The sequence below is a fragment of the Mesoplodon mirus genome, assembly GCF_964341445.2.
Source record: "Mesoplodon mirus genome assembly, chromosome: 6".
Classification (NCBI taxonomy): Eukaryota; Metazoa; Chordata; class Mammalia; order Artiodactyla; family Ziphiidae; genus Mesoplodon; species Mesoplodon mirus.
This window is the reverse complement of record NC_138982.1, coordinates 94672000-94960357: the sequence shown is the minus strand read 5'-3', so window position 1 is coordinate 94960357 and position 288358 is coordinate 94672000. Positions and strand designations below refer to the sequence as shown.

Sequence of the window (288358 nt, the reverse complement as noted above, 5' to 3'; positions counted from 1 at the left end):
CTGTGTGCGAGTGCAGGTCACTGTCCGCGCCGCCCTTCCGGGAGCCTGTGCAGCCCGTCACTGCCGGGGTCCCGGGATCCAGAGACAGCTTCCCTGGGAGAACGCACAGCGCGCCTCGGGCTGGTGCAACGTCACGCCGGCCTCTGCAGCTGCAGGCTCGCCCCGCACTCCGTGCCCCTCCCTCCCCCCCGGCCTGAGTGAGCCAGAGTCCCCGAAGTGGCTGTTCCTTTAACCCTGTCCTGTCTGAGCGAAAAACAGACGCCCTCCGGCGACGTACATGCAGAGGCGGGGCCAAATCCAAAGCTGATACCCAGGAGCTGTTGGAACAAAGAAGAGAAAGGGAATCTCTCCCAGCAGCCTCAGAAACAGCAGATTAAAGCTCCACAATCAACCTGATATACCCTGCATCTGTGGAATACATGAATAGACAACAAATCATCCCAAATTGAGGAGCCAGGAGTCAGTGCTGTGCCTCTGAGGTGGGAGAGCCAACTTCAGGACACTGGTCCACAAGACACCTCCCAGCTCCACATAATATCAAACGGCAAAAATCTTCCAGAGATCTCCATCTCAACAGCAGCACTCAGCTTCACTCAATGACCAGCAAGCTACAGTGCTGGACACCCTATGCCAAACAACTAGCAAGACAGGAACACAACGCCACCCATTAGCAGAGAGGCTGCCTAAAAGCATAAAAAGTCCGCAGACACCCCAAAACACACCACCAGACGTGGACCTGCCCACCAGAAAGACAAGATCCAGCCTCACCCACCAGAACACAGGCACTAGTCCCCTCCACCAGGAAGCCTACACAACCCACTAAACCAACCTTAGCCACTGGGGACAGACACCAAAAACAACGGGAACTACGAACCTGCAGCCTGCAAAAAGGAGACCCCAAACACAGTAACATAAGCAAAATGAGAAGACAGAAAAACACACAGCAGGAGAAGGAGCAAGATAAAAACCCACCAGACCTAACAAATGAAGAGGTAATAGGCAGTCTACCTGAAAAAGAATTCAGAATAATGATAGTAAAGATGATCCAAGATTCTATTTCCCAGATCCAAAATCTTGGAAATAGAATAGACAAAATGCAAGAAACAGTTAACAAGGACCTAGAAGAACTAAAGATGAATCAAGCATCAATTAAAAACACAATAAATGAAATGAAAAATACTCTAGATGGGATCAATAGCAGAATAACTGAGGCAGAAGAACGGATAAGTGAGGTGGAAGATAAAATAGTGGAAATAACTGCTGCAGAGCAAAATAAAGACAAAAGAATGAAAACAACAGAGGACAGTCTCAGAGACCTCTGGGACAACATTAAACGCACCAACATTCGAATTATAGGGGTTCCAGAAGAAGAAGAGAAAAAGAAAGGGACTGAGAAAATATTTGAAGAGATTATAGTTGAAAACTTCCCTAATATGGGAAAGGAAATAGTTAATCAACTCCAGGAGGCACAGAGAGTCCCATACAGAATAAATCCAAGGAGAAATATGCCAAGACACATATTAATCAAACTGTCAAAAATTAAACACAAAGAAATCATATTAAAAGCAGCAAGGGAAAAACAACAAATAACACACAAGGGAATCCCCATCAGGATAACAGCTGATCTCTCAGCAGAAACTCTACAAGCCAGAAGGGAGTGGCAGGACATAATTAAAGTGATGAAGGAGAAAAACCTGCAACCAAGATTACTCTACCCAGCAAGGATCTCATTCAGATTTGATGGAGAAATTAAAACGTTTACAGACAAGCAAAAGCTGAGAGAGTTGAGCACCACCAAACCAGCTCTACAACAAATGCTAAAGGAACTTCTCTAGGCAAGAAACACAACAGAAGGAAAAGACCTACAATAACAAACCCAAAACAATTAAAAAAATGGGAATAGGAACATACATATCGATAATTACCTTCAATGTAAATGGACTAAATGCTCCCACCAAAAGACACAGATTGGCTGAATGGATACAAAAACAAGACCCACATATATGCTGTCTACAAGAGACACACTTCAGACCTAGAGACACATACAGACTGAAAGTGAGGGGATGGAAAAAGATATTCCATGCAAATGGAAACCAAAAGAAAGCTGGAGTAGCAATTCTCATATCAGACAAAATAGACTTTAAAATAAAGACTACTAAAAGAGACAAAGAAGGACACTACATAATGATCAAGGGATCGATCCAAGAAGAAGATATAACATTGTAAATATTTATGCACCCAACATAGGAGCACCTCAATACATAAGGCAAATACTAACAGCCATAAAAGGAGAAATCGACAGTAACACAATCATAGTAGGGGACTTTAACACCCCACTTTCACCAATGGACAGATCATCCAAAATGAAAATAAATAAGGAAACACAAGCTTTAAATGATACATTAAACAAGATGGACTTAATTGATATCTATAGGACATTCCATCCAAAAACAACAGAATACACATTTTTCTCAAGTGCTCATGGAACATTCTCCAGGATAGATCATATTTTGGGTCACAAATCAAGCCTTGGTAAATTTAAGAAAATTGAAATTGTATCAAGTATCTTTTCCGACCACAATGCTATGAGACTAGATATCAATTACAGGAAAAGAGCTGTAAAAAATACAAACACATGGAGGCTAAACAATACACTACTTAATAACAAAGTGATCACTGAAGAAATCAAAGAGGAAATTAAAAAATACCTAGAAACAAATGACAATGGAGACACAATGACCCAAAACCTATGGGATGCAGCAAAAGCAGTTCTAAGAGGGAAGTTTATAGCAATACAATCCCACCTTAAGAAACAGGAAACATCTCGAATAAACAACCTAACCTTGCACCTAAAGCAATTAGAGAAAGAAGAACAAAAACATCCCAAAGTTAGCAGAAGGAAAGAAATCATAAAAATCAGATCGGAAATAAATGAAAAAGAAATGAAGGAAATGATAGCTAAGATCAATAAAACTAAAAGCTGGTTCTTTGAGAAGATAAACAAAATTGATAAACCATTAGCCAGACTCATCAAGAAAAAAAGGGAGAAGACTCAAGTCAATAGAATTAGAAATGAAAAAGGAGAAGTAACAACTGACACTGCAGAAATACAAAACATCATGAGAGATTATTACAAGCAACTCTATGCCAATAAAACGGACAACCTGGAAGAAATGGACAAATTCTTAGAAAGGCACAACCTGCCAAGACTGAATCAGAAAGAAATAGAAAATATGAACAGACCAATCACAAGCACTGAAATTGAAACTGTGATAAAAAATCTTCCAACAAACAAAAGCCCAGGACCAGATGGCTTCACAGGCGAATTCTATCAAGCATTTAGAGAAGAGTTAACACCTATCCTTCTCAAACTCTTCCAAAATATAGCAGAGGGAGGAACACTCCCAAACTCATTCTACGAGGCCACCATCACCTTGATACCAAAACCAGACAAGGATGTCACAAAGAAAGAAAACTACAGGCCAATATCACTGATGAACATAGATGCAAAAACCCTCAACAAAATACTAGCAAACAGAATCCAACAGCACATTAAAAGGATCATACACCATGATCAAGTGGGGTTTATTCCAGGAATGCAAGGATTCTTCAATATATGCAAATCAATCAACGTGATACACCATATTAACAAATTGAAGGAGAAAAACCATATGATCATCTCAATAGATGCAGAGAAAGCTTTCGACAAAATTCAACACCCATTTATGATAAAAACCCTGCAGAAAGTAGGCATATAGGGAACTTTCCTCAACATAATAAAGGCCATATATGACAAACCCACAGCCAGCATCGTCCTCAATGTTGAAAAACTGAAACCATTTCCACTAAGATCAGGAACAAGACAAGGTTGCCCACTCTCACCACTCTTATTCAACATAGTTTTGGAAGTTTTAGCCACAGCAATCAGAGAAGAAAAGGAAATAAAAGGAATCCAAATTGGAAAAGAAGAAGTAAAGCTGTCACTGTTTGCAGATGACATGATACTATACATAGAGAATCCTAAAAATGCTACCGAAAAACTACTAGAGCTAATCAATGAATTTGGTAAAGTAGCAGGATACAAAATTAATGCACAGAAATCTCTGGCATTCCTATATACTAATGATGAAAAATCTGAAAGTGAAATCAAGGAAACACTCCCATTTACCACTGCAACAAAAAGAATAAAATATCTAGGAATAAACCTACCTAAGGAGACAAAAGACCTGTATGAAGAAAATTATAAGACACTGATGAAAGAAATTAAAGATGATACAAATAGATGGAGAGATGTACCATGTTCTTGGATTGGAAGAATCCACATTGTGAAAATGACTCTACTACCCAAAGCAATCTACAGATTCAATGCAATCCCTATCAAACTACCACTGGCATTTTTCACAGAACTAGAACAAAAAATTTCACAATTTGTATGGAAACACAAAAGACCACAAATAGCCAAAGCAATCTTGAGAACGAAAAATGGAGCTGGAGGAATCAGGCTCCCTGACTTCAGACTATACTACAAAGCTACAGTAATCAAGACAGTGTGGTACTGGCATAAAAACAGAAAGATAGATCTAATGGAACAGGATAGAAAGCCCAGAGATAAACCCACACACATATGGTCACCTTATCTTTGATAAAGGAGGCAGGAATGTACAGTGGAGAAAGGACAGTCTCTTCAATAATTGGTGCTGGGATAACTGGACAGGGACATGTAAAAATATGAGATTACATCACTCCCTAACACCATACACAAAAATAAGCTCAAAATGGATTAAAGACCTAAATGTAAGGCCAGACACTATCAAACTCTTAGAGGAAAACATAGGCAGAACACTCTATGACATAAATCACAGCAAGATCCTTTTTGACCCACCTCCTAGAGTAATGGAAATAAAGACAAAAATAAACACATGGGACCTAATGAAACTTCAAAGCTTTTGCACAGCAATGGAAACCATAAACAAGACCAAAAGACAACCCTCAGAATGGTAGCAAATATTTGCAAATGAAGCAACTGACAAAGGATTAATCTCCAAAATTTATAAGCAGCTCATGCAGCTCAATAACAAAAATCAAACTACCCAATCCAAAAATGGGCAGAAGACCTAAATAGACATTTCTCCACAGAAGATATACAGACTGCCAACAAACACATGAAAGGATGCTCAACATCTTTACTCATTAGAGAAATGCAAATCAAAACTACAATGAGATATCGTCTCACACCAGTCAGAATGGCCATCATCAAAAAATCTAGAAACAATAAATGCTGGAGAGGGTGTGGAAAAAATGGAACACTCTTGCACTGCTGGTGGGAATGTGAATTGGTACAGCCACTATGGAGAACGGTATGGAGGTTCCTTAAAAAACTACAAATAGAACTACCATATGACCCAGCAATCCCACTACTGGGCATATACCCTGAGAAAACCATAATTCAAAAAGAGTCATGTACCAAAATGTTCATAGCAGCCCTATTTACAATAGCCCGGAGATGGAAACAACCTAAGTGTCCATCATCAGATGAATGGATAAAGAAGATGTGGCACATATATACAATGGAATACTACTCAGCCATAAAAGGAAACGAAATTGAGCTATTTGTAATGAGGTGGATGGACCTAGAGTCTGTCATACAGAGTGAAGTAAGTCAGAAAGAGAAAGACAAATACTGTATGCTGACACATATATATGGAATTTAAGGGGGAAAAAATGTCATGAAGAACATAGGGGTAAGACAGGAATAAAGACACAGATCTACTAGAGAATGGACTTGAGGATATGGGGAGGGGGAAGGGTAAGCTGTGACAAAGCGAAAGAGTGGCATGGACATATATACACTACCAAACGTAAGGTAGATAGCTAGTGGGAAGCAGCCGCATAGCACAGGGAGATCAACTCGGTGCTTTGTGACCGCCTGGAGGGGTGGGATAGGGAGGGTGGGAGGGAGACGCAAAAGGGAGGGGATATGGGAACATATGTATATGTATAACTGATTAAATTTGTTAATTAAAAAAATTAAAAAAAAAAAGTCAAAGATTTTTGAATATTAGATCTGTCTCAACATGTGATTTGGGGAAATAGTTTAAAATGTTAAGCCTTAGTTTTCTATTATTTAGAATAGGAATAATAATAGGGATATTTTGAGGATTAAATTAGATGATGTATGAGATAATTTAGTATACTATAATAAACATGAAATTGATATTATACAATAGATGATAGATGGAAAGATAGAGACAGACATGGAGAGAGAGAGAGCTACTAAATGTGTGGCACAAATTCTAGGATTTGAGAGAAACAGAGACCAAATAACCCAGAATTAATGAGAAAAATATCATTAAAAGCTAATATTATTACTGGACTTTAAATCCAGGATAGAATTTGACACTAAGACAGGGCCAACTTATAGAAGCAAATTACAATCTGAGATCAGATTGTGGATCACCTTTAATGACGCCCTTGAGAAAGGTGGATTCAAAGCAAAATTACTGGAATATATAACAATTGAAAGTAGCATGATTAATTCAGTATTTTCAGATGGTCAGTTTTTACATTTAGATGTTACACAAATCCTATAATGTATGTAAGGTGGGAAAAAAAGAGAAACTAAAGGCAGGAAGAACAGGAAACTGTAGCAGTTAGTACCATGCTGAGGTGTTAAGTATCAGAGAAAGGTGATAGCGACATATCTGAGAGACATTTCAAAGGATTAGCCCAATGGGTTTGTTTGTTTGCTCTCTTGTTTTGCAAAATAATGTATATTAGAATAGAATAGAAGGCTTCTTTAGAGCTGAGAATTTGATTGGAGGCAAGTGACTATGACAAAAATGAAGACGATAGTGACAGTGATGTTAGTTTTAAGCATGTTTATACTAAAGTAATAATAAAACATTCAAATGGAACTGGCCAATAAGATAAGAAGGTAGAGTCAATAATGTAATTTGGAAATACTTAAACATGTGTGAGCCATGGTCAACACAAGGACATTAGTTTAAAGAAAGATCACTCTCCCACGAGAAACAAAACAAAGGAAAAAAACATTAGAGTCACAGGGAGGTTGGATGAGAAGGAGCTATAGGAAAAAGGAAAGAAAGAGAGGAAGGAAGGGAGCTGGGAAGGAGAGAGAGAATGAAAGAGAGAGAGGGAGAGAGGGAGGGAGAGAGAGTGGAAGGAATCAGCTGTCTTGGAAATGTACAGAAAGAAAGAAGAAACCAGAAGTCTAAAATTTAGGTCTTTGTTAATACCCCTAACTAGAGAATGAGGAATAATGAGCCACAAAAGGAGGGTAAGAATTGGCTCAAAATTGTAGAAATAAAGCAAGAAAGCATTAGTGATACTAAAGGTAAAGGAGGAAGAGTTTTCATAAGAAACAATAATCTAAAGAAATCTCGGGGGCTTCCCTGGTGGCGCAGTGGTTGAGAATCTGCCTGCCAATGCAGAGGACACGGGTTCGAGCCCTGGTCTGGGAAGAGCCCACATGCCGCGGAGCAATTAGCCCCGTGAGCCACAATTACTGAGCCTGCGCGTCTGGAGCCTGTGCTCCGCAACAAGAGAGGCCACGATAGTGAGAGGCCTGCGCACCGCGATGAAGAGTGGCCCCCACTTGCCACAACTAGAGAAAGCCCTCGCACAGAAACGAAGACCCAACACAGCCATGAATAAATAAATAAATAAATAAATAAATAAATAAATAAATAAATAAAAATAAATCTCGAAGGGGTCAAGACAAAGAAAACAGAGGAAACGTTCTTAGGTTTGGCAAGAAGGAAACTACAACAGTTTCAGTAGATTGTTGAAAACTCAAGTCCAGTTTAAGAAAGTTAAGATGGGAGCAGATAAGGATGAGTGTGTTTCCAAGAGAAGTGACCTGTATAGAGGAGCTCTTTTGCAAATCTTTCAAGAAAGCTCAGAACTGAAATTTAAGTACACCATTCAGACTATTCCTTGCTCATGGATAATTTAAATATCTCTGTTCTTCCCAAGACTCTAACACTACTTCCTGCATCAATCCATACAATCTGTCCACAAGTTCCTGGCATCAAATACAACTTTGACTAGGCTGCAGTTACTGGAGAAGATATTAACTGGAGGTGATTTACTCAGGGTTACCCTCCACAGGTTACTAATCAGCCAGGGCTGCCTTTCAAACCTCTTGCTCTGAGTTGTTTTTACCCCACTGAATGGTGCAGCTTCTCATCCTTAGGGTGAAGAAAGTAAGGCAGATGACAATATTTCATCTTTTCTGGATGAAAAACTACAATAGTTCAACAGAGCAATATTTGGTAAAGAATAATATTTGAAAAAAACAGGCTGTCCGCATGGAGAAAAATAATTCTATTCTCACAACTCAATCATTAAATTTTAGCTGCTTTCAGAGGAGATTTTGGTCATCCTTGGAAGACCTATCTTTTACTTCTTCATTTTCTCTTTATCCCTTCCTTTGGGAAACCACTTTTTCTAAACCTCTGTGGTGCAGGGAGTAATTAAGTGGTGGTCTCCCTGGCCCCAGGCTGGCTAATTAGAGTTCCTCTTCAACGCTGATACAGCAGCTCATCCGACAGTGAGAACACAAACCCACTGGACTAGACAGATCATTCAGAGAGACAGATAAGGATATTGTGTGTGACAGAAAGAATGGGCCTTTTCCTTCTTATCTGAGTGAGCTGTGAGAGCCATGTAAATCTTCTCACCAGTAAGAAAAGGGGAATTCTGCCTCTATACCACCACCTCCACCTACACACACACACACACACACACACACACACACACACACGCAAAAACAATCTTCAACAAAATAGGGATGGGTGTTATAACAGTCTTTACAAGTCTCTGTTTCAAATGTCACCCTCTGGTCTACCTGAGACTGGGGAAATTCCTGTATGTGAAACTGGTAACGTGACATGCCTTTTTTTTTTTTTTTTTTGGCCTGTAATAATTAGGTCAATATTCTGCTTTTCAAAGGCAGTAATCCTTAGCTCCGCAGGTCATGCCAAACTCCATTATCTATTGCTTCCCTGAGCCACGTGAACTAAGCTTTCACTTCCAGGTCCTATCCAAGCACAGTGCAGTGATCATCTCTTATATCTGCAGTGCTAGTTTTTCTATTATGCTAGATTTTTCCCATTTTTGAGTTTTGGAAATTACAGTAAGATTCTAAGTGTCCAAGATAGTGTCTGTCGCACTATTACTTCTGAGTAACCACAAAGCTGCTTCTAAGATTATGTCCCTGGGATGACTATTAATTTACTTCTTTATAAATTGCTTCTGGTTTGATGTTAATAGTTTTCAAAATTTATATTTTAAAAAGGAGTCCTTTGAAGCCATGGTAAGATACCTGAGATTTAAATGGAAATAACTGTAAAATATTGTCTAAAAGAATTTTTCAGACTCCTTAGCATTACTACACAGATACCAAGAAGCATGGATGGCATTTCATTTACAAGCTATCACTAATCTTGTGGGTGAGATGTACTATAGTGTGTACAGCAGGGACACAAACTCATCAGTGGTATAATAATGCTAACTTCCAAGTGTTTTGCTGTAAGGATGGTAGGGGGAAATTGAAATAACTCATAACAGTTAAAGAAAAAATGTTCTACCTAAATTGTTTTTTAAATGAAGGCGACTAAAGAAATAATCATAATTAATGTTGTTTCCTAAGCAGTTTAAATCACTTAAAAAATAAAATAACAATCATGGAATTTTTAGTCACAGTGATACATATTCTGAGTATTCCCCTTAACAATGTTTGCAATTAATACAAATATCCTGCTAATGAAGTAATATAGACTTATATTCATTGCTACTTACTACAGTATGAGTATCTTACGTGCCCTTGTTTTATAATACACTAGACATAAATGCATTGAAAAATGAGAAATCCTCAAGAAGTCTGGAATTTTTAATAAATGTTACTGTCTTTAATAAATATCTAAAATAGTCCATAAAAACTGGATGTATTTCTATAGGAAAATTGATGAGGCTTTACCTATCCACTAATTTGACTAGAGTCCTATTTTTAAAAGAGCAACGGAATGGAAGATTACTTAAAGGCTTATTTTGTGCCCTGATTCCTGTCAGTATGAATATGAAAACAGGAGGTGATATATGTGAGCAGATTTAACTTCACTAATTTATTCTGATTAATCAAGTTTGATTATCAACAATGTTCAAAGAATGTTAATAGCATGAGAAAATATACAGGTAATTGTCATGCATTGTCTTGTTAGAATAAATAATAGTTTATAACACAAAGTGACTCATCAAAAGAAAATTAGAGGGACCTCCTTGGTGGTCCAGTGGTTAAGGCTTTGCCTTCCAATGGAGGGGGTGCAGGTTCCATCCCTGGTCACGAAGCTAAGATCCCACATGCCTTGTGGCCAAAAAAACCAAAACATAAAACAGAAGCAATCTTGTAACAAATTCAATAAAGACTTTAAAAATGGTCCACATCAAAAAAATCTTTAAAAAAAAAGAAAATTAGGAAACATGCAACATACTCAGGAGATACAGGTTATCAGCAACATCTCTTGCACATTTTTATCCTAGATTTCCTTAGGTCACAATGTCTGTAACAGAGCGAACACTATTACTGCTACCTTTTTGCCATGGTCATAATCTATTTTCTAACTGTGTTCATCATGTTGTGGGGATTTATACTCAATCTCCTATTTTAACACCTTAATATATTTCTCCTTCATAAGGCCAAAGTGGTAGGCCAGCTTGGAATGGATCCTTTTACTGCCTTTTTTTCTAACGCCTCAATTTTTGTTTTATTGCCCTGAAAATAAAATAGGTAGAAAAAAAGTTGTCTTTTGTGTCCTCTACATCGTCAGCTACCCCAGTCTTGCAGGTTTATTTACTGGTCTTCAAAACCATAGGAGCCCGGGGCCTCAATTAACAAAAGGGAAAGCAGCTTGCTGTTGCAGGTATTCCTATTTATCTCATCACAATACCTTCTTGATATATTCTTTGTTGTAAAAATTCAGTTATTTTTTTTTTCAGTTTTTTTTCCCTCAACTCATTTAAAATTCCCAATGTTATCTAGCTCATCTTTCTGTATTTCTTCTTACCATATGTTCTTAGTCACTCATTCAAGTCTGCATCTGCTCATTATCTAGTATAGCTTGTCGTCGATATCAACTCCAAAACAGTTGGAGTTTTGTTTATGTAATTACGTGTTGCAGTAATGAATCAGTTTCTGCTTCAAATTATTTCTTTTCCTTAGAGAGAATGACAACAGTATACTTGGTATACTAGTGAGTTATATTAGTATATTAGTGCATAAGCAATATTTTAGTGAGTTTGGACATAGTGTTTCAACCTGGGAAGTTCAGCTACAAAGAAATTCATTACCATTCCCTTCTCTGAACTCTATACTATTTGATCATTATCTCTCCTTGAAATATAAATATAACAGTATATAAATATATTTTTCCTGTTTTCTGTCATGTAACATAAGCAGTAAGAAAAAAGCGAAGGATTAAACAAATATCCAAACTCAACAAAATGTAAATTTTAATAGAAGTCATATATCAAGTGTAAAGGAAAATTTAAAACGTCAGCACTCAAGATCCTGCAATAGTATATATACTTGAAGATGAAGTTTCTGTCAACCAAAAGAATGTTTTTAATTGAAAGTTATTTGAGTATGTGCTTTTGAGTAGGGCATGCTTATAGACTTTGTTTTCAATGGTTGTCCATAAAACGGTAATTTTGATGTGAAAGCAAACAATGGAGCATGATGCATTTGTTCACCTTGAAAAGTGCTGGATATGTCATACATTTTAATTACATAAGGCAAACAGACTACTTATGTACCAATGCAAATTTCCAGAAAAATAATTAAAGTTTATTGCAATAGAAATTAAACTTTTAGATATGATAGTTTCAGTGTCATTTTCACAGGTGCCTGCTAACACCTTTACTGGCACGTAGAGCCTTAATATTAATACATATTTGTTGAATTAATGAATTGCTTGATTAATCGATGAAAGTGGCTTAAGGTGTTTCTGGCTTTGTCTGGAGCCTGGGGATCTTTGAGTTCCTGCATCTGGTGATTTGAAAATTGTCCACTTTAAACTAGTGCCGTGTTGAACAGCCTAGACCTGTGGGAATATATGCTTATGTAGAAGGTTTGGGACTAGGGTGAAGCAAAATTTAAGTGGTTGCAAAAAATTCAGTAATCGAGAAAAAGTACAGTTTAAGGCAATATTTTTTAAAAATCAAATTAATGCAAAATCCACAATGAACAAAAAAATCAAAATGTTAAATGATGGCTTCTCCCACTACTTTGAAGATCAGGTGAAGTGCTGCCCTATGGGTGCCAGAGAACAATTCAGAAATGCAGAGAGTGGTAACATCCAAGGGGTCTAACTTTAACCAGTGAAAGACAAGAGACAGGAAGGAGGAAGTAGACAAACTCTCAATCCTTCATCCTCCTACGACTCTTCAAGGTGCAGTGTTTCCACATGGCTGCCCTGGAAGACATCCCATGTGGCTGAGCAACCAGCTGCATTGTCCTGTGAAGCTGTGACCAGCTCAGAACAATGGCCTTATGTTTTCTTTCCCCCCTTCCCTGTCGCACTTCCCCTTTCACACATTCTTTCTGCCCTGAAATTGCATCTTTCTATAAAGTATAGCACATAACAGGTTTGGTTTTGCAGGGAGCTGCAGCTAAGACTAAAGGTGAGTAAGCCGAGGTCCCTGACCTCAGCAGTTTAACAGCCAAATGAAAGCTGCCCCAGGTAAATTCAATAGATAATTCAGTGCGGGGGCAGTAAGTACTCTGTGAGCCCTCATGAACGAGAACTAGGCCCAAGGCAAGATCAGTGAGATTTGAAGAATGAAAAAGAGTTTACAAACAAAGAACCAGCAGGTTAAGTATATTGCAAGCAAAGAAAATAGTGACGATAAACGAAAGCATGAAAGTGTTGTCAGGAAACAGCACCTAGAAGAGCTTATTATGTCCTCACACACTGCAAGGTGCTTGATTAAAATATCTTTCTATAGGCCTCACTGTCATTAGCTCTAAAATGAGGATCATAATAATGTCTACCCCATAGTATTATCTAGAATAAATGTGGGAATACATGAAACAGCACTTAGAAAAGTGTCCAGCAAATAGTAAGACTTCCCTCACAACTTCCTTGAATGCCTTATACACTTTTAAAATGCTATTTTCAAAGAAATACACTGAGATCGCCATTCCATAGCATCTTTTCCATCTTCAGACAAATTGTGTTGCATGTTAATAATTTGCACTTTTTTTTTTTTTTTGCAGTACTCGGGCCTCTCACTGTTGTGGCCTCTCCCGTTGCGGAGCACAGGCTCCGGACGTGCAGGCCCAGCAGCCATGGCTCACGGGCCCAGCCGCTCCGTGGCATGTGGGATCTTCCCAGACCGGGGCACAAACCCGTGTCCCCCGCATCGGCAGGCGGACTCTCAACCACTGTGCCACCAGGGAAGCCCCAATTTGCACTATTTTAATATGCATTTCCATTTAAAACTGACTAGTGAACATCTGTTGAACCACCTAGAAAATGGATTTTCGAAAATGAACAAGTGACTTAATTTAATAATATGCAGGAAGTCATCTAGCTATCAAATCTCAACCTTGACATAAATAATTTTTTTTGACATTTGTGTTTTTCCACTTTTACTTTTTTATTAAAAGAATCTATATTTGTGCTTAACGGAACACTGAACAGAAACTACCAGTGCTGCAACTCTATGCTGTCTTTTCTTTTAATAATTAGTTTTCTGAAATTATTTTACCACATACTGTTTTGCTTTGTAGGAGGTGGAAGTGCCAAAGAAGTGTTTTTGTTTTTTAATCTATAGTTTTTCTGGTTAAAAATATTTTAAATAACTTAACGTATGTACCTATTCTTTTCTACTAAAGTGCATAACGTCAACACAAGTTCTAAAGAGGCTTTTTATTGGTTGAATAACTGGTGTTCTATTACTTCATTCAACAAATATTAATTGCTAGGCTCACTGAAGTTTTGTTTTTTTTTTAAAGTATAAATTCCGCTACATCAATTAACTTCTGATGACTGGAACTGTGGAAACCCATTTAGGGAATTTAAATAAAAAGCAGGATGTGACACAAATGAATGTTACAAATAAGCATGCTTTAGAAGTTTAGAGTAAGATACGACTATGGACTGAAGTGAAGGAATATGATACATGAAGTGTGAATAGTATAAACACAGTTGAAAAGACATTCTAACTGCAAATTGGGAGTCCAAATACTCTGTCACAAGATTATAGGTCCTGAAACAGTAATAGGCTGATACTATTTTTTATAAATGTTCATGCTTTAATCTCAAACACACTGGGAATATGTATAAGTGAATTGGTAATAGTATTAAGCACATTCCTGTAAACTAAATATTTGTATAACCTACAGTCTGTATATATTCTACTATTAGGTATCTGAGGTTATGGGAAACCAAGTAGCAGGCACTTAGGTAAATAAGATAGGAGAGTTGGTGGGAGAGAAATTAATTTTATAAGACATATCTTGTGGTTTTGAATTTATCTTTCTCCTCTTATTTCCCTACTCCTTTTGAATATTTTTTCATCACATTAATATAAGGAACACAGGAAAAATAAATAATATACAATAACATTAATTCATAGATCTTTTAGGCAAACTTTATGTAATCTGTACTTAGTTTCTCCATGCATGGTGAAACAGCAATAAATCTTGCAGCTGTTTTTTTCTAATATCCCTATCTCAACCAGTAATCACAAGCAATACCTCAAAAACACAGTTGCCATGTTTACTCCCGTGTTATAATATCAGGCTTCTGTAAACGTAGCTTGGTAAAGTTAGGAAAGAATTCAAACAGGATTTTAATTCCTATGAAAGTTAAGTTCTAAATATTTCACTGTCGGTTCCCAAATTGGCCCTGTACACGGAGGGCAAGGAGAGATGGAAGAAAGAGGCAGCCCAATCCAGACTGGGAGGTGGCAGATTTAATAAGCAACGGAACTTACCTGAGAGGCTTGGCAGCAGCTGCTGCAAAAGATCCCCGCACCCACCTGCCCGCCAGAATCTTAAAAGTTTACACAGACACCTTACCGGGGTTCAGTCACGTATGCAGTCCAGATGGTCTCAACTACACCTTGCTCTCCCAAGGCTGCATCCTTGAAAATGGCTCCAGCTGTAGGAAGGGTGGGCAGAGGTACATTCCAAGGACAATGGAGAGGAAGAGGAGCCTCCAGTTGCCCGGGTCTAGCTCTGCAGTCAACCTCGATGACCTCCTCCAACACTCCACCCTCATGCCCGGCTCTTACAAGCTAACACGCCCTCCTCTTCCACAATGTGCCCTGAGGGGTCACTAGCGTGGAGATGGCTCATTTGGCGGCTATCTGGCTGCCCTGGAGTCCCAGCAGCAACAGAGGCACTCTCAGTCTGGTGTAGGGAGCAACAGGCCCTACTGGTCAATCATTTAAATATACGATAGCCTGAGACAGAACTTTAGTCCACCAGGCGGGGGGAGGTTTACCTATTAGTAATTTAATCTGTTGTTTTAATATTCCATTCTTCCTTTCTATTAACTCTGCTGCTTACAGGTTACAGGAGAGATAAAACCTCCATTTAATATCATGTTCTTGCACCCATGTCTTGCACACCATGACCTTTGATATGTGACCCATAATCACTGTCTATTCAGCAAAGGTATCTGTACCTGGTACTCAGCTTCTCTAATCCTCTAACGATGACAGCCAGGCTTGCCTGCTGACAAGCTTGGCTTAAGCCAGATGCAGTGTCCACAGAAACAAAGGCAAACGTAGAACCCTCACTCAGCGGGAGGGGGCCAATATAATCAGTTGGCCAATCCCTCACCAGTTGGGGACTCCAGGGAATGGCCTTTGGCATCCTTGGGAATTTGCCTTGGGCATTACTTAGAACACACAGGGCATGCTGGACTGTGTTAACCAAGTTACTGTATTTCTAGAACAATCTGTCATCCTTGGCAATACAGTTGCTAGGGCTTGTACCTGAGCTAGAGCATCAGCTTCTTGATTGCCAGGGGGCGTCAGGATCCTATGAGCTGGACATGGAAGACAGTGAGGACTGCCTCAGGCTTTTGTAGAGCAACCCAAAAGTCTTCCCACATACCCTGACCCTGCAATGGTTTATTCATGATCAGTCACCCCTTGGCTTCCCATTGTCTAAGCCATAGGGTTAATGCCTTTAGAACAGTCCAATTGTCAATGCAAAGAGTTAATGGCCAGGGGTCAAGAGTGATCTTTAGCCAAACCCCTCTAAGTTGAGCCCACTGGCTGCTGTGGTTTGTTCCTTTTTCCATCCAGATGGTGTCAGTGTTGGACTGAATGGCGGCTAGTCCGTGTGAAAGTGTTACCCCTACTAGAACCATCTGTATAGCAGGTGTTAGGGGGAATTTCTTCACTCCCTCTCTACAGGCTGCAGGGGCCTCTGCAAGAACAGGGGCAGGGGCAATTGGAGGATCCACATACCCCACAGGGTCTAATAGCACTCACAATTCTAGAGACAGTGGCTTATGGACAGGGTGCTTGTCTGCTGCAAGTAGGCCACTCAGTTAACCTGGGAGTGTGAGCCATGGCAGAGGTGGGTGGATGGAATGTATTCTCAACCCAGCCCTTCATAGGAAAGGAAGTTCTTACCATAATACGCTGTTCCTTCATAAGAGGGTCTATCTGGAGGAGCTCTGTGTACACTGCTAGGAGCTGTTGCTCTATGGGGTATATGGGGTATCTGCCCCCTTCCAGAGCTGGGACCAAAATCCTAGGGGTGCTCTCTCCTTCTGTTGTCTCTGCCACAATGCCCAGCCCATCCCTTCCAGAGTCCCAGACACATCTACCCAGATGGTACCCTGCTTGGGAGATGCCCAGAACTTTAGTCTGCTTCATTAGTATTTTTGCCTTCTGGAAGGTGGCTTGATGCTCTGATCCTCAGTCCCTCACATGCCCTTTCTTAACCAGGTGGTGTAAGGGATGGAGGCATTGTGCCAGGTGAGGAATAAAAGTCTTCCAAATCCCCAAAATCCCCACAGAGGCTTGCATCTCTTTCATGTTCTTAGGGGTTGGATAGGTTTACCTCTTATCATTTACAGCTCCTGGAACAACAGGCATCTTACCCAACCAAATGACTCCAAAAAATTTTACAGCAGTTTCTGGGCCTTGATAATTCTATGAATTTACCTCCTTCCATTCTCTCCCTCAAAGATGTTCCAGCAAAATCTGCAGTGTGCTGCAGCAGAGCCAAGGCTTTTTGTGTTAACAGTTTATCATTAGCACAATGAGCGCATTTTACTAAGGCGTGGAAGGAGAACAGAGATACATCTCAGGCTACCATTCCATGACATATGGTGGGGCTGGGCGGGTAGCCTCAGGGAACACTTGAATTGTCCATTGTTGTCCCTCCCATGTGAAGGCAAATTGATCTTGTGACTCAGTGACAAGGGATATACTGAAAAAAAGCATTTGCTAAGTCCAGTACAGTAGGATACACTCCTAGGACCAGGGCCAAGGCATCTAAGATGGTGACAATGTTGAGCACAGCCACATGGATGGGGGCACTACCTTGTTCAGTTCTCTGTAGTTCATGGTCATCCGTCATGAGCCATCTGGCTTTTTTACCGGCTCCACTGAGCTCTTGAAAGCACTATGGGCAGGATGTACAAAGCCCACTCAGTGCAGTTCTTGGATAGTTTCTCCTATTTCCTTATGGCCCCCAGGCAATTTATATAGTTTGACAGTTACCATTCTTCATGGGAGTGGTACAATTACTGGTTCCCAGTTGGTGTTTCTCCTCAGGGCTGGTTTGATTACTCACCGGAGGCAGAATTCACTGACAAAGGTTTGCAGAGTTTGACCTTGCAGGATATCAATGCCCAGTATATTCTCTGGTATTGAAGAGATAAAAACCTAGTGTTCTCATCAGGGAAAACGCCCAATTTGCAGTGTCAAAGGGACCTTTCTAACTACAACCATTTGCTGTTTGTAATTACTGATGGCACTGAGGGGGCCAGAAAACTTCTGGGGGTGACCAGGTATTAGAATACATTCAGCTCCAGTATCAACAGAGTCATCACCTTTTGCTTATTTCTGGGGGACCAGTGAATAGTGGGCTCAACAGGAGGCCTTCAATCACCTCCAACAGCCTCCCTGGAGGCTATCTTGGCCTGCATCCTATTCCTGGACTGTGGAGGCACCCACCCCAAGTAGGACTGTATCCCTGAGGCCTCTGCTGGGGCACCTGCCCCTACCATCAGAAATGGTAGGGCAGGTGGGGCAGCTCTGAACCATTGTTCAGGTTTTAAGGCTTTCCACAGCAAAATCAACACAAAGTCAAGAGAGAGTGATGAACCTCACCATTCTAAGAATGATGCAGTTTTTTTGTGTTGTTTTGGTTTTTTTTTGGGGGGGGGGTTCATAAAATATTTATTAAGCTATACTTTAAGGAATATAGTGAATATAAACTTTAGGATCACAATATGAGGCAATTTCAATCCTCTGAAAGGACTGGTCAAGGTCAACCAACTTCATGTTGGATTATCAGTTTACCTGTTCAGGTAGGGTCCTAGCAGCCTTGAAATCAAACCACATTTGCTTCCAGGTTATTTTTATTGAAACTTTCAGACCCTATTGGGATAGCCTTTTGGCTTTTTAAGTTCCCACTCTGTCTAGGGCCTTTCCCACAACCTGTATCCATTCCCTAGATTTGTCAGTTTCCCCCAAATCAGCAGTGGGTTGCCCAACCTCATAAATGTCTTATCCCAGCATGGATATCACGATCCCATACCAGGTGCTGGGGGAGGACTAGAGTATCTTGGCTTTCATTCCTGCAGTGAATGTGACTGGATCAGAGCCTTCAAAGACAGGAGTGTATATGGCCTGTCTCATTCTCAAGTCCCTAAGAATTTGTTGTATCTCCTCTGTAGATTTCCAGGGCCTCACATGCCCAGGGAGATCCCCCTCATTGGGCCAAGCCTCCCTGCAGCTAGAATAATCCAACCTATAAGGGAGTGAGTTCCTTGAACCACCTGATCACCACACAGGCACTGCCAGAGGGCAGAGAGTGTGGTGACATTGTTCATCTTCTCTGCCTCCTGCCCAGTCAGGGAAATGCCATCACACCCCATGTCCCATCACTGCACCAACTATGCCTAGATACTTTTCCTGTCCTGTCCCTGGAACTTGGCAGCTACATCAATGAGCTCAGTGGGAGTAAATCCTCTCATGGGGGTCTGCCCTGCTGGCTGGGGTTATGGTTACTGTACTTTGCCTTTTCTGTGTATTAGGAGTCAGATGGCAGGGGGTATTTTTTCCCTTTCACTGTCAATCATCGTAACCTCCTCCTCTTCATTCTCCTCACTTTCCCAGGGGTTCTGCTTCTTATCATCCCAATCAGGCTTCTTCACAAGTGCTGTGGCCTTAATCTGTGGCAGTTTCCACCCTCCTCTCCTAGCTTTGCAAAATGCACACTAACTTCTACAACTTCTTATCCTGCTCTCCCACCTTGTCTGCCAACCCCGAGCTAGCAGAGCAGTGGACACTGTATGTCCTTCTCTAACCTCAGCTCTTCTTCCAACTTTCTAACTTGAGCTTCAGTGTCTAGATGGGCATCAGAGGCTAGCACACGGTGGCAGCTGTGCGTTTCTCTTCTTTGCCACAGTGTACTATGTACAGTTCCTCACCCAAGTGCATTAAACCAGTCTGTGTCTTCAGAGCTTCAACACACTCACACAGCAGTCCACAAGCACCTAACATAGGCGTCATCCCTCTCTACACAGAAGTCAATGGCCAACCCAGGATTTCCCCTCAGATGCCTCTTTCCAAAGACCCATCTCTTCAATTTCCTGGCTGGCTTGCCAATAGTTCCTTCACAATCTGGCCCCTGCACATGGAGGCCAAGGGGAGACCAAAGAAAGAAACAGACTACTTCAGATTGGTAGGTGGCACTTTTAATAACCAAGGGAACTTACACGTGAGACTTGTAGATCTCCTCACCTGCCTACCAGAATCTTAAGAATTTATGCAGAGACCTTACCTGAGTTCAGTCACGTATTCAGTCCAGAGGGTCTCAACGACATCTTATCCTCTCAAGGATATGTCCTTGGAGCAGCTCCCACTGTGGGAACAGGGTGGGCAGAGCATACATTCTGAGGACAGAGGAGGAAGTGAAGCACCTCCGTTTGTGAAAGTCCAGACCTCTCGTCAACCAGTGGTCATGTCCTCTTGATGACCTCCTCTACCATCCGCAAATTACTATATTTGACTGATCTTTATTTATACATTTACTTGTTTGTTCTATTTTCCTTCTTTTCTTTTTTTCTGCTTTTTTACAAAAACATAAAATCAACCCCCATTTGTAGATTATCTAGAGATGAATCATTTTCTTATTATAAAGACTCTTAATTACCCCTTTCTTACTGACAACTCATTTATTCAGGATTTGAATAGTGCAAGGATAATACAATTAGTGAAACCATATATTGCAGTTCTGAATTAAGCTGGCCTACTTTATCACTCATTAGCTGTGTGATCCCAAATTCATTAACCTCGCAGAGTCTCAGCTTCGTCAGTAAAATGGGGAAAATCAGATCTACCTCATAGAGTCATTGTGAATGGATGAAATGAGATTACACTCATTAAGTAGCATCATGCCTCACACAAAGCACATTTAATACATTTTAAACATTGTCATTATTTTTTTCAAATATTATTTATGCCAATGCTCCTTTTTATTATAGTGGACTTTGAAAGTTTAGTACAATTCAACTCAAACAATAGAGAGAATACCTTTTTTTAAATAAAATGCAGTGAAATATCATAGTTAAGTAGCATGAATTTAAATCATTTCTTAGTATATTAATAGGAACTCAAAACATTTTAGGATTTTTGTTGTCATTATTTTAAAAATTATTTAAGCCACAGCCTCCTTTTTGTTAAGGTAAATGGTTAAGAGCGAAGTATAAGAAATCACATTAGAGAAAGCAAATGGCTTATTATAATTATTTCGATTGATTAACGTGTACATGTGTATATACATGAATTTTTGGCATATTTCCAGATTAACAGCAAGTGAACACAATGATTTGTCTTCCAAATAATGTTATAAGAATGATTAATATACAAATATAAAACAGGACACCAATTCATCCATATTCCAAAAACAGTAGTTAACTGTGAATTCTATCTCTGTACTCTACTTTCCCAGAATACCCAATAAAAAACAAAAAATCCAAACTTTTGATGAACATATTTCTCTTCTCTTTGTACTAAATCTTATTCTGCTGATTATTTCAGATCCTCACATTTGCAGCTATTGCTCAGAGCAATCATACTTGCTAATTTGGGATATGGGCATCATTATAAAAAGGCTAGAAGATATTTTAGGCAGTACATTTCCAAGAATTTGAAAGTAAAGTGATTCTGCAACAAACTAGAAAATCAATATATAGTAACACAGATTATATGTAAAACCACATTAAAGAGACCAAAAAACCTTGGTAAAATATAGTATACCTATGTATTTATATATATACAATATATAGCACATATCTATTGAATACTATATAAGCCCCTAGCATCTATCTATATATCTATAGTATTTATAGTATATATGCTATTATATAGCATACTATATATAGCTCTACTGTGTGTGTATATATACACAAATCTATATATACTGTCTAAACTATATATATATATATTTACATAGTATATATGTATAGTATACGTTTGACCCTTGAACAACATGAGTTTGAATTGCACGAGTCCATTTATAAACAGATTTTTTTCAATACTAAATATTACATTACTACACGATCCACAGTTGGTTCCACACGGGTATGGAACCATGAATACAGAGGGCTAACTATAAGTGTTATCCAGATTTTCAACTGTGCAGAGGATGGGAGCCCCTAATCGCCACATTGTTCAAGGGTCAACTGTAATATAGAGAGAATATATTACTATATATATACATATATATATAGTATACTGTAGTATTATATCTATAGTACTATATCTGTATATATATCTATAGATATCATATCATTTAACTTGACAAAAGATAATATTATATTTAAGAAAGAATGTATCAATATGAAAAGGAACTGATCACTTTTAAAAGAAAAGGGAAAAAAATAGAAATGTATGAAACAAACATTGCCTGTACCCTTCTCTGTTCTATCCTTGGAATGGAGACCCAAGAAAGCTAACCTGTGGTGCCACTCTGTTTGAGAGGTAGGTAACGACATTTTGCACAAGTGGACAAGCAGATGCATCAAGTTTAAAAGTAATATGACCATGCATACAAACCATGTCTCTCTCCTGCCTCTGTTCCTTGATTATTGTAGTAATTATTACTGCTGTTTACCAAATATTCCCAGCTCTCCTCCTTGGGGACACCTGGTAGAATTATGCTTCCCAACCCACTTTGAATTTGGGCTACGTCACTTCCAGATTGAAACTTGAACAGTGTGTGATTCACTGCATTGTTTTTCCCTGCCCTGGAAATTGTTGAAGCATGAAGCTGATCTATTGTGAAGCTAATTTAAAAAAACTTAAGTTTTATGGCCCCGCATTTGCATGGGTCCACTTCAAAGCTCCGTATCTAATTCTGTATTTGTGATTTTGTATTATATTTCTTTAAAAGGGCACCCAAAACAGTTTAGGCCTCAGACCCCACATATCCTGGATCTGCCCTGGAAGCATGTGACAAAGAGCCTGCATCAGCCTAGTTCCCTGATGCACTACAATGAGATCACCCTGCTGACAAAGGTTGGACAAGCGTGAGCACAGAATAAATCTTTGTTGTTTCAGCACACTGAAATTGTGAGGTTGTTACAGCAGCATAATCTAGATTATCACATCTGATACAATTAACTAATTAACTCCCTACAGAGGGAGAATATGCCAATCAGATCAAAGTAAACACCTAATTGTTCTGGCAATTAAATTTCATATTATAAGTGAATTACCTAGAATTTTAATGTATAAATCCATTGTTCCTACACTTAAATAACTTGAGTACAAGAATCAGGTGAAATCACGTTTGCAGCATGCAAAGACATTCTAGCTTAATGATTAAGAGAGGTTATCTAGTTTTGATAGAAATTCAGGCAAATTCTCATCTAATCTTTTATTTATTTTTATTAGTTAAATAGCTACAGTATTCCCATCTATTTGTTTGTTTTGAGTGGCAGTGAATTGAAATGCTAACTCAATTATGTACTAGTTGTATAACATAGTATAACTTAGTTAATCACTCTAGGCCTCCATTTTCTCACCTAAAAATGGGACCAATAATATATCTCACTTACAATTTTATGGTATGAATTAAATGAGATAGTCTTAGTAGACAAAAAATTAATAAAAACTTTTAGAGAGATGGGGAACTGAGGATAGGATACAACCATTTCCTAGTCCTCCAGTGCACAGTATTTACATTTAAGTTTTTAGCACTTCTGGTTGCCTCCAAGATGGTCCCCAAATTATGTTCTCTTTCTGGTATTCACACACTTATGTAGTTCCCTCCCACAGTGATTAAGGCTGATCTGCTTGACAGAATATTGAAGTGACAATATGTGACTTCTGAGGCTAAGTTATAAGACATCACTGCTACCAACTCTCCTATCTCTCAGTGTGGGGAAACCCAGCAGCCATGTCATGTGAACACTCAAGCAGCACTGAGGAGAGGCTAATGTGGGGGAGGAGCTGAGGCCTCTTCCTAACAACAAGCACCAACTTGCTAGCTATGTGAATGAGTCATCCTGGAAGTGGATCCTCCAGGCCCAGTCAAGCCTTCACATGATGGTAACCCCAGCCAACATTTTTGCTTGGTCTCATGAGAAACTCTGAGCCAGAATTGCTGAGCTGATCCAGTCTCCAGTTATTGACCTGCAAAAACAGTGATAACAAATGTTTGCTTTTACTAAGTATTGGGGTAATTTTTTATATAGCAATAAATAACTAATACACCATTCTAGTTTGATTTTTTCCAAGTAATAAAACCATAGCCAACTATTAAAATAAACACTAAGTTTGTATCCTCAGAGAGGAGTTGAATGAAATTATACAATGCTTCATAGTATATCAACACACTGCTGTGCTGAGAACCATTTACTCCCTAGACTTTGTCACTCTGTAACAAAGAAATCAAGGTATTATCCCCTTTGGCAATAAACATAAAATCATCTTCCAGTTTCCATTTTCCTCTTGTTTCATTAGTCTACTCTAGCTATTTCAAACACAGCACTATAGGAAATTCAGTCTATTGGTCTCGAATTGGACATCTTTATCATACTGTTTCACTCCATAGCTTGCAAAGTGGCTCATTTTTTCAAAATGAGAAAGCTTTTGACAACAGAGCCCAGAAACCTCCCACATACCATCTACCAGGAAGTTCTCTCAAGTTAAAAATTAACTGGGAGAGGATCAAGGGCCTTGACTGCTCCAGACGCCACTCTTGGCTACCACAGGGCTGCAGCCAATAACTGATGAAAGTACTTAAGACACTTGATTTTTATGCTTAGATAGTTCTCCATTCACTCACCATTGATTGAATGGTGAGTGGCCAGGCACTGTGTTGGGTGCTGGAGATCCTGGCAATCTTCAGATTCTTTAGTTTTATTTTTCCTTGCTTTTTCTTTTTTCTCTTTCTTGTAAAATGCAAGGAACAGAAAAGGAAAGCAGAATTACTTTCAAATGTATATACAAAAAAGTATAAAAAAGGGATAAACTTTTTATAACATATTTTATTTATTACATTTATAAACAGAGCTCACTTCATCATACAGCTTCTTTGGGATTAGTTGATGTAAACTGCAGCCACAGCAGTATGATCACATGAATGTATGATCACATGATGTCAACAGCTGGCAATTGCAATTTATGCCAAATTAAAACATAATAGAAAATTGCCAACAAGGTGGGGTTATTTATGACAAAAAATGAAAGAATCACCATTCTGTGACCAATAAAAATATCGATGAGGTGAGTTCGATGAAGAACAACTGAAAAATTGTGAAAATAAATGGACCATAAAAACCTAAATGGATTTTCAAAGATTTTTTTCCTACCATGTCTCCAGATTTGATTGATTTGTACTATTTGCTTAATAAGCATCTAGGATTTTATTCTACTTATTTTTATCATACACAGGAATTCCATGGAATTATCATTGGCAGAATTAATTATGCCTTAACAACATAAGGGTGTTGGATAACCAGATCTATTTAGGATCTTTTTCTGTCTGTACTGCAAACAAATTTTTGCAGTAAAGCAATAAAGCATTTATTTGTTGAAGGAAAATACATCTGAAGTCTTCATCTGATGCCTGTAGCATTTTATTAAGGAAAAAATTTTCTGGGTGATCAGTTATTCCAAAGAAGAACTACTAATTTTCTGTTCTAGTCATCTCAGAAAGATATTGTTGTTGATATACAAACTACCCAAGATTAACACCGAAATGAGCATTGCCAGGACCATGAAATTGCTGGTCAGACAGCATGACAAGCAGTAGTGACATTCAAAATAATTAGCAGAGTGAATGGCACAGGCATCAGCCAATCAGAATTTATACCAGTTGTAGTGCTTAAGCAGGATTCGAGATCCCTTGCTATACCATGAGTTAACCGAGTGTACGGGCAGTGGAAGCTGGGAAGTGGGGAGAACTGTATTCAAGGGAATTTAGGTCAGGGGCTATTAGTAGTAGGTACAGAAGTATTTCAATGTTTTTAAAACTTATACGACTGTAGTATACATGGGTGAAGTCAACATGACTTGATGAGATGAATAGAAGTCAAAATTTATTCCAAAGATATTGTCATTGCCTAAGCCACGTGTGGAACTCCTTTTTGGAATGGCCTTCAGAGCCCGTTTACAAACTTGTACAAGTAAAAAAAAGTCTCATTAATTTTATCACAACTCTTTTTTGACCAAAAATGGTATTATACAACTTGTTCACTTTTATTATTCATGACAGTTGGCTCTGAGTGGCTCTGAGCTATTTTCAAAAATCAGACTCAAATTCCAAAGACAAAGATATATTAAGGATTTATTTTAGTGTTTTATACAGCATCTAAAGCAAGTCCAAGTGAGGAAAAGAAAATTCAAGTGTATTAAGTTCCTATTATATACCATTACAGTTCTAGAAGCTTACATATAGTTATCCCATTTTACATTATTATATTTTACATCATTGACCCCTTGAGATTCTGACCTCCAGACACAAACAAAAATTTTAAAACAAAAATTTTCAACACTTCAGAGAGGTTGTAGCATATTCTATGTCCCAATTACAGCTCACGACTCTGATTAGTAGATTCATGGATAATAACACATTGAAAGAAACAGGACAAAGCTTCCAAATATCCAAAAAATGAAAGGAATCTAAGATTTATTGAGTACCCATTACATGCCAGGACTATCACATGTTAGAACTAGTTTTTGCACATACATAACAAATTGTAAAAGACTCTATACTTGGCCAGGCAGTGTGTTACATTTCTATGTCCCTTGGTATTAACTAATTGCTAACCGAAAAAAATGTTTTTATCATTGTATTTTTTAACTTAGCATTTTCAAGCACCTACTATATAATGAGCATATGTAAAATTATTATTCATTATATTATTTAACCCCCACAATTACCCTGTAAAGTAGGTACTATTAAAGTTTCCATTTTATAAATGAAAAAACAGAGAGACTATGCTGTTAAAAAGATTGTCTATGGCTGCTGGGAAAAATCAGACTTTTAACCTAGTCACTCTGATTCTAGAACCATGTTCTCATCACTATGTTGCATTGAAGGAGTTGATGAGAACCCTGACATAGGCTTGTTACTTGCTAAAATCAGAACTGTGGTTAGTATGGAGTTTGTGTTCTGTTGTATGATTTGCATACAGGTGGGCACCAAACTAGTTGACCTCCAGAGGACAGAAACATGGAGCCTGCATTATACTATAGAAGGAGCTCTCATTCCTCAACATCCCCACAGTATCTTCCCCAAAGTCTGGTCCCAGGATGGCTGAAAGTCCCTTTACAAATCCGTCCACTGGGTAAAATGATGATTGTGTCATCTTGACACGTGTTGTAAACTACATGTCACAAATAATTAGTTACTTATATACTTAAAGTTCAGAATTTTAAAAATTATTTACTTTTTAAATTTGCTTTTTCAGGACGGGTTTTGTAGCTCAACATATACACACAGAAAATGGGCAATTTTTGTAATCACCACCTCATTAAGAAATAGAGCAGTGCCCATACTGTTGAGTGCTTTTTTCCAAACTCATCGACTTCCTTTTGCACGAAAGACAGCTACTTATTATCCTGACTTTTGAGATTTCATTCTCTTATTTTTCATCAGTTTACCACCCATGTTAGGTATCCCCAAACACTACAGTTTTCAGTTTTTCCCTTTTTTTAACTTCATGCACATGGATCATCCTATGCATATTCTGTTACTTGCTTATGTTTTTAGCATGCTTTGACATTCATCTATGTTGATGTGTAGCCTTAGTTTGTATTCCATTGTACACCTCGATTCATTTATTCTGTGTATTGTTGATGGATAGTTCAGAGAGATAATCCAAAAAATCCAGAATTTTTGTCATTAAAACAACATTGCTCTGAATATTCTTGTACAATGTCTCCTGGTGTGTATTTAGAAACAAATCTCTAGGTATATACCTAGGAGTAGAATTTCTGTGTCATAGGGTGTGGTGGAGATTGTTCATTACTATCTACCCTATTCTTACTCCACAAAAATAGAGAACTAGAGAAGACATTTCCCAGCTTTCTTGCAGCCATTTGTGGCTATGTGACTAAGTCCTTGCCAATGGAGTCTATGTGAAACGAAAGTAAGATGCTTCCTAGTCTAGGCCTAAAAACTAGATGTGTACTTCTCTATGCTCTCATTCCCCTTCCCACACACACTCTGGGACTTTGATGTGCCTGCAATCCAGCTTACAGACCATGCAAACATGGACAGTGACCTAAGAAAGGATAAACTGATGAGATAGGAGAATCCTCCAAAGTCCCTTGGGCCTGTTATATGAGAGACAAATAACACTGAGATTTTATTTTACAGCATCTTGACCTCTAACCTGTGTAATATATAACATATGCACATATTTGATTTGACTAGGTTATGCCAAAATGTTTTTTCTAAACTGGTTGTATCAATTGGCACTTCCACCAGTAGAGTATGAGTTCTCATTACCATAATTCCTCCCTCACATTTGGTATGGTCAGTCATTTTAACTTTTACAACTCTAGCAGGAATCAAATGCTAGCTCTCTGAGTTTTAAGTTATATTTCCCTGATTACTATTGCTAATTTTTTTCATATGATTTTTGTTCAATCAGGTATCTTCTTCTGTGAAGTACATATTTAAGTCTTTTACCAATTTTTCTATTGATTGTCTTTTTTCTTAATAGCTTGTCAGAATTCTTTATAATTGAAGGGAACATACTGGCCCTTTGTCAAGTATATGTGTTGCAAATACTTCCATTCTGTTTATGGGGATTGGTGATTTTTTGTTTGTTTGTTTTAATAAAACCAAATGTCTCAACTTCTTCCTTTATTATTTTTGCTTTCTTTCTTTATGACATTGTGTAAGAAATTCTTTTTTTCCTAATATCGTGAAGATATTAACCAATGTAATCTTCCAAAAGCTTGAGGCTATTGTTTTTCACATTTAGTTCTTTGGTTTACTCACTCAAGTTCCAATATGCTCTTTTGCACAGAAGAATAAGGGTGGTGTTAAAACTGGCAGATGGAAATTTCAAGTAATCATGGGTGTGCCCATGGGCATTTGTATTTCATGTGAATATCATCATTAATGTGTACTGAGAGGGGGAAAAAAAGGTTGGGAACAATAGGTTGAAGACATTGTTTCCAGAAGTTCCTTTAGTGTGACATAATAGGAATAAATAATAAACTCTGCTGTTAGACACACTCCTAGATACTCAGGTACAGACCAGGCTAGATCTGGTTTATCAGTGCCTCATGTGAAAAAGACCTGGAGTTCTTACTCTGTTTCTAACTTGTGTTTGGCAAGATAGACATGCCTCCAACTGTGTGACATGGTTGCCAAAGAACCTAATGAGATCTCGGCCATCATCAAAAATAGAATGTACAGACCACACAAGATAATTATCTCCCCTGTAATTTGTATTAGTTAGACAATAATTAGGCTATTGCATATCTTTCTAGTGCAGCTCTTGAAGAGGTACATAGGTAAACTAGACGTCATCATGGACAGTCCGTTGGTGATGGGGTGATAAATCACTACAGATGAACAGTACTTGAAGGAATTGGAAAATCTTAGCTTAAAACGGAGAAGATGTAGCTAGACTATAAAAACTGTTTTAGAAACTTTAAAAAAATTTTATGAAAGAGAAGTCACATGTCTTACCTCAGGCTACTACAACAAAATACCATAGACTGGGTGACTTAAACAACAGATGTTTATTTTTCACAATTCCAGAGGCTGGAAAGCCCAAGCCCAAGGTGCCAGTAGATTTGGTTCTTGGTGAGGGCTCTCTTCCTGGTTTGCAATGACTGCCATTTTGCTGTATGTTCACATGTTCTTTCCTCAGGGCATGCTCATGGAGAGAGAATTCTCTTGTCTCTTGCTCTCCTTTTTAGGGCACTAATCCATCATGAGAGAACCACTCTCCTGACCGCATCTACATTTAATTACCTCCCAAAAGCCTTATCTCCAAATACCATCACATTAAGGGTTAGGGCTTCAGCATATGAATTTGGGGGGAGTGGGATACAAACATTCAGACCATAGCAGCACATTCCTACTCCATGTTTCTCCAAGTAAACACTGGGGACCAATGGGTGGAAGTTATTAGGGAACAGGTTTGGGCTGATTAAAAAGAATCTTTACAGGAGGTGGACAGTGGATCTTCAAAAAGAACTGATTGACTCAAGAAAGTAGTGATCTCTTTCCCAACACTGCTGGCGTTGAATGGAATCTGGAAGGCCATTTATCAAGGACATTACTAGGAATAGCTAATACTTATTAGTGGTTACTACTGGCAAGGATTTATTCAATGCACTGTTCCACATATTCTATTTAATACAGTGGCCCTGGGAGATGAAATCTATTTTGTCATCATTCTTAAATGAAGGGCCTGAAGCTTAGAGAGGTTAAGTAATTTGCCCAAAGTCACATAATTCATGAAAGGCAGAAAGCACATCTGTCTTATGTCCAGAGACTGAATTTTCATTCACACTGCTTCTTACATGTCAATACTGTAGAAAGATTTGGTTCACCTGAAGAGAAGTTGTACTATGTGGTCTTGAAATTCTACTACTTGATTCTAACAAAATAAAAAGGTATTAACTATGAAGCATAAACCAGTATGGAAAGTAGACATCAGAGGGAATGGGGAAAACGGTAGGTAAAATTTAATGAGGGAGGAAAAGTCCTGGAAAGATCCTAAGTAAAAGGCATTAGTCCAGGAAAAATATTTTCCTGGCTGAGTGTAGGCAAGGGGCATTTCCTGTGTGTTGTGCACATGTGAGAGAAAGGTGAAGGGAGAGTAGGACAGCAAAGACATAAGACATACAAAAAACTTTCCCAGCCATAGCAGAGGCATCATCTGGACATCAGAAGTGAGGTTCCAAACACCACATTTTGCTGATCGTCAGAAAGAACTAAGACAAACGAATAAGGGATATCATCTTTACCTCAAGTGTCCAGAGACCTGCAGCGAGCTTCCTTTCATTACTCTTCTTGTAGATAATTAATTAGCACCCCTCCCTTACAAAAAAGCAGTGGCAGATAGATGCTAGTTAGATTTACATGGACTATTTTCAAGACTTCATTCATTCATGCATGTGGGCATTCATTTAACAGATATTTTTTGAGTGCCTCCTATTTGCTAGGCACTTTTCTTGACACTGAGGATCCAGCAGAAAAAGAGTAGTCACCATCTCACCCCGCAAAATAATTCCCTGTCTCCACTGAGTGTATTCTCTGGTAAAGAAAACCACATGCAAAAAACAAGATGAAGGGCTTCCCTGGTGGCGCAGTGGTTGAGAGTCCGCCTGCCGAATCACGGGACACGGGTTCGTGCCCTGGTCCAGGAAGATCCCACATGCTGCGGCTGGGCCCGTGAGCCATGGCCACTGAGCCTGCGCGTCCGGAGCCTGTGCTCTGCAAACGGAGAGGCCACAACAGTGAGAGGCCCACGTACCGCAAAAAAAAAAAAAGAAGATGTGTTGAGGTCCAGTGTGGGTCTTAAAAGTTCGTGCTTATGAATCACAAGTACTGTGAAAGATTTCATGGAAGAGTGAAAAGGACATTGAGAAAATCATTTCCCTTCTTTTATCTTCATTTCCTCATCTTTAAAATGGGACTCCTAACATTAGCCATCTAGGCCACATGAGGCAGGCATGTGTATGTCTCAAATGAACGTGGTCTTCACAATGTAAAACAATATATACATGACTTCCCTTCTCTTATCGTCATTTCCTCATGGTTCAAATGGAATCCTAATATTAGCCCTATAGGCTATATAAGGTGTGTGTATGTCTCAAATGAATGTGGCCTTCAAAATGTAAAACAATATATTGTATGACTTTACTACAAAAAGATTATTTCTATTTTTGAGAATCCCCTCCTCATCTCTGAATATATAGAGAGATAGATATACTCACACACACAAATACACACATGTACACATGTACACACAAATACACACATAGAGAGGGAGGGGAGGGGGGAGAAATTTTTGTAGAGAATGAGAAGGATACACACACACACACATGTTGTATCCACCCCATCTCATATCGCATGTAATTCATCTACTACAAATATTCAGACAAGGAATAAGCAAATCCGGGGGATTCTGAGGCTCCCAGGAGCCTCTCAGCAGACCAAGAGCAACACATTCCTCTTCCACTCAGGTCTCCTTGGATTACTGAACACTCTTTTCAGAGCTTTTTTAATCACCGCCTGAAAAGCTGGTTTCCTTCCTCCATCCAAGACACTCAACAAAATGGAACTTGTCAACTGTGTTTATGGTAATAAATCTCCTTTCCAGCATTTCTCCTGACATTCTAATGCCTTCCTGAACATAATAGAAAGGTCATTTTCCACCTGAATTCATCTTCTCCAAGCTACCTTATATTTCTGCAAATCCAAGTTTCAACAAGTTTGATTTCATTCCTTCTATAGTATTTTATTTGCTTTAACCAGGCTAAAAATCCCAACTGCAATCCCCGGCTCTCCTCTAATTGCTTGAGTGGGGATTATGTTTTATTGGCTGACTGTATAATGTAGATACATTTTGAAAGCTGAACTGTTCCTTTTTCTTGAGTGACAGAGAATTAACTGCTCTTTCAGATATTGCCCAAGGATTTCTTATGATTTTTTTCCTGCCTCAATTCAATAACTTCCTATGTATCAATTATGCCCAGATCAGCATTCTGACCTAAATATAAAACAGTCCCCCAGAACTCCTAAAACCTGAGCGGGGCTTTCACTTCCTGCAACCAACTCAGCTGTACTGTCAGCTATTTCACAATCCTGTCTTGGGCTTCCAGAGGAGAATTCAAGTAGTAGCCTTCCAGAAGTCACACATTCTTCCTTGGTAAGGAATTCCTCCCAGTAAAAGTAGTTGTATTTAATCTGAGCAGGGTCAGGTGTTGATTTAAGTGCAATCATCATTTCTAAACATTTTATGGAATATAGAGTCATTTAAAATGAAAGTTTGTGGGGGAGTGGAGCTACTAAGATTTTCTTTGGGAAAATCTTGGACTTCTTTTTGCCGGTGATAATGACAAGACAGAGGCACGCACTTGCTTATTTTGTTTAACATATTTGTGGTCTTTGTTCCTCTATGTATATCAGTCCATCCACTTCCCGGAAACGGTGGATGAGCGGCTTCGGATCCAGGAGGCAGGCTGCGGCCCTTCATCTAGAGGAACAGAATCCCCGGACGATTGCAGCAGACCACACCTTGACCGTGATCTCTTCTGTGCGAGGCTGGAAGCACGCGATCCGACCCTGCGGGGTGGCGATGCCCCAGCTGGTTGGGGCAGCGGAGCACGAGCACGTCCGCGGCCAGGGCGCCGCCAGCCTGGCTCTCTCGGGTCCCGAGTCAGGAGCCAAGAACCGCGCACGGTGTCTGTCCCGAGGGATGTAGACAGGACAGTCCTCGGCCATGGAAATCAGTTTCTGCTCAGAAAGACAGTGGTTTGCTAAAGAGGAAGAGCGGGGGTTCCCCTTGGGACCCTGCCAACTCTCCCGGAGTGTCAGCGGGCCCTCCTCCCAGCCGCGGGTTCGGGAACGTAGGCGTGGGGAGGGAGGGGAGCGGGTGACAGCCGAGCAGAGGAGCGGAGGGACCAGAGGGAAGCGGAGGGAAGAAGCGGGAGGGGAGGAGAGAAAACGAGAAAGAGGGAGAACTGGATCTGCTTCCTGGCCTGTGAGATCTCAGGACCAAACCCAACTCGGGTCTGGAGAATGGAAACCACGGCCAGCTGCTGGGGGTCCGGCAGGACGCGGCGGTGGACAGCAAAGGCGAATCTTCGCGCGCGGGCTCTGGGCCTGAAGGAAGGACTCGGTTGGAAGAAGGGAGGAGGAAGAGAAGACGAAATCACGCCTCTTTTTTTCTGTTTTAATTTCTGTTTTTGCTTGTGTGTTTTCTCTACCGAGCGCAAAAGGGAATCAGCCGCTTCTCTGGTCTGGGGAGCATCCAACATTTGATGAAAACAAGAGCATTTTTTTCTTCTTTGAAATAAATTCAGCAGCACTGCTTCTCTTTTCACCACCTCGGTTTTTCTTCTTCCCCAGTTTATTTTCTGGTATACCATTCCCACAGCATCTCTGGTCTAATTACCAGGTGTCTTTGGGACTAATTGAACGAATTTGTCTCGGTTTTTACGTCCTGTGTATCAGGGTTTGTTTCGATTTTTGTTTTTGTTTTAATCTGTGTAAATGCCTCCAGAGTTTACTATTCCGCTAAACTGGACTTCCACTCTCAATGTTCCAGTCCTTTCTAATCCAGGGGTTTCATTATGAAGTGAGCTCTGTCCCTCCCTACCCGCTTCCTTGCAGGAACACATTTTCATTCTAAGCTCCTTGCATTCCAACCCCTCGCTGTGTTGCTGTTTTGCCCTCAGGCTCTCAGAGCACATCAAAGGAGTTTACTTTGACTGCCCTTACAACCCAAGTGGTGCCTGCTGGTGGGACTGCTCCCTAGACTGGGAATCCTCACCATTTAACTCCTTAAAAAAAAAAAAAAAAAAAAAAAACTGTTTCAGTTCTTGACAATAACAATAATAGAAATGCTTAGACAGGCTCTGAAGAGCTGTTCTCTGCACACCCAACACAGTATTTCCTTTCTCCCTCTCCTACCATCCTTTTTCTCCACTCCTCTCCCTCTCTATCAGCACCTCAGTTGTTGGCATCTCAAAAATTAATTCAACATCGTGGACTTAGATATGAGAAAAGAGCTGGTATCTGTCATTTTAGCTGCACTGTAAAGTAGCACAACCATTCATTCTACAAACACGCATTGAGTACTTACTAGATGCCAGACTCTGGGAACTGGTCCAGGGACTGAAAAGATAAATGATGTGTTTTTTTTTTCCATCACTTTCTCTCCCTCTCCTGCCGTCCTATCTCCTCTGTCATCTCCATCAACATTGAGAGTTATTGAGTTATTGAGCCCTTAATTTATGCCAGGCATATGGGTAGGAGCTCTACATGCATTTTCTCTTTTAATTATTATAAGGACCCTGATAATGGAACATTCTATTTTATAGGTGAGAAAACTGGCGATTAAAGAAGCTAAGTAGCTTTCTCAAGCTCATTCATCTAGTATGTGTTGGTGCAGGGGTTTATAAACCAGACAGTCTGACTCCAGACTTGTGGCACATCACTAGTAAGTCACTGTTCCAGTGGAGGAGCCAGACTTGTAAACAGATAAATATAATTCAAAGAGGTAAGTGCTAGCACTGTAGAAATACAGAGACAGCATGACTAACACTGCCTAGGGGAATCAGGAAAGGCTTTTTAAAAGACAACTTGACATGTGATGTGGGTCTTGAAATATGAGTAGCAGTATCCCAGGAAAACAAAGGGATAGATGTAGTAGGTGCATTTCAGGCTGAGGGAAACATATATGTACTGACACAAGGTGAGAAAGACTGCCAGGGTATGTTTAGGAAACAGTGAGTTCAACCTGACTGAAGCATGGTATACATGAGGGAGGGTTGTGAAATGAAACTAAGATGGGGAAATATGAAACTGGGATGAGAATGTCAGAGACTTTAGAGATCTTGCTAGGAAGATTAGCTTTCATTTGTAGGTAAAATGACTCCAGAAGAGATTTTAAAGAAAGGGAGTGACATAACCAAATTTCTGTGTGTGTGTGTCTGTCTGTCTAAGATGACCACAGGGAAGTCTGGAGAAAGTAGCTTAGAGCCATCCAGGTGATGGGAGACTGTTGGAAACTTGCTGTACAGGTGATGGGGACCTGGTCTAGGAGTACTGAGACTGGAAAGGAGAGATTTTGTTCACTAAAGAAAATTGTCATTAAGACTTTATCTGTTTCTAGAATAAAGGGCTTTAGGCACAAAGAATTTTATTCAAAATAAAAAAGGCCTCTTGAGAGAGCACCAAATTAGCCCTCTTACTTTTATAGATATAGTTAAAGTCTATGAAGCTTTGGAAGATTAAACCACACAATCAACTAGTGGAAGAATGATAATAGCCGCTTTTTATTGAGAGAAGACTGTCCACACATTTACATCCTTTAATACAAGCAACCCTCCTAAACTATGAAGCTAAGTACAAAGCTACTCTTTTGGGGCTTCCCTGGTGGCGCAGTGATTGAGAATCTGCCTGCCAATGCAGGGGACATGGGTTCGAGCTCTGGTTTGGGAAGATCCCACATGCCACGGAGCAACTAGGCCCGTGAGCCACAACTACTCAACCTGAGCGTCTGGAGCCTGTGCTCCACAACGAGAGAGGACTCGACAGTGAGAGGCCCGCGCACCGCAATGAAGAGTGGCCCCCGCTCACCGCACCTAGAGAAAGCCCTCGCACAGAAACGAAGACCCAACACAGCTAAATTAATTAATTACTTAATTTTTAAAAAGCTACTCTTTTGTCCATTTAACAGATAAGGAAGCTGAGGTCAGTAACTTGATGAAGTCTGCACAAATAATTAGAGGCAGAACTGGGATTCAAAACTAGAGATATTTGATCCAGGATTTCTTACAGTTTTGTATGCTGCGTTCTGCCATTAGGCATCCTTTCTCTTTTTTTTTTTTTTTTTTTTTTTTTTTTTTTTTTTTTTTGCGTTACACGGGCCTCCCACTGTTGTGGCCTCTCCCGTTGCGGAGCACAGGTTCCGGACGCACAGGCTCAGTGGCCATGGCTCACAGGCCCAGCCGCTCCATGGCATGTGGGATCTTCCCGGACTGGGGCACGAACCCACGTCTCCTGCATAGGCAGGCAGACTCTCAACCACTGCACCACCAGGGAAGCCCGGCATCCTTACTCTTAATCTAGTGCTCTCAGGCATCATTGGCCACACATTTTCGACTGTTTGATTGTCTTCTGTATGAATATGCCCTGAAGTAACATTTATTGTGCACTCACTATCTACCAAACACACGAGGCAAGATACTCTGATGATCCTTTTTAAGACTAGGGGTTTTATGGTAAAAGAAAGAGCAAATACAAATGACATCAACATACAGCCAGAAACATAGCTAATCAAAACTATGAATGGAATACGCATGAAGGATCAAGGGCTACTGAAAAAATAGCTACTTTTATTCAGCACTTTCCTGTGCCAGGGGCTTCACATGTATTATTTTACTTAAGAAAACCGATGTAGACAGGTGAAATAACTTGCTCAGTGTCACATAAATACTAGATCAATGAGCCAGAACTCAAGCTCCAGTTTATCTGACACCAAACTCAGACTTGTAAACACTATTAGAGTGGTTAGTGAAGAATGAAGTCAGTTCCATGGACAGTATGGTATGCTAGTAGTTTAAGAACCAGGTCTCAAAAACAAAACCAAAAACAGTCTGGATTTGTAGTGTTTGCCAATTTCCGATTCCCACAGTGTGTAAATAATTCCACAATGGCAACTTCAAGCTGCCAGAGTGACATCACTGAAGGTGGCATTTAGAAGTGATGGATACAAGCAGCTCTGGAAAGCCTGCAGCCTACAACTGTACCACAGAGGAGGAGATGCTCGGGCAGTGTGTTAGAGGATAAGTGGGAAAGATTTGGGGTAATTCTTGGAGAAAGAAGGAGTAATGCATGAAGGCTGGAATCGGAATTAGTTTAGTTACATTCAAAGAAGGTAGATAGATTGAGCTAATTGTAGTTGGATCAAGTAGAAAGTTGATTGAGGATTGGCTGGGGACAGCTTCTTGCTTAAAATCACCATTCCTGAAGGGTGGCAATTTGCTTGAAAATAAAAGACCAAAATGTTGACTTATTTCATCCAAAACTTTCTACAGTCACCTGTCTTAATCACTGATAAAACTGAAACTATACTTAAAAGACTGAAACTGGGGCTAGATGAATTAAAAAGATTGGCCACTATGAATTTCTGGCTATTTATCTACTTTTCTCTTTCTTTATGTAAGGACAACAGCAGACTGATGAAGGTGATAAATTGATGGAAAATGAGCTTTAGCAAACATATGGACAATAAAGTTGAAAAGAGTTACTCAGTGCTCACTTTCAAAAGAAGTCCTGAGGAAATACCTGCTTGTTTGGCAGACTCTCTGAATGTACCTTATATTGACCTGTATTCAGGGGAAATAAACATATTTGCAAATACTTTAGAATATTTATTTTGTCACTTTATTTCACATCCTTCTAAACACAGAACAACACTAATGCTTCCTTCCTTCCCCACAGAATCAGAGAGTGCATAGGACTGCGAGGAGAAAAAACATTAGCAAGTACCTGCAAATAATGCCTGTTTTCCCTTTGTGCCAATAATCTAACCCTTTAAAAGAAGCAAGGACGAAAATAAGATTAGGTTTCCTATGTTGAGGAATATTTCTATTTTTCCCCTCCATAATCAAAGCTCTTGTTGTACACAATCTGGACAGAAAGCATATTGGTCCTAAGAATCAGTTAAAAAATGACATAAAGGAAATGAAATGACTGTCTACTGTTTTTATCTTGCTCCTTGGGGAATGGCACCCATCTCTGTGATTCTGAGGTACTGTCAAGCATGATGCCCACCTGCCCTCTGGCTGCAGGGTTGGACATATGACTCAGGCCTGGCCAGTAATGGTCCTAGATCTTTGTCCATCTCAAGAGATGGACAAAGCCAATCATACCTTTTCTAAGAGTGAGAGGCTGCCTCTAGGATTTCAATCTCTGTGGATATAGGCTTAGGTTTGAAAGTATCTTTTTGGTCAAAAGTAGGTTTGAAGGTACCTTTTTGGTATGAAGGAAGTTGGGCTGCAGTAGAGAAACTGAGAAAACAGTCCAAGACAAGCAAAGGCATGTAGAGCTGGAATATGGAAAAAAGGACAAAGAGCCTTGACAAATTTGCTCAAATGTTTTGACCGTGATATGCCCAAAAATATACATACTTTGGGGATTCCCAATAATTTAAACCAGTAAGTAAATCATTTAAACCCTCTTCTTTTCTTTTCTTTCTTTCTTTTTTTTTTTTGGTTAAACTCTTTGGACTGGGTTTTTGTCACTTTCAGTTGAAAGTATCCTGACCATTACAAAAACTTTAGTAAAAATTTCCTGACCTGATGACAAACTCCTTTTGGCTGACTGAGATTATGAAAATAATGTCTTTCTAACTTAAAAAAAAAAACAGCAGAGTAAAGGGGGTGGGGAAATACCAAGAACTAAATTCCCTTTTGGGCCTATATTCTAAGATATGCTTATTTAATTTTGTGTTTTCCTGACCTATGATTCATCTCTCTTTAGACATCTCTTTCTTTCATTGGCACACAGGCCACAATACTTTCATTTCTCCTTTCATAAATTATCACGTCTTTATTATTTGATTCAAAATGCTGAGCTTTCACTGAATAGGCAAAAGACAAGGTACTAAGCTGAGAGGAAAAGAAAAGAGAAGGAAATGCTGATCATTTTAGAACTGGAAGGACAAATCAGTACTAGAAAAAAGGTCTTCACATCTTAAGTTTCATGGCAGGAATTCGAGTGGATGGTGAAAAACCACCTCAAGATAGAGTAACTTGGGAGTTTTTCTTAGACTTTTGAGAAGATCCCAGAAGTTGAAGTGAGAATAGATGATGCTGGTGTGGAAGAAAGACCTGAGTAACCAAGGCTCACCTTCTCAGTCAAGCTAAATGTGTATGATTCCCCTTCTAGTCACACTTCTCAAGCTGCCTTTTGACATGTCTTTGCCTTTAAAGGTTGAATTCAGAGTTCATTTAATCCTGAACGCAAGATTTGTCTCAGCCCTGAAAAAAACCTGAGAAATAACCATGGACCTTGACCTCTTTTGAAATGTCCTTGAGTCTAGGAAAAATAATCGAGAGTTATGCTCTTTGGGGATTCTCTTCTAACTTGATATGTTAATAACACATGGACAGTATGCTTTACTCTATAACTTGGATGTCATTCTTTATAAAAAGGCAAATCATTTTCCTTAAGAGATGTATCAATTAACTGGTTTTAATAGAATTTCAAAACTGGAAGCAATAGCCAAAAATAATCTACTTCCCTGCTGGCTCTGACACATCACAGACTCTGGTGATTTCAATGAAAGCATATACATGTTTATAAATCTTTTTGTGCACTGGATTTTATAGCTGTTTTTAAATGTATTTTGTTTTCTCATAAGTTTTTCACCTTGAGGTACAATTATTAAGTGAATTTCTTGCCCTTACAAAGAAAAGTAAACACATTAAACACCTCCATGTAATGTTAAAATGTTGGACATCAAATTAAATTAAATATTTGTCCTATAGCACTGCTAGCTGAATAGGTTATGAATCATCTATGTTTGTGGAATACATTGCTTTGAATTATAATTTTGCCAAATCCACCAGAAAAGAACAAAGTATAAAGAACACTGAGGCTTAAAATCCTGAATACTGAACCACCTCTGTAGACTTTGCAATATTGATACTGCATCCTTAATCATGCCTTAGAGAAATATTATACAGAACACTATTCAGAATATCTGTTCTGAAAAGAGTTTGGGCAAATATACTGTATTTAAAATTGATTAATAATGTCTTATATGCATCCAAAATTTTTTATTATTCTGAGAATTTGACTAAAAATTTACAGAGTATCTTGTGTATTTACTCTACCAGAAAGCGGTCCATTTTCATTTAAGCAAGAGTGGTACCCATACCTGTGTAAATTTTGGTTAAGACTTCTGGATCCTGGGACCTCAATGACCTCATCTGTCATATGATACTGACCTGGTGAGTTTTCTAATTATGCTAAAAAGCTTTGAAGTATCTAAAGGGGGAAGTGAAACTTCAGGCTACTTATCAAACTTCAGTCAAAGCAGCCCCACCTGTATCAGTTTATTAATTACCTTGCACTATAATTCATTATTCATCAAGTATTCAAGAATTGATGAACTCATTGGTCAAGTAGTATTATGTGCCTACTAATGTGTCTGTCTATTCTAGGCATATAGCAGAGAGTAACACAGACACACATTTCTGCCCTCATTGAGCTTTCAATCTATTATGCTATATGGGGATAGAGTCGACAAAGAAAAAAATGAAGCACAAAAGGGAGATAAGGAGTACTGGGGATGGGGGTTGAAAATTTAAATAGCTGTTTATGGAAAGCTTCAGTGAGAAGGTAATATGTGCACAAGTACCTTGAAAGAGGTGATGGAGTAAGCTACACTAATAACTGGGTTAAAGAATTCTGAGGATTAGAAACAGCAAGTGCAAAGGCCCTGATGTGGGAATATGGTAGGTATATTTAGGAATAATGAGGAGACCTGTATGGTTTGAATGGGTCAAACAGGGGGAAACAGGAGATTTGACTTCAGAGTGAGCCTTCATTAGAAGAAAAAGGTTTGTATTTAAATAAAGATTGAAAACTCTTCATCTAAATTATTGTAAGGCCCTAAGAAACATTAAAATTATAAGATTCTGTCATATATTACATAATCAATGAGACTTCATTCAGTGTTATTCATCTTTTTGTGCTAATTAATATCACTCCTTAGGGATTATGCATTTACATAAGAATTTCTTCTTAATACTTTCCTGTAAACTCTTGCAACTATCTTGCTTATTTTAAGGAAAACTAGTATAGATAACCTGAGCTTAGTTAATACTTCATTTTGGTTTTCCAGAAGTCCATTAAATCCATGGTGATCTGTTTTAGGAAATCAAAAATACATTGTTTTCACCTTCTATAGTCATTACATGTCCACTTCAAATTCCTGAATGAAATTATCATAGATCAGAATGGCTAGCAGATATATGACAAAGCAAGTAGAGATAACTCTGGAGAACTTTTTGAGGGGTAATCAAGTTGAAACTTCTTTTGAGGTATCAAACATTTGAATACCTATGCTCTGAATCACTTTTACTTACCCCAAACTGAAAGAACTGTATATTCCAGTTAAAAGTTGAAAACATATAGAGAAGTCTAAGGAGAAACTCTCAAGTTGTAGGAGGAACTTAGACTGTTATAATTTTTGAGTAAATTTTATGCACCTACCGAAAGCACTAATGAATTATGAATGTTTAATACACTAAGAGTTTTGGGCATCTATTTTATAGTTATGGTGTATGTTTCACGGTCAAAGGGCTTAGCTAGATTCTTTCTCCATTCCTCATGTCTAAGACAGGAAGGAAAACGCCTAAGTGGATTTCTACTTCCACTGAAATAGCTATGAATTTCTTTTTGTACCCAGACATTGAGCAAGCTACGGTCTGAAATAAGAGCATAATGTTTACCATAGGCTTTGAAAGTTTTTGCTCTCCTGAGCTCCAGTGATACAGCTTTATTAGCTGATGTTATTGAAGATGTGAGTTGCAAAATTTTATTCAAACCATGACTGATATTACTACTAATCAGAATTAAAAAATAAAGTTCAAGGGAATATTTCTTAGGAGGACAGATACCCATCTGTTCCCCAGGCCATATATAGAGTCATTTTAGGAATCATTGACTTAAAAACCTTAGGGTCCAGAAATAAAACAGAGCTTTATCTTATACCTGTGTAATCGCTCTGTCTCTTTAAATAGTTATATCTTCTTAGACTTAATATAAATGCCACTTAGCTATCTATTTCAATTTTCTCATCAGTGCATTAGGCAAGGCCCTTGCCCATTCCCTTCCTGGTCACTCAAAACCTTTTCTAGTCAGGATTCTATTCTCCTGTGTCTCTGTTTTCTTCTCACTGATGGCAACTAGTTTTTTTTCACTCTCTTCTTCCTGTAGATTAGGTTTCCTCAGTTTATATTTCAGAGGTTTTCACTATGGTGACTAGGTCCTGACGCATTCTTTTTGCCTTCCCTAAACCTTAGTTCTGCCTAGTTGTGATACTGTATGTTATACTAAGAAATTTAATATTTGGTCTTGACTCCATCCCTGGCAAGAGCTCCTAAAACCCTTGGAATTTCCTAAGTGAGTAGAGTGGTAATGCAACGGTGTGGTTTTTTTTTTTGTTTTTTTTTTTCTTTCTGCGGTACGCGGGCCTCTCACTGCTGTGGCCTCTCCCTTTGCAGAGCACAGGCTCCGGATGCTCAGGCTCAGCGGCCATGGCTCACGGGCTTAGCCACTCCACGGCATGTGGGATCTTCCCGGACCAGGGCACGAACCCGCGTCCCCTGCATCGGCAGGCGGACTCCCAACCACTGCGCCACCAGGGAAGCCCCAACGGTGTGTTTTGCTGTGTTAATGAGGTGACTTTGGAAAGTTGCTAGGTCACCTAAGGATGGGGCCTGGTTGCCAGGAGATCCAATCTGACTCTGTGATTAGAGGGTGAAACTTTTAGTCCCAGCTCTGGACCTCCTGGGAGAGCAGTGGGGCTGGAGATTGAGTTCAATCACCAATGGCCTACAATGTAATCAACAGTGCCTATGTAATGAAGCCTCCATAAAAACTTGAAAAGGCTGTGCTCCAAGAGCTTCCCGGTTGGTAAACACGTGGTTATTTGGGGAGAATGGCATGCTCAGAGAGCATGCATGCTCTGCTCTCCTTCCCACAGACCTTGCCCTAGGTATCTCTTCTATCTGGTTGATGCTATAACCAGGCTGATACTGTGAGAACTGAGTTGAATTGTAGAACATCGACCTAGTGGCCAAGAATTGCTTTGGTGGTATGCAAAAAAAAAAAACCCCACATGTTGGAACTGGTATCAGAATCATACTAGTCCAATCATTGAAAGCTCAGTGGAAACAGCTTTCATCTCCTTATTTCATTCTCCCTGTTAAGTTTGTTTCAGGGTCTATGTTCTATAAAAAATCTTTCTCACGATTTATCATTCATACATAAATACTTACAGAGTACCCAATGTATTTGCAAAGTATTGGCTAGAAATGTGTAATCATAGATGGAGAGGTGGGGTTGGGGAGAAAGTGAGTCAGATTTGTTGCATGGTCTTGAATTGCATACATGTTTTGTTCAAAAACTAGGAAGGCACACAAAACACTATGATAAATGTGGTAAGAACAAATGTCACCAGCCTCCAAAGCTATCTTTGGGAAATTTCATCTCCAGTGGGAAATTGTTTACATTGATCAGAAGACAAAAATCACCTCAGCTCTTCAAATGCTCACATGCCCCACCTAGCTATGTTGTCACATGCTGATGAAGTAGTACAGATGGGGCAAAGGTTCCTGGCCTGAGCCTCTGGGATCCTGAGATCTGACCTCAACAGATTCCAAGCAGGAAAGCTGCCTACTGTGCTGTCACTGCTTTGAGCATACTGTCCTGACTGATGATGAATTCTTTTATACTGGAGATGCAAAATGCTTCTCATGTTTCAGGTAATAAGAAATACGTTTTCCTCTGGCTGAACATTATTCATTTGATTACTTGCAATAAGCAGTCCCCATTATGATGCTCTGAGGCATGATTAAACTGGTAAATATCTTTGGAATACTATGTTTTCTTGGTTGTAACAAAAGCAATTGTGGTCCAGATGCAGCTGGAAAAGCTCTTCCTGTTAAGAACTAGGTAAGGTGGATCCAAGCCCCCATTCCCTAGATCTTGACAGACAAATACTCTCTCTACTACATTATTTTGTGGAGCTTACATCTCAAGTTTATTTCCAATTCTGAGCTCTTACTTAGGCTAAATTACTAGAAATGGTCTTGTCATCTCATATGCACTGTATCTGTCTCATGCAGATAGGGTGCACTGCCTTATTAATTTCCTCAAGGACAACGTATTTGAGAGTAGGAGGCTTTATTAATGTTTTAGGAATTTATGTTTCAATCAAGCCCCCCTCAACAAAAAAGAAAGTCATAAATTTATTTTTGCACATATCTGATAAGTGAAGTGGATAGTGATGAGCAAGTAGATAGAAATGAAGCTCTAATATCAAAGTGCCTTTGGTAGAATGGTGGCATTACTATTACTATTACTATTACTATGAATCACGAATCACTGTGTGAACTTGGAAAAGTTACTTCATATCTCTGGGCTTCAGTTTCTTCATGAGTAAAATGAAGATAACATTAACATCACCCTCGCAGGATTTTTTTGGAGGGGGGATTATTCCACTAGTTCATATAAATTGCTTAGAATAACCTGACATATAGTAAGTGTTCAATAACTGTCATTAACTAATTATTTATAATATATTTAAAGGTCTTCCACCATTTCAATTTATAATTGTATGGCTTAGTCTTTGTCCCTTCTTCTTTTCTCAGCATCCCTGTCTTCACTCCCCTGCCAAATTCTTATTTTTATTATTTTGTAATTCCTCATTTTATTTTTATTGTTAGTTAATATAGAGTAGTTTCACCATCACTTTGTGGCCTTAGCTATATAAGACTAATAGCTTTTGAAGTTACTGCTCCAAGCGGCTTGTTAAGGCATTTTCCTACACTAGGACAAATTCCTCTCTGAAAGGAATTCTGGACCAACTGACTGTACTACATACAATCATACTTGTCATAAATGTGGGTAAGTATAATATACTTAATTTATAGTATGTATTTTGATCCGACTTAGCTGCACACCTTTGAAGTTGGTACTCTGATGTGTCATCATACTTATCATACTTTGATTATAAGAGGCTGACTTTTGCTCAAGGTCACTCGTTTGTGCAGAACAGGGGTTTTAACTAGGCTCTGATTGCTTCCCAAAGCCCACACTCCTTCTATTGTATCTAGCCAGTTATTTGTGTGATCTCATCTAATCATCACAACAATCTCAAAAGGCTAGCACTATTGTTATCACTTTTTACAAGTAAGGAAACTTAGGCTTAGAGGGGTTGAGTTCACCAAGATCATGCCCCTGGGAATGTCAAAGCCCAAATCAGACAGTCTGCCTTTGCAGATCAACTTTTTAACAATTAAGCTGTATTAACTCCCACCCCAGAATCAAGGGGGTCAGAGAGACAGAGGGTGGGTTGGGAGGGATCCAGGTTAAATATATAGTTAGGATGATTGGTTCGAGTAAGAGCTACTTAGAGCTGCTGTTAAAGGGGAAACAATTCCCTAAAGGAATTCTACAGGATCCCATGAGAATGCTAGCAATTCAGCCATACTTAGCTCATGGAATACTGAATTAAAAGGCATTTGCCTCATAGCATTAAACTTCTTGTAGGTTCATAAGATGCAAATGAAATGCTAATGTTAAAATCAAAAGGGAGAAACTACTTATTCTGAGAGGAAAAATATAAGAGCTCTACTCTAGAATACTGCGAATGTAATGTAAGGAGAACCGGGAGGACAAGACTGGCAGACTTTCGATAAAGATCACAGCGGAAGCTGGAGCTTAATAGTTTCTAGCAGGAAAAGAGAAAGAATTCAAAGGCGTGTGTGGGCGCGCGCGCGCGCGCTCCCGCTTGTTTTATTATTTCTCCTGCCACCAACTTCCCTCATCCCCATCTAGCTGGTGACTCAAGTCTTCTGATGAAAGCGCAGTATGTGACGATTACTAGTTGGCATTCTCTGCTGGAGACTAGTCTCACACAGGGGTGTCCCTGTGATGCACGGAAGGCTATTTAATGCCCCGGCGAAGCGGTTCTGAGACCAAGATTTTATTATGCTTCGTGGATGAGACTTGTGATCCCACATCCCTGATTTAGAGCCACTTAGGGCTCCGACAGCTCCACCCCGGTGTTCTAGAGGGAAAAATTCCTTCATGCTCTCTGCCTGATCTGAAAGCGACACAGCTTCCTGACGTTCCGCCTGGGAGGTGGTTCAATCTTTAGAAATTGCCAGAGAAGCCTGTCCATCTGCTGGGATGCCTGGCTTTCTGGAACGGACAGACGAGGAGAAGCTTGGCTTTTAATCTGAGTAATTTGAGGATTTGTTTGTAACTTAAAATCGCCGCTTAATTCAAAATAAAAGAGACACTCGCTCTGGCTTTGGAAGACATTGGGAAAATCCGTGTAACGAAGTATGATCTAGAAATTCCTGATTTAATTTCCCCCGGGAAAGAGTGAATATTTTCTATTTGCTAGTGGGCAGTCGACTCAATCTGCCTGCAAAACAAGGTGCGTGCGAGAAGGGCACGTGGCGGGAGTAGGGGGGAGGAATCAGCTTAGTGAGTTACCCCCTCCCGCCCCCACCCCGCCAACCAGTAGCTGTTCTCTTAACTCCCAGGAGGTGAGTTCCCACCTTTGCCACCTCCTTCAGCCCCTTCCTCCCTCCTTCGCTCTCACCCTTGGACCCGAAGTGCGAGTCCCCGGCGAGGTCCCGACCCCCACCTCCCTGCCCCACTACTCTCTTTATAGGAGAAGGAGGCTGAGATATCACGACCGAAAAGTCCCTGAGGAGTGAGCCGGTGGATAGGCGTCTGGGGGCAAGAAAAGGGCAATCTGAACCGTGGCGAAGCTGCGTGGGCAGCGTGAAGTGAGAATCCGTAGGACTAGGGCAAAGATAACGCCACAGGGAAGTGGCAGTCCTGGGGGCCCACCCAGGAGCGCGCAGCTCTTGGGCGGGCTCCCTATTGGCGGGCGTGGCCCCCGGGGCGGAGCCACTGGAAAGCCCCGCCCACTGGGTCTCCGGGCCTCGGCGAGCGTGACAGCCCAGTGGAGCTCCTGAGGCGGACTTCTTCTCGGACTCGGTCCTGCAGCGCCTCTAGGCTGCAGATCCAGCTCCTACCACCTGCGCTTGGCTCCACGTCCCGCGAAGCTGGGAGGAGAGAGGAGAGAGGGAGGAGGCGAAGGGAGGAGGAAAGCGGCAGCTTACACACGCCTTCCAGTCCCTCCACTCAGAGCAGCCCACAGACCGCTGTTGGCGCCGCTGCTATCGCTGCCACCGCCGCTACCACCTGAGGAGACCGCCTGGACCTGTCGCCCCACTGTTGCCCCTCCCGGCAACTGTTTCCTAGCACCAGGCTTTTTATGCGCACTGCCACTACGATTATTATTATTATTCCAAGAGAAGGAAAATAACAGACCAGCTAAAAAGAACCACGTATACCTTTCCGAATTACTCAAGTGTCTCCCGAGAAGAGAGGGTCGCCGGTCCCGGGAGGAGCAGCCGAAGGGGCCAAGGGCGTGTGTTGACGGGGAGACAGGCGGAGTTGGGGCACTGCGTGGTGGAAAGTTGCGGGCGGCGGACACCCGAAGGTGCAGCGCCACAGCGCAGGGGGCGGTGTGTCTGGGACAAGCCGCTGCCCGCTTCGTCCGGACCCGCGAGCGCGCGGGCAGCGCGGGGCCGGGGAGGACGCCGCCTCCTGCGGCGCGGACTCTGTCGGTGGTCCCCGAGGAGGAGGAGGAATATGGCATCGAAGGCGGCCTCCTCCTGCCGTCTGGTCTTCTGCCTCTTGATCTCCGCTGCTGTCCTTCGGCCAGGTAAGAGCAGGGACCTCAGAGCAGCCCCAGGCCAACCTGGGCCGGGGGGCAGTTTCCTAGGTCCCCGGCCCGGGCCTCGCACCCCCGGGGAGGCGCGCCGGGGCGCGTGGGGGAGGTAAGGGGACGGCGGTGCGGGCACAGAGCTGGCCCTGGGTACCCTCACCTGTGCCGCATATTTGGGTTCGACCGGTTGGCTGAAGTTGGAGCAGCGACTGGGGGGACTGGATAAATCTCCAGGAAGTTTGGGTGCGGCCGGGGCCGGGGATCCGCGGAGCCCACGGGTAAGATTCATCTGGTTCTCTCCCCTTCCCCCCTGCGGCTCCAGCCTGGGCGGCGAGCTCTCGCCCTCTGACCACCCCTCCAGTCTCTGGATATCAAAGTCCACGTCACTGCGCTCTGGGCAGTTTTCCTTTCGCTTAGCTCTTGGAGGCAATAGCTCGCACTTTTTCGTGATAAATCCCCTGGTAACTTCCCGTGGTGAGAGGCGAAGCGGGGATGGGAGGGGGAGGGGTAGAGGAGGAAGGGAGGGCTTCAATCACTCCCTTTTAAAACCTCCTAAAGCTCCGACCGTGGTTTGGACGCCGTCTCCCCCATTGTCTGGGTGGGTGGTGAGAGTAGGGGTGATGGCGGGCAAAGAACGCAGCCTGGACTGGAATTCGCAGCCAGGTTTGTGAGCCCTTAGTGAGGGGGTTGTGACCTAACCTAACCACAGGACCTGTGACCTAACCTCAGTTCTCAGTTCTGTATTGAGCCTCATAAGAAAAAAAAAGGCAAAAGCCCCAACAATTAATATATCTCGCCCGGAAATCTCTGTCCTTGCCCTTATGGACGTCCCCTGGCACTGTCATCCTGAGACCCGCCGGGTGGCTGAAGTGAGTTGACCCTAACAGGAAATTCTGCGTGCTCGCCGTCGCTTGACAGAGCAGCAGGTTAATTTTTCTCTAGACATGAAGATTTGGGGGGAAATTTTTTTCTCCCTTTGAAGTTTTGATCTCTAGCCCCTCGTAGACAATTGCAAATAAAACTACTTGTTATTTCGGCTTCTGTTTGTACTCTTGCCCCTTTCTTTAGTTTTTATCAAAGAAAAACTCACTTCCTTTTCGCGTCTTTTAATTTCTGCACATCCCTTCAGTTGTTGGCATGCTGAGGTCAAAGAAGAGGTTTGAAAGCCTCTGGAGCTCTCCCAGAAAAGGGGGGAGAGTGGGGCTCGGGGTTAGTGCCTGCAGATCCCTAGTGTTTGTGAACTGCCGCCGCGGTGTGTGTTAGTGGTGGTGTACGCGCGAGGTGCGGGCCCCCTCCCGTTCTGATCTCATTTTTAAAGTTCCATTTCGAGTCGAGGTAATGAGCTCACCTGCTGTTTTGAGGCTAGAGCAAGAGGCGTCTGTGACAGATCGCCGGCTCTGGGGCTGGGACTGTGAATCGAGAGTCGAACAGGATTTAAAAGCAGGTGGAGGGGGGTGAGAACCCCCCGGGAGGTAGGAAGGAGAGACCCCCTTGGCTTTGGCACTGTACGGATTTCACTTTTTCCTGATCCCAGTGTGTGGTGTGGGAAGGAGGGGCACTCACTCTGGAGCCGAGGGGAGAGAGGAGGGAGGATGAGGGTTTTGTAGTTTGTTCAGTGCGAAGATCCACACGCCCACAGTCCCACAGCTGGTTTTCGGTTTAACCCCCTCGCCACTTTGAGAGCGTAGTCTCACCTACACCACCACGCTCGGACCACAGGCACACTCCCAGTTTCCTTTTCCGTGCTGCAATTTATTTTCAGTTGGACCACCTCAGAGGACAGGTTTTTCCGCACATGTAACTGCTAAAAAGGGAGAGGTTCCTCTTTCTGATCTTCTCGGCGATTCTTTTGACGCAGCAAGCTCGCGCGTTTCTAGCCGGCACCCAGCTGCGCGCTTTCAGCCAGCGGGGCGGGCTCTCTCACCGCCGCCTACCCGCTGCTGATCTGCGGGTCAGGAGACTCAGATCCTCAGATCAACGCTTTACTTGAAATTACCCGGCTGGCAAATGCGCCAGATTTTCTGTGCGGCGTCAGTGTGTTTTAAAAGAAAGAATTATGGCACTAAAAGCGCCACGTCCAGACTCAGGGTGCAAGTCCTGGACGGCAAGTGCCCCTCCTCCAGAGCCTTCTGCACCGCTGAGCCCGGGGGGGATGCAGCACCAATAGCTGGCTTAGGCAAAGGGACTGAATGAAGGGTTGGCCCGCCTGCAGCCTTTCATTTCCGGAGCGGTTTTGATAGTGTGTCCAGACCTAGAGAACAAAAGCTAGAGTTTGTGAAACTGCCTCTGCAGGTCTGTCGGTCTGTAGTCGCTACGTAGCCATGGATATATTTTAGGTATGGCATGTTACCTGTTTTGAAGGCAGGAGGAGAATTATCTATGAACCACGGAAACTGAATTCGGAGATGAAGGCAACGAAGTTATGAGCTCAGCATCCGAGGAAGCAAGAATTTTATTATTCTCGTAGAAAGAGCGTCAGCCTGTGGTAACATTTTGTATTGCTTTAAAAAAAAAAAAAAAAAAAAAGGCTTTCCTTGATTATTTACAACAAGGAGATGGGCCCTGAACTGTTTCTTCTCTTGGGTCATCTGTGTGCACCCCCTCTGGAATGTTTCTTAATTGCTCACTGATAAAAAGTTCATTCCAAGACATAAGCACACTTAAAGCTTTTTTTTCAGTGGGTTATCATGTTTGGAATGTATCCGTTTATCTCAATAGGCCTTGGGAAGAGCATCAATTCAAATAATGTCCTTTCAGACTAACAGATGTGGGACTATTAAAATTTATAATTTCAAAACTGCAAACTGCTTAGTAGGCAGTAATACTGCTTTTTCTTTGATGATTTATTTAATCCAATAGCAATTTATGATTTAATGGGGCACTATTTTCAGTAGACTGCTTTCCTAGGTTTGTTTTGGGACCATTTACCTTCAGGCACTTGAGCAAGTCATTTCACCATTTTGGGTTTCAGTATTCTCATGTGTAAGGAAAAGGGTGGACTAAGGCTCTGCTCTCTGAGAGCTCTGCCAGCTCAACCGTTTGTTTCTAATGACCTAGGGTAAAAAGCCCATTTAGTCAAGGCAGAGTCATTTTCCAACTGTATTTTTCTAATGTTTTCAGACAGCCTGGACAGACACGATTCATATAAGTTGTATTACTAGAAAAATGTCAGTGGATCCCAATTGCTAGATTTCTTTTTTTTTCCTACTTTTATAAACTCGTATCTTGTGATTACTCCTCCAAGCCTGAATAAGGCTATTAAAAATATATATACTGGAGAGAATTAGTCTCCCATTCTCCTGGGAAAAGAGACCCCAACAGTCAGAAAGGGCTTTAGGTCGTAAAAAAAAAAAAAAAAAAAAAAAAAAAAAAAAAAAAACAACCCATTTATGCAACCCATTCCTTCTGGAAGACTGGCTCTATTTAAACTTCATATATAGTTCCTAGAATAAAATGTAAGTGATGGTTGATGCTAATATGTTTATGTGACAAAGCCTTATATGTACACCCTAAAAAGGCTCCTAAACAAAGAAGTTGATTTGCTCTATGGTTGTAAGTACAAAACAGAAGGAAATAGAAAATAGTAATGCTTTCCCATTGTTTTCAAATCTATAGAAATCCAAAATATTTTCATGACTAGATTCCAAACTTTTTCTGACTTTTTAGAAAATTCAAACTAGCATATCTTTTTAAATAGAAATTTAGAAGAAAATGCTTGTCTACTGTGGACTTATTAAAAAGAAGAAAATCAATAAAAACCTACTTTAAGACTCCTAAGTGTCAACAAAAAATTATTTATAATGGAGTCAGTACTCATGTGTTCAGTTTTTAGCTGTGCTGTATAAGAATGTTGTAAACTTGGGGGAAGTTATTTTTCTACTCCTTTTTATTTACCATCTGTAAAATTATCTCCCTATGTAGTACATTGTCCTGATTTTGGTGAGATTAGTAACTCCCTTGCTCAGCATTTTGAATTTTTCAAGTAAAACATGCTATATTAAGACTTTTATTATATTCTTAATAGAATAACACTCTTTAATTTATTCCACTTAATTATCACTTTGACCATTTTATTAAAAGCAGGCAAAAATGTTTCTTTTCTTTTTTTCTCCCTCAAGTTTTCATGGCACTAAATATAGGCCTTTGTAAAACTGAGCACTAAGTTGTCAGCATTACTTAGTGTAAGATGGCAGCTTTTTGTCATATAGTATTTTAAATGCTTTATAATCACCTTGTTTTATATTCCCAAACACACCTCTTTTTGTTCTGGCCATCTATTTCACATAAAACATCATCAAAGAGTTCTAGCTCTCTGACACATGCAACATGTTATCCCAAATACGCAGGAGAGCAACATAGGTACAGCTATGATAAAAGAGTATCTCTGTGCCTGTGTGTATACATGGAAACTTAAATTTAGTTCTTCTCAAAGTGTTAATTTTATTCTTCACTGTTAGGTTTTCAAAAGGCCCATTTTATTTCTCACACATGAATGTATGTGGCATATTAAGATGAGCTAACCCACTGGAATACTAAAGAAAATTTTCTTGGGAGTGCTGCCTGATGAATTAATATTTATTTGGTTATTACTTTTGGATATCAGCTCCTTTTTATTTTCAATAAAATGTCCAGAAAAAGTCCATTTATATTTCTCATTACTTTTTTTTATTAAGGCAGAAGTTTCGTTTCCCTATGGAGAACAAAGCCAAGACTAAAATATATCTTCTGTGTTTAAGAAGAGGATATTATAGGCTCTTTGATAAGGTTAAATCCTACAATTATTACAACTATCCCTATAGTGTACAAAGTGTTATCGTATATTTGGAGTTACTGATATTTTCATCCAGCTAATTTCTTTGTTTAAGTAACAAAATTTATGTTCTTTTCCCCCAACCTTATTAGACAGAATACCATATATATTTCAGCTAGGACTAGTTCCAATTGTGCTGTGGTATTCAGTAGTTGTTTTATGGTAACCTATTATCATAGCCCATTATTGTAGTGTATGTTCCAAGAATGAAATTAGCTTTTACTGCTTCCTCTCTTATTTATCCAGTCAGTTTTCAATTATCCATTCCATTCAGGGGGCAATCAGAGTTGTGCAAAATCCAAAATAGTTTCTAATCAAAGGATTACATAATTCAACTTTGAGTTGAGGTACTTCAATGAACATGACTGTGTCTGATCTTCTAGCATTGCAATAAAATGAAACAAAATTGTGGGAGAATAGACTAATCAGAAATTAGACAGCTGTCCAGTTTCCCTGGCTTGCTTCCTTGCCTTTTTCCCCCTAAAGCTCTGTTCTCTATCACTCCATGATCCATACATCCTGGTATATCCAAGACACTCCTGGTTTATGCCTGGTTTATTCGATTATTAATGGTACCCTTTTTACTCTCAAAAGTGCAGTTTGGATGGCAAATTAGATGATCACAATAATTGTTAATGACTTGACTGTCTATGTGTCTGTCATAGAATACTTAACTATAAGACATCCCTCATCCTAACAAACTGAATATTTCTAACCTTTTAAATTTAAGTATCAGCTATAGTGAAGTATCAATAAGAGGTTATATACCTCTTTAATGTCAAGTATAAGAGAGATATAAGGTTATGGCTGGAAACCCAGAATATTGTAGTAGGTGTGGAACATTAAGGATTCCATGGATTGGAGTGGAAACCGAATTGACCTGAGATGCCAAGAGAATAATGATGTTTGAAATTCACCTGGGAGCTATACTTAGCCATGCAGTTATCTAGGGAAGGCCTGTTTCAATTTGATCCTGAAATCCTTTCTTAGCCAACTGCACAATTCCCACTCTGTTCTTCTGTGGGATTTCTCAGTAGCTCCACTATCAATTTAGATCTAAAAATCAATTTTCAAGGATATCTATAAAATTGAAGGAGGGTCTCAAGTCTTTTTGTACATGTGAACTACAGTTGTGTCAGTTAGATATGGTGACCTGACTTGGGACAGCCAACAATATAGCCAGAACAGTTGGTGCCAAGACTGACTATTCCTAATTGATCACCCACATGTTATTTGGTTCAAATATCTCTGAGTGTCCCAGATATTCAGAAAACTCCAAAAGCAGATGGAGGTAGGAAAGGTGAGAGGGTATTATCTAAGCACACGGGTAAAGGATGCCATAGATTTGTCCTTAATAAGACGGATTGAAGGGAGCGGGCATTGGACACTGTGGCTAAAACTCTTGTCAGCACATTTCCAAGTACTTTCCCTAATAGTAGGGAGGTTTCTGGCTATAAAATTTACCCAGCTCCAAATCAAGCAAAAAACAGAAAAATAAGTCTCGCTACTCTTATTAAAATTTTGAACCACAGTGTATCAGTTAACTATGCCACATAATAAAGTACTCCAAAATAAAGCGGTTTAAAACAGCAACCATTTTATGTAGTTCATTATTTTGCAGTTTGGCAATTTAAGCTGGACAGTTGGGTGCTTTTCTGATTTTAGCTCCATGCCATTCTACTGTAGTCTGCTGTGGGTCAACCTATGAAGCTTTGCTTCTGAGATTTGGCTGGTTGTTCAGGAAAAATTAATTCTTCTCCATGGTCTTTCATTTTCTAATAGTCTTCCCTAGGCTAGTTCTCTTGATGGAAGTCTACCTCTCAGGATAGTAGTGAGGGGTGTGGCAACAGCAGGGATCCTTACTGCAGATCCTCAGCCCCATATTCACAGTCTACACCCTCTTCTTTCAGATTATTGGGCAAGAAATATTATAGAGGCTCATATATTATAGAGTAGTGTCCAGTAAGAGTACTGTTTCCTACTGCTCAAACTTTATCTTCCCCAGGAATAAAATTATGGAAAGTGTATATGTGTGTGTGTGTGTGTGTGTGTGTGTGTGTGTGTGTGTGTGTGTAGGGAGAGAGAGAGAGAGAGAAATTGAAGGGTTAAAGGCATGCAATTCATGATCAGAAGCTAAAATGTGGTAGAAGAGGGGTTATTGGAAAAATGAGAAGGTGCCTTAGATGTCTATCTTGTTCAGTTTTCTTATTTGACAGCTGAGATAGATGAAGATACAGGTAAAGAGATTAACCTAAAACTCAGTAGAAGATTAACCACCATTTTTAGAGACAACAATGTCCTTAGTTTGATGTATGTTTAGACCCATAGGTTCAAGGTTTTGGAGCTATGAAGAACCTTAAAATTACTTAGCTACTTGCCTAAGGTCATATTGTTAACCAATCCAAAATTAAAACTCTTGTCAATTAACCATTCAATGTATAATAATAGCATTCAATAAATATTTATTGTGCCCAATATGTGCAAAGCATTGGACTTGGTGCTGGGGATACTGCCATGAACTAATTACTACATAGCTAAGGTCCACTGTCACTCCAAGAAATTATGTTCTCTCTGGGAAACAGACATCAGTCAACTAATTATATAATTATTTGCTAGAACTTTTGCTAAGTACGGCAAGGGCACATAAAGAGCATTTTACATCAGTGTGGCCAAATTTGGTCTAGAGTTTAGGAAAAACTCAGAAAGGTTCTTTCAGGAAGTGATATCTGAAGTATGAGATGAGAAATAATCAAACAAAAGATATGGGCTGAGAGAATGGGATGAGTGAAGACACTAAGGAGGAGGAACATGGCTCTAACTCCTGGAGGTGACCAGGAATTCCTTGAAGTTGTTCAAATACTTTTTTTGTAATTTCCCTAATTTACTTACCAGTTACGGGGTTCAGAAGAGGATCTCTTTGATTTTATTAAAATGCTTATATACTAGCACATATTTGCATATAAACTTCCCACCCTTTAAACTATCTAGTGAGGACGTACTGTACCTTTCCTTTTTCACTTTGCAGCACATGTTGGAGATTAAGAGAATATCTAGTATCAGCACATATAGCTCTACCTCATTTTTTAACATGGTGTATTGGAATTTACTGTACACACCATAATTAACCGTTTCCCCAGCTCTTGGAAATGTAGATTGTTTCTAATCTATTTGTTACAAACAATACGGCAGTGGACATCTTAATACTTGTTCTTGTCCATATGAGCAATTATGTTGGCAGGAAAATGTCTTAGAAGTGAAATTGCTGAGTCAAAGAATATGTGTATTTTTTGTTTAGAAAGAAATTCTAAAATTACGGTTCAAAGAGTATATACTATATTGTATATTTGAAAGTTGCTGAGAAAGTAGATCTTAAAAGTTCTCATCACAAGAAATGATTGTAACTATGTGTGGTGACGAATGTTAACTAAACTTATTGTGGTGATCATTTTTGCAATATATACATCTATCAAATCATTATACTGTACACCTAAAACAAATATATGTCAAATATATCTGTATTTAAAAAAGGGTATCTTTAGTCCCAGCTAAAGTATATGGGGATGCATCTTCCCCATACTTCCTCCATAATTCTGTACTATTACTATAACTTCTTAAAAACCAGGATATGTTGGTTCTTATTTATTTAAAGTTTATGGAAAAAGTGAGAATTATAGGAGTAATAGGCACACACACTCATATGTAAGGCAAAAGCTATAGACAGATTTGTGCCTAAATTTTTATACATGGGATGGAACCACAAATGTAGGAAAGAAGTGCATTTATTATGAATTATTATCATTTCTCTTTCCACATAAGATGGGTAACTTTTAGAACATAAACCATGTAATTGTAAGCCATATTTTCTTCCATTTTAGAAGATTCATACTCTGTGATATGAGATTAACTGAAGCAGTGGATTAACAGGCAACAAGATGTGAGCTTTAAGAGTAGTTGATAATGTTTTTCATTACACAAATGGTTTCCAAATATTCGTGTTTGTTCATTGTAGATGCAATATACGTCTAACTAATGCCATTTTGTAAACCCAGTTTAATAGTTTTACTAAACAGACCAGTTATTTTTAAGTAAATCATATTTTGAACATTTCTTCCAACAAGTTTGTTTTAACAGGCTTGTCAAAATTGTTTATGAGCTGATAAGAATACCATCTTCTGTAAATTTATTAAAAAAGCCAGTGCTACTAAATGTTTCACCCTGTAACTTTTGGACCTATTGTGAAAAGGAGTAAAATATATTTTTATAGTTACTTTTATTTAAAAAAACATAAAATATGTACATGAAGAGTTTTCAACAAGCATATGCTGAAGATATATTTTTAAAACAAGGCAACAAACACTCATAATGGACTTAATATTAGTATGTATATACTGTAATTTTATGAAACTAAAGCAGTTTCTGCTTAGCATTCAGTTTTAAATGTCCAAACTTGTGGCATTTATACTTCATTCTGCAAGCATTTTCTCTATGTGGTGATAGGTATGACACTTCCCAAGAAAAGTGTTTATGTTGGTCATAAGGCATAGGTTTTATATTTTTGCAGAGATGAGCATGGCTCTAAATATGAATAATGCTTTTGATATCAGATCTAAGAGTAAAATGCAATACATATTTGGATTTACCCTGTTGGATTAATCCCTTACTCAACACAACCCCAGTATATGGTAATTTAGTTCTCAAATAGAAATTTTCCTTTAGAAATGATTTATTAGCATATGATAAAATTGCTTTTCTTATCATACTAGAATGGCAAATAAGTATCTGTTTATTAAAACAAAACCTGCATCTGTTCAGCTTTTTTTCTCTTTGCTGATAAGAAGTATGTCTTCTTTCTAAAATAAATGATAAAACAATAAAAAGAATAGAGTTTCCAGGTATAGTTTAGAGGTTATCATTTTTTAGAATTGATCCTAAATGTTTAGCTAGAAAGGATCTGAACAGCCTGAGTAGTGACTTTTTTGTGTACAGTGTGGCTATACCTCAGTGGTATTAAAAACTAATTGCTTAATTTTTATAGACTGTCAAGGCTTACAGATTTCACAGACTGTCAATACATAGCATATATTCCATTGCACAAGAGCTCAAGAGCTTGGGCTCTGTATCAGAGCATTAGTTTGATTACTGTCTCTTGTCTTTTTTTCTCTTTTGTAAATGAGGATTACAGTACTATCAAGTTCATTTGATATGAATATTCAAAAAGATAATGAGTGTATGGCGCATGTCTCAGTGCGTGGCACATAGTGGACTCTCAACCAATAATAATCATTATGAATCACATTTTTAAGTAATCACAATATTATAATAAATGCCAGTTTATTCATATCAGAAAAATGTGTGAAATACCGCATTTTACTGGTTGGAAGATATATTTAGTTCCATTAAACTACATTTTTGAGTTTTCATAACAAAATTGGAATTCATATTCTTACTAGGATGTAGCATAGTCCCGGTATCTGTCAAATAACTTTTTAGTTTTACCAACTCAAGGAAAACAAAGGAAAAACACAAATTGAAAATTGCAGCCTTAAAATGTAATTTCTTGCAAACAAAAACCGTGAAAGAGAAAGAACACATTCTAAAATTATAAAGACATATGTAATTTACAATATTATTCTTAGAAATTGATATTGCATATGTGCTTCTGTAATTTGAAAGCTACTAGAGCTTAGAAAGAGAAAAAATTTACAATTATTATAATAGAATTGTTTTGAAGATAAAATTATGATTTTAAATACAAGGCATATTTTCTCAACCATAATTCAATAGAGGGAGCTCCACTACTTTTTTTTTGTGAGCACTGGAGGGTGCTTTATTAATTATGATTTTCTGGTGACCTCTAATTTAATGGTGAAATTACTAAAAATCTGTAATTTTAATATTAATGTTTTACTGAAATTGAGTAATATCTTCCTCTTGTTAATGGAATTCAAAACATGCTTCTACGAATAATTGTTTTAAAACCCTAGTTCTTAGTTCCCTATACCCTTTGCATAATAAATCACTAGAAGAAATAAAGTAGGTATACTCTTGAGAAGCATACTTTAATATAGCAAAGCATCAAAGGAGAACAAAGTTTATTTCCAATAAAATAATGAATATTTTGATAATACTTTTGTGGTATCTATTAAGTGAAAACAGTTATATATTAGAATAGGAGAAGAAAAATAGTATTTTTCTCACTCTGCCTAGATTTTTAATCAAGTGATTATAGATTTCTATGTGGAAATGGCCTATACTCATATCTTTCCCTCTTTTTTATTTTCCCCAATATCCCCTTGATTTAGATAACTCCAACTATATTTTCAATCTAAGTTGATATCCATCACCTGTGTGACCCTGACAATTCATTTACCCTTTATGAGGTTCACTTTTGTCAAGGAAGTATTGTCTCATATGATTTCTAAGATCTTTGCAGCTTAAAATTTCTTTTTTTTTTTTTTTTTTTTTTTCTTTTTGCGGTATGCGGGCCTCTCACTGTTGTGGCCTCTCCCGCCGCGGAGCACAGGCTCCGGACGCGCAGGCCCAGCGGCCATGGCTCACGGGCCCAGCCGCTCCGCGGCACATGGGATCCTCCCAGACCGGGGCACGAACCCGCATCCCCTGCATCGGCAGGCGGACTCTCAACCACTGCGCCACCAGGGAGGCCCTTAAAATTTCTAAGCTTCAAAATTATACATTGATTTAGAATATTTTATATAGGTTTGAATCAATGGTAAGCAATAATTTTTACTGGAGGTCCAATTAAGGAAAAAAAGGTTTTAAATGACGATCCCCATTTACTCTTTATTCAAAATGGAAATTATATTTTTGAGTTCTGCAGAAAATTGCATAATCTCACACATAGACCTCCTAATTTATTTCGAAAATGCCATCAGTTAAAGAAACGGCCCAGTTCTCTGGTACATGTAAGAATCTCCAAAACAGAGACAGATTTTAAACATTTTGTATTAAAATTAGATATGTGCTCTTGTGGCGGTGCTGGTAGGGCAGCCTGGGATTGAGGCCTGTAGTTTATGCATTACGGTTTTAAGCGTTCTTTCAAGTAAGTGCTGGTTTTATTTAGTTTTCTTTCTGTGATAGATTAGAGTTTGAGAATGTGGCTTCTGGAGCCAGACTGTGTGGTTCTGAGACCTGTATCTCCATCCTCCACCCTCCCAGCCCGGTGACACTGGGCAGATTGCTTAACCCGTCTTCTGTCCTAATTTGTGCAGTAGGGTCAAACTCATTCAATAGTATGACTGTCAAATAATACGCTCTCAATAAATTGTTAGTATTATTGAAATATTTAATTTCAGTTCATCTTTCCACCTTCCCGCAAATACAAATATAAACCCAGCTTACTCCGATGAGTACATAAAGAAGAGAGGTCTCAGGTTGATCAAAATCATAAAATTGATAGCTGTAGCTCCTCCCCACTCCACCTTTTTTTCCTACTCAAGAAGTGGAATATTAATGAGAGTGATGTCATATTATTTATTGGGCATAACCTTGAATCTATTCACTATATAAAATAAATAAATCATTCACAAATGCCTAGACTTTATTCATTAATTATTAGTATCATATTTATGATGACACAATTCTTATCTGATAATGAAACATCATTGCATTTTGATCCTGTGGTTGAAATCTAAACTTAGAGGTAAAATTAAGGCTAAAAAAGAGACACCTTGCAGATTGTAGTTCACAGTGTCTGAGAGCATATTGCTGTTTTAGGTCATTTCTGTAAGTTGGCCAGAGGTAACTTAGGAGTAAGAAAATGTGTGTGTGCTTATAACAGATTCATGTAGACTCTAGATTCTGAGTAAAATAGAGTAGTGATCATAAACAGTTTTAAGGAAGTGAACAAAATAAACAGTCTAAAGTTTTCAGTCTAGTGCCCCTCCAATCTCTTCTCCCCTCTGCCATTAAAATGAGTAAGATATGAATAGAATCTTGTAACTGCTCTGCTTAAATTACTTCAATGGCTCCCTGTTACAGTAAGGATAAACTGCAAACTTATTAGCATAGCATTTAAGGTCCTTCATGCATTTCTCAACACAGTCTTTCTTGGAAGTCCATGCTCCAGCCATACTTCTAAGTGTGCCATGGCCTTCTTGTTTCCTGTGTTGTTATTCATGTCACTGTCCTCTTCCAGAACTCTCTCTGCACCCTCCCCCATCACCCTCCCTTTGTCTGAAAAATAGCTAGCATCTCCATCCTTCAGAACACAGTTTAGATTCCATCTTCTCCAGAAATTCTTCGTTGATCGCCCTAAAGTGTCCGTTCAGTGTAGTTCCAGAGCTAATTTCACTTATTGCCTATTGCCTGTTTATTCATTTCTTTCTACTTTAGAAGATTTTTGTGTTCTAGAGGCAGGGCTATGTCTTAGTCTTTTTTCTGCTCAGTGTCTACTGATATACAGTATATCCCCAGTACATATATGATGATTGAATAAACACATTAGTCAAAATTAGAAATATCGATTATTAATAAAGCCTACATATATTCACATATGAATTAGAGATATCTGTATTGAGACAATTTTTCAATTGCTTTTAAAAATTTAATTAGAGAGTGACTAATCTCCTGAATTATGGTTCTTTAAAAAAAAAAAAAAAAAACAGTATTTGCCGTATTCTACCCAAGCTACGCAATGAAGTATAAAAAGAAATGAAATAAAGTTAGACTAATTTTTCTTCCAGGTGTCAATCCAGATTGACGTAAAATAAAAACCTTAATAACTGTCTTCTTTGAGTTTTCATAGACATTGAACATTAAATGTAAGATCATCCAGAGAAATACAAAAATTTATTTAAACTGATTTATTTAACTAAGTTTTTCTAGGATAACTGTAGGAACACATTCTCAGTAGGCATTAAATGACTGGTAATATTTTTATTTCTCCTGTTTTTAATTCTTAGATTAAACCTTTGGATCAGGGCATTTTACTGAATATGGCAAAAATAGTATAGAAAAGATTTCATGAGAAGTTGATCAATCACACAGGCAATATTGAATATATTTGTACCACAGAAAATATGTGTGTATTGTGGACCATGCCATGAATGCTGTTAACAGTAAAATATCAGAGATAATTCAGAGAAAATCTAGTGTTACTTTTGCAGAAGCATTTTTTTATTGACGAATTAAAATAATTCAGACACAAACCTAAGATAAAATTGTAAGATTTTCTTTCTACTGAAAAATAAACCTTGAAACTGACATCTTTCCTCTGGGCAAAATAATCTAAATCCTTATAATCTTTTTAATTAAAGTCTTTTTTTTTAATAAGCCTTTATTTTATTTATTTATTTTTTTACTTTACTTTGGATCCTTCCCAGTTGTTCTGAATTTTAACTTCCCTATGGTTTTATTCCCCATAGAAAACGTTGTTAGTAAATTTTTACTTCTATGGTCTGATAGTCAAGTCCTGAGTTCCCACAGAGAAATTCTAATATTTTTCTAATATGTTATAAAACTTACTTGTCCAGATAAACCAATATAAATGCAACATGTTGTCACTGATAGCTCCCAAGTATTGTATACCTACTGTGCTCCATGCACAGTAGTACTTTACAAAAGAATGACCAATATATTTGTATAATCAATTTTAAATGTAAAAACTGTACTTTTTATTTTATTTTTTGAATTATAAAATACTCTCACTTTCAGCCTTTACAATATAAGACTTTGAATGCAGTATAGCATATGTATCAAAAAGTAATCAGAGCAAAGGTATTATCAAATAAAGCCAAGTAAATGAGACTTTCTCTTTCTTTAAATATTTAAAACTGGTTGGGCCATACCAATGTCCTGTTAAGAGTTTGGATTAATCAAGTAGTCTACATGAAAATTATTATTTTTTATCTCTTCTACTTGAAAAAATGTTACCCATTTCTATGACAAATATTGCATGGATTCTTGGGTTCTAATATAGATTTCACATTAATGATATTGTGATCCAACAAAATAATCTTCCCACAGACATGTCAGACAATATAAAAATAATAGAGATTTCACTTTTCCATGGAAGCAGAATCTAAGGTTAATACAATGAAATAAGTTTCCTCATCAACAAGCCTTATTTTATTCTATGTGAATAGGTTTAAAAAATTAATTTTACTATAATGGGTGTAATTACAGGAAACATTGAGTGTTCTGTATATGCTGTAGAGGACATGTGATACTTAAAGGAGCAGCTTGTACTACTGAGGAAGGTACAGGAGGGAATGAGTGGACCTCTCTACAGAGAGAAAAGAGAGACAAAACCTGAATGCTAGCATGAAAGAGAAATTGCTGTTTAAAAAGAGATAACCACAGATTGCTTACATGGACCAGTAACATCATACTATAAAATAATTTTTCTTTTCGGATCTGCATGTAGTTGATAATACACTCTAATAATTTCAAATTTGAATCTCTCTTCTCAATAACTAAAAATCACTTAATTTTTTATCTTGGAGAGGGGAGAACAATGGCTGGAAAGAAACTTCTTACAGAGAAATTTTGATGTAAATCTCTATTGAAATCCAGATACTTATTGACCAAGTTTAGCAGTGCTTATCAAATTCTACAATAGCAGAATGTGAATTCATGGTTCTTTATCAAAGTTGAGTAATTCTGAACAGTCTAGGGCATATCATTTAATAGTGAAATTACATAAATATACAATACATCTGTCAGTTTCCAACTGAGCGTATTTGTGTATACTCAGATCTTTGGTGAGTGCTAAAGGCTTATCTGTACAGATTCAGTTCCCTGAACCAGTGAGAATCTAGTAAGACAGTGTTTTTGAAACTACTCTCCCCAAGAGATGGATGGAATGTATGCTATTAATATAGTATTGAATTATCTGCTCTAAATCTAGAGATCAGAGGGCCTGAGATAATACTTGAGCATTGGGATTTTATTTCAAAGAGTGGGGCTGGGCTGGAATAAAGAGTTTACTTCCCAAGTGTGCAGAGGAAGTTAACATTAGAGAAATGAGTATAACAGAGAGATGAGTGGGTGACTAGTCAAGTTCTGGACAGGGAAGTCTGATGGGTGAACAAATGTGAAGGAAGAAGAAATGGATTTTAGAAAACCAGAATTAGGAAGACAAAACTGAACCAGTGAAATGTGTTTGGTTAGAACAGGTGCCTCTACATCTGTTTGGAATCAACTACGCAATGGTTCATGCATGGGCCAACTGAATAGAAATATTCAAGGCCATAATAAACTGCAGATTTGGTTCTACTTAAAGCTTCCCTCTCTTGGTTTATTCATAAAGAGAGAGCCCAAACAAATCCATTCTCATTAGCTAGGGACATTATTACCCATGCTTAGATTTTGCACGACTTTTCCCTACATCCCACCTTCCTACCCCTTTTCCCCTTGACCTTTACATCTAGACATCAGACCCCACTCCCTGAGAGCCTAGACTTGGCCTATCATCATATTAAAGTAAATATATATGTTTAGTTGCTTAGTGAGTTGTAGATTTTTTAAAATTAAAATTATGTGGGAGATGTTTATTATTTCCTATCGAGTTAGGCATATTTATAAGAAGCATACCTGTTGGGACACAAAGCCCAATTCAGGAACTACCAAATAACTGGTATCACTGTATGCCTTTTTCAAGCACGGTCTCCAATGTTTAAAATGCTATCCTTCTGAGCTTAATCCTTTAACATGAAAACAAATATCAAAGGTAGTATGAAGAAGTTATCTAATAAACATTATTTTCCCAGTAGTTTTAATCTCACTCTGGTTAATATATTAAGTGTTAATGATATTTCAAATTGATAACTTTTGAGTTTTATCTTCTCTTTTCACCTCAGATCATTTTCTAGATAGAAATTTAGAGATTTCTCCATAAGAGAAATAGAATAGCTGAGGAGTAATTACAGTTTCCACATCAGTATTTAGTGGTCAGACAGACTGAGCTTCCAAATGAGTTTGCTATAGGAATGGCAGGAGGAAATAAAAATAATAAACGATCCTCCCCACCTCCCGCAAAAAACCCTAAGAAACCGTCAAACAAAGCCCAGAAACGCTTCAAACATAAGATCATCCTTTACTTTTTTGTTGGTTATTTACTTTGCCCTCTGGAAATATTGCACAACCTGTTAGCTTTTTCTCTTTAGATGTTTGCAGGATACGGAATGTACTACTAAGTTTAAAAAAAATGACATTGATTCTCACAGCAGAACCAGTGTGTACTTGTTAACCACATAAGTACACTGTTAAACATAGTTGCTTCACAAATAATAAAATAAAATGAAAAAGAAGAAAACAGGCCCCATGCAAACAGTTCATACACTCCACTAACTTTATTATTTAGTAGTTAAACTAGTAAACATTTAATAGTGAGTGTTGGTTTATCATTGTTGAATCAATAACAGTAACCAGGATCATTGTGGCATTAATAACAGTGACCAGGAGCTTTCCTACTCTGTGGGGCTTGACTGCCAATGGTCAATGGCAGAGTGATGTAGAAGACTGGAGAGGGAATATGAGCCCCAAGTTTCGGTTCTGCCTTTGTCAGCAGCCCTGGGATTTTTATTAGTCACTTCATATATTTGTTCCTTGTTTCTTTGCTTGTTCAATGATGATATTAGGCCAGAACTGGGTGGATTTCCTTCCATGTGATTATGTGTTGTGTGATTTAATTCCATTGCCAAATAAAAAGGATCTTTGCATTGTATCTTTTGGTATTATTTGTTCTTCTTTTGTTCTCACCAGCATGCTCAATTAAGGGCTAGCCATGTAATATTTTGCAGATTGAGATTCCCAGTCACAGTGGACCATAAATAAAATAATAAGTCATAGAAATAAAGAATACAGTATAGACAAGCATTAACAGTGTGTGAAATTATGATAGACAAGAAGGGATACAACTTCTCCCCTGTTCAACACTGAACATACTTCATGAGAATACACTATTATATTTCATTTTGGTCTTAATATTTTAAATAAAGGTGTAGAGAGATTGGATTTGGTCCAGAGAAAAACAATAAACTTGATTAAACCTTATACAATACAGGTTCTGTGAGGAAGAGTTAACGTCTGGAGAAGGAAGGTGTAAACTGTGAATTAATAGCTGTTGTGAAAACACTGATCCATGATTCCCTGTCTTCACAGACAGCTGTCCCACACCAATAATCACAAAACAGGATTCAGCAGCTGAAAGAAAAAGCTAGTTCCTTGACTTTGAATTTGCTGCTTTTGAGAACGACTGAGACCACTATCGCTGATAGTGTTAGAAAATGTTATAGCCAATTGTCTGTCTGGGATGTTTTATATGTATTCCATACTCAAGGCAGAGATGTTTCTGATATCTCTTTCAATGTAGACATCACTATGAAAGGATAATAAATTTGGTGATAAATACTTCATTTTTCTTATCTGTAAAGTGATAGAAACTGTAATTTAAGATCCCTTCTGGTTCAAATTGTCTATGATTTTTGAGTGTTGGGATGTTGGATCTACACCTAGGCTTAATATTTGATTGTAGAAATATCCTTCTAGGAAACTTAGTTTAAGAGACCAGACTTTTCTTTCTTTTTCTTTTAAAAGATAAAATGGGTAGATTTTGAACTGAATAATTATTGCAATAGATTCCAAATGAGTCTAATCACACCCTGTGGATCTTTTAGCTCTTGGAGGCTCAAAATCCTGAGACTTTACAATCAAGATATAAAGACTATAAATTGAATGGTTATATTAAGGATTTTGTGAAAGAAAAGAGAAAGAATGAATAACTGAAACAAGCTACTTAAGTGGGCAAGTTATGTAATGATCTAGGTCAGTTTCCTTATCTGTAAAGTGAAAGGAATAATAATAATTATATCAGAGTTTTGTTGAAAGAACTAAATGAGATAATCTTTGTAAAGTAATTAGCAAGGAGTACAGGCTTCAGAAATGTTATCTATTACTGTTAATACTGCCATTATTATCAACATCTTAAATAATATTTTAATATACTGTACCTTCCATGAAAAAGTTTAAATATGACACATATTCAAATATAATAGATAAGAGGAAAAAATTTTCATGTAAAGTGGAAAATTATCCCACTATAATTTTCTTTATCCTTTTTTATTAAAAATATAAGGATAGTAAGAAAAATGTGGTGACAGAACAATGTATATGATATCCTCGTTTGCATGAAAGTGGAATATGTCTTTAAACAGACAAAAATTTAACATGCCTGTATACACATAGCTATTTTTTTCTAAAAAATTTAGTAATGGCTGTCTCTGAAAGAGAGGGCTGGGGATATGAGATAGAGGGGAAGCCCCCTTTTTTTTAAGTGCATACTCTTTTATGTGATTTGAATATTTATAATTTGTGTATTATTTTTAAATAAACTACTAGCACAAAGATCATTATAACAATAGTGCTACTACCAAAACTGTAGAAGAGATATATCTACTCAAGTAGTAATGTATTTATTTTGAATTGAGAAATTAGAACATTTCATTGCATATCGTGCTATCCATGATTATAAAATTTTAGAATAACAGTTATACTCATTTTTCATGTCTCTCGCTTCTCTTTCTCTTCTTTAGGCCCATGAAAGTTTTCTGATTCATTACAGTAAACCTACAAATATATTGGAATAAAATGACCCTTCATTTTTATTAACATCTTACAAAATAGTAGTCCACATTTAAGTTTAAATCAATTGAAGACAAGATTGCAGAGTTACCTTGTTGACTGGCATTTTGAAGTGATTTGCAAATACAAATGTAAGCCTAAATGATGCCTACTAAAAGATTGTTCAGAATTCATACCTGTGTAGACAAGAAAGTAAGCACGAGAAGAAAACATACAAGAAGAATTTAAATTCTGTATCAGTAATAATTTTCTGACACCAAAGTTGTTGAACCATGTTTTATGAAATGGATAACTTTAGAAGCTTGTGGCATCGTAGTCCTGGAGAAATGTTTTTCAGACTCTTGTGATGCCAATAATTAGGCCGTGATCAAATTCATTTGTGAAATGGTGCACAATTTATACGCACTCTTAAAATTCAGAATACATATAAACTTTGTTAATGCCTGATGTAAAGAAATCTGTTTAACATTGTTTAATCTGGTGTGTGACTTTACACTTGGAGAAGCAGTGCTTAGGAAACATTACTTTAATCACATTTACAAATAAAATTTACATTAAATATGTTATGCAAATGAAACATATTTTCCAAATTTAGGATTATTTGATTTCTGGTATCATCTAGAACTATATTTCTGCATTAAAGATAAAAACACAACAACAGAAGAGCAAAACAACCTGCAAAAGAAGCCTACAGTTCATTTCTTTGAAGCTGCATATAAGATTTCTTCATAATTTGGAATTTATATCATCCAGTTTTTAATTTTAAGCTTACTTAAATTATGACTAATTTTAAATTTGGGGAAGTAGCCAATTATAATTGTATTTTTTTATTATTTTTTGCCTGGTATGCTGAATACTTAGCATCTCATAAATGGAAGCTAGAAGCCTCAGGGATTATCAAAGATATAACCTTACTACACAGAATAGAGAAAAATTGTATTGCCAAACTATTTCTATCAATCGTAGAAAATTTTGAAGCATAAATAATCTGCAAGTAAAACATTTTTGTTATTCTAATTTAAGGACTGCTTAGAGGAATGGAAGAATATTAAATCTTATCTCTTCATTGGAGGAATTTAGCAGGGCTAAATTCTGTGAGGTAGAGTTAACCCTCCTAGCAATCTTTGCAACAATAAAGGATGATTCTTTTCAAGTATAGATTAATACAAAACACGTTTATAACTCACTTGAATCAAAGAGACACCACTTGGCCACAATCTCCCTATAGCTTTATCTCTGGCATTTTTCAGAAACATCACTCATAAAATGATTCTTTTCCATACTGGCAGTCTAATGGTGTTTTACTTTTAGATTGTATTCTGGCGTTTAGAAATCCAAATTGGTCTGATTTCTAGGCCCTCCTTTGTATCTGACATTTATTTCACAGGTAGTCAAGAGCTAATTCAAAAGAGATTAGACTTTAAAACACATGTAAACGTGTTTTAAAAGAAATAACTGAAAGAATAAGATACTAAAATTAAGACAGGTAGTAAAAGGTTCTTGGTTTTTTTACTGAAAAATATAATGAACACCTGCCTGTAGGTAATCAACAATTCCAAACTATTATAACTGACCTCACTTGTCAAATATTGAAGCCAGGCTGATTTAAGTAAAAGTGCTTTCAATTTATGAGCTGGGATGAATAGTATATGAAAGGCATTATGAATCCCCTCAAATTGCCATAGTAATTCCATAGCTATAGGAACAAACAAAAAGGCTTTGTGTGTTTTTAAAATATAGTTCTAGTCCATTTCCTCAAGAATGCCACATCAGTAGCCAGAGTCCTACAGCACTTTCACTGAGTATGGTAACAGCATGTAAAACACCTAAAGCTGAAAGAATTAAAATTAATTCTTAGATCACTGAACGCACTAAGAAAGCACAGAATAGTTTGGGGCAGGGGTTGAGTGTATTTAGTTCCTCTTTTCCTTTTCCGTGTAGTCCAACACCTGACTCACTGCCTGTGTGCATCTGTCTGAGATGACAGTACCTAAATTGGACATATGAGCAAGGAGGGAAGCACAGTCATCTTGAGACATTTCCATTTGGCTGCTGTAGACACACACAGGCCTGGCCAGCCAGCTACCACCCTCACTCCCGGATGCCTGGGCTTTTCCATCTTGAAGAGGCACATGGCCTCTCAATCAACATTTCTTTGCTTCGTTGCTACCATTTACATTTACTAAGGCCTCAAAGGTTTCCTTTAACTCCTTCAACCTAGGCTGAGTTTGTAAAACAGACCTTTGTCCCAGAGGACTTTTACTAAGTTATCACTGTTTTTTAAGAAAATGCAAGATATGAAGCATATTCCACAAAGTAGTCCAGAAAATTATTATTTTCCTTATTTCAGAGTTACATTGTGTACACTTAGAACTACGCAGCTCTGTGGCCTATGGGTCTCATGCGTTTACTGTCATGAGCAAACTTATTTAGTCTGGAAAATGATTTTTTTTTTCATTTTAAGATTAACTGCAGCCATACAGAAAGTGTGGCAGGCCAATAACTATATTTTAGAAAATTATTTAATAATTCAGTAGCTTACAGAGATTGCCTTTACTTTTTCTGAATCCATCATAGTGACCTTATAAGGTTTTGCTTTATGTTGTTATCCTTTCCATTAATGTGGAAAGTAGGAGTAGTTTTATAATTGGTGACACAAACGTAGGGTAGGTAATAATAACCAGGTTCATATAGAGTTTTTCATAAGGTTATAAACTGGAAGTGTAGTAAATCATGCACCTCATGCCACAGAATTGCACCTAAAGCTTATCATATGTTAACAATCAGTATCTGTGATTTAAACTTTAATCAAGTGACCTTCCTGCCAATTTACTGACAAGGGATTTGTGCTATTGAAATTTTTTAACAATTACTTTGGACTCTTTTATAGCTCTCCATTAAAAAAAAATATTTAGTGACCACAACAGAGTACGCTTTTACATTTTATGTTGAATCATATTCAATGGAACTTTTTCATAGGGATGTTCCACATATTGTCACCTTCATCCTGTATAGTAAAATAGATATCTAGAACTTTTTGTCCTTGGAGAAAATACAGAAATGTAGAAATCCAAAACAACAAATAGACTCCTACTTCTCACATGTAGATGTTTTTTCTTACTTTCTTACTCTGTATACTCATGTTATATATTCTATCTGATTTCAAGTGACTTTTCCACATTGGATTTCTATTTTAGATTATTTACCCTGAAAATAAGCTTTCTCTTATTAAGTCAAAAGTAATTAACTAAATATGACCCATGATTCTGGTACCTGTGTTGCTTAGGATCTTTTATGGCAGTGACAGTGGTCTACTTGATCTAGCTTAAGCAAAAAAGGGGATTTATAATGAGGGTACAAAAAAAAAAAACCCTCTATAACAAAGGGAGATGATACAACTAGGACTTAGAACTTGGGAACTAAATAGAATCAAGGGCATGAACGCTGTCAGTTCTCCGTCTTCATTTCTCAGTTCTTGTTTATCTTTGTGTGCCTTCTCTCTTTCTACAGACTATCCTGTTTTGATTCTAATGCTGAAGGTTAGTCTATCTCCTGGATTTAGTTCTCCTCCACTCAATAAACTAACCATCATGGTTTGCCTAGTTTCAGTTCCAAATTAGCATGGAAAGGATTCTTTTTGGCTCAGCTTGGATCAGATACTGACTTTGGATCAGTCAACTAAGATTGGAGGAGGGGAAGTTGACAGGTTTCTGTGCAGTTTCATGAAAACTGGGCATGTGGTAACAGAAGGGACTGGGCAGGCAAAATAATACTTGCTTACTACAGCACTTTTAATTTAATTTAACTAAGCTAATGTTTATTGGGCATCCATTATGAACATGCCATTGCATATAGCTATTGTGTTGAATAAAGATGAATAAGATACAGTTTCTGTATCAGAAGGTGCAACAGGACAGAGCAGCTACACAAATCATTGGAGTACAATGCAGACAGAGGATGGAGAGAAATAGGAGGTCAAGGAGATAAGAGGTTTGATCCTCTTGAGAATATTTGGAAAAGAAGAGATCTAAATATGTATGTGGGTCAACAGAGAAGAAGGAGCAAGCCAAAGGGGCAGAACTAAACTGGGAAGCAAATGGGGATTGATTGAGCAAACTGTTAAAGTTGGAGGAGGAGAAGCCAAGAAATGGGAGAAGAGTGCTTAGGAACTTGGTCTTCTTCCTCAGAGGTGAAAACAAAATATGGATAAAGGTGTTAATACCAGTTGAATTTTAAAAGTAGATCTGTAGTGGACTTAATAAAGTTTTTGACCTTCTACGGTGATATCTACTCCCTAGGAGTTAAAATATGATCATTGCTTTCTTCACTGCCTGGTCCTCTGTTTCTTTTGTTCTTTTCCCCTGTCCTGGATGCTCCTGTTGTCAGCAGTTATTGGCATAGCTAACCCTGCAGAAGACATTCAGGAGAAGAGATTGTTCCCTTACAGGTTATCATTCCTTTCCAAAGGTCATGGCCTCTGGATTCATTTTGTAGCAGTTCTTTGGTTCTTTTGTTATACACCAGCATGTGAAATAGTAATTTTTATAAAAAGGGAATGTATATCCTTAGGCATTAAATTGTTTGTTGACTTTCTATTTGTTAGCTTTCAGCCAGTTTTCAGATCATGGTGACAGGTTTCCTATTGCAGATGAATTGAATTAATTTTTTGAAGTAACATATTTTTGTGAGGCTATATCAAACGGTGTGCTAGAGTTAAAATATATTACTTTGCCGAATTTCCTGTTTTCTAGTAAAGTTTATAATTCAAACAAAAATACAATAAAATTGTCTCCTAAAATTGTACTTTGTGAAATGATGATGGCCATTATTCTGCCCCTTGAGGCTCATAAATTATCCTCTTGGTATCTATTCCCTTATTTAACTGGCAATATAAGTTTAGAGTGTACAGATGCAATCCTTACTATTATTTTCAAATTTTAATTTTTGTTCATTCTCTGTAAACACTAATTTGAAAAATAAAGGATATTTTTTGCAAATTTTACACATGTATATATGAATTGAACCTATCCAAAGTGCTAGCGTTATTTTGTGACACAAAATTTAATGAATATATTGTTATGTTGAGTAACAAGAAGTGATAGCTAAGTTTAAATGGATGACTAAATTTAAAAAATAAATTTTGCCAGTTATGGAGAATAATAGGTAATAGAGTTTATTTTTCAAAACCAATCCCTCCTCAAATAATCCTCCGCCCAGCAACACCAACAAAAAACCAACTAACTACCCATTCACAAATTCAAAACTATTTATGTAATGATTGTCACAATAACTTTTTAAAGAACATTTTGTTTTCCAACTACTATTGACTAAATTTGAATAAGAAAGTATCCATTTTAATGAAGCTTTTAAAAAAGCTTAACTTCTGTTCTATAAATGAAATTATGTATTTGCTAGCACTAGAAATACCTAAAATGATAGTTTGGGATATCTTTTAAAATCTACTTTCTTTCAGAAAAAAGGTTTCTATTTTTAATGAATTCAATCAACAAACATTTGAGTGCCAGCCATGGGCTAGCCACTGTGCTAGGTTGGGCAGTGGGGATACAGCAGCAAACACAATATGGTCCCATGGAGCTTTCATTTCATTGGAACTGTGGTTCTCAAACTTGGACATACATCAGAGTGACCTGGTTAGCTTGCTAAAACATAGATTGTTGGGTCCAGTGCCTAGAGTTTCCAATTCAGCACTTCTGACGTGGGGTCCAGAATTTGCATTTCTAAGTTCCCTTATGTTGCTGATGCTGCTGGTCCTGGAACCACATTTTGAGAACAGCTGTGCCAGAGGAAGGCAATGTTGTCTATCTACCCAGTCTCCAATTAGCCTACCTTCTGCTGACCCACACCCACTGCAGGACCCCCCTTTGTAGTTATTTCCAGTAGTAAATATGCTTTCTGTAAATGCAGTCTGGTGTTTGGATAGCCCACAGATTGTACAGTTGCTTATCAAATAATCAAGACATTTACAAGGTCAGATAGATACAGTTTTCAAAGACAAAGCTACCTTGTTTATCCCAATAAAAATATATCATCAGCATTATGGCTTGATTTCCAATTTAATCATCACTTTATTTTAACATAAAGCTTTTCTTTCTGATCTTTTGGTAAGCCTCCAGATTTCCATAGTTTTTTAAAAGTGATGGCCAGTGGTTCATTTATTGCAATAATTAAGATGGATAGCAGCATGCCAGCTGGAATGACTACACTTGTGTTTGTTGTATAAATTATTTTCCTAGTATGAAAGCCTCTTTTATGGCTTTTGCTTTGGTCATATCTTTTGTATCCTAAACCATTAAATATAGCACGTTTAGGAGAGATATTTATAAAGAAGCTGGTAGTATTTACCAATTTTTAATCACCACTAATTCATGTCTGCATTTTTCTTAGCACTGAAGATTGCCTTTCACTTTGTTCCTTCTGCCAAGAGCAGCAAAAGAAAAGGGCCTCTAGCCCTCATAAGCCTTTTTTTTTTTTTTGATTACCTTTACACTTCCTTTATTTTGTTCTGAGTCTCAGCCCTTTCCCTTGGGAATCTTAAGTGATTTGGGGCAGTTTACCCAAAGTACATAGAAGCACAGCCCCAAATGTGAATTTCTTATAAGGTATATTTGAAACTACCTTAAAATACAGATAGCAATAAACTTTTGTCATATTTTTAAAATGCTACTTGAATTTGGTGGTCTTTTCCATTTCAAAAATAAATGCACCTCAGATTTTATAGAAATTATTCAGATAAAGTTTGGATACTGGTCACCTTATTTCTGTATCCATTATAGTGCCTAATACATTTTAGTAAATATTTGCTGACCTGACTATTTTTGTTCTATACATTTTAACTTCAGAGGAAATTGCATGTCTGTTATTTTTCTGAGGCTTAGGATAGTCACCGCTATATTTACAAGACTCATCTTCCCTTTTAAATTTTATAAATTTGAAAAGATAAATAATATATAACACTGTGTGAGAATATTAATTTCATTATTATCCATGTGCCAAATAACTAGTTAAAACAATTCAGAATATCTAACAAGAAATATTTAGCTATATTTTAAATATTTAGCTCAATAACCATAGTATTGCACATATATACACATATTAGACCTAAGTAGAATTATTGTCTGCAACTCTTTAGATTTCCTTATCAAATTTCAATATAATGAAAAACAGTGAATGAAGTAAGCAAAAGGCTATGCCTAGTTATTGTTATTAATGTTAATGTCTCTATCTCATAATTGTTTAAGATTCTATCTATCATGATAGTTTTGTGTTTTTCGGTCCAGTGTTGCAGGTTGGAATTTTCTGACCACCCGAACTGTGAAAACCTGCCCTCCCTGGAAAATCCAAAAGAGCTGGTCAGTTCACACAAAGACAACAAGGGTCACTCTGTTTGGAAAACTTTGGCTCTCTTTCAGCAGAGTTACCATTGGCCTGAGAATACAGAGTATTTTTACCCGCTGGCTAAAATTAACTTGTTTAGTAGACAGCCTGCATCTCTTTGTACAAAAATTGTTCTTAAAAAGTAGCAAACATTGCTTTAAATTCCCTTACTGCATCCCTCACTACCATCGCCTACTTTCTGTCTCTGACTTATTAACAAACACCTTTATTCTTATATACAAATTTTATATGTTGTCACTACTTCTGTTTTCAAACAATTGAAGTTAAAAGCATAATCGCTGTCTCCCTGGAATTTATATCTTGTATTTGATGGAGCGCCATTGAGACATATAAACCCTGCTGAGTTCTATATACAGCTACTTGAGAAGCTTCTTAAGGGACTGTGATGCAGGAGCAACACAGTAGAGGAGCTAGACAGAATCTTCCAGAGATCATATTCAGAGAATTTTGTCATAAGAAATATGTTTTCCTTCCCAATAAATTCATGGTTCTATCAGTATGGTTGTTTGTTCATTCATATATCCAGTAAGTTTTTATCAAGTGTTTATTATGTTATTAATAAGGAACTACACCTGTAAATACAGTAGTAGCCAAGGTAGATATAGTCCCTGCTTTCATAGAACTTAAAGTGCGTCTAAAAAACTAATAATTTCAGTTCTTTCACAGGGTACTATGTAGGAGAAATTATGTAAAGTTGCCACTCCCATACTATAATCCTTTCAGTGACCCCTGCCTTTAATCATTATTAGATAATGATTCGATGCTCTGAAACAAAGTAAATGCACCAAGATCGGTGGTTTTCAACCCTGACTGCACCATAGGATCATCTTGGAAGTTTTAAAAAATACCAATAACTGAGTCTCACCACAGGCAATTAAGTAAAAAAACTTTGGAGTTGATTCTAATGTGCAGCCATGATTGAGAACCACTGCTTGAGAGAGGAAAACAGAGAAGAGAAACAGCAACGACTAATGTAATTTTGGGATAATGAATAATGACAAACACCAAGCAAAGAGAATAATAAAAATAATATTTCTGAAGTACTTAAATAATACTTCAAGTATATGGCTTATACAGAAAACAAGTGAAACAATTTATTCTTAGATAATCTAGTGGTTTCATTTATACTCAGTGGAAATTTCTGTCAAGAAATGTGCCAATTCTAGACACTTTGTCATAGTATTAGGAATTTCTTGTCCCCAAAATAAATGGTTTACTGTGCTATACCTTGCCAACAGGAGCTATATGATTACAATGAATATAGACCAGATTGGTCTATATTTAAGATAATAACACCTACATGAATTTGAATTTGCTACTTGTAACTTTAAACTACTGGCTTTATTTTATCCTCACAGTCACCTTTGATGCTATAACAGGGCCATCTGAACAGCCATCCATTTGCAGTTTCAGTCTCCAAGATCACCAATCTGGGTCACCCAGAATTAACACAATGGGAAAGTCAGGTTGGACAGGCTGCGTTAGAAGTCACAAAAACAAGTTGTCTTACGTTGGAGGGAAGGAGGTAGTGTCTGCTGTGATGGCTTCCTTAAATCTATCAGAGAATTAGAGCGGGTTTAAAGCAAATCAGGGCAGAGGAGTTAATGTCCATTTCTTCTTTGTGTGTGTGTATGTGTGTGTCTGTGTGTTTGTTTATGGTGTGTATGTGTTTGTGTACCCCAATCTTATTTTTAGCTCCATGGAAATAGGCTTTATTTACTTTGTTGATGATCTATTTTGGTTTACTTGCAAATCTAAATGCTAACTCATTTATTCTGTTACCTTTCTGAGGTAGGCTGTGCTTCAATAGACTTAACAGCATGCTAGCAACTCAGAGATTGTGAAATCTAATCACATTTTGACCCATCCTTAAATGGCTTCATATCCACAGTTTAGACTCTTCGTCTGTGAAAATATGTTTGATGATGCCATACTCCCACATGGGGAGTTGTTTGAGGAATGAACATTAAAAATGATTGTGTGGCATTTTGAAAATAGAAATTGTTTTGAAAAAATTATTTTTAATTATTTTCAAAATTCCCTTTGACATCAACTTATGAGAAGAAGTAATATTTCCCATTATAGATCTTTTTAAGAAATTTAATTTTTGGTTTATCCTTATAATTTTCTACATACTCGTGTACAAAACGTCATAACCCATTAATGGAGTTGATAAACATCATATAATATTGAAAGATATTTCTGTTAGGCAAACTTTCAGTTATTCATGTTAATAGAAGAACATTAATGCAGATCTTACAAAATGACAGACTTTCAGAAAGCTCCCAGGAAGGATGAAGGGCCAGAAAACCTAGAGGCCCTGATCTGTATAAATTTGCTGCAGTGTCTTTGTCACCTGTGGATAATAATTGTATTAGAAGCCATGTGATCAGGGAGAGCCCAGCTCAACTATACAATTAAGAGGAGCTGGGAGTTGGGAGGAGGTGATGTCTAGCCTCCTAAAGCTCACTCTGGATGCCCCACGTGGTAGAAGAAAGTGCATCTGTCAGGGTATAATAGCAGTAGAAGCAGTATCAAAGAAGTAATAGTAGTAGCAATAGTAGCAGTAGTAAAAGAGTAATAGTAATAATAGTAGCGGTAGAAGTAGTAGTAGTAGTAGCAGCAGCAGCAATAGTAAGTAATGGAAGTAATTAAAACAGTATCAATGGTATCAGGAGCAACAACTGACATTTATTAACTCTGTGTCAAGCACTGTTCTAAGCTCTTTATGTGTTTTAACTCATTTAGTTCTCAAAATAGCCCTTAAAACATGAGCTATTCCCATTTTACAGGATATTGTCTATGAGAACATTATTCATCAAAATCAGCAAAGGGACTAAAGGCAAATTGGTATGCAGTGTTCAAAGCTTAGAGATGCTGGTTATCATCTGAACAGAGCTGAACAGGGGCTTCTTAGCAATGCTGCTTTTAAAGCAACAGAAGTTCTCAGGTGACTACTGACATGGACAGCTTCTGATGCTAAAGAGCAGAATATATAGAAAGCTCTACAGTCCTATGTGCTTGGGGTCTCAGAACCTAGGAGTGAAATATAACTTAAAGTGAAGCAGCAGAATGTGTTTATCCTAAAGATGAAAAGTATAAGAAATGATTTAATGGCATATAAACATTTATACTGTAAATTGGAAAAAGGGAAAAAAATCTCATAGTGGTTAGGCCATTTTATGAACTGAAACAAATTGCTGAAGGAGGAAATGATATCTTTTCCCTTGGAGATATTTAATGTCAGGACTAATAGCGTAAGTATAGAATGACATGAATAAAACCTGGAGAAAGAAGGGATAAACTTCTAGAGTCCTTTTCAGACCTCTGATTTTATAAAGTAATTCTTAAATTTTGGGTATCTCAGAATAGTACTCATAAGGGGAGAAAGAGATCAGTGTGTCCAAATAATTAGGACATCAGTTTTCTTCAGCATTTCCACTTTAAGAACCTTGAAGAATGTGGTTAAAAAAAAAAAAAGAAGGTCAAAAAGCATTAGAAACAAGTATGCTTTATTCTCATCGTTAACTGAAATGGTAGTTGATGTTTAAGTTGTATAATTATAATTAATTTGTAATGTAGTACACAAAATTTAAACAAATATATCCCTCTCACAGTAACACTGTTGTTAGAGGTAAAACAAAGTAGAGTGATTTTGTACTTAAAAGCAGTAAAATTAGTGATCCATAGACGCTTATTTTCATGCAAGTTATTAATCTTGTATTGCACTTTTGTGTTTGGGAAATGCTCAAATTTTGATTCAGAATCATATTTTTTTAAATTGCCATACTGTTTCTTTTACACATGAGATGATTTACAATCTAAGTGCTATGTTCTTCAGAAGAAAAATGACTTAGATATAGCACCACAAGTCAACATGAGCAGAAAACAAATGATGGTTTTGTCTAGTTTAAGAAAAAATTTCCCTAGCCTACTAATTTTGGAAAATACTACAAGAACATGTGAATAAAAATATGAAATATAAGTTAATGTTGATCCACTGTTTGATATTTTATATTAAATACTCAATAAGAACCAAAGGGTGTATTAACTAGGATATTAATTAGAATTTCTCCAAGGAAACATTTTGAAGTAAATGATCATAAATCTCATGCATATAAACTCCTTATCATATGATAAACAATAATGAAAGTTTATCTAAATTTAACATTTTCAGAGGCTTAAGTTTTGCCTGGATTATATAAACTTGTGCATATAGTTAGGAAATACATTTTGCTATTCCAGCAGGCCTGGTTCTAAATCAATGTCCTACGACTAGCTAGCATTGTGACCTTGGATAGATTAATACCATCTCCGAGTTTCTGTTTCTTCATCTGTAAGATGTGTATAATGATAGTATTTAACTTAGTGTTCTTGTGAAGATTAAATTAATTAGTGAATTAAATGCATGGCACAGTAACTGGTATTTAATATGTCCGTGAAGATTATATTTTTAAATTATCATATGATTTAAAATATATCTGATAATAACAGCATATATTTTAGGTTAACTATTACAGGTTGGACATTTAGAGAAAAGGTATATTTGCTTAGTAGTTCTTTCTGGTGTTGAACTTCTGTATAAATTTGCTGTACAAACCAGGATGAAAAATAGTTTCTCCATCTTCACTATACATGTTTGCACATAATTTCAATCTTGTAGACCTGGGAATTTGTACACTAGCCTAGAACATGTCTAGACTCTATAGTAAAATATACCTGACTTCTATTTCCTGCTTTGGAACCTAATGGCTAGGCACAGGATAAGTCACCTATTCCATCTGTGACCTTCTCATCTGTAAAATGAGAGGACTGATATAAGATGTTTGGAATTATTGATATAACAATGTCAGGAATCTCTATCTTTTATATATAGCAGGCTTAATACTGGATGAGTAATGTGTCCACAGCTCCTTTTTATTGCAACATGTGTTTGATCATTGTAGGCTTCCTTTTAGTTACAATCTTTTTTTATTAAAGAAACACAAATGAAAAGTAATTAGAAATAGAATGTGGAATGAAGTTTTGCACTCACTGAATGGAAGAAAATGGTTTAGAATATAGTTTTCTTTACTTAGGCCTAAAATGGACATGTGCTATGATGTCATTTATCAAACATAATTCAGTTCAGTTTAGCAAATGCAATGCCCACTATATGTAAAACATCATACCCAATGCTGATGGGGGCGGGGAATACATGTAAGTAGCTAGATACAGCTCTGCTATTTAGTGATTTAAAATCCAGTGATGCACAAAAATGCAGAGTTTAAGATAAGCAGTGAAAGTGTTTGAAGAGATGCACTTTCAAAGTACTATGAATTTGGAAGAGAAATATAGATTTGTTCAAACTGGGATGAATTGGGTATCTTCTTTATGTAGCTGACCTGTGAAGAGGGGGAAGGCTGCTATGAAGTTTGAGTCTTTTGAAAACAGCTTGAGCAAAGAAACTCAAATTTGAGGAAGCTCAGAGCATGTTCAGGGAATATAGGGTGAGAGAGAGAGAGAGAGAGAGAGTGTGTGTTTATTTGTAAGACATGGACTAACAGAGTGTAATGGGAGATAAAGTTCAAAAACTAAAGTTGTAATTAAACTGAAGAAGGATTTGAGTTCTAAGCTAAGGGGTGTGGAGCTTATTTTGTAAACATATTAAAAGCTTTTTTGACTGGGGGAATGAAAAGACCCAATTTGTATTTGAGAAAGGCAAGTCTGATGATAGTATTTAAGATATGTTTGCAGAGAGAGAGAGTTTGGAAAGAGGGAGAGCATTTAGGAAGCTATGATGCAGGTAAGAGCAAGAGACCAACTTGATCTGATCCACAGCAGTAAGAGCAGAACTGGTAGAGCTGACTCAAGAGATATATTAGACAAAGCACAAGCAAGATCTGTGCCAGCTTAGAAAGTTTTGGCTTCTCTGTAGAGTACTGTTTTGCATGCATTGTCAGGCTAGTAGCCTGAAAATGTTGCAGAGTTCTCTTTAGAGAGTATGTCGGAATAGTTGATGGATGCCCATTTACTCTGGGCAAGATGCCTAAATTTGCTATTTCTCAGTAAACATGAATTACTTGCTTTCATCACTTTGGTCTCAGAGAGGTTTTAAGGACTGATTAGTTGAGATAAATTCTTTAGAAAGAAGAACTATGGAACATATGGTTTTCCCGAAACAAATAAATCTTATAGGTATCTCTAGGTCTGTGCTTTCAAAGTACATTTTTAAAAGGCAGAAATTTTGTGAAGTGAAAGATTAGTAGAGATCTCCAAATAAGTGATCACCCAAGGACCAGCTTTTGCAAGGAAGTGAACATTTCTGCCCACTGACGTATGACAGTTTATAGATAGTCCCTTCATAAATCAACCTGCCGATCAGCCCCATGGCCACATAAATGCCAACCATGGAAACATTTATTGGTTCTCTTCTGGAAACCACATGAATGAGCGAGTATGTTGAATCAAAGTGGCCATATATAAATTTTACTTGAATGTAAAACCTTTTAGTTATTACTGATAGAGTTATGTGTTGTATTATTTCCACCAAGATTTTTGTCTTTGCACTCTTTCTTCTTAAATCATCCCTACAATTTTATGTCAAAAGATATAGCTTCATTATACTTTTACCAATGGCTTTTCCTTGATGCCACCATAAATGAACATCAGAGAACATTCATTCCGTTGGTTTTACCATTTTTCGGTAGGTTGTATAGTTAGAATATAGTGAAAATAACTCAGATTTGGGGGCCTAAAGTAAGTATATGTTTTATTTTGTTTTTAGTATATTTTCCTATTGATATTCTTTATTGCATCTCTGTGACAACCAGGCACTCTCATGCACTATCTTCCTGCTAATTAATAGACAAGGCAGATGTGCTGAGTAATGCTATTTGGGGTAGTCTCCCAACAATCCTGCTTGTTTCCAAATTTGGCCCTTTCTATTAGTTTCTATGTGGCTCCTGATTCTTTGCTCCATCTGTCATTCTCAACTTGACCTTGCTCTCTCTCTTTCAAGCATGTAGTATAGACTTTTCTGACCAATGATTTCCATTGGAGAATAAATTCATTAGGACATCCCCTTAGGACATTTAGATGACGAAGAGGAGACTTCAACAATGTCTTAAGCTATCTTTTTCCAAATATAGCATTTAATCCCTCTTTAATGCTTTTTTTCTTACACCCTATCCAGTTGGCATTGTTGCATACTAGCTGGGTAAGTTACCAAACTTTTTAGTTCTTAAGTTTTTCACTTATAAAATTGAGATAATAAGAATAACAACTTCAGGGCCTCCCTGGTGGCGCAGTGGTTGGGGGTCCGCCTGCCGATGCAGGGGATACGGGTTCGTGCCCCGGTCTGGGAGGATCCCATATGCCGCGGAGCGGCTGGGCCCGTGGGCCATGGCCGCTGAGCCTGCGCATCCGGAGCCTGCGCGTCCGGAGCCTGTGCTCCGCAGCGGGAGAGGCCACAGCAGTGAGAGGCCCGCATACGCAAAAAAAAAAAAAAAAAAAAAAAAAAAAGAAAGAATAACAACTTCAGGGGCATAGTTGGAGAAAATAGAAAATACATATAAAGCACTTAGCACAGTTTCTGCTGCACTGTTAAAAGTTCAACGGTTGGTTATCATCATTCCTATTATTGATATAGTAACAATGTTATTTTTATGAAATTGCCCCTTATTGCTCTGTGTTCCCAGTCTTGATAAGCGGCACCACCATTCAACCAATTTTTAGACCAGTATTCTGAATTATCCTTGACACCTCTCCATCCGTTATATGCCACAGTCAATCAACAAATTCTGTCGATTTTACTTCTAGATATCTGTCTCAATAAATTTTCTCCACTTCTATAAGAAAGAAATTTTTTATTCGTAGTTCATTTCTTCCTTGAGCTACTGCAATAACTTTCTAACTAATTTCCCCACATTCCTTTTGTAAACTCTACAGTCTATCCTCATATTATAGCTGGAGAGATTTTTAGAAAATCCAAACCTGATCGTGTCATCCCCTGCTTAAAATATTTCAGTGGCACCTTATAACCTCTTATAAAAGATCCAAAATCCTTGATATGAACTATGGGAAAAGTACAACACAATGGGCTAGTGACATTCATCTCCTCTGTCCCCAAGCTTCAGCTTTACTAAACTTCTTTTATTCGCCAGCAGTCCCCTTGCCTTACTCCCACCCAAGGCCTTTACACACACCACTTGCTCAGCATCTAAAGCTCCTGCTTCTCCTGGTTAACGCTTACCCTTTAGCTCTAGGAACTTTTCCCCAAAGCTTTCCTGATGTTTCCCTCTCTCCCCACTCCACCCCCTGCTGATCTATTATTAAATCCTCTAGATTTTACACTACATTCATTGCATTGTGTTTACTAATTCCAGGCAAGGTGTTCTCCAACTGATTCTTAAGCTCCTTGAGGACCATGACAATTCCATTTTTTCACCATTTTGGCCCAAGTACATAACATAGATGAATAGATATGTAGTGAATACTTGAAAGAAATGAACTATAGTGAGAAGATAATAGTCTTTTGCTAACCATTCAGACTTGGACTCAAATCCCAGCTTGACCACTTGCTGACTCTATTACCTTGAACAAATTGTTTAGTCTCAGGTTTTGTGGGGTTTTTTGTTTGTTTTAAATCAGGAAGTTGGGAGATAATTATACTCTCCCCATGATGATTAGGAAAGTTAAATAAGGCAACATATGTAAAGCACTTAATATAGTGTATTTTCTATAAATGTTACTTCTTGTTTTCAATTTATATTTAGAGGGTTTTTTGTTTTTTTGTTTTGTTTTTTTTTTTCAGTACGTGGGCCTCTCACTGTTGTGGCCTCTCCCGTTGCGGAGCACAGGCTCCGGATGCGCAGGCTCAGCGGCCATGGCTCACGGGCCCAGCCGCTCCGCAGCATGTGGGATCTTCCTGGACCGGGGCACGAACCCGTGTACCCTGCATCGGCAGGTGGACTCTCAACCACTGTGCCACCAGGGAAGCCCTTTTTCTTTTCTTTCTTTCTTTTTTTTTTTTTTTTTGAAGTAGTAGCAGTAATTTTGATTAGTGTGAAGCATTCATGCCCTTTTATTGTATATTCTCCTAGGACATGCAGAGCAAAATTCGTTCCTTCTTTTTGTCAATATTCTTTAAATGATTGATGATGAGCCATTTTTGTGTCTTTGGGAATGGAGAAATTATTATTCCCCACTTTTTTTCTTCAGGAGTGAGTATTATTTTCTTTGCTGTAAGTTGAGGACGTGATGTTTTGGTTAGAACTACCAGAAGAAAAGGAATTGTCCTTTTGCTGATTAATTTGAGTGGTCTGATTATGCGGTGCATTGGTGCTGACTCACCCTGAGTGAAGAAATGTATTTCATTTTCATTTCCTCCTATGATATATGGCTGGGCTCATTCTTCTTACAGAGGTCTTTAAATTCTTCAAGTATAAGCTTTAATGCAAATCTTGTGTGTTTTGAAAATGTCTGTTACTTGGTTTTTAAAGGTAAAACAGAATAAAGGGGTTGAAGAAGTGACTCCTTCAGTTTTAGGAACATTAAAATACAATCTTCACCAGCTGTCCATTTAGAAATTAGATTTCCTTTTCTCACATGGGGCACTGTGTGTGTTGGTTATCTTTAGAGCCAGAATTTAAATGCTCTAAAAGCTTTGAAGCTAATTCTCCACTAAGAAACAGCTGAGAGGTTGAGTATGACACCGTTTCTCCTTGATTCTGCAGTCAAGCAAATGTGCTTCATTAAATCAGTCTGCACTACGATGAGATTTTAAAAAGTAATGACAGTTCAAATTCACTTCATAGAGTAAACTTTTCTAAAACCATGGATTATGATGGTTGAGAACTGGATATTTTTTCTTCTGCCGTATGTGGGGTTTTTTTTTTTTTGTTTGGTTGGTTGGTTTGGTCTGGTTTTGCTACTAAGTTAATTTGATGTATTAAGGTTCATCTGCCTCAGAATTTGAAGGGTTATAGCATTAAAAAGCTATAACCAAAATACAAACAAGGAGTGCAGTGTTATAAAAAGTGCATTTAGGACAAAGGTAGCGTTTGATATTTTAGGTATTCGATTATATCTTTAGTTTCTTGAGTCTCCTAAATATTCACTCCAGAAAAAAAGTTCAACTTGTTACAAATGGAATTTTTCCTGAGTTCTGTTTTTTTATACCAAATCCTAAAACATTTCCATTCCTTTCTTATGTATTATCGTCTACCTGCTCATTAATACCATCTTCTTGCCTGCTTACAAATAAAATTCCTTATCAATTTCCATTTCTGTGTTTCCTTGAACAGTTGATACATTCTGCTTTATTTTAAGATCATTTCTTTTCTCTTTCCCCCCAATTCCAGTACATCTACAGGACCTCTGATTTTATTTATTATTTTTTTTTTTTTTTTTTTTTTTTGCGGAACGCGGGCCTCTCACCACTGCGGCCTCTCCCACTGCGGAGCACAGGCTCCGGATGCGCAGGCCCAGCGGCCATGGCTCACGGGCGCAGCCGCTCTGCTGCATGTGGGATCCTCCCGGACCGGGGCACGAACCCGTGTCCCCTGCATCGGAGGTGGACTGCCAACCACTGCGCCACCAGGGAAGCCCAGGACCTCTGATTTTTATAGTCTTCTAAAAGAGGATGCTACAAGGTAGAAAATCATTATATACTTCTTATACATACAGAATAGTAAATTTATCCTCCTTTTTCTCAAGAATGTAAAAGAATTAATTACATTACAAAATCACATTTTGAATTGTCATTTACTTCCTTAAAGGATACAGTGAGGCCAAAGAAACTTAATTTAGGGAAGAAATCTGCAAAGTGTTTAAGTTCAGGAGGCAACTTGATTTCTGAGTCACATTCAGATTGGTACCACTTCTTTTCATTGCTGCATTTGAGACAGTAGTGTCAAACAGTTAAGTTTGGACTATAAAAGGCAAAACTAATAAAAATGAAAACAAAAAACAGGAGTCAGGGAAAATATTAATGGTTCTAGAGCACTAATGGAAAAATGAGGTAATAAGTCAAGAGAGCTATATTACATTCGCTTTGAGAAATGATAAAAGTGGTGCCCCAAACCACGTCACAGTGAATGCAGTAACTCTGTGAAGTTTTAAAGTCATTTTGACAGGGAGAGTCCAGAGATAAAGAATGAAAATGAATATAAAGTGCCAAATTTTGTTAGGCCTTGAAGTAGGTGGTAATAAAATTTCCTATAGGGAATGTTTTAAAATGTAGCATACTAGAAATTATGAGTGGTCCCAAAGGAGTCTTATTTTTCCAGTTGAAGTATCTGCTACTGATCTGAGATTTAACAGTATGTGGTGGTCAACATAAGCAGGTGATTATGAAAAATTTAATTTCCCTGCAGAATGAATAAATAATAATGACATGCAAGTAAGTGTAGTATCACATAGTTCACATTATGATGAAGGTCACATAGTGAAGGTAGAATTCAACTTTATTTCCCAAAAGGAGCATTTGTTGCATGCCTACTGTGTGCCTGGCACAGCTATAGGTTTACTGTTTTAGCCATCTGAATATGTATGTGGAAGGTGGATGGGGCTTATATATATAAGCACAAATACAAAAATATTTTTGGAATTTTTGAGGAATCACAAATATTACTTCATATTTTAAAGTGAGAAAGATTAGCAAATATTAAATACTTTAAAAAATTCCCTAAAGTGTATGTGCTCCAATTTTACCATAGACAGTTGACTTACCTAACATTGTAGAGTCACTGTTAGATGTTCTCCTCTCTTACTTTCTTCTTCTTCATACACACACGCACACACACACACACACACACACGATCTTCAAGTGGTCATTTTTATATTGGTTCTCAACAGTAAAAGTTTAGAACAATTCATTGACATGTAACTCAATTTAAGTCATGCTTGTGGACACCTAAACTGATATGATGCATACATGTTGTTTTGGTGATATGACTCAACATAAGTACAGGGGTTCTTGATGTGGATTCCACAGACAGCCTGTAGTATCTGCTCACTTGCATTCTTCTGAGGAGAATTTTCATTGCTTTTCTTGGTTTCTCAAAAAGGCCTTTACCTCTGAAAGGATGAAAACCAGTATAATAGAGAGAAAGCCTAAAAAGCCAAGAGAAAGGGAGAGTTCGCACATCTCTGTGGTAGCCTCTCCCAAATTCCAGACGTCTGAATTTTACTTTAGGAAGAACTGGATAGGAGTCGATTCAGGGTTGTGCTTGGTAAGAGTTCCTGAAGTTCCTTCATTCCACAAGTAGCACACAGCCTAGAAAATAGTTACAAGGAGTGAAGATACTCAGGACCCAAATGTGAAGAATGAGAAGCCTGCCCTTTTTTTGCTCGAGAAGGAGCAGCTTTCTCCTTTCCAACTTGCCATATATAGAACACTTGCAGTAGCTTAGACAAAACTTGCTTTTCTTAAAAAAAAACAGGTGCTCCAAAAGTGTTCAGTACCGAGACATGTGATGCCCTTTATTATATTCTCAGAGTTCTATATTGCAAAACATTGAGAAGACCATTTTAACTTAGCGAAATTCAAAGACAGTTTCCACACACTGCTATCCACTAGAAGAGAATCCAAATTTGGCTCAAGAATGTTTGCTTTGAAGAAATATTGCAGCTAAACATCAGCCAAAATCAATTAACTAGAGACTGAACTCTCATGGAGCTGAATGAATTGATTTGATAGATGAGAGTATTTGGAATTATATATTTGAATTTTAAAAATTATGTGTCCCATCAAATAATAATTTTTAGTACTATCTTCCTTAACTCATAGAGTATTTATTTCTTAATGCCGCTCCTGGGCCATTCAGTTCAGCGATCATGTTCCAGCAGGTACCAGGTACTTTCCCTAGATGTACTCACGGTGCAGCTAAAATGACAAACATATTCACAACTAGCTATAATGCACTGGGATGGGGACTGTAATGGAGATATTGCTGTGGGAACATAAATGAGTGAGCAATATATTTTGGTGGAGGTGCGGAAGGTGTCTGTGCAGAAGAGAGGAAGGAAAAAGGACAGAGACTTGTCATCTCTGTGGGAGTATGGAGTAAAAGATTCAGGGGTTTCATACACAATTTGGTTGCATTTTAAGCTAGGAAATGAATGATGAATTAGTAGTAACTTTAATCTGGAGCAGTATTTTCAGGATTGGCAACCTGTGAGCAAATGATTTAGTAAAGCTTTGTTTATAATCCTCAGACTCAATTTAAAACATATTTTTAGATAAGAGGTGTTTTGCTTATAGTATCTCCCTTAATAGTAGCAATAACCCTCTGAGGTAAGTTGTTAGCTTTATTTCAGAGAGGAAGAAATAACTTCAGAGAGAGTGAGCAAATGGCCCTCTTTACACAGTTATGAATCACTGCTAACGTTCTAGCTGATTGAATTAAATGTAAGAGGAGAATCTATGATGAGGAAACAAGTTATGGAATTGATAGAAAAAAAATGATATCTGTGCTGTGTTTCTTTTCAGGTCCATAAAAATTAAGTCTCTGTGTTGAGTATAACATTGAGAATATCAGATCTCAATAATAAACTTTTATCATAAGAAGCCAATCAAATTGGTAACTTGAAGAATTCTCACTATTTTTAAAATAGAAAAACAAATAGATCACTTTTAATAGTATCTGTTCTTTTCCTTAGCCTCCTCTATCCTAATGAAGGATCAAGAAGGAGATGGTTTCTGACAGAAAAGTGCCACCCTAAAATGTGGATTAAGACTTGTCATCGATAGAAAGCCTAGGTTCACAACTTTGCCCAATCCGTGGCAATTAATTAGAGCTCCAAAGAAGTGATCTAGTTGCAAAATTTCCTAGGAGATCTTTGTTCACTCTTGAGTCAAAACCTTCATGAAGTTAAAAACATTTTACTCCACTTCTACTTAGTTTTGAATAATTTTGGCCTCTCCAAGGTGACAGTACTTTAAGACAACTAGTAATTCCGTGATTTTTTCAGTGGTACTAGTAATACACACTGGCAGAAAATTTGTTGACTTTCCTCCTTTCATTTGAATCAATGAACTTTATGGACACCAATTAATGAATTAATGTTTCTAAAATTTTACATTGCCTCTGAGATATTTTGTAGCATTGGGCAAAACATGTGCTCTTCCAGACAACAAGTTATAAATGGAGAAAATAGTGCCTTTTTTTCCAGTATTGTTGCACACTGCAGCAGTCACTTAGTGTGTGCAACACGCTGGGTGTTATCATCATGATACAGTACTGGATTCCTTTGGTATATTATACAGCAGAATATTGAACAATAATAAGATAGAATAGCTTTTCAAACAACCAGTGTTTCAGTCATTGATAATTATGAAACTATACTGGATAAACTTTTTTTTTCTCTAGCCACTTCCTAAAGAGTCAGTGGGAAACAAAATGCTCAAGTATGGAAAGCACTAATAGAAAGAGCAAGTGTAGCCATGACTCTAGGGAATGACATAGTTCAACAACTGAACATACTTTTCAGAAATTATTAGACTCAGAACTAACAGTTGTACTAGTTTTGTTTGAAAATATGGTAGCCATCCCATTTTAGAACATAGGATATAAGTAAGTCATATAATTTTACTGTAATCTTCCAATGTAAGTTTGTACTGTTAGCAATGAAACAACTGGCCACTAGTGCATTTTTGATAAGGCTAGATAAAATGGAAATTTTGTACAAGATGTTCATTTCTATATTATAGACAGTGAATCAGAAAGTCTTTAGAGTAACAATCTTATTGCAATAATGTATTACAAACATTGTAATATCCTCAGTTCTTTAATATCCTTGGTTCTTTACTAAATCTACCCCCTCCCCACTACGCAATAAAAATATGTGATGAACTTTCTTCAGGGTCTATAAAAAAATAAATATTGCAACAAGTAACTGTTAGCATTGTTTGTGGAGTCTCACTTGTGTACAGATTCTTTCAGGGAAGAACAAACAGGACTAAAGCTTTAATAAAGACATTAAGCTGAATCAGTTATCCTAGGATTTCAATATTGAATTATTTTTGTAGGTGTGGGTGATAATCACATTTGCTGGGCATTTTTTTACATCTTTTCTTTCAGAAGAAAAAAAAACAGCAACATACAATCAGGTATTCTTAAGTTCTGTACTAATTCTAATGCTTTTCAGGACTATGCTTGTTTCTCTAATGACTAAATTTGTATTAGTTCAGCATTAGCCAAATTAGTTGGTAGCAGTATTTTCACACATTTAACTAGAAAATTATATACACACATGTCATTTTATTCTATAAATTAATACTGTTCTAATTGTATAATATAAATAAAAAGTCTCTTAGTATTTAAGTCTAAAGCAATCAACACTTTAATAAACCTTGATCCTGTAGGTAAGAGTTCATGCACTTTTCATAGAGGAAAAATAGAGCTTATAAGGGTCTAATTATATATACAGTAACTTTGATTCATGGCAACTATTTTATCTTCAGTCCAATAAGCTACCCTTATTTGAATAGTTTGGGGGAAATACAACTAGTATTTTTCAAAAAAATACATTTTTATTAAAATTTCAGATTATTCATTTACTAACATTTTTGGTGCATATACCAGGTACACTACTACTCTGGATACACATGTTTTTTAGAAGTTAAGCATGCCAGCTCAGAAGCCACACACTCTTTACTAGAAAATTGCTTTAGTTTTCCATGCTACAGTTTCCTTATGTATGAGAAATAGTGTCTTATCTACTTCATAGGGTTATTGCAAGTATCAAATGCATAAATACATGTAAAAGGTATAGAATGGGGCATGAGCCACAGTATGATCTCAATAAATTATATCTATTATTAGCTATTGTTATCTCATTTAATCCTCACAAAAGCCTATTGAGTACTTATTCCCATTTTACAAGGAGCCAGGCTACCCTAAATTATACATCTAGTCAAGTATCAGAATTCACATTAACACTTAGAATTTTTTGAATCCAAAAATCATGTTATTTTTACTATGCTGAGGATGAGAGGGAATTTCAGAGCAGAACATATTGGTATAGGAATGAGAATTTTTATGATTATGCTGGAGAATTAACTTTGCTTATTTTAGAGTTATGGGTAAATAATATTAAATAGTTGTAAGGCCAGTTTAGAGAATATCTTAAATGAGAGCCATTGTAATTTGGGATTTTTTAAAGGCAGGTATTTAAAGGTACTGAGAACATTTGGAAATGTCTATAGGTGACAGAAAAGAGAAATTTCTTTGGAAAAGGACAAGATTAGCAAGAGAAGTGAGGATGACCTTACAGGAATCTTGATGTGAAGTCCCAGCCAGACTAAAATGACATCAAAACAATGAAATCATGTTCAGAACACTATAGTTATTTCAAAGAAACAAATGCTTTGTGATAGACTGACCATGATAGGTGAAGAAGAGGAAAAAGCAGCTTACTTTCTAACCTGGGAGTCTAGTTTCATTCACTTAGGATGAACAAATCAAAACTGAGCACCTGCTATGTATCTTCCATGGTGTTAAGTACCATGAAGTAAAGTGGAAGAACTAGAACTTGAACTCAGGTGTTTCACGTGGTCTTTACTCTTAATTTCACTGTACTGCCTCCAACCTGTGGGTGGCAGCATGTTCAGCTATTTTGAGTCTCATTCTAGAGATAGGGAGAATGGGGCTCAAAGATGCCTCAAGTTATTTTAACCATAAATAGAAGAATGAGTGCTAAAATTCAGAACCTTTGCAGTCTTGTTCTGTGCTTCATGATTATTAAATACTTCTATAATTTTTTTCAATGTAAGTGCTAATCTCTCTGGAAAGATTACTGTCTACTTGAGTAAAGACTGTGCTGTATGTATGGTGACACAATGGTTCCATTTGCTTTGCCTTTTTTTTTTTTTTCCTGGTATATAATTATCTAGCTAGGCTTGAGGAATTTTCTCTTCTTCCAGAGGTGACCCTCTCAAGTTGTCAAAGGAGGAGCCTCCATTAGAGGAATCTTGTTCTTTTAGGGCTTCTGCTGAACACTTTTGATTCTAGAGAACTGATCTTTGTTCTCCAGAAATGATTTAAAGAATAATTTATCATAAAAATTATATAGATTACACTGTAAAAATCACAAATTATTCCTGTAAAACTATAGATGAAAGCAAGCACAGAAAATTATAAAGTTTTTAATTAGCTTCTGATTAGCTGTAAGCTTATGTTTTAAATGTACCATTCAGTACCTTATAATAACTAGGCATAAATTAAATAGCCACTGGTACGTACATGGTAAAAAGATTAATACTGCAACTAGTAGGCATTTTTGCTGTCATAGTTTTGATACTTTTTACTGTAAAGTGGGGTGGATTCTGTAGAGTGGGAGTATCCATCACATGATTATTGGAGTGGCAAAATATTCTTTCAGAACATGAGCAATAGACTTTACCTAGTTGCTATGTGGTTGCTGATTTGTTCATTTCTTAGAAAATGAGAAGTCTCTCTTGAGACTTCAATGAGATCCTTGGAAGATTTCACTTATTTATTTTCATAGGAGACCTATTCCTCCAGTAGAAGGGAATGTTGGCCTTAAGATCATAGCAAAACTAAACTCTACTTTGCTATTTCTGTAGGAGCTTCCTTGCTCATTTTAGGTTACACACTTGTTCCTCATTTTAGGGTTGGTGTCAAATCAAAATAATATTTCTATATCCATTCTATTTTTGAAGGTTCTTGGCACCTAAGTTCTTTCAATATTATCTTAGAAGTCAAAAATACTTAAAAGTATTTTTTAAAAAGCAACCCCTCAGTATTCTGACATGAAGAAAAAGGTTCAGTTGCTTTCCAGTTATGCAGATTGTTAACTGCTTAAGCAACTAGGATTCTTCTGAATTAGACTTTGGATCTCATTGGGCAAAATACTATAAAATTCTTAAGCCTACCCAGAATTCAGTAAGACTTAGATTCAGTCCCCAGACATCTCTACTGGGATGATGATGATTATTTCAATCCTTTTGGTTACTTTTAGGATTAATACAAAATGGAGGAAAGACTATAACAAAGTTATAGTTTGGCAAACAAAGTTTAAGAGTGTATAGCATTGTCTGTTTTTGAAAAGGGTTTCCCTCAAGAATATAACTGACCTTGGATATGTTAAAGGAGGTCTAGCCAATGTAGAATTACTACTTGCTTCAAATGCAAAATGTAAATTTGCATATAAATATATTCTTCCTGGATATTATAAATATGGCTAGAATTTACAACAAAAAAGAATCACTAGAAAGACTTTTGTAAACTTATTTTTTTAATGTTTCCATTATTGATTTAAATAAATCACAATTTAGCAATATGGGAAGTTTTGTATTTAGATACTATTGAGATATTTCTCTTACATTTGAACAGTCATTCCTTCTGGAGAGACATGGAGATCCTGCTGCCTTCCTCAATGCCAGGTGGGATTGTCCTGTCTTAGAAGAAATCCTTATGGAGTGGGAAAGGAAGGAGGAAAAAAGGAAATCATTCTCTTTCCTTCACCACTGCCCATACTTTCCAAAAGAACCATCTCTAGTTCTTAGTAGTTCCTTATACAGTATGGAAATGGAGAGAAAGCAAACACAGGAGAGATAGAATATGTGGAGAGAGGGGAGCCAGGGTAACTAGGAGAGCAGAATGCTGGCCAAGGTAATCTTTCTCACTCTTTTACCAGAGGACTCCCATTGGCTATGCTTCTCCTTTTCCTGATAAACTTCCACTGCCCTTGTTGTTACTGTGTCTTTCTTTCATCTGTAATAAAGAGCTAGAGGAGAAGGGAGAGGAAGAGCTGGGAGGCAGAGAAAAAAAAGAGGGTGTGCGGGGAGAAGGGCAAACTCAAATTTAGATTGCCTTAAAACTCCCATTGCTGCCACTTCTTGCCCTCTGTCCCTACTGTTTCATCATCGTAGGCTGAAGATTGCCTTTGAGCGGTGAAGGAAAGAAAGAGGAACCTGGAGATAGGAAAACTCCGGTCTCCCTCAGTATCCACCATTCTTCTATTTCCCTGCCTTGTCTGACACCTTACTTAGAGCAAAGACTATTAAATCCTAAACTTCTGGGAGGGGAGGTCCTTAAATGAGCTTCACAATGTTCTTTCCTCCATGAAATTATTAGTTTGGGGTGTCTTTGAGGGTTTGGACAGAGAGTGCATAGAATTGGCTAGATTCTTAGATATAGCCTGGACTTTAATTTGGTTCAGTGTAACCTAACTCACGTGTGCTTTTTAACTCTTTTCCTTGTCTTCTCTCCAGCTCTTTGTCAAACCTTATTTTGCTTCTGTGGGTTCTCCTGAAAATTTAACCACCATGTGTACAAAGTGCTTTCCTTTGGAAAATGTTTACAAATGATAAACAAAGGCAGTTTCCAGACAAAGAATTTTAAGATTAGAGACAACCTATAATATTTATTAAAATAAAATGATAGGCAAATCAAAGGCTGGATTGAGGTAAGATATATTTTATTCCCCTGCCCCATACACAAAAGAATTTTGAAAAAGAAAGAAAAATATTTTTAAATCCTTCGTTTGTAATCTTGAAGCATCTGAACTAAATATTTGAATGCCTAGAAAGGCCATGGGTTGCTATGTGCTCTTGGGATCACTCTACTCATATCCTTTGTAAACTCCCCATGACTGTATAAATATTATCAGACAACCTTAGAATTAGATGCTTAACTTTTTTGACCAAAAGATTTCCAGGGCTAAAAGGCCCTTTTCACACATGTTTCTCTTAAGGTTTAATGAACCTGGAAACAATAAACTCTAAAAAGAAAACCAGGGACATCAGAGAGTATTCTTCTATCAGTTTTTCACCCTTATATTCTTGAGCCACTTTCTTTTCTTGATTTGAAAGGAAAAAATTTTTCTAAAGGTTCTTCTTTCCAAAATACTGTGATATTCATGTTTTCTGGCACTGGAAGAGATTGAGTACTCTACACATAAGTTTTGGAATACTACATACAATGCATGTATTATAAATACTAGGAATGTATATACAAATACCATTTAAAATTTTCTGCTAATCTCATTAATGATGGAATTGGATATTGAGCAAATTACAAGGAGTAGATATTACAGTCCTGACTTTTAAAAAATATTTCAGAATTGCTACTTTTAAAAGGTAATTCATAAAACACTGCATTTATATATCTCTTAATAATTCCACTATTTATCTCTCCTGTGGATACATGGTAGTTGTTGTGTGGACCATTATACAAAGCAAAGGTAGATTAATACAATTAGTTTCTGAAACAGTTAACCAAAAGTATTTATTAAAACTAGAGAGTGTGTTTGTGAGGGCATGCCAAAAAACAAGCCAGTGCCAGAGTGTGCTGGAGTTGGCTGCCAGAAGGGAATTAGCATGACCAGACCCTTAAGAAAGGAAGAAATGTATCTTTAATCTCTATGACTTAGTGACTTACATTTCTCCATTTATCCTCAATATAACCTTCACACTGGACAAAAATGAAACATTCTCAATGAATTTATGTTGATATTCTTAGTTACAGAAAAAAATCAAACGTAATATGATTGCATTCTAACCTTTGGTTGGAATCTGAATCTATGCTTCCATTTCATGCCGAACTTCAGATAATAAACATTAAACCAACATCTTGGGACTTCCCTGGTGGTCCAGTGGTTAAGACTCCTTGCTTCCAATGCAGGGAGCGCGAGTTCTATCCCTGGTCAGGGAACTAAGGTGCCCCATGTGGCACAGCCAAAAAACCCCAAGAAACACCAACATCTTAAATTATTTCACACTATAATCCTGTCTGCAAAAAGTCTATTTTGCTCTTTAAAACTTAATATTAGGTGTCAACCATTCTTCCCACCATCCTTCTCTTGGTTGCCATGTCAGTAGATGAAAAGAACAAAAGCATCTGCCTGAAGCAAATACACTGCAGTTCACTGTCAAACAGAGATTCCCAAGAAACCAAACAGAAAACGAATAAAAATGAGAGGCATGTTTTATTAAATGTCTTCTACACTTGCTTCCTTTATCTTTTAGACCTGTTTACCAAAGCCCATTGGATATCCTTCATTTCTTTAAAGCCACCAAAGATATGAGCTAGTCGTTATTTTTGTCACTGAACTGGACATTTGTCTCATACCATTAAATTATTAAGGATAATGGCCTAGCATTAAAAAATAATAATGTTCCATATATGTAGGGGAGCTCCATGAAAGTTCTTCAGCTGAAAAAAAGGTTATAGTTGCTAAGCAGATTGGTTACTTATTAAGCTAGCATTGTAAATAAAAAGAATATTTAAACAGCTGGTATCTCTGTGATCCTACCATTAATCTTCTCTGGAAAGACTGTGACAAGAAGTGATATTTGACAATAATTTTAGAAAATGATAGTGAAAATTAATTGATTATGCAATTTACATTTAACTTTCAAAATTATGTTAAAATAGTGTGCAATCTGTTCATTTAAATTCATTTTGGAATTAAAATTATTTTAACTTACAAAATTTATCTTTCAGAATGAGATACTATTTGTTTACTAATAATTTATAGTAAATTAGCAATCTGTTAAAATTCATGTCTCCATAGCACTGTTTGGGAAATTACAATTTTTCAGATTTTTTAAAGAAACTATTCCTGAAGTGTCGACAGAACCTAACTAGGTAATAAAAGAGAAAACAAACAAATCAGTAATACATAAGTAAAAACATTGTATATAATCAATCAAAACTTTCAGTCTGTACAGTAGAGCAGTGAATGATTCATTAAAAATAAAAAACATACTGGGCTTCCCTGGTGGCGCAGTGGTTGAGAGTCCGCCTGCCGATGCAGGGTACACGGGTTTGTGCCCCGGTCCGGGAGGATCCCACATGCCGCGGAGCAGCTAGGCCCGTGAGCCATGGCCGCTGAGCCTGCGCGTCCGGAGCCTGTGCTCCGCAACGGGAGAGGCCACAACAGTGAGAGGCCCATGTACCGCAAAAATATAAATAAATAAAAAATAAAAAACATGCTAATTGTTACATGTTTTCAGGGGCAGTATAGTTTTAATAAAAGTTTAATTTCAGACTATTTTGGATTTATAGAAAAGCTGTGAAAATAGCACAGAGTTCCCATATACTCCATACCCAGTTTCCCCTATTCTTTTTTTTTTTTTTTTTTTTTTTTTGCGGTACGTGGGCCTCTCACTGTTGTGGCCTCTCCCATTGCGGAGCACAGGCTCCAGACGCGCAGGCTCAGCGGCCATGGCTCACGGGCCTAGCCGCTCCGCGGCATGTGGGATCTTCCTGGACCGGGGCACGAACCCGGGTCCGTTGCATCGGCAGGCAGACTCTCAACCACTGCGCCACCAGGGAAGTCCCCAGTTTCCTCTATTCTTAACATCTTAACAATAGTATGGTACATTTGTCACAATTAAACCAATAATAATTAAATAATTATCAATTAAAATTCATACTTTATTCAGTATTTCTTAGTTTTTAGCTAATATTATTAGAATACCACCCTCCATTCAGTATCATTCCTCTTTAAGGTCTTCTAGACTATTGACAGTTGCTCAGATCCCACCCCTACCTTTTGATTCATCTTGACAGTTTTGAAGAGTACTGGTCAGGTATTTAGGAGAATATTCCTTATTGGGATTTGTCTGATGTTTTTCTTATGATAATTTTGGGATTGGAGTATTAGGCTCTGAGAAGGGAAACCACAGAGGCAAAATGCAATTCTCATCCCATCATATCAGAGGTCCATACTATCAACGTAATTAACAACTGCTGTCGTTAATCTTGAACACCTGGCTGAGTTGGTGTTTGTCAAGTTTCTGCCCAGTAAAGTTACTCTTTTTCCCTCTTTCTATACCATTGCTTTTGGAAGGAAGTCACTATGTGCAGGCCTCACTTAAGGAGTGGGCATTTATGCTCTGCCTCGTTATGGGTAAAGTATCTACCTAAATAACTTGGAATTATTTTGCGTGGGATATTTATCTGTTCTCCTTTATTTATTTATTTAATCATTTATATCAGTATGTGCTCATGGATATTTATTTTATGCTTTCAATTATATTCCTTTACTACTTTGCTTGTTTTGTTGCTCTAACAGTTCCAGACATATCTTTTGAACTATTTATTTATATTTGGAGTTCTTAGCACAGTGCCAGAAACATAGTAGATACTCAATGAATGGTAATTTAATGCAAACCTAAATGTAGAAATATGCTCACGGGCTATTTCCTGATTAAGAAATAGAAAATGTAATTTATTAAGGTAAACTTAATCCTTAATTGCAGATCCCCACTTATACCCTTAGAAAGAAAAAAAAGTGAGAGGAGACAGAGTATATAATTTAGATATTGCTGCAGTAATGTGGCATTATAAACAACCACCAAAACTTAGCAGCAAACAACAATAAACATTTATATAGTTTGTGCGTCTGTGGGGTTCAGCCTATCTGGGCTGAGTTTGACTGATTTTGGCTGGGTTTGCTGTTACACGTATTTGTAGGTGTCAGAGGGTGGGAGAGTGGTCAGGGGGAATCAGCTGGTGCTAGTTATGCCTCAGGTAGCATAACTGGGGCAAATTAGCTCCACTCCAAGATCGTCTCTCTTCATGAAGTAGGCCAGCCTGGGCATGTTCTGTGCAAGAGTGAGCAGAAATGTGTAAGTACTTTTCTGAAGACTCTGCTTGCATCATATTTGCTATCATTATGGTGGCCAAAGCAAGACACAAGGTGACCCCAAATTTAAGAAGAGGGGAAAGAGGTTGTGCTTCCTTAGCAAGAGGACCTAAACGGTCATGTGGCAAATGTGGCATATACAAGAAGGGGTAAAGAATAGGGCCATTAAAGCAATCAATCTACCATGCCTAACTATGCAAGGGAAAGTGTCTAAGCTCTCCCGGCTGTGTGTTGATTGTTTTTGAAATAAGTTTCCACCCTGTTTTTGTTATGAATTATGACAGTAAATGGAAGTACAGCATTATCATGAACTGTCATATTTCAAAAGCTGTTCTTTCCAAACTGAGGACTAAATCATTTAAAAGTATAAGATAGTAATTTACTTTTCAATTCTGCACACATCTCAGATTAAAATAAAATCTTACTGAACAAAAGCTTTTTAATAGGAGTGTATTTTCAATATGAATGAGAAGTTCATGCAGCAAAATTTGAAGTGTAATAATGAACAGGTCTGCAAAATGAAAGAATTAGCTAAGGCTATAAATCTCCTCCATATATATTTATGCCAGAATTAGACATATGAATAATCTATTCTTAGTGAATATTTAGGAAAGGATAAACTCATACTTCTAAAGAGGTCTCCATGGAAATGCTCTTTCAAATAGAGTTATTGACAACTGCAAAATATATAACTTGAATATTTGTTGTGTTAGGGTTTGTTTGAAATAAAATATGCCTTTAAGAATTCATGCATATCAAATCCTATTTTTTTCTGTAGGAAAAGTGAAACAAACCGAAATAAGTATCTTTTTTCTCAGAACATGTGAAAATAATGTGTGAGATGTAATTAAACTTAAACTTTTATGTTTACATCTTATATGCTAAAGACAGTCCTAAAGAAGCAGTTTCTATTACACTTCCCTTAGAAAGCTGCTTATGTTTGAGGTAGCACTTTGTAGTGAAAAAGATTAAAGTTTCAGATCCAAGGAGATCTGCATTGAAATCTTGATTTTTTGTTTTGAAAAATTGATTTAGCTGGAGTTTTTAACCTCTGCGAGCCTCAGTTTCCTTATTTGTAAAAAGGAAGTATAGTGTCTATCTCATGTTTTTTAATAAGAATTTAATGATATATAAAATGTCAAACTTAGTACAGTGCTTTACACATAAGATCATTAGTAATATTCGGATATCACTGGTATACACTCTTACATTTATTTAATACCTTACTTCCCAATACTACCTTTAAAATTTTTTTTCAGTCACTTGCCAGGGTACATGCATTTACTATTCTCAGGTTTAGATTATCTGCCATATACAAAAACTGGTTCAAATGTAGGCATTGGAAAATGCATGCTAGAAAGAAAATCCTCCTGCAGAGTCTGAGCAAAACAAATGAATAGTATAAACCAGTATGTTACAAGGTTTTATATATACACTGTCATTCTAATCACATTCTCTGAAACTTAACAGGACATGTGCATTAACCAGTTTAATGTAATCAATTTGCCCCACTAATACACACACACACACATAAATTAAACTGGAGAACTTTGTTCAGAACACTTTGAGCTTTGAGAAATGGCCATATAGGAAAGTAAACAGGATTGTAAATGTTAAACTTCAGTTTAACTATCACTTTTTCCTCCTTCCAGAGACAATGAAAACTCTTGCTTATAGCTATAATAATCGGGCTAGTATTTTAGATACATTTCTAAGAACTGTTCTTAGTTTGATTCTTCTGCTATTGCCAGATGCTTGTCACAGGATATCCTAGTTGATGCCAGGTCCTCAATGCCAGTGTCAGTGAAGGATACAGGCTCCATCGATAAATAGATGTTCAATGTGCAGTTTTCAAATCAGAACTTCCCCTGGTTCAATGAAACATTCTGATATTCCAGCAAAGCAGTTTTTCACTATATGATCCTGAATATTGTTTTGCATAGAATCCGTGAATAAGTTATGTCTAAGCTACCAAATTCCTCCTCTACCTTCTTTGGAGGGTGCTGAGGAGGTTTCTAAACAAAGCTTATTACTTCCATCACAGTAAGAAATATATGCACACTCTCAGACAAGCTGACACCCTGCAACTGGATTATAGACAGCGTCTTTAAGTTTCGTGATAGACATATGATGAGATGGTCAGAGTGAATCTACCAATTACTCTTTATCCCACTGCAGAAAAGTGCTCCTGGGGCTGTTGCCAGGAAGACTGGGTGATTAATTAAGAGCAATAGAGGTGTTTCTTTGTACTCATATTTCCTTCCCCCAAAGTCACTTACTTCATTGTCCCACCAACGGGGATATATGGAGGGTCTCAATTATAAGAGTAACTGATCTTAAAATATAAGACTAAGGTGCTGTTGATATTAAGAGTTCCTTATGATTCATATCAACTTCAAAATCTATTTTCCCCGTGAAATGACTTTCTCTTTTAAATTCTTTGGTATTTATGGGATTAATAATGTGTTCCATTAACACAAAACCTTTCATCCAGGAACTTCAAAGCACTTTTTATATGTCACATACTCTGGTTAATTTTATATGACTATAAATTGCTTTCGTGATTGATATTGAAGTGAGAAAATGTTAAGAAAAACAGTACAATTTTGGGAAAAATTTCAAATGCATAAGATTTTATCTTAACCAATTGTCTTAGTTTTCTATAGTTCATGGTAAATGAGACTGAAATGTGGAAAGTTAGCTTTGTTAATAACTGTTTATTTTATTTGTTTATTTTTAAAAATTTTATATTGGAGTATAGTTAACAATTTTATGTTAGTTTCAAGTGTACAGAAAAGTGATTCAATTGTACATATACATGTATCTATTCTTTTTCAAATTCTTTTCCCATTTAGGATGTTACATAAAGGATCTATTTATTTTAAATTGGATTTTAATTTTAAATGGTTTGTCCTTATTTTGAAAATATAATATGGAGAATATTTTGTCTCAGATTTTGAGTTTATTTCACAAAAAAATTTCATATCTTAATATATGTAAACGTATTCTACATTGGCCTTTTTATCCTCTTGGGCAATTACTAAAGTAATTCATAGACCTGTTCTTATTGGTAAGTAGAGATAAATTAAATTTGTCAGGACACTAAAGTAGCATTAGGTAAATTAAGATCCATTGACCTATAAGATAGCTAATTCTCTAGAAATGAAACTGTTTATTTCTTAACTCATATAAGTTTATATTGGAATTTTGAGGGTGCTAATGAAATTACTGTTTAATGAGCTCTTATTTAGTAGTGCACAGTGTGAAATTCTGCCCAATGATAATACATGTATGTAGAAATTGTGAACCAGTTTTCTACATGTGAATAGAATTCTAAGCCTAACTAAATATTTTAAACTCTTTATGTTTGTGATTTAAAAGCAAGTCTCTGGAAAGAAATTACAGTGTGAAAATAAGTAAAATCCTAGTATGGTTTGCTGTGTTATAATCTTTGCCTCTGCTACAATGCAATGATATGACATTAGGCAAACCCCTTAACTTTCTTTAACTGTGAAATGAGGGCATGTATGTTGATTCCTCAAGCCATTTTAGGCCTCTATATGATTTAGTAAATTGTAACTCCTAAAATATGGATTGTTCTTTCTCTGTTTTTAAACCATGCTTATGGTTGTGTGCTATCGACAAAAAAAAAAATAATGATTAATTATCTTACTTCAATTCTGTAGTCAGCAGAGCTGAAGCAACCAGTGGCAAGTCACACAAGGAAAAACACACCATCTAGAGCTGTTGATGGAAAAATAAATGCTATTCTTTCTCCTTCTGAAATTTAATATGAGTAAATTAAAAAGAGAAGACAAGCACTGCTAGACATTTTTAAGAATACACCATATGACTATCACTATTTTCCTCCCATGGTTATTATATGATCTAGCATCAGCATGGTGCTGTTCATTTCTTCCATGTATAAAGCTTTAAGTAATTAATACAATGGTATTGGAGGTTATGACTCTTTCAGTAACAAGTAGGAATCTATCTCAAACTACATTTATAAAAATGAAATTTACTGGGTCACATAACTTCAAAATAGTGGGATAGTACTGGCTTCAGGCCTAGAATCCAGAGCTTGTATGATGCCAACATACACATCTTACCATCTCTTGGCTTGGTTTACTTTTGTCTTGACTTCATTTGAACAACTTCTTGCCGTGGTGTGTGTGGTTAGGATGGCCAGTATCACAATTCTTCCACTCAGCAACTTCAGTGTAAAAAACTTCTCTTCCTTAATTGTCCCAGTAGAAGTTCTTCACCTGAGTTACCTTGGCCTGAGTCACCACCTAGAGGTCACATGCCATCTGAACCATACATTTGGCTCAATGGGATGGACTCTTCCTATTGTCCAAATTAAGTGTGTTCTCATACCTGGAACCTGCCAGGGGTGGAGGTGGGAACAATGTCAACCTGCCTGAATTGCATAGGCTAGGATTTGGGAAGGAGTGACGATGTAATGACAATCAGGGTGCTGTTCTCAGAAGAGAGAATGACTGCTGGGCAGGCTCAAGCAATAGATAGCCACTCCAATGAGGAACCAGAAAGGAAGAAAAGTCAGAAAGTAAAGTACCAGTCTTTCAACAACTATATTTTGAGTGTTGCTATGTGTCCCATATACTTAGAACACAGAAATGGACAAAACAAACAAAAATCCTTATTCTTATGTTATTTACTCTGGTTGGAGAGATAGAATATGTGTTGACCTCTAGCAAAATATTGTGTTTTGGTCTGTTCCGGCTCCTATAACAGAATAACATAGGCTGGGTGGCTTAAAAACAATAGAAATATATTACTCATAGTTCTGGAGACTGGGAAGTCCTAGATCAAGGCACCAGCAGGTTTAGTGTCAGATGAGAGCCCACTTCCTGGTTTATAAATGGTCATTTTCCCAGGTCCTCACATGGTGGAAGGGACAAGGGAATTCTCTGGGGTTTCTTTTATAAGGACACTAATCTCATTCATGAGTGCTGTATCCTCATGACCTAATCACCTCCCAAAGGCCCCACCTCCTAATACCATCATATTGGGGTTAGGACTTCAACATGTAAATTCAGGAGAACATAAACATTCAGTCCATAGTAACTGGTGCAATATACTTCATGATATGGGAACTATTTGGATTCAAGTTTGGTTCAAGACGGGGTTTGCATGATTAATTCATTTCTCACTTCCACCCACTGTAATTTTGAGGACAAATGCTAAGGATTTTGTTTTATTCTCCTTACAGTTGATTATTGCCTATAATAGAAACAAACTTCTGAAAACTTAACAACAGAATTTTTAAACCTGCAATATGCCATACATTATAGTAATCTTTGCTTAATTTCATTAGTAAAAAGATTATTTTTCATATACCTTTTGGGGAGCTCATTAGCTGTCCTTTAGAAAGCTTTTACCAATTTCTGGACTCCTGTTTCCATGATAATATATGACTTCATGGCAAAGATAAAATTAGTTTTTATTTTCCTATCCCTTCTACCCCTCAGCCTCCCCAGATATCTTGAGGCAAGGAAAATGTTTAAAGACTATTCCTTAGCATTCTTGATATTACCTGGAAGGATTCTTTTTTTTTTTTTTCCTTTTCTTTTCTAAAGGAATAAAAACAAAATGATTTTTAAAAATCCTAGGTGTTTTGCAAAAGAAGTACTAGCTGGTTCTTATGTGTTAGAATATAAGAACACTTCATCCACAACAGTTAATAAGAAAGAAAAGTTTAATGCATAAGGACATTTAAATTAATTCAACTCTATTACATGAACCTTTGGTATGTATCTGGTAGGGAACTCTAGTTAGCTATAATATTAAAGGAACTACTGTCCTGATAGTAAACCATCTTCCTGGGATAAGAGGCTCTTCCTGAATCTGATTTAACACTTTTTTTCCTCCAAAAGAGGAAAAAGGATGTAAGTTAACGTGAAAAGTTTTCTTTTTCAAATCTACCCCAAAATTCATTACAATGTTATGAATTCCTTTTCAAATTACAAATGAATACAAAATACCATACTTAAACCATTGTATATAAATTGGAAGCAGCCTATTTTTACAGCCATGCATATGAAGAGATTCCTAAGCTCTCAGAGCAGGAAAATTTATATTTTTATCAATTTTAAATTTAGGCCACATTTCAATTTTAAAAGAAAAGTTGTAACCTAAACTCAAACCCTATTTGTGAATACATGATTCTGCACAACTCCTTATATAATGCAAAGTTATCTTTAAGGCATGAATTTAACATCTGTTGCCCATTCCTAACATGTTTTCTAAATATTTACTCTGTCATATTCTTTAAAGATAATGTGATCCTCCTTATGGTATTAAGCTTGATATTCCAGTTAATGGTCTTTTGCTCTTGGGCCTGATAGAGAACCCCTAATTTTTCAGAGACTATATACTAGTTTAGGATTAATTTATCAGGCTTGCTTTTTATATAACTCTTCCTTATTTTTGACATAGTATGTTTATTCAACATTATGACTCTTTGGCATTTTATTTTTTTATTTTTATAAGTGATGGGCACACATAATTTTAAAATGTTAATCAAAATTTGAATTTCTTAGAAAAACATGAAAAAATCTATAATTCAATAACATTTATTCAGTATATACTAGGGAGAATATAATATATAAACGGTAAAAAATATTTCATTGTGGAATAGATATCAAAATTATAGATAAATTTTAATTATTACATAAACATTTCATTAAATATAATAGGCATTATTATTTTCTTGAAATTCTCAGTACTTGGATGTTCCATCAATCCTTAACTATCTGGCAAGTGTAGATTAATGAGAAAAATGTCAAATTGCTGTTCCTACAATGAACCATTCATGTTGTTAAAGATACTGTACAGAAAAATATATAGAAATAATGTTATACTCCTGACCAAGGTATATGGGATTGGGATGTTATATGACAATTACAAAATAGGTGAAAGTGTTTGCTCTTCAGGCAAGGGTGAGATGAATGGAGGGCCCTAGACAGTGAGTAACCAAAGATTGAAAGCAGAAACTATGTCTCTGTGGTTGTTAGTACCTAGGGTAACAAGTAAGGGAATTAGGCTAAAAGGTAGAGGATTATACTAAGAGTCAGAAGTCAAAGAATTTTAGAATCATTAGCTCAGAATAAATAGGTCTTAGAGATTTTATTTAATTATTTAAATTATAAACATGTACTGAATGCAAAGTTCTGTAATGGTGATGATGCAAACTGGAATGGAATCCCAGATCAGTCATTTAGATTATCTGAGAGCCTTATGCAATTGACATGTGCCTCAGTTTCATTATCGATAAAAATGGCAAAACAAAACACAGTTTACCCTTGGATAATGAGTGGTTAATCTGCCTGTAATTTATAGTCCACTCTCCATATCCGAGGTTCCTTAGCATCCTTGGATTCAACCAACCACGGACCATGTAGTATGGTAGTATTTATTACTGAAAAATATCTGTGTGTAAGTGGATCCATGCAGTTCAAACCCATGTTGTTCAAGGGTCAACTGTAAAATGAAACTAAACAAAAACACCTTATATGTTTGGGATTTTTTTGTTTGTTTTGTTATATATATAGAAAATCATGGAATTCACCTTCCACATGGTAAGCACTCAACAAATTATACTTACTATGATCTGGGTAAAGAAACAGTCTCTTTCTAAAATGAGTTTGTGATTCTGTTGGAAAGAAAGCCATAAAATAAGTAACAAAAATGAATAGGAATTGGGGATGTGAAGAATCTGGGTTCAGTGTGGAATCTGAGCTTGTTGTATTTTAAGATGGAAAGTTGTAGCAAGTGTTGATCTAGAATCTAAAAGGTCAGGTGCAGTAAGATCAGGATACAAGTATTCAGAGCACAGAATGAATCCAAATCCCAAGGCTGAGTGAGTAATTTCTGAGGTCTATTTTATATTTCCTGAAGGAGTCTTCCAGGCTGAAGGTCAAAGTAATAAGTATAGTTGCTTCATAGAGAGCAGAATCCCTGTGGCTGCAAAACTTGCCATTTTGTTGTTGTTGTCATTGTTGTTATTGGCTATAACATATGAGGAAAAGTGTGGTTAAAGGAATATTTTTACAGTCCAGTTCTGGTCTGTGAATATCATCAAAAATAAAGTTTAAAGTGTTAATAAATAATTATTCTAATATTATAACTTTATTTTACCTTAAATCATAGGTACTGTTTTTGTGCATGACAGTAATTCTCCTTCTTGATTTTGAATGTCTTAAAATAAAATTAGGCATGTGAAAGTCCCTAGCAGAATTTGTAGAACATTTCCACTCTCTTTTTGTTTGTATTCTTTACTTTTCCTTGCTCTGCTATATCATCATAAGAAAAATGCATATTAATTATTACTGTCTAAAAAGTAAATAAGAAATGTAAGGTTTCCAGGATTAAATGATGATGAAAGTAATATAAATAAAAGAAAAACTAGATTAAGTTGTATAGATAATATCATTTTTTTCTAATTTTTTTAAATGATGGAAGGAAATGAATAAAAGTGAATTTCATTTTACTTTTTAGCATTAACATTCAAGGCTTTTTTGGAAAACTTAAAAATAAATTTTTATGTGACACTATTCTGTATTCTAGAAAAGAAAATTATTTTATTTCAGCATCTTTGCAGTTTTGTTTGCAAAACTGTGCATTATATTGAATAATTTCTGAATGTGCATGCTATTTCTCTTCTCTCACTTCATTACTTATTTAGTTCAGGGCATAAATCAATATTTTGAATGAAAGCCCTCAACCTATAGCACTGTTAATCATATAGATGGTAGTTACTTCCGCTGTTTAGCTTTAAAAGTTCAAAATACCAAGTGAGACAAACTGTAATTTTCTTTTACCTTATGATTTATGACTATAAATAATTTATAAGTCATTTCTTAATAATTGGTCATTGGCACTGTAAACAATGTAAAATCATTCTAGAATATTTAATCTTAATAGGAGAAAATTTTTAAATGAATTCTGTCAGAAAATACTGTCATGGTTGCTTGAAGTGCTGTCCTTCAGTTTCATTTGTAAATTTAAAAAAAAAAAAACAGGTAAGAATGACAAAATTTAGAAGATGTACTTTTCCTCTGGTGGTGCCTTTGTGAAGATAATATCAAATGTTAATGCCTCAGAGTCAATTTTCATCAGTTTGCTGAGTCAAAGTTTCAGTAAAACTTGAATAATTTTCTTTCACTAATGGTTATTTTAAATTCTTCTTAATTCCAACTTAATATGAATTAAGACAATTTCTTTGTTAGACTGCAGCATTTGACTTATTATCTTGCATCTAAAAGAATATGAAGTTATGGTCTCACACTGGGTAAACTTTTCATTCTAAAGATGGTTTAGATACACAGTATTATTTCTTTCCTATGGGAAAAATATTAGTTGTATATCATTCATTCAAAATATGTAAAGGCCATTTAGTGTTTGCAAGGAACTCTACTTATCAATGCAGATTAAAGTGATCAAAGAGAAAACAAATTCAGAATGAGAGAAAACACCTTGGAGTAGTTTAGCTGTGGATGCACAAGGAATAGCACCTAAATCAACTCCTAAGTCAGCCTTGGGGCAGGAAAGTCAAGGGAACATGAAACAGGAAAGGGAAACTCCTTCTAAGAGGTAGCACTTTTGATAGGAAAAATAAATAAACCATTTGTTGAACAATTCTAAAACTAAAAAGCAAAATATTTATTGATTATCCTGCTGCCCATTTTGGAGTAGCACAGAGTCTTTTCATACCTATTTTATTTTGCTTAATTTTTTGTGGTTGTGATGGAATGAGAGGAGGGGAGATGGTGCTGGGAGACAACCTCCTCAAGTTAGAACTTCTCAAGGTTGGGGACTGGAGTGTCTCATTTATGTCCTTGCTTTCAGTACTTCGTTCAGAGGCCATCAAATAAGAGACTTTCAACTAAAATAAAAGATGGTGCAGTCTTTAAAGGGTTGCCAAGTTACTGACCTCTTATCTCCAACATGCCCTAGGGAAGACGTTAGCAAAGAGCACTGAGCCTACCACCTCCTGTCAGTAATCAAGATTCATTTATGTTAATAATCCCTTTTTTAAAAGCAAGTCAGGCAGGAAATTTAAGTCGATTCACACTTCTACATAAATTAGCTCCATCAGATAACCAAACAAATTGCTTTTCTGTTTATGCTATCTCAGATCTTCTGCCCCAGGATATTATTTCAGGCAGTAGAGGAGAGGTGTGAGTTTCTAATCTGCTTGGAGGAATAGAATGAGGGCATGGAAAAGAAACTTCCTCTTTTTAAAAATTTTACTTAGGGTCTTTGTATGAGTTAGAAAATCCTTTCAAGAGCATTTGTTCTAAGCTGCTGAGGCCTGAGCTAATGTAAAATAATAAGACCTGAAGTTATGACTTGGTTCTGTACATCAGCCATAATCACTGGATTATGAATAGAAGCCCAAATATCATTTGACCATTTGCCAATGGCCCAATGTACTTTGTGACCAAACAAAGAAAATATAAGTTCTAAATCTGACTTTTCTTGTGGGCTCACCATTTTTTAGCCCAGAACCAGATAATTGGTTTTGTTTTTCATGTTTATACATATCGTTTAATTATGGTAACTAATAGTAGCTACAGTGGCCGAAGTTCACGGATCAGCCTCTATGGCAATGCATAGAATCAGGTTTGTGTTCCCATTTTTATAAAAAGATTGACTAGAAGAGAACATTGCCACCTTATTCATTATGTATAGCTCATTAGTTCCCCTGTCAACTTTCCTTTGCTTTTAATCAATTGAAAGAGAAAGCCTTCACAGATTTTCAGTAGGAAACATGGAGTTGTAGCTCATCAGTTAATGTGTGAACTTATATATAAAGGTGCAGCTGACCTTGAATATGCATCCTTCCTGAGTTGCCTCTTATAAATCCTGTGATCAATAAATGACATAGTATTCCAACCCCTTCACAACTCACCTTCAAATATCTGTTTTTCCTACACATTATCTAAGCTTCTGTAAAACTTCTTTTTCCCTGTAACAGGCTCCAATCCTTATTATATTGTAAATTTCATAAAAGAAAGGCTTAGCATTTCTTTTCAATTTTGAGGTATGACTATAAAATAATGAGTTAACAAGACTGGTATTTAAAGAAATCCAGCTCTACTTAAATATCTAAATGAATACTGCATACTTCTAAGGAGTCACCCTGAGTGGCAATACTTTTATTCCAAGGGTGTTGCCATTACATGTAGGTTATTGCTGTTGTTCTTTTGGGATGGCATTTAGAACCTATTCAGTATTTTCAAGCTTCGATACTTCATAGTCAAGCCTCAATTTTCATTATTTACTACAGGTGAAGATTTTTCATTATCCACTTTTAAAAATAACTAAGGGGATTTAATATACACCAATGTATTTTCTTTTTCTCTGTATATATTTGTGAAAGTATTGGGAAGAATAGAAGATTGAAAATGGGTCAATGCTGGATTTGAGACTGAATGAGATTTTATATTGTTAATTAAGACTAGATTATGACCAGAACCAACCTATCTTTGGCCTTTATACCTCCTTTTGTCTCCTGGGTTTAAGGTACCAGGGTACACATAGGGCCATCCTAGCTCTCAGAGATACCATGAGCTTAATGATATTTATTGGCTTCAAAGTGTGTTAAAACATTGAATGATATGAGCCAAGTAACTTTTAAAATTTATTTTAAATTGAAACTTATTTCCACTGCAAGGGAATAATGAAAATATCTTTTCATTTTGCTCCTTAGGATAAATAAGAAAAATATCAAATGTTTGAAGGGGAAAAAAGATTTTTTTTTAAAGAAAGAGATACTTTTGTGAAAATGAGTAAATTCCAAGTTCTCAGATGGAAGAAGCATTAAATATATCAAAACATTATTAAAAGAAGTAGAATACTTCTTTTTTATAAAAAGAGTTATTTCAACTTAAAGATTTTTTTCTTATTTCTCTTTTGAATGCACCCTTTCTAAGATATCAAGTATACCATTAAAATGTTAGTATGTATTACTTGGAAAATGAAATCAAAAGATTATTCATTTAATCATTAATTTTTGTATGAGGACAAGCATAATTTCATGGGGTTTAAATCATGATCCTTAGAGGTATTTTTTTCAAACTACATCCCTACCTCCCCAGCTTTCTCTAGATTTGAAATGCCTCCTCCCTGTTTCCCCCATTTCTACTGTGATGAAAAGCATTCTGTCGACTTGCAGTGTTTCTGGGTAAAGGATGTTGTGCAAATGAGCTTCCTAAAAGCTGAAAAAATGTTGAGAACCATTAATTAAATCATATCTAAAAGACATTGAACAATAGTAAGAGGTATACAATAAAATTCAATAAGTCATTAATTAAAACCATAGCTGAGGTTTTTCAAAAATAATAAGCTTTTTAAACTAGAAAATATATATCTAATTTAAAATGATTTCTCTTGAAACTATAATAAAAATGTATATATATATGGAGGCTTGGATCTTAAACACCGGACAAATGTAGAATGAAACATCTTTGTTATTAAAATAGGCTTAGACAAGTTTCAAATGGTTCTGCATATAAACTTGCTGACATATATAATTTCAAGTCAGGCCAGCTATAGCTTTCATACTTTGAACTGAATTCAAAACTCCTACTTTCACAGTATTAGAAAGATAAATCAAATGTTTCTTTAATGCCTACTTTCATTCAATCTATACCCAGTTTTGGAGGACTGCTGTCATGATGCCAAAAACATAGACTGAACTTTTAATAAAGTTCCCAATATGATAAAAAGAATCTGGGGTAATTGTATAGTACAGTCTAAGTGCTGAACTAATTTTATCCCTTTTAAATAAAATGAAACCACTACTCATTTCTTAAAGGGCCTTTTAAGAAAATGATTGTAAGAACAGCATGATTTGTTCATCACAGAGCAAGAAATGCTGCTTTTTATAATGCATTAAAAATAAAAGGTAGTTATATTTACTTTTACAATGTTATTGCAATTTATCTTAATTGAAGTATAGTTGACATACAACATTATATTAGTTTCAGGTGTAGAACATAGTGATTCAACATTTATATACATTATTAATTGATCACTACAAGTCTAGTAACCATCTGTCACCCTACAAGTTATTGCAGTACTATTTACTGTATTCCCAATACTGTACATTACATCCTCGTGACTTATTTATTTTATAACTAGAAATTTGTTCCTCAATTCCTCATCACCTATTTCACCCAACTCCCCACCTCCCTCCCCTCTGGTGAACACCAGTTTGTTCTTTGTATCTATGAGTCTGCTTATGTTTTGTTTCGTTTTGCTCATTTTTTGTTTTGTTTGTTAGATTCCACATATAAGTGAAATTATACAGTATTTGTCTTTCTCTGTCTGACATATATCATTCAGTGTAATATTTTCTAGGTCTATCCATGTTGTTGCAGATGGTAAGATTTCATTCTTTTTATGGCTGAGTAATATTCCATTTTGTTTTCATATCTTGGGTATTGTAAATAATGCTGTAGTGAAACTAGCATAGTGAGTTTTTTTCCTTTGGGAAAATATCCAGAAGTGGAATTGCTGGATCATATGGTAGTGTTATTTTTAATTTTTTGAGGAATCTCCATGCTGTTTTCCATAGTGGGTATACCAATATTCAATCCTACCAAAAACACATATCCTAGCCAACACTTGATTTTTGTTTTTTTGGTAATAGCCATTCTGACAGGTGTGAGGTGATATCTCACTGTGGTATTGATTTGCATTTCCCTGATGATAACTGATGTTGAGCATCTTTTCATGTGTCTGTTGGCTATTGTTATGTCTTCCTTAGAAAAATGTCTATTCAGGTCTTCTGTCCATTTTTTATTTGGATTGTTTGTTTTTTTGATATTGAGCTGTGTGAGTTCTTATATATTTTGGACATTAACCCCTTATCAGATATATGATTTGAAACATCTTCTCCCATTCAGTAGGTTGCCTTTTCACTTTGTTGATGGTTTCCTTTGCTGTGCAAAAGCTTTTTAATTTGATGTGGTCCCATTTGTTTATTTTTGTTTTTGTTGCCCTTGCCTTAGGAGGCAGATCCAAAAAAATATTGGTAATGCCAGTGTCAAAGAGTACACTGTCTATGTCTTTTGGGAGGAGTTTTATGGTTTCAGGTCTCACATTTAAGTCTTTAATCCATTTTGAGTTTATTTTTACATATTTTACATGTGAGAAAGTGGTCCAATTTCATTCTTTTGCATGTAGCTGTCCAGTTTTCCCAAAACCATTGTTTGAAGAGACTCTCTCTTCCTGACGGTATATTATTTGCTCCTTTGTCATAAATTAATTGACTACCTAAGTGTAGGTTTATTTCTGGGCTCTCTATTCTGTTACATTGATCTATGTGCCTGTTTTTATACCAGTACCATACAGTTTTGGTTACTTAGCTTTGTAGTATACTTTGAAATCAGGGAGCATAATACATCCAGCTTTGTTCTTCTTTCTTAAGATTGCTTTGGCTCTTAGGGATCTTGGAGTTTCATACAATTTTATGATTATTTGTTCTAGTTCTATGAAAAAATGTCAGTATTTTGATAGGGACTAAATTGAATCTGTAGATTTCTTTGGGTAGTATAGACATTTTAATGGTATTAATTCTTCTGATTCATAAGCATGGTGTATCTTTCCATTTATTTGTGTCATCTTCAATTTTTTCCACAATGTCTTATATTTTCCAGAGTACAGGTCTTTCACCTCCTTGGTTAAATTTATTCATGGGTATTTTATTTTTTTATGCAATTGTTTTCTTAACTTCTCTGTCTTATAGTTCATTATTAATGTGGAGGAATGCAGCATATTCCTGTATATTGATTTTTATCCTGCAACTTTACTGAATTCATTTATTAGCTCTAATAGGTTTTTGGTAAAGTCTTTAGGGTTTTCTAAATATAGCATAATGTCATCTGCAAATAGTGACAGTTTTGTTCTTTCTTTCCAATTTGGATGGCTTTTATCTCTTTATTTTTCTTTTTTCTTTCTTTTTTTCTTGTGTGTGTGTGTGTGTGTGTGTGTGTGTGTGTTTGATTGCTGTGGCTAGGATTTCCAGTACTATCTTGATTAAAACTGGTGATAGTGGACATCCTTGTCTTGTTCCTCATCATAGAGGGTTCATCATACATGGTCTTTATTTTGTTGATGTATGTCCAACATAATAAAGTGGTGTATGTCACACTTTGTTGAGTTTTTATCATAAATGGATGTTGAATTTTCTCAAATGCTTTGTCTCTACTTATTGAGATGATCATATGATTTTTAATCCCTCATTTTGTTAATGTGTTGTATCATGTGATTTATTTGCAAATATTGAACCATCCCTGGAATAAATCCCACTTGATAATGGTATATAATCCTTTTAATGTATTGTTGAATTTGGTTGGCTAATATTTTGTTGAGGATTTTTACATGTATGTTCATCAGGGATATTGGACTGTAATTTTCTTTTTTTTTGTATTGTCTTTATCTAGTTATGGTATCAGGGTAAAGCTGCCCTTATAGAATGTGTTTGGAAGCATTCCTTCCTTTTCAATTTTTTGGGAATAGTTTGAGAAGGATAGGTGTTATCTCTTCTTTAAATGTTTGGTAGAATTCACCTGTGAAGCCATCTTGTTCTGGACTTTTGTTTGCTGGGAGTTTATTGATTACTGATTCAATTTCATTACTAGTGATTGGTCTGTTCAGATTTCAATTTCTTCCCTTAATAGTTATGTTAGATTGTTTATTTGGGATTTTTCTTTAAGTAAACAACAATATTGACCAAATATAATAAAGTAAATTCAAAAAACCACAAAAAAAAATCTTAAAATTTGTTCTGAAGATGAAAAAATAATTTAAAATGCTATGACTATCTAAATCAGGTCCCTCCAGGGTACAAGGTATTCATCTTCATAATTAGAACCAAAATGCTTAGTAATATTATTTTTGTTTACACATACTTTTAAAAAGTATTCATCATGCTTTTTATCTTTCTGCTCTTTTATCTTTTTTTTTTTTAAAGACAAGTAGTCAGGTAAGTAATCACTGATGCAGATCTTAACAAATATGAACAATGACCTTTCCTTTGAGAATATTGAAAGCTACCCTAGAAAGAAGTTTATATATATATATATATATATATATATATATACATACATACACATACACATATATATAGCTCATACATTGCAAGTACATCTAGGAAAAACTAACAGTTTATTTGATGTATGATATATGAAACATTATTTTTGCCACATTCATCTTAGTCTGTAAGAAAATAACAATATATATAATGAACTTAAAGAGCAACAACAACAAAAATAATTGGAGAAATTAACACTGAAGATATATATAAACTAAGTCAATCATCACACAATTGCTACATATTCAAATATGATAAATGTTAAGTAATACATGAACAGGTAATAGTTTTTTACCTTTAAAATTTGGAAGGATTAATGCTTCTTCAGCTAAGTTATTGAATAAAATATTTTTCATCCTAAAAAAAATTTAAAAATACAATTTGGAAGGATTAGCTAAGAGGGAAAGATGTAAAAGGGTTGCAATTTCAGTGCAGGAGTGAATTTCAGAATTTAAAGAGATTGAATATATTTTTAAAGGTAAATCACCACCTGTCTTATTAAAAGGAAGACAAGTTTATGTTTATAATTTTAAAACATATAATCCTCCAAGTTCTAGAATGTTTTCGACAAGTGGTCTGCTTTTGTTATCAAATAATGCTGGTGTTTGGCAGTGGAATGGGGTTCAGTCTTCCTTCATAGCATTGTTACCAATAAACACGAGTAGAATGAAAAGATGTACTTCTTTTTCTCTTTATAATGTTCTAAGGAGAAGACCAAAAACATGAGAAAGATGTTTGATTGTCCTGATTATTATTTTTCATATAGATTTCTAGATTTCTGCAATTGGATGTGTTTTACATGAACTCTTGATATATAGACACCACTACCACTAACAAAAATCAGTTGTGATTGTGAAGTTCTAATGGTATAGGAGACACTTTATTTTTAGAGAGGAGGTTAGTTATTTAAAGGTCATCTGAAGCTGAACTGTAAGTATTTCAGTAACTTCCTGAAAGCATTTCAGTTCCAATTTTGAGACTTTCTTTTTCTGATCAATTCAAAATACTTATCATATATATGAAGTATATTTTACATATTATTTCTTTCTGTTTACAGAACTTTGAACTTTAGGATTTTATAAACAGTAGAAATGTGGTAAATAAGTAATAAAAAATAGAGAGAGAGGAAGTGAGACATACACAGAGAGAGACCTGCTCTTTCTGATCAATTTTAAGCAATCTTCATTTGTACATATATACATAAAATACATATATATGCATAAAATATTAGGCAGTATAAGATTATTCACCACTGATATGAAGAAATTCTTTTAAGCTAAAAGAAAAATGTTACTTGTACTTCTTTAGTTTCCATTAAAATAAACAATTCCAGTAATCTTCTGAATCCCTTTTCAGCCAACAGCTCTGTGACATCTTGCCTCTACACGTGACACTGCCTTCTTAGCCAATTCCAACTCAGAGAGATGAGTAACCATGGCTCCAGCCAATTTTCCACATGACATCTGTGGCAGCAGAGGCATTCACAGGACCTCTCTCCTGGAGAGCTCTCCCTTGGGTGGAGCTTGAATTTCTGTTAGAAAATCATTGACACAGGAATTCAAACAGGACTTTGCTTTAGGACTAGATGCTGCCAGGGTTCAGACGCTGACAAGGCCATGTTTCTTATCTCTGGGATTTTCTGCCCTTCCCCCATGAAGCTCGGTTCCTCCAGGCTGGCAGGGAACTCGCCTCTGGACTAGAGGGTGACAGACCCCCTTTGATGATGAGCATCCACAAGCACAGGGAGCAGACTCTTGCTATTCATTGAGCTGCACAGCTGTGACAACTGGATCCTGCCCGGGTGTCAAAAATAGGGGGCAGGGCTTCAGTATAAGCAAAAGGGAAGACAGTTTAAATACAAATGAACTGCTTTACGCTCTGTGAATTTATCTTTCCCCAGTTGCCCTGATTTAAGATCCATGCTTTATTTTACTGAAACTTCATAGCTGTAAAGTGACCATCTTTTCCATAGGTGCATATGAAAAAAATAATAACCCTGTTTTCACTCTTCAAAAGATATATTTTCATATGTAAATGGCTTGGTGGATCTTTGGCTTTAATGTTTTCACAACTATGTTCTCCCTTTCTTATTAAACACTGAGTTCAGCATAAAATAGGTTCTTACTGACTCATCTTCAGTACTATTGTATGCTTTGTCTGACTGCAGGTTGTGTGGAATAATAATAATGACTCAGTGGATTTTTTAACCTTTTTTGTGAAAAGAAAGCCTGAATATTTAATGAATAAACTGCTCAAATCTTGAAGGAATACAGGCATGTTCACCAGGCGTTTTTAGAGTAACCTGAAAGAGAATCTGTAGCAGGTGACTATTTCCAGCTAAGCAAAGCTTAAAAAGCACATAAAGAGTTAATTCAACTCTATAAATGAATATGATAATCAGGGCATAATTTATCTCTGAAGAAACATATTTATTGTGTCTGCTATTTGATTAGATGGTTTCGGTGTTCAATTAATCAGTTATGTCTCAATATCATTCCTGAGAGCTGCTTAATTAATCTGTTGCACTGCAACCCTATTCATTCTTCTAGCTATCCCTCGCCCCATTTCAAATGACAAAACCCAGGAACTGTGCCATGTAAAGACTTTATGTCAATGTCAGGTGAAAGTTGATAAGTGGCTGACGTTTTTTCTTTATTAGATTAATCAAACCAATCAGCCTTATAAGATTTACATTTGTCAAAAATTTTAATGGGATGAAACTAATGAGAAATAGAGGAAGAAAATCACCAAAAGAATGATGGCATTGTTTGTATACCTCGATGGAAGTATACCACTTTTATCAAAGGGATTGTTTTCTCTTTTTTTTTCCAAACGATGAATTTAAAAATGCTGCTGGTTGAACCCAAACTAGTCTATTTTGTTACACTACCACATCTGTAATTAACAAATAAAGCATGATAGGTCCTTGTGTCTTTGAAGAAGAAAGTGTTCCACATGTTTACTGCCTTCTGGGCACTAGTTATCGCTTCCCAAATGCTACTAGTAGTTCCAATTACAGTACCATGAATATTTACAACAAATTTACTAGTTTGAAGGTGCTTCACATACAACATAGAGTAGCCACTCCAAGTAGTGGTTGAGATACTCCACCAATTCAATCACAGGGTCACAGTATTTTCATCTCCTTATCTGTTTTCCATGCTTGGAATCTCTCTTCTCTTTCATTCTTTTCTTCCTGATATTGACTGAGACTCCATGTTATCCCTCAGCGTCATTCCTTTTTGCCCCGCAGAAGCAGAGGCATTTTAGTAGAAGTTCTACCAAAATTGGTATGCAGATTTCATATCATTCTTCTTCATCTTCTCAATGCCCAGGGCCAACTGTCATCTCCCAAAACCACCTCACATAGACCCATTTAGCATTACAAAAAAGGATTTAAAATACTTTGAATCAATCATGGTTATCCCACATAACTTCTAAAATAAAATAGTCATGAAAGTATAGGGTAGTGATTCTTTAATTGTGTGGGTGCCATAAGCCCCTTTGAGAAGATTAATAGTAATAATAATATTTGTATTATACTTCAGTACTTTTCATTTGTCAGGTACAATTTTAATTTTTATATAAAACATGTATTATTTCATTTAATCTTATCTTCAAATCATTCCTATGTGCTGTTATCTTACCCATTATACACATGAGAAAACTGAGGCACTGGAAGATTAAATGACTTGCTCAAGAGCACACACCTGCCCTATTGAAAGGGAGATAACATTACATTTATAATATTTTTAATGTAATTCTGAAAATTCTAGCAGGATCAGGACAAGTGTCTTGCTTTTATCAACTAATTCTATAATCAAATAATACATTTCTTATTCATATTCATAGAGACTAATCACAGAATTATCCAAGAGGTTATCTATTAGCTAGGTTTCATTTAGTGGCAACTAACAGTAAACAAACTATTTTAAGCTAAAAAGAGAATTTATTGGCTTGGAGTGCTAGGAAGTACAGGGTACAGATGACCTTAGGTCTGGCTGGATTCAGGTACTAAAACATGTCATAGGATATTGTCTCTCCCTATCTCTCTACATGCTTTCCTCTGTATTAACTTCATTTTTTAACATGGGAAGCTGAGTATCCCAAAGGCTTGGAAGGTGGACCATGAGTCAGCTTGTATTTCCGTCCTGGCTCCTTCATTTATTAACTAGTAATTTCCAGTGATATCCCGTTAGAAAGAGAAATTCTGAATACACTCTTCCTCATTGTTTACTGCTAGATAGCACCTGGAATGGTGCTGGCACACAGTAGGTGCTCATTAAAATTTGTTGAATGAATGACATCATGTAATAACAAACACTTGTTCAGTTACTGTAAGAGGTTAAGGCAGACCCCTGTTTTTTAAGATATTTAAGCTAAAATGTTATTCATAAGCTTTGTTAGCTGTACAGTGATATTTTACCCAAGTTTTGATTTCTGTAAGAAAACATGTATTAGAGATGATAAGTTCAAAATATAGAAAAGGCAATGTAGATATGATACACATAAAAAACATGAAAGTGTAAATTGAATGACTTAAAAAGTTATAAATTGCCAATGGCAAAATGCAAATAGATACTGGTAAGTTATTCACTAAATTGAGCCCTTACAAACAATTTCAGTGTTATATTAAGTACAAAGCATCATTACCTGCTGTTTTTCTATGCATTTTCAGCAAAAGCATATTCATAGTTTGTGTAATAAGTGTTTATCCAAGCTTGAATGAGACTTATAAAGCAACTAAATGGGTTTTCCCTGGACTCCTGTTTGTATTTTACATGTGACTATATAGTCAGCTCAGACTCATTCAAGTACAGAAAGGTGATATATTTCTTCTTAAACGAGTACAGCAGAGTCCATTGGTAGATTTTTAGCTACATTATATTAAAAGTGTTTCTAAGTCAAACATATGAAAGCTTCTGCTTATTATAAACTTCAGGGAAAAACAATTCCATTTAGGCATGTTTTCTCTCTAAATCTAAAGGTTTGTAAGTTTGTAAGTTTACAAATCTAAAGGTTTGTAACTGTATTCACACAAATATTTACACAAATATTCACACAAATATGTAAAATTAACCAGTTTTAAATGATCTGAGTATTCAAAACTAATGTGCCTTATTATATAGAACATATAAAGCTTAAATCTTTCTTAATGATTTAGGGGTGAACATCATGAATATCAGTTACACACTGATGCACTCAGGTGTTTGGGATTATTTGCCTTTGTTCTAAATGACGTTACTATTATCATGACCCCCATTAGAGTTATTTATTTATCTATACCCCATCTTATGCTAAAGGGCTTAATGTTCCTTACAAAATAATACATTTTTAAGGACTTAAATAATTTTAAGAAAACGAGGCAATCAAGACACAAATGAATTAAGTAAAACCAATAAAATGAGTCTGGGGATGATATTAGTACAAAGTGCATGTTAGGAAGTGCTGTTCATTTGTTAGAGGAAGGCACAAGTGAGTAGCAGCCAACAAAAACAGGGATATGTCACATGTACTGCAAGTTCTCATGTTCAGATGTGCAGAAGAATCAGAACTATTTCTGGTACTGAGAAAAACTTTCTGGTGTTTCCATGTGTTCCCATATGCTCTCTAATTCTACCTGGCATGTCCTACCACTCCTCACTGACTTACTCAAAACACTGCTCAAAAATCCATGATGCATTCCTAGAATGGCATTGTTAGGTGCCCCTCCTCTGTAATACTGTCATTTGAGACATATCAGTATCATTGCACTTAAAACAGTGTATTATAATTACTTGTTTAATCATCTTTCTCCACCATGGTTTTGAAAGCTTCTTAATAGCAGTGGCTCTGTGTTATTCATTATATTTTATACAAAACCTAGCAGTGTCTGGAAAATTACAGATAATCAATAACTATATCTTGAATGAATGAAAGGGTACTGGTATTGTACTAAAGAACTTCCTAAACAATATACTCATTATAAAGACAAAAAGCTGGGCTTCCCTGGTGGCGCAGTGGTTGAGAGTCCGCCTGCCGATGCAGGGGACACGGGTTCGTGCCCCGGTCCGGGAAGATCCCACATGCCGCTGAGCGGCTGGGCCCGTGAGCCATGGCCGCTGAGCCTGCGCGTCCGGAGCCTGTGCTCCGCAGTGAGAGAGGCCACAACAGTGAGAGGCCCGCGTACTACAAAAAAAAAAAAAAAAAAAAAAAAAGATAAAAAGCTACTTTCTTAGAGCTATTTCTTTTAATCTTCCTTATTGTACATGCAGTTCAGAAAAACAACAACAACTTTATAGCTGAACCAACACATCTGCAATTAGGGAACTCAACTCAGAGATAAATTTTAGAGGAATGGTTGGATTAAGAATCATTATACAATCTTAAGAAGTTATTTCACCCAAATGCTTGATATACAGTAGTCCCTCAGTGGATACCTGAAACCGCCAATATACAGCACCCTGTATATACTATGTTTATTCCTATGCATACATGCATATGATAGTTTAATGTATAAATTAGGCATAGTAAGAGATTAACAACAATAATAAAATAGAACAATTATAACCATTTACTGTAATAAAAGTTATGTGAATGTGGTCTCTCTCTCTCTCTCTCTCTGAAAATATCTTATTGTACAGATTGAATGCTTTTTCCATCTTAACTAAGCACGTATCCTGCACTGTGACTGTAACTTTTACAGCTGAGGTGCTACAGCAAAACTAGCATGCATTTCTCTTTCATTCTTCACGATTTCATGGATAGAAGATTCCTTCTTATCACAGATCTTAGCAACCCCAGCATACAATTTTTTTCTTTCCTATCAATTCACCTTTTTGCTTAAAGGAAGCACTTTATGGCTTCTGTTTGGCATATCTGAATTGCCAGCATTACTACTGTTATACTTTGGGGCTATTATTAGGTAAAATAAGGGTTACTTGAACACAAGTGCTGTGACAGCTCAGCAGTTGATCTGATAACTCAGCTGACTACTCAGGGACCAACTACTAAGTGACTAACAGGCTGGATGCACTGGACAATGAGATGATTCACATCCCGCTTGGGATGGAGCCAACGGCACGAGATTTCATCATGCTACTCAGAACAGCCAGCAATTTTTAAAACGTATGAATTATTTCTGGAATTTTCCATTTAAGATTTTTGGACTGCAGTTGACCAAGAGTAACTGAACCAAGGAAATCAAAACTGAATATAAGGTGGGACTACTATGTATTAAGCAGTATTAAGTTCAAGGTTACTTTCCCTGGAAAGTACCTTGAAAGCAGTGGTCCTATGCTGCTCCTTTAAATGAGGAGCTGTGTGCTTCACCAGTTAGTGAAACTGGGTGTACCATTGTCTTTTGTACAGAAACCCAGGCATATGTGGGCCAAGGCAGAATTCTACTTCAGCATGTAGAGAAATGTTAAACGTCATTAAGCATGCCAGAAGTAAAGACTGCTCTAGTTGGTGTGGTTTTTTGTTTGTTTGTTTTTAAGGTTTTTTGGGTTTTTTGTCTCTTTCTCTAATTAAGCTATTGGCTATTGTTTCTTACTGCTCTTTGAAACCTACCTACTCAAAAATTTCAGTTTCTAGCTTAAGATGAATTGGTAAACTAGATATGTAGGCTTAATTTTTTTTTTTTTTTTTGGCTGCGCAATGCAGCATGCAGGATCTTCCCCAACCAGGGGTTGACAGGGATTGAGCCCGTGCCCCCCTGCAGTGGAAGCAGTGAGTCTTAACCACTGGACCACCAAGGAAGTCCCTAGGCTTACTTTTAACTTATCTAAATAAAAATAAGATGAACCTCAAATAGGTACCTGAGGAACTTCCGCTAAGCATGTGGTAGCTTAGGTGGATACTAAACCTGCTTTCCTTTCAGATTCCTTATCTATATGAAAGGCACCAAAGGCTATTCAATTATCCAAACTACAAATGTGAAAAACATTTTCATGTTTGAGCTCTCTCTTACCTCTTCATATCCAGTTATTCCACAAGCTATGCTATTTAACTTCTGAAATAGCTCTGCTCCAGTTTGTCAACTCTCCCTTTATTGGGGGCTCACATCATCTTATAAGGATGACTGCAGGAATGTCCTGTCTGGTCTCTGTTCCTTTCATCTTAGCCCCTCCATTCCAACCATCACATTCACCTTTTGGAGACTTTTCCCAAGCGCAAATCCTTCTATACATATGCAACATCCTTAGGATAAAAGCCAAACTCCTTATTCACTTATTCATTCACACAAAATTTTGACACACTATGCACTGTACTGGGTGCTTAACATATAAAAGCTTTCCAGGATCATATTTCTTCCTTGATTCATCTCCTAGCACCCCCTGGTCAGATCCTGTGAGTACACTCACCATTCAGAACTATGAACTCTTCTAGAATGCAGAATGTTCTCTCACACTTCCAAGCCTCTGCACATCCTGGTGCTTCAGTATGAAGTTCCTTTCTCTCTTCACCCTTCAAGACGCATCTCCTTCTCTGTGAAAACCTTCTCGGCACTCCTGCCCATTACTGGGCAGGGATAGAAACTTTCTCTTTGGTGCCCATATAGCCATGTTTTTCTACATAGCACTTAAGTGAACATTTTAATCTTGATGTTTGTAACTGTTTCCTTGCATTACTTTCCTAATAGACTGTAAAGATGGGGTATTATCTTGTTCATCTTGGTATTCCCAGAGCTTTACAGGACATCTAACAAATAGTGAATGTTTGATTAATGTCTACTGAAGAAATTACTGAATGGCCACCTCCCTGCTTTAGATGGGCAATACATTGATGGTGCTACTGTGATACAACAAGTCTTGGTTATTTGTAAAATTATCTTCTACTTTCCTTTCCAGTTAGACAGTAAGGCCCTGTAGGGCAGCAAGTTCTTTCTCCCATGTACCTAGTAAAAGCCATTGCACATAGTAAGTAAGTACTCAATCCGTAATTGTTGAATTGAATCTTGAAAGCACTCCAACATATTTCTCTGTAGTCTGTTTGAACTTCCAAAATGATGACTTCATTGCTGTATGCTCATTAAAGGGGTATAAAGAAGGAATTGGAGAGCTTCCTAGGGAAATCATTTCTTCTCTGAGTTCCTGTTCTCTTCTGGCTTGCTACCACTCTGATTGACTAAGCATTAGGCTTGGGCAGAGAAGGGCCAGGAAACTGTGGGAGGAAAAGCTATATCATACAATAGAGACTCCATCAAAATAAAAAGAAAATTGGATTTTTTGATGGCGGAAACAGATTGAAGAAAATTGTTGGAAATATTAATTCAAGGAGCATCTTGGGTGAGAGGAGGCAGAATCAGAAAACAGTGTGGGGGGAAGGAAGCAGTTAAAGTGAGGCAGTTTGACAGTCTGCGGTGGATACTCTCTCTGGTATGACTAATTGAGAATTGATTGTGCATGCAGAAAGGGTATGTTTTATTAAGGGAAACGTTTTTCCCTTTTGTCTATGAAATCCACTCTTCTGCAGATGTTCCCTTCCCATACTAAACCTTCATTAATTTATAATTCACTGCATTGCTTTAAAAGTGCTGTGCAGATTTCCTGTTTCTCTCACATACAGTGCTTCTAATAAAGTCAAGTAGGATATAGGTTGAAATGCCACTTGTCTTGAGAGCTGCATGCCAGACTTGCTGGTGCCAAAACATTTCACCAGTCGTCTCTTAGATCACTGTAAATGTTTCGAAGTGCCATTTTGCAAGCTCCATGAAAGTAAATTTGAGCTCTAAAGCAACTCTTTTACTATTGACTATAAATTGACTTTGGTTTCTGGAATCTGAAATCAAAGCTAAATGGAGTCTCTTAGTGCGGCTCTGTTAAATTTAAGGACAGGTACGCTCACAGAGCGAGGAGCACCATTTCACTAAATGCAGACTCTGAGGGCAGAGGCAATAGGAGTGGAGAGAAGAAAATGAGTCCTCCTCCACCACCCTAACTGCTCTCTCTGCCAGTAAATCTGACAGAACTTGGGAAATCACTGGATAACGAAATGTAGAAGTCAAAATGGCTTTTCGATTTCTAGTTGCTCAACGTGCCGTTAGTGAAGATGGGAAATTAGAAGTAGGTTTAACACCATTTTTTAATTGAATCTTTCTGTATGGATACATAGAAAACAGGAAGATAACTTGACAATTTAGATAATTTTTAAAAATTTAAACATTTTGAATAAGAAATGCCTAAGAGATACCTAGGTAGAGACCTTGGGTCTTTTTAGAGACTTCAAGTAAGTTTGGAGTGTGGTGGGGGGAGCTGTTTGTGGGGGTGTTGGAGTGGGTACATTAGGATGAAGTATCATCAGGAGTTAAAATCTCATACATCCCACAGGTTCAGGCTACGTGGGAATTAATGGAAATATGTGCCTGGACTAAATGGGCAATAGCTATTCAGCTCTGGTTGGTCACTGCCAAACAAGAAAGCAGCCCCAGTGGGACCATACTTTGTATTTTTCCAAGAGAAACTAGAAAACTATTTTTTTGTCATGCATTCTCAAATGAATATCTGCAACTAGCTAAACATTGAAATTTTGTGATGGTCAAATAAAACACTTATTTGGGACAATTGAGCTACAAGTTTGAGACCTCTGGATTTGAGTCTTACTGGGGAAGTAAGACTCACAACGTGTTAAGAAATTCAAAAGAAGTATAAGTCATTACATAATTAGATGTTAAATTAAATAAAATGAGGTGTCAGTTGACAAATTTATAAGTGTAGAAGGGGAGAGCTCAATGTTGGCTGTGGTTAAACCAGAATTATGTGAAGGAGTGTGATGTTATCTGAAACTTAAAGAATGAGTGGCTATTTGTCACAGTAAGCAGGGGAGGCAAGCATTCTAAGCAAAAGTAGTATGAAGCCTAGAGATGATAATTTGGGAAGACAGTGAATAGCTTATACTAAGTGAGAACAAAGAAAAGACTAAAACCATTTCTTCTAACCCCTAGTCCATTGTTTTCTCCTCCATGCTCTGTCACCTCCTATCTTGACTTAGGATGAAATAGAGATATTCATTAAGAAACTAAATATTTATTGAATATCTACTCTGTGCCAAGCACTAGTTCAGGCTCTAGATGACAGTTCCTGTTAATACATGCTCTCCCATATGTATGGACACAGGTCAAGCTTATTACAAATTGATTACATGGACAGTCACACTAGATACACTTTAATTATTCTAGAAGAAAGTGGAATTATTTGAGAATTTCCATAATCCTGTGAAAATATAATCAAAAATAATATTTTAAATATGAGATTCTATAGTATGTCAAATATACTTCTGTCAAAGATTTCTAGAAGCAAATGGGTATAAAACAATCTCATGTTCATCAAAAGTTTATAAAAAATTAGAAGTGAATAGTCAAACTAAAACAACAGTTTGGTCAGTTAATGAATAAATTCCATTCAACAGCCATCAAAATGAATATTTATCATCAGGACAAATACTAAAATCAGTATAAGTAATATTTTTATACTTTGCTTCCTTACCTCTCATGCACTTTGAGAAGGTGCCACATAGATTTGCAGAGAGATAGGTAGAGAGCCTAAAAGAGAAAGAACAACTATTTTGGGAGGTGGGAGCAATACTGGTATGTCCCCCCAAAAATCTTTCATTATATATAACATTTCATTTTATGAAAAAACAATATACATGTATAAATATAAAGGTACTTGGTTTTCTAGCTTCAGCAAATACCTTTGTACTTTCTAAAATATAGATTGACATATATATGAATTTTATAGATTTACATATATATCAAAAGACCCATATTTTTAACAGTGTAAAATGTAATGTGTTTAAAGAGTAATTATATTGTTAATCAATGAATATGAGTAAGTACTGGGGGGGGAAGTGTTATTCAATTGTTCATTGCCCATAGCAAAATAAATTGCAGAACATAAAGCTAACAAAAGTCTATGTTGATGTTTCAAACTCAGTATTACTCTTAAAACACGATCAAACAGTTGGAAACCATTCCAAAAGCATGAAAGTCTAGGTAGTTTAATATAAAATACGTACTTACAAAGCTTGTATTGCATAGTGACATTCAGCTCAAAAATGCTATATTGCTGGCCTAACCTCTCCATCCGTTTCTCACAGTCTTCTTATCCTGGCACTCTTCCAAGACACACAGAATATTAGCTGTGCACTCTCTAAATTTAACTTGAAAATTGAGAGAGATCAGATCCATATGTACAAGAAAAATAAAGTGTCGGCATGGCCATCTTAAATCTGTATCTTGGATATTATTTTTAAAAGCTACTCCTTCATAGCTGACATACTACATGCAGTTTAACCTTATTTTGTTACATACCTTTCAGAAAACCATATTTCAATCATGAAAAGGGATACAAATCAATATCACTTAATAATTTTGATTAAAAACTATATACCCAAAAGGAACATCCCAGCATTTGAATTTCAGTAATATTTCACTTTCCTCAGTCCTGTTTCTACTGTGTCAGCACAGCATTATCTTGGGCAGCAGCTATTAGGGTGGTTGTGTCTTTAATGGTGACTCTCTTGTGTACCTTTTACTGCCTGCTCTGATGGAATTTTTATCTTCACAAATATGTTTCCTAATTTGTCTATTTCTGTGTCCAGTAAGTCTATATGCTGAGAAGGTAAATGTGCAGCAACCTTTAAGTGACATAACTTTAAAAACAGAATTTTCTAACAATGAACAACTTGACACACTTTCTTAAGGCATTTTGATAAAAAAATAAAAATTTCTTGTTAAGGTTTTTGATTTGCTATTTACAAGAATTGGGAGTTTGTAGGGTTTTGAGAAAAAAGATTACTCAGTGAGTACCACCTGCATCACAAGACTAAACTAATTCTCTTGAAATTTTAAAATTTGCAATTACTCTAAAAAAATCCTTTGTTGACTACATTTTTCATAGTGAATGCGTTATAATATATAACTGTGGAATATTGAGGCCATGGATTCAGAGATGTGATGAAGCTATTTAGGAACTGGGCAGATTTTGTTCTGTTACTGAAGTATTTTCTCTGAAGTCACTTAGTCAATAGAAGGAATAGCAATTTCCCAGGGACTGCAGATTACTTTATCTGGATGATTGGCAATTTATAAAATTTGCATCCTTCCTAAGGAAGACTTTTTATAATGCACAGATATTTGTTCACCACAAGCAAGATTAAAATAAGCTAACAAAATGTGCAGTTTCTTTTGCCATAGTTAGTGCCTGTAAAATATCTGCTGCTCTCAAAGAGCCAATCTGTCAACCTCCATGTCACTGCAAGGTAATGCATAGAACAGAGACAGACACTTATGTCTTAGACAGTTAAGTATGTTTGTTTTCTTGTCCAAGTGCATTATAGAGTGTTGGTAAATTCAGATTTTTTTCACCAAAATTTTCATCTTACTTAGAGGAATATCTGACTCATGAAATGCAATGTAATAGAACAATAATTGAAAATAATTAGTAAGTTTGCATTGTTTATATTATGCATAATCTTGGTTCCCAAACGTAAAGTTTCTGTATACAGAGTTTTTAGTTAGTAAAATAAAAAGCAGTGAGCATTTTAGAAAGGAAATTTTTCTAAATTTTTGTTACTTTTGGTTATTCAAGACAGGCAAATCTCAGTCTACAAAGAGATTTCAAGGGTCTTCAAGTGAGGTGCCTAGTTTTTTCTTTATATTTTCTCCTTCTTAACTGTAAGCACACTGGGACAAATAAATTTTATTGCATTGGATGCCCGTGGAATAATGTAGTATATTTTCTATTTTATAGGAAAATGTATTTTATCATCAAAAGAAAGAAAATAGTCTTATCAAGAACTAGTCCTTCCCAGAATAGGTGACTACATTTGCTGATTAATGGGGTTTTAGTATGAGGACTGACTGTGGTTGTCATTGGAAAGTAGCTACAAAATAATATTGTGGTAGAAATAGCTAATAAGAGATAAAAGTATGTGACTAGTTTGGTGGAGGAAATATGATAATACATGCTACACTTTCTGAACATGTTTTTGAGATGTAATTTGAATTTAGATCTTAATTATATGGTTCAATAAGTTTTGACAATGAATTCAGCTAACCTAACCAAATAGAACATCTCTGTTACCCCAGCTAATTCCCTCATGTCCCTTTCCAGTCAATCTCCCCTACCCCTGCCCAGAGACAATCAGTTACAATTTCTATCATCATAGATTAGTTTTGTCTGTTCTTGAGTTTCTTATAAATGAAATTATATGATATATACTTAGAAACTTTGATAATGAAAAAAATGAGAAAAAAATAGTAACACCCAGTAGTTAGAAGAGGCAAGGAAGGTTTTTGTCAAGATAGAAGAAACTTGTTTACATTGTTCATGGGCTCAGGGAAATAACTTGTGTAGAGAAAGAGCTAGAGGATTCAAGAGAGAGGGCATAAGTAATGATGTGATTTTGAAAGAGTAGAAACATATCTTCTCTGAACTGGAGGTAACAAGATGTGTAAACATAAATTCATAATGATGTCAGTCAACACTGTTACATGACTTTTTCCAGCAAATTCTGAGCTGGAGTGGGTTCAGGGGAATCAGAAGACATAATTTAGCCAAGGCTGATTATGGGCAAGATGGGTTCAGCAGATGATCAAAAGTGTAATGATAATTAGAGCATAGTAAAAAATACATAGAGAAAAAAATTGGTTAAAAAAAAAAAAGAAAATCAAGGGAATGCATTTATTATGAGTAAGACATTTACACCCGCTGGTTATTTGTGGTTTGAAGAGCTTGTGACAACTTTTAGCATAATATCTGAAAGTAACTATCTCCAGTTTATACCTGATTTCTTTTTCCGGCTTTAAAGAGGCAACGTGTTTCTTTAAACACAACATGATTGATAATCCTTTAGCAAATTTAGGAGATTTTTCATTTTGTTATTATAGGTAAGCATTAAAACGCATTTGTTAATGAAATCCTTCCTCCAAACATGGAATTTTTGTAGCTTTTAATCTTTCATAAAAAATCTATGTCTCAGGTTAAACAAGACTAGAGAATTAGACCAGTGCCTATTACCAAAGAGGTACATAGGTTTTGACTTTAAACACCAGGAAAAATACCGCAAGGAGGATGGTTGTTGTCCTTCAAACCCCAACTCTACAATGGTTTCACTAACAATCAAAGCAATACCACAACATTAATTTTGCATTCATCTTTTATTGAAAACAGTCAAATAGTCCCTAATATCTACTTTTAAAAAATTTCTTCCACCATTTATTTTTTGATCCTTGATTTCTAACTCAAAGAATGTGACGATAACTGTTTTATTATCCTTGCTTTATTTATTTATTTATTTTAAAAAAGATTTTTGGCCACCCCACATGGCTTTTGGGATTTAGTCCCCGGACCAGAGATCGAACCCAGGCCGCCTGCAATGGAAGCACAGAGTCCTAACCACTGAACTGCCAGGGAATTCCCCTATCCATGCTTTAAGATTATACTTTCTTAACTCTTCAATATTTGGAAGGGAGCTCATGCCCTTGTAGGTCCAGATTCCCATAATTTCCAGTGCTCTCTACACCTAATAAGTACCTTTCTGGTCATCTTGAATGTTCTCCAAGAAAGCATGGATGAGTAGGCCAGGGTGATTATGCTCTTAAGTGCAAATCACAGCCATTTCAGCAATCAGGGGCCAGAGATCAGGCAAAAGCATTCTTTAATGCTTCTTTAAAGCATCTTCACCTTTTTATTTAATGGTTATTCATTTATTTTGATTTATTTTTTAAACATTTTTATTGGAGTATAATTGTTTTACAATGGTGTGTTAGTTTCTGCTTTATAACAAAGTGAATCAGCTATACATATACATATATCCTCGTATCTCCTCCCTCTTGCATCTCCTTCCCACCCTCCCTATCCCACCCCTCTAGGTGGTCACAAAACACAGAGCTGATCTCCCTGTGCTATGCGCTGCTTCCCACTAGCTATCTGTCTTACATTTGGTAGTGTATATGTGTCAATGTTACTCTCTCACTTCGTCCCAGCTTACCCTTCCCCCTCCCGATGTCCTCAAGCCCATTCTCTACATCTGTATCATTATTCCTGTCCTGCCCCTAGGTTCTTCAGAACCTTTTTTTTTTTTTAGATTCCATATATATGTGTTAGAATACAGTATTTGTTTTTCTCTTTCTGACTTAAATCACTCTCTATGACAGACTCTAGGTCCAACCACCTCACTGCAAATAACTCAATTTCGTTTCTTTTTATGGCTGAGTAATATTCCATTGTATATATGTGCCACATCTTCTTTATCCATTCATCTGTCGATGGACACTTAGGTTGCTTCTATGTCCTGGCTATTGTAGAGCTGCAATGAACGCTGTGGTACATGACTCTTTTTGAATTATGGTTTTTGCAGGGTATATACCCAGTAGTGGGATTGCTGGGTAATATGGTAATTCTACTTTTAGCTTTTTAAGGAACATCCATACTGTTCTCCATAGTGGCTATATCAATTTACATTCCCACCAACAGTGCAAGAGGGTTCCCTTTTCTCCACACCCTCTCCAGCATTTATTGTTTGCAGATTTTTTAGTGATGGCCGTTCTGACTGGTGTGAGGTGATACCTCATTGTAGTTTTGATTTGCGCTTCTCTAATGATTAATGATGTTGAGCATTCTTTCATGTGTTTGTTGACAATCTGTATATCTTCTTTGGAGAAATGTCTATTTAGGTCTTCTGCCCATTTTTGGATTGGGTTGTTTGCTTTTTTGATATTGAGCTGCATGAGCTGCTTGTAAATTTTGGAGATTAGTCCTTTGTCAGTTGTTTCATGTACAAATAGCTTCTCCCATTCTGAGGGTTGTCTTTTCCTCTTGTTTATGGTCTGGTTACTCATTTATTAAGGCTGCATAAGTTCTGAAGATTCTGCTCCTGTATAAGAAGGTTTAAGTGCTCTTGTTATATCCACTTGTTCTTTTTATATTTTAAAAAATCCTTCTCTTCCCAGCTTCATTAGTTATCAAAGCCATTCTTTTTCTTTTCATGTGCCAGGATATAGCTCAAAGGTTAACTTGTCCATTCCAGCTTAATCAAGAGGTGACTGTACTCTGGTATCTCTGAGACATGCAGAATGAAAAGGTTATAAACTCTGAATGTTTAGAACATTGTTTCAGCACATATTAATTAGTGACAAATGAGCTGAATTGATTCTGTCTAGATCCAGGTCAAATGAGCAAGCAGGTATTTGACTTCTAGCCTCAGATGCTACAAACCTGGCTGTTGGATTTTTCCACGAGGAGACCCAGGGTCTAGTCTCAACTCTTTAAATGAGTTAGACATATTTTTTTGTATTTTTTTAACATCTTTAATAGAGTATAATTGCTTTACAATGGTGTGTTAGTTTCTGCTTTATAACAAAGTGAATCAGTTATACATATACATATGTCCCCATATCTCTTCCCTCTTGCATCTCCCTCCCTTCCACCCTCACTATCCCACCCCTCTAGGTGGTCACAAAGCATAGAGCTGATCTCCCACTGCTATGCGGCTGCTTCCCACTACCTATCTATTTTACTTTTGGTAGTGTATATATGTCCATGCCAATCTCTCACTTTGTCCCAGCTTATCCTTCCCCCTCCCCGTATCCTCAAGTCCATTCTCTAGTAGGTCTGCATCTTTATTCCCGTCCTGCCCCTAGGTTTTTCAGACCTTTTTTTTTCTTTTTTTTTTTTTAGATTCCATATATATGTGTTAGCATATGGTATTTGTTTTTCTCTTTCTGACTTACTTCACTCTGTATGACAGACTCTAGGTCCATCCACCTCACTACAAATAACTCAGTTCCGTTCCTTTTTACGGCTGAGTAATATTCCACTGAATATATGACTTTGATTTTATCAGTACCACATAGGGTAAGTGAGTAGCCTGTGCAGAATTTATTGGCACTAAGCAAGCTTGTCGGAAACTGATTTATGGAGCAAAATGGCATTTTATCAATTTACAGTGGAAAAGAAAGAGCATGGACTTTGGAACCATGTATAATGGGGTTTAATTCTCAACCTCACCATTTAACAGCTGTGTAACTTTGGATATATAATTTAATCCCTCTGAATTTAATTTTCCTATTTGTAAAATGAATATAATACTTATTCAGGACTCTGCTGAGAATTACATAGCCTATACATGAAAAGTGTGTAGGAACTTCTCTGGAATGTATTATGGGCTAAATAAATGTTACTTTATTTTTCTTCATTTCTGTTGAGCAAAGAAATGTTTATCTAATGAAAGTTTGGTGCACTAGTAGGTAGATTCCTTCAGAAAGTCAATCTACAGATGAAATAGCTATTTCATAAACATAGAATTATACAGAGAGTGATATTTTCATCTAGTACAGGCTTAATGAATTGATCTTCTTCAACCTAGGAATACTTCTGGGTAGATAACTAATATTGGACTTTAGCCTTAAAAAACTTCTTCCAGCGACTGACGGCGCGGAGCCCAGTGACGGGCGTGGGACGCTGGGGCTGCTGCTGCCGCCGTCAAGAAGCCTGTGTGCGAGCGCAGGTCACTGTCCACAACGCCCTTCCGGGAGCCTGTGCAGCCCGCCACGGCCGGGGTCCCGGGATCCAGGGGCAGCTTCCATGGGAGAACGCACAGCGTGCCTCGGGCTGGTGCAACGTCACGCTGACCTCTGCCCCTGAAGGCTCGCCCCACACTCCATGCCCCTCCCTCCCGCCCAGCCTGAGTGAGCCAGAGTCCCCGAAGAGGCTGCTCCTTTAACCCTGTCCTGTCTGAGCGAAGAACAGACGCCCTCCGGCGACCTACACACAGAGGCGGGGCCAAATCCAAAGCTGAGACCCAGGAGCTATGAGAACAAAGAAGAGAAAGGGAAACCTCTCCCAGCAGCCTCAGAAACAGCGGATTAAAGCTCCACAATCAACTTGATGTACCCTGCATCTGTGGAATACATGAATAGACAACAAATCATCCCAAATTGAGGAGCCAGGAGTCAGTGCTGTGCCTCTGAGGTGGGAGAGCCAACTTCAGGACACTGGTCCACAAGAGGCCTCCCAGCTCCACATAATATCAAACGGCAAAAATCTTCCAGAGATCTCCATCTCAACACCAGCACCCAGCTTCACTCAACGACCAGCAAGCTACAGTGCAGGACACCCTATGCCAAACAACTAGCAAGACAGGAACACAACGCCACCCATTAGCAGAGAGGTGGCCTAAAATCATAAAAAGTCCGCAGACACCCCAAAACACACCACCAGACGTGGACCTGCCCACCAGAAAGACAAGATCCAGCCTCATCCACCAGAACACAGGCACTAGTCCCCTCCACCAGGAAGCCTACACAACCCACTAAACCAACCTTAGCCACTGGGGACAGACACCAAAAACAACGGGAACTACGAACCTGCAGCCTGCAAAAAGGAGACCCCAAACACAGTAACATAAGCAAAATGAGAAGACAGAAAAACACACAGCAGGAGAAGGAGCAAGATAAAACCCCACCAGACCTAACAAATGAAGAAGTAATAGGCAGTCTACCTGAAAAAGAATTCAGAATAATGATGGTAAAGATGATCCAAGATTCTATTTCCAAGATCCAAAATCTTGGAAATAGAATAGACAAAATGCAAGAAACAGTTAACAAGGACCTAGAAGAACTAAAGATGAATCAAGCATCGATTGAAAACACAATAAATGAAATGAAAAATACTCTAGATGGGATCAATAGCAAAATAACTGAGGCAGAAGAACAGATAAGTGAGGTGGAAGATAAAATAGTGGAAATAACTGATGCAGAGCAAAATAAAGAAAAAAGAATGAAAAGAACAGAGGACAGTCTCAGAGACCTCTGGGACAACATTAAACGCACCAACATTCGAATTATAGGGGTTCCAGAAGAAGAAGAGAAAAAGAAAGGGACTGAGAAAATATTTGAAGAGATTATAGTTGAAAACTTCCCTAATATGGGAAAGGAAATAGTTAATCAAGTCCAGGAGGCACAGAGAGTCCCATACAGAATAAATCCAAGGAGAAATATGCCAAGACACATATTAATCAAGCTGTCAAAAATTAAACACAAAGAAATCATATTAAAAGCAGCAAGGGAAAAACATCTAATAACACACAAGGGAATCCCCATCAGGATAACAGCTGATCTCTCAGCAGAAACTCTACAAGCCAGAAGGGAGTGGCAGGACATAATTAAAGTGATGAAGGAGAAAAACCTGCAACCAAGATTACTCTACCCAGCAAGGATCTCATTCAGATTTGATGGAGAAATTAAAACCTTTACAGACAAGCAAAAGCTGAGAGAGTTCAGCACCACCAAACCAGCTCTACAACAAATGCTAAAGGACCTTCTCTAGGCAAGAAACACAACAGAAGGAAAAGACCTACAATAACAAACCCAAAACAATTAAGAAAATGGGAATAGGAACATACATATAGATAATTACCTTCAATGTAAATGGACTAAATGCTCCCACCAAAAGACACAGAGTGGCTGAATGGATACAAAAACAAGACCCATATATATGCTGTCTACAAGAGACCCACTTCAGACCTAGAGACACATACAGACTGAAAGTAAGGGGATGGAAAAAGATACTCCATGCAAATAGAAACCAAAAGAAAGCTGGACTAGCAATTCTCATATCAGACAAAATAGACTTCAAAATAAAGACTACTAAAAGAGACAAAGAAGGACACTACATAATGATCAAGGGATCGATCCAAGAAGAAGATATAACAATTGTAAATATTTATGCACCCAACATAGGAGCACCTCAATACATAAGGCAAATACTAACAGCCATAAAAGGAGAAATCGACAGTAACACAATCATAGTAGGGGACTTTAACACCCCACTTTCACCAATGGACAGATCATCCAAAATGAAAATAAATAAGGAAACACAAGCTTTAAATGATACATTAAACAAGATGGACTTAATTGATATTTATAGGACATTCAATCCAAAAACAACAGAATACACATTTTTCTCAAGTGCTCATGGAACATTCTCCAGGATAGACCATATCTTGGGTCACAAATCAAGCCTTGGTAAATTTAAGAAAATTGAAATTGTATCAAGTATCTTTTCTGACCACAATGCTATGAGACTAGATATCAATTACAGGAAAAGATCTGTAAAAAATACAAACACATGAAGGCTAAACAATACACTACTTAATAACGAAGTGATCACTGAAGAAATCAAAGAGGAAATTAAAAAATACCTAGAAACAAATGACAATGGAGACACGACGACCCAAAACCTATGGGATGCAGCAAAAGCAGTTCTAAGAGGGAAGTTTATAGCAATACAATCCCACCTTAAGAAACAGGAAACATCTCGAATAAACAACCTAACCTTGCACCTAAAGCAATTAGAGAAGAAGAACAAAAACATCCCAAAGTTAGCAGAAGGAAAGAAATCATAAAAATCAGATCAGAAATAAATGAAAAAGAAATGAAGGAAACGATAGCAAAGATCAATAAAACTAAAAGCTGGTTCTTTGAGAAGATAAACAAAATTGATAAACCATTAGCCAGACTCATCAAGAAAAAAAGGGAGAAGACTCAAATAAATAGAATTAGAAATGAAAAAGGAGAAGTACCAACTGACACTGCAGAAATACAAAAGATCATGAGAGATTACTACAAGCAACTCTATGCCAATAAAATGGACAACCTGGAAGAAATGGACAAATTCTTAGAAATGCACAACCTGCCAAGACTGAATCAGGAAGAAATAGAAAATATGAACAGACCAATCACAAGCACTGAAATTGAAACTGTGATAAAAAATCTTCCAACAAACAAAAGCCCAGGACCAGATGGCTTCACAGGCGAATTCTATCAAGCATTTAGAGAAGAGCTAACACCTATCCTTCTCAAACTCTTCCAAAATATAGCAGAGGGAGGAACACTCCCAAACTCATTCTACGAGGCCACCATCACCTTGATACCAAAACCAGACAAGGATGTCACAAAGAAAGAAAACTACAGGCCAATATCACTGATGAACATAGATGCAAAAATCCTCAACAAAATACTAGCAAACAGAATCCAACAGCACATTAAAAGGATCATACACCATGATCAAGTGGGGTTTATTCCAGGAATGCAAGGATTCTTCAATATACGCAAATCAATCAACGTGATACACCATATTAACTAATTGAAGGAGAAAAACCATATGATCATCTCAATAGATGCAGAAAAAGCTTTCGACAAAATTCAACACCAATTTATGATAAAAACCCTGCAGAAAGTAGGCATAGAGGGAACTTTCCTCAACATAATAAAGGCCATATATGACAAACCCACAGCCAGCATCATCCTCAATGGTGAAAAACTGAAACCATTTCCACTAAGATCAGGAAAAACACAAGGTTGCCCACTCTCACCACTCTTATTCAACATAGTTTTGGAAGTTTTAGCCACAGCAATCAGAGAAGAAAAGGAAATAAAAGGAATCCAAATCGGAAAAGAAGAAGTAAAGCTGTCACTGTTTGCAGATGACATGATACTATACATAGAGAATCCTAAAGATGCTACCAGAAAACTACTAGAGCTAATCAATGAATTTGGTAAAGTTGCAGGATACAAAATTAATGCACAGAAATCTCTGGCATTCCTATACACTAATGATGAAAAATCTGAAAGTGAAATCAAGGAAACACTCCCATTTACCATTGCAACAAAAAGAATAAAATATCTAGGAATAAACCTACCTAAGGAGACAAAAGACCTGTATGAAGAAAATTATAAGACACTGATGAAAGAAATTAAAGATGATACAAATAGATGGAGAGATGTACCATGTTCTTGGATTGGAAGAATCAACATTGTGAAAATGACTCTACTACCCAAAGCAATCTGCAGATTCAATGCAATCCCTATCAAACTACCACTGGCAGTTTTCACAGAACTAGAGCAAAAAATTTCACAATTTGTATGGAAACACAAAAGACCCCGAATAGCCAAAGCAATCTTGAGAACGAAAAATGGAGCTGGAGGAATCAGGCTCCCTGACTTCAGACTATACTACAAAGCTACAGTAATCAAGACAGTATGGTACTGGCACAAAAACAGAAAGATAGATCAATGGAACAGGATAGAAAGCCCAGAGATAAACCCATGGACATATGGTCACCTTATCTTTGATAAAGGAGGCAGGAATGTACAGTGGAGAAAGGACAGTCTCTTCAATAAGTGGTGCTGGGAAAACTGGATAGGGACATGTAAAAGTATGAGATTAGATCACTCCCTAACACCATACACAAAAATAAGCTCAAAATGGATTAAAGACCTAACTGTAAGGCCAGACACTATCAAACTCTTAGAGGAAAACATAGGCAGAACACTCTATGACATAAATCACAGCAAGATCCTTTTAGACCCACCTCCTAGAGAAATGGAAATAAAGACAAAAATAAACACATGGGACCTAATGAAACTTAAAAGCTTTTGCACAGCAAAGGAAACCATAAACAAGACCAAAAGACAACCCTCAGAATGGGAGAAAATATTTGCCAATGAAGCAACTGACAAAGGATTAATCTCCAAAATTTATAAGCAGCTCATGCAGCTCAATAACAAAAAAACAAACAACCCAATCCAAAAATGGGCAGGAGACCTAAATAGACATTTCTCCACAGAAGATATACAGACTGCCAACAAACACATGAAAGGATGCTCAACATCTTTACTCATTAGAGAAGTGCAAATCAAAACTACAATGAGATATCATCTCACACCAGTCAGAATGGCCATCATCAAAAAATCTAGAAACAATAAATGCTGGAGAGGGTGTGGAAAAAAGGGAACACTCTTGCACTGCTGGTGGGAATGTGATTTGGTACAGCCACTATGGAGAACGGTATGGAGGTTCCTTAAAAAACTACAAATAGAACTACCATATGACCCAGCAATCCCACTACTGGGCATATACCCTGAGAAAACCATAATTCAAAAAGAGACATGTACCAAAATGTTCATAGCAGCCCTATTTACAATAGCCTGGAGATGGAAACAACGTAAGTGTCCATCATCAAATGAATGGATAAAGAAGATGTGGCACATATAAACAATGGAATATTACTCAGCCATAAAAAGAAATGAAATTGAGCTATTTGTAATGAGGTGGATGGACCTAGAGTCTGTCATACAGAGTGAAGTAAGTCAGAAAGAGAAAGACAAATACTGTATGCTGACACATATATATGGAATTTAAGAAAAAGAAATGTCATGAAGAACATAGGGGTAAGACAGGAATAAAGACACAGACCTACTATAGAATGGACTTGAGGATATGGGGAGGGGGAAGGGTAAGCTGTGACAAAGTGAAAGAGCGGCATGGACATATATACACTAACAAACGTAAGGTAGATAGCTAGTGGGAGGCAGCTGCATAGCACAGGGAGATCAGCTCGGTGCTTTGTGACCGCCTGGAGGGGTGGGATAGGGAGAGTGGGAGGGAGACACAAAAGGGAGGGGATATGGGAACATATGTATATGTATAACTGATTAAAAAAATAAACAAAAAACCTCTTCCATAGAGGGTATAAGAGACATACAGAAAACATTTTACTATATACCTCCCATTCTTCAAAATTCCTTATTAGTTGTGTACTTCCAATAGTATGGTCTTTCCTAGAAGATGACTTTCTTAGCTAATTTAACTCCTAATCTTTTATGACGCATTTTTGATTAGGAAAATACTTCAGGATCTTTAGTGAGGTTTGGAGATATCTTAAATTTATCAGGAGTGGTTAGGTTGTCATTTCTACAGATTTATGTTGGTTCTTATTAGCTTAAATATCAGATGATTTTCAAACCCTGAGTTTGAAGTGAGAAAACTTATTTGGTGCCTGCAGTGTACCCAGTAAAAATTACACTTATGAACAATAAAAATGAGGGATCTCATCTTGCAAAATAGCACTGTGCTTCTTGTAATCTTATACATCTGTCCACCACTGCCTCAGACAACTTGTAAAACTTCTTTTATCATTTTTTCATTTCTCACTTTAAATCTTTCAGTTTTGTTGAGGTCTGGAAGTAGGAATCAAGTTTTTGTGACTCTTTCCATGTGGTTGCCTAATGCCAGATGAGAAAGTAGCAGTAATTTATACCCTCTCTCAAGAAGTTTGAGTATGATGAAGATGTAGGCAAGAAAAGGACAATTAAAACAGAATGGGCTAATTTCATCACTAAGCCATGTATGTGGTGTAATAGGAGAACAAATTGTGTTTTAGGAGAAGGAAAGTGTCTGGTTCAAACTGAACATGTACCTGAAGTTTGTCCAAGGAATAGTAAGACAGCCTTTTACTAAACTCTTGGCTTTACTGCTCTCTTTCTCTGACAGTGCTACAGACTAGGATAACTATAAAATATGTAGTAAAACTACCTTGCTAATTTCCACTTAATAAAAACAAGTTAGTAAGAAGTTTCATTGATCAACTCTTGGTTAGTTAGATAGTAATGCTAAGAGATCTAATGACATAGCTTTTACTACTCTATACCCTTCCTAAGCAATATCATATAGTGAACTCTTTAGTTTTTACAGACTGTATCTGTAAACTTGACCAGAAACCATTTCTTTATGTTATTTTTTATAGAGTAATAGAAAATATGAATGTTTTTTGCATCCTGTCAGCATTGCCGGAAAATCAACCCATGAACAGGCATGTCCACTGGAAGAAGGCTGTGGTTCCATGTCTGTGGTGGGCAATGCATGTGACAGGTTGCTGATACAATTTACTCTGCCATCTCTATTCCTTTTCTGAAAAAGAATTTCTTACTAACAGGGCTGAACAGAGCCATAGACAGTGACCAAGAGCACATAAAATAATATTCATTTCAGTTTTATTGTGAGTTCATACTTAGAATGTGAAGCTGGCATGTCTGAAAACATTAGTATTTATCTAAATGAATGCTATATGTCCACTCCAACCTCTTATTTCAGATATTGCATTTTTCAGTTCTAAAATTTTATCTGGTTTCTTTTTATTTCTTGGTGTCATTTCCTATTTGTTTACTGATTGTGTTTTTTTGTTTGTTTGTTTGTTTGTTTTTAGTAAATGTCTTTGAGTGTAGTTATAATACCTGCTTTAAAGTCCTTGCCTGCTAATTTGAGCATCTGGGTCACACAATGGCCAGTTCTCTTTGATTATCATTTCAGTACATGTGAGTCACATTATTCTATTTTTTTAACATCTTTATTGGAGTATAATTGCTTTACAATGGTGTGTTAGTTTCTGCTTTATAGCAAAGTGAATCAGTTATACATACACATATGTTCCCATATCTCTTCCCTCTTGCCTCTCCCTCCCTCTCACCCTCCCTATCCCACCCTTCTAGGTGGTCACAAAGCACCAAGCTGATCTCCCTGTGCTATGCAGCTGCTTCCCACTAGCTATCTATTTTACATTTGGTAGTGTATATATGTCCATGCCACTCTCTCACTTTGTCACAGCTTACCCTTACCCCTCCCCATATCCTCAAGTCCATTCTCTAGTAGGTATGTGTCTTTATTCCCGTCTTGCCTCTAGGTTCTTCATGGTCTTTTTTTTTTCTTAGATTCCATATATATGTGTTAGCATAAGGTATTTGTTTTTCTCTTTCTGACTTACTTCACTCTGTATGACAGACTCTAGGTCCATCCACCTCACTACAAATAACTCAATTTCGTTTCTTTTTATGGCTGAGTAATATTCCATTGTATATATGTGCCACATCTTCTTTATCCGTTCATCTGTCGATGGACACTTAGGTTGCATGTCCAGGCTATTGTAAATAGAGCTGCAATGAGCATTGTGGTACATGACTCTTTTTGAATTATGGTTTTCTCAGGGTATATGCCCAGTAGTGGGATTGCTGGGTCATATGGTAGTTCTATTTTTAGTTTCTTAAGGAACCTCCATACTGTTCTCCATAGTGGCTGTATCAATTTACGTTCCCACCAACAGTGCAAGAGGGTTCCCTTTTCTCCACACTCTCTCCAGCATTTACTGTTTCTAGATTTTTTGATGATGGCCATTCTGACTGGTGTGAGATGATATCTCATTGTAGTTTTGATTTGCATTTCTCTAATGATTAATGATGTTGAGCATTCTTTCATGTGTTTGTTGGCAATCTATATATCTTCTTTGGAGAAATGTCTGTTTAGGTCTTCTGCCCATTTTTGGATTGGGTTGTTTGTTTTTTTTAATATTGAGCTCCATGAGCTGCTTGTAGATTTTGAAGATTAATCCTTTGTCAGTTGCTTCACTTGCAAATATTTTTTCCCATTCTGAGGGTTGTCTTTTCATCTTGTTTATGGTTTCCTTTGCTGTGCAAAAGCTTTTAAGTTTCATTAGGTCCCATTTGTTTATTTTTGTTTTTATTTCCATTCTATTTCTTTATATGCATGTTAATTCTGGATTGTGTACTGGACTTGTGACTAATAGGTTGTGGAGACTCTGGGTTCTGTTATATTCTCCCAAAGAGTGATTTTTGTTTGATTGTTTGTTTGTTTGTTTTGTGAGGCAATGAATTCCCAGTTTTGTTCCAAGCTTGGGGAAGTAGTTGACATTTTTTTCAGATCTTTTAGCCTTAATTGGGTTTCTTAGAATCTTCACTGCTCATGTGTAGTTCAGGACTCTACTAGATATTAGGCAGGGTTTATCTACAGTATTTTTCCCCTGGCTCTCTCCAGCTGTTTCTTTTCCAAGATTTCCCCCCTTACTCTTCAGATGCTATTAGCTCCAAACTCTGGTTTTGTTAAGCCAGTGAGACTGTGGGTCTTACTGTTAGTTATATAACTTGAAGACACTGAAGAGAGACCAAAAGTAAGCAGAAAGCAGAGAGGAGTTGACAGTTGAACTTAGAAATAGAGAATGGAACTGGATAAATTCAGATAAGTTTCCTGGTTTTATAGGATTTTGCCTTCGGACCAAATAAACAAATAAGGTGTGTGCAGAAAATATATACCATTACTGTTCCAGCTGACAGTGTGATTTCCATCTCATATTGAAACATAAACTCATAAACTCTCTGGCTTACTCAACCTCACTGAGCCTAGGTTTTTACATCTATAAACACAGAAATAATAACTCTTAACCCCTAGGGATACTATGATATGTTGTATGTGTGTGGTTTTGTGTTCTATATATGTATATTATACTATGTATAACATTATATATACATATATATATATATATATATAGTATTTTAATGTGGCTGACACTTTAATGTGGTAAGTACTCAGCAAATTATAGATTTAATTTCTGCCTACAATTTTTACCCAAATTGAAAGTCGTCCTTTTTTCAATTGTTCTCTAAAGTCTTATAAGGTGGGAACTAGGTAGCAAAATTCAAGGGTGCTTTTTACACAGTAGGTTCATAATATTATTTAATAAATAGATAAACTGAAAATTGTTCTTGAAAAAACCTGGATTACTATGCAGTTTCCTGTCCTCTCCTTTAGATTAACATTCTATCTTCTGTGCACTCCAGATTAAGAAGGAATATAATCTCTCCCACCCTAAAAGTTCTTCATATCTTTACCAGGATGAGAAAGAACTTACATAATTAATTTATAACTAAAAGGAACCATTATTCCAGGTTCTTCTTTGCCACAGTAAATAATGAATGTATTTGTGTCAAAAAAATTAGTTAATCAACCATGTCAGTGGAAGTTAGAAAGCAAGTGCATAGGGGTTAAAATATAATTAAAATAATTCATATTTTGACAATTGAAAATTATTTGTACATATAAAGTTAAAGTTTTTATAAGTAGGGTTAACTATAGTTCTCACTTTATCAGAATTTTATAACACTCAGATTTGAATGAAAGAGAAAAGAGAAAAAAAGAGAAAGTGGTAAACAGGATTTATTCAGAAGAGAACCTTCTATGGCATTTCTTGAAGATTATGTATAATCAGTCCAAACTCCTACATCATCCCAGAAATATACAATGAGAATTATTATTCATAACGATGATTCTGATTCATACAATCTAACTCATCAAATATGTTCATTCTCCTCCATAAATTATACTTAATAAACCAAGAATGGGATTAAATCACTTTCAAAAGGTTTTAAAGAAGGATTGAAGTTTTCAAAAACTGTTTTTCCTCCCTAGTTTACTTTAAGTTCATGAGAAAATCTAATTAGTCAGAACGTCCCATTTCCGAGCTTTGTACTGTTAGCGTATAAGGAATATTTCAAATCTCCAAGCTGCTCTGTGAAATGCTACATTTACCTTTATACTAATTTCCTGTCCTTCTTCTCAATATCACTGCCCCAAAAAGTATGAGGCTGGGGAAAGGAGAAGGAAGAAAATAGGAGAAATAGGGGGCCCATTTATTCTTATACATGTAGGTTAATTTACTGGTTTATCTTCATTTAATTTGAATATTGCTTGGAAGGTTTTATTAGTGTGGAAGAGATTAAATTTGATAGCATGGGGAATAAGATTCTTTTTTGTTTGATAATTAAATCACTCTCTTTTGGAAGCCAGAATTTAAATTTACTCTGGCCACACTGTTGAGAAAAGGAAAAAAGTTATATGAAAAAGAAACTTATGGGAAGAAACAATGTCATTTTCTAAGAACATCTTGGCTGAAAAAGCTTGATTGCTGTCTTGTTAAAGGTCAGCAGATTTCTTTCTTATATGCTTACATTTTCTCACCAAAAAGCATTATGACTAAGGAATATATGTATATTACTCCTACCCACAGTATCATGGCACATTCCATCTCCTACCCCATCCTCTCCCTCTGAAGTCCTGGAGAGGTATTTAGGTAATAAAGCCACTAGCCAATGTGGGCTCCTGATAACAATGAGGAACAAGATAATTTTTCTTTAAAAAGCGAAAGTGATTGTCTTCAAATGTCTATTATACTCAGTTATTCAAAAAGTTACATTCAAGGTTGAAACCATGCTCTTAAGGGTCAATGACTACTTAGCTTTCAACTCCATCTCTGTGGTTATGTACCTGTGATTCTATCAGTACCACAGGTAGTGGTTAGAGTTTGTAGCATTCTGTTTCACTGTCAGAAGTTGGAAAAGTATCCTTTGAGGTTTTAGCAGTTACCCAAAACATATGCTATTTTTCCAACAATGTCAAATTAGATTATGTAGACCTTGTTACAAAATTTTGATGCTGTTCTGTTGCTTGCCCTTCCATGTTTTTGAATTAAAGATGAAATTAGACACTAAATAGAACTGTTGGAATGCAATCTGCACGTCAGCTTCTCTCTGTGGTGTTTGTGAAGCAGCTTCGTGTGTTTATGTATGTGCTCCAGTTTGTTCCATACTGCAATTCTTAGACTAGATTGAAGTATTATATGGAAAATTTTATGACAGTATATTTTCTCTTGTTCTGTGAGAGGGTGTTCAGTTTGTTAAGTTGTCCCAAAACATAAGATTAATACCTAAGAGATTTATAGCAACCATATGTACCTTCATTCATAATTGGTCTAATTTTATAGGTAGCTCTGCTTTCAATGGCAAATGAAAAATATTCAGATTTAAGCCTCTCCTTATTTTAAAAAAAGGGATAAAAGGAGCTTTATCATTTATATTCAAAAGTTAGTCATTTTCTCTTCATATCTGGGAGTAAGTGATACCGATCTGCTACCTTGACAATGAAGAACATTGATATCATTGGCAGTAGACATACTATAATTTTTAATTATAAACTATAATGTTTCACTTACCATTATAATATATGAATAAGAATTATTGTTTTTCAGTCTCCTTTGGCTTCCCAGTTCTTTTTATTTGTGTCACCTATAAAATGCTTTACAGGTTCCAGCCAGTGCATTGATTCAACTGGCCCATTGAAGATCATCCCCACGACTGCTCAATTAGAGCAAATAATATCTGATTATCTAACAACTGCCATGTTCTTGTAGATACAGCCAAACTCACCTACTTATCCCCCTGCTGTGGCTAAAAATCTGGCAGTGCACTTTCTAACCTATTTTCTCTTGATGGTGTTTGCTTACATTGTCAGTAGGCAGAGGGCATTTGTTTTGAAGCCTGGATTTTGAATTTAAACCATCAAGCAAAGTCTATTAACGCAGAAGGTTTTAAGTTTATAGTTTCCTCAATGAATACATTTTTTTTTTTTTTTTTTTTTTTTTTTTTGCGGTACACAGGCCTCTCACTGCTCTGGCCTCTCCCATTGTGGAGCACAGGCTCCGGACGTGCAGGCTCAGAGGCCATGGCTCACGGGCCCAGCTGCTCTGCAGCATGTGGGATCCTCCTGGACCAGGGCATGAACCCGTGTCCCCTGCATTGGCAGGCGGACTCTCAACCACTGTGACACCAGGGAAGCCCAATGAATACATTTTAAAATGGTACAGATAACTATATAACATCTTTCATGTGAGGTTGGCCTGTATGCTAGCAAAATTTAAAATGAGATTTTAGAAACACTCTGGTTGCTCTGAGGGGAAATCACTCAGGTAAATCTATAGAAATAAAACACTAAATTGCAGTATGTATTCTGTTCATCTGTTTCAGTAGTGTACTTTCCTGAAACTAATTTGCTGGTTAAGTTAGCATCTCCCTTTAAAATAGTCTTTACTGAGTAGATAAGACATATCTATAACTTTTCATTAACTGTGGCATAATTTTTAAATAAAGAAGATAATCACACACATAATTTGGAAGTAAAGTTTCTCAGCATCAAATATAACTATGTTATAAATTTAATGCTCAGTAAAATATCAGATTATTTGAATAAGTCCAAGAGAAAACTTTTCTAAAATGTTGTCTCTGATTATTGGACTAACTCTGAAAACTTAACTCGTATCTCTCATAGCTTCTCCCAGTTTCTCAGGAACTTCACACTCTCTTTTTTTTTTTTTTTTTTTTTTTGCGGTACGCAGGCCTCTCACTGCTGTGGCCTCTCCCATTGCGGAGCACACGCTCCACATGAACCCGTGTCCCCTGCATCGGCAGGCGCACTCTCAACCACTGCGCCACCAGGGAAGCCCTCACACACTCTTTTGTCTATACTCTCTCCCAATGAACTGGATCCTTGCCATCATTACCATGCTCAAAACCTTACCATCTTAAAAAATGTATTTCTATATCCTCCGTTTTCTTCACTCTTCAAAGCACCGCCTTCTTTCTCTTTCTTCTTTTTTTAACAACCAAACTTCCTTTTTAACAACGCATGCCTTTCTCCTCAGGGTCTAATTTTCCTTCAAGTTTCAGCTCTCTAACAAAAAAGTGATTCCTTGCAAGATCAACAGTGGCCCATGTTGCTAAAGTGATGGGATTTTTGATTCTTTATTTTATATGGCTTCTCTGGTACACCACAAGCTAATCATGATTCCTTCCTCCAGACACTATTTTCTTGCCCTTCACCGCACTACACAACACTCGTTCTTTCCTTTGCTCGCTCATTCTCATCTACCTAACCTTTAAATGGTGGAGTTCCTTGAGGCTCAGATGGCATATTTCTATAGCAATTCTCTTCTTTCTCTAAATGTTCTCATTTACAATCATAGCATTCATTGTCATCTGTGTGCTAATGATCCTCAAATTTACACCTCTAAACCAAAACACTTCTCTGATGACCATTCTATATTGAGCTGCATACGTGAATTCTTCCTCTGAATGTCTTACTGCACCTCCACTAAAATTCAGTATGTCCCAACAAGTACTCTATAATTCTTCCACAGATTTCTACCTTTTCTGTCTTTCCCATCTCAGCAAGTGGCATCACCATCTGCTTAGTTGCTTAGGCTAGAAACCTAAGAACTGTTGTTTACTATTCTCTTTGACTCTCCAGATCCAGAATATCTACTCTTCCTTTCCATTTTAAATCCCCTGTCTAAAGTGCATTAAATAGCTATCCATTGCAACATGAGAAAAAAGTAATTTACTTGGTCTACCAGGCTCAGCTAACCTTGCCTGCCTTACCTGGAGACCGTCTTCCTTTCTCTCTGTGCTTCACTAACAGGCTTTTCCTAGGGTCCTTCAAACACATTTTCCCCTTTCTGATTCAAGCCTCACTTATTCCTCCCTCTATGTAAAACTCTCTCCATTGATTAATTAACTTTTGTTCATTCTTCAAAGCTCAGTTCCATTTTCTGTCACTTGAGGATATTTACTACATGCTTTGATATCACTATTTGCTTTAATTTCATAACACAGTTATAATTAAATAGTTAGCTATTTTTGTATTCTTATTTGCTTTCTAACTTCCCCAATAGAATATAAACTTTATTAGAGCAGAGAATATGATTACATCCCTAACTTTTGGCATGATGCCTCACATATACAGAGGGTGTTTTTAAAATAATTATCAAGTTAATAAATACATAATGAGTGAAAATTTTCTTCTCTAATTAGATTTGAAAAAGTAAGTGCTTTAAAAACTAAAACAATACCAAATAAATGATTATATAAGTCAAATAAAAATAAATGTTTAGAGCTTTATTAAGATTTTTTTAAGTTTTCTGTCATTCACACTTAAAGAATTGAATTAAAACTTTTATTGTTGTTTGTTCAGGTTGCGGATTGTTCCATTACTGTATTTTAAATTGTGGAATCAATATTTTACAAACATTTTCTTCTTTTATTGTACAACATATTATACATATTTAACAGAGGTTTCTTTTCCAGGTTAATTGTATAATAACAAATAGACTTACAAATAGGTACAATCAGTGAAAAGTACTGAATACAAAAGACTGATTAATGAGTTTTGCAAAATTAAAGTGTTTTTGGAAGTGTAGCAAAAATAAATACCCAATTTCATAATTAGTTTTTACATTCATATTCCTTCCTTTTAAGGTCTTAAACAAAAACACGTAAGTTCTGAAAAACTTTCACTAACTAGCTCACTGACAACATGTATCTAAATATTTTGAAGACATTTAGAAGACCCCAGACTTTTGCTTACCTCTGAGCACTTTTTCAGCTCTTCAGTTCTATGAACAACTGAGTATACTAGAGTAATACATCACATCTATTGTTTTGGAAGGTTATTGTCTTCATAACTAAATTTCATAAGTAACAAAAGCTTGGCACTTTAAGTAACAAATTTTTTTCTAGATATTTTGTTGTTGATTCTAATTTAATTCCATAATGATCAGAGAAAATATTCTTTATGATTTTAATCCTTTCATATTTGAGAGAGTTGTTTTATGGCCCAACATATGTCTATCTTGGGTACATACTATGTGTACTTGAAAAGATCATGCACTTTGCATTTACTGGGTTATATTATATAAATATCAACAGGTTAAAGGTGCTTGATCACGTTGTTTAGATTATCCACATTTGTACTGTGTTTTTGTGACTACTTGTTCTATCAGTTGCTGAGAGGATGTTAAAAATCTCCAACTATGATTGTAGAATTATTTATTTTCCCCTTTACTTCTATATATTTTTGTTTTCATGTACTTCTGTTATTAGGTTCATATACATTTATGATGGCTGTATCTTCCTAATTCTTTTATCATTCTGAAATGCTTCTTTTATATTAGTAATACTCTTTGTTTGGGTCTATTTTATCTGATATAAAATATCCATGTTATATGTTTCTTATGTTTACTATTAGCATGGTCAATCTTTTTTTACATATTTCTGTTTTGAAACTATTTCTTTGTACTTGAATTAAGTAGCCATTCTTTATGAATTTAGATAGTGTGAATCAGTCCCATAAAATGTAATTATACCTAATGTCTGTATCTGCAAAGTTTTGAACAGATATATATATACTATGGAGATTACACTCAGTTGTGGCTAATCTACTTCTACCCCATACCAGGCACAATCTGGAATGTAGCATCTCTGTGTTCCTTACTACCCATCCTAACAGTATGAAATACGCATTTTGGCATAATCCATTAACAAACAAAGATATCTGGGAAAAACAGTGGAAGTGAGAATAATTTAAAAGTTTATTCATTCATTGGCCTCCAATTTCTGGTCTAGCTAGTATTTTTTAAACCTCATGTTGCTGGAGTGTGTGTGTGTGTGTGTGTGTGTGTGCATACTGTGAAGTTTTTGAAATAGTTCCTAAGAGGTGGTTTGAGAAGGGAGCAGAATTCAGAGCCATTAACTTAACAGAAAATCATAGAGCTGAGATCCAAATCCCTCCAAAGCATGGCTTCAGCATGACCAGACATCTGAGGTTTTTGAAGGGGTATCCTAGGCTAACATGTAGCAAAAAAGGTTCTTGTTAAGATGAGAACTTTTCTCCGTACATAGAATAAAGCTTGACTTCAGATTTTTTAAACTTTTATGTGCTATTACTTTGAGCCTCTTGTGCTTATGAAATAAAATTTCAGATACAATGTATTTTCTGAGAACAAGTTATTCATGTTAGAAACTGCTTACTCGAGATACAAGCACTGTCATTTGTTCCCCCAGTCTTACACAGTAATTCAACAGAATTGCTTGCTTGGGGATTCTTTCCTTTGCTTCCACTCTAGTGAAAAGAAGGCACCAGAGAGTGAAATCCTGTTCTCTGATTGATGAGATTTTGTTCAGCCTGTGACAGTGCATAACTTTTCTCACTGCCCTATCTGTTGACCCTCAGAGAGGCTGAAAATAGCACAACCTTGGGAGATAAGAAGTTTTGATTTTTTTTTCTCTAACACTATTTATAAGAATAGAACCATCAGCAGTCATGATAGTGGAAAGCAGAATGTATTTTTTAGCCAGAAAGCTAAGAGAAAATTGGTGAGCTCAGGTTGTTTAATGGGGCTAATAAAGCAAATGCCATCAGACTTGGCACTTATGTAAGACATATAAAAATATTTTGTTTTCTCAAACCAAAAACTGAGCACATAACTGTAGTGCATAATCCACCTTTTCAGTGTTACTCAGTGACTGCAAGGGGAACCAGGGCAGAATTGCATTATGCATAGCTTAGTGCTATTCATCTTCCCATACTGGGAAACAACTCGAATTTCATTTTTTACTGATGAAAGTGATGCCTTTACTTTCTAAAAGCCAGAACATTCATAGCACAGGTTATATAAGTCACTAAGTTAAAATGTAATGTTTGGCATTAAAAGAAAGAAAAAAGTGATGGAAATGATGGTAAAATGTGGTGTGTAATTCTGCATCAGTAGTTTTTTCTTATCTTTTTCAAGAACTAATTCTACAAGTAGTCCAGACTAAATACAGATTTTATTTTATTTTATTATTTTTCCCTTTTCAGTTGACTTAATGTAAAATGCTTTGGCCTTCTCTTGAGGTATGGTTGACATGCAATATTAATTAGTTTCAGGTGTACAGCATAGTAATTCAACATTTGTATACATTATGAAATGGTCACCACAATAAGTCTAGTAACCATATGTCACCTTACAAAATTAACACAATATTATTGACTATATTTCCCATGCTGTACATTATATGACCATGACTTATTTATTTTATAACTGGAAGTTTGTACTTCTTAATCCCCTTCACCTATTTTGCCTCCTCCACCCCTTTCCCTTCTGGCAATCACCAATCTGTTCTCTGTATCTATGAGTCTGTTTCAGTTTTGTTGTGTTTGTTTGTTTTGTTTTTTAGATTCCACATATTAGTGAAATCATACAGTATTTGTCTTTCTCTGACTTGTTTTGTCTAGCATAATACCCTCAAGGTCCTTCCATGTTGTCACAGATGGCAAGATTTCATTCTTCTTTATGGCTAGTATTCCATTGAATGTATACACCACATCTTTTTTATCCATTCATCTATACACAGACATTTAGGTTGCTTCCATATCTTGCTTACTGTAAATAATGCTGCAATGAACATATGGGGATGCTATATCTTTTCAAATTGTTTTTTTTTTTTTTTTTTGGTTTTCTTTGGAAAAATACCCAGAAGTGGAATTGCTGGATCATATGGTAGTTCTATTTTTAATTGTTTGAGGAACCACCATACTGTTTTCCATAGTTACTGCACCAATTTACAATCCCACCAACAGTGTATAAGGGTTCCTTTTTCTCTACATTGTTGCCAACCCTTTTTATATCTTGTCTTTTTGATAATAGCCATTTTGACAGGTGTGAGGTGATATCTCACAGTGGTTTTGATTTGCGTTTCCCTGACGATGAGTGATGTTTTTCATGCACCTCTTGGTCATCTGTATGTCTTCTTTGGAAAAATGCCTATTCAGATCCTCTACTTAGTTTTAATTGGATTATTTGGGGGTTTTTTTGTTATTGAGTTGTATGAGTTCTATATATATTTTAGATATTAACCCCTTATCAGATTATGATTTGCAAACATCTTCTCCCATTCAGTAGGCTCTCCTTTTCATTTTGTTGATGGTCTCCCTCACCGTGCAGAAGTTTTTTGGTTTGATGTAGTCCCATTTGTTTATTTTTGTTTTTGTTTCCCTTGCCTTTTGGAGTTGGATCCCAAAAAACATTGCTAAGACTGACGTCAAAGAGCTTACCACCTTTGTTTTCTTCTAGGAGTTTTATGGTTTCAGGTCTTCATTTAAGTCTTTAATCCATTTTGAGTTAATTTTTGTATATGGTATTAGATAGTGGTCAATTTTTATTTTTTGCATGAATCTTTCTAGTTTTCCCAACATCATTTATTGAAGAGACTGTCCTTTCCCCATTATATGTTCTTGCCTCCTTTGTTGTAAATTAGTTGAATATATATGTGTGAGTTTATGGGCTCTTTATTTTGTTCCATTAATCTATGTGTCTGTTTTTATATTAATACTATACTGTTTTGATTACTATAATTTTGTATTTTACAGTTTTAAATCAGGGAGCATGATAACCTCCAGCGTTTTTCTTTCTGAAGATTCTTTTGGCTATGTGGCATTAAATACAGGTTTTAAATGGTGCCTTTACCAAAAGGAACCAAATAGGGGAATATTTTGTTTGTTAAATGTCTCCACATATTTCATAAAGTGAGTTAAGACATAGACTTCCACAAATTTAGGAATGAGAGGTTTTCTTGATGGAAAAAAATAAAAGAAAGCTATGTTTTCCCTTTGTTGTTTTGGTATTCTTAGTCTTTTCTTTATAAAATTGTAAAGGTATTCTTTGAGCTGCTTGACCAATTCATTGAAGATAATTTGTATGTTTAAATTCAAAATGAGAATTAAATCTATTGGCCTCTTTACTATTTACTGCATCATGTCTGGTAATTAGAGAGCAAACAAGTCTATTATTTGATAAGTTTCATAACTGTAGACTAATTAACCCTGAAAAGAAAATTTAATAGAAAACAAATTTTAAAGTAGAGCCAGGAAATACTGCTTGAAACTTGACCACTTACTACTAATATTAATTCATATTATATGGGAAGAAATTTTCTAAGTTTTCAAGGAGAATTTTTTCTAGAGAATATATTAGGAAAATTTGAATTATTACTATTATTATTAATAATACATAGTTTGTCCACCTCAGAGCAAATAAATCTAGTAAAGAACGCTAGAAATACCTGTTCATTTGGAGTGTCACCACATAGCTGAGACCAACCCATGGAACTCACCTCACAAGAAGGTTGAGACTGAATCTTATCCTATAGCTTTATCAGTATATTTATTTAACCTATACTTTATATTAAAACATAAGAATTCATTTGAATTCATTTAAGTTTACAGAACAATATAATCTGCTAGTAAATCAAAGCCTCATGTTTCATGATTTGTGACTAAAATCAGGGGCCAAGTCTTTCTCTGTGAGTCATTAATTTTGTAAAACAGAGATAGGAGGTCTTTCAGGAAAAATTGTACCCAAGAACATCTAAGCAGTCATGGCTACTCGGGGAGTAGAAAAGCCAAACTGGTCTGTATGGAAACCACTGAATTTCCCTTTGTCACCATCCAAATTTCTCCTGCTACTCAATCTGAAGAGATTAGTGGAAAACTAAGTAGATTATAAATGAGTAAATAAATTTATTCATTACCTAGGTTTTCATTCTTCAGAAAGACTTCCTCAAGCCCCAGCTTAGGTAAAGTACCTCTTATATATCACTTTTCTTGGCACATAGCATGCATCACATACATGTCTCTTTGTTTCTCTCCATTTGCTAGACAGTGAGCTAAATGACGGTAGAAACTGTCCAAGTCATCATTCATTTGCTCATTCTTGTTCTATCCATTCATCCATAAAAATTCATAGAGCGCCTACTGTGTGTTAGGCCTTACAATGAATTGTGGTAGAATGGGGAGAGTGAGGAGGAGACAGAAGACAGACATCCATATAAGATGTTAGGGGGACTTTGTGTTTGATTAGGTGTGGGGAACTCAGGGTGGCAGAGAAATCTAGAGTGACACCCACCTGCCCAATTTGATTGCCTGTATAGATTGTTGAATTAGTGACCAAGTAGAAAATACAGGACAAAAATTTCCTGCCTTTGGAAGATAGAGTGAGGAGAGTAAGAAAATAATTGGTTCCTCTTGGGCCATATTAAGTTTAATAAGATGTAAAACATTCAGGTGAAGAAGACTTGTGAGCAATTGCAGAGATGGGTCTGGATCACAGAAGCATGGTCAGGGCTGAATATACAAACCGAGAGATCACGGCAACTGGATGCAGTTGATATAAATTAAACAGCCAGGCAGGCAGAGAAAGAAGAATTACTCAGAGAGGATAGAAGAGTAGCAGGAGAGCAAGATACCATGGATGTCAAACAAGGAATATGTATCATAGGACACACGTGACCACAAGTTACATTGGGGTGAAAGGGGGTGAAATGAAGTACATGTGATAACAAATAATTTTTATCAGATTTATAGTTTGCTTTATTCTGAACATCAGAGCTTAGGCTGTCTGGGGTTTTACAAAACCCAATTAAGTTAAAAGTGCTTTTTAACAAGCTGAGGGTTCTTAAACAAATCTCAATCTGTCTATATCTTTTTCCTTTATTTGTAAAATTTAGAAACTCAATAAAATGATCCTTCTGGAGCCAATATTTTACATTCAGTATTGGAAATAAGCAGGTAAGCATTCTTGACCAGAAGCTATTTCCCAGGGGATAAAAGTAGACAAATAGAGCCATCTTATGTCAAGTTCATATCATATATCAGAAGATCAACGATGGAAGAAAATGTTGAAGTCATACAAATAGGAAAGTTCAAGAGCAACTTTTGCTGTGTTTGCTCTACTGGATGAATTACTTTCATTATATAACAATTGGGAGACCAAATCAAGAATATCAATAATCAGGGCATTGGCAATGTTTTCCCTCACAAGCTTAATCCAAATGACATCTTATATGATTGTCACACCCAGGACTCAAGGAAAAAATTGTTAAATCTAAATGATTCCAGATGAACAAAGATCAGTGAGTCACATTATTATTACCAAGTCAATATTAATACATACCACCATGCGGAAAAAAAGAAAGATCTATTTGTTGAGTTATACACAGTTAACTGAAGAATTTTTACCAAAACTCAAGCTTTCTTAACCAAAGTCAATGTGAATGACTTTTAGGGTGTTATCAGTACCACAAAGACCCAGAGATATTAGTACCTAATAACATCAGGTTTCAGACAATAGAGAGAGGGGAGAAGAGGAATCATTAACATCCAAAGACATTTGTACCTGATTCTAATTACCCCCAGGTGCTCAGATTAATATTCTTTCAATATAAACATGTGGGATAAACAGCTGTCATGGAAATGTGCCACCAAAATGAAAACTTCACTCAACTAGAGAAACAGTTTGGAAGCTAGTGACCCAGTACATGCTCATACTTTAGGAAAGCAAATATTTTCACTAAGCCCATAAACAAACTTAAAATCAGGAAGGATTTCTTTGGAAAACAGTAGAAATCTCAAAAGCATGCTCAATATTTACCAAATGTCCCATAAACATTTGCTCAAAATTTTAAATGAATAACAATATTTTATTCATTGTCCAATGTTTAACGATCAAATGTTGAGTTACAAAAATAAACTCTGCTTTACATATGAAGACAAAAATAAAAGTAGATATTCTTGCAAAATCAAATATTGCATCTCTAATGCTGTATGAAAAGAAGCCTGTGGATGGTCCATCCAAATTGCTGCCATCAATGCTGACACAGTTTTTGACTGCTTCTGATCAAAAAATGCCCTTGCATTTTGCCTTGAGTACTTCACTGATTTATATTTGAAAGAAATCTTGCAATTACAGTCCTGAAAGGAATCCTAGTAGATAGTCTAGGATTGTTTTGGAGATGCCAGACAGCAGGACTACAGTGTGCGTGTGTGTGTGTGTGTGTGTGTGTGTGTGTGTGTGTGTTTGAGAGAGAGAGAGAGGGAGGTAGGGAAGGAGAGGGAGAAGAAAGAGAAGAAGAGAAGAGAGAGGTAGAGATAAGAGCATTGCCTATAACAAAAAAATATAGAAGAAATTCACCTGCTTCTATGCTTCCTGGAATGCAGAAGACCCATTAAATCAATATGGTTTAACCCAGAAAGTTGGATTTAAGTATTAGGTCTATAAGAGGACTGATAGATGAAGGAGTTATGTCAACTCTTCACTATTTATTTACTCATTCAATAAATATGTAGTGCAGACCAACCATCTGGGTTATTGAATAATAATCATGGTATTAATGAAGTTATATATCTACCAACCTTGGTTTTAGGTTAAACAATATGAAATTACCTACCTGTGGTCATTTTTAACCTCAAAAAGGGCTAATTCATATTTTGAACCTAGTATTTGATTTATCACTGAGTACTCTAATGGTAAATGTTAATTAACAACTGGTAAAGACAATTTAAGAAAAGCACAAATTTATATGAATCCAAATAATGACATGCAAATTTAAGCTTTGACTATATTAGACAGATTAGCGCAAATTATACCAATTACTAAAAAGAGTAATTCTTGCAATCTGTGTCAAGCAAGGCCTTGTTCCTCTTGTTGTTTTACCAGCTACCAAAATAGCAAGATTAGATTTCTTATTAGAAAGTTACTGCTTACAAAACTTTTTGCATTAAACAGTTGTTTCAATTACCTTTAACTGAAGCATTAAAAGAGTTAATTTGTAGCAACTTTGAACCTTTCTAAATTTAATGTTTTTAGATGAAAGCATTGACCTTCCTATGCATTAGAAAACAACATCCTGCTGGGCAGTGTCATTACAATGATAGCCCTACTAGGAGAGACACCAGTCCAATTTATTGAATGAAGATCTTAAAACTGTGATAGATACTTCTAAAGCTCAGCTTGATTCTTTAAAAATGCTTTCATGCATAGAGGATGCTTACTGTACTGAAGTTATTTGAGATGTTGTGGCACTTACTGAGTTTTCACATAAAGTGCGATTTTATGAGTAAGACTATTATATCAGTTAATAATAGTCTGTTATTAAATGTTCCAAGTAGGCATTCAACAAACTTCAATTGTGTCTTTATATTATACTTAACTGTAACTCAGTAATTCTTCTTTAAGGGAGAGGCCAGTAGAAAGAGAGCAAATTGCACAACAAAGTCCATATTATGGGGAATTAACATTTGTTTTTAATCAGGAGAGAATGTGTTCTACATCATTTTGAATTCTCATCTTATGCATCTTAGTGAATATGCACCTGTTATAATTACAGTGGTTGTTTACTAGTAATTTACCACAAAACAGTATGCATATACAGACTGTTGAATTAATTTGCTAGATATGGGGCATTTAGGAAGGTCAGCTTCTGATAGTTAACCAATCCAAAGGCATTCCTAAAAATATAGATGAAAAATATTTTAGGAAATAGCTTCATTTATCTTTCAACATTAATTTTCAGATTGGTTAGCATGAGGTCTAACTTTAAAATGGATGAATTATATTTTTAAAATAAACACCTGCATTAAAAATTAGGTTATTTTTAACAGTGAATTATTCTTATGCTATCTCTCTGAGCAGAGTACAAACATATTTATTTATTTAGTTGCTGTACTAGGCTCAGATTCAAAATAGGTTACCAATGAAGGAAGAGGATTTTTGCCTAGTTTTGCAAGAGTTTTATCTATAAGCCCTATAAAAAGGAAAGCGTTCATTTGCGGAAATCAGCTGAGATTCAAGAGCATACATTTTAGAGGTAGAATAACTATTTTAAAAAAAAATCTAACTCTACAAAATTGTCTGGGGCCCATTGACATTTTTAATCAGAAGGTCTCCTCCCATTCTTTTCTTCCCCTTGCATCCATCTCCCAGATCCTCATGGAGATTTATGTGTGAGGGGAGATTCTAGGTAAATTATATGTTTTTATTACCAATTAGGTTTTAAACTTAAAGCCATATGTAATCTGTGCTCTTGGCTAGCTGGGCTGAACTTCTACCTAATGGAGTGTATATCTAAGTAAGACCTAGACTAAAATCTAATTTTGAGGTCAACTCCTCTTCCCTTTTTTCTGGTTTATGTCATAGGCTTGTGAGAAGAAAATGAAGTGTTCCTGTCCCATGTTCCCCTATTAGCTACACAGAAAGAATAAGAGAAAAATAACGCAAAGAGGACAAGTAATCCAAGAGCTATAACAGATCCCAAGAAAAGGAGGCTGGAAATAAAAGAGCTCTTAATAATTGTTTCTTTCACCAGAGAGCATAATCTCCCACAATCATGCCTTTGCCATGACTAACTTTAGTACTTATTGTTAAGAGTTATGAGGTCAGAGAGGGAGGTGGAGTTGAGTTTTTTATCCTAACCCCAGACTAAAGACTTTATAGGGTAGAGAGCAAGACTAGCTCCTGAGAACTGATGATGTTGTAGGGGAAGATTAAATTACTACTTTAAGAAGAGTTCCTAGGCTGAGCCAGCAAAATTTAAGGAGTTTGCAGAGAGTGCCACCAACCCGAATGTAAAGGTCAATCCAGGCAGAAATGGAGACCAGGAGAGCTCCAGCAGAAAATGAATAAAGCTTTGATTTAGACACAGGCCCAGTAGCAATAGTTGAACTAAGTGTGTGGCATAAATAAATGGGACTCCTACTATAAGTCTTGATAAAGATATGTAGAGAGGAATCTAAGGGAGGATAAACCCATTAAACAGCTTTGACACTGATGTGTGGAAAAAGAGTGAGTACATGAATTTCAACAGAAAGCAAATTTAAAAAACAGACAAACAAAAGGGAATTGAATGGACATAATTGAATGAGTGGATCTGTGATTAAGATAGAGTAAAAAGCATGTTAATACTTGATAACATGTTAAACCAACTCACTTCATCTCTCTGGACTTCAGTTTTCTTTTGTGCAAACTGAGAGGATTAGATTGAACCTGGTACTTTATAATGTTCCTCAAGGATCTAAAAATCTAAGATTCATGGCTCTAAACGAATTGAATAATGTATCTATTTATCTGCAACAAATTTATTTAAACTCAGATTTTCTTTTCTTGAAGATAACATTTTGCTAAGGGTATGTTAGATAATGAAAATACTTCATGAAGGTGGACTGAAGAGTATTAAAGGGAAAAATTGAGTTCTAAGAACAGAAAATCTTGATTTCTCAGGTGGTAGTAATGAAACTCCATCATTGGAGAGCCTATTGTTGGAGAGTATTATGTTCTAAATCAGTGCTTCTCAAATTTAACGTGCATAAAGATCTCGTGGGGATATTGTCAAAATTCTGATTCAGTAGATCTTGAAGGTGGGGATGATGCTGAGCTTCTTATTCCTAGCAAACTCCCATGTGATATCAATAAGTAGCACATTTTTTTTCATATCCCAGTACATGTAATATTCTGATGGTTTGAGGTGAAAGAAGGCAAATCCATGTATACCATATTTATTCATATGTCATATTTTGGCAATTATTACAATAATATTCATCTAGAACTAGCTCTGTATCTATCCTGATGCAAGAAGAAGAAATTGCTGCCAGGACTTAGCTAATGAAAAAAACTAAGAGTCAAGTGTGTAGGTTCTTGTGTGAATATTTAAGGCTGCTGGATTTTATATCTCAGTTGTCTGATTCCCTCTTATGATTTAGTTCATTCTAGTGGAAGATAGTTTAGAAGAAGCAAGGAAAGGAAGGGAAAATCCTTAAACCAGACACACTAAAGAATTGATGGTTGACAGTGATGAAGGAGATTGAAGAATCAGAATCTAGAAAAACACAGCAATCCAAAAGGCATTTAGTTGATGGTCCAACACACTTAGACTACATGGTACCTCCAGGGAATTCATTCTCTTAAATACAGGACAATAGTTTTGATCCTCATGTCATCTAAAATAGGATAGGTTATGCTCAACCTGTTATCAAGTTTGATGGATAAATCAGTGGAGTGTTCAGTGCATTTTAGAGAAATTACCACCCAAAATGTCAAAGCCAGTTTTGTTAATATAATTTTATAAGTAAATGGGTATATTTTAGTTATCTTGAAAATTTTCTCATCCAAAACATTTTATTCTCCAGGGAAAGATATATAAAAGAGGTGTCGGGCTTCCCTGGTGGCACAGTGGTTGAGGGTCCACCTGCCGATGCAGGGGACACGGGTTCGTGCCCCGGTCCAGGAGGATCCCGCATGCCGCGGAGCGGCTGGGCCCGTGAGCCATGGCCACTGGGCCTGCGCATCCGGAGCCTGTGCTCTGCGGTGGGAGAGGCCACAGCAGTGAGGGGCCCAAGTACCGCAAAAAAAAAAAAAAATAAATAAGAGGTGTCACTGTAATTAGAAATGAAATAATTTGTTGTCTTCTTGAGGTGTTAATTTTTTCCGCTGAACAAACAGCATATTCATTCAGAACTATGGGAACAAAAAGGGGAAAGGAAAGAAAGGTACAAGAAAAAACAAACAAGGAAAAGGAGAGACTTCGAGATAGAATATATGTGCTCTAAAAAGTCACTTTTTCCAAATCTAAATTCTAACCTGACTTCAGCGAAGTTTAGCAATTATAAGCATTCTCCCTAATATTTCTTAAGAGCATTCTATGAAAAGAAGAATAATTATTGTTTTGATTTATGTTCTTGGTTATGCAAATTAAGAATTTAGTTTGACATTTTTGACATTTTATTCTATGCAAATAAACTTCAAATTAGGCATAAATATTAGGTGTACATTTTAGATTACTGTTCTCAGCAGGGTAATATGGGAGAAGCACTATGTTGAGTCAGGAAATATGAACTGAGGAAAATCAGCATCAACTGGCTGGATGGCCTTGGGTAAATCATTTCCTGTCTCTTGGTCTCTAATTCTTCAACTGAGAAATGAGTGGTGTGGATGTGTGTGAGAGGTCAGTGTCACTCATGATACCTAAGTTATGAGAATCTATAGGCGTATGACCATGATAATGCCAATAAAATAGTAATGATAATGATAAAAACAATAAACTAATTACATTTATGGAGCACATTCTGAGGTACCAGGCTGTGGTAAGCAGGATAATGACCCGACCCCAACCAAACATGTCCACCTTCTGGTCCCTGGAAGCCATGAATATATTTCTTTACATGGCAGAAGGAACACTGCTGATGTAATTAATGTTAAGAACACTGAGATGAGGAGGAGATTATCCTGGATTGTCCAGGTATCCCAACCTAATTACATGAGTTCTTAAAAGCAGAAAAGCTTTACTGCTTCAGTGAGAAAAACATGCAATGTTGCTGGCTTTGAGGATGGAGGAATGGGGCTATAAGACGAGGAATGTACTGCACACATCTACAAGGCAACAGAAGGCAAGAAAATGGATGCTCTCACAGAGCCTCCAGAAAGGAACATAACCCTGCTGACACCTTGATATTAGCCCAGTGAGACCCAGGTCAGACTTCTGACCTCCAGAAACTGTAAGATAATAAATTCTTATTTTTAGCCACTATGTTTGTGATAATTTGTTACAGCAGCAATAAAAAATAATCTGATGTATCAGGCTCTCCGCTACAGTAATTTAAATTAATTCATTCTGGCCTCACAACCCTAAGATATAAAGATTATCATTATCCTCAGTTTATACATGAGGAAATTGAGGTTTAAGGTGTTTGAATAACTTCTCAAGTTTAAAGCTTATAAATGATGAAGCCAGCATTTGACCCCAGGACTGTTTTGTTCAACTAAAGATGATGTATTTAAAATGCCTTTATATATAAAACCAAGTAATAGTTTCCTGTTTTATTTCTCCTACTGTAGAATGAAACCAGTTTTTCTTTACCAGTTGCCTGCTGGAAAGATGGGCCAATAAGGATACCTCTGTGAGGATTTGGGGTCCTTTTGAAAAAAATCACTGTGTCATTGTATAAAATTAGTTTTATTTCTCTTTCTAAAGTCATTAACTTTACTTTTCTTGTAATCAGAATGATTTTGATAGTATTTTATAAGGGAAGAATAAAGCATATCATCACTAGTCTGACATATTCTAGAATGTAGCAAAGGATCTTTTATTTGATGATGGAGTTTCCTTCCTCCCTCCCTCCTTTCCTTTCTTTCTTTCTTCCTTCCTTCCTTCCTGCCTGCCTGCCTGCCTTCCTGCCTTCCTTCCTTCCTTCCTTCCTTTTTCCTTTCTTCTTTCCTTCTTTCTTTTTTCCTTTTCACCCTAAGCAGCTAAACTCATTTATCAGAGAAAAAGGAAAAAAGGTTAGGTCTCTATTTTAAAAAATATGTTCAATGTCAATTTGCCAGGAAGCAACGCTTTCTCTTTACTTTTATGATGCCCCCCATCTATTTATCTTCTCTTTTATTATTATTGCTACTCCCAGATGCCTCTCTTTGATGCATTAATGCTTCTTTCCCCCTTCTTTCAAAAGCTTTCCAAACTCCCTCCTTACTCATTCAAGTTGGGAGAGATTATTTTGCCTGGGAGCTTTGAACATTCTATATGTTCTTCACTGAAATACCACTTCTTCTGTGTCTGAGTGACATCTGATGTGATGAGCTCAAGCTCCTGAGAGGTTTGAGGTCTCTTTGGCACTGCACCTGACACTGCATTTCACATCAGGAAGCTGGAGAACCAAAGGTATCTTAGCCCTTCGGCTTCTTCTTCTTTGGTTCTGCAAGCCCTTGAGGCCACTTAGGGGTTGGCAGTATCTCAGACTCTCTGTAAGAAGAATCCTTTGATATGAACTGCAGTACAAGAAGGACATTTTGGTGTGAAGAGGGGGAGAATGAAACTTGTTTTGTTTTACAAAGGAAAAGGAAAACATGATGATGGGTGTAGACAGAAAGAGAATCTGTGAAAGATAGAGTCCTTGTTAAAAAAAAAAAAAAAAGACAGACTCAAACTTTGGCGATGGAAGAGTGAGGTGCCAAACTTGTAAAAAAGAAAAAAGCAACGTGAATAAGAATTTGTTTTTGTAGAACCTGAGGTTGTAGTCAAAGTATGCAAGCAGGGTGGGATACATTTTACACAGTGCAGCAAGAGCTTAGAATCAGTTTATGTCTAAAATTAGCAAACAAGATCAAAGTGCCATTGACTACCTTTGACAGCAAATAAATGATTAGCTGAGAATGGGTTGATGATTCTACCTAAAGATAAAGAAACTGTTAAGGGCATGGAAAATCATAGATTTACGGAGTATGTTTTATGAGCAATGCACATAAACTTTTTACAAATGAGAGCTAAGCTATTTCTGCTTTCTTGCTTTTGCTTTTTCTTAACTTTCAACAACTGGCTGTTCTCAAAGTCTAAATACTTCCATTCATGGTAGGTTTAAAATGCTTATTAGAAACGGCAATATCTTTTTTTTAATTTAATTTTATTTATTTTTTTATACAGCAGGTTCTTATTAGTCATCAATTTTATACACATCAGTGTATACATGTCAATCCCAATCGCCCAATTCATCCCACCACCATCCCCACCCCCCCGCAGCTTTCCCCCCTTGGTGTCTGTACGTTTGTTCTCTACATCTGTGTCTCTGTTTCTGCCCTGCAAACCGGTTCATCTGTACCATTTTTCTACGCTCCACATATATGCGTTAATATACGATATTTGTTTTTCTCTTTCTGACTTACTTTACTATGTATGACAGTCTCTAGATCCATCCACGTCTCCACAAATGACCCAATTTCGTTCCTTTTTATGGCTGAATAATATCCCATTGTATATATGTACCACTTCTTCTTTATCTATTCATCTGTTGATGGGCACATAGGTTGCTTCCATGACCTGGCTATTGTAAATAGAGCTGCAATGAATGTTGGGGTGCATGTGTCTTTTTGAATTATGGTTTTCTCTAGGTATATGCCCAGTAGTGGGATTACTGGATCATATGGTAATTCTATTTTTCATTTTTTAAGGAACCTCCATACTGTTCTCCATAGTGGCTGTATCAATTTACATTCCCACCAACAGTGCAAGAGGGTTCCCTTTTCTCCACACCCTTTCCAGCATTTGTTGTTTGTAGATTTTCTGATGATGCCCATTCTGACTGGTGTGAGGTGATACCTCATTGTAGTTTTGATTTGCATTTCTCTAATAATTAGTGATGTTGAGCAGCTTTTCATGTGCTTCTTGGCCATCTGTATGTCTTCTCTGGAGAAATGTCTATTTAGGTCTTCTGCCCATTTTGGATTGGGTTGTTCATTTTTTTAATATTGAGCTGCATGAGCTGTTTATATATTTTGGAGATTAATCCTTTGTCCATTGATTTGTTTGCAAATATTTTCTCCCATTGGGAGGGTTGTCTTTTGGTCTTGTTTATGGTTTCCTTTGCTGTGCAAAAGCTTTTAATTTTCATTAGGTCCCATTTGTTTATTTTTGGTTTTTATTTCCATTACTCTAGGAGGTGGATCAAAAAAGATCTTGTGTGATTTATGTCAAAGAGTGTTCTTCCTATGTTTTCCTCCAAGAGTTTTATAGTGTCTGGTCTTACATTTAGGTCTCTAATCCATTTTGAGTTTACTTTTGTGTATGGTGTTAGGGAGTGTTCTAATTTCATTCTTTTACATGTAGCTGTCCAGTTTTCCCAGCACCACTTATTGAAGAGACTGTCTTTTCTCCATTGTATATCCTTGCCTCCTTTGTCACCATAGGTGTGTGGGTTTACCTCTGGGCTTTCTATCTTGTTCCATTGATCTATATTTCTGTTTTTGTGCCAGTACCATATTGTCTTGATTACTGTAGCTTTATAGTATAGTCTGAAGTCAGGGAGTCTGATTCTTCCAGCTCCGTTTTTTTCCCTCAAGACTGCTTTGGCTCTTCGAGCTCTTTTGTGTCTCCATACAAATTTTAAGATTTTTTGTTCTAGTTCTGTAAAAAATGAGAAATGGCAATATCTTTCTTTAAAATATGTGGATTTTGAAATTACCCAATTATTTTTTCTATCAGAAAAACTTGGGACTTCCCTGGTGGCACAGTGGTTAAGAATCCACCTGCCAGTTCAGGGGACACGGGTTCAATCCCTGGTCCGGGAAGACCCCACATACCGCGGAGCAACTAAGCCCATGTGCCACAACTACTGAGCCTGCGCTCTAGAGTCCACAAGCCATAACTACTGAGCCTATGCACCACAACTACTGAAGCCCACACATCTAGAGCTCGTGCTCTGCAGCAAGAGAAGCCACCACAATGAGAAGCCTGCTCACCACAACGAAGAGTAGCCCCCTGCTCGGGGTAGCTAGAGAAAACCTGTGTGCAGCAATGAAGACCCAATGCAGCCAAAAAATTAATTAATTAACTAGTTAATTAATTTTTAAAACAAAAAAGAAAAACTTATGGGACCTGTGAAAAGAGAAATATGATCAGAAAAGTTTTTCTACATGTGAAACATTGCACATCATGACAACAAATTGCAACAATACATTGCATTTTTTAACATTAAATAATGTTTGTCACATAGAGGGATATATCTAGATTTTGCAAATCAGGTGAATGATTTCTTAGCCAATTCTTTTAGTTTAGATGGAGGCATGACGCTGCTAGTATATCTTCATTACCTAACAACATTTCACATTATTGTCTTAATGTCATTCAATATGGATTGATAGCCTTTAAGAAAAAGTCCATTCTGTTCCAAGAATTTACAAAGAGCTTTGTTTCTTATTTTGTGTGTGCAAAGAAAGCGGGAAATATGGGCTAAGGATGGAGGGAAAGGAGATGAAAAATTAATGTTTTACACACTATCATCCAAACAGCGCTTTTAATAAAGCTTTCTGTCCTCCTCAGTCACTGAAGAGGAAATATATATTTTCTAGCTCCCTCATTGTCTTCAGTTTTGTTAGACTTTGCAGACGTCATTCTGCATGCTCCCTCTGATTCTCCATTTTCTGCAAGGTCTTTTGACATTCTTGGTGTTAAGAACATTAACAGAGCAGGGTGATTGAGGTAGATAAGACAATCTTAGGTAAAGTTGTGGGGTAATTTATTATTACTACAAAAGGTTGTTTCTGAAGAGATTACTTTTCACCATACTCAGTGAGGTTAGATATTCTGGTTGTCCAATTATTTTAAAATGTGTGTGTGTGAAAGAAAATATTTTAAAACATTCATTATTTAAACATTTCATGACAAATTAGATCTGAATGACTGTATCATCAACATGATAAAGTATATCTAAAAGTAATAACTGGCATTATACTTATGAGATTCTAGAATCACTGAAATTAAATCAGGTCAAAACCAGTTACTCTTGTAATCAGTCTTCTATTTTTTAAAAAATTTTTACTGGAGTATAGTTGCTTTACAATGTTGTGTTAGTTCCTACTGTACAGCAAAGTGAATCAGCTCTATGTATACATATATCCCCTCTTTTTTGGATTTCCTTCCCATTTAGGTCACCACAGAGCATTGAGCAGAGCTCCCTGTGCTTTACAGTAGGTTCTCATTAGTTATCTATTTTATACATGTATCAATAGTGTATATATGTCATCTCCCAATTCATTCCACTCTTCCTTCCCCCTTGGTATCCATACACTTGTTCTCTGTGTCTGTGTCTCTATTTCTGCTTTGCAAATAAGATCATCTATACCATTTTTTTTAGATTCCCCATATATGTGTTAATATATGATATTTGTTTTTCTCTTTCTGACTTACTTCACACTGTATGGCAGTCTCTAGGTCCATCCACATCTCTACAAATGTCCCAATTTCGTTCCTTTTTACGGCTGAGTAATATTCCATTGTATATATGTACCACATCTTCTTTATCCATTCATCTGTCGATGGACATTTAGATTGTCTCCATGACCTGTCTATTGTAAATAGTGCTGCAATGAACATTGGGGTGCATGTGTTTTTTGAATTATGGTTTCCTCTGGGTATAGGCCTACTAGTGGGATTGCTGGGTCATATGGTATGTAATCTAAATTAAAGAACATTGACTTTTGGAGTTGACCAACTTTGTTCTAATTCTGTATCTGCCTCTTACTAGATTGTTGAGCTGAGCAAATCTCATTATTTTTCTGAACTTCAGTTTTCTCATCTGCAGATAAAAATGGGAATAATAGTTCTCAGAATTCTTGTGAAGACTAAATGAGGTAATATATATAATTAGCTCATATATGCTTCATAAATAGTAGCTATTTTAAAATATATATGTAATTTATTATATGAATTTATTTTGTTGCTTTTAACAGTGCTGCATGGACCATGATTGTACAAACATTTTACAAGCTTGTCATATTTTTTCCTTAAGATAAATTTTCTGTTGTGGAATTGCTTGGTTAAGGAAATGTGCTCATTTTGGTGTTTTGAAAATACTATATTTAAAAATGCCTTTCAGAAAAGATCTGAGAATGCTATTTCCCTATACCAAGTCCAATTCTGTATATATTTTTCATTTCTGCCTATTTTATAAGCAAAAAATAGTGTTTTGTTTTAATTTATGTTCTTTGTTATATGTTGAATGACTTTGGATTTATTTTTTTGTAAATTTCCTAGTCTTGCCCTTGTATTTCCCTTATTAATTTATAAGAGCTTCTTACATATTAAAATATTTAATTTTTTGCTATGTAAATTGAAAATAAAGTTTTCTGGCTTGTTTGCCATGCGGTTTTATAAAAAAAAAATGTCCGTGTGTGTGTTTATTGCAGAAGTGTAAGGAAGAGACAAGAGGGAGCAGTGAAGAAGTGCAGTAAAGACTAGCCCTCAAATATGAAATGAATAGGCCTTTTACATCTCCTCTTTCACCTATTACCTCCTTCTAACTATTCTTAGTAGCTAAAGAAGAAAAGTCTTCTACTCTCTTTTTGAATTGAATCAATGAAGAAAAGAAAGTTTTATGGCATCCTTTAAGGAAAAAATTCAAATAAAGTGTACTTCCCACCTAAACCCAGAAAACCATGAGAATGTTTTCTTTTTATTTATCTTTAAGCAACACTGATTCATTCTCACTAGGAAAGGGGGACTTTTAAAAGGTCACAGAATGTATTGAAGATAAGAAGTGATTTCTCTCTAGACACTAAATAGAAAGAGGAGGTAGAGAAGGAAGAAGAGCATTCCCCAGCCATCCTAAATGATAAGGAACTTCCTTTAAGTTCTCTTTGTCTTTGTATTTGAACCTATATGTAATATATCAGGATTGGACACCACTACAATTTATAATAACATGAAAAGTATAATGCAGGTATCTTTTTTCATAGATAATGACTTTTGGGGTGTTGTGCTCTAGTAAGTCTCCTTTCTTTTTAAAGTGAAAACACCAAAGGTTGTTAAATAAAATTCCTTTAAAAATGAATGTTCTTGGATGCTCTCCTGATGGCTACATTTCTTATAGCATGATAAATACCCATCAGGGTTTTTCAGTGACATTTCCAGTTTCAAATATTCTGTCCTGCTGTCACCAAAAGTGCATTCATTCTTGGCAGACTGTGTCTCAATTTTTCATTTGGAAGATGTGGTCACTGAACTCATATGTTGCCAAACAGGATTTCCTTGGCTCTTATTGTTTGAAAGTGAAAATTGGGCTATCCTTTGTGAAGCACCCACCATGTGTGGAGTGATTGATGTCTTACATTCATTATCTACTTAATGCTGGAAGACAGGTACAATTATTCCCATTTTACAGTTTGTGAAGTAGAGAGGCATAGAGGATAAACAATATATTCAAGACTATACATCTAGGAAGTCATGGTGCTAGTGTTCAAACCAGAACATTTGAATAGCAAATCTCTGGGCTTTTCCCCCATGCTCTGTAATATTCTGCTTCACTATTCTGTACTTTCTAGCCAGGCAAACTAAATGCGAAACATCAGCGTTACTGAGAAGTTTTCTAAATATTAAATGTGTGAATAATGTGCTCTGGTCTTAGGTCTCCATACTAAATAGAGAAGAATCACAATGCAGTTTGTCTTAAGTTTGATAACCTTTTTACCAGCATGTTATGTTTGTCAGCCTGCTCTGTGTGTGTGTGTCTGTGTGTGTGTGTGTGTGTGTCTGGTGCCTTAACTATCTATCTGTTTATTTGTATAATATATAATATGTGTTTATCTGTCTTGCTGTCATCTGGTCAATGTGACATTAGATGGTAACTTTGTTCCATTAGTGAAGATGTGGTTCATCACAAACTGCTCTAAAATAAAGTGAAACAATTTCTTCAATGTTATATAAATACTAATGTTTTCTGGAGTTTTAAAAATTTTATCGATGTATGTTCAAAATAATGTATATGTTTAGCAATAGGAAGGGCACAACCTATCTCACCTTTTTGAAAAGCAAATGAATGGCAATAAATTACAATAGTATATTGTCACAAAATTATTTCTGAGTTCATGAAAGTGGTTAAAATGTACCAGCTGAATAGAAATGATGTTTAACTAACTGTAAAAATCCAAGCAAAGTAGAATTTTCACAGCCATTTAGAATTGAGATCTCATATCTTCAATATCTAAGAGCTAGAAAATAATTTAAAATGTGCTTGTATTTCATACCTTCTAAGAGTAAAAGACCTTAGGTAAGAGGAAACCAAAAATTGGTAAGTGAGTTACCAGTTAAGACAAAAGATCAGACTAGAATGTTAAATTATAGCTAAAAAAAGAATGTAGAAGTTATGCAGTTTTTTCTTCATACTATAATATTACCAGTTTAGTCAATAGGCCCAGTGATATGTTTTATTAATTCTTTCCCAAATTCCCAGCCAAAAAAACTCATATAACATTAACATGGTTTTGATTTCCAACCATGCATAAAAAAGCCCTTTAATCCTATCTTTCTAGAGAAAAGAAAATTTTTTTGCCTTAAATGTGTATTCTATAAATTAGTTCATGTCAATCCTTCTACATACCCATTAATTTCTATTCATTGGTTAAAATCTGCTGGGAGTGGAGAGGTGGTTTTTTGATGTAATTAGCCTATCATGTTTAAACACATGATTTTTTTTTCACAATGCACTTTTATATATATATATATATATATATATATATATATATAGCAGGTTCTTATTAGTTATCTATTTTATACATATTAGTGTATGTTTCCCAATTCATCCCACCACAACCCCCCGCCCCCACTTTCCCCCCTTGGTATCCATATGTTTCTTCTCTACATCTGTAAACTCATGATTAAATAGGGTAAACTGTGGCAGGGATGGCAGGCAGAAGCAAACACATATCCTCAGGATCCTCTGGTGGAAAGCTGATGTGATTTCTAGAGAGAACAGCTTACCCAAATCATCTCAGTTCAAATATGGCTACATTCTTCACTGCTGCATCTCCACTTAACTCTAGGAATCCCCAGGAGAGCTGCTTTTTAAAATAGGAATTTTAGAATTGCTGTACTGATGAACACTGGTTCTTTAAATTAATACGGTATCTCCTGTTTTTTATTTCAAATTACGTTACCTAACAACCACTTTGTTTTCAGAGCCTCTTTGAAGAAGGTCAGGGTGCTGTGGATTGGCTTCACTCACACAGCCTACTCAGGGTTCTCATTATAGGTTTTGTTTAGGGCACATATCGACCAATTAAAATCCTCCAATTTATTTCTTAGATGTTATACTTGATTTACCAGCACAGTTTCCACATTAATTGATAGTAGAATTTCTTTCCTAGAATTCTACTCCCAAAGCTAAATATGTGAATCATCATAAATTTGTCATGAGAATAAATCTGCAAATATTCAAAGCCAATTTCTCCTAAGGGGAAAAGTGTACTTCATTTTTTGTTGTCGTTAAGTATAAACATGGTGCAAAGTTCTTAGGTAATAAAAACCTCAAAATCTGGCTTTTCTACAGTGAGATATATAGACTACTTTTATTTCATTATGCATTTTTTTTATTGAGATGAAATACTATAATCTTAAAAGTCCTTGCTCCATTTTTCTTCTATTCCAGTGTGGTCATTTGACAAACAAGAGAATGAACTAGATTGTATTAGGCAACTGTTTTCTTCCTACTCTCAACCTCTAAGAAGAATTACATATCAAGCCAAAGCTGTCACTCACTTGAACACCAAAATATTTGGTATTAATTGTGTTGGTTAGTTGAAAGTGAAGAATTTAGGGGGAATAGTAATAAGTTTTTCACACACCATCACTTAGAAGTAACCAATTTAGCCCTGCTGCCAGAAAGGTAATTGAAATACCTATGCTGATTTAACCACAAACTAATTATAGTTAATATTAGGATAGGAGAAAATTATTGAAACACAAAAATTGCTAACCTTCCTTAATATTAATATGCAAAGAATGATTTAATTTTCCCCAGCTCTTCTCCTTCCTTTCTTCCTTCCTCCCTCCTTTCCTTCTTTCTTTTTTCCTTCCTTTCCTCTCTCCCTCCTTTTTTTTCCCTTTTCTTTTAGGATTTTGCATTTTCAAGATACAGAGTTTGTACGTTGGGGGAGTAGTCAGATAACATTTTTTAAAAATCAGTATCTCTTTTAAAATGTTTTCCCTTCAACTTTTGAAACTATGGAGAAAATACTGCTAAAATATTTACAGTTTAATAGCGGGAAAGGCAGTCGTTCTATTACATGCTTCAGTGCATGTCATAGTACATACACTTGAAAATATATTATCTTCATCATATCACTTGTGCCAAACTTCCAAAAACTTAGTATATTAAAAATACCAAGGCCATTTAGAACAAATGCATGGTGTCATGTTAATAGAGAGGACATTGATTGAGAGTCAGAAGAGTTGTTTCCTTAAGTCAGTTCTGCCTTTAGCACTAAAAATTCTCTGGTCTTCAACCTCCTTAGTTATATGATGAGTAACCTGCAGTGAATAATCTCTAAGGTTATTTCTCATTCCAATATGCAACGTCTTTAAATCACTAGACAATTCATTGTAAAGTGCAATAACAGAAATATTTCGTAGAGCCGGAGGCTTCTTATCCGCCAACCTCAACCATTCAGAGCCCAGCCAAGAATCTGTGGGAAACACATAGGTTCTGAGCAGCCAAAATAAATGCTGTTGTCCATGATCTAAACCTTATTTTTTAGGAAACTCCTTAGGGCCCTCACTCAGAGGTTGTTTACTTTTTAAATAGAATCTCTTTTTAAGTCTGATTATCTTGTTTTCAAAGGCCTGGCACTTTGGTGGCAAATTGGAAAGGGACTAGGAGGCAATCACAGAATGGAGCAATGTATGGGAAAGTGCTTTGTAGACTCTCAAGTACCGTGCAAATGTGAGCTGTTATCATTAGCAAGAGTGACAACTGACAGGAATAGTGAGAGAAAAGATAAATCATTTCAGACAAACATAGTGATGTCCAAATCCTGTTGGGCTGTGCTCTTTAGTATACTGGCAAATAGGTTTAGTCATTTCACTAGTTCCCAAGATCCTCTCTGAATTATAGCACAGTACATGCTCATAGAAATAACTGAATTATCACAAGAAAGTTCATTTATATTCTGAATGATACTTGGTTTAAGAGATGATGTTCTTGGAAAGCGCATTTTTAAGCACTGTATAAATGTTAGGTATTATCATATAATTTGATTTGAAGTCAAGACAATATGCAATGTGGTACAAATGTTTTCCATCTAAAAGAATTAAAAATTTAAAAGCTATATGGTACATAAGGGGTTAGATTTCAATTACCTAGAAAATTATATCTAAATAATACTGAATCTATGAAGTACTACTCTAATTTTGAAAGGCAGTTAATTTTTTTATTATCCATAATGGAAGTAATTAAGATAAAATAATATTAATTCATTTCACTCCATATTTAAACAAAACTATTCTATGCTTGGTTCAGAATTTTCTGAAACACTGTTTCTAACCTCATGAGCTTATTATGATAGTACTATTAGAGAGATACAAAACATGGTATATGTCAATACTTAAAACATATTATGTGCTGAGGCAATGTAATAAAAGTTTTTAATAATTCTTAAGTGATAGTGGTAACCAATCTAAAGCAAACTCAAGCTACATCTAAAAACACCCATCAATTCATACAGAGTTAGAAACCAAAACCAAACTTTGTTCAGTGTCAAGTTTCCAAAATATTCATTGGAAACTCCAACAGCAAATTAAGTTATACAGCGAAAATAAGAAATCTGACATGTTCTCTTTTTTCTTTAAGATTTTGCCAGTCCAGACACAAAAGTAATATGGCTTCAAATCCCAGCTGAAAATTAACTGTATGCTTTTCCCATATAGGGTAATGTTAATCCTAGAATATTTAAGCCTTGTTTTATATCATATTATACATAAATAAATGGAGGCCCAGGAAAGCAAGTTCTCAATGATTTCGAGGTAAGTATGAGACAAGAACTCACGTTCCTAGACTCCTACTCCACAGTTCTTTCAACTATGAGTTGCAGAACTGATATTTTATACTGAATTTTTAATAAAGTTTTCTTATCATCTACTACATAACATCAATGGCAGACATTTTAAGAATGAAAAACTGGATGGACTTGACAGTCCATGATCCTGGGGGCTTGAGGCCATAATTTTGGAAATCATTTCCTAAAGTCAGGGCATTTAAGGAGAGCACACAAAAGCAACCGAATCGTGAATAGGAGAAAGGACATTAGCCAGGCAGGTGCAGGTTAGTTGGATGGATTGACTTCCCGGCAGACCAGAGCACAGATTGCTCAATTACCCTTTTGTACAGCAGGGAAAGAAAGACAAGAACAGCAGAGGCTGCTAACTCCCAGCTACCAGCGACTTTGGAAAGAGCTATTTGAAAGATATATAAGTAATATTTTCCACCCTTTCCCTTTGGGGGAGGGACATTGTACATCAAGTACATCAAGTCAAGACTGAAATTTACTGTTAACTAAAGTTAGTAGGAATAGTCTTTGGTAACTATCTTTGGTCACACTATCACTTGAATTAGAATGTTTAAACAATAATAGTACAATGGCTTTGTACTTTATATCAGAACTTTATGAGCTTTATCCACTCATCTGTGCTTCCAGAAACACTTCTGGAGTCCCAAATGAATTCAGAAACTGCTCTAAAAGAGAAAAATCAGTGGTGCCTAAAAAGCACAATAGTGTAGGTCTTTTTCTTTTACGTTCCATTTTTGTGCTTTTTTCATCAAAGCGCTGATTGGTAAGCACAAAGTCTTAAAAAAGCAGCAAGATTTCTTTAGGACTATTTAAGTTCCAGCACCTTGGGCTTTTTTCTTTCTGTATTTTGCAGTGATAACCAAAAAGGGCTTGCATGTGTTAAAACCAAAATGCATGTTACATTAATAATTTGTGCTTAGAAATCCAGGCACCTAACACCACCAGAGTTAATATTTGCTTTGGACTGTTCTGCTTATTTAGTCTCAAGTTTTTTCCAAAGAGCTAACACTAAAAGGCTGCTTTCCTATTTGCCTAGTGAGTGTGTGATTTCACACATAGTGCATGATGTGCTTCTATAGAGACGAAGTATTAGCTTTTCTTCCTGTGAGCAGTGTACTCAGCTAGGTTGGGAAATGTGAACTTTGTAGTCTCATGATGTGTCACTGAAGCTCACGTAGATTCCACTTTGGAAATGTCTCCTCTTCACTGTGCTTTCTCTTCTTCATTCCCTGGCCCTATTTCGCTATGATTACATGACCTTCTAACATTTTAACTTTCTAACAAGGTTATTCTCCCCTAGTCCCTTATCCAGTTGGTCATCCTCCACACTGCTGCTAAAGATAATTTTCAACAGCAGAAATCTGACCACTTCACTGACATCCTTAAAATACACCGAAAACCTTTTATTGCTTCCACATTCCTTACAGGATAAAACCCAAATTCTTTAAGCAGTTATTTAAGGGCTTTCCAAGTACCACTCCCAAAGCTACCTTCCCAGCTGTATTTCCTTCCATTGCTTCTCACATGCCCTAAGTCTCAGCCACACTGGCTGAACGAGATCATACCCCTTGCTCCCAGCCTTTCATCTGCATGGACTTTCCTTCATTCTCCTTTTTACTTGAAGAAATCCCTTTCTGCGAAGGTCATTTTATGAATGTCCTTTTGGGGTAAAGCCTTCTTCAGTCTATCCATTAATCTCTCCTCTTCTCCTACAACATTTGGCACATAATCTCTTTAATTCCACTAAATAAAAGACAGAGATATAATAGCTAACATTTTCTGAGTTTTACTGAGATACTATTGACAGATAAAAATTGTATATATTCAAAGTGTGCAATGTGATGCTTTGATACACATATGCATTGTGATGACCACATTCAAGCTAATCAGTGTATCCATCACTTCACATAGTTTCCCTTTGTGCATTGATGGGGGGGATGGTGAGAACTTTGAGATCTACTCTTTGAGCAAATTTCAGGTGTACAATACATTACTATTAATTATAATCATCTGTACATTAGGTCGCCAGAACTTAACTCATCTTATAACTGAAAGTTTGTATCCTTTGACCAATATCTCCCCATTTCCCCTTCCCCAAGCCCTGACAACCACATTCTACTCTCCATTTCTATGTGTTGGGCTTTAAAAAAAAAAAAAATATATATATATATATATATATATATATATATATATATATGTATATGTATATGTATATGTATATATATTCCACATATAAATGAGATTATGCAGTACTTGTCTTTCTGCGTCTGTCATTTCACTCAGTGTAATGTCTAGGTTCGTCCATCTTGTCACAAATGGCAGAATTTCCTTATTTTCTTCTTTTTTAAGGTTGAATAACATTCCATTATGTGTGTGTGTGTGTGTGTGTATGTGTTCATGTGCCTATATCACATTTTCTTTGTTAATGGACATTTAAGTTGTTTGCATATCTTGGCTACTGTGACTAATGCTGCAGTGACCATGAGAGTGTAATATAACTTAGATATAGCAATTTTGTTTCCTTGGATATATACACAGAAATGGGATTGCTGGATCATATGGTAGTTCTATTTTTATCTGTACTGTACCATGATGGCTGTACTAATTTACATTCCCCTCAACAGTGTAGAAGGAAGGACTCCCTTTTCTCCACATCCTCACCAACACTTACCTTTTGACTGTTTTAGTAAGAGCCATCCTAACAGGCGTGAGGTGATATCTTGTGGTTTTGATTTGTATTTCCCTAACGATTAATGATGTTGAGCATCTTTTCATAATAGCTAACATTTATTGAGCATTTGTTGTATGAAAAGTATTCTTTTAAGCAGCTTATACATATTAATGTATTTAATATTCACAATAACCCTTTGAGGTTGATACTGTTGTTATCTTCCATTTAATGGTTGGGAAACATGAGCACGTAAAGGTCAAGTAACTCTGCAGGTCACTTACCTTATTAGTAGCAGGGCTGGAATCATACCCATGCAGACTTGTCTGTTGCATCTTCTTCTAGATTTTAATCTCCTTTGAGTAGATAACTTATTTATGTTTGTGTGACAAACAGGAATATAGTATCTGACATACTGTAGCCAACCAATTTCTTTATGGCACAATGTATTTAAATTATTATGAAATAGAATCTTTTGGGGTAAGGGAAATTTTATTTTCAAAAGCTTATAGGAAAAACTCTTAGAAAAATTAAGGAAAATACAGCACAGATCAGTAATTAAAAACTTATACTGAGATACATCCTATGGCTCTTGGAGTTTAGCATATATCTTTTACAGTTTCTCAATTACATCAACAATATTGGATAAATGTTTATCCCATATTTACTATAGACTATTCTTCAGGCACATGCAATTTTACATTTTCAGTAGATTGCACTGGCTTTCCCATGTACATCATTATAAATTGTCTTAGCTATAAAGGTTTTAGAATAAATAGCACACTTCCAGGTGACTGTAAGGTCCGATGTTGGGTTGGAAATTTACTTTGTAGTATAGCTTCCAGTTTTTAAAATTAGAGGTTTAAGAATCAATGGATTTCTGAATAACACACTCTAAAATCATACTGATTACCTGGAAAGTATTTAATATATGCAGAGAGATTGAACATGCACCAATAATCATATTTGTATGTTGAGGCTCCTGGAAATTCAAAAATGATAAAGAAGAAAACATTTTAAAGTTGATTCCAGAGACTTCTTTATCATCTATTCTATATACACAGAGTGATAGAACTGTGGCTGAAGAATGCACACTTACAGAATGTTTTGGTAGAACTCTTAAGGGGGAATTAACTTGAAAATTGCCATTGGATTTTCAGACAGGGACACAGTCTAAGCATATCAATCTTTTCTATTTGGTTTGTTTGTTTTTTAAGTAATTTCTTCTTGTGGAGGGAAGCTTTAGGAGTTTCTTCAGTTATAGAACTCAAATGAGATTCATAAACAAAAGGCATAATACAGTCTGAAGCCTTGCTAACCCTCTTACAGCTCATCTCTGTAACGTGGAATTCTTTTAATGTGTAGGAATGGTGAACATTTTTTAACCTTAATGACACTATTGTCTTTAAAAGCTGTTAAAAATAGCAGAGACAAAGAGGTAATATTATAATATGCAGTTTAAGGAAATTTTGAGTGTCATTATCTTCCTGAGCAGTAACCATGAACAAATTGTCAAAGACATTGTCTCTTTTAAATGGAAAGATGAACCTATGTATTAGCACCTCAGTAGGACTGGGAATATGTGGGAAACATAATCATAAAACAGCAATTGCTGGGCTGCAGCACGGTCACCCAGGACACTGTTCAGCAGAGGTCTTGGAATTGTCAGCACCTGCAGAGATCTGCCTGCGGAGATTACCTTTGCTGGTAGATGCAAGGTTTGCCCTTGAAGATTTTATGTCCTTCCTTCCATCTTAACCAAGGGAATTTAGATTAGATTGTCTAAATAGAGAATGCATTCCATAGGCTGAAGAAACTATGCGCATCCATTTTTTTAATTAATAGAATATTTTTTATCTGTTTTAGGTTTATAAGAAAGTTTAATGGAAAGTAGAGAATTCCCATATACTCCTTCAACACTCGCCATCCCCGTTTCCCTATTATTAACATCTTGCATAAGTGTTGCACATTTGTTACAATTGAGGAGTCAATATTGCTACATTATTAAGTAAAATCTATAAGTTATATAGGTTTTCCTATTTGTGTTATATATTTTATGGGGTTTGACAAATGTATAATGATTTGTATCCACCATTGTAGTATCAGAATAATTTCACCACCCAAAACATTCTCTGTGCTCTGCCTATCTGTCCCATCCTTCCTCCCGTCAAACCCCTGGCAACCCCTCTTTTGACCGTCTCCAGAGTTTTGCCTTTTCTAAAATATCCTATAGTTGGAGTCATACAGATTGATATAGAATATTAATGAGATTGGCTTCTTTCACTTAGCAATGTGCATTTAAGTTTCCTTTATCTTTTCATGGCTTGATAGCTCATTTCTTGTTATTGCTGAATATTCCATTGTATGGCTGTACCACAGTTGGTTTATCCATTCACATACTGAAGGACATCTTGGTTGCTTCCAAATTTTGACAATTATGAATAAGCCTACTATAAACATTCATGTTCAGGTTTTTTTGCGAACTTACATTTTCAACTCACCTAAAAATTGTAATTGTGAAAAGTATTTTTGATTGAGAGGAAAGGTATAGGTTTTCAAGCTAGAAGGACTTGGTTTGAATCCTAACCTTCATTTTATTCATCCAATAAATTTTTCTTGGTAGTCTACTGTATTATCTCTACAGTGCTGGGTGTTTGAAATGCATAAAGTGCTACTCTGCCTGTCAACTGTGTGCCTTGTCTATATTAAAGAGCCTTATTATACCTCTGATTCCTTATCTGAAAGATGCCTACCTCCTCAGCTATTTGCAGTTTTCTACTGTGTTTTGAGAATCAGATGAGCTATCATGGACAGGACTTTGTATATTTCCTGGCAATAAATGCTCAGTTGCTACATTACAGCCCATTGAGAAAGAGGTGATCAAACTTAATAGTTTATTTTCTTTCTAGTCCTTCTGATCTATAGGTTTTTTAATGTTAAATATGGAAATTTTATTTAATACTAAATATGGAAAACATTTTAATACTTTTCAAACAATATTCCTAACTTAACCACAATTTAAAATGAAATAAGAACATATCATTTTGATGAGTATTGGACTTGAGTTGAGAATTAATTTTGAGCTCTGGCTCCACTACGTACTGGCTTAGTGATGTTAGTTTAGTCTCTTGGCTTTGCAGGGCGAACAGTGTCCTATCAGTCAAAGGAAGCATCATAATATCTGTTCACCGCACACATTTATTTGCTCATCATACAGGGCTTTTGTGAGACTCAAATGCAAAAATGTACAATGTACATAAAAGAGTATTGCAAACTATAAGCACCACAAAATGTCCATTATTATTACTATTATTGTTCTAGTGTATTTTTTACTTTTAATTTGGCTAACCCCTTACTAAATCAAGCTGTAGGGTTTTTCTTTTTTTCACTACATCTCTATTGTGATCTGAATTTTCTGGAATCCAATAGTCTACTGATGCTGGAGGGTCAATATAGTTATATTCTAATTTCAGTCATGTGTTAGGATCTTCTGAGAAGCAGATATTATACCAGAATGGATTAACATGCCAGGATTGTATTAGGGGAAACATCAATGTGAGAAAACAATGAGGGAGGAGCTAGTGGGCTGGAAGAAATGTCAGATGTCATTATAAATCTTTTCAAAGGAAAAGAGGGACTTCCCTGGCGGTCCAATGTTTAAGACTCTGCTCTTCCACTGCAGGGGGCCCGGGTTCGATCCCTGGTTGAGAAACTATGATCCTGCATATTGCATGGTGCAGCCCCCCACCAAAAAAAAATGGTCAAAGGAAAAGAGAAAGGGATGGAAGGTTGGATGGACACGTCCTAGACTGTCCTGCAGCCTAAAGGAGGTTTGGCAGGGAGTCCTTGAGCCATAGCCAGCCCTCAGGGAATAACCTTGTCTGCCTTAGTATCCCTGCTGTGCTCAGTCCTGAGCTGGGAACAACTCCTGGAAAGTGTGGCCTCAAAACAAACTTGGTGATGGATTAGAGTGCAGCAGTTGGGGTCCTTGGTAAGTTACATTCCCAGCATTTGGGGGGTCTGTGAGGTACATTTTAATGTTCATCACTCTTCACAAACATTATTTCACTTGAATAATAAAGAGAAAGCATTTATTTAGTTGATGCTTATATAAGAATATGAAGATGTGAAACAGGCAGGTGAGATATGCAAACCTTAACAAGCACAGAAAACCAACTGAATGCAGAAGAGCCATTTCCTGCTGTAAGAACTTGTTCTCCCTTTCTAGATGGTTTTTTTGTTGTTGCTTTTTGGTTTTTATTTTTTGCCCTTTATTTTTAGCCATGATGGCTAGTCTTCCAGAAATTCTGCAGATTATTAAACCATTTCCTAAATCAGAGCAAAGATATGGCACATTTTAAAGTTATGATGGGCCTCTGAGGGTGTAAGACAAAGTGTTCAGCAAGTTAAAATCTTTGGGAGTAAGGGAGAGTTTCAAAGCTAGAGGCATATTCAGGTCCAGATCTTAAAAGATCTTTAAAAGCATTCCTCCATTCTGACATCCTTTGAAATGATAAAACTACCTTTCAATACAGCTTCCTATATTTCCTATTCCTACTCACTGCCTTCCTAAATTATCTTGTTCTCCTTCCCACTTTTCCTCCCACTCATCAATTAAAAATAATGACTGCCAGGGAAAGTGGCGTATATGAAAAGTTAATATTAATAGATGACATTATTGTCTAAGTTCATGCATTTCAGAGCAACACCATTGAGTTCCCACTGTGGACAAGCTACAACGGGTACCGGTTTCTATGCTTACCTGGTCCTTGAGGCAACACAAAATATCTTAAGGCTGGAAGATTATTTCATTTTCATATAAGAGGTTATTGTGTTTCCTGTTATGCAACTATTTGTTTTACTTTTAAATGTTTTAAAGAAAATTTTATCTTTCCTGTGTTCTTAATCTCTTTCAAAAATTATATTGGACAAATGTTTCTATTTCTCCTTCCCCCTCAGAACTAGAAAACTAGATTTCATAGTAAGCTGAGTTTAGTTCTTAAAAAAGGGAAAATGCCATAGAAAGCCATCATTTTCTTCCTATGACCTTAACTTATATTACAACCCCTGTGGGGAGTTGTCAATTAAAAGCTTGGAATTTCACAAATCTAAGTCTTGGAAATCAGCCAGCAATCTGCATCAAATATGTGGGAAAACCTACTAAATAGCTTTTTAACCTTTATTACTTACTATGTTTTATTGTACAAATCTATATCCTCAGGAGACATAGGCAATGCTAATTGGGATTCATGTGAAGAAAAGAGCAAAAAGCTATTTCAACCCATGTAAACATTTTTTTGGTACCTAGTTAAATACTTAATGGGGAATATTCCGGAAGCAGGCATACTGGACAAGATCACTCAACCAATTCAGAAACAAGAGTTTACTACTCTGCTCATTGAGGAGCCCTGACAATTTATTGTCTATCCCCGGTAATTCACTACCTCAATTATAAGATAAAATTCTCTAATGCTGTTGATTACTTTAAATACTAAAGCAATACAATTAGCACAAGCTGTTATTAACAGAAGCTCTCTGTGAAAACAATGATGATCTTATTGGCTAAAAATCTTTGTGATATATTTTTTCTAAGGCATTTTGAGGAATATCAAAGCTATTAGGAATTTGTTGTTTGGGGGTTGGGGAGTGTTTTCAAGGACAGCTTTGATTATCTCAAATCAAGAGGTCTTTTCGTTGTCATGGCATTAAATTATTTGCAGAAAACAAATTTAATAATGTCACAATAACTATGAACTCTTTCTGAAGACAGGCTCTAGCTAAATTCCAAAAAGTTTCCATTAGTTCAGATGATGCAGTTAATAGTCATTTGTGAAGCATTGTGCCTGCTTTCCTGTTGATAGTGTTTTCATGAATACAGTACAGCTATTGTCTTTGCTAAAATAATTAAATCATATTCACAATTTCAGTACAACTTCTGTGGCAAAATGCAGAGGAAAATGTAATTTTTCACCATTCAGATAGAAATGATACTCTTAATTAAACCTGGAGCATAAATGTATTCATCGTTCCTTTGCATTACTTTAACCCGGGGGAGTATTCAAATATGGGTTTCTTCTACCTACCTCTTTGGTTAAGCTGGTTCCAAATGATCCAGATTCCTCAGGATCTGGTTAGAGACAATGCAAGAACTAATCAAGAAATTGAATTGGGGGAGAGAAACAAAAGGAAAATAATATTTTACTGATTCTTTTCATTGTATCAATTGTCTGAGTGGACTCTCCTTAAAGACACAGCATCAGTCCTAGATAATTAGGAGAGAAGCATGATAATAGAAAATAGTCAACTTTATGCACTTAAACTTACATAAATTATTAATACATAAATGTTTTTAATTTTTACAATGAGTAAACTGTAGAATATAAAGGAAAATATGTTTAAACATTCTCTTGTTTAGTCTTCACTATGAAAATCTATTTTAAGATAAAATGTAGAATATTGTTCTTTTCATATACAAATTTGAAATTTCTGGTTCAGTGTAGTCTCCCAGCCCCGCCCCCTGCCACACACACACACAGAGCATGAAGTGTTTTTAAGTGTTTTTATTTGACTTTATCCCTAAGAAAGGACCAGTGTCTTGGCTTGTTGACAGAGACCCCATAGCCCAGTCAAAAACTCATCACTGAGGAATGAGTACTTGGTGACACAGAGCTCCCCTGTGGAACAAATTTTTGGAAATCCCAGTCTCATCCTCAGAACAAAGAATGTGAGGAGAGTTGCCAAAGAAACCCTAAATCCTGATGCTTTTAGTGACATTTCAAATGTAAATCTAGGTCAGTGCACTATTTTACATTTATGTTATATTCCATTAAAAAATATTTTTTAAGCAAAAATAGCTTTTTGGCAGGAACAATGTTAAGGTATTGATTTTTAATCACCAGAGTGCCCCCCATCCCCACCATCCTGGATTCCCTAGAATTTCAAAGAATAGTATATGGTTTTCTGGAATGTTAAACACAGACTAAAGAATATGGGCCGTGAGAATATGATCTGCTAGAGTTCCTTTCAGTGTACTGCAGTGGGACTTTATTTTATGCATTATTATTGAGCACCTGCAACCTTCATGGTGCTGCAGTGAATTTCAAAATGAGCGAAATGTAGGCTTTTCCTTCAAATAGGTTGCAACATAGTGGATAAATTAAACTGATAATTTCCCTCTTTTTGGAAATAAATTAAACTTTAAAATACATGAATAAATATAAATGTCTAGAATTTAAGCTCCATGAAAGCAGGGTTTTTTCCTTTTATCAATTTGGATAGCCCACCCTAGAACAGCACTTGGCACAAAGTGGGCACTCAGTAGCCAATGAATGAATGATAAAAAATTATAAACACTGTAATATATATATGGAAAAAACAAAACAATGTATTTGGCTTTCATTTCTTTTCAGTGGGTTTGTGTAGAGCATTGTGTGGATACACACTCTAGTTTATATTTTGTATTAATGAACATTTATGTTCCTCCAGTTTTTTAGTATTCAAAATAATGCCGTATCTTTATATACAGTCCTGCACTTGTGCAGAAACTTATTGTAGGATAGAGTCTCAGTGGTAGAATTACTGGATCAAAGGGTATTAGCATTTTAAAATTTGATAGATACCATCAAATTGTACTTCCACAACTTCTCTTCAATTTAGAATGAAACTTAAACATTTTATGTTTTAATTCAAGGTTACCTTTGACAACCTGATGAAAGCTTTGAATTCTCTTTCTTTAAAAACAGATGTTTCAGTGTACCACAATATGGAAGTTTTTAAAATAACTTAGAGGGTTCATAGATGCCCTAATGTCCATTCATGGATCCTAAGTTAAGAAATTCTAACAAGCACAGGAAAATCTGTACATTTGCTGATGTAAAATTCACGAGGCATTTCTCAAAAAATAAAAATAAGGGCCCACAAATTAAATAATTTCTGTTACTTTTAAATCATCTCTAAATAAGGTTTTTGTGTATAATTTAAAAGTGACCCCAAATCGAATCCAATGCTAGTGTTGATGATGAAAGTAAAGAAAAAGTAAAAAGATGTTACAGTTTATTTCATTTTATTAGGAAAATTTTATGTACATTTATGAATTTGGGAAAACTGCCAGTTTAGGACATGTTCCTTATGAATAACAAAGATCTAATCTGTAGAAATTACTATAATAAAAAATGGAAAACTACCAATGGCATTTTTCACAGAACTAGAACAAAAAAATTCACAATTTTCATGGAAACACAAAAGACCCCAAATAGCCACAGCAATCTTGAGAAAGAAAAACGGAGCTGGAGGAATCAGGCTCCTGGACTTCAGACTATACTAAAAGCTACAGTAATCAAGACAGTATGGTACTGGCACAAAAACAGAAATATAGATCAATGGAACAGGATAGAAAGCCCAGAGATAAACCAACGCACATATGGTCACCTTATTTTTGATAAAGGAGGCAAGAATATACAATGGAAAAAACACAGCCTCTTCAATAAGTGGTGCTGGGAAAACTGGACAGCTACACGTAAAAGAATGAAATTAGAACACTCCCTAACACCATACACAAAAAGAAACTCAAAATGGATTAAAGACCTAAATGTAAGGCCAGACACTATCAAACTCTTAGAGGGAAACATAGGCAGAACACTCTATGACATAAATCACAGCAAGATCCTTTTTGACCCACCTCCTAGAGAAGTGGAAATAAAAACAAAGATAAACAAATGGGACCTAATGAAACTTCAAAGCTTTTACACAGCAAAGGAAACCATAAACAAGATGAAAAGACAGCCCTCAGAATGGGAGAAAATATTTGCAAATGAAGAAACTGACAAAGGATTAATCTCCAAAGTTTACAAGCAGCTCATGCAGCTCAATATTAAAAAAACAAACCACCCAATCCAAAAATGGGCAGAAGATCTAAATAGGCATTTCTCCAAAGAAGATATACAGATTGCCAACAAACACATGAAAGAATGCTCAACATCATTAATCATTAGAGAAATGCAAATCAAAACTACAATGAGATATCATCTCACACCAGTCAGAATGGCCATCATCAAAAAATCTAGAAACAATAAATGCTGGAGTGGGTGTGGAGAAAAGGGAACCCTCTTGCACTGTTGGTGGGAATGTAAATTGATACCTCCACTATGGAGAGCAGTATGGAGTTTCCTTTAGAAACTAAAAATAGAACTACCATATGACCCAGCAATCCCACTATTGGGCATATACCCTGAGAAAACCATAATTCAAAAAGAGTCATGTACCAAAATATTCATTGCAGCTCTATTTACAATAGCCAGGATATGGAAGCAACCTAAGTGTCCATTGACAGATGAATGGATAAAGAAGATGTGGCACATATATACAATGGAATATTACTCAGCCATGAAAAGAAATGAAATTGAGTTATTTGTAGTGAAGTGGATAGAGCTAGAGTCTGTCATACAGAGTGAAGTAAGCCAGAAAGAGGAAAACAAATACCATATGCTAACACACATATATGGAATCTAAAAAAATAACAAACAAAAAAAACTGGTTCTAAAGAACCTAGGGGCAGACAGGAATAAAGACACAGACATAGAGAATGGACTTGACACAGGGAAGGGGAAGGATAAGCTGGGACGAAGTGAGACTTATATGCATGGACTTATATACATTACCAAATGTAAAATAGATAGCTAGTGGGATGCAGCCTCATTGTAGAGGGAGATCAGATCAGTGCTTTGTGACCACCTGGAGGGGTGGGATAGGGAGGGTGATGCAAGAGGGAGGAGATATAGGGATATATGTATATGTATAGCTAATTCACTTTGTTAAAAAGCAGAAACTAACACACCATTGTAAAGCAATTATACTCCAATAAAGATGTTTAAAAAAAAATGGAGTTTGCCATAAGAAAGAAAACCAAGTATCACTCAGTGCCTCTGCCTGGTTGGTCCCTGGCTATGACAGACTGGTGAAGTAGTTCTCATCTTCCCATTTATAGAAATTCAGTGTTCAGATCAGATGAAATTTCCTCCAAGAATCCTAAACCAATACCCTCAAGCTTTTTGCTGTGATTCCCTTCTCTGCTTTGCCATACCACTTTCTCTACCTAATAAGCAGCTCATACAAATTCCATCATGTTCCTTCAGGAGTAGGCCTCAGTATCTTATTTATATATTTCCCCCACAAAGAACATCTAGCACTCTGCCTATAATAGGTGTTCAGTAAATACTTGATGCATGTTTGAATGTATGAATAGATGATTTTTGAGATAGGCCTTGAAGGATATGTAGGAATTCAGCCAAAGCAGATGGTCCCAAGGAACAATAATAAAAAATGAAGCAGAGATGGGGTAAAGCCTAAACTAATTGAGAAGAATTGTAACTTATGCAGCCTCATAGATCATTCTATGCTTAGAGTATAATGTGGCATGTGGTAAATTGAGAAGGTAATTTTCAGCACAGCAAATACTGGTACTGTATTTTTTAAATTGTATTGTTTTTATAGATCTCCCCTCTATGGCATAATGTGGATTATTACATTGACCTATACATCACTAAAAAGATATATATTTTGAGCACTTCCAAGTAACATGCCAAACTTGGAGGTAATATAAAGAACACATATATTAAAACATATTCCTGAGTACTAAAAATAATAATTTGGTAAGATGTTTTTTTCCATTGAAATGTTATTCCACAGTTGAATAACATTTATCTAAAAGATATAATATAATGCATTTATAAAATTATAGGAACTGATGAGAGAAAGAGAAAAGAAGAATTACTCTTTTTCTTATATGTAGGCATTACACAATTATACCTACATTATAATATATGACACTTGTGAAAGGTAGAAAGTAAAGTTTGAACAAATGTATTCCTACCTCTGATTCAGCAAAAACCCAACTTGACCCCCAATACCCAAGTTTATAAAGAGAAATTGAAAATGAAAAAGGGGATAGAATAACAGTTTTCTGTATTTCCCAAAATGACATTTGATTCCCTCAGATGTCTTCTCCCACCTGCCATGCAGTCCAAGTTACTTGGGAATTATAGGCCCTTGTACCACACACACGCACACAGACACACACAAACAAATCTTACTTGTTATATATTACACGACCTTGACAAAAATTTTAAACTCTTGTTTCATTTAATAAATTTATGGGAGGAATTATGAGATAAGATAACTGTGTCATTGAATCATAAAATCAGGTTTGGAAGACTCTTTAAAGGCATCAGCTTTATTCTCTATCAGTAGAACTATGATATTTTATCATATCAAATAAAATATATATGATATGTACACTTTAGAAAGCATATATAGTAGGTATAATTTGTGCTTGATTATAGTACATGAAGTAGATTTGCTAAAACAGTATATTTTTTGTAATTTCTTGGATTGGATTGGATCCCAATATTTCAAAGTTAGAAATCAATCCTCCTATTATAGTTTAATATAATATGTTTCTGTGAGGAAAACAAATTTGATAATAACCAATGTTACTATGTGCCATTGCTTCCTCCATCCCTTCATTCATATTCAGTGATTATTTAGTCCTACACTAAGATTCTATTTTACAACAATGATTCCTTTATTGGAAACCACAGTTTTATTAAATGAGTGAAGGTCTAAATCAGTAGTTCTCAACTAGATGGGATTTCAGGGGGCAGTTTTGCCTCCCAGGGGACATTTGTCATGTCTGAGGATTTTCTTGTTGTCATATTGAAGAGAAGGTGCTACTGGCACCCAATGGGCAGAGACAGGGATATTACTAAATGTACATAGGACAGCGCCCCACAATCAAGATTTATTCAGCCCAAAATGTCAATAGTAATGAGACTGAGAAACACTACATGTTTTACATGTTTTAATTAAAGTTGTACATATCTTAATTCATTAATAAAGCAAATAGGGACACAAGCATGTTTATCTGTCAAAATCAAATACATATGAACGTAATTTCTAAGGATAACTCTCATTTTTACTCACTTCCTCCCCAACAATTCATTTGCATAAATATATCTCTAAAATTTCTGTAGAACTGGAATTTAGTTTTTATGTTGTAAGCTCTGAGCCAATTATAATGTGATTAACCCTTCTATGGCACCTAACAGGGATACAGAGCTAAAAAAAAAAGCTTTTAAGGATGATGTTGCTTTTAAAGTATCAGTGCAATAAAAAATAATTAACCGGGGCTTTCCTGGTGGCGCAGTGGTTGAGAGTCCACCTGCCGATGCAGGGGATGCGGGTTCGTGCCCCGGTCCGGGAAGATCCCACATGCCTCGGAGCGGCTGGGCCCGTGAGCCGTGGCCGCTGGGCCTGCGCGTCCGGAGCCTGTGCTCCGCAATGGGAGAGGCCACAACAGTGAGAGGCCCGCGTATCGCAAAAAAAATAATAATAATAATAATAATAATAATTAACCATGCTAAATTGCAGCATGTAAAATAGACTCTGATGAATTCTTGTCCTGTATTATTCTATATTATTTGCTGTACTTCTGCTTGAAACATGGTAGCAGATTCTGATGTTTAAGTGACCTCAGCTCAAATGTCTAGTTGTCAGCAATGCAAAGAGAATGATTACTCTGACCTTGATAGTCCTTAAGAATTACTTTATACAGAAAAAGAAATTCTCATCAATATTGCCAAAATTTTTACAGTTTTATTATTTTAATTAGAATTATAAAGTGTTCACCTAACTTCAGAAGGTTGCCAGTCTGTTTCAGTGCCTCTTTAAATTATTTGCTATATAAAATGCATAACTATAATTATCTTGTACTTTATGATCACTTGCCTGAGAATTCTACGTGTGAGAATTATTTGGTCAAGAGATTTTTCTTATGCTGTGCTTATCTCATTTTATTCCCACTGAATTCTCCTATGTAGCCTTTCTAGGTTCTATTGTTCTTTATCTTTAGCTAATAACTCTTCATAAGAATCATTAAATTATTACACACTGCTTCTCAAATATAACACGTATTTTTTTAAACATCTTTATTGGAGTATAGTTGCTTTACAATGTTGTGTTAGTTTCTGCTGTGTAACAAAGTGAATCAGCTATATGTATACATATATCCCCATGTCCCCTCCCTCTTTCATCTCCCTCCGCCCTCCCTATCCCACCCCTCTAGGTGGTCACAAAACACCCAGCTGATATCTCTGTGCTATGTGGCTGCTTCCCACTAGCTAGCTATTTTACAGGGGATGGGGAAAGGGAAGCTGGGACAAAGTGAGAGAGTAGCATTGACATATATACACTACCAAACGTATTTACGTTTTACGTTATGTCAGGACATTTTGATAGCAACAGTGATAATAATAATTCATAACACTATGTTAAAATTTTAAAACACATTTAATACAAAAGGTGATTTAGCCCAGGTTAAAGTATCTTATGACATACAATATACACATAGACATAACATGTATAACACAGAAATTCATACCCTTGTGCACACAGACATTTCCTTCTATATTTTATATTTTGCCTCTTTGAGGAAGGACATCATAGACATTCTATATTTGCAATTGTATCCAATAATCTCTATGCTACAAAACCATGAATAATTTAACCAACTGATATTACAGGGAGAGAATTGCAGGGGAATTCTAGTAGGCTAAATTTATTCAGACTTGGCAATTCAAAGATAAAAATCTCTTGCTTCTATGAAAAGTATAAACAGAATTATTTGTCTTGACAGGTGCTTTGGGTCTCCCTGGCACTTCATCTCAAAGACTGAGACGTCTCTAGAAATCAGGATGCTAATTCATCACCAAATCACAGTAGTCTTTGTAACTACTTTATCCCTTGGGTGTTAGAGATATTAGCCCTCCCACATGTGTAAGCCTTAGTCTTTCTATCAGATGAACCTGGAGCCCTTATACTCTTACCTGAAGAGGAAAGCTGTTGATTATAACAAACTTGAAAATTATTTCTAAAATCATCATGACTGTGGCTCCTGATGCCACAAGTGATAATGCAAATAATTATCATGCATTCTGCCCTCAGTCTGTGGACCAGGGCTTCTATCTGTAACTATTGCCCTTTTACATACTGCCCTCATTCTTGTCAGATCTCTTATTTCCCTTGCATTTGCCATGCTCTGAAGAGTCCTGTCCTGGCTAATTTTGGATATCGAGCTGTCGCTACAAGACTCAATCCATGAATTTGCAAATACTTTTAAAAATAACTCTTTGCTTTGTGGTCATCACAAGTAAGGAAAAAGTCACTTCTTAGTGTCATTTGCAGATCACATAGCACAAACAATCCTTAATTTCTCTTGAAAGGGAAGGGAGAAATGTCCTCTCCTGTAGTTTAATCCATAAACTTGTAAGAATGTTGGCTTTGTGTTTGTTTCTCTTCAAGTAAGAGAGGGCCATCCAAGCCCAAATCCATGTTCCTTACACATCGAAGACACTGTATGACAGCCTTTGCAGTATTTGGTAGGAAAAAGAATTCTCAAAGTTCCAGTGTTGTCAAATCCTCCCTGGTTTTTAAAAATGTTAATTTGATGACCAAAATGGAAAGGATGGCACAAGCTTCAAATGAAAAATCATCTTATTAGATGGCCAGTAAATGCCAGACATTGTCCCTGGGATACAGTGATTAAAAATATATGGTCCTAAATTTTTAGAAATGCACAGGCTTCTGAGACTGACCCAGGAAGAAATAGAAAATATAAACAGACAAATCAAAAGCACTGAAATGAAACTGGGATTAAAAATCTTCCAACAAACAAAAGCCCAGGGCCAGATGGCTTCACAGGCGAATTCTATCAAACATGTAGAGAAGAGCTAACACCTATCCTTCTCAAACTCTTCCAAAATGTAGCAGAAGGAGGAACACTCCCAAACTCATTCTAAGAGGCCACCATCACCTTGATACCAAAACCAGACAAAGATGTCACAAAGAAAGAAAACTACAGGCCAATATCACTGATGAACATAGATGTAAAAATCCTCAACAAAACACTAGCAAACAGAATCCAACAACACATTAAAAGGATCATACACCATGATCAACTGGGGTTTATCCCAGGAATGCAAGGATTCTTCAATATACGCAAATCAATCAATGTGATACACCATATTAACAAATTGAAGGAGAAAAACCATACGATCATCTCAATAGATGCAGAGAACGCTTTCGACAAAATTCAACACCCATTTATGATAAAAACCATCCAGAAAGTAGGCATAGAGGGAACTTACCTCAACATAATAAAGGCCATATATGACAAACCCACAGCCAACATCATCCTAAATGGTGAAAAACTGAAACCATTTCCACTAAGATCAAGAATAAGACAAGGTTGCCCACTCTCACCACTATTATTTAGCATAGTTTTGGAAGTTTTAGCCACAGCAATCAGAGATGAAAAAGAAATAAAAGGAATCCAAATCAGAAAAGAAGAAATAAAGCTGTCACTGTTTGCAGATGATATGATACTATACATAGAGAATCCTAAAGATGTTACCAGAAAATTACTAGAGCTAACAATGAATTTGGTAAAGTAGCAGGATACAAAATTAATGCACAGAAATCTCTGGCATTCCTATATACTAATGATGAAAAATCTGAAAGTGAAATTAAGAAAACACTCCCATTTACCATTGTAACAAAGAGAATTAAATATCTAGGAATAAACCTACCTAAGGAGACAAAAGACCTGTATGCAGAAAATTATAAGACACTGATGAAAGAAATTAAAGATGATACAAATTGATGGAGAGATATACCATGTTCTGGGATTGGAAGAATCAACATTGTGAAAATGACTCTACTACCCAAAGCAATCTTCAGATTCAATGCAATCCCTGTCAAACTACCACCAGCGTTTTTCACAGAACTAGAACAAAAAATTTCACAATTTGTATGGAAACACAAAAGACCCCAAATAGCCAAAGCAATCTGGAGAAAGAAAAACGGAGCTGGAGGAATCAGGCTCCCGGACTTCTGACTATACTACAAAGCTACAGTAATCAAGACAGTATGGTACTGGCACAAAAACAGAAATATAGATCAATGGAACAGAATAGATATCCCAGAGATAAGCCGACACACATATGGTCACCTTATCTTTGATAAAGGAGGCAAGAATATACAGTGGAGAAATGACAGCCACTTCAATAAGTGGTGCTGGGAAAACTGGACAGCAACATGTAAAAGTATGAAATTAGAACACTTCCTAACACCATACACAAAAATAAACTCAAAATGGATTAAAGACCTAAATGTAAGGCCAGACACTATGAAACTCTTAGAGGAAAACATAGGCAGAACACTCTATGACATAAATCACAGCAAGATCCTTTCTGACCACCTCCTAGAGTAATGGAAATAAAAATAAACAAATGGGACCTAATGAAACTTCAAAGCTTTTGCACTGCAAAGGAAACCATAAACAAGATGAAAAGACAACTCTCAGAATGGGAGAAAATATTTGTAAATGAAGCAACTGACAAAGGATTAATCTCCAAAATTTACAAGCAGCTCAATATCAAAAAAACAAACAACCCAATCCAAAAATGGGCAGAAGGCCTAAATAGACATTTTTCCAAAGAAGATATACAGATTGCCAACAAACACATGAAAGAATGTTCAACATCATTAATCATTAGAGAAATGCAAATCAAAACTACAATGAGATATCATCTCACACCAGTCAGAATGGTCATCATCAAAAAATCTACAAACAGGGCTTCCCTGGTGGCGCAGTGGTTGAGAGTCCGCCTGCCGATGCAGCGGACACGGGTTCATTCCCCAGTCCGCGAAGATCCCACATGCCGTGGAACAGCTGGGCCCGTGAGCCATGGCCGCTGAGCCTGCACGTCCGGAGCCTGTGCTCCTCAACGGGAGAGGCCACAACAGTGAGAGGCCTGCGTACCCCCCCCCAAAAAAAATCTACAAACAATAAATGCTGGAGAGGGTCTGGAGAAAAGGGAGCACTGTTGGTGGGAATGTAAATTGATACAGCCACTATGGAGAACAGTATGGAGGTTCCTTAAGAAACTAAAACTAGAACTACCATATGACCCAGCAATCCCACTACTGGGGATATACCCTGAGAACACCATAATTCAAAGAGTCATGTACCAAAATGTTCATTGCAGCTCTATTTACAATAGCCTGGACATGGAAGCAACCTAAGTGTCCATCGACAGATGAATGGATAAAGAAGATGTGGCACATATATACAATGGAATATTACTCAGCCATAAAAGAAACGAAACTGAGTTATTTGTAGTAAGGTGGATGGACCTAGAATCTGTCATACATAGTGAAGTAAGTCAGAGAGAGAAAAACAAATACCGTATGCTGACACATATATATGGAATCTAAGAAAAAAAAAATGGTCATGAAGAACCTAGGGACAAGACGGGAATAAAAACACAGACCTACTAGAGAATGGACTTGAGCATATGGGGAGGGGGAAGGTTAAGCTGTGACAAAGTGAGAGAGTGGCATGGACGTATATACACTACTAAACATAAAATAGATAGCTAGTGGGAAGCATCCGCATAGTACAGGGAGATCAGCTCGGTGCTTTGTGACCACCTAGAAGGGTGGGATAGGGAGGGTGGGAGGAAGGGAGACTCTAGAGGGAAGAGATATGGGAACATATGTATATGTATAACTGATTCACTTTGTTATAAAGCAGAAACTAACACACCATTGTAAAGCAATTATACTCCAATAAAGATGTTTAAAAAAAATATATATATATATATATGGTCCTCTTCCTGCTGTGATTGTGCTTTTATCATACTAATACATTATGTACTTGAAATTCATACTGCTTTAAAATCAATTATAAAAATTATAAAATTTTTAAATCAATTATAAAATATAAAATTATAAAATTTGGTGTATATTAAAGTTCTGTAGAGAAGAGGAAAGAAAAATGGTCTGTAAGAAAGAGCAAAGCATTAAATTTTTTGGAAAAGGAATTTTTTATTTCCCTGTACCTAGCAAAGGATTCACCTCATTGGTACCGAAGCTGTGTAAACTGTTTTCACTCCTTGACCAACCATGGGAGCACTGTCAGTAGTCAAAAGAAGGTGTGTTTTTATAATTATAGTAGATAATTAGAGGTGCATGTCTTGCCATAATTTAAGAAGAGATTCACATTATCTTAGAGTCATTACATATTCAAGTGTCTTGCTATATATTGATGAAAAAAACAAAATATTAAATCACAAAATGGTTTCCATGGTTTGGCAAACCTGCATGAACAGATCCTAAAATACATGATACAAGTTCCATATTTAATATCCAAAGTATTGTAGAAAACAAGTACTATATTGTGAAACAAAGCAATTTCTTAACTATCATCACTTTGCCTGTCTGCCACCACATATCTAAATCCTCACAATTTTTATTTTAACAGGCTGAAGAGACCTTATAGTCTTATGCTCTTCAATGATTTATAGCAAAAAGGAATTTAAAGTATGGTGGGCACTAAACAATTAAAAATTATTGATGGAAAATTGTAATTTTTTTAACATCTTTATTGGAGTATAATTACTTTACAATGATGTGTTAGTTTCTGCTTTATAACAAAGTGAATCAGTTATACATATACACATATTCCCATATCTCTTCCCTCTTGCGTCTCCCTCCCTCCCACCCAGTAATTTTTCATTATAAAACAGAATGTAATAAAAATTGTAGTAAAATTTTATCTCTAATAGCAAGTTAAAAACACATTCTCATGGTTTATACTTTGTATTCTTTATTTTAACAATGTTAAAAATGCTGGAAAGTAGTTGTGCAGTATATTTACATGAAATTTGTGTTCTTTGTAATGCTTTTGTTCACTGGAGCAAAATTGCTTTAGAGGAAAGTAGCTTCCTCAATTGACAGAATTTTAAAATAGGAATTTTATTACCTTTTCTTTCTTTACTATGGTTAATGATTTTTTCCCTATATGAAATTTTTATATGTTGTGAATGATGGGTAACAGAGAAAGATAGTATCCACCCTGTCTTGTTTCTTCAGAAAGTCATAAGATGGTCTTATTCATGTGTTGTAAATTGCCTTAGCTTTGCACTTTAGCACCACCTGGTGGACCAAATATCATTTCTTTTTCTTTTCAGTTTAAAATAAAGTTAGCCCCTTCACATTCTGTACCCAATTATGACATATCTTAATAGGTATTTAATTGTAAATGTATCTAACTTTAAAGATAGTTGTAAAAAAAATAAGGTAAAAAGATCTGATATATTTCCTAAGTACTATACAATTGCCAAGTTAAATGCCTATGTTTCTTTAAAGTTCATAAATATGTACAGATTTGAATAGTATGTTACATACGTATGCAAAAATGTGGGTATTGTTGATAATTTAATTATTGATCATCATGTTCTTTTCAATAAAGAATTAAATAAAACCAGGAAGTTTTCTGTACCTTAGTAGCAAACTACTGCTTAAGTTAGATTGTCTACCCAAAAAGCAGTGTAATCACTTCATGAAGAAATTTCATACTACAAATACTTTTTTTTTTGGCTGCCATGCAGTTTGCAGGTTCTTAGTTCCCCGACCAGGGATTGAACCCGCGCCCTCAGTAGTGAAAGTGTGGAGTCCTAACCACTGGAGTGCCAGGGAATTCCTTACAAATTCTTTTCCTGTTAATATTTTATGTATAATTAAAATGAAAACTAGTATTTTAACCATTACTACTGTAACGCAGGCCATTTTCATGCTCATTTTGCCACTTATATTTAAGATTCTGTTGTGGTCTTATATGTATTAGTTCTTAGTTTTTAATAGTTTTTACATTTTTCCAAATTTAAGCTTAACAATATTTTCAAATGAAAAACACAAACATATTTAAAGCTAGTTTTGAGAATTTTAAGCATGTTAATCTCTTTGTATAGTCCCACATTTCTATGAAATATAGTGAAGATTTTTCTTATGAAATACAGTGAAGGTGAAAATAAACCCTCAGATTCCACACTGTTCCTTTGGCATATACTACTTATCTATTCCTCGCTAAAACTGAGAGGTTTATAGATTTGAATTATGTGACATTTGAAGGCTAAATAAGAGCTGTTGATATTTATAGGAAATATGTTCTAACTACATACTTTGTTGTATGCCATTTAAGATAAAATTATAATACATAAGCTTCATTAAAACATGCATCTTGAACTGAAGTTATTTACTTTATTTCAAGAAAACATTTAAACTCTTCTCTTCTTCTGTTCCTTTTTTTCTAAAGGTCTTGGATGGTATACTGTAAACTCAGTATATGGAGATACCATTGTCATGCCTTGCCGACTCAGTGTACCTCAGAATCTCATGTTTGGCAAATGGAAATATGTAAGTGTGACCTACCTTGGACTTGGTTAATTGCCTCTAGTTTTTGAAAGAAAATTCCTTCTGTGAGTAGATGTGAATTTCAAATTAACGTAATGGCAATATTCTACTGTAGGTATAAATGTAAAAAGGTGAAATTAATGTGTCGAATATGTCAAAAGAATAATCCCTAAGTCTTACATAACAAACGCTATTTTAAAATAAAGCCAATAAATAGGTAATTCTTAGCTCAAATTAGTCCGAAAGGTTCACCCTGAAGTGTTTGAGGCAGAAGAAAAGGCAGAGTTCCAGGGTAAAATCAGTGGAGTATAGGACAGAGCTTAGTGGAAGATGGCAGCCTTTCTGTACACACTCATGTTTTGTTTGGTGTGGTTACTGCAAAGGCAAGATGTATCAGAAGCCAGAGCATTCAAATGTTCACTGAAAATTAGTCATCAGTATTAGAAGCCTGTTACTGGTACTTGGTCTTAGAACTCAGTAGAAGTGGTAGGTCCTTTTAAAATTTAACATTGCTGATTTTACTCATTTTTTGCAGGTAGCAAAATCATATTTTCCCAGGTATCAAGGTACTGATGGGTCTGGAAATGAAGGGTAGATATCCTGGTAGGTGATGTGGAAAGGCTAGGTAACTTTGATAAAATATCTCAATTTCATTACCAAGACCAACAAAAGGTGTCTGTGTGGCACAATTTCCCAGTGCTAGATCACATGAGACTCACAATGGTTTGCAAGCTTAAAAAGAGGACATATGTTTCATTGAACACAACTGGCAAATTTTCCCTAGGTCCATGAAATGTTAAAAGGTATTTGAATAGGAAAAGGATTTGATGGTCCAATAATTTTTTTTGACTTTGGGCATAGATTTTTATTATGTATTATTCTTACACATGTAAAAAAAAAGCAGAATTAATTGGTTGATATATTCCTGAAAGCATCTTACACTTCTGAATTACTTCAAATCCAATCACACTTCTTCTATATTACTTTAATTCTTGTGATGGTCCAATAATTTTTGAAAAGTTTTTTTACTGCAGTACTTCTCAGAGCCTTTCCTATATTAAGATACATGATGAATTGTCTGAGTTCATTCATTTCTTAAGTTCATTGAACCACACAACTTTTCCTTTCAGATATCTGCAAGAACAAATGTTCTGCAGAATAGAAATGTATGTAAGTTGCACCCCAGGAGTAGTATAACACAATCTTTTAAAATATGGTTCTGAAGTCAGACTGACATGTTCTACCATGTATTGGCTGTGAGATTCTGGAGGAGTGAATTAATCCCCATTTTCTCATATTAAAAAATGAGATAATAATAATCTTCCTTATAGTGTTCTGAAGGTTACATGAAGTAACTCATATCAGAATATTTACCTAGTACTTGGCGCATGGTAATTGCACGAAGAGTGTAAGCTGTTATGAGTGTGGGGCTACTAAGCTCTAAACACACTGTGTGAAGGGCAGGTGAAGGCAAAAGAAGGAGGTGAGGCAGCATAGCACTTTCCTGATCCCTCCTCATGTTATCCAGCTCACACTGGGTAATTTTTAACTATTTCTGGCTCCCTATAAAAATGGAAATATGAAGTTAAGGCCTATGAGGACAAAGTCTACTAGCACCCCTAAAATTCCAAGGGTCTGGGAGACTACCACCTCATTCACCATTGAGTCAAACTTAGTGCTAAAATAAATAGAATACAGTGGTGAAAACTTCTGTGATTATAGACATTTCTGATGCCCAGGAAATAATTTTCACCTAAATGGAACTGGCACAATGGCAGTGAAAACAAATAATAATGGCAATTTTCAAATTGTTAATGAAACAAAAACCTTCAGCAATAAACTGATGAGATACATTTGAAGTACCATACGCTCTAAAAGCAGTCCTGATTCACAAACATAATATACAACCTCTAATTTAATGTAACCTGAAAGACAAAGAGCAGATTTGGAAAGAGTGAAAGGGAACAAACACAGAGGAAAGATGGATTAGTTGCTCTCTTACTGCATGGTAATCTCCCTGTGAATGGAGATCATAGCTCCCTGTGCACCCCGCCCTACCTCACTCCCACCACCTCTTCACCAGCATCTGCCTCTGTGCCTGGTACAGAAGAGGCATCTAACGGCTGTCGAGAATGATATAATGTAGTTATAATGGACCCGGGCTGTGGAGCTCCAGTCTTGGCCCTGCTGAGATACACTGGCTGGGGCAATGGACCAGTTATTTAACCAATCTCTGTCTCCATTGTCTAAAAATGAAGCCAATATTATGTGTAATTTACAGGGTTGTTATGAATATTAAATCCATTAATGCATGGAAAGCCCAAAGAAAGTACACTGGCATACAGTTAAGTGCTCGAAATTTAACTATTATTTCTTGCATAAGTGAACAAATACAGAAATTTAAGATACTGGTCTAACTGGTCTAACATATTTTTCTTAATGAAGGAATGATTTAGTACAAGGATTTGCATTGTAAACCTGTGGCAAAATTAAAAGATTTAAGGAGAGTATTACTGATGTATTCAGATATTCAACCATCTAAACCTTTTGGACTCCAAGATTAGCTTAGTAATTGTCTTAGTCAGCTTGGGCTGTTATAACAAAATACCACAGACTGGATAGTTTAAACAGTCATTTATTTCTCACAGTTCTGGAGGCTGGGCAGTCCAAAATCAAGGTGCCAGCCGATTCACCTCTTGTGGAGGGCCCTCTTCCTGATTTGCTGACAGCTGCCACTTGCTATGTGCTCACAAAACCTCTTCTTTGTGTTCTCATTGAGAGAGAGAGCTCACACGTTTCTTCCTCTTCTTATAAGGGCACTAATCCCATCATGAGGGTACCATCCCCATGACCTCATCTAAACTTCAACACCTCTCAGAGGCCCACCTCCACTAATCCCACATTGGGGTTTATGGTTTAGGCATATAAATTTAGTCCATAACATTAGTAAGTATTAATAATTTTTAAAATGTTACTCCTTATAGCACCTTGAAATTTGTCATGCATTTTAGAATGTTTTATCATATTTTATTTTCTCAAAGACCTTGTGAGGTAAGTAGAAGAGGGATTGGTCCTTATTTTAGATTATTGCTAGTAGGTAAGAGAATGTTTGTGGGAGCAGAGAAAGAAATGAATTATGTCTCAGTGTTCTTGGCATAATTGTATATGCCAGATTTTATATGAAAGCCCTTCGAGCTAAGTTTTAAGATTCAGATAGCAAAACTATGGGTTTTAGTGATTAATCTAATTCTGTTGCTTAATGGACATGATCATTCCACAAGGGCAAATACTGTTCCTCCATGAAGACTCATTAAGCTGTGTTATGTGTAAAGGTCAGCTGTGTCAGTTCTGGCTGAAACTTGAAAAGTGTGGACACATAAAGTATGTGGATTAAAGTAATGAACATGCTAAAGATAATTGCCTAGGATTTCTAAATGAGTGTTTGCAGCTCAAGTGTATGCTTGCTCTGATAGTTAGCTGAAAATCCTTTTGTAACATAATACTTATATGTTTGTTTTCATCTATATTTTTTCTTTTACATTAGACATAAGGCCAACCCTTGTCATTTTCAAACAGTTACTAATTCTGTCCTCCAGATGCAAGAAAAGCTTGGATTCCTAAAGTTCTGTCCTTTCATTTTTGTATATTTAAATTGATACCTGTAAAAGAACTTACAGCTTCTCCTCTTATGAAGAGTAATTTTCTATAACCAAAGATTTATATGAGGCACTTATCTAAAATTATTCTTCTTGGACCAGACTACAAATTTAGGTGGAATAATACAGCCAAGAAAATTTTATTGTTCTGGCTGTAATCCTGAAACATCTAAATATGCCTGTTTTTAAAAAATGTATTGTTATTTCAATTTTTAGGAAAAGCCTGATGGCTCCCCAGTATTTATTGCCTTCAGGTCCTCTACAAAGAAAAGTGTGCAGTACGACGATGTACCAGAATACAAAGACAGACTGAACCTCTCAGAAAACTACACTCTCTCTATCAGTAATGCAAAGATCAGTGATGAAAAGAGATTTGTGTGCATGCTCGTAACTGAAGACAACGTGTTTGAGGCACCTACAGTAGTCAAGGTGTTCAGTAAGTAGTCTGCAGTGTAACTACTAAGTGGGATTGTTGGCTGGTATTAGAAAATGTTCTTTAGAAAGAAGACTGAACTCTCTGTAGTGTCTCCACAGTAGGCATCTATGTAAGAGGACTTCTAGAGATCTTCATTCTGCTCATGCGTGCTGTCAGTGAGGAAAACAAAAAACCTGAAATGCAAATACAAGCTTTACAATGAGGAACTAAAAGAATATTCTGTTGTTTTGTTGGGTAAAATTTCCTGTGATATGAAATACTGCTAAATGAAAATGGCATGTGATCCTTTACTTTCACTGATGTACAAATAAATGTTCTGTGATATATATTGATACATAAATATATAATACATGCACATATTCATGCATATCGTGCTTACATATATATGCATTAGGCTAAACCATATAAAAGTTGCCATTTGATATGTAAAAACAATAAAGTACAAACAAGAGACCTAAGTTTTCTATATATATATATACATGTGTGTGTATATGTGTGTGTACACACACACATTTTGACCTTTAATGCTTAATGCTAGTTGATTTACTTCTTGAGACTGTTCAGGCGGTTTAGAAAATTGCCCTAAAATAAAGAAGTTCACCACACTCTAATTGTGTACATGGAATCCACCAAGGAGAAAAAGTAGAGGAGGGTTGGAACAAGAAAAGGTTGTAGAAGAAACTTGGAATAATTACTGGAGGTTACTTTGCCTTATGATAATATATAGTTAATGTGCGTGTACAACTAGCTATGCAAATGAATGACTTGAGAAGTTCTAATTAAAACTTTTTTATCTTTTAATATTCTAATAAAATATCCCACCTTCATTACATCCTAATAGAAATTACAGGGAGAAAAATAGGTCTCGAAAATTTCAGAATGCCAGTCTTTTTTAATTAGGGAAGAAGGTCTCACTTTTCAGTTTTTTCCTCTGCTTTCTGATAACTTGACAGCACCTAGAAATTATTAAAATAAACAGGGAAGAAAGAAACCCAGAGGGCCTTGCTACTACAGCAATTAACCATGGATTTTTCCTGTTTCTCTTGTAATATCCTATACAACTAAGTAGAACTGTCCCTTAAGCATTTATATGGATTTCAGCGCTCCTATGGACTCATGACAAGGATTCAAAGAGTGCTTATACTATCAAGGAGACCTTTGTTCTCCCGAAGAACCTTGTAAAAGCATAGTACACATTTCAGTTTATTACCTTTCAGCTTAGAAGGTACTTTCCAGAAACCATCCACTCAACTCAATCATTTTATGGATCAAACCAAGTACCAAGCATTTCCCAGTTATGCCCCCTTCCATTAAACACCCCGGATAATCTCCATACTGTATTTGCCAAAGTCCCATGTATTTTTTCTTTCTTGTCTTTTATTTCACTTTGATGTTATTAGGAAGATGGATGGTGTGCTGCTAAAAACACTTTTTCTAAAGAGAGCAACCAAAATCCTTTAATTAGGCCATGACATCGTAAATATAAGTACACAAGAATGTACTGCAGTAGGTACAGAGATTAAGTCACAGCATTCTAAAGTTATGTGTATTGATTTGTCATTGTCATGTTTCTTTGTTATTATGTTAAAATTACCAAATATCAAGACAGTCTACAAGAAAGTTGAGAAAATTCAGGTTGTTCCATTTCAAAGAAACATTTGTGACAATTTTCAGAATATAATTTTTTAAATGCCAAAAAAGTTCACTTGGCCTAATTTGATAAAATTTGTAAGCTGTTTTGGAATACAGAGGATTTCTATGGTTATAAAAACAAACTCACACCTTGCATACCATCAGCTCCCCCTACCCCCTTCTCTTTTGAATGTTGTTGAACACAAAGTGATTCTCAGAAACAGAATTTGCATTCCAGGCTCTGGGCCAGAGAGAAATTAAATAGACAAGTTACACACTTTTGAAAATGGGGTTTTATACTAGAAACTGTGGGACCCTCCAAGTCCAATTAAATAAACAGCACAGCTCTTGATAAAGAAAGAGCTTGCAAGAGCATATAAGGGCTTTGCTTTTTTAAAAATAATGAATTTACACTGGATCATTATTTGTGAAGCAAATAGCAGCTGTGACATGGAGGCTTTCATTCTACACATGTATATATTGCAATCACTTAAGAGTTACTAGGCTCATCAATCAGTCCTCTGTTTCCTTCTGTCGAGTCACCTAGCACCTAGCAACATGCACTGTGTACCACAGAATGAGTGTGGTTAATGTGAGCTAATCCCAGATCAGTTTGCTGCAGTGTCCTCCTGATGAGCACAAACTGTTTTTATTCAAACTAGAGGCCATGACTGATGACTTTATTACTTCTGATGTTGGTTTGTTTATTCAGTTTTAAGCTATATCTCAGATGCAAGAAATCATGCCCGTAAAGCAGACCAGATCCAAGTAAGTCCCATGCTTTGTCACCACTAATGAGGCATTTTTGTTTGGTTGGTTGGTTAGTAGTTGAATGGCATCAAAATCAAACTGTTTGCATTTAATGCACATTTGAAGTTAATAAAACCATCCCTTAGCAAGAGTAGATCTTAGAGGTTGAATGCTTGCCCAGAGAGCCAAATGGCTGTCAGTGGTATAATGGAAAAATCACTGAACTGGTCATCAGGAGATCTGGCTTTGTTCGATCTGCTGCTAATTTCTGACCTTGGGCAAGTGACTTCACCAGTCAGGGCAGGGGCTTCGATTCCCTCCTCATCAGTAAATGAGTACTTTGGATTAGGTGGTGGTTTTCCCACTTTGTTCCTAGGATCCTCTTGACGTGCTAATGAATAGGGCTGAGGTAGGTGAGGAGCTGCTTCTACTTGATTAGCTATAATTCGCCCACTCAATATTTCAAAGTTTTTTCATGATATTTTGTTCAGGGAGAAAAAAGGGAGAAGGGCTTGAGTACTAAAAAAGCATTTGAAAACCACAATCCAGCCTAATCTTCTGCACTGGTGTGTGTGGTATTAAAAGGAAGACTGTCCCCGTGACTTCCACCTGGACCAACCAGCTCTTCTAGTGATGGCTGACATCACAGTGTTATTTGAGCTTTCATTGGGACACTGTTCTCAATGTTTTATCAAAACTGAGCATCCCTCCTCCCACCCTCCCTGTGAAAGTTATTCAACTTTCAACTGCTGGTCATTTTTATTTTTTTAGAATGAAGGAAGCAGAAAATACCTTTTTAACAAATGAGATCTACACTGTATATTTCATTTTGATTCTTTAAATATAAAAAATACCTTTTCCCATCTCATAAGGAAAATAAACTATGATTTCATGCTCACAGTGATTTACTTAAAGTACATCAAGAGTTGATTGCTGACAAAGTACTGAGAGAAGCACCCTTGACTCAATGTAACCAGTGCACCTGCCTTTTCTTGCTCTCCCATATCAAATTGAGCCATCCTCTGTGTGAGGTTTTTGAGAATAACACTCATGCATTTGGGTGATATAGAGCAGTTTTGCATTCATCACTCCATCCTCACCTGGCTGTGAAACTCTTGACAAAATTATTTTACTAATGCAAATAAATTTGTGGTATGACTTTTCCTTTCAATTCTATACTTAGTTATGAATCCTTGAATCATATTAAGACATAATTCACATAAAGTTTTTTTAAAACACTTTGGAATCAATATGCAATTTTGCTAAAATAGTACACATCCTCTTTTATGGTCTTCTAACTAATACTCATCGATTGTTACAAGCTAATATAAGAGAAAGTTACATACAAAATATGTATTTAATATAGAAGATTTGAAACAAAAGTTTGAGAAAATAACTCAGAGAAATGCGATAGGTATTACCATTACTTTCTCAATACCCACTGTGACTCTCTATTCTAAGTGGAAAAGTGAATAACAGTACAAAGAGGACTAAATTTTAAGCATACTTTCATCAGGTTTTCCTGGGTTTGCTGCAGTTTTATTTTATTGAAATAAGAATAAATTTTAGAAAGTGCTTATGTAAACAAAGCACACATGGCCATGTGGAAAAGACCAACAATTGTAACACATCAGTATTTATGGTTATATGGGGTTTATAAGTCAAAGTAGAGGAATATATTTGACATTAGAGGAAGTATGTTCCAAGTGAATTGGTATCTGATTTTGGTAAACTAAAAATTAGTATAACTTAACAAAACTGCCCATCCTCGTTTTCTATTAAGAGCCTAATTTTTTTGGAGGATTTTTCAAATCTCTCTATATATTCCAGGCATAGATAGTACTGAGGAAACAAAAAACTATTTGCTCTTTTTTTCTTGTTAATCTTGACACTTGATCAACCACAACAATTAATTTAATATCTTACCTCTCTTGAGCTTTCAGAGAGGTGTCACTGAATAACTGATTTTAGTTCCCAGAGAACTTACACTTACTCAAGCTCCAAGATTTTTGTTCTGTTTAAATATTTTGGATGCAGCCCTCTCTCAAAGGTATTAGACATTTGCCATAAAACATTGAATTCTAAACATAATTTAAGGTTTTATCAATAACTCAGAGTTGTAATTATGAACATTAATGATGTTACATTAAAATAGTGGTAAAACCAAGACTTACTGATGTGTATTGGAGAAGGCTTTAATCCCCTACCACATGTTTCCCAGGAATTGCTATTTATGTTGTTTTGATTTTTATAATTTATTTTTTCTAATTGAAAAAAAATTTAAAAATTGAAGTATACTTGATTTACAATATTATATTAGTTTCAGGTGTACAACATAGTGATTCAGTATTTTTCTAGATTATACTCCTTTTAAAGTTATTACAAAATAATGGCTATATTTCCCTGTGCTTCACAATATATACCTGTTACTTATTAATTTTATACATGGTGATTTTTACCTCTTAACCCTCTGCACATATCTTGTCCCTACCCCTTTTCCTTTCCCCACTGGTAACCACTAGTTTGTTCTATATATCAGTGAATGTGTTTCTGTTTTATTATATTCATTCATTTGTTTTATTTTTTATATTCCACATATTAGTGATAACATACAGTATTTGTCTTTTTCTGTCAGACTTATTTCACTACGCATAAATACCCTCCAGGTCCATTCATGTTGTTGCAAATGGCAAAATTTCAGTCTTTTATATGGCTGACTAGTATTCCATTAGGGGTTTGTGTGTGTGTGTGTGTGTGTGTGTACACATGTAACATCTTCTTTATGTGTGATGGACACTTAGGTTTCTTCTGTATCTTGTGTATTGTAAATAATGCTGCTAAAAACATAGGGGTACGTGAATCTTTATGAATTAGAGTTTTTCTTTTCTTTGAATATATGCCAGGAGTGAAATTGCTGGATCAGTTTTTTATATTTTGTCAGTTTTTAATATTTTTGGTCACATTCCTAACAATCAGGTAGCCAGGTGTCACTTCTTGTATGTGTTAATATAATTGTCTGTTATGCTTTTCTATTTTTCTATGTTTCTTTTTTCCATTTTTTTAATCTTTCTTATATTTTCTTTCCAATCTGTGCATTTAGAATATAGATAATCGCTCTTCAGAAAATTGTATCAAGAGAATTATACTTCTAGAATTAATAGTAAATGGGCCTCTTATAATTAAAGTGTAAGCTCAACAGATAGGCAGATTCACTATTATTATTAATTATTCTAATTTCTAATATAAAACCATTGCAAAGGGAAAATTAACTCAGGATATTAACCTGAAGAAGCTTACATTATTTTTGCATACAATCTTGGTGATACCCATCTTGCTGTTCCAAAGATTTTTGTCTTCATCCTTGTTTTCTATAATGGTCTGGGTAGGTAACATGTCTGATAACTGAATTCCAAATTGAGTAATAATTATACAAAAGGAATTTAGTTTAGTTTGGTAATCAAAATTAAAAGTATAGAGATGGTAGACAATAAGACTATGAAAGAGAGAATAGCTGGTTGTTTTTGTCTATTTATTTGAAAATAGAATAATTCTCCATGAGACTCACAAAAATCAATGACAATGAGGCAATATCCATTTTCTAGACTAATTGTTAGAGCTAATTAAAAAGTTTAAAAATCCATCAATGATAGATAACTAATAGCTAAGAATAAAATAAGTTTAAATAATACCTTCTTGCTGCAATTTGTAATCAATTTTTCCCAAAGCCTCTACTAGAATTTATGCTTACAGAACTTCCTATATTTAAAACATTTCTGTCCATTATCTCAGGTTCCAAATTTGAAAGATTTTCTCACGTTTATAATTTCATAATATAACTTCATTTAAAAGATAAGGTGTGAGGTACACAGGAAACTTGGGCTTCTACATCCCTTAGCCACTTTGCATTTCCCATGATTTTAGAGCAGTGATTCTTAAACTCCACTGTGCCCAAGAATCCCCAAAGGAACTTGTTTAAAAAGTAGGTTTATAGGATTTTCCCCAGATATGCTGATTTAATTGGCCAGGTAGAGCCCAGAAATCTGCATTTTAAATAAACACCTCTGTGATTCAGATTCATGTGGACTCAGGTTTTCATCTAAGGAGATGGAAATTATTAAGTAGAAAGTGCACACGGTAACCAATTGCAGATAACATATCCTCTTTAGTATATTAACCTCTGTTTACAATCTAACCCATACTCACTGTTTATAAAGCATCCAGAAAACATCACCAATATTTTATTCACGGGAATAATAAGCACTGAAAATAATATTTAATATAATAAAGCAAATATTTGGAAGGGGTAAACTAACCAGATTTCTTAATTATAGATTATATGGGAAATCTATTTTTTATTTTGTTGCTTATTTTTCTACTTTGAGTAAATGAATTATTTTTCTATAAACCGAACCACAAATGTTCATTTTCTTCTCCCACATGCACATAAAATCTTTCTCTACTTAACTTTAGAGCAACCATCTAAACCCGAAATTGTAAGCAAAGCTCCATTTCTTGAAACAGAGCAGCTTAAAAAGGTAAGAACTTGTTTTTGATTAATTGCCTTTCCTTAGCCTAGTGTTGAATGCCTTCTCCTGGCCTCAGATGCCAGGACAAATAAGATAGACTTTGCTCAGTGGAGCTGACAGCTGACAATGTTCCAGGTGCCAGTCAGAAAGTCTGCACAAGGTAGAGAGGAGACACAGAGGAAGGTGTGGTCATTTCTGAAGGGAGGAGAGGGAGATGAGAGTAAAAAAAAGGCATACGTCTTCTTGTTTGAACAAAATGGATGTTTAATGAAGTAATGACACATGAGTAGATTTTCTCCAGAGCAAAGGTAAAAAGGGCTTTCCAAGAATATGAAATAATACCATGTTAAAGAAAATGGCATGTTTGGGAAACACATTATTTGCGTTGCTGGAATTATGGGTGCTCAGCCAGTGGGCAAGAGAGTGCAATAAGAGATAAATCTCGAGAGTTAAAGAGAAGCTGGATTATGACAAGCCTTCTGTCATGTATAGTGCTTGGTCTCTATCTTATTGACAAATTAAACTATTGAAAACTTGAAGTTAAGGGATAAGATCAGATTTAAACAATCACAGTAGCAGAGGTTTGAAGGAAGTCTGTATTGAAGGAGCGACAAAACTGGAGTTCCATATATGAGCACATCACTTGATTCATAATCTCATTTTCACTAACTAAAATAGCCAAATTTTCCTTGGCTGGGGGAAAAAGCAAGTTCAGAATTCTTTGAATCAGATTGAATTTGACTGCATAATACAACACTAAATATTAAGAACATATGTGAAGTAAAGTGGTGGGGATTATAGATCGTGGTAAGTATATGTCATCTGAAATAAACGTAGCATGAAGCTGGAGAGGCAGCCTCATTTTAACACCATTAATGATTCTTGAATACACAGATCTATTAACCATGGTAATAGCCAATGTTAATATAGTTATGTTATTTAGTTAATTTTAAAACTGAATACTGTCAAAATGAATTGGGTAATGCTTTTAAATGAATGTGATTTTATCAATGGTGGCAGCATCTATTGCACATTTTTAAATGGGCAAGACCATAATTTTAAGCACAAAACATTGTTTTTATACAAGAGTGCATTCATTCAGTCCTTAGTCGAGGCTTGGAAAATGAATGGGTCAGGAAATCGTTGGAGTAACTGTGCATCTCTTGAGGAGTCTGGGGCTTTCAAATGGACAACCACTGATGGAACCAAGGTTGTAATATTTCCTCTTTATTTTGCAGTTGGGTGAGTGCATTTCAAAAGACAGTTATCCGGATGGCAACATCACGTGGTACAAGAATGGAAAAGTTCTGCAACCCCTTGAAGGAGGTGGGTAAGAAGTGGGCAATAAATTCAGATGATGTGTTTTGCCTTTCTCTTGTCTAAGCATTCCTTAGACTATCCTGAGTCTAAATTCATTGCCCTCTTTTGATCTATGACTCTATACTTTGTTACTTTAAGTATCCATTAAATCAGAAGGGATTTTTAAAACATCATTTTAGACCTTGTGCAGAAGAATCAAGAGCAGAGAAAATTATTTCTCTATATGGCATGTTCTAAAAGTTAATTAAAGTGAGTGGGAGATAGAATTCCAGGATTCTATTTCTGTCCATGTCTCTGATTCATGTTTTTGAAAAGACATCTACCTCACTACATGTCAATTTTCCCTCCTGTTAAATACAGTAAGAAGGACAAAACTACTTCTCAAAGTTGCTGTGACAGTTAATTAAGGACTGTGATTTTCCGATGAAAGATCCTACCATTAGTGTTCTTTATTTTCTTCAGCGGTGGTCATAATTTTTAAAAAGCAAATGGACCCAGTGACTCAGCTCTATATCATGACTTCATCCCTGGAGTACAAGACAACCAAGGCTGACATTCAAATGCCATTCACCTGCTCTGTGACATATTATGGACCATCTGGCCAGAAAACAGTTTACTCTGAGCAAGCAGTCTTTGATATTTACTGTAAGTAACTCAATATAAAATTATGCAATTTTTATGTATTAGAAAAAATATTCCAATGCTATTTTAAGTCCCAATCCGAAAGCTCTTTGGAATCTGCTTCCAAACCCCCATCCCCATTCCATGGTACCCAAATAATCTCTTCCTCTTTGCAAGACCTATAGAATAAATGCTTATGCATCTATGATATCTTTCACTCTCTACTTTGTTATTTATAATCATCTCTTCTGTATTCCGCTAGACACTAAGTTTTCTTAAACACAAGATCTCTAACTTACTCTGATTTCTTCTGGTAGTCCTCAGCCCTGACGCACAGCCTTGGATTTTGTAGGAGTTCAGAATGCCATCTGATGGTTTTCTGAATGAATGACAGATGAATAGAAGCTTATGACTGATTGGTTTTCTAGATGTGGAATTTCCATTTTAATAAAGAAATTTATTTTAATAATGAGATCAATTGCATAAAGGTTAAATAGGATTTTGAATTCCAACATGTTTTGGTTAACTTAATAGATTTGAATATTAGACTACAAAGGAACTTTCTTGATCATCTGATCTAAGTCCATTATTTTAGCTAACAGTAAAGTGAGACCTAGAGACTTGCCCTAACTTAGCTGTGGCAAGTGGATTAGAATCCTTTTCTCCAATGCTGTGCTCTTTCCTGTAAGACAGGAGCCAAGATAATATGATTAAGAGCAAAGATGCTGGCAATCCAGTCCCAGTGCTGTTAGTTTGTATTTCTAGAAAAGAAGCTTAACTACTCTAGGTCTCAGTTTTCCTATTTTGAAATAGGAAAAATATTAATGTAATACTTAACTCATGGTGTTATTATGGAGATTAAGTAAAATCAAAAATCTAAAATAGCACAATATATAGCACATTAAATGTTCGTTATTAAGTACTATCATCATTATTACTATATAATCATTATTACTTCATAAGCATGGACTAGAGATATATTTTGGGGAAAGATGCAAGAAAACTTTATTATTACTTTTTAGTGAATCAGAAATTCTCATAATACTGCTTTATGTTGTAGAATAACCTAGTACTTCTATGTCTATTTGAGAGAAAGGGTAGAAATGCCCACTGAACCTTCAAAGAGTTTTATCTCAGCTACATTTTTATTTTGGCTCCATGAAGTGCAGAACCTTATAGAAGAACAGAACTGAAGTTCCACATGCCCTAGCCATAATGGGTTGTTTTGCCTTAAACTTTGTAAATAAATTTCAACTTGATTTAAAAGCAAGGATTGAAAGGATTTCATCACGTACAGCTTATCTAAAATCAAATTATTATTTCTGTATGTGGAAGCAGAACTCTGTTCAAAGATATTCAGTTGGAAATAAACTATCTTGGTGTAAGTATAGGAGTATAAGATAGGAAAGAGCATCAAGATGAGTGAAAAGGATTGGGAAATTGGCTTAAGAAAGAACAGAAATGTATGTGAGTGTCAGGCATGGGCAAATAGATGGGCAGAAAAGTCTTTGGATGAGGAAGAAGGAAATGATTTTACTGTGGCTGGCTGTGTAGGGAGCATTGGGCACAGCTTTTGAGAAGGCACAATGTATGCAGTGCTGGGCTTCATGGCAAAGACCCGAAAGTGTTTAATATATAGTCCTGACATTCAAGGGGTTTACTATTCCAATAGGTAAGTAAGACATGTACATCAGAAGGAAATTGCCAATGCAAAGTTGCAAGTGGTAAGTGCCACAGGGACTTAGTGGACAGTCCTGAAAGCTCAGGTGCCCAAGGACAGTGATTCCAAAACTTCAGGATATGCATCAGAATCACCTGGAGGACTTGTTAGTAAACAAGTTACAGGACCTGGCTCTATAGCTTCTCATCCAGTAGTTGTGGGGAGGGGCCCAATACTCTGCATTTCTAACAAGTTCCTTGGTGATGCTAATGCTAATCTCTGAGGACCACAGCTGGAGAGCCACTGCTCTAGGGTGACTTTAGAGAAGAGAAGGAGGAGCTAAATGGAAAGTACAGAAGAGTACATTCAAGAAAAAGAAATTTGATCAATTCATCTTGAGGAAGCCTGAGAAAGACGCGCTGGTCCACTCCTTTACTCTATCCAGTCAGTAGTTTTTTTTTGTTTTTTTGTTTTTTTTTTGCGGTACGCGGGCCTCTCACTGTTGTGGCCTCTCCTGTTATGGAGCACAGGCTCCGGATGCACAGGCTCAGCGGCCATGGCTCATGGGCCTAGCCGCTCCGCGGCATGTGGGATCTTCCCAGACTGGGGCACGAACCCGCATCCCCTGCATCGGCAGGTGGACTCTCAACCACTGCGCCACCAGGGAAGCCCCCCAGTCAGTAATTTTTATAGAATCCAGTCAGAAGTTTTACAGAATCTAGCTCTTTCATCTTTGTATGTGTCTGATTCTGCCTTCTGACACTGCCTAAGATTATGCCACCATTCCTCATTGCTGGTATTTTTGTAACAACTTCCAAAATAGTATTCCTGTCTGTTCACGCCAAACTGCCCTGCAAGCTCCTGCCAGAAATATCTTTCTAAAACACAAATGTGAACATGTCACTACTGTGATTAAAACTCTTCAGCGACTCCCCAGATCTCTCAGGTTAATCTTTAATCTCCCAATTTCAAAATGCCTTGAGTCCCCTATAGCCATGGTCCTGACGTGTCTCAACCTTCATCATTTAACTACTTTCTGTAGTCTGTTCTATTTTCCAGATTCCTCCTGTAGAATACTATGTACATTCCTATCCATATGCTGTCACTATCTTACCTTTATTATCCAGCAAACACCTCCTTATTCTTCAAAACCCAGCTCCAGGGTCATTTCCTCCAGGAAGCTTCCCAGTCTGGAGGATCTGTAAGCTACCAGTGATTACTATGCTTATGCATCTTAGGCAGTTTTTGTGCTGTTACAGTCTTAATTGATAAGTTTGGTGTCATCATAAATAAACTGAAAGTTCATTGAGGTCAGGGAATTGCTGTTTTTGACTTTGTAACTCTTGCACTTAGTGCCTGCACAAAACAAATATTAGCCAAATGAGTGAATAAATGAGTGGACAGAGGATAAATGGAGAGAAGGGAGAAAGAAAAATTGAGTAGACTCTTTTGATTATTACATAGGGGTATTTATGGAGTAGTGAGATATAAGAGTCTTACCTGAACTAAGTTCAAGGCAATTGTGGATACCAGTTTAAGAAATTTTTATTTCAATTTTTACATATTGGGAATGCGTGAAGAATTTTAAATATCATTGTAATATTCAAAGCACTACTTCAAAAACTTATTTAGAGAAAAAAATATATATATAAAGATGTAGAAAAGAGAAAGGCTCACGGTGAGGGACTAAATGAAGTATGAAGGCAATGTTTCAGGTGTAGATTATTTAGAGCCTGTGCTAGAGAAGTGTTGGTGGGAATAGAAGGGGAGAATCAGATGCAAACTATAAGGATTAATCATTAAGACTGGGTGATTGAGTGGATAAGAGAGGGCAAAGGAGAAAGCCAGAGTAACTGGCAGACTGATGATTTACTAATAGAGTCAAACTGAGAGTCAAAGGGAGAGCAAGAGATCATTAATTTTGTTTTACGCACATTAGTGGGCAACCAGAAGGCTACTGTTAAAACTCAGATGTGTTACATTAACCTCTGATCTCAGTGTAGTTCTTCAACTCTCTAGTACAGAGCAGAGCCTATTGAAAAGGGGACACAGAGAAGGGGGGTTTTAAAATAAAGCATGAAGTCAGACCGATTATGATTCCTAGCTGTTCTGCATCAGCTTTGGTCAGAGATGTGCTGCAGTGTTGTGCTGCAGACCAAGCTAGGCAGATAAGGGCCATGCAAACGAGTGAGGGAGGCCTAGAAATGGAAGGCCAGTGGAAGACAAACTTTATTTACTTTCTGACTTAACTGAGAACTGCTGGTCAGGGAACTACCTCAGGCAAATTCAGAAAAGTGAACGAGTATATTAAACCAATCTTTGTTTAGCCTCAGAACATTCTGGGCAAATATTCAGAGATGCCCAAGCATGGGGAAAAGTCAGAGAAGCAATCTATAACAATCCTTCTAGGTTGTTTTTCCTGCACTTTAATCTTAGAAAGGTAAGTAAATGACTGCAAGAGATAGAAAAAAGCCTCAAAATCTACCACTTATTCATCTCACTTTATTAGCTAATAGCAAAATAAGTCTTCATAGATAATTTTTAGTGCTGCCGGATTGGAAATATAGACACATGCCTCAAGCCTTGTGGAAGAGGTTCTCTAAAATAAACCTTTGCATTATATGATTTCAAAATGCATTGTTCATTGTATCATCAGCTACATAGCAAGTGGATACATTAGAAAGTGGGTTATTTATAACTGCCAACACCACCTCCTTTTCTTTCCTGTTAGCTGGATATGGTCCACTGTGTATTCAGCTTTTAATTTCTTTAGCATTCTACTGTTGAGCAGTAGGTTCAACGAAAGAATATGATTTAGCCCTATTTTCACCATAAAAATGACCAAAATGGAATGAAAGTTGCATCTTGGCTCCAATGAACAGAAAAAAATTACAGTACATTCACAGTTCTGTTGATTGTGTTAAGGGTCTCCCTCCGTTCATGGATTTATCTTTTTGAAAGCAGATCTACTCTCCGGCATGCCAAAAATCTTGCTGGTATTGTTTGGCTCATATCCCTTTTTATTTAATATAAGGTATTATTGTGTAATAAGAGTTGGGGAGGGGCTAATAGTTTTAGCTCCTTTGCTAGCTGCTCCAGTCTTTCCAAACTGTAAGATACATATAATATAGTTATATGTCCTTATAATGAGATTATACAGAGAGATTGTTCCTACTGGTCTTTTACACATAAAATAATTATGGTCATTCCTACCTCAGGTAAAGACATTTTGCTAAGAAGAAATTGATTTTTATGTAACAGGGTCTCTTTGTAGTTTGCTCTAACCAAGATTAGTACTTATCAAGTAGCTATTAACTTCAATCCTTCTATAAAAAGATACATTTAAGCAATTACCATTACTAGCTTCTTGAGAAAATTGTGTATAATTTAGTCATTTTCATTGTATGTACTGAGTAATTTGGTACTTGATGAAATGGTTAACTTATGTCTGTGACTCTTGCAGATCCTACAGAGCAGGTGACAATACAAGTGCTTCCATCAAAAAATGCCATCAAAGAAGGGGACAACATCACTCTTAAATGCTTGGGAAATGGTAACCCTCCTCCTGAGGAGTTTTTGTTTTACTTACCAGTAAGTGCTTCAGAATTATTACTTGAGCGAGACCACTATCATTCTGTCCTGTTGTTTGGCAGCTGGCTGACATTAAGAATTGTATATTCTTGGGCAGCATAAGTGAGGAAAGGATGTTATTCTTGGAGTCAAGGAACACCTGTGGAATGTCCTTTAAAAGTTTTTTTGGCATCTGCCAGTGCTCTTGCCTTTTTTTAATTCAGTGTTAAGGGAAATCACGGACAAAGAGGAAAAAATCTGATCATAGGAAACCGTAATGGTAGAAACTCAAGGTCTCATTATCCAAATAAACTATAAGAATCTGCTCTTCAGAAGCAAACAAATATAAAATGAAAAATGATGACAGCAAATGGTCTGATGTGGATTCTAAATCTATACACAGTGCATTCATGAACACGTCCCTGAATTTCTGATATAGGGACACTTCTGTTGCACATTATATTTAGCTTGGTAGAATAAAGCAATGGGCTGTATCTTGCCATTGTGTGTGGTCTTAAACAGCCATTTTCTCAACTTTTATCAGTATCACAGCTGAAAGAAATGATGCCTAGAGGATAATTTGGATGTGTTCTAGATGCTATGGAGCCAGACTAGAAGAGAGCTCTGTCTGAGGACGCTTGCTCTCCCACAGCCTTCCCAAGTTTGCATTTGACATAACCTTCCATTGGGAGAAGCCATATACAACTCTTTACTGCAGGGATCTGTTCACAAATGTCACCCACTGCATTGTTCAGTAATGTTTAACAGTATCATCCACTATATTACTCAGAAGACAAGTATAAGTGATTTCCTTTCTACTTAAATGTTGACAGAAAATTCTGTTTATCTTAATAAACTGACATTGTTTTTGTCTAAAGCACAAATGAAAATTTGAAACTAATTATGCTTCTACCTTGATTTTCAGGGATGACAGAGCCAAATTTCTGTCTTAGTTTTAACAACAAGTATCTTTTTTGTTACTATATACTCCTAATTCATCTATATATTTTTTAAATTCTTAGTTATTAATTTTTTTTCTTTTCTCTTTTTTAAAATTTCTTTTCCCCTCTCTTTCTTTCTTCCTCCCTCCCCTTCTTCCTTCCTCCCTCCCTCCCTCCCTTCCTTCCTAATTTGGATTATATGTTATGTTTTCTTTTAAGCTGCCTCAAATCTTTTTGTCAGATTAAACAAGGGATAAATGTAAAAATAAAATATTAGACATTTTTTTAAATCTGCCTTAACAAACACAAGCCATGCTGTCAATAAAATAGATGTCATCATTACAATGTAAATTAGCTTCTCAATTTCCTTAGAACCAAATTACCAATTATTTTTCCAGGATTCAGATAATACAAACTCTACTCTCATTTGTCCAATTGAAGAAATACGTTCCCTTTTTTTTCTTATCTGAGAAAATGTAATTTTAATCAAGAAATATAACTGTTCTTATTGTAGCTACCAAGTGTAATCATCTGACATTTTGCCTCTATCAAAAGGGACAGCCCGAAGGAATACGAAGTTCAAATACTTACACCTTGGCAGATGTGAGGCGCAATGCAACAGGAGACTACAAATGCTCCCTGATAGACAAAAAAAGCATGATTGCTTCAACAGCCATCACAGTTCACTGTAAGTCACCTTATTCTTCATTACCAGCTTCACTTTAAAGGCCTCTCATAGTCTAACTTTGCTATCTCTTCAAATAAATTGCAGCTGTATTTTTCTTAAATAATGTGGTTTCAGTAGACTTACTAAAGAGCATCAGCGTGAACCCAACTTTGGTCCAGATTTGCCTTACAATATTGAAATCTTGAATGGATCTAATAATTGCAACTTTTGGCAGTGATAAACCTCCATCTTCTTTCTAAATGTCTTCAGTTTGTGGTATTAATAAAATATTCACATGCATCTTAAAGAAATAAATTATTTTATATCTTAAGAAAATATATGGATATTCTCGAAGTTTACAAGGTTTGCATTTGGCCAAGAAAAGTGTAGATTAAGTATCTTTTTTTAATTACAGAGTACTTTTTTTTTTAATTTTTATTTATTTATTTATTTATTTATTCATTTATTTATGGCTGTGTTGGCTCTTCGTTTCTGTGTGAGGGCTTTCTCTAGTTGCGGCAAGTGGGGGCCACTCCTCATCGCGGTGCGCGGGCCTCTCACTATCGCGGCCTCTCGTTGCGGAGCACAGGCTCCAGACGCGCAGGCTCAGTATTTGTGGCTCATGGGGCTAGTTGCTCCGTGGCATGTGGGATCTTCCCAGACCAGGGCTCGAACCCCTGTCCCCTGCATTGGCAGGCAGATTCTCAACCACTGCGCCACCAGGGAAGCCCCTACAGAGTACTTTTAACACCCAAGCCCAGGCAACAGAAATTTTCTAGAAACAGAACCACTTCGAAATCACCCAGAACTTTTAACCCACTTTTATACTCCAGATACTCCAAAAGTTATATTTACTCCAGTAGATAGAAAAAAATAAATATACATAGAAAACAGACACTTCACTTGAGTTCTTCATTTTGTAATTCCTGACAGTCTGTATTATTGATGTACCCTGTGCATTGTAGAAATGGGAAACTAATTTGAACTGCTCCCTGGTGGCACTAGAATACACAGAGTGCTTTGGGCAAATGTCAGTCTTGCTTGGAAATATAAGCCAAATTTTCTAATAAGTCCTTTGCACCCAACATCACCTCTAGACATGATCCATTACAGTAAGGTTTCTCTAGACATGATCCACTACAATCCCATTGAATATGAGTGTTTCTTTGTTTCAAAATTGAAAGAGATATTAGAAACTGTTCTGAGGAAATGGTTCTAAATCTATTACTCTACCCATAACGCTTGGAAAACACGTAGGATAGGAGCTAGAAGTTTGAAGGAGGTACATCGGGGAATAGAGTAACCAGATGGTTGCTTTTGAGTGTCTGATGTTGGGAGCACACCCTGGGGAGCCCTATGGTTACAGTAGACTGTTAAGAAATATTCACAGCTAAGCTAGTTCTCTGTTTGCTCCATTTTCATGTTGAACATATCTGAGTGTGTCTGCCATCAGGGGCTAGTTAGAGAGAAAGCAGTGATGTCTCAGGATAACAACTGTGCTACTTTTTCTCTGAGGACACTTATCCAGTTTGTTCCATAGAGGAAAAGAAGTGAAGTGAAGGAATATAACCAGCAGATAAAATTGCCTGTGGAATAACTTTCTGATATGATTGTTCATGAAATCTTTGGGCCAATAACCAATAATCTCCAGTGCTTAGTGATGGTACAATCTGCTTATGTTTAAGAGATGCTAGCTACTCAGGATGCTAAAGAAAGAGAACTCTCATTTATATCACCTGTGTATCAGGCAGAGAAGGATAGATGGCAGAAAGTTTAGGCAAAAGGCTGTGCTGCAGCTACATAATACCTCAATGATCAGCTGCGATAAAAAAGAAATTAAATAAAAGCATGTAACAGTTTAATTGAATTTCAGTGCATTTAATTGGATTTAAATACATTTTGGTTTTGGAAGGTAGGCTTTAACACTGGGCTTTAAGGCCTGTGTTGCTCTGAAAAGCTAAAATACCGTACGCTAACATATATATATGGAAGCTAAAAAAAAAAAAAAGGGTACTGATGAACCTAGTGGCAGGGCAGGAATAAAGACATAGACATAGAAAATGGACTTGAGGACAAGAAATGTGGGGCGGGGGGTAGGACATGAGAAGCTGGGGCGAAGTGAGAGTAGCATCAACATATATACACTACCAAATGTAAAATAGATAGCTAGTGGGAAGGAGCAGCGTAGCACAGGGAGATCAGCTCGGTGTTTTGCTACGACCTAGAGGGGTGGGATAGGGAGAGTGGGAGGGAGACGCAAGAGGGAGGGGATATGGGAATATATGTATGCATATGTCTGATTCACGTTGTTGTACAGCAGAAACTAACACAGTATCGTGAAGCAATTATACTCCAATAAAATCTATTAAAAAAAAAAGCTAACATAGCATTGCAAGTAAATCAAGATTTTACTCTAAATTACATGAAATGAAAACATAAAAATCTTATTTTTGCACACTTATTCTAAATTGTTTGCTTTCAAAAATGATTTGTTTCCTTTCCATAGATGACTAAAGGGAGTAGGTAGAGAAGCACCAACCAGTACTTGCACATATTAGCAGAACAGACCTCTCATCAGGCTTTTAGCCCACAGATCTATAGTTGCTGATGAAGCATCTACTAGTCCTCTGCCAATTCACACACATATAGATCCTTCATCCAAGCTTTCAAAGTCCATCATCATCCTTTAAAATCACTTCTTTTATCTTCTCACTGGCAAGTTAACTGTCCAGCTAAGAAAAGCGTTAACTTGCCCTGAATTGAATTTTCATCTCAATATAATTCAACCAAATATTCTGAGGAAACTCCACTTTTCTATGTGATAATGCCTATTTTAATATTAATGAGAAACCTGTTTCTTCCCTTCATTCATTCAACAATAGTTTTTGAGGGCCTACAATGTGGCAGACACTGTGTATACACAGTGACAACTCAAGTCATGGTCCCTATCCCAAAGATGCTTACAGCCTAGCAGGCGAAACAAGTATTAAAAATAATGCTGTAAACAGTCAATAAATTACAATTATAACATGTAAAACCAAGGAGAAGCACAGGATGCAATAGCAAATCCCACTGCCATAGGATAAAGTCCCACCTCTTAGTATGGCAAGCACAGTCCTTAGTCTGGCCTTAATTACTTGTATAGGTTTACCTTCCATGTGTTATAACCATTCATACCAGTTTACTCACCACTGTGAAATCTGCCAAGCTCTCTCACCTCTTTGCCTTTGCTTATGTGGCAGAAGTTTTCCCAACATCTCCGCTTATCAAAGCCCTTCTCAACCATCAGGGGCCACAAACAGATACTGCCTCCATGCAATGCCTTTATTAGTGCTTTGAAAGCCAAGTTGGTTCTGTTCTCCACACTCCCATAAGTCTTCGCTTGTACCTCTGTCTGTAGCCCTTACTCTAGTTTTTCAGCAAATATTTCTTGAGCTCCTAATCTATAACACGTTTGCCACTAGGTGCTGATTTCATGCTGCCGTGTAGTGTCATCACATAGTTGAGTGCATATTACCTCTACCTCAAATTGTAAATTGTAAGCTCATTATTCATCTCAGTATCTCCTGTCGGTGCTTGGAACATAGTAGTTGTACAATAAATGTTCTATTGAACTGGATTTTCCTCATACAGATCATACTATGACAGTAAGATTTTTATAGAAATTACTTTCCATCTGAAAGATTTTACTTCCTTAGATGTATTTATACTCTGTTTTTAAAAAATGGTATCTGCTGACAGTGTACCTAATAATAAATCTTATTTAAAATTTCAACTGCATGAGAAATGGGATAGCATTTTTGAAAAATATCTAACCATTATAGTCAGTTCTCTCTGAAGAAACACGTGGACACCTAATGGTTTTTTAGTTTATCACCTGCTGTCTAAATATACTTGATTTTCCCATAGTGTGCCTTATCAACTCTTTTTATAATATTTACCTAGTCATCATCTTTCTTTATTTTCTTCCAGAAGTGATTGAAGAATTTTTTTCTTAAGGTGATAGGCCCCAGGTGAACACTTACATGCAATCAAAACATCAATCATGTTAACTGCAAATAAATGCATAATCAATTAGATTGACCGTTCACGTGTCCAAACTGATCTCAAAGCTGGCTTGAAAAGCTAGACTGATTATGCTACAGTTCAGTTATTTCAGTCACATAAATCACTTCTGAATTTCAAGTGCAGTTAGAAGGATTCTTTTTTCTTTCATCTATTTTTTTCTCAAAAAATATTTTGACTATCTTACTTTCTGGAGTTGCATTTCAAGCATATTTTCTGCTTCACAGATTTGGATTTGTCCTTAAACCCAAGTGGGGAAGTGACCAAGCAGATTGGCGATGCTCTGCCTGTGTCATGCACAATATCTGCTAGTAGGAATGCAACTGTGGTATGGATGAAAGTAAGTAATATTCCTTGGTAATATTCCACTGTTTGAACTGATTCCTTTTTAGGCTTCTCTTATATATTTATACAATATGTTTATACACCCACACTCATACTCTGTTTCTCTATATGTAATACAAATCATACCACAATAAACTTTTAGAGGTACTCAGCATCACTATGGCATCCATAATTGATGCTCTGAAACTTAGTTTGGGACATTAATTTAATTATGTGTATCTACTGAGTAATTATACACATACACACATGCACATGGTTACACACACATATACAGTTATATACTTTAGGGATTAACAACTTTCAATGTGTTTTAATCCACAACATTATAAACAGTGTGTTTACAACAACCATGTGAAATACGTAGGAAAATGATTATTTCCACACATTATTCAAAAGAAGTTGAGGCAGGAGAAATCAGAGAGCCACAGGTGATAGAGTGGAGACTTGAGCTCAGGCCTTACCCAGCATAAATACTGCACTCTAGTCACATAACCTTCTGCCTTTCTGCTGAAACTGACCTTAAGTGTCTGAATGTGGGTTCCATGAATTAGTAGCTCCTTGAAAGCAGAGAACTCTTTTCACCCCTGGGCCATAGTAGAACACCTGGAACATACTAGGAGCTTTGTCTGTATTTCCTGAGTACTTATATTCTTGTAATTGTCTGAAATGTAGGCCATTACCTGGGGACACAAACATTGCTATTATCTTTTTAGAGTGAGAAAGTAGAATTGGTAATTGGTTATTTGAGACAAGGTTATCACCAAAGGGAAAGGTTGTAACTATGTTCCCTCCACTCGAATCCTTGGCTAGTGTATCTGAACACCCAGTCCATTTATTACTAGAACATGGCATATAACAGAAGCACTTAACCAGTGATGTGTTAACAAAACACATACAAACCACTTAAAATAGGGGTTGGCAAGAATTATCTTTGTAAAAAAAATTGCAGGAAATTTATTGCTAGAGTTTCTTCTTGATGAAAATGTTAATTATTTTCTATTGCTTTCTTATCTCTTTTCATGCCGGATCCTCTGTTACTTGTTATCTTACTCTTAAAGCTCAGTTTCTTACTTCATTTTCTTTTAAACACAACCTCATCACAACTTCTAATTTACTCAGATAGTTAAAACGCATATTTAACATGAGGTATTTGTAGTAGTTAATGGTCAAAGGGCTAGACAAGTTCTAGGCATATGAACACTCATAGTGTGTTTTACTACAGGGCTGGAGAAACTAAGTTTACTTAGCTAAACCAGTTTCCACATCAGCTGCAGTCACTGCTGTTGATTAAATACCTCATGTCAGTAGTGCTGATCAATATTGCCTGGCCATTGGTTAGTTGATGGAAATGGAAAAAAATCGTAGTGAGCAAATACCACATAATTTGTGTTTAGTTGTCTTCTTAGGAGCATTTCAATTTCTGGTAAATAACATTATTTTCTGTATATAAAATGATTTTCAAAATTAAATGTTGCATTTCCTTTGTTCATAGGAATTAGGATAGTAATCTGTTATTAAAGGTTTCTTTTAAAATCATTTTTGTCATAATTGCCATGGCTGTGTAATGGATCCCCTGTCTTGAAAACTGTCTCCTATAAAATGACTTTCAGGTGTTTATATCCATCATTGATTATGTAGCACAAGTGTCCAATATCTGTCAATTCAAATTCATCTACGTTTACTATAAGGAGTAGCTACTATCAACTGAGAATTCTCCTTAATGTAAACACATTATATTATGCATATAATTAAGTCCTCGTAGCAATTCAGTATGGTAAGTTTACTACCCCATTTTACAAATAAGGAAACCAAGTCTCAGAAATTTATGAACTTGTTCCAAATTATAAATTCAGTAAATGGAAGAATCTGAAGTAAAACTCTGATATGTCTAACTCTAAAAGTACAGAGGAAAAAGGAAATCTATTTTTGAAAGAATTTGAAGCTAAAAAAAGCTTTCATTTTCATTAGACCCAGAAGTATAATTTTGGGCTTCATTATTATGTAATAAATACATGGAGAGTTATAATTGTGCCATGTGACATAATTAACTTTTTATTGAATCAGGATAACATCAGGCTTCGATCTAGCCCATCATTTTCTAGTCTCCGTTATCAAGATGCTGGAAACTATGTCTGTGAGACTGCTCTGCAAGAGGTTGAAGGACTAAAGAAAAGAGACTCATTGACTCTGATTGTAGAAGGTAATAAAATACGTGAGCACCAATTTAAATTTTTCTTTGAGAATTTAATATCTCTTTCTTTTATGATCTCAGTTCAACATCTTATTTTAAGTGTAATGACATTTTAGGAAAACCTCAAATCAAAATGACAAAGAAAACTGATCCCAGTGGACTGTCTAAAACAATAATCTGCCACGTGGAAGGTTTTCCGAAGCCAGCTATACAGTGGACAATTACTGGCAGTGGAAGCGTCATAAACCAAGCAAGTATTTGTCTTCTTGTTATGTGCTGAACTTGGTCCAATGTGGGGTTTTATTTAGGTACCTAAACTGTAGGCTAGCTTGTTATCAACATGAAATTTGCAGTATATTTTCAGAAGAAGCTTTTGCTAACTTCTTAATTTTCCCAAAGGAAGACCATAACTCAAAGAGAAATTTAAAATCATAGGGCCATGGAGAATGGAAGAACCATTTTGTTGTGGTCAATATCTGTTTTTAAAAGGAAATAAATTAAGTGTTGTTCCATGATCATTAATTCCTGAAGCTTGGGTGATTAAAGCACTAAGGTATATGCTTTCCTGCATCATGAACTTCCACATCTGAGTATAAGTGGCCTCACTTATACTTTGCTTACTTATGCACATTAAGTGTTATTTCTTCTTGAAACTGGGCCCTGGGTTGTGGTGAAGAACATAGTATACTGTGAACATATGGTCTGATTTGTGTGTGCCAGGGCCAGAGTAAGGCTAGCTAAATATATAGTGTCTAGGTTGGTTCCTGCTGAACAAAAATATTCATAAAGTATTCATAAAGCAAACAGTAATATTTGTACCTTTGTCACACCATTTTAGTTTGTAGTAGTAAAGGGCTAAGAACTTATGAACACTACCATTAATTTTCTTTGACACACATACACACACACACACACACACACACAAAGATGAGAATATGGTCTATCACTAACAGTTCAGAGCTGTTCCATTAAATTGCCAGTCAGCTTGAGTTACTGACATACTTGTTAATTCCATTTTCTCTAAGACAGTCTTCATGTCCGTCTTCTCAGTGCAGCCACCTAAAGACTCTTCAGGAATACCCAGATGTGCCATTTGATTGTTTGAATCTTCTGTGCTGCCTTCTTCCCAGCTTCAGACCCAGTTGAAATCTGAGAAGGCATGCATAAACCAGAGTTTCAATATAAAGTTAAAGTGTCCATTCTTTCTCTGTCTGGGGAAGTTGGGCTGCTGGTCCAGCTTATGCAATGTAGTTTTGCAGAGCAAGGTGAATTTTGGCTCTTTCACCTATGGGTGATGGATATAAATTTGCATAGCTCAAGCATGGAAGGTCCCCAAAGGAGTGGACACAAGCAAATGCCTCCTGATTTGGTTAAGTGTGATGCGGACACACAAACAAGAGAACATGCCTGAGGAGGACAAAAAGGCTCTTGATTTCAGAAAAAAAGACCTGAATTGCTGACAATGTACACATCTATTTTTTGGCATAAAAAATGACTGTTTCTCTTCTATTCTTTTTGCTTTCTAGTTCAATTTAGTAATAATTACAGCAAAAATAACTTTTGGTACTGGGTAATGCAAACAAAGAAAATAGAAAAATAAGCATTTGGTAAATATTTGATGAATAAAAAGATACAAAGATTTAAAAGGCCATCCTAGAAATAAGCAAATGTATTGTAGAGATAAACATAATAAAAACAAAGATGCAGTGAGAAAGTTATGTGAAAAATACTAGTGGGAAATGGAAAAAAAGCAGGTGAACTTACTATGAGGATAAAAATAATAATGCCATTCTTCATTGTCAAGCAGAAGGACTGATTCTGGCCCACTAGGTGATATGTTATTTTTCTTGTCCTAGGTTTGTGCTGATACATCCATATTTTTTTATTTGTTCCCTCCTCAATCACATGGTGAATCTATTATTTTACAACTACTGTTACTTGTGCCCCACCCCTCCCCAGGGGCTCCATGATGTCTCTAAGCATGAAGCTCTCTCCTGTCCTCAAGGCCTTTAAGATGTAGTTGAGGAGAAAGCACATAGAGAACAATACAGGATGTGGTGTGTATAATATGTCTCAGAAAAGAATACAAGTACATGCTTGCTTTAGTGGAGTTGGACTTAGGAGTCATGTCCTGGGGAAGAGATTAAAGTGAATTTTCTCTTATGTTTGAAGGAATTAAATGGCAGTGATGATCCTCATTAATACCTCACAAAAAACAAATGAACTTACCAGTCACTGAAAAAATAACCTATCCTCTGTATTTAACTCAAGAAAATTGAGGAAAAAATAGTCTTTTTTTCCCATGAGAAAATCATACATACATATGCACTTAGATATCATGGCTTAAGATAAAGGGATTCACCCCTGTAGTGAAGAACAATCACATAGTTTACAAATAGAATTAAATTCATGTTTATTAGGAGAAAATTGGTGATGAGTTAATCTCTAACTAATTATTTTGAGACAGGTACTATCATGTCCAAATATTGACTAACCTGAGCATCTACTGAAAAAGAAGAGTTTAATTGATTTAATTATTAGAATTAATAATAGAAGCATAAAAAGAAATCCAGATATGGATTCGCTACTCTTTTTCCTCCATGCTGTGGTTATAAGCCTGAACTGGTCTCATCTATGACCTTACATGTACCCTTGAACGCCAGATAACATGACAGAACACCACACCTATCCCATTTCATTCAATATTACTCTTTCCCATGTTTTTAATTCATTTCCTTTTCTAAATCCATTTTCCTTTTCTTTTTCCAGACAGAGGAATCTCCTTATATCAATGGCAGGTATTATAGTAAAATTATCATTTCCCCTGAAGAGAATGTTACATTAACTTGCACAGCAGAAAACCAGCTGGAGAGAACAGTAAACTCCTTGAATGTCTCTGCTAGTGAGTATTTCATTTCTGGCATTAAAAATGTAAGAAAATTTGAAGTTATTCTTCATTAGTTTAAAAGCTTCAATTCCATCTTCCTGTGCTGCATTATGGTAAGTTTTATTTATTTATTTTGCATTTGGTATCATCATCATAAGGTTCTTTTTTTTCTTTTTCCTGGTGTCCATTCTTGTACAATCCTTGTCTTAGTTAAATCATTTCATGTTTTATGGGTCAGAGACTTTACCTTGTACAGGAATATTTCCAAGATCAACAGAAGATAAGGACTAAGTTGCTCTTACTTAATCCATGTTTTGTGTTCAGAGTACAGATAATTCAAAGATTATCTGAAAACATTTCTGTAACAATTTTAATTTTGGTAAATTTTTAATTCCCCTTAATCTATTATTTTGCATTTCAATTCTTTGTAGTATTTATCCTATTCTTATTTTGCACAGGGATGCCACATGCTTAAATTCATTCAGCAAGTTGGTAGTAAAACTGATATCAGAATTCCTGAAATCTAGTTTCAAAAATTGATGTTTTGGGGCTTCCCTGGTAACACAGTGGTTGAGAGTCCGCCTGCTCATGCAGGGGACACGGGTTCATGCCCCGGTCCGGGAAGATCCCACATGCCGTGGAGCGGCTGGGCCGGTGAGCCATGACCGCTGAGCCTGCGCGTCCGGAGCCTGTGCTCCACAACGGGAGAGGCCGCAACAGTGAGAGGCCCGTGTACCACAAAAAAAAAAAAAATTGATGCTTTTGAATATCATATTTGAATCATAGGTTACAAAAACAAACAAATGAGATTACCTCAGAGAAAGTGAAAAAAAAATCTGTCAGTGCTGAAATCAAGGTAATGGAAACATAACAGTAGCAGCTTCTTTATTTAATTTGAAATTATCTCTCATCTTCAATTATGTAATTCTTTTTTTTGCCATGTCAGTCTTAAATCAGGTCTGGCTTAGAATGAGGCTCAGTTCTGGACAAGATGCTAACTGACCCTCCAAACCTTCATTCTTCAGTCAGTTGGAATCCTGTATGTGACATTAGCAGGATAGAGATATACTGGCTAGGAATTAGCTGGAGCTAGGAGAAAATAATTATCTAAAGATAATGGTCCTTAACAGAATATGACTGGAATTTAAAAGCCTTTTGGACTGACAGGAGAAAAGAACCAAGCGAACATAACTCTAAAATAGGAGCACTGACTTCTCTGAATTCAATTCAGTGAGTATTGATTTGTCCTACCTAAAAAGAGAACTTATCCTTTCTTCCTGAACACAAGTCTCTCTTTTTATTCTAACCCATCAAATAGTGGTTTTCTAGACCTTGCAGTGGTTTGATCAACATCTAATACCGTCATTTTCAAGTTCAGTGAGCACCTCGAGAAATTCCAATGTATGAGGAGGGGTCTAGGAATCTGCATTTTAACAAGCATCACTGGAAGTTCTGATGCAATCCCATGTGCATTGAAGAATATTTATTTAGTCTAATATTAGATGATAATCCACCACAGTGACAATCCTTAACATGGGCCAGGAGCACAGCACTATCAGAGTCATTTGGAGGGCTTTTACAAGCATCACAGATATTGCCCCTTCACCTCTGAGACGTCCCCAGTTTTAACCTCCACCCCTACCACTTTGAGAATGTCTCTAGCGGCAAATCCCTGACGCTAGAGGATGAAAATGAATTCTCCTCCATTGAGGCCAGAAAATTGGAAAAAAGTTGAGAAACACTACATTGAAGATTTCATACGCTGCAACTTGTTTCTCTTAAAATGAAGTCCTATTAAAAGGTGGTAGATAGTGGGGAAATTAATATGGATTTCAGATCAATACTATAGCTTGTCAGTTGTGAAGTTATCTATGGTAGATTAATATCTTTGCAGTTTTCACTACTCTTTCTTTAAAACAAGATGAATTTCTTTGTAGGGAAGTTCACACTCTATTAAATGTAAATTTTTTTCTGCCCTTAGCTGTAGAATAGATATTTTATCTTTGAGTATTTTTACATCATACTATAATGGTAAAGGTGACTTTCATATATCAACAAATTTTGTTTTTAATTTCATATTAACATTTTTCATTTCAGTAAGTATTCCAGAACACGATGAGGCAGACGAGATAAGTGGTAGGTACTATGCTGCCGACTCTTCTTCCTTGACTATCCACTCAAGATTTATGAAGTGTCATTGAATAAGTAATTTTCTTAGCTGTCACAATTTTGACTTGAATTAAAATAGCAAATGAGACAAGAGAGTAAGAATGCTAAAATTTTAATCCTTTAAAAGCACAAGTTTGCATGTTACTCTTAGTAGTGAGCCTCAGTCATTTTTAATAAGAAATAATAACTAGATTGACTTGTTTTCACAAATGCTTGGCATTGTCTGTAATTGTATGGGCTTTTCTTTTTTGTTGTAGATGAAAACAAAGAAAAGGTGAATGACCAGGCAAAACTAATTGTGGGAATTGTTGTTGGTCTCCTCCTCGCTGCCCTAGTTGCTGGTGTCGTCTATTGGCTGTACATGAAGAAATCAAAGTAAGTTGTAGAAAAAAGATCTTCATTGTTCATTGACTTTCATTGGGAGAAAATACAGTGTGTTCATTATGCTCATTTCAGCTGGGCATGTAATTTCTATAATAGGAAAGACATATCCCCCAAATCAGGCTGATCATGTTTTGTCTTCAGCTCACTGTGACTATATTACCAAGACTGGGGACATGGCTTGGAGTGATTTCACCTGTGTCCCCTTATTTTTCTCAGTCAGTAGTCTGAATTCAATTATTTGATTTTTTTTCAATGCTTAGGTAGATTTTTTTTTTTAATTATTTATTTATTTATTTATGGCTGTGTTGGGTCTTCGTTTCTGCACGAGGGCTTTCTCTAGTTGTGGCAAGTGGGGGCCACTCTTCATCGCGGTGCGCAGGCCTCTCACTATCGTGGCCTCTCTTGTTGCGGAGCACAGGCTCCAGACGCGCAGGCTCAGTAATTGTGGCTCACGGGGCTAATTGCTCCGCGGCATGTGGGCTCTTCCCAGACCAGGGCTCGAACCCGTGTCCTCTGCATTGGCAGGCAGATTCTCAACCACTGCGCCACGAGGGAAGCCCCGCTTAGGTAGATTTTTAAAAGGCACGTAGTGCCTAAAAGTCAGCCATTCTAAACAGTTTGGCTGAGGTTGCTGGAGATTAAGTAAAAGCTGTTAGTACATCCTGCAGGGACAGCCGGGTGTCTTTGCAGTGACAGGTCTGGCCAGCAGTGCAAGTGTTGGTGAGGTAGAGCCATCTTGTTGTCACTACTTCTCTATTCTAGTTAGGTCACTTTGTTCCACAGAAGAATCTAATTCAGGGGAAAAGTCATCATTATGTTGTCTTGAGTTTTAAAACAATGATTAGACAAAGTACCAAGATTACTTTAAAAATGATTTAGATGATGTTTAAAGATTATTAGAGTCATGAAATAATACATATGGTACCTACCTCACAAATCATCTAACAGTGGTTTATAATGAAAATCCAGTTGACCGATGAAGATTCTTAACATACACACATGCCTAGTACTCCTCATTGCCCCAGCTCTGACCCTAAGTTCAGATGCAACTGGTCAGAGGTGCAATTCTAGCATTGCATTTTTTTAAAGTTCCATTGGTGATTATGTGGTGTACCCCTGGTTTCAAACTCCTGTATCTAATAAATGAGGAAATTGAATTTTGCAAGGGGATATGTATAGCTAGTGGCAACTTTAGTCTTTATTTTATATTTTCTTGATGTCTTGATATAACCCCTTTCAACAACTCAGGTAAGTTAACTTAAAAGAAAATCAAAAGATAAAACAGACTCAATCAGATCCATGATCTCACCCTGTAAAGATACAAATGTCAGTGAAGTAATATTTGAATGGAGCTGCCATCAAAGGGAGGCAGTGGCTCAGAATTTTTAAAGTCACGTAATGTGAGCATGTACTGAGTTCTATTTTGTTCTCACAATCCATCTCTGAAGTAGGTACTCTTATTATACATATTTTACATTGGAAAAAACTAAGGCAAAGAATGGTTAAATGACTTGCTTGAGATTACACAGTTGTAAGGGACAGAATTATATTTGATTTAAGGCAGTGATGTTTTAGAATCTTTGTGCTTAATTACTAGTTCTTATTTTCTCTCGTTATGCCTTACTTTTTCTCTTTTTCAGTCACATAAGGCAGAAACACATTGCTGTTGTGTGTTGTAGTTGATATACATGTCCACTCACACTAGGGCACAGTCAGTTCTAATCTTGGCACTTCAGTCCTCAATCTTGAACAGTCTGCACTATCACTTGATAACAAATGTGGGTTTTTTTTCAGCGAAAATTTTACCTACAAACACTTCATGTTGCTTTGTGCCCATGATTTCCATGGAAAATTTAGAAGATTGCCTGTACTACATAAAAGAAAGGAAGTGCAAACAGTTGCCCAGAGGTGGTATCTATCTTACAGAAATTCTCCTTCTGTGTGTGTGTTTCCTGACTATCAAAATCTTATCCTACCTTTATAATCCACAGTGAGGTGCTCACAAATCTAACAGCTTGGCCTCTAGGGTATTTTGGTTTTATTTATTTAGGGTTTCTGATACACTCCAAAGTAATTTTATTTCTTAAAAGAATGAAAATAAAATTTCTCTGTATCCTGGAATTGAGCTGAAAAATAAACAGCAGTCCTCTACATTATGTTCAAATGAATGTTAAATTCTTGGAGCTCCCCCAGCGTCCTTAACCATCCTATTCTGATTGCCAGTGTCTCATCATACCCTGTTTGTCCTTCTATGAATAGAAAAGAATTGTGTGTGTGTGTGTGTTTTTCTGTTTTTTTAGTTATGTCATCTGTCATTACCATACGGTAACCCAAAATTAAAATCATGGGTAAAAAAATGCTGGACATTTAGCTTCATAGTGTCTTTAAGTTAAGGGTTAAGACTTCATGCATTTCCTTTAAAGTACTTCATTAAATTAAGTGCTTATTTTACCATCTGACATGAACATTTGTCTAAATAACTGTTATTTAATTGAAAAGTGCACCAACCTTTCTAGTGTCAGTATTATTGATAATCAAAATAATAAATTGCAATTCTTACCCCAAGCATCAAAATGTTTTTATTAAGAATTTGCAGAACTTTTCAGATTTGCTAAGTGCTTCACATTCCTAACTAGTTATTCTTTCTACTGCCTTCTGAGATAAGCAAGTATTTTTGCTATATGAGTTATTGTTAACACCTGTGTCCAGAGTAAGTGCAGATTCATAATAAGAGCTTTCAGGTTAAGAATTGCTAAGTCTATTTTGGGGTCTACTATACTCTCTTTTTTGTCTTCTAGATAACTTCACCTTTACAAATCAATATGAGAGTTTCATTTCTGTCTTAGCTTAATTCATCAACATTTTACGTGGATATGAGAGATTTTTAATAAAGATATGGTCCATACTTTTTCTGCAGATACCTAAAGAAATATACCCTTGTGTTTACCATCCTGCAAAATAATACCATCAACAATCTTAGTGAGTCACCCATTATTGCAAACAACTTTGAGCCATAATTATATTAGTTCTTTGCACTGGCAATTTAAAAAGTCAGTGGAGAGAGAAATGAGGGAAACAATCTTTTATGCCCAAGTAGAATTTAAGAATACATTTGTTAACATACCTAGTGGCTACTCAGATAACATGCACTCCCCATTCCATTAATATGAGATACATATTTTTATATGTATTTTAAATATGGAAAGGATATGCTTAGCAGTTGTGCTTGACACTGTGATATGGTATATTCATTGAAGAATAAGGGCTCTTGATTCCTCTGCTGTTTTGATTCATATAACTTCTCACTGGAATTTTTTTTAATTTGAGATATTTTGATAGTGAGAATGGATGACTCCAATCATTTCCTGTGTATGTAGGGTATTAACTGACAGTTCCAGGCAAAAGGTATTAATTGACTAAACCCAGTTCATATCTAGTTGTTTAACAGATAGGAAACATTAATGACCTAGAGCTAATTCAATGACTTTTTAATTTATTTACTCCCTTTCTCTCCATCCTGTTCTCTGAACATTGTTTTTATATCTGCAGGAAGTTGAATGTTAGTATTTGAGTTCAAAATTCTCTCCTGCATATCTTATATTACAAGAACTAATGAAAAATTAAAAGAGTCAAAGATAAAGGAAAAATGTAAGGTAGCATGGTGTAGCTACAAACTGATTCAGAACTGTATTAAAACCATAATTTCCAGGTTGGTTGCATTTAAGAGACCCTTGACCACGATACTTCTTACCACTAAACTGGAAGTAAGCATTAACCAGACATTTGTAATCTCAAGATGCACATTGTGTGAATACTGGAAGTTTACCAAGAGATTTATCTTTTGCAACTGTGGAACTCATGACTATTTTCATGAAGTTTTTGGACAATATCTAGGCAATATGGAAGTCTAAAAATCACAAATAACCTTTGTCAGTTTTGCCTTTTATAATGCTTTACTATTCTACTACTGTCTTAGGAAAAAAAAAAAAAGACAGTCCTAAATTGGCAAAAGACTAAAGAAGACTGCCTATAACCCCCAAACTTCAAGAAATACTGTTAAATTAAGGCTTTCTAAAACCCTTCTTATTAGTATCTCTTAATATATGGAACAGGATCTTGCAAGAAAGTTTATTTTAACTGAATTCTATTTCCAATCAATACTCTGTCTAAAATCAAATATATTTTCCCATAAGGGAACTTATGCAGACTCCCTGCTGAATAGGTTGAAAATATAGTGCTGAAGGACCATTTATAGCACATTTTGAGTGACTTTCCTCATTTATTACTATGTAAGCATCTTCTTCTCTTTTTGTACTTTTACTCAAATCCTCAAATTTTAATGAGGTAAATTTAATAAGGTAACCATATTTCATAGTATCTAAGGCTCAGTGAGTGTAATCTGCCTAAGATAACACACGCAATATCTTATTCCATATCCCATATAAACTTTCAAATATATTTTGCTGCCTCACCAGGACTTCTTTGGAATTAAAACTTCGTCTCTGACTTTGATTGCCTGCTGGCATTTAATATAGTGCTAGGGGTGGAAGGGTGTGCTCTCAAGTGCAGGGCTGATGTGGCCTCTCACCTTGTATTAGACGTCAAACTAATCCAAGTTTTCGTTTCTTTTCCCTTCCCTACCCACAGCCTGGCAGGCAGCCAAAAGAAGGAAGAAAAGAAAATGCCCCATTATTCTATCAAAGCATAAATAACAGGGGAGACTAGAGGGGAAATAAGATAATGTGGAAATGCTGGAGTCCCCCTTTGGTCAATCACAAGGTCATTGGCCACCCAAAGGGCAGAGCCATTCATGGCCTTGCCCTCTCCTACTACATGTGAACTGAAACATTTCCAGAGGAAAGAGATAGCATCAAAACATAATGTTTTCAATTTTTATCTCTTCTAGCTGTCTGTATGTATGCATTGCACTTTATTTTTTTTAATTTCATGTGTTTGGTTTAATTATTGTTTCAAAGGTGAAGGGAAATCCTGTTCCTCAAGCATCTGCCTCTGCCCAGGCTGTGTTAGCACATTACCCACCTAAAGGAAACACTTTGAACGATGATGCTGAATACATGCCAGTGGCATCCTGCTTTCATGCATATTCAGTACTGTTACATTTATTTTGATCTACTGATACTTTACATAATGGTGGTTCCCATATTCACTATTGCCCAAGTGAAAGCCATTTTCTGTTTTTCACTGAGGACATTAGGAAATCTCTTTTAATGGAGAGTTTCTTTGGAGAGTCTTAGAAATGCTAAGGATATCAAATTGAAACTTGTAATAAGTCCAACTATTCTTCTTTGTTTCCTTCTTCAAACCCAGAAATTGCTGACAACTGTCTTTCTAAGATGCAGTGGTTAGAGCCCTCCTCTCCTCCTCTAGCTCTTTATTAAGCTTGGCCCAGGAGGAAACTTACTTTGCTGAGAGTTGTGACCAGGGAAGAAAGAAAAATAACTATTCTCATGGGTATGATCCTAATTACCTGCACAGGTATCAACGGCTGGTTTGCTGAAAGTGGCAACTCCACACCGCCAGGGTCCCAGTCTTAAATACCCATAGTCCTGGTGCCCTTCTGTGCTGTGTCCCAGCCAAGCTATACATTAGAAATCACAGAAAATGCCCCTCTAAACGAGGAAGTGATAATAATTCCTCATGTTGCCTCTGAGTTTTCAAATTTGTTATACATATGCCTACACTTGGGAAACCTAAAGTCTTATGAACTCTTTCATGTGTGAATTATTTTACATGGGTATTGTTTTTATTTTCCAAATATACATTTCTGTTATAACACTTTATGTATCTTTTCAAATGACACCACATTCCAAGATTGTGATGTACTGGTTATGTCTGCAACTCCTATTCTCCTTCACTTTTCCTATCTCCTTCATCCCCCTCTAACCTATTTGTTAGTTGAGATATAATTGACATATAACAATGTATAAATCTAAGGTTTACCACATGTTGATTTGATACATTTATATATTGCAATATGATTTCTACTGTAGCATTAGCAACACCTCCATCCAGTCTCTTAGCAACTCTGAAACATTAAAATAAAGGCACACTTAGAAGACACCACTAGATTTGTTCCCTACTTCCTTTCAAGGAGATCCAGAAACAAGTTTATGGTACTGGGGAAAATCTCACAAAAAAGTTTAAGAATCTTCTAAAAAGTTATTTAAAAGCAACTTGAACCCTTAATATCCCTGCACTTACAGAAATAACACAGAAGGGGAGTTGAGAGCGAGGACTGAACTCCCTTTGGCCACTCAGTAGCTATGTGGCCTGGGCAGCTGTCCATTACTCACCATCAGTTTTGTGAGTCCCTGTCACCTGCTGGGGGCTTTCACATACACTATACATTTATCCTCACACCAGCCCTGTGAGTAGATCCTATTGTCCCCTATTTACAGAAGAGCAAGCATCTTAAGAGGAGGGACTTGTCCAGGGACTTGCAGCTAAGACTTGACACATGAGGATGAGAACCCAGACTCACTGACCCCAACCAAGGTCAAGACTCTTCTCTCTGCCTCACTAATTAGAGAGTCTTCCAATATTAATTTATTGTGATTCTATTATTTAAATTTTATCTCATTTTAAAGTTATAAAAAAAGCTGACTGATTGAGAACATTTAAGCCAAATAACTGTAACAATTTTTATTTTAACCCAAGTGCTCATTCTTTATAAATGCCTTAACCTCATCCCTCAAATCAGTTGACTGAAAAAAAAATGTTGACTGAAAATATTGCTAAAGGGAATGGTTTAAATAAATTTTTGTTCTCTTCCAGTAGTAGATGGAAATCTAACCTGCTTTCAAATCTCTGAAATTTCCCCAAATTAAAAAGGACACTTCCATAAAATTATATTATTTTTACCACATCAATCTCAAAACTGAGCCCAAAAATAATCAGAATAATTTTTAGAGGCTTTTCCCTGAAACAGAGAGTGGACTCTCAGTAACAAAAATGGAGAAATTCATTAAAAATTCCAAGTAAATCTTATATACATAGACTCAGTGAATACCCCTTCCCCCAGCAGCAACACTATTTTTATTTCTATTTAGTACATTTCACAGTGGTTAACACTTAGCTTATTTGTATAACTTGGCACATGGCTGGGAAGCCAGACGGCTGGAGCTTGAATCCTGGTTTTGCTACTTGCTAGCTCTGTGACCACAAGCAAGTTTATTAGTCTCAGTGTAAAACACAGATATCCTAAGGCTAAATAAATTTAATACCTATGCAGCACTTAGAACAGTGCCTGGCATATTAAGGCATTATAAGAGTGTTAGCAGTTATGATTTTGGAGAGTGAGATTAAGAAAAGAAGGGAGACTGTTTTTACTTTTGTAACTTAAAAATAAGAAAAATATCAGTTTGAAGTTACTCAGCTCTTATTCTACAAATATGTTTCATGTTGCTCTTAACAAACCCTTTTTTGTAATGCCAGACTGAGAGCAGTGATTCTTAGCCTGATTTTACCTGACAGATATGCTGAAAGATATTATGATTTGCCCTGAATACCACAACTTCCTTCGAGGGAATTCTAGTCACTCCCTTCCTCTGAATACCTCCTTTTACTTGATAGAATTTGGTAAAATCACAGAAACTACTTTTCATCCCCAGACAAATACTAAATCCACCTAGAAAGTAAATAGTATTGGAAATGGAAAAGGTATCCAGATTCTCATTGTACTTTTTGCCTGGTTCTTTCAATCCCTGGCCATAAGGATCATGCTTTAGCTTTTCGCTGTATAATGTTTTTATATTAAGGTAAAACTCGCTTACATTAAATATGCAATTAAATCTGTTTTGATAAATTTATACACCTTTGTAACCATTACTCCAGTCATGATATAGAGCATCCCATCACCTCAGAAAGTTCCCTTGGAATTCCTTCCTGTCCAGCCCTGCCATCCTTTTTCCCTTAGGCAACCACTATGCTGATTATTACCACCAGAGATTACGTTTTCTTAATCTGGAAACTAATATAAATGGAACTATACAGAATGTACTCGTATCTTTCCTTTAACACAGTGTTTCTGAGATATCAATACATGTATTAATGATTTAATTGTTTAGAATTGCTGAGTAGTGGTCCGTTGTTAGAATATATCACATTATTTTAATCCATTCTCTTATCTATGGACACTTGGATAGTTTCCAGCCAGTATGGGCTGTCATGAATAATATGGCTAAAACCAACTTTCTATATAAGCATTTTTCGTGGGCATATGTTTTCATTCTCCTGGGCAAATACCTAGAAATGGAACTGCTAAGTTGTAGGGTAGATACTTGTTCATGAGAAATTGCCAAACAGCTTTCTCAAAGTAGTTGTCCTATTTGCAGCCCCACCAGCAATATATAAAGTTTCAGTTCTTTTACATCTTTGCATAAATTTGGTGGTGTTGTTCTGTTTAATTTTAGCCATTCTAGGAGGTGTGAAATGATACCTAATTTTGGTCTTAACTTGCATTTCCCTGAGACCTAATGATTTTAAGCTCCATGTACTTATCGGTTAGCTTCTTTTGTACAGCGACTATTCAAAGCTTTTGCCTATGATTTTATTGTTATTTGTCTTATGTAATTGCTCTGTAAGGGTTCTTTACATATTCTATATCAAAAACCTTTGTTATATATTGTAAATATGTTGTCGAAGTCTGTGGCTTGATTATTCTTTTCTTAATGCTGTCTTTTGATGAGAAGTTTTTAATTATGATGAATAACAACTTACCAATTTTTTCCTATTATATTTACTGCTTTTCATGTCCACTCTACAAAATCTTTGCTTATTCCAAAGTGGCAAAGATATTTTTCTATGTCTTTTTCTAGAAATTTTATAGTTTTACACTTGAGTATATATCTGCTATTTTGTGTGTGGTACAAGATAAAGTTAGTTTATTTGCTTGTTTTATGCTATATATATATATAGCATATACATATCAAGTCATTCTAGCACCATTGGTTAAAAAAACTTCCTTTTGGCCTTGGCACATTTGTCATCCTCATCCTCCTCCTCTTCCTCATAATAGTCCTTCAACTTTGATGTTCTGCTTGTGTTAGTTTTTTATATCTTTGTGTTTCCATATAAACTTGAGCAACTTGTTACTTTCTCTCCCCCCTCCCAATTTTTAAAGCTTTGTGGGACTATGGTTGCTTTGAATTTCTAGATAAGTTTGGGTATACTTAACATCTTAAAAATATTTAGTCTTCCAAACCATGACCACCCTCTATATCTCCATTTACTTAAATATTTTCCATTTTTTCTTAGCAATATTTTATAAATTTTAATGTAGACATCTGATATGTCTTATAAAGTTCATTCTTATGTTTTATGTACTTTGCAGCTATTATAAATGCAATTATTCTGTGAGTTTTATTTTCCATTTTTATATTAATATATAGAAATATAATTTTTGCTGTTGAAATGCATCTTCCTAAATTCACTTGTTCTGTTAGTTGTTCTGTGAATTCCTTAAGATTTCTATGTAAACAATCATTTTATCTGCAAATAGAAATAATGTTACTTCTTTTCTTCCATTTCATATGCTATTTATTTATTTATTTATTTATTTGCCCTCATAGAGACTTTCAATACAATGTTGAATAGAAATGTGGAGAGCAGACATTTTTACATATTCTCAATCTTAGAGGTTGAATTGTTCAATATTTGCCATTATGTATGATATTAGCTGTACGTTTTTCATATTTGCCTACTCAGAGTTAGTTAAGGGTAGTGTCCTCCAGACTGCCATGTCTGCCCAAGACTTCTGACTCCAGCTGCAAGGAGTTAGGGTCCAAATACATAGTTAGAGAGAAGAGTTCACATAAGACTACCCTCATTTCTGCTATCAAGTTTGGGGTTTTGCAAAACCACCCTCAGGCTTGATAATTTGCTAGAATACTCACAGAACTCATGGTTATATTCATTACAAGTAAAGGATACATTAAAATTGACTAAGAGAAGAGAAGTGCAGGGCAGAGTCTGGGAGGATTCTAAATGTGAAGTTTCCTTTGTCCTCAGGGACCTATTACTCTACTGGCCTCAATGAGTGGCAAAAGCATGGAGTATTGCTGATCTGAGAAGCTCACCTGAACTTTGGTGTCCACAGTTTTTGTTGAGACTTCATTACATGGGCATGATTGATTGATTAATTATCCATGTGGTTGAACTCAATCTCCAGCCTCTCCCTTCCCCAGATGTCAGGCTGATATCAAATGGCCCAAAGCCCCCACCCTAAACTGTATGATTGTTCTTTCAGGTGTGGCCAGTCTCCACCCCAAGATGATTGGGTGTTGATGGCCCTGCCCTGAGACATCTCCTCAGCATAAACTATCAGGTGTGATCCAAGAAGCCCACCACAAATAAGAAAGCCACTCCTATCACTCAGAAAAGTCTAAATATTTAGAGATTATCTCCCAGGAACTGAGCACGAAGGCCAGACCTCTCTTTGGGCAAAACCAAATTCCTTCCTACACAAAGTCCTTTAACAGGTTGAAGAAATTTTTTAGTATTCTTAGATTACTAAGAGTTTCTATTGCAAATCATTGTTGCATTTTCTCAAATGCCATTTCTATATCTACATCTATATTATATTCTATCTATATATACATTATTTCTAAAAATAATCGTATTGTTTTCTCATATTTTTTATTCTGATACAATGGTCAGTTACATTGATTGATGATTGAATATTAAGCCAATCTTGCATTCCTGGAAAAAATCCCACTCTATTATGATGTATCATAATTTATATATATATTGATGGATAGTATTTGCCAATGTTTCATTAAGGATTTTTTTGTCCACATTCATGAGGAATATTGTTCTGTAATTTTCTTAATTTATGTTTTGTTCCTTTATCATACATCGGTTCAGTCTTTTTAGGGAGCTTTCAATTTTCTTGATGATTTCAAATAACTAACTTTTTGCTTTGTTTTTGTTTCTATTGCTTATTTTCAATTAAAAAATTTTTTTGCTCTTGTCATTACTATTTTCTTTCTTCTAGTTATTTAGAGTTTGACTTGCTCTCTTTCTCTAATTTCATGAAGTAAATTAAAAATTTAGATCACTGATGTTAGCATTTCTTTTTTTATAACTTAAGCTTTTAAACTTTTAATCTCCCTCTCAGCAATGGGTTAGCTGCATTCCACAAATTTCAATATGTTGTATTTTCATATTTACTCAGTTCAAAATATTTTTATATTCCTCTTGTGATTTCTACTTTGGAGCCATGTAACTAGAACTCTATTAACTTCAAAACATTTCTCATCTAATTCCGTTTTGTTCAGACAGCCTAGTCTGTATGCTTTTAGTCTTTTGAATGCATTGAGGTTTTTTTTTTTTTTTTTTTTTTGGCCTAGCACGCAGGCATGCAGTATTTCCAGGTGGATGCTCCTCAACACTTGAAAAAACTTATATGGTGGATGATGGGTAGAGTGTTCTATAGTATATTATGTTAAAGTAGATAATAGTTGGTTTAAATCCTCTTATTCTTATAGATTTTTTTCAAATTATATGAAATCACTTCACATATAATGCATTGATAAGAAGGTTACAAATACACACTTCCAGTACTAGAGTTAGCCCAGTACTAGTTACTTCATTATGATCATGCTTACTGAATTTTAGTCCATTTACCCTATCAGCTACTGAGAATGATCTGTTAAATTCTCTAAGATTGTATATTTGGCTATTTCTCCCTTTAGTTCTGTCACTTTTTGCTTTAGGCTTTCATTAGGAACATACACACTAACAATTGTTGTGCCTGCTTATGTATTGAACCTGTTATAATTATTAAATGTCTCCCGTTATGGTTGTAATATTCCTTGTGTTGAATTTTACATTGCCAGATATTAATATAGCCATACTGTTTTCATATGCTTATGGTGTACATGTGTATCTTTTTCTATCCTTTTATTTTCAGTTATCTCTTTATATTTAAAGTGCATCTCACATACAGAGAGACTGATCAAACTATGAGTCCCAGGCTGCTGCTTAATTTTGTAAATAAAGTTTTATGGTAGCACAGCCGTGCCCATTTCTTTACATGTTACCTGTGTTGTTTTATGCTGCAAAGCCAGAAGAGTTGAAACAAATCCATGTGGCCTGCAAGACTAAGATATTCACTATTTGGACCTTTCAGAAAAAATCTTAACCCCTTGTATAGAGCATGTAGTTGAGTCTTGATTGTTTATTATAGTCTGACAATTTTTACTTTATAATTGGAGGATTTAGCCAAGTCACATTTTACTTAATTATTGATATATTTACATTTAAGACCACCAGCTCCCTATTTGTTTTCTAGTTGTCCTCTGTTTCTCTTTTCCTGCCTTCTTTTGAGACACTCCAATAAGTTTTAGTGTTACATTTTAATTTATCTACTGGCCTTTTAACTATATGTCTTTGTATTCTTTTATTGTGGTTGCTCTAGGAATTTCAATAAGACAGTTTATAACAGTCAACTTATGTAATAATCTAAAACCCCAAAACATTATAACTTCATTTATCCTCCTCCATATAATTGTAGTGTGAGGTTTATAATATATGCAGTTGTAATGGATATGACAACAAGAGCAAAAACGATGGAAGAGGTTAAATGAAAATACAGTTTTTCAAAGGTCATATATAATGCTATATATATAGCATTAAACTGTTGGTTGTCTTTGTAAAAAAATTTTAATAGTATTTTATATTTTAGCACATATATAATCTATATTCATTCTTTCTTATATATCTGAGTTTCCATCTAGTATCATTTTCCTTCAACCAAAGAACTTTATTTAATACTTCTTTTAGCACAGGTCTGCTAGTGATAATTTTTCCCAGTTTTCTTTTATTCAATTTAACATATCTTTATTTTGCTTTTTATTAAAATATATTTTTACTAGATATAAAATTCTAGTTTGAGAGGTTTTTTCCAGCATTTTTAAGACGTTGAATTAACTTTGTTATGCATTGTTTTCTTGATGAGACATCAGCTGCTTTTCATGTCATTGTTCCCCTGAACAAATTTTCTACGGCTACTTTCAAATCATTGTCTTTATATTTGCTTTCAATTACTTTCAGTATGATGTAATTAGATGTGTTTTTCTTTTTATCATTCCTCCTTGGAGCTGCTGACCATTTTGGATGCAAGTTAATGGACAGCAACAAATCTAGGAATATTTTTCATTGTTTCTTCAAATATATTTTATGCCCCAATTCTCTTTTGCTTCTCCTACTGGGACTCCAATTACACATTTGTTAGATTGCTCACTAATGTCCCACAGGTCACTCAGGATCTGCTTCTTTTATTTCTATTATTTTTCTCTCAATTTTTTAGAATATATAATTTATATTTTTTGTCCTTATGTTCAATGAGGCTTTATTCTGCACCTCCAATCTGGTAATAAGATAATTTAGTGAATTGTTAATTTCCAATATTGTAGTTTTAAGTTGTAGAATGACTTTCGTTTACATTTTCAGTACTGAGATTTATATCTGTTCTCTCATTGTTACCTTACTTTTCTTTAAGTCATTGAACATGTTATGTAATACTGATTAAAAGTTCTTAACTGTTATTTCCAAAGTCTCTATTATTCAAGGACATTCTCTGGACTTTGTGTTCCATTATTTTACTCTTCATTTTTATGTGTGGTAACTTCTTGTTCATAACTATTCTTTGTTTGGTGATACGTTGTAGAGATCCTAGGTTCTACTGTATAGGCTAAAGGATATGGATTGTTTTTCCAATTTTCTTTGATCATGTCACGGTTACTTTTACATTTTATATTTCACATCTGTCAGGGTGAATGCTGAATCTTGACACATAGTCTTTACTAAGTTTTTCTGGGATTTCAATAGAAAGATTGACATGATTGCCAATAACTCCTGGCTTGGTTAGGTTCAACTACAAACTCTGTCTCCTCTGTGTGGGTAACAGCTAAAATCTATGTCACGTTTTTAAGCTTTCCATGTGTTGCTTTCTTCTGGGCTACATGAAATTTCTTCCACATGTGCAATTTAGAGATCATTTGTGTAGTTTATACACAAATCTGGGCTCCTCACCACTCTTTGGCTCTCTCCTTTTTTGAGATTTTATTACCCTTGATTTCAAGGTTTAGTTCTAGTTAGCCTATGCCTCTGCACATGGGAGATGCCCTCAGAGGAAAACTTATGCAAAAGTAGAGCTCATCCAGTATAGGGGTCAACTTTCCTTCAGTTCCTAATTTCTTCTTGTTACTCTCAAGTACAGCCATATAGCTTATTCTGTATTTTCCTGAGAGCTTATAATGTTATAAATGTAAGGATTGACAAAATAGAAGTGGGTTGTTTTTTTAATCATTACAATTACAAGAGCTTCTAATAGTCCATGCTTTGTTTTATTTATTTATTTATTTTTAATTTTTGAATTTTATTTTATTTATTTTTATACAGCAGGTTCTTATTAGTCACCAGTTTTATACACATCAGTGTATACATGTCAATCCCAATCACCCAATTCATCACGCCCCACCCCCACCCCCATGCAACTTTCCCCCCTTGGTGTCCATAGGTTTGTTCTCTACATGTGTGTCTAAATTTTTGCCCTGCAAAGCGGTTCATCTGTACCATTTCTCTAGGTTCCACATATATGCGTTAATATACGATATTTGTTTTTCTCTTTCTGACTTACTTCACTCTGCATGACAGTCTCTAGATCCATCCACATCTCAACAAATGACCCAATTTCGTTCCTTTTATGGCTGAGTAATATTCCATTGTATATGTGTACCACATCTTCTTTATCCATTCATCTGTAGATGGGCATTTAGGTTGCTTCCATGACCTGACTACTGTAAATACTGCTGCAATGAATATTGGGGTATATGTGTCTTTTTGAATTATGGTTTTCTCTGGGTATATGCCGAGTAGTGGCATTGCTGGGTCATATAGTAATTCTATTACTACTTTTTTAAGAAACCTCCATACTGTTCTCCATAGTGGCTGTATTAGTTTACATTCCCACTCACAGTGCAAGAGGGTTCCCTTTTCTCCACACCCTTTCCAGCATTTGCTGTTTTTAGATTTTCTGATGATGCCCATTCTAACTGGTGTGAAGTGATAACTCATTGTAGTTTTGATTTGCAATTCTCTAATAATTAGTGACGTTGAGCAGCTTTTCATGTGCTTCATGGCCATCTGTATGTCTTCTTTGGAGAAATGTCTATTTAGGTCTTCTGCCCATTTTTGGATTGGGTTGTTTGTTTTTTTATTATTGAGCTGCATGAGCTATCTATATATTTTGGAGATTAATCCTTTGTCCAATGATTCATTTGCAAATATTTTCTCCCATTCTGAGGGTTGTCTTTTCTTCTTGTTTATGGTTTCCTTTGCTGTGCAAAAGTTTTGAAGATTCATTAGGTCGATTTGTTTATTTTTGGTTTTATTTCCATTACATTAGGAGGTGGATCAAAAAAGACTTACCATAATTTATGTCAAAGAGTGTTCTTCCTATGTTTTCCTCTGAGAGTTTTATGGTGTCCGGTCTTACATTTAGGTCTCTGATCCATTTTGAGTTTCTTTTTGTGTACGGTGTTAGGGAATGTTCTAATTTCATTCTCTTACATGTAGCTGTCCAGTTTTCCCAGCACCACTTATTGAAGAGAATGTCTTTTCTCCATTGTATATCTTTGCCTCCTTTGTCATAGACTAGTTGGCCATAGGTGCATGGATTTATCTCTGAGCTTTCTATCTTGTTCCATTGATCTGTGTTTCTGTTTTTGTGCCAGTACCATATTGTCTTGATTACTGTAGCTTTGTAGTATATCTGAAGTCAGGGAGTCTGATTTCTCCAGCTCCGCTTTTTTCTCTCAAGACTGCTTTGGTTATTCGGGGTCTTTTGTGTTTCCATATAAATTTTAAGATTATTTGTTCTAGTTCCATAAAAAATGCCATTCTTAATTTGATAGGAATTTCATTGAATCTGTAGATTGCTTTGGGTAGTATAGTCATTTTCACAATATTGACTCTTCCAATCCAAGAACATGGTATATCTCTCCATCTGTTGGTATCATCTTGAATTTCTTTCATCAGTGTCTTATCATTTTCTGCATATGGGTCTTTGTCTCCCTAGGTAGGTTTACTCCTAGATATTTTATTCTTTTTGTTGCAATGGTAAATGGGAGTGTTTCCTTAATTTCTCTTTCAGATTTTTCATCATTAGTGTATAGGAATGCAAGAGATTTCTGTGCATTAATTTTTTATCCTGCAACTTTGTCAAATTCATTGATTAGCTCTAGTAGTTTTCTGGTGGCATCTTTAGGGTTCTCTGTGTATAGTATCATGTCATCTGCAAACAATGACAGTTTTATTTCTTCTTTTCCAGTTTCTATTCATTTTATTTCTTTTTCTTCTCTGATTGCCGTGGCTAGGACTTCCAAAACTATGTTGAATAATAGTGGTGAGAGTGGACATCCTTGTCTTGTTCCTGATCTTAAAGGAAATGCTTTCAAGTTTTCATCATTGAGAATGATGTTTGCTGTAGGTTTGTCATACATGGCCTTTATTATGTTGAGGTAGGTTCCCTCTATGCCCACTTTCTGGAGAGTGTTTATCAGAGATGGGTGTTGAATTTTGTCAAAAGCTTTTCCTGCATCTATTGAGGTGATCATATGGTTTTTATTCTTCAATTTGTGAATATGGTGTATCACATTGATTGATTTTTGCATATTGAAGAATCCTTGCATCCCTGGGATAACTCCCACTTGATCATGGTGTATGATCCTTTTAATGTATTGTTGGATTCTGTTTGCTAGTATTTTGTTGAGGATTTTTGCATCTATATTCCTCAGTGATATTGGTGTGTAATTTTCTTTTTTTGTAGTACCTTTGTCTGGTTTTGGTATCAGGGTGATGGTGGCCTCATAGAATGAGTTTGGGAGTTTTCCTTCCTCTGCAATTTTTTGGAAGAGTTTGAGAACGATGGGTGTTAGCTCATCTCTAAATGTTTGATAGAATTCACCTGTGAAGCCATGTGGTCCTGGCTTCTGTTTGTTGGAAGATTTTTAATCACAGTGTCAATTTCATTACTTGTGATTGGTCTGTTCATATTTTCTATTTCTTCCTGGTTCAGTCTTGGAAGGTTACACCTTTCTAAGAATTTGTCCATTTCTTCCAGGTTGTCCATTTTATTGGCATAGAGTTGCTTGTAGTAGTCTCTCAGGATGATTTGTATTTCTGTGATGTGTGTTGTATCTTCTCCTTTTTCATTTCTAATTTTATTGATTTGAGTCCTCTCCCTCTTTTTCTTGATGATTCTGGCTAATGGTTTATCACTTTTGTTTATCTTCTCAAAGAACCAGCTTTTAGTTTTATTGATCTTTCCTATTGCTTTCTTTGTCTCTATTTCATTTATTTCTGCTCTGATCTTTATGATTTCTTTCCTTCTGCTAATTTTGGGTTTTGTTTGTTTTTCTTTCTCTAGTTCCTTTAGGTGTAAGGTTAGATATTTTACTTGATATTTTTCTTGTTTCTTGAGGTACGCTTTTATAGCTATAAACTTCCCTCTTAGAACTCCTTTGCTGCATCCCATAGGTTTTGGATCATCGTGTTTTCATTGTCTTTTGTCTCTAGGTATTTTTTGATTTCCTCTTTGATTTCTTCAGTGATCTCTTTCTTATTTAGTAACGTATTGTTTAGCTTCCATGTGTCTGTGCTTTTTATGTTTTTTTCTCTGTAATTCATTTCTAATCTCATAGCATTGTGGTCAGAAAATATGCTTGATATGATTTTAATTTTCTTAAGCTTACTGAGGCTTGACTTGTGACCCAGGATGTGATCTATCCTGGAGAATGTTCCATGCGCACTTGAGAAGGAAGTGTAATCTGCTGTTTTTGGATGGAATATCCTATAAATATCAATTAAATCTATCTGGTCTATTGTGTCATTTAAACCTTCTGTTTCCTTATTTATTTTCATTTTGGATGATCTGTTCATTGGTGTAAGTGAGGTGTTAAAGTACCCCACTATTATTTTGATACTTTCAATTTCCTCTTTTATAGCTCTTAGCAGTTGCGTTATGTATTGAGGTGCTCCTATGGTGGGTGCATATATATTTATAATTGTTATATCTTTTTGTTGGATTGATCCCTTGATCATTACAAAGTATCCTTCCTTGTCTCTTGTAACATTCTATATTTTAAAGTCTATTTTATCTGACATGAGTATTGCTACTCCAGCTTTCTTTTGATTTCCATTTACATGGAATATCTTTTTCCATCCCCTCACTTTCAGTCTGTATGTGTCTCTAGGTCTGAAGTGGGTCTCTTGGAGACAGCATATATATGGGTCTTGTTTTTGTATCCATTCAGCAAGCCTGTGTCTTTTGGTTGGAGCATTTAATCCATTCACATTTAAGGTAATTATCGATATGTATGTTCCTATGACCATTTTCTTAATTGTTTTGTGTTTGTTTTTGTAGGTCCTTGTCTTCTCTTGTGTTTCCCACTTAGAGAAGTTCCTTTACCATTTGTTGTATAGCTGTTTTGGTGGTACTGCATTCTCTTAGCTTTTGCTTGTCTGTAAAGCTTTTGATTTCTCCATTGAATCTGAATGAGATCCTTGCTGGGTAATCTTGGTTGTAGGTTCTTCCCTTTCATCACTCGAAGTATATCATGCCACTCCCTTCTGGCTTGTAGAGTTTCTGCTGAGAAATCAGCTGTTAACCTTATGGGAGTTACCTTGTATATTATTTGTTGTTTTTCCCTTGCTGCTTTCGATAATTTTTCTTTGCCTTTAACTTTTGCCAATTTGATTACTATGTGTCTCAGCGTGTTTCTCCTTGGGTTTATCCTGTATGGGACTCTCTGCACTTCCTGGACTTGGGTGGCTATTTCCTTTCCCATGTTAGGGAGGTTTTTGACTATAATCTCTTCAAATATTTTCTCTGGTCCTTTCTCTCTCTCTTCTCCTTCTGGGACCCCTATAATGTGAATGTTGTTGCATTTAATGTTATGTCAGAGGTCTCTTAGGCTGTCTTTACTTCTTTTCATTCTGTTTTCTTTATTCTGTTCCACAGCAGTGAATTCCACCATTCTGTCTTCCAGGTCACTTATCCGTTCTTCTGCCTCAGTTATTCTGCTATTGATTCCTTCTAGTATAGTTTTCATTTCAGTTTTTGTATTGTTCATCTCTGTTTGTTTGTTCTTTCATTCTAGGTCTTTCTTAAGCGTTTCTTGCATCTTCTCCATCTTTGCCTGCATTCTTTTTCCGAGGTCCTGGATCATCTTCACTATTATTATTCTGAATTCTTTTTCTGTAAGGTGCCTATCTCTACTTCATTTAATTGTTTTTCTGGGGTGTTATCTTGTTCCTTTGTCTGGTACATAGCCCTCTGCCTTTTCATCTTGTCTATCTTTCTGTGAATGTGGTTTTTGTTGCACAGGCTGCAGGATTGTAGTTCTTGCTTCTGCTGTCTGCCCTCTTGTGGATGAGGCTATCTAAGAGGCTTGTGCAAGTTTCCTAATGGGAGGGACTGGTCCGTGCTTTATTTTTACATTGTGAAAATATTATGTCCTCAAACTTATTGTAACTTCCTTCTTCCCATACTGGTCAAAGTAGGTTGAAAAAAAAATACAGTTGCAAAATTGATTTATTACATTGCTAAATTTATTTTATTTTATTTTATTTTTATGCTTATACAACATTGACTCTTTTATCTGTCTCTCTCTCTACTGGCTCCCTGCAATTTGGAATTTTTACTTTGGAGGAAAGAATAGTATTTAATGAAGTGAGCTTGAAAGAATAAAAGAGAAAGAGAGGGAGTGAAAAGAAAAGTAGAGAGAAAAGGAATGAAGGAAAAGTCAGGGAGATGAGAGGAGGCAAGGAAAATAAAAGAAAATGGCTTTGAGAATCATGTAGTTTTCCTTGATTGCTACAATATCTTACTGATTTATGGGAATTATAGTTATTATTATATATTAGGATATATAGCAAGGTGCTACTAGAATAATCAAGGTACATATTTATGCATATAATTTTGTGCAGTTTTACCTGAAAACATTAGGGTAAAACGTCACTCAAGTTCTGTCATTTCAATGTAGTATTTTCTCTATTTTACCTATCTGTAAAAAAGCAGCTGGGTCTGTATTGACTTCATATTGCTGAACACTAATATCATAAGGAGCAGTAAAAGGGAATAGATGTAAACTGTAATAAGATCAGTTAGTTCAATGCAGGAAAAGAAATATCTTTTGGATGCCTACCATATTCAGACAGTAAGATATAATAAAACATGGTCCTTATTATCAAGGAGCTTACACTCAACTCAAGGAGACTAAAGAGATTGGCCACATTTGAAGTGTCATGGGACAGATGGCTGGAGATCTGGGTAGAGACTCACTGAATGGAAGAGTTGGATTTCTCTGTGTTTAAGGTCTGAAGAAAGCAAAATATGCCAGAGTCTCAATCAGAAACTTGAGAGGGCCATGACTTAGGAGTAGGGACAAACCAGATGTAGACTGAGTCTTACTAAAACTGCAACTGAGCTTCAGACCCTATCTGCTCACCTATCCGCAGTAAAGGGGTGACATTATGTGATGGAAAATAACATCATATGTAATCTCTTCTGTTATTTTATATATGGTGTCATGCAAAAAAAAAGGACTAGATAAGCAAAGAGTCAAGAAAATATAATCAATAATCAAGAGTAAAAATAGACAAGCAGATCTATGCATTTGGGTATTGTAGTTAACAGGCAAGGATATTAAAATAACTATAAATAAGATACTGAAAGGGGAAGAAAAGATGACCAAAGGAGATGAATGGAATAGAAAATAGAAATGTACTTTAAAATATTTAAAAATCAAATTGACATTTTAGACTTAAAAAAGTTAATATTAAAAAATAGGTCTTTGGGGACTTCCCTCATGGCACAGTGGTTAGGTATCTGCCTGTCAATGCAGGGGAGCCAGGTTGGAGCCCTGGTCTGGGAGCATCCCACATGCCACAGAGCAACTGGGCCCATGCACCACAGCTGCTGAGCCTGCGTTCTAGAGCCCACGAGCCACAACTACTGAGCCCCCGCGTGCCACAGCTGCTGCGGCCCACACGCCTAGAACCCATGCACTGCAGCAAAGAGTGGCCCCTGCTTGCCACAGCTAGAGAAAGCCTGTGCACAGCAACAAAGACCCAATGCAGCCATAAATAAATATATAAATAAAAGGCTTGACCTTTTAAAAAAAATCTTTAAAAAAATAGGTCTTTGGTGGATAAATTTAAAAGCAGACTGGCTACAGCAGAACACAAGAGAAGTAAACTGTAATACAGATCAATAGAAAACGTCCAAGTTGAAGCACAGAGAGGAAAAAGAATAGATAAGACACATAAGAGCATGAGAGACATGTGGGACACACACAAAAGATCTAATTTATGTATAAGTGAAATCCCAGAAAGAATAAAGAGCAAAAATGTCTGTCACCAGTAAAATAGATAAATAAGCCCAATAACAAGCTATACAGCAATGAAAATAAACAACCTACAACTACATGCAACATTATATATGAATGTCACAAACATAAAGTTGAGTTTAAATAAAAGGCAGACAGAAATGAATACATGTGGTATGATTCCATTTATAACAAATTATAAAACCAGGTAAAACCATTCTGTGAGATAACAGGATTATAGTAACCTTTGGGGAAGTAGAAGTGACTGGAAGGGAGTATAATGGGGGATTTCTTCATCTGCAACTATTTTGATTCTTGAACTAGGTACTAGTTACATTCATGCACCCAGTTTTTGAAAATTCATTGAACTGTACTCTTATGATAGGTACATTATTTTGTATGGATATTATTGAGGTTACTAAGATTTTATTCATTACTAGTTAAGTAACTTATTAGCAAAAGAGACTAGACCTCAAATGATCTGTGGTATATATATATATATATATAATGTGATATATATAATGTAGATGGCATATATACCTTAATTTTATACATGTAAATTCATATATATATATATATATATATATATATATATATATATATATACTGTCACATATTATAGGACTCAATCATGTTGGCAGGGTTTGAGGTTGCTCTCCTGCTTATGAATCAATTTAGAAGGCTGTAGTTTAAGCTTAATTAAGAATTTTTAAATCACAAATTAAATTAAATTTAAGCTAAATATAATGAATGTCTCAGTATGAATGAGCCATATGTCTTTATCTCACTTGGACATAAATCATACACAGTTACACACTATTAACACTATGACACTCTTAACACTATCACACTATTAAGTTGTGATTCTTAGCAAATGAGTTAAGGAGTTCTATTTAAAGCATAGAAATACTTTTAGGGAAAAGTGGAGTTTTCTACCCTAGCTTCCTTAACCAAGAGACACATCTGGTACTATATAATTTTTATATAAAAGTAGAAGTATTACTAGGAATTATATAGAAATAATAATTTGAAGTACCATATCACTGTGATTCCCCTGATGTGCATATAACAAGGAGAGAGTTAGGGAATAAAGGAGGAATGGAAGGAAGGAAGAGAGAGTGGAGGGAGGGAGGAAGGAAGGAGGGAAGGAAATAGTACACTCTTGGAAATACAGTTATGATTTCTCTCAAGTGGTCACAAAACCAAGGAATTTAGCTGTGTGTTTAAGAAAACCTGATTTCAGCTCTTAAAAGAGAGAATCTAGTAGTTGTGTGTAACCCTGGAAGCCACTAGGGCAGTGGTTCTCAAACTTTACATGCAGCCGGACCACTAGGAGGTCTTTTGTTTATCATAGATTGCAGGCCCCATCCCCAGAGTTTCTTTTACATGCTTCTAAGGTGGGGTCTCAGAATTTTCACTTCTGTCACGTTCCCAGGGGGTGCTGATACTGCTGGTCTGAGGCCACAATTTGAGAACTACCACATTAGAGCTGCCTTAGCTTCTGCTAAGATACAGGACATTGGTTCAACATGGATGCATAATAGGGAATGCAGAAACTGAAAGCCCCTAGTGAAACTTCTTCAGAAAATTTTTGCAGGATGCATTTTCCCAGAATGAAAATTTTGACTATCAAATGATAATAATTACTTCCCAGAAAGTAGAAAGAAAATCAACCCAGGCAAAAACATGATGCAACTAAGTATGTATAGTGTGTGTTCAAAATAACTGACTTCTTTTGCTCTTAGCATACATTTAATGCAACCCTACAACCAAGGTAATTTCAGTGGAATGTGTTCTGTTACCAATCAAGGCTCACAGATGTGAAATTGTTTGTCCTAGGGACTTACGTGTATTCGATGTATAACATTTGCTTTTCAAAGATACATTAATGTGAACCCTAAAATTAAAAATAAGAAAGGTTAAATATGTGAGTGTCAATGTGATAATGTTTAATTCTCTCATAGGACTGCATCAAAACATGTAAACAAGGATCTTGGTAATCTGGAAGAAAACAAAAAGTTAGAAGAAAACCATCACAAAACAGAAGCCTAAGAGAGAAACTGTTCCACTTGTTGTCCAGGTGGGTAGGCTGTCTGAGGTTTATAGAAATAATTCCCAGGAAAGTATGAAACATCCTAGAGATGAAAGGGAAAGCCATGACATTAAGATGCCTTATAATTACAGCTTTCAAACAGGAAGAGAGTTTTTCAAAAGGAAACTTTGGTTACTCAGAAAGGTGTTCTCAGAAGTATGGAATCTCAACAGACTCCTCATCCTCTGAATAAAAATCATTATCCTCAGAATAATTGAAATCAATTTTGAGATTTTAACATTCAATGAGCATTTTATATTTTAATGCCAAAAATTTTGCTGAGTGCAAAAATTTTAATTTTATAAATTGATATTTTGATTAGATGAGAAGCAATTCTCATACTTTATTTTAAAAAGCAATTATGAGAATAATTTTAAAATATAAAAATTTTAATCCAAGGATTTAATATACTTAAAAGTGTCAGCATATTTATACAACCATCTCTCAAATCATTCTAATGAAAAGACTAACAAATTTGTGTGTGTGTACACACACGCTTTTCCAAATAGTGTATATATTATATACATGTGTATGTATCTATATGTGCATATATATGTGTGTGTATTATGTATATATCAATATAATATATATACATGCATATATATTGCATACATCAATATATAAGAGCTATATGAGTGTGATTTTTAAGATAATCTCCAAAAGAGATATATTTCCATGGCATTGCCACTTTCAATTTGAACTTTTTATTTTTATTTATGTTCTCTTGAGCCAGTCAAACAGAGAAGCCATTTGGACAAAATATTTTTTGTGTCCTTGAGAATAATGTTACTATAGTTTACTCAAATATATAAAAATCCCCAACAGCCATAGTGAAACTTTGGTTCATTATAAATAGACCGCAAGTTATGATTTGAGTGGGTCACCTAAATTAATCCCATAGAGGAGATAGGGAGCAAGGGAAAGAATTGCAATTAGAAGAATGCACACAGGAAAGAAAAATAAGAATGATTGAAATAAGACATTTTTATAATCTGGAAACCAGAATCTCAAAATGATTGGGTGAAAGGAGTAAGATCTGAATTCCTTCCCTTATCCTGCCTTCCACTGGAGACCAAGTACGCAGCATTCCCACCTGATTCTTATTTCTGCTTCTCTAGGATTTGTTCCTCAATCCTCTGTAAATGTAGAGTTTACCTTCTTTTTTCTTCAAAATTAGATAGAGTAAATTCTCAAAGGAAAATTGAGCTTGAGGACAAAGCCCACAAAATGGAATGTGATTTGAAGGGATAAGTGAGTTTGTTAACCTGAAGAGAAGCAGAATGAAATATTTTCCTGAGAAACCTTATAATTTTCATAAGAATTAAGCAATTTTCACAAAAAAATACTTTCAACAATTCAAAAAGATTATTAGTTGAAGAGCTGCAGCAATACCTGAGATTACAGTTAGGTTCTGGGACAGTGGAGCTTTATAAAAAGCTCTTATGAAGTATCACTTTCAGTACAAAGCATATGTTGATTGTGAAAAGTGATTGCTATGGTAACTTATCTGAATTGTGGGTTTTTTTCATCATTTCAGAGAAAAGAAAACTATATAGACCAATTGAAGCATGAACGTGGATTGTATTTAAGACATATACAAAGACATTGACGGCAATTCATGGTTCAAGTGTTAAGCAGTTCATTCTACCAAGCTGTCACAGGATTTTAGAGAATTATTTCAAATAAAACAATGAAATGAAATTACAAACAATAACAACACGTTTTGGCAGCCATGATAATAGGTCATATGTTGTGTTGGTTTGATTTTCTTTTCTGTAAATGTCTGCACTGAGAATTCCTTTTTGGTTTGCCTTTTATGTAAATTTTTTACGTAGCTATTTTTATACACTGTAAGCTTTGTTCTGGGAGTTGCTGTTAATCTGATGTATAATGTGATGCTTTTATTTCAATTGTTTATATGGATAATCTGAGCAGGTACATTTCTGATTCTGATTGCTATCAGTAATGCCCCCAGACTTTCTCACAAGCACCTAAATCCCAAAGGTGGCAGCTTGTGAAGATTGGGGACACACATTGCCCTAATCAAAAACTGATTTTTGTCACTAGGGAGGAGGAGGCAAAGAGTGAGGTTGATAAGCACCAGATGAACTACTTCTGTGTATGTGCCACCAGCTGACTCTCAAGGAAATCACATGCACACGTATGGACACACACATAATAATGGTGCTCCCAAACTGACAAGTTTGCCTATTCTGAAAAAAACATCATATAGAATTTGGGTAGCATTTACCTTTAGAGACACCTGCTAGTAAATTATTTTCTGTCAAAATAAGAAAACAAATCAATGAATGAGAGACAGTTTGGAAAAATCATGGATAACATTCCCATTTTCATAGGTCACTATGTAAATCACTGTAATTGAAAATTGGAGTTAAATCCTTTGGGTTATCCACTGCCTTAAAATTATACCTATTTCCTTTAAAAAAAAGGTATCAGTCAGAATTGGAGATTTTTAACAGTGATCATTATCAAAGCTGTGTTATTTTCCACAGAATATAGAATATATATTTTTTTCGTGTGTTTTTGTTAACTACGCTACAGATATTGAATGCACCTTGAGATCATTTAGTGTTTTTAACTGGTACATAATTTATCAAGCAGTACATCAAAAAGTATAATAATAAAATGTCTATATACCTTTAGTTACATTCAAATTTGTAACTTTATAAACATGTTTTATGCTGGAGGAAATTTATAGGGTGGTAGTGTAAATGGAAACTTTTTGAAGTAGGCTGGATATGTGCCAGTAGCTACTTGGGACTAGACTTTTAAACTTTGCTCTTTCAAGCAGAAGCCTGGTTTCTGGGAGAACACGGCATGGCCATTTTTGTCATGGATTTACATAACTTTATTGAAGAAAAATGAACATCAGATTTCCAGGTATAGAACTGTGTTCTTTGGGAGGAAAGGAAAACTGGTGTTTGTTTTTTAGATTGATGAAATAAAAAATTAGGAAGGCAATGAAAAATAAATTGAAGATTAAAGTCAGATGAAGATTAGGAATAAATACTTTGTCACTTCTGCATTATTTAGAAACACACGTTGTTGTACATTTGTAAACCGTTTGCTGTCTGAGCAATAGTGACTCAGTTTATTAAAAGCTTCCTATAGTGTATTGGTATGAATTAAGTACATAAAATATCCTATTAGACTCGATGCTGTATAAAATATAATGGGAAAAAAGAAAATATATTATTTTGCCTCTAAACTTTGATTTATTGAAGTTTTATTTGGCAGGAAAAAATTGAATCTTGGTCAATATTTAAACCAAAGTGAAAGGGGAAAAACCAAAGTTATTTGTTTTGCATGGCTACGCCATTCTGTTATCTCTGTAAATACTGTGATTTTTTTTCTTTTATCTTTAGAATTTTGTTAAAAAAATTCTAAAATTTTTAAACACCTGCTTTCCACAATAAACCATGAACACTAAAATGAACTTATCTCCATATAAATATTTTTTCTTTTTATCTTTTGGTGTGAGAGATCAAAGGTTCAAAGTTTAACTCCTAAGAGACATTTTACATAAAGAAGCAATGCGACAATAGAAAGAGAGGTTTTTACTGCAATTATTTCTTGGCTTCTATGGTTAACTAAGTCCAAAAACAGCTGTCAGAACCTAGAGAGCAGAACATGGGAAACTCTGAGCTATGGACTGAAAGCAGAAAGTTTGCCTGCGGAAAAAAGGGACAACATTGTTACCAGTGGATCAATGCCTGGATAAAAAGGAAAGCTTATGTGTGCAACAGCAGCCATAAGCACAGCAAGGCTGGGAAGGAAGATAATGCACAATCCTCAACCTTTGAGGTTTCGTCTTTCCAAACTTAACTGTTTGGCAACAGGAGACAGGTTTTGCCAGTTCAAGGTTCACTCCCTATCTGTGATTACAGGACTTGTATGTGGAAATGGATTAACATACCCGTCTATGCCTAAAAGATAATAAAACTGAAATATGTCTTCACATATCTCTCACAGCTGTCTGCCTCTTGTCTAAACTAGGATGTTCATGCATAGGAAGTAGTTGTCTTTATTAAAGAGTGGAAAACTCATTGTGACTCCCCATCTCCCTGGAGAAGTAATTCAGCAAAATAAAATTGTCCATGCCCTCCTATGATGTCAGGTAAGCCACTTCATCTACTCCCCGATTTCACAAGGGGTGATTTCTATAATGTGTGTATCTCCCTTTTCAGCCATAGAGTCACACTTATTGTGGGCCTCCCACGTGACTGTCCTGGGAACTGACTTAAGAGGACCTTTGCCTGTTCAGCGTACCATCTGGAGTTACCTAGGCATGAACCTAGAAATGCTTCCCCCTCCAAGTAAGGTAAAGCCAGCTATGTGCGTCAGAGAAAGTAATTAATATTTATTGAGCTCATACTGTGTGCTTGGGCCATCTATACGTTATCTTTTTTAATCCTGAACTGTTATAAATAGTATTAAATATCCCCCGTTTCACAGCAGAAAATTAAGGTTTAGAGAGATTCCATAACTCCCAAGTACGTTAGCTTCTAAGAAGATAAGTCAGGTATCAAACCAACCTGATTCTAAAGGCCATGCTCACCCCAGTCTACTATAGTTCCCACACTTCTTTAATAAAGAAATCTTCCTTTTTAGAATATGTAAAATTGAAAAACATTAATTGATACATGAACTGGTTATACCATCTATAAAGGATTATTCCAAGATATTCAAATCACTTAATAGGCAAATATTATAATATTTTAACTGTATTTGGAGTATTAGACATTATATATATATGATTATATATGTGTGTATTTAAAACACTTCTGTATTTAAAAATGTGATGTGACATATATATATATATCAATCACATTACACTTAAATACCGCCCCCACATGTATATCTATATCTATATCTATATATAGATATAGATATAAATCACACACACACACACACACTATATATATATATATATATATATATATATATATATATATATACACACCACATTACATTTTAAACACACATACTGCTCTCAGATACTAGTTACCTATTATAAGACCTGGACTATATTGGTGTTTTATTTACACTGCTTCATTTGAATCCACCCACCATTCTGCTACAGGAGGTGCTGTCCCTATCTTACACATGAAGACAATGTAAATAAGTTTGCCTACAATCACAGACACCAGGAGTGGCTGACCTAGGACCCGTGCTCAAGATGACCAAGTCTAAGTTCTATTCACTACATTGTTTATCATCCCTGTTGTATTGAATATACATCTAATCTATGCTTGGGGAGAGTGCCAAAAGATAGATTTGCATTGAATAACCTACTTGTTCCCCCTAGTAATTAATGCCATTCTTATTCAGAGTAATATGATAAGAAATATGTGAAAACTGCTTTGAAAACAATAAATTATTATATAAATGTTATTTTTTTATTACATGTCTAAGGAATTAAATGGAACTCACTGTACTATTTTAAAAAATACAGTAGATTTGGCTTTACAAGTATCATACTTTAACAATAAAAATTACTTCAGTTAAACGTAGAATGTATATTTCCTATCTAAGCTTCTGAATAAAAAGTATTTTAAAAACACTAGAAACATGAAGTCAGAATACTGGAGTTCATTTTTTCCCCCTCTTTACCTGTTCCAATCCAATTTCTTTTTCTTCTGCAAATGTCCATCTCTCATTTTTTCTTATAAATGCTCCTCAAATGCACAAATATTCATTGGAAAATGAACACACAAGCATAAGACTGCAAAGGCAGATGGCGTTCTCAAGTTATCTGTCTTGTCTCTTTTTATTAGCTAGCTCAGGTAAAGGTTTTACCTTGTGATGGCCAAGCAGCTGAGTGAATTCAAAGATATTCAATTACATTTATAGGTGTTTACACACGTGCATGCATACACACGCACACACACACACACATTATGGGCTACTTTACCCCATAAACCTGTAAGGGAGGATATAGGATTTGCTTATCAGAAAAGGAATTGTTTGAAGAACTACAAAATATTTGTCAAATAGGAAGCAGCTACGGGGTAAAAATATTCATGGTACTTTGATGGGAGGCATTCATAATCGTAACAAAAGGTATAATAGCACGTGTTAGACTCAATAGTTGCAATGAAATTTGTATGAGTAAACCTAATTGCATAAATTCTATACTACCAAGAAATAAATGAGGTCCTCAACATCTAGAGGCTCTACATAAATTATTATATTCTTTAAGAAAACGTGTATTATCAGAGAGCACAGGCTATGGTCTCCAGAAGGTATAGCATTTTACAAAACATGCCTTCAGAAGCAGACAGCAGCTCAATTTGGACTATTTGTGAGATAAATAATCAAAATGTCATCTCAACTTTTTCTATACATATTTTCTTTCTGATTATGTTTTCCCAGCTAGGCCAGCATAAACTGAGCTTCAATTAGAAGTTTAAATTGATGGCTCGATTCACATACCGAGATGTTCACTTGCACAGAAATAATAGTTGAAATTTGGGCAATGCTGAATAATTCTTTGAATTCTCATCGGTGAAAAAACCATGTTATTAGTGAAATGAGATGTATTTACTGCTTGAAAATTGATTCATGGGACTCTCCCTGGGATGGCTTATTAAGGAAATGTAATGGTTCTGTTAAGAAAAGTTTTATGTTTAAGCATCAGAGTCGTTCCTTACATGCTAAACTGTTACTAAAAACCCAATTTACCCAGAAATTCTGGGCTTCTACATTGTTGGCAGTAACAACTAAGTTCCTTTTTCTTATCTTGATTAGAATGGCCACCAAAAGCTTTAAGATAGTATTTGCATTGACAGGCAAATAGACATTACCTATTGTTGAGTCTGATTCCAAAAGGAAAGATGATTTTTTCAAACATTTGCAGGTTCATTTACAGGAATAATCTGTGACTTTTCTTAATTTAGAGAGCTTTGTTCTTCATATATAATAGTTGCATATTAAGCTATTTGAAAGATGATGGGTTTTTGTCACACTGACAACACCACAAAAGCAACAAATAGACCTTCCTCCATATTCCTAACAGATAATCTGTTTTCAGAGAAATGCAATTTAAAAGTTGTGTGTAGTGATTACTCTTTCATTCTTTAAGTTTAATTTTTCTTGAATGTAATAAAATAAAGTCATTAAAATATCAAATACGTACTTTATAGTTATCACCACAGGACTCACTATATTTTTTATTGTCCTGATGACAATAGCAATATATGGAATTAGTGTTCAATTCAAAGGGTTGTACAGACTTAAAAATAGTAATGCTGTAGTTTTTATGGTGTTTCTGCAACATCAGTGAAGTGAAATTTACATTGATCCCCTCAGCATCGTTGCCTTGTGACTCTTGCATTGCACCAAAGAGAAACTGGCAGTAGACAGTTCTTGTTGGGTCAGTTCCATTATTCCCCACTCTTACTAGTGGAAGTAGGATATGTATGTGTATAGGCTGGGGTGGAAATCAATTTCTCAATTTCTTCTTTAAAATGATTTTTCCGGACATTTAATCCAATGGGGAAACCATGTGGTTGGGAACAAACTCAAATGGGCTTTACCAAAATAATTTTTATTCCAATTTAGACATGGAAGAGCAGAACAGAGCAGCAGACGTTTGGAAACTTGGATGAGCACAGGGAGCGTTCAGTTATGATTTGGTTTCCAGATCAGCTCGAATTTCCAGATTTAAAGCACTTGTATTTATAATTGCAGTTAACTGATCTTTTGCTAAAAGATGACTTTGTGTGATGAAGCATATCACAACAGTTTGTACAGCCTTTGATCTTGTCCTTGGCTCATATTTTCTTCTTAGAAGAAGCAACTACAGCTATACAATAGGATAAGTCCTTTCCTTCCATTCCCCTCTTTGTATGTTTCAGAAGACGTTTCCTAAAATTAAATGCTTTTGCAAAAAGCATCCTGCTTCTGTTTCTTTTATGGTGCATCTGTTGCATTAGTTATCCTGATTATTTACCCTTTCCTGTCTTCATACCCTTTGCATGTGACTTTGTAGCTCTTCCCAGAAAAGGGTCAGAGTATATTTTCCCACCACTTGACACTAGACTCAGCCCTATGGTTTGCTTTGGCCCATAGATTGTGTAGAAGTGACCAGTGACAATTTTCTAGCTCTGAGTCTAGATCTCAAGTGGCCTACCATGTTTCTTCTTGCCCTCTTGTCAACAACATGAGAAGGATGAGCCAAGGCAAGCCTGTTAATGCCAGGAGGAGGTTGAGGACCCATGGAACAGATCTGCACCAGGTAAGGTGCCTCAGACAAGCCCAGGCCAGGGCAGAGCTCCTACCCAGCCCACAGTCACATGAGCAAGCCCAGCCAAGATCACCTGAGCACAGCGCACATCAGCTGTGACCCATAGACACAAGCGTTACAGTAATAAATTAGGGTTGTTTTAAGCCACTGAGCTTTGAGATTGTTGTTATGTGACAATAACAAACTGGTACACCTCTTCAGAGGCAACTCTGAGTTCCTGGATGGCTTATTAGGTCAAGATAATATCAAGAAGATTCCTTCCTCAAAAAATCAGAGACATTTTATTAAAACCTCAATGATTAGATTTTTGTGCTTCTGAAATGCTTCCCTCTTCTCTGACCTTTCTGGGACCAACATTCACCCCTCCGCCAGGACCTCGAATCCCTCTGTATGGTATTAAATACTCTTTGGCATCAACACATAAGAATTATTTGTAGTAATGCCAGGTAACTATTTAGAGATCTTAAGCGTATAAATTTTAAGCGTGTATACAAGTTTCTGGGCAGACTGGACACATTATGTGTTCTGTCTGTCTCTGGCCCACATTTGTCCCTTTTCATTGTTCCAAAGTTCAGCACTCAAGACAGGTTCATATAATTGCTCTCTCTATATGCTCACATAATTACATGCCAATACTTTTCCCCAAATTAGAAATTATATTCATGCTAGATATTCCGCTGACACCACATTTCTCACCAAATGTCAGAGTCTCTTAAAAAATATTCTTAGCTCAAAAGGCCTAATTAGGTTTTCAGTAATACATGTCATTGGTCATTTGGACAATCATACTGATCAGCAAGCACTCAGGTATCCAGGCAGTAAATCAGAATATGAATCTAAAAGATCACAGGCAACATCCTGAAAGACATCCGAACAGTTTTCTCACTGCTTTCATTAACTTTTTCCTTGTGTTTTCACATTTCAGGCACAAGTTCTGAAGACATAAAACTGCTCAGCAGGAAAGTTCAATGTAAGGAGAGGAAAATATGGCTAGGACTATATAAATAACACATAACTGGGAGGGCGTTATTAAACAGACCAACATATACATATACCCTCACCAAATCCTTCACAGATCCAGCAGACCTGACTATCCACCACATCCTAGACGAAGTTATGGTGATGATGGTGTGAGGGGAGAGGTGGTTACTTTGCTTTTTGTGTTCCCCAAATGGCACAGGGCATTCTTGAGGGACAGGTGTACTTATTGGCTTAATGGAAAAATTATAGTCTTTAAAAACAAGCAGACCTTGAATGGACTCCTAAATGAATGTGAATCTGTAACTTATTAGCAGTAAGGCCTGGAGCACAACACCAAACCCCTGAGCCTCAGTTGCCTCCTTTGTAAAATGTCAGGAATACTAATTACATTGGAGCCTGTTGTCCTTAAAAGAATAAAATGCACATGTTAAGAAGAAAATGACTCTGCGTGGACTATTGAGTGCAAATTGGAGATTTCTGCAGGGCAGGGAAGCCCAGTTCAACAAAGTATAGGTTACAAAGATGGAGGCCGTAAGCAAAGAAATAGATATGTTTTTTAAATATGAAAACAACGAGCAGTATCTTTTCCCACATTGGGAAAACAAAGTCTCTGAGAACTGCTGACTTGCTGGTGGTATCTGGTCCAATAGATTAGCTCTTGGGCAAATGCTGGCCTACCTGTTTGTAGTTACTCTTGGAAATGGTCTCCACACATACAGAACTGTCCTCATTCTAGCTTAACGTCAGGTCTGTGCCACTGTCAGCAGGCTCGATGGCAATGTCAAGGTTTGACATAAGCAAAAGGACCGCAGCACCTGCTGTATAGGAGATACTGGATTTATGTGTGTTCATCTTACTTTGTCCTTGTCTACTGCAGTTTACAGCAATATGGACTTAGGTGACCCAGTATAGCTAAGATTGATGGAGTGAAGTTTGGGGTGACATCAAGTCTTCCAAGTCAATCAGGTTCATTACTTGCTTCCTTTGTTTCTTAGTCTATTGCAACTGTGACCCACTATGCTATGTTGGAGGGAAAAAAATTAAATAATCAGAAGAGACAGGTTTAAATATCCTCCAAAGCCAGAGACCTTGAAGCCTACCTCCCTAAGCCTTTTCCCGCCTCCTTTCCCATACTCCAGGTCTAGAGTCGAAGCTACAGATACAAAGCAAGGGTGTGGTGAGAATGGGGAAAAAAACATTCACACTACACTTCTGTGCTCGAGCTTTAGTTAGAGCAAAATGGAAAATGAAAGCCTTCCTTCACAAGATTGAAGATTGAATTATTGATTAATACCTTGGACTGGACACATGCTTACTGAATTGAGACTATGTTTTGTGATTTCAAGTAATTACAAAACTGTCTATTATCTCTCAGTGAACCAAAAAGCCATGTGTCCTGCCCAAGTTTCCAACCAGGGGTAAGGAACTCAAAAATAAAACTTTACTGCTGAGGTGTCTTGTTCTTGAGACCAAAAGTCATTGAATGGACGCTACAGCAACCAAACAATTGCTAATCTTGCCCCATTATTACTTGTATACCTAGGCTTAACAAAGGAAAAATGGTCATCTGCACTGTGCAGTCCAAAAGTGGCAGCAGTTAGGCTGCCGAAAGAAATTAGGCAATTGGTAAGAACCACGTTAGTGGTCATTTCTTTCTTATTCTTCCTTCCTCTTTCTCCTCTTTCGCAAGTCTACACATACACCAATAACACGATGCCACAAATAATCTGATCACTACTGCAACTAAAGAGATGAGCTTTCTAGTGCATACAATTACAAATTCGAATTTGTAAACAAATCCATCTTTTGTTGTGTCCAGATAGGTAACTTGTAAACAGCCCTACAGAAGCCTCCCAATTACTGCCAGTGATAGTGGATTTAAAGGATTAGAGGTCATTGATTCTAAATTAGTGCATGGTCTGATTAGAAAGCCCATTGCAATGTAATTCACCCTTGAAAGGAACTTTTCCCAAATTAAGATAACACGTGGTTAGAGTATCATTTCCTTGAACTTCCTCTGCATCTCAGGCAGCTAATAATTAACATGCAAGGACAATCATTCCAAGTGCAACATTTAATACCACTGACATGTCCCTCCCTTAGAAGCTAGCAATTTTAATTCCTTTATTACTAATTTAATTAATGCAAACTACTATATGTGGCTGTGAAGGAACAGAGGCAAATCAAAGTTAGCCCATTGATTCATTTAAATTTAAATTGCTGAAGATGATATGCTCTTTAGCCTGTGTTGTCAAGCAAAGGAAAAAATATTCCCCGTACAAAATAATAGATTTGTTCCTATATGAAGAGTCCAAGGAAATATTTCAAATTCAAAATGACTGTGTGCATTTGGGATGATATATATTCTCCATGGATTTAAGGGAGGAAAAATAAAATTCATAACACACATGAACAACAGTAAAGTAACTCCAAAGGTAACTTAGTTAACCAAGAACTCATGTGCTAAATGAGAGGGTCATCTGGGCTGCAGACAACACCATAGAGAAATATAACCAAGATAATTTTATAAACCTCACTTATGTTTCATTTTCTATGCTGTTACCTTTTTTGCATTTCACTGATCATCATTTTAGGCAGAAGTTTTTCTGCTTCACCTTGAAGAATACATGACATTCTGTAGAAATAGCTCCATCTATATTTTGATTTTAAAGAGTAACACACACATACAAATATGCACACATACACTATTTATTCACGTAATATGCAAATAAAGATTTTGAAGATCAGAAAAGTAATTTCTGAAGAGTCTAAATTGATAGTAGGAAAAAACACGTTTTTGTTTTTTTTTTTTTTTTCTGTACGCGGGCCTCTCACTGTTGTGGCCTCTCCCGTTGCGGAGCACAGGCTCCGGACGCACAGGCTCAGCGGCCATGGCTCACGGGCCCAGCCGCTCCGCGGCATATGGGATCCTCCCAGACCGGGGCACGAACCCGTATCCCCTGCATCGGCAGGCGGACTCTCAACCACTGCGCCACCAGGGAGGCCCAAAACACGTTTTTATTTTGACTTTATTGACTTACCTGTGATGGTCCACATCTAAAATGTTTTTCTTAAGACTTCTCTTCCTTAAGACTAAAATCAAAATGGATAAGGGTGTGATCCTTATTTTATTTTCTAATGACTTCCAAGCACCTATACTAATGTCTAGTTCATGACAGACGTTCAATAAATACGAGCAAGAAAGAAGGAAGGGAAGAAGGGGAGAAGGTAGGGAGAGAGGGAGACTGACCTGGACCCACAGGAAGTAAGTAACTGAAGAAGAGAATTTAAACCCAGGCAGTCTCCCAGCTAGCTACTCTAATTCTGTCTCCACATCTCGTAATGTTTAAGCAAATATGTTATTTTTAACTACTATATTTAGCAATCCTAAGGCCTGCATTTTTCTTTGTCACATTTTAACACCTCTGTAATCAAGATACAAGTTGTGCCCAATGATGCCCTATTTTGCCTGGCACCAATCATGACATAGTTGTCATTTTATAAGAAAATATGAAAATTTCAGCCTCAAAACTTGCAAAATTAAATTTCAGTACATTGGAGGAAAATCAGAAACACTCTTTTAACCCGTAGGATATAAACAATTGCAGGAGGAGGTGGGAAGGACATGAAAAAAATGGGTTAAGTTCCAAATGGAACTCAAAAGTAGACTACCTCTATATCATGGCAAAACTGACTTAAGAGCCCAGCACCAGTGGACTTTGATTATATCTTGGCTCTTGATGGCACAAAGGAAAATATGTGGAAGGACAGAGACCTTGCTGACTGAACTGAAAAGCAATGTGAAAAAGTCATGAATGGTAAGAAATTTTAGGAATTCTTAGCCAACATAGTTTGCTAATATTGTTGATTTTATGTATGATAAAAGTGATATATGATTCAAAATAAATGTCTAAATAATACCATAGGGACTCCTTCAATAGGTAGCAAATAAAAATTCTAAATGATAAAACACGGTATTTTATTTGAATTGACGGCATTTTTCTTGGTACATGAAATAATTGTGAGTCTTGCAATTGATGGCATTTTGAATCAATGAAATATAGTATGTGCTAAATAAGTAAGCCAAGGACAAATCACAAAGAGTGATTTGCATTAGCTAGAGAGGTATAAGCAATACTTTCTTCAATGAATTTTCTATTCTACAGTCAAGAAAGCGATGATGTTGAACCTTTGAACCCTTCTTTGTTTGTAAGTGTTGGGTGTCCTTGGGCAAGTTATTTAACCTTTCATAAGCCCCAGGTTCTTCATTTGTAAAACAATGAAAATAATGCCTCTCATAAAAGATTGTGGTGAGAAATAAATGAGCACAAGAAACCCAGTGTCTGGTCCCTAGAAAGCATTCACAAGTGACTGCCATTATTTTTATTTGTTTGTGTCTTCTCACTTCTCAGTCAGACATTCAAGGTCTTCAGAAAGCAGCTCAATGCCTACTTCCCACAGGAACTGCTTGCTGCTCCTTTGTTCCTGTGGTTTGATCCTGCTTTTAATGCTTTCCTCTCAGCCCTCCCTCCTCCTGTCAGACTTCAAAGTTCTGCTTACCATTCCAAATTCAACTCATTTGTCACTCTGTACTCCCTGTAAGCAGGTGGTTAAATGTGGATGCTTGAGTAGATTTAGTTGCAATTATCTAGGCAAACATCTTTTATAGGTTGTAATACGTAGTTCCTTTTGTATCACATCAGGACGCACACACCTGGTAGTCTCACTTAAAAAAAAAAATTGTGGTAAATATACATAACATAAAATGTACCAGCACAACCATTTTTAAGTGTACAGTTCAGTAGTATTTATTCATTCACATTGTTATGCAACCATCCACACTATCCATCCCTACAACTTTTTTCATCTTGTGAAACTAAAACTTTAAAACTATTAAAAAATAACTCCCCACTCTCCCTTCCCCCAGCCCCTGGCTACCACCATTATACTTTCTGTCTTTATGATTTTGACTATCCTAAGTACAAGAGGAATCATACAATATTTGTCTTTTTGTGACTGGATTATTTCACTTAGCATTATATCCTCAAGTTTTATCCATCTTGTAGCAGAATTCCTTCCTTTTTAAGCATGAATAGTATTCCATTGTGTGTATATACTGCAATTTGCTCATCCATTCATCCTTCAGTGGACACTTAAGTTGCTTCCACATTTTTGCTATTGTGAATAATGCTGCTATGAACATGGGTATACAGATATCTCTTCAAGACCCTGATTTCAATTTTTGGGGGGTTTATATCCAGAAGTGGGATTGCTGCATCATATGGTAATTTTATTTTTAAATTTTTGAGGAACTGCCACACTGTTTTCCACAACAGTTGTATCATTTTACATGCCAACCAATAGTGCACAAGGGTAGTAACTTTTCCACATCATCACCAACACTGAAGTGTTAGTCTCACTTTAATGATGATTAGAGTTGGGGATGCAAGGTACTTCTTATGAAGTTCCCTATTAACCTTTAACAAATGATTGAATATCCATTAATGATCTTTTCCCAGTTCCATTGATAACCTAGAGGTTGCAAATAATGATTTTCTAATTCTATCATTCTTTCAGCATGTATTAGAAAAGATTCTTCTATAAAGAACTTCACACATTAATTACTTAGTTACCCTAAAATAAAGTGTGTACAGGAAAGGAAGAACACATGTCAGTTTTTAGAGAAATGACATTGGGTCTTATGAACTCCAAATGGTAACCAAGGAATATTTTTTTCTTAAGACTATTGTGTGTTTTTCAATCTATGGTTGGCGTTATTATTATTATTATTTTTTTTTTGATGCCCACATTATCTTATTTTAGACCATTGGGGAGAGAGTCCTTTCCATTTGGCTTCTGTTTTCTCTTGATATGAGTACATTGGTCTAGATAAATTCCTTATTTCCTGTTTCAATAAGATGTCTCAGGTTCATCTTCCCATTATCTGCCCCAGGTCTGGTTATAAACAATGGTTTCGCCAAGAGTCCTAGAATATTTTAGTGGAAAATTATTTACAAACCACACAACTTCTCATTGCTACTAGGCCTCTTCTGTGGACAGAGTCAGGAAATGTAGGGGTTTTTTTAAGAGAAAAAAAAGTTTCCAATTCAAATTTAAGACTGTAGGTTTATATTTACTTGTTTTACTTTACATGTGTATGTTTTCTCCCTTTTCTCATGATGAAAACCCCTCCCTTAACTACCTTAATTAATTACCCAGTTTTATCTTAAACACACCTTTTGTAGTTTTAAAATAACAATGTATTTACTACTAAAAGTAATCACTTGAAGTTATTTTTTTAACCTGAAGTAACTTTCATCTCTGTGTGGTTACATAATCAACAAGTGAGTTCATTTGTTTTTTGATAAGAAATTAAAGTATTTGATTTTTTGTCAGTCTGATATGTAAGATAGATATTTTAACTTACTGTTAATGTGACATCCCTAATTTTGAGCAACATTAAGTATCTTTTGTATTTCTTTTTATGTAAAAGTCACGGAACACTTTTTTTTTTTTTCTTTTGAGAAGGCTCTTACTTTATTGGCTGTCAGGCTACTTGAGGGGTTAGAAGCACGGGAAGTGGGTGGTCCTGATGCCGGGCCCACTGTACTTCACGGGCCTGTAGGTGGTGGAGAACTCGCTCATGTAGGTGCCCTTTATCTCAGGCTTGATTTCCACCTGGTTGAAGCTCTTGCCGTTGTAGACGCCCCTCCCATGCTACGCACCATCTCAGGCAGGACGATTATGACCCTCAGGTGCAGCTCTACCACGCCGGGCTTCTCGTGGGCGGCGCCTCGGTCTCGGTCTTGCGCAGCCGCTTTAGCCGGGAGTAGGCGTCCTCCGCAGGCTGGTTCCGCCGCCCCGCCGTCCCGCCGCCCCACACCCCCGCACCCCCGCACCCCCGCAGCCTCGCGGCCCGAGCTGCTGGTAGGACTTGGCCAAGCAGGTGGTCGAAGTTCACGCCAAGGTAGGTGAACTTGCGGAAGCTCTGCTTCTTCTGCTCATTTTATTCTTGGGTTGTTGGCTTTTTCTTCTAAATTTTAGCTACCCTTTATATTTTAGGGATATTGTATTGGCCAGGAGTCTCGAGAAGCAAAGCCAATAAGAGAGGGAGAGAGAGAGAGACTCTGCCTTAGTTTAAGGAATTGGTTTACATGATTGTGGGGACTTGCAAGTCTGAAATCTGTAGAGCAGGCTGGAAATTCCAGGCAGCACTGTTGTTACAGTGTTCAGTCCAAAATCGGCAGTCTGGAAGTCTGCTGGCTGGAAACTTAGGCAAGGTTTTTATGCTGCGGTCTTGAGGCCAAATTGCCACTTTGAGAAACCTGTCTTTGCTTTTAAGGCCTTCAGCTGATTAGTCTCCACGCACAGTATGGAAGCTGACCTGCTTTACTCGCCTACCAATTTCAGTGTTCATCACATCTAAAAATACCTTCACAGCAACGTCAAGACTGGCGTTTCATAAACAATAGGACACCATAGCCTAACCAAGCTGACACGTAAAATTATTCATCACAGATACTAAGGATGTTTTCCTCAAGTGGTCAACTCTCTTTTAACATTATCTAAGCTCAAATCTTATGCATAATAAGTATTCAAATATTTGTTGAGTTAAATTGACAGCTAGTTACAGATATTAGCCATTTTTATGGAACCTAAGATGCCCACTGAGAATTATTAAACTTAATTGGAGTCTTCTGTGCACTTCAGTTGGAATATTAATTTATGTGAAGGTTATGAATAAACAACTTTGCATTAATTTTTTAATCATAGGCCTGCATTTAAGTGAAAACTTTTTCATATTCACAGAAACATTGGGTTTCTTTAAGAAATATCTGCCGGGTGGGATAGGGAGGGTGGGAGGGAGGGAGACGCAAGAGGGAAGGGATGTGGGAACAGATGTATATGTATGACTGATTCACTTTGTTATAAAGCAGAAACTAATAAAAAAAAATCTGCCACAAGATATTTCCACAAAAGGAAACAACCTCTTAATTCTCAAATCTGCAGATATGTGGTTCTTCTATGGTGAATGAAAACATTTGAAAATCTGATAAAGAAGTCCCACAAAATAGTCCATTTATGTGAATTTTGTCTCCCTGGAGCCACACTCAAGCCTGTTTTTCTCCTAGGAAATGGTTTTTTTTTTTTCTACTCTGTCATGCAAGTGGTCCCCCCTAGCATCTTAAATTCCCTGCCTCCTGGCCACCGTGATGTTCTGATCAAGACAGAATGATCAGTGTCCTTTCCTGAGACTTCTTAACTTGGCAAGAGAGAGAACCAATTCCTCTCTAGTGTGGGTGATGTAATCGTCTGAATCCATGCCCCTCAATGTGTTTTCAAGAAGCTGGTCACCTGTGTAAAAGTGAATATGTTAAACAAAAACTAGGTTCGCCTCTTGGTGGGTATTGAGCCGAAAGACAAAACCAAGCCAAAGATGGGGGAGAAGGAAGGATTTATCATTACCTGCAGCAAGTAAGGAGAACACCAGGGGTCTTTCTCAAAGCAGTGTCTCCCCGAACTGCAAAATTGGGGAAGTTCTAAGCTAAGGGAACATGCATACTCATGAAGGGGCTTGAGCAGAGAAGAATTCACCATAACATTGGGGCAACAACGGTTGCCAGAGTCCAGGCTTTAGTTGATTGAAGTCAGGAGGGTCAACATCATCATTCCATCCTGCAGCTGGGTGGGGGGCTTAGTTCCTGCAGAACTCGGACTTGTATCAGATTGTTATGTAGATCCCTTAAGGAGGACCTAGGACTCTGTTTTATTGCTGAACTATTGTTTCTTGACTGCTTTTACTTCTTTCGTTCCTGCGTTCCCTTACTTCCCTTAAGAACATTAGTTACTGACACCTGTTCTAGGGCAAGCATAATGGCCAGGCTTAGATCACAAAACAGTTTAGGCCAAAATGGCTTGTGTCAAGAAAGTCGTGCCTGGTTGTCTTTCTCCAGGATCCCTCACCCTATCTGCTTACAGATAATGCCCATCTGAAGACGAAACAGAGCCACTAGGTGGAGCACCTTGGCTGTATTCCAAGCCCTGATTCCACCTGTTCCCAAGCTACCCAGGCTTCTACCTGTACTTTCATGATAGAATAAGCTGGTATGGGTTCAGGACCCAGAGGAGTCCTAACATACACAGATGCCCAGAAGTTTGGCACACTGTTTTCAGGGTATTCATGGGCTTCCTGAAGAAGCCCATCTTTGAACCTTTATCCATGATCCTCAAATATGAACCTCTGTTCAAAGCTATTCTTCAATTCTGTGAACATTAGTCTCTATATGATATTTACCCAGGAAAACACTAATTATCAAACTCTTTCACCTGGTAGCTTTCATGCACTTAATTAATCACATTCAACTCTCATAACCACACTTCAGTCAAGTAGACATCTTCATCCTTGTTTTATACCTAAAGACACTGAGGCTGGAAAGGTTAAATAACATTTTCTAAAGTGGTACAGCTAAACTAGACGTAGTGTTTTGTCTCAAATCTGGAGTTTTTCTCCTATACTAAAGTTGCTTTTAAGCATTATTGACTTTGATTGTTTTAAATTGTTTTAAGTTACAAGTTTGAAATTTGTCTTGAAAACTATATATATATAACTGAATTGGAACAGGAAAGTAAGCACCCTTGGCAATATAAAAATGTTAATAATGGAAAGAGGTATAAAATATGATTTTAAAAGAAAGTTTTAGGTTGCTTATTTCCATATTCACCTTACCTCAAGCTGTGATGAATAACTCTAGCCTTCTAGAGCATGCTGAAATCGCAAAGTCCTTAGGAGAAAATAGCCATAGTAATAAAAGTGTCATTATAAATAATTAGAAATGTCTGTCACACATCCACCTTCAAAGGTTTATAGAAAACAACTGGCATGTAACCAACCTGGATTAATCTTGCACTTCAGTTTAGTTTCTGTGAGAATCTAGTTATCCCGGGGAGAGTGAAACTCGCAGAAGAAAACCGTGTGAACAAAGCCCACGACTATGTGGGAGGGCTTGGGTTTTCTCCTAAATGCAAACACATGAATCCGCCCTTGCAAGTTTGAATTTCAGAAATGAGACGGCGGGGCGTTATGCTCCCCATTACCTCGGGGTGGAACAGCCTGCTCTTCCGAAGGAGGGACGGATCCACCATAGAGATAAACAAGCCCCTGCCTGGCCTCTGCACACCTCCCCTGCCATTCCCAGCCCTTCTCTGGTCAAACAAGAGATTTTCCTTTTGATCAGGCAATATCCACAAAAGGCAAATCAGAAAATTTAAGAAGGACTGAGTGAAAATAGACACCAGGAGGACTGTGGCTTCGCTGTGGCTTTATTGCAGCTGCTGTCCCAGATTTTGTCCTCTCTGCGAAGCAATCCCACAGCATCTACCTTCCCTTGGTTTACAAGAGGCTTCTGTGCTCCTTTGTGACTGGAATACATAGTCTCAGTGTTCTCAACAGAGTTTTGAGGTTGTTCAGCGTCTCTGTGATTTACAAGGCCTCCTGGGTATCCTGGATCTGGTTAACTCCCAATTCCCTTACTCCAGGAATGAATATTTTCTGTGCTAACAGATAGAATACTTGCCAGCTCAAAATGAGCTCTCCTTGAGTAGAGGGCACTGTGGTGTGCCATCTTCCAGCTAACCTTGACTCTCCGGCTTCTCTCAGGCTTCTAAGCAGTTGGTCGAGGGAGCAGCCAGGCAGGAGGCCCATCTTCTCCTTCCTTTGTCATCCCTCACTGAACCTAATCAGGTGCTTTGAGCCCAGTGGGAGCCCAGGAAATGTTCTTGTCTGTCAGGCTGCTTGTGGTCTCACAGAAGGTGGAACCATAGTGTCACTTCTTCCAAGGAAGGTGCCATCCTTCCCAAGCCATCACCAAGCACTGAAGCTTTGGGATTGAAGCACTGAGGCATTGCTACAGCTACTTGCTCACAGATTGCTTCTCTCAAGTTGTGACAGGGCTGAATTGAAGTGGGCAAGAGGTTCAGAGTAAGTTTTTAACAAGGGGGATTAAGAATATAGATTGAGCAAATCTGTATAAAAAAGGAAGACCCGTTAAAAAGTTGAGTATCAACTACGTGCTAGGCATTTTCCTTTCATGCATTCACTTAAGCATCAACCATTCTTTACCAGAATGCATTCTCTCCATTTCACAATTGAGAGAAGCGAGGCTTAGCTAATATAGGTCCCATGCAGGGAGATAATAAGGATTGTATCGTACTGTAAAGCCCTTGCCTCCAAGATTACTCTGCCTCTTTGCAGAAGGGCTAGTACAGGAGTCACATTAGTATTCACTTCGAATCTCATGGCCAACTTCTAGGTGCAAAGTAGAGCGGGGAAGGATTCTGGACGGAGATTAAAAAGTCATACAATAGCTTAACTCTAGAGAATGGCTAGACATTTCCTGGGAGAAAAGTTGCAAAACAAACTTAGGAATATAATTGGCTTTCAAGATAAACATATAAACTAGGGCATTGTAGGTGGGCACTTATAATGAATGGGCTTTCAGTGCTTTTGTAAGCATGCAAAGTTGCTGGAAATGGGGTAGTTAAGGATGTGATCACTCTTGTATCCATCCGGGACCAAATTCTGAATGGTTTGGCCACATTGGTTCACACTGTATTTGGGATTTTCGCTCCTCCAGAGAAATGGTCAGCTGACTATGGGCAATAAAGCATCACTATCTGCTAACAGAATGTTTCTGGGGGCACTTGTGTGGCAGTCAACAGCAGCTGCTGCTCAGAAAGAGATAACAGGTTTCTATCAATCACTCAGTGTTGGAAGGAATATCGGGTGTACAACCCATTTATTCCCGTGCTGCATCCTCATGTCTGGAGTGGAGACTCTCACAGGAAATGTTTAGGAGGAAATCTCAGAAGACGTTGACATTTATCAATCACCACCTACTTCCTAGTTATTATACATTAATTCCTTACAACAATCCTGAGGTAAATGTGCTCCATTTTACAGAGGAAGAAGTGGTGATTCAGGGAAGTTGAGTAAATAAGCCAAACTCTCGGTTGTTAGTAAGTGGTTTCAAACCCAGGCTGATGTGATTCCAAGATCAGCTCTTTACATTATATCACAACTGACTCATTATGCATAATTGTTAATACCTAGATTATGTGTTGCCTCAGAGCCAGACAGTAGCAGCAGCAGTAGTAACAGCAGCAGCAGTTTTTGAGATTTCCAGGTTCAAGGCGTTTGATAAGTTTGGCTCATTTAATAATCAAAACAACCAACTGAGTTAAATATTTTTTATTATGATTTGATAAGTGAACTTTGTCATTCCTCCCCTTTGAGTCTGAAGGGGTGTGTGTGTGTGTGTGTGTGTGTGTGTGTGTGTGTATTGGAAGGGGGAGGGATAGAGATGGCTGCTTGGGCTAGTGTTCACAGCAGTGGAACGGATCTGATGAACTCTAGGCTCCATCACTGAAAACTAAACAACAGGAGGCTATCTTTTTAATCAAAATTTGGGGTGTCAGTGAATCTATGGAGCTTTTCCAACTAGGCATGTCTTGCTTGTCATGTAGGATATTGATAGTCAGTTGGGTTTATGCATATCATGGTCTTGCTCATTTTTTCCCCTACATTCTGGGCTACATGCATTAACCTAAGATTCTTTCTGACTACTACAGATTATTTCTTCTGGTGTTATCTTAGTCCTACATATACACTTTAGAATACATACATTTCTGAGCACCATTTTCTAAATAAACAGTACTCACTAAGCACATCCATACAAGCATTTGTATTGATAAGTGTATATTACAAAACCTAGGGAATTATGTGAAGCCATTATCTAGTTTTAGAGAAGATAGAGTTTCCCATCAATGGAGATTCTCCCTCCTTGGTTCCTATCCCAGCCCTACTTGTCCCTCATAGTGGCAGCGGTAGAGCCCATGTATAGTTCGGGTCATGGCCTTCTTTCCCTTCCAGGTGTGTAACACTAAGTATTGCTCACTTGTTTTTCTCAGCTAATGTAGCATTAGATTAGCTCTCACTTATGTCCGTTGTTACCAGTTTAAAACTGCTCCATAGGTTGTGTACTAAACCTACACATATCTGTCACTTGTGCCCTAATTCTAGCAGCTGCCCTCTGCTCAGAGATGGGAACTTTCCTGAAGGGAAAGAGCCAGTACCCCTCTGAGACTTGTCCACAATATCAGTTTTTACTTCCATTCTCAACTTGCCCTCAAAACACAGATGCTGTGCTTAAAAGACTAATTGATCATTTTATTTCAGTTGCACAGAAATGATGTTGAAAAACTGAACAGACCTTGGGCCATTAGAGCTCAATAGTTGGCAAAAGGCAATCTGCTTATCAATTAAAATCAGCAACTCAAATTCCTGTTGTTTCCGATTGTCAAAGTAATAAAGAAAAACGTACCCCCAAATGGTACAGTGTTGAATACTAAATTCATTCTTGTGAAACTCTGTCTATGTTTATAATGTTAGTATTGTCAATTACAGTAGGAATCTACTGGCTGTAATAGCTAATAATTTATATGTATTTTCCTTCACCACAGCCCATAAGTTAAATGTCATATTCTTTATATGCAATAGATCCAATTTCCCTTTCCACCACATACTTTACATGAAATCATTTGCTATTATCATTTGTGTAATTTAATAACATTCTCTCCATACCGTTCTTTATATTTTACAAATAAAATGGCATTGGGGTTATTAGCAGTGAAAGAGGACCAGGAAATCCAAACTACTTAGAAAAAAGCCAAGAAAACAGGACCTTCATGACTAAATTATCACATCTCTTCTACATTTAATTACAGTTTCCAGTCAACATTCACTCCATTCCAGTTATGTGCCTTGCACTGTGTTTAGCATTATAGTTGAATCAAAGAAAATTAAGACAAGGAACTGGCCTTCAAGGAAAACAGATAAAAAACAGATATAATAACAGCATAATATAAGGTCAACCAGGATCAGTAGTAAGGTACTTGCAGGGTTTTGCTGGAATGCAAAGGAAGAAGGGATTCTTTCTGACTAAAGGATACTGACAAGATTCATGGAGAAAGTAAGAGAGTCTGGTTAAGAAATGAACAGAACTTTAATACACAGAGAAGAGAAGTTCAGAGCCCCCCCAGCTAAGGGAAGAACATCAGAAAATGGACCTGGGTATAGAAATGCAGTTGTATCCGGGACTGGGTTGGGGGTTGGTAGGTCATTGGACCAGGAGGCTGGGTAGATGAATTAGGAAGTGAATCTGGAGGGTAAGGTTTGGCAGATGGTCTTTGATGCTGTGGTAGATTGCAAAAGCAGTCACAAATTCTTCTCATCCCTTTATGCATTCTTCCCTTTTTAAAAAAGAGACTATTTGTTAGAGAATTTTGAATTTACAGAAAAACTGTGCAGAAAGAACAGATTCCCCATATACTCCCTTTCTCCCACCCGCCTCTCTCTCCCTCTCTATCTTGCATGCACACGCACTCCTATTATTAACATCTTGCATTACTGTGGTATGTTACAATTGATGAACCAATATCAACACATTATTATTACCTGAAGTCCATAGTTCACATTAGGGTTCATTCTGTTGTACATTCTGTGGGTTTTGATAAATGCATAATACCGTGTGTTCACCATTTCAGTACCATACAGAATGGTTTCATGGCCCTAAAAATCCCGTGTTCCACTCATTCATCCCTCCTTCCTCACAGACCCCTGTTATCTATCCATTGATCTTTTACTGTCTCTGTAGTTTTACCTTCTCAAGAACGTCATATATTGAAATCACACATTGGATAGCCTTTTCAGACTGGCTACTTAGCTATATGCATGTAAGTTTCTTCCATGTATTTTCATGGTTTGATTGCTCTTTTTTTTTTTTTTTTATCACAGGGTCACTGGATCAAACATTGGGTCTGAGAGCGTAGCTTAATCTTAAATCCCACACTGCCTGGCATGTCCTTCCTCTGGGTATGCACATTGGCACTCTGCTTCAATTAAGTAGCCACTCAAATATCACCTATCACAGACTTTCTTTAACTATAATTTCTAAAATGTCCCCCAATCCCCACAGGCACACCCCTTATCCCATACCCTGTTCTATTTTTCTTTGCACTTAGCACTTCTGGTATATATATTTTTGTATAATTTGTTGTCTCTGTCACATTGTCCCCAGAAGAGTGCAATACCCATTAAAGCAAAGGCATGGTTCTCTGGTGTGTCCTCAGGGCCCAGTACAATACTTGGCTTTAGGTACTCAAGAAATATTTTTGAATTATTGAGTAAATGAAAGAATAATAACTTAATAAATGTGTTGAGTCCAAGCAAGGCAGGGCATGGAGCACTGTCCTTCCTCAGGAGAGGCTCAGGTCCTGGGTCTCTTGCAAGCCTACATGTAGGCAGCATCTATGACAAACTAAGGCAAACAGAATCTGGCTGTTAGGACAGGTGACAAGTAATGGTAGTCAAAAATCTCACTGATTTTATTGATTCTATTTATAGTAAGTCATATCATGTGAAAAGGTGTTGGTGGAAGAGTACACCTCACAATGATAAAATACAGTACTATCAATTTCATGGTAAGTCTCGGTTAATTATTTACTGGAGGTTGGAGATGGAGAGAGAATTCAGATTGAAATCAGGTATCGAACTGGCTGAGATTGCCATTGTCCTATACAATATCCATTCTTCCCCTTCTCCTTGGTGACAGATCCCTGAGTTTTACCTTGAGTTCATTGCTTCTCAGAACTAAACACTATATTCCCCAGATTTCCCAGCCACCCTTAGAGTGAGATGTGGTCATATGCTAAGTTCTGACCGATGACACATAAATGGAAGTTTTGTGTGGGACTTCAGAGAACATTGCTTAAAAAGAGCTGACTCAGTTGGGAAGCACTCATTTTTAGCACTATCTGCAATTCTCTGCATAACCCTCAACAGGGAGGTGATGGCTGGAAACCCTGGAAACCAACTGTCCTCTTGGAGCATAAACTGATACTGAGGGTGGCAGCCATGTGCTAGGCGGTGAGGAAGAAAGACTGAAGCCTGGTCCCTGATGATTCCACAGGGTCACCACAGTGGCTCTAGTCTGCCCACCTCCACATAGAGGCAAAAGGAAAAGAACTTCTGTCTCATTCTGTTGTTATTGGTATATGCAGCCAAACCTGATCCTAACTAATACATCTGGCTTCAAGAGTTATAATAGATTATCAATGGAAAAAAAACTGGATTTATATTCAGAAAATATGAGTTCCTGTTGCAGATTTCCCTGACGACTAAGTTGTCACTTACAACTGGGAAAGTAATTTAATCTTTCTGACAAGGTGTTCCTCCACTTTCAAATTTGGGAAGATAAGGGATACTTGTAAAATTGTTGTGAGAATTAAGTGTAAAATTGTATATGAAAGTGGATTATATAGAGTATTAACAGTAATTATAATCAATAAGGGGTCTTTGCAGAAAAAAAAAAGTGGTCCTTGCTTCTACTGGCCTATTTAAACATTCCTAAGCAGGAATCAGGGTCTTAGTGTACAATATAAGTAACAATTTGGAACCACCTACTATGTGCAAATCAGTATTGGATGTTCTGATGAAAAAGAATAAATTATAATACCAGCCACCAACCACCTCCAATCTAAATAGGAGAAAATTGTAAGAATCAGTTATAACCCAGTCGTGAATTACTGCTGCGCCCTCACATATAGACTAAAATGATGCAAGTGACAAATTAATTTTGGTTTCCATCCACCACAAATCTATGGCTAGCTTTTATCATTTCTTGGGATAATTGAAGAGACTGAGAATCTGCTGATTATTTTCTGACAGTTCTCACGCAGGAAAGCTTTCAAACCACATTTTAGAGTGAATTTGGCAAAATTCCACATTTCATCCTCCGGCTCCTCTATAGCATGGACGAAATATTTTGTTGAGAATACTTAGAAAAAGGAAAGTGGAGATTAAAAAGAGAAAAAGGAGGCAATACAGATGGCAGAGTAGAATGAGCTGGTTTTGCAAGAAATAAAATAAGTGGGCAGGGCACAAATAGTGTCAAAACCTTAGAACTATACCTCTGCATTTGCGGGGTAGAAACATGAGAGGTGGGTTGAGATGTTATTAACACAGTGTGGTAATCATTAGTGACGACTGCAATTATTTCTGGCTTCCCACCTTCTGGGTGTATAGAATAATGTGCTTTTTGGATCCTTTGTGGATGGGCGATGAGTTATAAGAAATAGATCCCACCTTAGCCTATGCATTCAATTATTGCTGCGAGACCATCCCCCACCACCACCATCACCTGCCCTCCAGAGCTCTCTTTCCCTCTGTCACTGTGACCAGCAATGTTTGAGATGGTGTTTGCTTCATCAGACTAGGTTCTGGAGTGTGGTGGAAAAGCACAATAGGTAAATAGAAAGAGCAAGACCTATATTTAGATTTTTTTTCCTGTCACCAAGATTTTGGATTTCTTTGTTACTACAACTTAATCTAACCTTTCCGGTCTAGCCTATACAATATTAGAAAGTTTGCCATAATATGCCATGGAGAGGCCCTAGGTAGAGGTAGGGCTAGGAACTATAGAATTAATGAAGGAGATAGGAAAAATATATAACTGGTTGTCAGGGGGGATTTACTCCACCAGTTATCTGAAGCTAAGTGAGTTAAAATTTTAAAGAAAAAATGACAGAAAAACAATCAGCTATTTACTGACTTCTCAGAGGAATGGCGTGCGGGGAGATTGTATTCTTGCTGAGCAAATGGTGAGGCTGGGAATGCTGTTCAATTGCTCCGTACCTAGGGAAAGAAGTAAGGGAAGGATTATAGCAAGAACTGAGGATAGGAGTGGTGGGGAAAACCGAAGCGAAGAGAGCTGCAAACATTGGGTTCTGGAAGGGTGAGAGGGAAATGACATGACTGTAGATGCATTAGAACTTTGGAGATAGAACTCAGACGTCTAAGGGAATTATATTGAGTATTTTTGTGTGGCATGCAAATACAACGCTCTCCTCCTTTTTTCTACAAAATCTTTATTGAATCCCCCAAAGCAAATTTGATTTCACAAAGCCTTAGAAACTACTATAGGTTTTACTGAAATGTTAATTCCCGCTTCAAGGTAGGTGTAGGATAAGACTGTTAAGTCCCCATGGGGCCCAGATAATTGGTAAACACATATTTTTTCCCTATTTCAAGCATTTACATTACTCTGTGCTTCTAGAATCACACTGAGACTTTTTTGAGACTGCAAAAAAATGAGACATATAAATGTAAAAGTTGTCAAAGATATAGGAGAAGAATTTATAGCTACCATTTTTATAACTTTCAAGTACATTTTGGGGGAAAACTTAGGTTGTCTTCCATTTTAATTAATTGCTATTTTTTTAAAATGCAGCAGTGATTTTGTTCTCAGTAAAAACTTGCATAAACACTGATGGTTTTTAAGCCAGTGGCAGCTTAATGGTAGGAAGGAGACCAAGGCAAGGGAACTGTCAGCTTCCAGCATGTCTTCCATCCAATCAGTGTCTTTGCTTTTATATATTTTAAATATTAGAATTCCAAATAAGAATTCCTAGTTTTTAAAGAAAATGTTTAAAAGCTCGGTTGTTTAGTGAAGGTTTAAATACTTAGTGTGTGTATTCTCTTTACTAGATAAAACATAGTCAATAACATCCAACCTAACCCCAAATTTCAAATACTTGTCTGCCTGGTCTCTTCTGAAAAATCTTCCTGATAGGTTCTTTCCATATATCCCCCTCCTTCCCCCAATTAACTCTACCTATTTTCCTTGTCATAAAGCTCCCTTTATTGTACTCTCAAGACAACTACAAATCTGCTCTGCTGACCTTATGTGTTAGAACATCTGTGGCACTTACCTTGACTTCTGTATCCTTCTCTATTTTCGATTAGTGATTTTCATTTCACATTTTGATTTTAGACTTTTATTTTTAGCTTGGTATTCTCCCATGTGGCTCTGACTCCTTCAGCCTTGAGAGTTGCCTGTGAATTTGTCAAATCCCAGCACCACCACTTCAGCTGTCCCATCTTTGATTAAAGAAATAAGCAAAATCAAAATATCTTTAGAGCAGAAGTTAATTACCACTCAGTTAATACACGTGTTTTATGGCTCAAATTAGAGCTCTAGGAAGGGTGGGAGGGAGATGCAAGAGGGAGGAGATATGGGGATATATGTATATGTATAGCTGATTCAATTTGTTATAAAGCAGAAACTAATACACCATTGTAAAGCAATTATACTCCAATAAAGATGTTAAAAAAAAATACAGGTTTAAAAAAAAAAAAGAAGGGATTCTGCTGTATTTAAAACATAAACAACTCACATGCCAGGACAACTCCACCAGGGGAAATCACAATAAAGGGACAAATCTTCCAGATCTTTTAAGAAAACATCAGTAAAGCAGGTGCCATTTTATTCTTCAGTCAACCTGTCATAGGGAACTTTCTCATGAAACCAAAAATGTGGGTTGAGGGAGAGAAATCAGTGCATTAGGTTGAAGTGTGCTGTATCAATCACCTGCTTATGCAAATTTCTTGGGCCATTAGGAGCTGCTCAAGCCCAGTCTCATATATACCCCTTCCAGTGGCTAGTGGAGTGCTGTTGCACATGCCCAGATATGGCTTAGGGGAGTGGATGACGCTCAGTATAAGAGAGGTAGTTGGGCCTCCCTGGTGGCGCAGTGGTTGAGAGTCCGCCTGCCGATGCAGGGGATACGGGTTCGTGCCCTGGTCTGGGAGGATCCCATATGCCGCGGAGCGGCTGGGCCCGTGAGCCATGGCCGCTGGGCCTGCGCATCCGGAGCCTGTGCTCTGCAACGGGAGAGGCCACAACAGTGAGAGGCCCGCATACCGCAAAAAGAAAAAAAAAAAAAAAGAGAGAGGTAGTTCAAGTTCCTGGTTACTGGCTCTATGGTGACTGACTTCTTCAGTCTCTACTAGGACCCACAACAATCCAGAGCTATGTCTCAAATGGAGAGTAGTTGCTGAAGGGAGAATTTTATTGCTCAGAACTTTGAAACACTCATGGAGGTTTGTGGCAGGCTCCCTTTAGCATGCAACTAGCCCATGGGAAATTTAAGCACCATTAGATCAGCTGGGTGTGAAGACTCAGGTGATAGAGCTCTTGTAACGCAACCTCGGACAGCTGGGGAGCCTTCTCTAGGTTATATTTAAAGGTGTACAGGTTACTTGGTAAATGGTCAGAGCAGTACATCCAAATATGATTTATGTTGCATCCAAAAATCAAAGAGCCTCACTAAATGTTCAACTTTTTCTCTGTGGTTCGTAGGACAAAGTGCAGCAATTGTCATTCCTTTAAGGCTGTAACATGCCTGAAAAACAGACATTCAGAAATTTCCCTGAACTGGCATGTCCTTGAATTTTCTTGGGGTTTATTGCCCATTACCTTGCATGCATTTTTCTTCCTGAGATATTATGTGAATTATGCTCATCAGGTCCAGTAGACATGATGTCTTTAATGTAGTGGACAGGTAATGTTCTGTGGAAATGTGAGATGATGAAAATCCCTATGGACCTAGATATGATAGAGAATTAGAAAGGTAACATAGAGATGAACTAAGATTGTAAAAAAATACTATTGACTCTGCCAAGTGAAAGAAAATTGATTCTGATAGACTTGGTTTATTATTATTCAAAAAAAAAATCTTCTGCCTTCTCAATAACTTCATACCAATTACTAGAGGCTTTGTTGATTTTCTTCAGTCAAGGCATATCTGATTAGTCAGTTCTGATTAAGGTTGACCTGATCTGTTAAGATATTGTGAACTTGGGCTTCCCTGGTGGTGCAGTGGTTGAGAGTCCGCCTGCCGATGCAGGGGAAACGGGTTTGTGCCCCGGTCCGGGAGGATCCCACATGCCGCGGAGCCTGCGAGTCCGGAGCCTGTGCTCCACAACGGGAGAGGTCACAGCAGTGAGAGGCCCGCGTACCACAAAAAAAAAAAAAAAAAAAAAAAATTGCGATGTCATTCTTCAAGACCCATCTAACTTTTTCAGTGATGAAACGGAAGTTAAATGAAGATGGGAAACAGATAACATCTATATGAGTTTCCTAGGGCTGCTGTAACAAAGTACCATAAACTGTGTATCTAAAAACAACAGAAAATTTATTGTCTCACAGTCTTGGTGGCTAGGAGTCCAAAATCAAGTTGTTGGAGGACAGTGCTTCTTCAGATATCTGCAGAGGAGAATCTTTTTTGCCTCTTCCTGGTTTCTGGTGGTGCCCATCAATCCTTGGCATTCCTTAGCTTGCAGCTACATCATGTCAGTCCCTGACCCCTTCATCACATGGAATCATCCCTCTGTGGTGTCTGTGTCTTAACATGGCATTCTCTTCTCTGTCTCTCTTCTCTTCTTATAAAGACACCAGTCATATTGGGTTAAGGACCCACCCTACACCAGTCTGGTCTCATCTTAATTTAACTGATTACCTCTGCAGCAACCCTATTCCCAAGTAAGGTCACATTCTGAGATACTGAGGGCCAGGATGGCAACATAACTTTTGGAGGGGAACACAATTTAACCCACAACAGCACCCCAATATCTTCTCAAGACTTGACGTTGGTACTCATTTCTGAAATTTCTCCAAAGATTCAGTCTTATGTTTTATGGGTAAGGATTACTTCAGAGGTTTCAGATATGCCCTTTCTATTTTAGAAGCCTTCACTCCATTGGTCAGGGAGCCGATAGTGGGATTGCATGTAGTTGCAGTTTATGTATATACCAACAGTGCATTCAGAAATAAGGAAAATAACCTCAGAGTGTATCTGCAAACTCACTAAGCCTATTCTGATATGGACTTAGAATGAAATTCCATTTACCTCCTGACCCCGTGCCCTCAGCCTGTCTTGTCTCATGCTGGTGTTCAGACTCCCAGAGCCAGTGCCCTTTCCTAGTTGACTGTAACTCTAGTAAAGAGGTGCAGCACCTTTGGAGGGAGGCCAAAGAAACCTCATATTACATCCTTGTGACAAGTATGTGTCAAAAGGGACACATTATCTCTTGAGTCAAAGGCCTTAGATAGGCCAGTCTAGATAAAACAGGTCTGGGAGGTGAGTGAGAGGCAGTGACACTTCATTATAATGATAGTGATTCAAGATAGGTGTACACAGGTCAGACCTATAGTTTGATAGGATTTTTGGTGGTGGTTCATACAAAAACCTGTTTGGCAACAATATTCTACCCAAATATTTTAAGCCACTGAGGATGATTCCTAATTATCAAAGCATTTTGATTAATAATCTGGACTTGATTTCTATGACAGCAGCCATGCTTACTGATTCTGGTGCTGTCATTTGTCCCTCTTTCTGCCTGAACCAATGGGAGAGAGAGATATCAAGGAATTGGCTTCCATGATTGGAGGGCTGGAAAGTCTGAGATCTGCAGGGCAGGCCAGCAGGCTAGCAACTCTCAAGCAGGAGCTAACTGCAGCCCACAGATGGAATTTTTTCTAACTCAGGGACACCTCAGTTTTGTTCTTTTTTACCCCAGTTTTATTAAGGATTAATTGACACACACCACTGTACAAGTTTCAGGTTCATGGCATCATGGTTTGATTTACATATATTGTGAAATGATTACCACAATAGATTCAGCTAACATCTGTCATCTCATGTAGATACAATAAAAAGAAGAGAAAGAATAAAGAAAAAAAATATTCTCCTGTGATAATTGTTAGGATGACTCTCTTAACAACTTCCTGCATTATATCATACAGCAGTGTTAACTATAGTCATCATGTTGTACATTAAATTCCTAGTACTTATTTTTCTTATAACTGGACGTTTACCTTTTGACCACCTTCCTCCAATTCCCCTCCCCCAACCCTCAGCCTCTGGTAATGCCATGTCTGACCTCTTTTTCTATGAGTTTGTTTTGTTTTTTATGTTTTTAAGATTCTGTATATGAGTTCATACACTATTTGTATTCTTTCTCTGATTTATTCCACTTAGCATAATGTCTTCAAGGTCTGTCCACACTGTAACAAATGGTAGGATTTCCTCATTTTTATATTCCATTGTGTATATATACAACTACTTTATCCATTCATCCACTGGTGGATACTTAGGTAGTTTTCATGTCTTGGCTGTTGTAAATATAATGCTGCTATGAACGGGGGGGTGCAGATATTTTCACATTAGTGTTTTTGTTTTCTTTGGATATATACCCAGAAGTGGAATTGCTAAATTATACAGTATTTATGTTTAGGCATTTTTGAGAATCCTTCATATTATTTTCCATAGTGGCTGTACCAATTTATATTCCCACCAGTGGTACACAGGGTTCCCTTTTCACCACATTCACGCCACCATTTGCTATCTTTGTCTTTTTGATGATGGCCATTCTAACAGGTGTGGTGATTTTAATGTGCATTTCCCTAGTGACTAGGGATGTTGAGCATCTTTTAATGTACCTGATTGCCATTTGTATGTCTTGTTTGGAAAAATGTCTATTCAGGTCCTTTGCCCATTTTTAAGTTAGGTTGTTTGTTTTTTGCTTTTTTGTTGTTGAGTTATGTGAGTTTTTTTAATATAGTTTGAATATTAGCCCCTTATCGGATATATAGTTTGCAAATATTTTTTTCTCATTCTGTAGGTTGTCTTCTCACTTCATTGATTGTTTCCTTTGTTGTACAGAAGCTTTTTAGTTTGATGTAGTCCCACTTGTTTATATTTGATTTTGTTGTTTGTGCTTTGTGTCATATCCAAAAAATCATTACCAAGACCCATATTGAGGAGCTTTATTCCTGTGTTTTCTTCCAGGGGTTTTATGGTTTTAGGTCTTACATTTAAGTCTTTAGTCCATTTTAAGTTAATTGTGGTGGGTGGTTAAGATAGGGGTACCGTTTCATTCTTTTACATGTGAATATCCAACTATCCCAGTACCATTTATTGAAGAGAATATTTTCTTCATTGAGTATTCTTCACTCCTTTGTCAAATATCAGTTGACCCTCTATGCTTGGTTTTATATTTTGGCCCTCAAATCTGTTTCATTGGTCTACTGTTTTGATGACTGTAGCTTTATAGTATAGCTTGAAATCAGGCAGTGTGATGCCTCTGGCTTTGTTCTTTCAGAATTTCTTTGGTTATTCAAGGTCTTTTCAGTTCCATATAAATTTTAGAAGTGTTTTTTCTACTTCTGTTTAAAAAAATGCCATTGAAATCTTGATAGGGATTTCATAGAATCTATAGATAGCTTTTGATAGTATTGATATTTTAACAATGTCAATGAATAGGGGATAACTTTTCATTTGTTTCTGTCGTCCTCAGTTTCTTTTATCAAAGTCTTGTGTTTTCAGAGTAGAGATCTTTCACCTCCTTGGTTAAATTTATTCCTAAATATTTTATTGTTTTTGATGCTATTGTAAGTTGGATCAATTTCTTTATTTTTCAGAAAATCTGTTGGTAGTGTATAGAAACACTACTGATTTTTGTATGTTAATTTTATCCTGAAACTTTAGTGAATTCATTGATTAGATCTAACAGGTTTTTGGTTGAGTTTTTGGGATTTTCTATATATAAAATTATGTCGTCTGCAATTCTGATGCCTTTTATAACTTTTAAATTCTTTTTATTTTATTTTTTTCCCTAATTGCTCCAGCTAGGACTTCCAGTACTATGATGAATAGAAGTGGTGAGAGTGGGCACCCTTGTCTTGTTTGTGATCTTAAAGGAAAAGCTTGCAACCTTTCACCATTGAGTATGATGTTAGCTGTGGGCTTGGCTTGTCATTTATGGCCTTTATTATGTTGAAATATATTTCTAATATATACCTAATTTGTGAAGAGTTTTTGTCATGAATGGATGTTGAATTTGAAAAATCCAAATGCTTTTTCTGCATCTGTTGAGATGATCATATGATTATTTTCTTTTATTTTACTAATGTGATGTATCATATTAATTGATTTTTGCATATATCAAACCATCTTTGCATTTCAGAGATTAAATCCCACTTGATCATGGTAAATGATTCTTTCAGCGTGCTGCTGAATTTGGTTTGCTAGTATTTTGTTGAGGATTTTTGCATCTGTATTATCAGGAATATTGGCTGTAGTTTTCTTTTCTAGTAGTGTCCTTTTTGGTTTTGGTATCAGGACAGTGCTGGCCTCATAAAATAAGCATTCCCTCCTCTTAGATTTTTTGGAAGAGTTTGAGAAGGATTGGTGTTAGTTCCTCTTTAAGTGTTTGGTAAAATTCACCAGTGAAGCCATCTGGTCCTGGGCTTTTCTTTGTTAGGAGATTTTTGACTAGTGATTCAATCTCCTTACTAGTAATTGGTATATTCAGATTTTTAATTTCATCTTAATTCAATCTTGCTAAATTGTATGTTTCTAAGAATTTTTCCATTTATTCTAAGTTGTCCAGTTTTTTGTAGTATAGTCATTCATAATGGCCTCCTGTGATTCTTTGCACTTCTTTGGTATCAGTTGTAATGTATCTTTTTTCATTCATAATTTTGTTGATTTGTGTTTTCTTTTTTCCTTGGTTAGTATAGCTAAGGGTTTGTCAATTTTGTTTCTTTTTGAATAATCAACTCTTTTTAAAACATTTTTTTATTGGAGTATAGTTGCTTTATAATGTTGTGTTAGTTTCTGCTGTATAGCAAAGTGAATCAGCTATATGTATACATATATTCTCTCTTTTTGGGATTTCCTTCCCATTTTTGTCACCACAGAGCACTGAGTAGAGTTCCCTGTGCTGTACATTAGGTTGTCATAAGCTATCTGTCTTATACATAGTAGTGTATATATGTCAGTCCCAATCTCCCAATTCATCCCCCCTTCCCCTCTTGTTATCCATACATTTGTTCTCTATGTCTGTGTCTCTATTTCTGCTTTGCAGATAAGTTCCTATGTATCATTTTTCTGGATTCCACATATAAGAGATATTATACAATATTTTTCTCTTTCTGACTTCACTCTGTATGACAGTCTCTAAGTCCATACACATCTCTGCAGATGGCACAATTTCATTCCTTCTTATGGCTGAGTAATATTCCATTGTATATATATGCGCCACATCTTTGTCCATTCCTCTGTTGATGGGCATTTAGGTCGCTTCTATGTCCTGGCTTCAAATAACCAACTCTTAATTAATCTTATTTATTGTTCTTCTGTTCTCTATTTCACTTACTTCTACTCTAATCTGAGGTGTTTCCTTTCTTTTGCTAACTTTGGGCTCAGTTTGTTCTTCTTTATCTAGTTCCTTAGGGCATAGAGTTAGGTTGTTTATTTGGGAATTTTCTTCTTACTATAGATGTTTATTTCTCTGAACTTCCCTCTCAGTATTGCCTTTGGCTGTATCCCACAAGTTCTGGTGTGTTTTGTTTGTCTCAAGAAACTTTAAAATTCCCCCTTTAATTTCTCCTTTGATCCATTGGTTGTTCAGGAGAGTGTTAATTTCCATGTGTTCATGGTTTTTCCAGTTTTATTCTTGTTACTGATTCTTGGTTTCATGCTGTTGTGGTCAGAGAAGATACTTGGTATGATTTCAATTTTCTTGAATTTGCTAAGACTTGTTTTGTGGCCTAAAATATAATCTATTCTAGAAAATGTTGCATGTGTACTTCAGAAGTGGGATAGAATGCTCTGATTACGTCTAGTCCGTTAGATCCATTTGGTCTATAGTGTTATTCAAATCTACTGTTTCCTTACTGATTCTCTGTCTGGATGATCTATCCATTGTTGAGAGTGGGTATTAAAGTTCCCCAACTAATACTGTATTACTATTTATTTCTCCTTTTAGCTCTGTTACCTTTTGCTATGTATATTTAGGTGTTTTGATGTTGAGCACATAAACATTTACATTGTTAAATCTTCTTGATGGATTGACCCCTTTATCATTATTTAATGACCTCTTTGTCTCTTTTTACTAGTTTCAGTTTAAAGCCTATTTTGTCTGATTATAAGTACAGCTACTCCTGCTTTTTTTTGGTTACCATTTGCTTGAAATGACTTCTTCCATCCCTTCACTCTCAGTGTGTTTGTCATTAAGGCTAACGTGAATCTCTTTTGTAGGCAACATATCATTGGATCTTTTTATCCATTCAGCCATTCTATGTATTTTGATTGGAGAATTTAATCTGTTTATATTTAAAGTAATTATTTATAGATAAGGACTTATTACTGCCATTTTGTTAATTGTTTTCTGGTTGTTTTGTAGATTCATTATTCCTTATTTTTTTAAATATTTATATATGTATTTATTTGTGCCAGATCTTAGTTGTGGCACGTGGGATCTTTAGTTGTGGCACGTGGGATCTTTAGTTGCAGCATGCAGGCTCCTTTAGTTGTGGCATGCAGGATCTAGTTCCCTGACCAGGGATTGAACCCGGGCCCACCTGCATTGGGAGTGTGGAGTCTTAACCATTTGACCACCAGGGAAATTCCCATTATTCCGTATTTCTTATCCTGCTGTTCTTTTTTTTTTTTTTTTTTTGTATTTTGATGTCTTTTGGTACCAGTGTGCTTTGACTTCTTTATCACGTTCTCTTGTGTAGTTGCTACAGGTTTTCCCCCTGTGGTTACCATGAGACATACATAAAATATCTTAAAATTATCACACAATTTTAAGCTGAAAAAAACTTAACTTCAATAGAATTCCTAAACTTTACACTTTTACTTCTTCTCATCCTCCTCATATTTTAGGTTACTGCTATTATTACAGTATTCATACTTTTATGTTGTGTAATAAGATTATTGTTGTTATGGTTATTTTTACATTTTTTACATTTATTTTCTTAACTTTTAAACTAGAGTTGTAAGTTAATTATGCTACACCATTACCAATTTACAGTCTCACATTG

The 288358-nt window shown here is 36.4% G+C and overlaps 1 protein-coding gene across 4 annotated transcripts; it reads left to right on the top strand.

Annotated features, from left to right (window-relative positions):
- The first annotated feature begins 47215 nt into the window (after window positions 1–47215).
- On the top strand, window positions 47216–255301 carry ALCAM (activated leukocyte cell adhesion molecule). Of its 4 annotated transcripts, none has more exons than XM_082625199.1 (16): window positions 47217–47990; window positions 195898–195998; window positions 199868–200087; window positions 206940–207004; window positions 208234–208321; window positions 208778–208960; window positions 214060–214187; window positions 215663–215795; window positions 220067–220179; window positions 222249–222384; window positions 222492–222629; window positions 225149–225277; window positions 227360–227398; window positions 227689–227806; window positions 251193–251308; window positions 252858–255301. In XM_082625199.1, exons 1-15 carry the CDS (start codon window positions 47918–47920, stop codon window positions 251278–251280), a joined length of 1752 nt encoding a protein of 583 aa, XP_082481325.1. In that variant the 5' UTR covers window positions 47217–47917; the 3' UTR covers window positions 251281–251308; window positions 252858–255301. The 4 variants fall into 4 exon arrangements, with proteins under 4 accessions (XP_082481327.1, XP_082481325.1, XP_082481326.1 ...); XM_082625198.1 differs by having other exon boundaries at window positions 47218–47990; window positions 222492–222625; window positions 225145–225277; XM_082625201.1 differs by lacking the exon at window positions 227360–227398 and having other exon boundaries at window positions 47216–47990.
- The last annotated feature ends 33057 nt before the right edge of the window (window positions 255302–288358 follow it).

Excerpts from the sequence above, each read along its gene's own strand:
- ALCAM (XM_082625199.1), top strand. The coding sequence starts at position 47,918 with ATGGCATCGAAGGCGGCCTCCTCCTGCCGTCTGGTCTTCTGCCTCTTG. Across the intron at positions 214,188-215,662 it reads AGTTTTTGTTTTACTTACCA|GGACAGCCCGAAGGAATACG; the intron begins GTAAGTGCTTCA and ends CTCTATCAAAAG. Across the intron at positions 227,807-251,192 it reads CTGTACATGAAGAAATCAAA|GACTGCATCAAAACATGTAA; the intron begins GTAAGTTGTAGA and ends ATTCTCTCATAG.